The 276028-nt window shown below is 52.8% G+C and overlaps 11 protein-coding genes, 1 long non-coding RNA gene, 2 other non-coding genes and 1 pseudogene across 32 annotated transcripts; 9 read left to right on the top strand and 6 right to left on the bottom strand.

Moving 5' to 3' along the window:
* Positions 1–54904: 54904 nt before the first annotated feature.
* LOC135270063 (uncharacterized) lies at positions 54905–68201 on the bottom strand. The gene is made up of 2 exons (XR_010338284.1): positions 67646–68201; positions 54905–57767 (listed from the first exon to the last, which is right to left on the bottom strand). It is a non-coding gene; the product is annotated as an uncharacterized LOC135270063 (long non-coding RNA).
* A 16844-nt stretch (positions 68202–85045) lies between these two features.
* On the top strand, positions 85046–88663 carry LOC110568735 (small integral membrane protein 15-like; annotated as a pseudogene).
* Positions 88664–99194: 10531 nt separating this feature from the next.
* SCYL1 (SCY1 like pseudokinase 1) lies at positions 99195–114140 on the top strand. Of its 6 annotated transcripts, none has more exons than XM_012462979.2 (18): positions 99195–99383; positions 99689–99829; positions 100035–100157; positions 100237–100463; positions 100895–100985; positions 101074–101229; positions 104613–104771; positions 105842–105949; positions 106952–107065; positions 110334–110489; positions 111087–111275; positions 111388–111463; positions 111713–111877; positions 112110–112252; positions 113243–113311; positions 113400–113615; positions 113703–113757; positions 113875–114140. In XM_012462979.2, exons 1-18 carry the CDS (start codon positions 99273–99275, stop codon positions 113997–113999), a joined length of 2424 nt encoding a protein of 807 aa, XP_012318402.2. In that variant the 5' UTR covers positions 99195–99272; the 3' UTR covers positions 114000–114140. The 6 variants fall into 6 exon arrangements, with proteins under 6 accessions (XP_012318402.2, XP_064220811.1, XP_012318401.2 ...); XM_064364741.1 differs by having other exon boundaries at positions 113240–113311; positions 113437–113615; XM_012462978.3 differs by having other exon boundaries at positions 113240–113311.
* Positions 114141–114485: 345 nt separating this feature from the next.
* On the bottom strand, positions 114486–133358 carry LTBP3 (latent transforming growth factor beta binding protein 3). Its single transcript, XM_064364745.1, has 28 exons — positions 133037–133358; positions 129446–129775; positions 129097–129299; positions 128818–128923; positions 128570–128662; positions 128267–128389; positions 127659–127817; positions 127392–127577; positions 126992–127008; positions 126846–126918; positions 126570–126668; positions 124043–124168; positions 123812–123943; positions 123564–123692; positions 122588–122710; positions 122220–122342; positions 118940–119062; positions 118621–118740; positions 116976–117104; positions 116506–116673; positions 116251–116334; positions 115925–116053; positions 115680–115817; positions 115450–115590; positions 115136–115297; positions 114964–115044; positions 114744–114875; positions 114486–114649 (listed from the first exon to the last, which is right to left on the bottom strand). Exons 1-28 carry the CDS (start codon positions 133356–133358, stop codon positions 114498–114500), a joined length of 3903 nt encoding a protein of 1300 aa, XP_064220815.1. The 3' UTR covers positions 114486–114497.
* On the bottom strand, positions 126279–126340 carry LOC135270292 (U7 small nuclear RNA). Its single transcript, XR_010338453.1, has one exon. It is a non-coding gene; the product is annotated as a U7 small nuclear RNA (small nuclear RNA).
* Positions 133359–143695: 10337 nt separating the features above from the next.
* ZNRD2 (zinc ribbon domain containing 2) lies at positions 143696–147127 on the top strand. 2 transcript variants are annotated; one of them, XM_012462981.3, is made up of 4 exons: positions 143696–145289; positions 145426–145577; positions 145707–145791; positions 146213–147127. In XM_012462981.3, the coding sequence occupies exons 1-4, from the start codon at positions 145238–145240 to the stop codon at positions 146554–146556; spliced, it is 633 nt and encodes a 210-aa protein (XP_012318404.1). In that variant the 5' UTR covers positions 143696–145237; the 3' UTR covers positions 146557–147127. The 2 variants fall into 2 exon arrangements, with proteins under 2 accessions (XP_012318404.1, XP_012318403.2); XM_012462980.3 differs by lacking the exon at positions 143696–145289 and adding an exon at positions 145292–145334.
* Positions 147128–147163: 36 nt separating this feature from the next.
* FAM89B (family with sequence similarity 89 member B) lies at positions 147164–149011 on the top strand. 2 transcript variants are annotated; one of them, XM_012462977.2, is made up of 2 exons: positions 147164–147789; positions 148229–149011. In XM_012462977.2, the coding sequence occupies exons 1-2, from the start codon at positions 147499–147501 to the stop codon at positions 148466–148468; spliced, it is 531 nt and encodes a 176-aa protein (XP_012318400.1). In that variant the 5' UTR covers positions 147164–147498; the 3' UTR covers positions 148469–149011. The 2 variants fall into 2 exon arrangements, with proteins under 2 accessions (XP_012318400.1, XP_012318399.1); XM_012462976.2 differs by having other exon boundaries at positions 148190–149011.
* Positions 149012–150935: 1924 nt separating this feature from the next.
* On the top strand, positions 150936–171208 carry EHBP1L1 (EH domain binding protein 1 like 1). Of its 7 annotated transcripts, none has more exons than XM_064364736.1 (21): positions 151154–151297; positions 153901–153958; positions 154163–154258; positions 154749–154802; positions 154893–155071; positions 155150–155292; positions 155740–155775; positions 155871–155939; positions 156024–156186; positions 156355–157099; positions 159230–159397; positions 159872–160029; positions 160117–160165; positions 160577–161209; positions 166188–166257; positions 166377–166432; positions 166530–166653; positions 166936–167035; positions 168927–169000; positions 169103–169217; positions 169320–169419. In XM_064364736.1, exons 1-21 carry the CDS (start codon positions 151194–151196, stop codon positions 169417–169419), a joined length of 3294 nt encoding a protein of 1097 aa, XP_064220806.1. In that variant the 5' UTR covers positions 151154–151193. The 7 variants fall into 7 exon arrangements, with proteins under 7 accessions (XP_064220808.1, XP_064220806.1, XP_064220805.1 ...); XM_064364735.1 differs by having other exon boundaries at positions 159224–159397; XM_021673053.2 differs by lacking the exon at positions 155740–155775 and having other exon boundaries at positions 159224–159397.
* Positions 169877–173270, bottom strand: KCNK7 (potassium two pore domain channel subfamily K member 7). Its single transcript, XM_012462975.3, has 3 exons — positions 172952–173270; positions 170580–170978; positions 169877–170316 (listed from the first exon to the last, which is right to left on the bottom strand). Exons 1-3 carry the CDS (start codon positions 173268–173270, stop codon positions 170111–170113), a joined length of 924 nt encoding a protein of 307 aa, XP_012318398.1. The 3' UTR covers positions 169877–170110.
* Positions 173271–174789: 1519 nt separating this feature from the next.
* Positions 174790–194499, bottom strand: MAP3K11 (mitogen-activated protein kinase kinase kinase 11). 4 transcript variants are annotated; one of them, XM_012462973.3, is made up of 10 exons: positions 192144–194496; positions 187101–187281; positions 186759–186907; positions 186478–186653; positions 186107–186350; positions 185525–185638; positions 184783–184918; positions 184598–184689; positions 177820–178194; positions 174790–175659 (listed from the first exon to the last, which is right to left on the bottom strand). In XM_012462973.3, the coding sequence occupies exons 1-10, from the start codon at positions 192880–192882 to the stop codon at positions 175322–175324; spliced, it is 2544 nt and encodes an 847-aa protein (XP_012318396.2). In that variant the 5' UTR covers positions 192883–194496; the 3' UTR covers positions 174790–175321. The 4 variants fall into 4 exon arrangements, 3 of the variants coding, with proteins under 3 accessions (XP_012318396.2, XP_064220804.1, XP_012318397.2); XR_001109018.2 differs by lacking the exon at positions 174790–175659 and adding an exon at positions 181848–182538 and having other exon boundaries at positions 178116–178194; positions 192144–194498; XM_064364734.1 differs by lacking the exon at positions 174790–175659 and adding an exon at positions 182396–182538 and having other exon boundaries at positions 178116–178194; positions 192144–194499.
* On the top strand, positions 194173–217037 carry PCNX3 (pecanex 3). Of its 3 annotated transcripts, none has more exons than XM_021673055.2 (35): positions 194173–195596; positions 195943–196130; positions 196369–196468; positions 196591–196630; positions 196737–196832; positions 197066–198193; positions 198661–198784; positions 198877–199055; positions 199457–199547; positions 199983–200118; positions 201484–201605; positions 202375–202528; positions 202811–202843; positions 203077–203248; positions 203351–203461; positions 203862–203953; positions 204105–204214; positions 204373–204478; positions 204601–204693; positions 204850–205000; positions 206079–206223; positions 206580–206757; positions 207750–207858; positions 207973–208102; positions 208507–208565; positions 208674–208889; positions 209498–209751; positions 213226–213456; positions 213631–213734; positions 214189–214336; positions 214434–214664; positions 214746–215020; positions 215389–215522; positions 215605–215903; positions 215980–217037. In XM_021673055.2, the coding sequence occupies exons 1-35, from the start codon at positions 195444–195446 to the stop codon at positions 216190–216192; spliced, it is 6105 nt and encodes a 2034-aa protein (XP_021528730.2). In that variant the 5' UTR covers positions 194173–195443; the 3' UTR covers positions 216193–217037. The 3 variants fall into 3 exon arrangements, with proteins under 3 accessions (XP_021528730.2, XP_021528729.2, XP_064220803.1); XM_021673054.2 differs by having other exon boundaries at positions 195433–195596; positions 201445–201605; XM_064364733.1 differs by having other exon boundaries at positions 195542–195596; positions 195756–196130; positions 201445–201605.
* Positions 217038–217451: 414 nt separating this feature from the next.
* Positions 217452–234481, top strand: SIPA1 (signal-induced proliferation-associated 1). Its single transcript, XM_064364732.1, has 16 exons — positions 217452–220862; positions 221961–222088; positions 222174–222350; positions 224660–224834; positions 226204–226307; positions 226564–226721; positions 226799–227408; positions 227706–227980; positions 230087–230305; positions 230386–230497; positions 230582–230690; positions 230775–230876; positions 230962–231016; positions 231199–231277; positions 231368–232851; positions 234352–234481. The coding sequence occupies exons 1-15, from the start codon at positions 220184–220186 to the stop codon at positions 231512–231514; spliced, it is 3129 nt and encodes a 1042-aa protein (XP_064220802.1). The 5' UTR covers positions 217452–220183; the 3' UTR covers positions 231515–232851; positions 234352–234481.
* A 657-nt stretch (positions 234482–235138) lies between these two features.
* On the bottom strand, positions 235139–245125 carry RELA (RELA proto-oncogene, NF-kB subunit). Its single transcript, XM_064364731.1, has 11 exons — positions 245035–245125; positions 244386–244412; positions 244140–244291; positions 243889–244037; positions 242346–242437; positions 241885–242016; positions 240949–241053; positions 240520–240732; positions 237505–237585; positions 237339–237413; positions 235139–236525 (listed from the first exon to the last, which is right to left on the bottom strand). The coding sequence occupies exons 1-11, from the start codon at positions 245039–245041 to the stop codon at positions 235927–235929; spliced, it is 1632 nt and encodes a 543-aa protein (XP_064220801.1). The 5' UTR covers positions 245042–245125; the 3' UTR covers positions 235139–235926.
* Positions 245126–254411: 9286 nt separating this feature from the next.
* Positions 254412–254515, top strand: LOC135270275 (U6 spliceosomal RNA). Its single transcript, XR_010338440.1, has one exon. It is a non-coding gene; the product is annotated as a U6 spliceosomal RNA (small nuclear RNA).
* Positions 254516–259028: 4513 nt separating this feature from the next.
* Positions 259029–260442, top strand: LOC105724343 (serine/threonine-protein phosphatase PP1-gamma catalytic subunit-like; the record flags this gene model as incomplete). Its single annotated transcript, XM_064365438.1, has 1 exon — positions 259029–260442. A coding segment is annotated over one exon (903 nt), but the record flags the coding sequence as incomplete, so codon positions are not given.
* Between the last annotated feature and the right edge of the window lie 15586 nt (positions 260443–276028).

Genomic DNA, 276028 nt, shown 5'->3' with positions numbered 1-276028 from the left:
GACTTGTTTGTCCCGTGCCCATCTGACCTTGGCGCTTTGTGGTGGGGGCAGCAGTGACCCTGACGTTCTCCCAGCCAGTGGGAGCACAGGCCTGCCATACAGCAACGTCAAGGTCAGCAGCCTCCCGGGGGGGTCTACTCCTGGCAGAAGCCCTGGCACCACAGCCAACTTGCTCACAGAGGGCGTTCAGTAAGACCAATGGGGGTTGGGGCAGGAAAGGCTCCTTCAGAGATTCAAGGAGAGTCACAACTGGTGCTCTGGTAGAGCCACCCGGACAAGCAGGGCGAAGGCCGTTCCTGTCGGCATGAAGAAGGAAATAACAGCAATAATAATAAAACAAAAGCTTATCATTTGTAGTTGCTACAGAATAAAGTAGATTTTGCTGTGTCATGTGCTGTAAGACCTCCCCAGCTCTGTTTAGGGCAAAATATGAAACTGCCTTCCTGTAAACCATTAACCCTTATCTATCCCTTCCACATTCCCCCCCTGCCCCACCCCGCACCGAGACAGAGTTTCGCTCTTGTCGCCCAGGCTGGAGTGCAATGGTGTGATCTCAGCTCACCGCAACCTCCACCTCCTGGGTTCAAGCGATTCTCCTGCCTCAGCCTCCCAAGTAGCTGGGACTACAGGCATGCCTGGCCAATTTTTTGTATTTTTAATAGAAATGGTTTCACCATGTTAGCCAGGATGATCTCCATCTCCTGACCCGGTGATCCGTCCGCCTCGGCCTCCCAAAGTGCTGGGATTATAGGCGTGAGCCACCACGCCCGGCCATCCCCACATTCTTAACAAAGTTCTCAGGCATCTAAAAATTCCTGTTTTTCTTGCTAACCAGCTGCAAGGTCACAGAGCAGATAGAAACTACAAAATGTGTTTCTCAAAATGTTACTTTTCAAATGTAAAGTACAAGACAAGACATATCGCAAGTTGATTAACTCTTCTTTATTCTGGTTTCTGTACCTACTGCATCAGCCTAGATGCATAAAAAGTACCCCATTTTCTTTGTCCTTTGCTCAAAATTAGGAAACAATTCTGCTGAGCCTGTGATCACGTTAAATAAAATCCTCCTGCAATGCCTTCGGTCTCTCCAGATCTCTAACTTCCCGCTACAGGCAGGGACCAAGAGGAAGCGGGGTACTGTGGCTGCGGGGGCTGCTGGCGGCCCTGGAGAAGACAGCAGGCTTTGCAAACCTAGGGGTGGAGATGTTGGGATGTCAGCCCCTGGGCCCCCTGCTCAGAGGAGCTGGTGCCAGGATTCCCAGTGGGTGGGCTTGGGGAGGAGGCCGGAAAGATTGGTACAGGGGAAAGTGTGGGGCCTAGGAAAGCTGGGTCTGCTTATTTGGCTAAGAGGGGTGTGGGGAGGGTCGGAGGAGATCTAGGGGCTACCGGAGGTGCAGGGCAGCCCGGGGAGGCAGGGCTGTGGGGCCCAGCCACGCATTCCACAGGCCTTCCCTCTACAGGAACAGAAGTGAGGACACGAACTCAGCATGCAGGGAGGGAACAGGAAGGTCTGGTGAGAGCTGCGACAGTCAGGATGGGGCTACAGAAGACAGGGGTGGCAGTGAGCTAGTGAAGGCGCAGGAGGAGACAAGGAGGGCAGGGTGTTCTGGGGTGCCAGCTCGGACAAGGCTCCAAGGAGTGGGTGGTGCTCAGGAGGACTGGGCACCCAGGGCCTGGGGTAAGGGGGAGATGCCCAGGTGCTCTAGCATGGCAAGGAACGGGGTAGTCCCAGGAGATCCAGATGCAGGGGCTGACACTGGCAAAGTTCTTTCCTGGAAAGCACAGCCCGAGGCCGGAAGCTTGGCCCTGGGCAGAGGAAGCCCCCCTTGGATCTGCCTCGGCGGTGGTGAGGAAAGGGCACCCACAGACCCCACATGCCTGAGATGATGGGGGTCACATGCAAGAGTGAGAAGCCTCTGAGGGTCCCTCCCCTGCCTGTCTTCCTGGTGGCTTGCTTTCCAGCAGGCTGTGGGCCAGTCCACATTAGGTCAAATTGTTAAAAACAGCCAGAGGCCTCAGTATGTGTGGGGGATGGGAGGTTCAAGGGGGGCCCAGGACAGCTGGGAAGGAGGAAGGGCCATGGGGCCGGGGCTGGGACAGTCGGCTCCTGTGGGTGCAACAGCCCAGGGCATGCTCACTCCCCTCTGCTTCATAAATCAGGGCCGAGGGAGCCTGCCTCCCTCTGACGCCCTCTCCCTCAAATCCCTCTGCCAACGTGTGGCTGAGAGTGCACCCCAGTTCCCTTGCCCCCTCCAGGCAGTCCCACTCCACCGACAGCAGCTGCTGCCCTGCCCTCTCCTGTCTCCTGACCTGGGCACCCACAGAGCTGGGCCTGTCATCACATTTGTGGGGCCAAAGCTGAGCTGGAAACGCCCTTCCTCAGTCAGCCCACAAATATTTATCCAGAGCTTACAGCGCTCAGTGACCTTTACAAAACAGCAACTACAGTCATGTGCCAGGGCACAGTGATCCTGGGCAAAACAGATGGAAACCCCTCCCTCCAGGAGATCATCAAGTTAGGGGCGCTTTACAGCGTGGTCAGGCTGGCTGAGTGGTCACCTTGGGGCAGTGGACTGGGCAGCAAGTGGGTGAAGAGTGTTCCAGGCAAAACCACATGTCCAAAACTACACTGTGAGAATCAAGAGATGTTAGGGTCAAGAAGGGCCTCAAAATGAAGAAGCAAGGCTGGGGGCGGTGGAGGGGCTGCCCAGGTCACATGAGAGGTGGGGGCAGAACAGGCTGGAGCCTCGCAGGAAGAAGCCGCTTAGAGTCGGGAGTGGGGCACAGCTTGTTTCCTGCTTTGGCTGTGAGGCGTGAAAGGCGGGCGGGCTCCCGGCCAGCATGCAGTGACTGTGCAGTTTCCAGACCCAGGCCCTGAGCTGAGGGGCCTCAGGGCTGAGAGCGAAAGGGCCTAGGTCTGGGATCTCCGGTGAGTGGGGAGCCCAAAATTACTCTGGAGGCCACAGCTCCAGAACCGGACCGTGGAGGATGGAGGGCAGACGCCCAGCACATTCTCAAGTGGGAGTAGCAAGGCTGTCATTGCCCTGCCTTGGTGTAAGCCTGAAGCACCACCCTTTCTCACCCAGCTCTTGCTCTCCCTTTTCCAGGGGCTCCTGTGGGAAATCCCAGGTCCTTCCTGGGACTGGTCTATGTTTGGAAACCACAGTGCTGACCTGACTTTAGAACAAGATTGGGGGGACCAGGCACCCAGAAGACCAGTGACCCTGATCGGCGATAGCCGTAAGGGCGGGCTTGGAGACAGGGGCTGGTCCCGGTGGCTACCCCTGCAATCCCAGCACTTTGGGAAGTCAAGGCAGGCAGATCACTTGAGGCCAGGAGTTTGAGACCAGCCTGGCCAACATGGTGAAACCCCATCTCTACTAAAAAAAAAAAAAAAAAAAAAAAAAAAAAAAAAAAAAGCCGGACACAGTGGCTCACATCTGTAATCTCAGCACTTTGGGAGGCTGAGGTGGGCGGATCACAAGGTCAAGAGATCAAAACCGTACTGGCCAACATGGTGAAACCCTGTCTCTACTAAAAATATGAAAATCGGCCGGGCGCGGTGGCTCACGCCTGTAATCCCAGCACTTTGGGAGGCCGAGGCGGGTGGATCACGAGGTCAAGAGATCGAGACCATCCTGGTCAACATGGTGAAACCCCGTCTCTACTAATACAAAAAAAAAAATTAGCTGGGCATGGTGGCGCGTGCCTGTAGTCCCAGCTACTCAGGAGGCTGAGGCAGGAGAATTGCCTGAATCCAGGAGGCGGAGGTTGTGGTGAGCCGAGATCGCACCATTGCACTCCTGTCTGGTGACAGAGAGAGACTCCATCTCAAAAAAAGAAAAAAAAAATACAATTAGCCGGGTGTGGTGGTGTAGCCTGTAGTCCCAGCTACTTGGGAGGGACTGAACCCCAGAGGCTAAGGTTGCAGTGAGCCGAGATCACACCACTGCACTCCAGCCTGAGCAAGAGTGAGACGCTATCAAAAAAAAAGAAAAGAAAGAAAGGGCTTGGAAACAGGGTCCTGACCCCAGAATTCAGATGTTGCCAAAGCAGCCCCCTCCGGTTCCTCAGTGTCTGCCCTGGAAGAAGCCGTGGCTGGCCACCCACCCGGGCAGGGCAGGCCCTTCACCACTCAGCCCCACCAGGAATCCAAGGGCCTCTGCTTACTGCTGTTTTCTGGAACTTGTTTTGATCCACAGAAATCTGCTGACACACCCACCTCCACGCTCTCGCCCTCCAGCAGGACAGAGGTATTTTTAGACGTATTTTTAGAGGAAGAGAGCAGAACCCAGGCCCAATGTGAACCCTCCTTATTGTGGGCACAGCTTTGGCCCCTTAAGGCAGGACAGAGATACCCGTGTGGTTGTCTGCCCTCAGCTCATCTCGCCTTAAATACATTCCTCTCCTGAGGAAAACAAGCTCTGTGGAACCTGGCGGCCAGCAGAGCTTCTACATAAGGAGCCTCGGAAACAAAGTCCTTTTGTCCTTGAAAACCCAGGGTGGCAGGGGCAGCTCCAGACACAAGGGCACAAAGGAGCCTTGCTTCCCTTTGTGACGAGGAAGCCTATGCTTTACAGACTCCTATGCTTTGTATGTCGATGATTCTCCATGCTTAAAAAATATATATTTAATTTAACTTAATTAATTTATTTTTGAGACAGAGTCTTGCTCTTTTCGCCCAGGCTGGAGTGCAATGGCTCGATCTCGGATCACCGCAACCTCCACCTCCCGCGTTCAAGCAATCCTCTGCCTCAGCCTCCTGAGTAGCTGGGATTATCACCATGCCCAGCTAATTTTTATACTTTACAGTAGAGACAGGGTTTCGACAGGTTGGCCAGACTGGTCTCAAGCTCCTGACCTCAGGTGATCCCCCCTCCCCTCAGCCTCCCAAAGTGCTGGGATTACAGGCGTGAGCCACCGTCAGGCCCTATATATAAATATATATATATATATTTTTTAGAAGGGGTCTCACTCTATTGGCCAGCCTGGAGTACAGTGGCACAATCATCAGCTCACTGCAGCCTCAAACTCTTAGGCTCAAAAGATCCTGATGCCTCAGTCTCCCCAGTAGCTGGGACTACAGGCAGGCATGTGTACCTGGCTTTTTTTTTTTTCTTTTCCATTTTTTGTAGAGACAGGGTCTTGCTGTGTTTACCAGGCTGGTCCTGAACTCTTGGCCTCTAGGCAATCCTTGCACCTTGACCTTCAAAAGTGATTGGATCCTACTTTTTTGAAAAATAAAATCAACCACAGTTTGCTTCTGGGATTTGGGAATGATGTGTGTGAATTAAGAGGGATTTTGAGACCAGAAATTAAAAAAAGCAAATTAAGACATAAACTCCGCAGGAACAGTGGGGAAGACCCACCTCTCAGTTGCCTGGTGAGATAAAGAAGGGGCTGGGTGACTCCATGGCCCAGTACTGTAAAGCAGCAGGGAAGGGTCACTCCATAGGCTTCATGAGTTGCCCCACTTTCTAGAACATTCTGACAATTCCCTCTTCCCACACGGTTCTTTCAAGCCAAATCACCCCACCCCACCCCACCCCACCCCTGGAGATGTGGTCAGGACGAGGCTGATGAGGCAGATCCTAGAGAAGGCCGCACCGGCAGAATCTTCTGCTGGCGGAGATCGGGCTGAGCAGCCTCCAGGGAGCAAGCCTGGGCTTGCCACATCACCACCTTCCGTACTGAAGGTCGGATGACACAGTCACCAGTTTTCCGAGAAGCACAGGGAGGGGTGCATGTCGGGCCCAGCCCTGCCTGCTGATGCCACCTCACCGACGCAGGCGAAATGTCTCCCTGTTGCCAAGGGGACCTGTTTTTATTTTGTTTTGTTTTGCTTGGGGTGCGGGTGTTAACCAGGGAGAGGTTCCTGGCAGGAGTTCCCGTCAGATGCCATTTTCTGTTCTGGTTAATAGGACCGGGGTCCTTTTTCTACCCTCTACCGCAAGGGCCAGGGATTCCTCATCACCCTGTACCCTCCAGCAAGGGCCGTGCCCGCTACGCGGTCTAAAGTCCTCTCCAGACACTCGGGCCCTGCCCGCCTTGGTGGAGGGCTCAGTTCACCAGGTTTGCTTCCAGAAGAGGCAGGCTGGGGCCTGCTTACAAATGCAGCAACAATAAATAAATAAATAATAAAAATAAATCCTCTTTCTCCCCGCCCCCACCCAAATGTAAAATGAGCCCACAGCCTGTCTGTCGTTGATGACAGATACTGCTTTCCGCACAAAATCTTGATTTTACATTATTTTGGAACGGCCTTTTCCCACTTAATCCATCCGGAACACACTTCTTGAACGTTCTACCCCGGCAGGGATGTGCGTTCTCAGGAACCAAGTCCCCTCGCCAGGCCCCTGGGAACAGTCACAACAACGACGCCTGCCCCCGAAGCGCCCAGGCGGCTGCCCGGGGCTCATGTTGTCACCCACTGGCTCCCGGACGCTATCAGTCAGCAGCAGGGCTTCCTGACCAGAAAAACCGCCTGTACACGTGTGGGGCGTTCTGCGACCCCTCGCCGGGCCGCGAGAGCCTTCTGGGCCGCCCCGCCCCCACTCCGCACTGGGGCGCTGACGTCACCGGCCAAGCCCGACACTTACCCGCCGCCCAAGAGTCACGCGCACAGCCCGGGGGGACGCGCCCTCTGCAGAGATCCCTCCGCCACCACCTGGAATTTTCCAGACGTCCTGCCGGTCCTTCTTTCGAGCCTCGGCGGGGCGGGGGTGACCTGAGGCGACGCTGGCGGCTCCCGTCGCCCACTCAGGAGCTCCCCCCTCCCCCCATCTCACTCCAGCCCCTCTCTCGGGAACGCGCGCTCCCTGCCCGACCCGACAACACCTCGGGAGAAAAGGCGTTTTCCTCTTGGCGTCCACCTCCCAAATGTCACCTTGAGTGCTGTCCTCAATCCCAAGAAACACTGCTAAGGAGAAGCGGGGATAAACTGGTGTCCTTGCGCGGGGGGAAGCTCCTGGGAGACCGTGCAATGCCCGGGTCGTCTCCCCGGGCAGGGTCGGAGAGGGACTTTTTTTCCGGCGGCCGCGGAGGAATCGTTCCGTTGAGCAGTGACCCCGGTGATGTGGCAGAGGGCCATAAAAGCAAAAGTTGTGGCCGGTCCAGTAGGAGTCAGCGACAGGGAGTGATGCGCGACTGGGTGTAGTTGTGGGGGAGGAAGTGGCCAGTTCAGGGCCTCAGAGGAGAGTTGGGGAATGATGACTGAGTTAGATGAGACTGGGGGTCTGTGGGTGCGAGGAGAAGGAAAGTTGGCAAGGAGACGGAGACTAGGTCTGGGGGGACCACAGTGCGGCAGGCTGCGTGGAAAATACCCGCAGGAGACCACAGGGAGGGCCACGCTCCAGGCCAGGCTGTCCCTACTGCCTGCTGGAGGAGGAACTTGACCTCTGAGAAGGCGCCGCTCTTGCATGGCTGAGCAAGCCTCAGTGCTCTCGTCTGTGTGGGAGGAAGGCAGGGAGAGAGGCCAGGAGGAATGAGCCGCTGTGGCCCTGGAAATGATCAGGAAGGCGGGCAGTGGATGCAGGGCTGCAGGAGGGCCGGGAGGGCCGAGCTTCAACTTGTCTGTGCCAGCAGCCCTTTTATTTTTCCAGACCAAAGGCTGTGAACCCGCCTGGGGATGAGGCCTGGTCTTGTGGAACTCAACTTAGCTCGCCGGGGCTGACCACTCTGGCCCAGGGTGGTATGTAATTTTGGCTCAGCCTGGGACAGGGCCCAGGCTGGGCCCAGACTGGTGGAGCGTCCAGGTCTGGATGCGAAGCCAGGCCCCTGGGCGGAGGTGAGGGGTGGTCCGAGGAGTGATGCGGTGCCAAGGCGCCATCCTCACCAGTACTGGCATGTTTGACAGGCGGGACTGCGAGGCACGCTGCTCGGGTGTTGGGGGCAACATTGACCAACGCTTTATTTTCCAGGTGGCAGTGCTCCTTTTGGACTTCTCTCTAGGTTTGGCGCTAAACTCTTCTGTGAGCTCACTCCACCCCTCCTTCTCCTCCCTTTAACTTATCCATTCACTTAAAACATTGCCTGGTCGTCTGGTAAGCCTGGGATAGTAGCTGAGTGGCTGTTGGAGTCGGTATTGTTGGTGGAGGAAGAAAGGCCTTCCCGCTGAGGTGGGGTGGGGCGGATTGATGTTGCTTGCCTGCAGAGAGGGTGGGGAGTGAATGTGCCCCCTTGGGTGGGCCCGCAGCGATCCAGCTGAAAGTTACAAAAATGCCTCATGGACCGCGGTTTGTTACTATAGTGTTCCTCATGGCGAGCAGATGGAACCGGGAGACATGGAGCCCCTGGCCATTGTGAGTCCTAGCAGTGCAGGAGGGGAGACCCTGGAGGAGAGAGCCCGCCTCAATTGATGCCTGCAGATTGAATTTCCAGAGGCTTAGGAGGAGGAAGTTCTCCAATGTCATGTTTCCAGGCCTTGCTCAGGAAGCCCTGTATTCAGGAGGCTACCATTTAAGGTTTTCAGATGAGCTTGTGGGGGGGCAATCTTAAAAGTCCACAGCAGATGTATCCGGTTTGAGGTGCCATCGGCTTTGAATAAATGCTTGTTCGGGAGCCATGAATGCCAGCAGGCACCCCTCCTTTCCTGGGGTAAAGGTTTTCAGATGCTGCATCTTCTAAATTGAGCCTCCAGTCGTACTAGTTCTGTGCTTGGAACCTTGCTTCAAGAAGATTCCTAAGCTGTAGAACATTTTAACGTTGATGCCACAACGCAGATTGATGCCTTATAGATGGAGCTTGCAGAAGGAGCCCCGTGACCTCGCCTACCCACCTGTTTGCCTGCCTGCCTATGCATTGCTCGGAGAAGTTCTTAGCCTGATGAAATAACTTGGGGTGTTGGAAAGCTGTTTAATTTTAAATGCCTTAGACGGGGGATATATTAGAGGAAGCAGATTGTCAGATGAAGGGTGTCATTGTGTGGTGCTAAACTCTGGGAGGGTACAAGTTGGTCATTCTGAAATCTGTGTGTGGGAAATGGCAGGTCTAGTTTGGGCATTGTGATTGCATTGCAGGTTACTAAGAGAAGGGAATGGTGGGTATGCCGGAAGTGCCCTTTCGATCTTGTCTCGTTTTTTTAAACTTGAATTTTGTTAGATTTCATAATACTTTTTTGGCATTCTAATAAGAGGACCCTGAGGTGGGAGTTGTGGGGGATGGGCAGAGGAGAACAGCTTGGCACTGGTCACGTGGGAGTTGCAGTGTGGGGGTGGGGGTATGCAGCTTGTCATTGGTACTGGGAGGGATGGGGTGAAGAAGGGGAGAGGGTTGGTTAGGTATCTAGTGTGGGTGCTGGGGGTAGTAGGAAATGCAGGTTTAAGGGAACTCTGGGGCTCTGGTGCATTTAGTGCAATGGGTGAGCCAAGAAAATACTAATTAATAATAGTACGTTGTTAATGTTGGTTAAATTGTTGCTTGGAAGTGAAAAGTTGCTTAGCAACTTTCCAAAGTGCTTAGAACTTTAAATGCAAAAAAAACCAAAACAAAATTGTTTTGCTTTGCTGCAAGGTGAGGAAGACTGAAAAAGTGTAACTGAAAATAGATGATGACACAGAGTCACCAGTTTTCCGAGAACCACAGTGAGGGGTGTGTGATGCCATCTCACAGGCAGGGTAAACGTCTTTACCAGCTTCCTCCTGGTGGCCAAGGCAGCCTGTTTTAGAGGGTGGTTTTGTTTGGGGTGTGGGTGTTTTCAAGTGAATCAGTCACTTGTCAGACTTGCGTACTCAGCATCTTTCGCTGCCTCTTGCCAGCTTCATAGGTGGTCTATCTGAAGCTGTGAAGATGTGATTTTTCACAGGAGCTGGAAGTCTTAGAAATTGTAAATGCCTACATTGTGGGCTTTTAACGTATTTAAGGGACGACTTAAGACGAGTTGAGATAGGCTCCTCTGGATTTGTAACTCATTTGTCACAGCTTGCGATTGAAAATTATGAGCACAGTGAAAGCGCAGTGAATTTCAAGGGATTTCGTATGTAAATCGTGCCTTGGAAACACATAATTGTCTTTTCTGTGTTTGGTAAATATAATCATGGCAAAATTTTTGCTTACCTAGTATCTTCGAATCTAGTCTTTGTAACAAGAACCAAATAACCTTTTGTGACCACTGTAAAGTTACTATAATATTTGGTAGCAGACAGAATCCATGTACCTTTGCTAAGGTTAAAATTAATAATTTATTGTATTTTTAGTTTGAATGTTTGTGCTTTTTACATGATCCAAGACTAGAGGGGAAACTAAACTGTCACCTAACGGTTTGGAAAACAAGAGCTAAAAGGGGAAGGGGATGAGGATTGTGGGGAGGGAGTGTGTGAAGTGCCTTTACTACATGTGTGATCTGAAAACTCCGCTTGTTTCTGAGCTGCATCCAAATTGATAAAGTAATACCAATGGCTTGTTACCGTGTCCCTCTTCCCTTTAAATTTCACTTAAAATTTTTTAAATCATGGATATTTTTATCCTTGGGATCTGTCTTCTGGGTTCCGTTTTTTTCAGTTTTTAAAAATATGTTGACATGAAAAAAAAAAAAAAATATGTTGACATGGTAGTTCAGTTCTTAACCAGTGGCTTGGGCATGATACAATTACTGTCGTTGGAATTTAGAGTGTTATCAGTCATGCATGTATGGGGAAATATTTTCGGGCATGCTGTTGCGAAATTGAAACTGTAGAAGTGGGTGGTTAAAAGTACTGGTATGTTGCTCTGTATGGTAAGAACTAATCCTGTTGCATCATGTACGTAATTGCTAATCACTTTTCTTCCCCTTTACAGCACAAATAAACGTTCAAGTTCTAAACTCATTAGAATTGTTGTATTGCTATGTTATATTTCTCGACCCCTATCACATTGCCTTCATAATGAGGTTGGATGTATTTTCATGTTGTAGATTTAGGTCTAGATTTGCTAGCTTCAAGTAAGGCCATATAGGATAGCATGGTAACCACAAATAGAACTGGTATTATCCCAGGTGGTCTGCAGACTGCTGGGTGGGTGGGGAGGCATCTGCTCTCTGTTGGGACTTGGTAATCATTTGTTTGAAATGTGATGAACCACTCAAGCCAATGAAGGCGAGTGTGTAGGTGGGGAGTGCTTTGCCATAATATTTTAAAACATTACTTGGTTAGAGTTCTAAGTGGTACTTATTTTTGTTTGGTTAGGGGAAAGTCTGAATAAAATAGAATGGATATATAATACGTGTATTACATAGTTTGAGTCTTTGGAAGGCTGGAATGTATCTGGGATTTGGGTCTAAGTATATGCATAATTCTTATCTCACTAAAGAATGCGGCTTGTTTTTTCCTTTTGGTGAGTGACTGAGACGTCTGGGCTTCCTTGTGTGTGTGCTATACTAAGAAAGGCTGTGTAAAGGCATGAGCAGAAGCACATGGACGGCTTGCCAAACTGCCTGTGTTCTGGGTGGGACTGTTCTGTCCTTGCACTTATACTGCTGTTCTGTATTACCTCTTGTGGTATAAGCTTTTGCCTCACAGGAGACAAACTTTGGGCTTAGAATGGAAGCCACTGCCAGGTCTAGATTTGCTAGCTCCAAGTAATTAAGGCCATATAGGAGAGCATGGTAACCACAAATAGCACTGGTATTATCCCACGTGGTCTGCAGACTGTTGGGTGGGTGGGGAGGAATCTGTTCTCTGTTGGGACTTGGTAATCATTTGTTTGAAATGTGCTGAGAAAGAAGGTGCTTGATTCAAAGGGAGCCGCAAGGGAGGCTTGTTCTACTCAACCTGGGCCTGTTGGCCTAAGAAGGGGAGATGAGGGCTGAACTGGGACTAGCCAGGGGACCAGCATAAATGGTGGGGGATCATGACCTGAAGGGTTCTTTTCTTACCATGAGCTGCGGGACTGGTTGCCGTCTTTACAGCTGTGTCTTATTTGCCTGTGCTGTTGTATCTTGGTGACCCCTCCATGTGTACACTACTGGCAAACGGCTGAGCACTGGGAAGAGGAAGTCACTGAGCTGCCCACCCAGCAAACCTGTCTGTGCTCGTGTCACCACCAAGATAGGGCTCTGCTGTGTACAGGCTCCAGGGCCCTATTCCTGCTTGCCACTCATTTCCCTGGGTGCTCCAGAAATAATCCAGGCCTCCTTTCCTGTCTTACCCCTTTGCTTTGCTTTTTACCCCAGCACCTCTATAACCACCTTTTCTTCTTTTCAGAACCCTTGTTTCTTCTCTTGTTTTTTATGATTATTACAAAACTCTTGCTTCCACCCTGGAAAGTAACTGCTATAGATGCCTCTGTGTAAATGGTGCTATCTCCAGCAACCGTGGCATGCTGAAGAAGAATTGACTCATGGGGTATAAATGTTGGGGATTGGAAGTGGGTACGAAATGGCACTGGTTGATAATAGGAGCAGAGAGGTGAGGCCAACTGCTGAAGGCTCAGCTCGCCACCATCCTTGCCTCCTCCCCAATCCAGGGGCTGGGTCACAGTCTTTGCCTTCAGTTATCCTCATATCAGTTGAGATGGACAGGAGGTGTTGATGGCAGTGCCAGCAATTATCACTAATCAGTATGCATCCTCATGCATGGATCTGAATTCAGACTTTTTGTGAATTTCCAGAGGTGTGGGTAATATCATGGAATTCAGTGAGTGGGCATGGCTGAGCTTTGCAAAATAAAAGTTATGTGGTATAAGAAAAGCAAAAGTTGAACTTCTTTTAAAAAGGAAAGTACCCTGAGAGCCAGTATTGGTTGAGGTTCCTCAGTATGCCAGGGTTGGTGACACAGAACTGCAGGAACAGCCTGTGTTACAAAAAGGAGATTGATTCAGCTGCCTTGGTGCATCTTATTGCCTGTGACTGTTAAGGGATTCCAAGGACCCTTAATGCCAGGCTAACCTCTCTCTGTGCAGTGAGGTCTCGGGAGGAAGTGTTATCCTCTGCCTTTGTGTGGTACTCACGGTGCAGTGCTGGTATGAAATGAAGACATGCCCAAATAGGCTTACAGATATTTATGATATGTTTTCAATGTTCTTATCTAACAAAAATATACTGATACTATTTGGAAATGGTAACAGGAAGATAGCAAAAGAAGAACTAAACTTACGAAAAGATGAGCAGGTACATGTTCCAAGGCAGGTGGCTGTGACCTTCCTCTGAGTGAGGGCATCCCCTCCAGCCCCTGCCAGCCTGCTGGTTAGCACAGACTGCCACCACCCTCCTGGACCCACAGCCATGCACTGCCTTTCCTCTCTTTTCTTTTAAATAATTCTTCATTGAGTTCTAATATATAAAAGAAAAGTTTACTGTAAATTTTGCAAATAAGGAAATTTTTTTCAAAGTCCTCAGTAATCTTATCATGAGCAATTGTTATGGGCATGTTTGCTTTTGGAGGATTTCTTTTACATGCATGGGATAAGTGCATTTTTATACAAAAATGAGATGATGCCATAAATTCTGTTTTGTGACTACTTAATATATAGTGAACACCTTTTTAAATGATAACAGAATGTTCCCTCGAGTGGCTATATCAGTGTAAACAATCTCATTTCAATGGACATGTAGGGTATTTTCTAGGTTTTTTTTTTTCACGTCTCTTGTCTCTTTGGGAATGTATGAATACATTTCGAGAAGGAAATGACTCAGTGAAACTCTGGCTAAACTGCCCACCAGGGAGGGATTGTTCAATTAGTGTTCTCACTAGTGAGGCAAACCTGACGCCTTCCGCTCTTCCTCAGAACCTGTTTTGTCACATTAAAAACCTTTGCTCTTCCAATGGATCCAGTCTGCTTCCCCTGTGGGTGTGAGCATTGCTTTGTCTGCTGGGGACTGAACATCTCTACTGTATGTTGATTGGCCATTTGTTGCGGCCATTTGTACTTCCTAATTAGGCATTTTTCTTTTTTTGTTTGTTTGTTTGTTTTGTTTTTTAAGACGGGGTTTCACCATGTTGATAAGGCTGGTCTTGAACTCCCAACCTCAGGTGATCTGCCGGCCTTGGCCTCCAAAGTGCTTGGATTACAGGCGTGAGCCACTACGCCCGGCCGTGTAATTAGGCATTTTTCTAATGGTTGTTTTGTAAAAACTATTTACATATTAAGGATATTAATAAATCCTTTTGTTATATTTGATGCAATATTTGTTTTCCAGTTTATAGATTGCCTTTTAATTTTGTGTTTCAGATTGATAAAAGTTACATGATTTTCCAAGGTTAGTTTATTACTGTGGTTTCTGAACTTGTTATATGTAGATCTTTTCCACCCCAAGAGTACATAAATATTAATCCATACTTTCTTGTGAAACTTGCATGGTTTCATTTTTTACATTTAAACCTTATTCCACCTGGAGTGTGTTGTGGATTCTGTGTGTGTGTGTGTGTGTGTGTGTGTGTGTGTGTGTGTGTGTGTAGAGGGGCATGGTGCTCTCAGAGCCCACCTCCTATGGCCAGAGAACCCTGTCCTGGGAGGGTTGTCACAGTGAGAGGGTTCACTGCAGAAGACCGCGGGGCCAGGCTGGTGTTTCCTGAATGGGCCCCTGGTTGTTGCTGGTCCCTGACTCTCTGTTTCCCCATCTGAGTAGGTTTGGACCTAATAGGCACTGGAGCTGGTTCTAATCCTACTTGGCAACTTTATGACTGGGAGCAAGTTACTTAACCTGCCGGAGACTGTGAAATGTGGGTAAATGAATGTAGATGTTTGGCAGCAGCTACTCCTTGTTGAGCTCTTAAAGTGAACTCTCCTGCCTCTGCCCTCCTTCTCCACCTTCCCTAAGGCCCAGGTCTAGCCACTTTCTCCTGGGCCCCTCTCCCTGTTCTGTGGCTGGCTGGCTGCCCGCCTGGCACTGGACCTTTCATGCAATGGGAATCAGAGTGTATATCCTGGTCTGGTCTGTTTCTACACTTAATTTTGTTTCCACTAATATTTCCCTGTACCGACATAGTTCACAAACACATTTGAAGAGGCTTTTTCTCAGGATTCTTAACCTTCCCAAAGGAATTCCCATGATGGGTTCCCAGAAGTCTATGAATGCTCTGAAATTGTGTGTATTTTTCTGTGGAAAGCATAACTTTCATCTGCTTGTCCATGACCTCAAAAAAGATCATGAATGGAATGATTGCATGATTTTATGCTAATGTGCTTATACTACAGGATATTTAGCCCATCTCTTTAGTTGTTAAACTGTTTTGGCTATTTAAATTGTGCAGCTGCGAGCATCTCTGTAAATTTAGTGTACATGTGTATCTCCTGGCGTGGCACTGCCTGGGCAGTGAGGACTTACGGGTTTATAACTCTCTTCACAGAGTCAGATGACTCCAGAAAGCTACACTTCCTGTTGTGAGTATATTACATCCATTTCCCTACAAAGCTACTAACATCAGATTTTTACAATTTTATTTATTTGTTGCTACTTGTAAAAATTTTTGTGGTGAAATACATATAATGGAAGTTTACTATCTTAATCATTTTTAAGTATACATTTAGTAGTGGTAAGTATGTTTCCACTGTTGTACAGCCAATCTCCAGAACTTTTTCATCTTGCGAAACTGAAACTCCATACCCATTAAATAACCTTAAACATTGCATTTCCTCCAACAAAACTGAAACTCTGTACCTATTAAATAATATGAAATAATCCATTCCCTCCAGCCCCAGCAACCACCATTCTTTCTACTTTCTGTTTCTGTGAGTTTGACTATTCTATGCACTTCATATCAGAGAAATCATGAAGTATTTGTCTGTGACTGGCTTATTTCACTTAGCACAGTGTCCTCCAGATGCGTCTATGTTGTAACACGTGTCAGAATTTCCTTCCTTTTTAAAAGAGCTGAATAATATTCTATTTTATATCTTATTTTGTTTATCCATTCACCCATTAGTGGACGGGTTGCTTTCAGCTTTTGTGAACAGTAGTGTTACGTACAGATATCTTTATTATTGTATTTACAAGTATGATGCTGTAATGTACACACATCTTTTTAAGATCCTATCTTCAGTTCTTTTGGGTATGTAGCCAGAAGTGGTATTTCTATTTTTAATTTTTTTGAGGAACCACTGTATGTTTTCCATAGCAACTCCCCTATTTTACACTCTCACCAATAGTGCACAGGGGTTCCAAGTTTCCCACATCCTCTGCAATGGTTGTTATTTTCAGCTTTTTTTTTATATCGAGGCCATCCTGTGGGTGTGAGGTAATATTTCATTGTTGTTTCGATTTGCATTTCCCTAATGATTAGTGATACTAAACATCTTTTCATATGCTTATTGGTCATTTGTATGTCTTCTTTAGAAAAATGTCTATTCAAGTACTTTGACTATTTTAAAAATTGGGTTATTAGGGTTATTGTTGTTGACTTGTAGGAGTTTCTATATTCCGGATATTAACCCCCATCAGATACATGATTTGCAAATATGTTCTCTTATTCCATGAGGTTGCCTTTTCACTTTGTTGATGGTGTTCTTTGATGTACAGAAGTTTTAAAATTTGAAATAGTCTAATTTCTGTCTTTTTACTTCTGTTGTCTGTGCTTTTGGTGTCATATCCAAGAAATCCTTGCCAAATCCAACGTTATAAGGTATTTTAGTTGTTTTAGTCTGTATATTTCTGTACTCATCTCTTTAACCACTCATCCGTTAATGGGCACATAGGTTGGTTCCATATCTTTGCAATTCTGAATTATCTGTGATCAGGTGTCTTTTTGGTATGACTTATTCTCCTTTGAGTAGATACCCAGTAGTGGAATTGCTGGATTGAATGGTTTTTATAGTTTTCTGTTTTACCACAATTTTCATCTGCATTTTTCCTCTTTGACCACTGAGCATGTGAAATTCTCATACTGACCTTTATATGATCATGAACTCTTAGTATCATTGGGAAAGCCACATTTGCCGCTTATGATTGTCAACCTTATCCTCCATTTTTCCTGTTATTGTTGATACAAAAAGCATCTATTATACCAGGACTTCAAAAATCAGTCTGATAAGCCTTTGATAAGTCTAATAATAATAACTGATAAGTCCGTTGAATTTGCTGCTTATTACTTTTTCTTTAGTAGCTAAACATGTATGTACTCCTGTGGTTACAATAAACACTCCTCTACATTTAAATTAATGGTTTACATTGATGAAGTTGAAATAGCAAAATTTTAATTACTAAATACTGTCTTTGTTTTTCTGCCCTAGGTCTGTCAATATTAACTTCTTATAATTTTCTTTTTTTCTGTTTGTGTGTGTGTGTGTGTGTGTGTGTGTGTGTGTGTGTGTGTATTAATTTCAATGGCTTTTGAGGTACAAGTGGCTTTTGGTCATATAGATGAATTCTATAGTAGTGAAGTCTGAGATTTTACTGCACCGGTCACCTGAGTAGTGTACATTGTACCCAATATGTGGGTTTTTATCCCTCGCCCCCCACTTACCTGCCTTACTTTGAGTCTCTAGTGTCCATTATGTCACTCTGTATACCTTTTTGTACCCATAAGTTAGCTCTCATTTATAAGTGAGAACATGCAGTATTTGGTTTTCCATTCCTAAGTTACTTCACTCAGTATAATAGCCCCGCGCTCCATCCAAACTACTGCAAAAAAAAAAAAAAAAAAACCATTATTTTGTTCTTTTTTATAGCTAGATCATATTCCATGGTGTAGATATACCACATTTTATTTATCTACTCACTGATTGATGGGTTGGTTCCTTATCTTTGCAGTTGTGAATTGTGCTGCCATCAAGTGTCTTTGGTATAATGACTTCTTTTCCTTTGGGTTGATACTCAGAAATGGGATTGCTAGATCAAATGGTTCTTATAATTTTCTGTCTGGATCTATTTCTGGAAATTGTAGGCTCTAGTTTTTATTGTTGTTAATAAAATGCAGTGGAATTTAATGATCATCACTTTTCATTATGCTTTAAAATCTAGTAAATGAAAGGTAGAATACTCCTCTAAGGCAAGAATATTCTCTCTCTTTATTGGAACTCAAATACACAGAACTGGGTAAATCTTTTGGTTCAGAATATAACATGGCTCTCTTTCATTTGCTTTCCTTGATGGTTTTTTAATAATGTGGTAAGCATTTCCAAATCTCCTTTCCAATATAAAAACTAGGACAATACAGACAGTAACCCCTTCCACTTATGTGGTCCCATCCCACCCGCCTTCCCCTGCCATCCCTGCCACCCCCTAGGCCATGGTAATAATCACCCTGAATCCTGGGTTTATCTCCCACTTACTTTCTTTTCATATAACTTTGTAAAAGAATCTGATCTAAATGTGTTTTTCAACTTATATATTTATATTTTAGTTGTTCTTAGCTTATAGAAAAGTTATTATTTTGGATGTAATCTTATGGAACATTCTCATTTAATATGGTAAGATTTATCCCTTGCCCATGGGGTATTTCATTTAGTTTATTTACTGGATAGAGCCCATCATGTGACTGTACCTCAGTTAGTTCATCAATTTTCCCATCCATGGTGACTGGGTTGCTTCTCTTACTCCTGTCACTGTCGTTGTAGAAGTGATATGTGGGTGTTTTCTCATTACACAGAGTTGAAAGGTGACTGACGAGGTTGGCACTACCAATCCCCAACACTCCAGAGGTAACCAGTGTTACCAGTTTGCTGGGTTTCCTGCTAGACTTACATTTGTATCTTACAAAGATGTTGCATTGTGTTTCTTTTCTATAGAAGTGGGAAAATACTATTGTACCCTGTACATTATTGATTACTTTTTTCATTTAATAGTAGGGAGATGCCTGGGAGTGCACACAGAACTTCCTCACTGTTTTCAACTGCTGTGCAGTATGTCTGTGAGTTATTTAGCCATTCTGCCATTAATGGAAATTTACAGTATTTCTAATCTTTTGATATTACAAACAATACTGTGTGATGATCGTCATACACAACCCCTTGTGCACAATGCATGAGTGTTTCTCAGAGTAGGTACCAAGAAGCGAAATTGCTGGGTCATAGGATGTGGGTCTGACGTTTTCCTCCATTCTGCCCTGTTGCCCTCCGGAGTAGGTGTCCAGCTTTGCACACCTGAGTATGAGAGTATATGTTGTTCATATCCTCTACGTCGCTCTATATATGAAACTTAAATTTCTGCTAATTGCTTTCTTTGATCTATCATGTATGCAGTGACCCACTAAAACTTCAATTGGTACGATAGATTCTAGTCATCGCTGTGTGAATTTAGCATTCATGGGATTAATGCTAATAAGGCCCCCCAGGGTCCAAGACATATAATCATGTATAATTTTGTCAAGGTATAATTTTTTAACTTGCTCTTGCCATGTGACTGCTGGGGATGCCCAACCCAGTGCTCTGCACCGGGTCACACTGTGACTTTGTCGTCTGCTTATCCCTGCATTGAAGCACTGTCCTGAGGGGACCAAAATCATGCGGATTTAGGTAAGTCCATGGCTAATGTTACTATATTATGTGTTCTTATAATGGTTGGGGCTGTGGAGTGTATGAATTTATAAATCACTAGTCTTGTAATTAAAACTCAAACACTATAGAAAAAGGCCATATAGAAGATAAAAATCTCTCTGTAATTCCCAACCCCCAAGATAACTACTGACGACAACTTCATTTATATTCCTTCAGACATTTTCTGGCTGTGGATATCCTAAAATTTATCCTATTATGCTCTGCCCTAAAATGGAATCATACAATATGTGCTATTATTTTTATGGCTCTATAACATATAATATTGTGCATGTTGGTGTGATTGTTTTAACCATTTTTCTAGTGATGGTTTTGAGGTTATTTGCAGAGTTTTCGAGCCATCGCAAAGAGTGCTGCAGGGATCTCTTTTGCATTCCTCTGGGTGCAGAGCTGAGGCACTCAGAGGCAGTGCCCAGAGGAGGCAGCATCTGTAGGTGTCTTCACCTGCTGTGGCTCTTGGCACACCTGGTCAGTGACACTGTTTTGTGAGATGGGTTGAAAGCATCTGCTGCCAAAATCCATAATGCTGGTGCTCTCCTCAGGTGCCGTGGAATTCACGTAAAACTGCTTAGTGTCCATCCAGTATAACGTGGTGCCCGGCTAAGCACAAAACAGTAATGGGTCCTGCAGGTCCCAGAGTCTAATTCCTGGTATTCCTTCCCCTAAGCAGGTTCAATAAACAACAACAACAAAAACAACCAAACTATTCTAGGAACGCAGCTGTGACATTTGTGAAAAAGCAGTGTTTAATGGTCTCTTATTCATTTGTCTGTTTAGTTTGTTGAAATGTTACCTGGCATCCTGGTCTGGGAAGGAGTGCTGTCTGTACCTGCCCTCCGCTGGGCACAGCGTGGCTGCTTCAGTGGCTAAGTTCATGTTCTCTGTCCTCTAAGGGGCCGCCACATGCCAGGAGCTCAGATGTGAGCCCAGCCCTGGCTCTTACTCACCTCATAGGGTCACTGGTAGGGGCACAGGGAGCTGAACATTGTGCACAGCGAGCCACCACTGGCTCAGCATCTGCCCCACTGGACTTACTACTTCTAGAAGTCAATACCTGAGTTCCTCTGGCCTCAGCTACTAGAGTGACTGGTGCACTGTCCCTCTTACTCTTCCATCAGTGGGACAACTGTGTGACCCACCATCTGTATGTCAGAGCAAGGCCCTGCCTCATTCTCTGCTCCTGTGCTCACCCCAAAGGCAAATGCTCTGCTGGTTTCCTTCCATTTCATTTCACCTATTAATAGATGTGTGAAAACTGTTCAAAGCAATACATACCTGCACAACTTCAAACCCTGTGAGTGATTCAGTGGCGTCTTTCTCCAACCCCCAGCCTCCCTTCCCACAGAGGCAGCTGTTGTGGCCAGTTGCTGCAGTTTCTTTCTGGAGAATCTGTGTATGTATAAAGCTGTACAGGTTTGAGTATACCACATAGCCTGTCTTGCACTTCGGACTGTTGAGTTACTGGTACATCTGAGAGCACTGCATGTCTGCATTCACGTCCGCCTCGGTCTTTTCACCATCTGTGTGGTAGCCGTGTTTGAATTACCCATTCCCTTTTGGGGCACCATTAAGTTGTTTGAGTAATTTTTACTGTCGATAAGGCTATACCGCATATCCGTGTACATGTGTTTTTATGTACATGGGCAAGTGTATCTGCGAGGGAAAAGTTTCCTCAGGAGGAATTCTGGGCACAGCACGTGGAAATTTCCGAATACGATGGACACCCCCAGCTTCCACCGTAGGGAGCTTGGTCCCATTGACATTTCCCCACACCTTCACCTGGGTTATGCTCTTAAACTTGGTTATTTGTCAATGTGAGAAGTGGAAAATAGTATTTAATTGTAGTTTTGATTTGTATTTCTATTGGGTTATATATTTACTGATACATATTAAGGAAATTAACCCTTTGTAAATACATTCCTGTTTTTCACTGATCTTTAAGTTTTATTGTAATATTTCGCTCTTCAGTTCATATATTTATACACACACACACACACACACACACACTAATTTTGTTTTATGGTTCCTGGATTTTATGAGTAGTTCAAAGAGGCTAATCCAGCTGAAGCTTTTTTTCTTTCTTTTTTTTTTTTTTTTGGTTAAACCCCATGTTTTCTCCTCTCTTTTTATTTTTACTTTGGAGGGCTCTATCTGGACTTAATTTTAGTGTAACGAGTGACAGGGTTAGTTAGCCTGTTGCCCTTACACCGTTTTCTGGCTAACACAGCTGTTAACTATTGATCTGTTCATTCACGTGCCAGTTCCTAATGGTTTTACATAGTGTCATCTGTACTTTAAAAAAGCGAAAGGAAAGCGCTACCTCATTATTCTACTTTTCCAGAATTCTCCAGGCTGCATGTTTACCTTAACCTCCCCCGTGACGTCTTCATGCCGTTGTCTTCTTACGAAAGAATAAGGTGCGTCTTTCCATCTACTCGCGTCTGTTTAATTTGACTTTGCGTTACAAAGAAGCTGGTCTGGGTCTGTCTACCTTGGCATCTAGGTGTCCTCACTGCCCCCAGCGGACCCCACCCCCATCACGTAGTACTTTTATTTATATTTTGCTCTGCCTAATGGTCATTAGTTACTGTCACACTGATAGTGTCCAGTTCAATGGTCTTTGCAGTTGAGATGATCCTATACACAGAGTCCTGTTAAAAATGCCAGTAAGTTCATACCAACCCAGCCTGCACCCAAGGTCACGTTCAGGAGTTGGGCTGGGAGGGGTTGCTTTCCGAGCCTCTGCCACTTTGTGGCTGGCTCTTCTCACTGGGAAGTTCTGTGTATCTGGAATGTCTGAGTGGAGTCCTGTTCCAGTGGCCAGCACCTGACCCCTGTGCCCAACCCCTGAACGGCATTTTCCTGCTGTCCACAGCCTGCTGGAACCTTTCACAAAAGGTACTGCATGCTTTCCTGCCTTACAAGGGATTATAGAGACCAGAACTTGCCATTTCTTCGGAGTCTCAAGGCCACCATCGTGAACACATTGTCCTGTCTGCTGCACGGGGGTTTTTTGGAGGCTGCTGAGCCAGACCTGGTTGTTCCCGCCTTAACTGACCATCTTCAGCAGCACTGCCGTTCTGCTTAGGAACCAACTGCGGCTTCCCCAGGGTCAGTCCACTCCTCTTTCACTAGGCTTCTTGTTCTACGATAGAGCTGGAACCAAGGTGCCTGGAGCAAGATGGTAAAGACTACTTCTGCTACTTTCCTATTTCACAAATAAGGCAGAGGCCGCCTGCCTCCACTCCAGAAAGATGTGTATGGGCTTTAAATATATATATATATTTAAATGAAACACTGTTCTGTTTTCTGATGAGAATTTTTTCTGACTTTCTGTTGAAATAGGGTGGGGTGAGTTTCTGTTTCCTAAGACACTGTTGTGCACACATCTGATCATTTCCTTAACAGCAGTTTCTTAGCAGTGAAATGATCGGCCCAGAGGCTGTGAGCAGTTTGACTCCTGTTGCCAAGTGCCCTCCTTGCAGGCAGGCAGAGCCCATGCTCCCAGCAGAAGGTCCCCATAGCCTGGCCTGTCACCATCTTTGTTTTTATCTTTGCTGATTTGAAGGCAAGAAATGGTATCTCAGTATTTTAATTTGCACTTTTGGACTCTGTGAGGTTGAATGAATACTTGTTGTGTGTTAGTTGATCTGTGCATCTGCTTTGGGCCTCGCCTGCATTTTCACTGCTTTGTGAAAACTGTTGAGGACATTTACCCTTACATATTACAAAACATCGTTCATGTTTGTAGTTTGCCTTTTAAGTGTTCGATCTTGGTGATGGTTTTAAATTTTGTAACCAAATCTATCCATTTTTATTATTATGGTTTCATAGTTTGGTGTTACACAATATTTTCCTCTGGTTCCTTTATGGTTTTGTTTTTGACATTAAACTCTAATCCATCTACAAATTACCTTGGTTTAGAGCATGAGGTGTATAAATCCAATTTAGTTGTTTCAAATGGTGACCTGATTTTCCCAACACCATATACTGAATCATTCTACTTTCTCTATTGATTCGAATGCCACTTGATAATTATAAACTAAATAATTTAATAGTCCAGGTGCGGTGGCTCACTCCTGTAATCCCAGCACTTTGGGAGGCCAAGGTGGGTGGATTACCTAAGGTCAGGAGTTCGAGACCAGCCTGGCCAACATGGTGAAACACCATCTCTACTAAAAATACAAAAATTAGCTGGGGTGTGGTGGTGGGCACCTGTAATCCCAGCTACTATGGAGGCTGAGACAGGAGAATCGCTTGAACTGGGAAGTGAAGGTTGCAGTGAGCTGAGATTGCACCATTGCACTCCAGCCTGGGCAGCAAGAGTGAAACTCCATCTCATAAATAAATAAATAAATACTTCTAGCATGGTGGTACATGCCTGTAATCCCAGCTATTCCGGAGGCTGAGGCAGGAGAATTGCTTGAACCCAGGAGGCAAAGCTTGCAGTGAGATCGCACCACTGCACTCCAGTCTGGGAGACAGAGGGAGACTCCATCTCAAATAAATAAATAAAAGTAAATAATTTAATAGGCGTCTTTTTATGGACTTTCTGGTCTGTTCTACTAGATCTGTCTTTCCTTGTGCCAACCCAATGTTTTAATTATTTTAGCTTTCTACTGACTGATTTTAATATATGGTAATAGAGGTTCATGTCCTTCTTTGTAATAGTGTTTGAATTTGTATTGGAATTTCATGACATTTATAACCATATTATGCTACCGAGACTTCCCACTGAGGACCTGAGCTCTCTATTCATTTAGGGTAGGATAATTTTCATATTTCTTGGGAGTATTGAACTTCTCTTTATGTAGGTTATACATGTTTATGACATTTATCATTCAAAATTTAATATTCTATATTACAGTTGGATATGTTTTTCTGTTAAAATTTCTGATTACGGTAATATATAGTAAGACTTTTAAATAGATATGCTTTGTTTCATAAACAAATATGCTGAACTTCACTACTGGGGTCAGTTGGGAGGCAACATAATGTCTTGGCTAAAAGCGCAGGCTTTCAAGTCAGGCAGCCGGGCTGTGGTCCTGTACCCACCATGTGTTTACTTAGTTACTTTCTGCCTGTTTCCCCCTCTGTAAGAAGTAGGATGAGAGTTAATGAAATAATGCAAGCATTGTGCTAGTCACTCTTGACAGGGAGTGAGCCCTAGTCCCTTGGGTATACCAAGTGAAAAACAGTCACCTTTGATGATTATATTATTCCATTTTCTATGCTTCTCTCTTTCTGACGTGTTCATACTGCAAGACTGTCAAGCCATGAGCGCGGTGGTCTTGTTCCTTCCTGACCTACCATAGTAGTGGGATCCATGAGCAAATGGAGGAAGAGGGCCATGCCGGACGCTGGGCACTGCACATAAGCCCCCTGGCAGCCTTTTTCATGTCGCCCAAAGGGGTAATTGTCCTGCTGGCGGTCTGTAAGATGGGTTAGGGTGACTTGTTAATAGACATTGTAAATCTTAATATTTATGTATGTATTCTTTTACTACCAGTTTTCCATTTGTGATGGTAATATTGTTTCTTCTAAAAATAAATTTATTTTTGCTTCTAAATATTGAGATAAAATTCATGCTTTTGAAGTGTACTATTGAGTGGCTTTTAGTATATTTGCTATATACTATATACGGTTGTGCAACTGTCGTTACTATCCATTTCCAGAACTTTTTCGTCATCCCAAACAGAAGCTCTGTACTCATAAAAAATAACGCCCTACATGTCTCTTCCCCTAGTCTTTGGTAACCTCTGTTATACTGGTAAACTTTGTGGTGTTTTCTGTCTGCGAACCTGCCTATTCTAGGGGCCTCATATAAATGTAATCATACAGTATTTGTCTTTTTGGGTCTGTCTTATTTCACTTAGCATGTTTCAGGGTTCATTCATGTTGTAGCATGTAACTACTGCATTCTTTTTCTGGCTGAATAATATTCCACTGTACGGATAGACTCCATTTTGCTTATTCACACATCCTTTGGACATTTGGATTATTTCTGGGTTTTGGCTACTATGAACAATGCTGCTATAAACAGTTGTGTACAAGTTTGTGTGTGAACATGTTTTTAGTTCTCTTAGTATATACCTAGGAGTAGAATTACTGTGTCATATGGTAACTCTGTATTTTTGAGGAACTGCCAAACTATTTTTCCATGTCGATTCACCATTTTACATCCCCCCCAGGAAGTAAGAGTGTTCCAAATTTTACGCGTTCTTGCCAATGCTAGTTATTATCTGACTTTTTGGTGATCATTCTAATGAGTGTGAAGTAGCCTCTGATGTCATTTGGATTTGCATTTCTCTGATGAGTGATGATATCAAGCACCTTTGCTGGTGTGGTTGGCCATGTGTATGTTCCCTGGAGAAGTGTCTGTGCTGAGCCTCGGCCCACATTTTTTTTTTTTTTTTTTAAGACAGAGCTTCGCTCTTGTTGCCCAGGCTGGAGTGCAATGGCATGATCTCAGCTCACTGCAACTTCCGCCTCTCCGGTTCAAGCAATTCTCCTGCCTCTCAGTCTCCCGAGTAGCTGGGATTACAGGCTTGTGCCACCACACCCAGCTAATTTTTGTATTTTTAGTAGAGACAGAGTTTCTCCATGTTGGTCAAGCTGGTCTCAAACTCCCAACCTCAGGTGATCCGCCCGCCTCAGCCTCCTAAAGTGCTGGGATTACAGGCTTGAGCCACTGTGCCTGGCCAGCCCACTTTTTAATTAGACATTTGTCTCGTTATTACTGAATTGTAAGAGTTCTTTATATATTCTGGACTCTAGACCTTTCTCAGATATATGGTTTGCAAATATTTTCTCCCGTTCTGTGGGTTGTGTTTTCACTTTATCGGAAAAAATGACTGGTTATATTCAGTCAGATATGGCAAAAAGTCTCAAGGTGTTATGTGAATGATTAAGGTATCGGGGTGTCCCCTGTGAGACTACATGTGTTTAGAGGCAGAGGAAAAGGTGCAGTTCAGTTCTTAAACGTGGAATGGATGTAACTCCAGTGTGTCCCTTTGTGTGTAATGCCAGCAGACGCCCCTGCGAGATGTGCTGGATCATGGGAAAGGGTTTCCATTTGTTACTAGATTGTTTGGAACTTTTAATTTATGGTAGGTATGGTGGCTCATGCCTGTAATCCCAGCACTGTGGGAGGCTGAGGCAGGAGGATCACTTGAGGCCAAGAGTTCAAGATCAGCCTGGGCAACATAGCGATTCTCTATCTCTCAAAAAAGAAGTGTTAAAATTTGAAATAATAATAGATACTGTATTTATTCAGATGTCTTTTCTCATCTTTTGAGATGAGTATCAAGTTGTTTTCCTTTTGTCATCTGATGATGAACTTAATTTTTCCATTTGTACTAATGGAATATTAAGTCCCTCTGTGATTTCTGAACCAAGCTATTCCTAGGCCTGAGTTTTATTTTGTTGACACAGAATAAATTAGAAAGCTAAGTGTGGTGGCATGTGCCTGTAGTCCTAGTTACTGAGGTAAGAGGATTGCTTGAGTCCAGGAGTTCAAGGCTGCAGCAAGCTTTGATTGCACCACTGCACTCCAGCCTGGTCAACAGTCTAAAACCCTGTCTCAAAAAAAAAAAAAAAAAAAAAAAACTAAGGCAATGATAGTCCCTGGCAAATGCTGGGAAGGAGGCAGCAGTGGTCAGGGAAGGTAGCCCTGAAGCAGGACTTTTAAAACAGAGCAGATTGGGAGGCCCAGGCAGGCAGATCACAAGGTCAGGACTTCAAGACCAGCCTGGCCAACATTGTGAAACCCCATCTTTACTAATAATACAAAAAAATTATCTGGTCGTGGTGGTGTGCGCCTATAGTCTCAGCTACTCGGGAGGCTGAGGCAGGAGAATCACTTGAACCCGGGAGGTGGAGGTTGCAGTGAGATTGGGCCACTATACTCCAGTCTGGGTGACAGAGCGAGACTCCATCTCAAAAAAAAAAAAGAAAGAAAGAAAGAAAAGAAAAGACCTCATCTTATTTCCTATATGTTTGTGGTTTCAGTCCTGATGTATAATTTGGCCCTAGTTAGAATGGTTGTCTGGGGAAGTGGCCTATGCAATCTCTGCTGTTCTGGATGTATGGCTCCCTTTCTTCATTGATTAAGGTTATGATTCTTTTTATAAATGTTCCATGGCAGTGGGAAGGGATTCTCTGTCACATCACATCTGGATCAGTTCCTCCCAATTTTGTTGGTCAAATCCAGATCTGCCATATCCTGTGCAATGACAAGTGAGTTGCATTCTCACCATCACTCCTGGGGCCTCTCCACTTCCCCTGAGCTGGCTCAGCGGTCTGCTCCGTGTGTTTTGATGCAGGGTGATCCACTAGTATTCCCAGCGCTAATGCCCCCTTCTGTGGCCTGCTTGCTGCTCGGACTTCACCATGTCTGGTGTTGACAGTGCAGACCCGAAGCTATCCGTGCATGGGCACACACACTCCTCTGTCTTCTTGTTTGCACTGGACTGAAGTATCTTTAGGGGTTATCTTCAGCTGCTGAATTTGGAATGATTTTTATATCTTCTCTGCTTTCTGCTCATGTCCATGTGTTTATTTTATATTGTTGTGATTGGTATTTATTATGTGGAGACACAATTACTTGTGCTGAAATCATCCACCTGTTCTGCCTGAGGTCTTCTGGGACTTTCCAGGGTGAGAGGTTGTCACTGCTACCTGGGCCATGTGGACCCACACCAGCATTTTGTGGTTACGAATTGTACAGTCACAAATGTCTTTGGGCAAATCCCCTTCTATTCCTGAAGGCAGCTTTTGGTTTGCAACCCCACTGGCCAGCGGGAAGGGCCAGTCACTGGGTGCTCCTCACTGCCCTGTGCCCAGATGGTTCTAGGGCTGCTGTTTCCCCTTGGCCCTGTCAACACCACTGTTTTTACTTCTGCTCACTGGCTGAGTGCAGTGGTTCCTGGAGCCTGTGCCACGTTTCCCCATGTAGCTCACCCTTCCCGCAGCATGCACCCAAGGGTCCTGTTGCTAACATGCTGAATTAATTCTTTGCTCATCTTACAGAGTGGGTTTTGACTGCCCCCATTTCTGAGGCCTTGTAGGCCAGAGCTTTGTTGCCTCATCGGCAGGTTGGGACTTAGATGGCCGTGACCGTTTCCTCTCTGCTGCTGCAGTAAGTAAGTGCCTGCACCATGTGTTTAGGGGCTGAATTTGAAGCGGGGCTGTGAGGGGAGATGGACGTGTGAGGAGGGATGGGCATGCGTGAAGGGGGGAAGGGGCTGAAGGCAGTTGGCCCAGCAGTCCCCCACCCTTTTTGAGAGGTCTGAGGCCTGCAGGCCTGGCTCAGTCCCCAGACTCTGTGTGTGTGTGTGTGTGTGTGTGTGTGTGTGTGTGTGTGTGAATGTGAAGTGGGGGAGACTGTGTGTGTAAGTGGGGGAGACTGTGTGTGTGTGACGTGGGGGACACCTTTGTGTGTGTGTATGTGTGTGTGTGTAGTGGGGGAGCTCTTGTGTGTGTGTGTGTGAAGTGGGGGAGACCTTTGTGTATGTGTGTGTGTGAGAGAGAAGTGGGGGAGAAGTGGAGGGCTGACTCTGCTCGGATTCATCAGGATGAGTACAAGGCACCCTGCTCTCAGCCTGGCCTGACCTCCTGTGTGTCCTGAGCAGGCTACAGCCCTCTCTGAGCCCCTGCTTCTCATCTGGACCCTGCTGGGGAGGGCTTCTGAGCTCCTTGGTGCTGGCATCAGCGGCTCCAGGAGCCCTCCCTCCATGGCAGCCAGGACAGGACTCTCAGACGAGGACAGAGAGCTCATGGGGGGCTCCCATGGACCCGCCATGGGGCCAGGGGAGGCAGAGCCTGGGCCAGGAGCATTGGTGCTGTGGCGCGGATATTGAGGGTGGCCTGACTGCGGCTGAGGGTCCAGGTGGGCTTCGTGTACCTCTCGGTCCTGGGGCCCTGGCGACTTGGACCCGTCCTCTCCAGAACTTGGACTCCAGGTTAGAGTCAGTGACAGGAGAGAGGCCGGTAGGCACTGCGCTTCCAACTTCATTTCCAGCCACGACAGTTCCCAGGAAGGAACCCACAGCTGACCATGGCCGAAAGATCAGAGGACGGAAGGCGAGGCAGGCGGGTGTCTGCGTGACCTCAGGTGCTCGGGGCCCAGCAGACCCAGAGAACCATTTGCACTAGGCCAGGGTGCCAGAAGTGTCCCCAGGTCTTAGATTTCCTGTTCTGATGAAAAGACTTTTGCCTTTAATTATAAAAGTGATCTGCATAGAGTCAAAAATTCAAGCTATGGGTATAAAATGAAAGTAAAATTCCTGTCCCCTCACCTATCCTGCACTGCTACACAGAGATGTCCTCTCAAGTTTCCTAGACTTTTTCTGAAAATGTCTATACTCACAGAGATGCTTGTGACTGCATACACTGTCCCAGAACCTGCAGGACTGTGCCTCGTGTTCGGTTTGCTGATCTGACTTGATGCTCCTCAGTCAGGATACACATGTGGCACACTGGGATGTGGCACACGTGGCTGTGCCACTGGGGGACACTGTCCCAGGCGGCGGTGCCTTTGCAAGGGGAGTGAGGAAGGCAGGAGGTGGGCCTGGGAGGGAGGGAGGCGCGGAGCCGCCGCAGGTGTTTCTTTTACTGAGTGTGCCCATGGCCACACTCAGGTTTTGCTTTTCACCTTTTGATCTGTGAAACAGTGAGCAGGAAAAAGCAAAAGGCGCTGGTGGTGGCACGTCCAGCACTGCTGGGCCAGGGTTCGAGTCCCTGCAGTGTCGCTGCTTCTTTCTGGCTCCCTGCTCCAGGCCTCTCCTCCCACCCCAGCAGGGATGTCTTGTCTCCTAGAGGGTGGCATTGGGTGGAGCACCCAGGCCTCTCCCAGAAGCCCTCCTGCCCCACTATCCCCTCCCTCATCTCCTGGGGCCCTGGGAATACAGCAGGGGACCGGGGGCCACAGGCAGCTGATAATTTAGCCCCTAAGCCACTCCTGTGGGAGGAGGAGTGGGACACCATGCACAGGGGCTCTGTACCCAAGGCTGTGGGGCCTACCTGGAGGAGCCCCGCCCCTCAGGCACACTCCCCACTGTCCTCTTCCTTCCAGGGCTCCCAGGATCAACTCACCACCTCCCTCCTCTCCACATCTGAGGACCAGGGTGGCTCTTCCAGGGAGGGCTGTGGGGATGGGGTCTAAGGGGAGAGGCCAGAAATCCTGAGGCCTGGGCTGGAGATGGGGGGAGGGAAGATAGGGCCAAATGAACAAGCCCTTGTGCAGGAAGGCAAAAGGCTGGGACCACAAGGGGCTGGGTGGGACAGGGGAGTCAGCCTGCGCTTCAGGTGCCTGGACCCCAGGGATCCGCCGGCTCAGCACCAGCAGAGGCAGCAGCTTCCATCCTGAGCAGGCGGTTTCCTCCTCCCTCAGTCTCTGCCCCGTCTCATCCCCAAGAGAGAGGCCAGGGGCTCACAGTCAGTTTCTCCAGCTGATGCTGTCTGCAGCTTGGAACAGCCTGCCTGGCCCCAAGGCTCCCCAGGGAGACCCTGCCAGTCACTATAATAATCTCCTTTAACAAGTTGGGCCCCATAAGGAACAGCCCGAAGCAGGAGAGAGGTGTGCAGAGCTGGCCTTGGGAGGGCGGCCATATCTCCTGACCCCGCAGAGCCCACTCAGAACACCACGCCCCAGTGGGTCTTCCCAGCCCAAACTCAAGTCACAGGATGGCATGGATCCTTTAGGGAGAGCTGGGCTCCCGTGGGGTGGAGGGAGCCCCAGACCTCAGCAAGGCTGCAGGAATGCAGTGTGCAGGGCCAGGGAGGGGAGCCAGGAAACAGAGGGGCAGGAGGCCAGTCCGCTTTGCTGGAGAGGACCCTTCATGAGGAGCCCTGGCTTGGGCCTCCTGGTCAAGGGTGGGGCCAGTTTGCAGCAATCTGCAGCCCCTTAGCCCCTGGCAAATTCTGGTGCCAGAAAATCCCCTCTGGAGCTGGTGTCCCTCTCACTGAAGGGGTGAGAGGAGATAGCGTGAAGCTGAGGTCGTGGCAGGCCATGCCTGGCTAGTGAGGCCAAGCCTCCCCTGCAGCTGCGAGGGCAGGTGGGAGGAGCTGCAGGAGCTGCTGTCCTTGGATGTGATCGACCTGCCACTGGGGACCAACTGGCTTAGACTCACGTAGGAGCCAAGGCACAGAGCCCAGGACCGAAGACAGACAGGAGCCACCCCACGGCCAAAGAGCATAGACCTCTGAGTGCCACCTAGCCTGTGTGAGACTCCATATCTCTATCTAAAATGGAGTTCGAGGGCCGGGCGCGGTGGCTCACGCCTGTAATCCCAGCACTTTGGGAGGCTGAGGCGGGTGGATCACGAGGTCAAGAGATCGAGACCATCCTGGTCAACACGATGAAACTCCGTCTCCACTGAAAATACAAAAAATTAGCTGGGCACAGTGACGCATGCCCGTAATCCCAGCTACTCAGGAGGCTGAGGCAGGAGAATTGCCTGAACCCAGGAGGCGGAGGTTGCGGTGAGGTGAGATTTTTTTTTTAAATTATATAACTTGCTCAAAGTCATACTGATGACAAACTATGGAGCAGGGATTTAAACAGTCTGGCTCCAAAGTCTGAACTATTACAATATTTAAAAGTCGTCGGCTGGGCACAGTGGCTCATGCCTGTAATCCCAGCACTTTGGGAGGCCGAGGTGAGCAGATCACTTGAGGTCAGGAGTTTGAGACCAGCCTGGCCAACATGGGGAAACCCCGTCTCTACTGAAAATACAAAAATTAGCCAGGTGTGGTGGCGTGCACCTGTAATTCCAGCTACTTGGGAGGCTGAGGCAGGAGAATGACATGAACTCAGGAGGTGGAGGTTGCAGTGAGCTGAGATCGTGCCATTGCATTCCAGCCTGGGCCACAGAGTGAGACTCCATCTCAAAAAAAAAAAAAAGTCTGTCTTGGCCAGGTGCAGTGGCTCATGCTTGCAATCCTGGCACTTTGGGAGGCCAAGAGAGTGGATCGCTCGAGTTCAGGAGTTGGAGACCAGCCTGGGCAACATGGCAAAAACCCATCTCTACAAAAAAAATACACTCACGCACACAATAGCCAGGAGTGGTGGTGCATGCCTATAGTCCCAGGTACTTGGGAGGTTGAGGTGAAAGGATCGCTTGAGCTCAGGAGGCAGAGGTTGCAGTGAGCTGAGATAGTGCCACTGCACTCCAGGCTGGGTAAAAAAGCCTCTCTGGGGCCAGGCAAGGTGGCTCACACCTGTAATCCCAGCAATTTGGGAGGCTGAGGTGGGCAGATCACAAGGTCAGTAGTTTGAGACCAGCCTGGCCAACATGGTGAAACCCCATCTCTACTAAAGATACAAAAATTAGCAGGGCATGGTGGCACGAGCCTGTAATCTCAGCTACTCAGGAGGCTGAGGCAGGAAAACTGCTGGAACCCGGGAGGCAGAGATTGCAGAGAGCCAAGATCTCACCACTGCACTACAGACTGGGCGACAGAGCAAGGCTCTGTCTTGGGGAGGAAAAAAAAAACATCTCTGGGACAGTGTTTTCCCAGCTTTCCCGTTTTGGCTTTCTACAGACACACTCATCACTGTGTTAGGTGACAGTCCATACATTTCTCGAAATCTTGTAAATCAGTATTTTTACCCAGCATTACAGAATTGAGGTTAGGCTCAGAGAGGGTAAATTCTGATTTGGGCTTCAGACCTAGATTTTTTCCTACAATATATGATGTAACTATTTTGCCTGAAGAATCTTCTAGCATTTCTCTTTCGAATGAGACAACCCAGGGCTAGATTAGCTCTGAGAGTTGCAACGGAAGAGGGGCTGCAAGGTGGGGTGGACTGGGGATAGGCGGTTCTGGAACCCACTGTGCTCAGATTGTAACCCTGGGCCTCCCCAACAGGCCCAGCATGAGCCGAACTGAACGTAGCTGGGGCCACTTGGTACCTCCCGCTCCCTGTTTGCAACCTCTACACTCGGGCCACAGTTGGAGCCCCACCACAGGGTCTCTGGGCGACCCCTCGCCACCTGTCTTGCTTGGCACTCCAATCCTGTATATGTTTAAGCAAAGAGGTCCAGAGAGCAGCCGCTCTCAACATCTACCGCATCCCAGCCTCTGGCCGGAAGCCCACTCTCCAGCTCCGCGGGACCGACTGGAACACGCTGAGGGTCGTCCTGAGCGCCCCCTCGGAGAACCCCAGGGCTTTCAGGATGGCGCCTGCGCAAGTGGGCAGTGAGCTGAGATTGCGCCACTGCACTCCAGCCTGGGTGACAGAGTGAGACTCCATCTCAAAAAAAAAAATTTTTTTTTAATAATTAAAGATTTCTATTTTTCTTTCTTTCTTTCTTTCTTTTTTTTTTTTTTTGAGACGGAGTTTTGCTGTTTTTACCCAGACTGGAGTGCAATGGCACGATCTCCGCTCACCGCAACCTCCGCCTCCTGGGTTCAAGCAATTCTGCCTCAGCCTCCCGAGTAGCTGGGACTACAGGCGCGCACCACCATGCCCAGCTAATTTTTGTATTTTTACTAGAGACGGGGTTTCACCTTGTTGACCAGGATGGTCTCGATCTCTTGACCTCGTGATCCACCCGCCTCGGCCTCCCAAAGTGCTGGGATTATAGGCGTGAGCCACCGCACCCGGCTTTTTTTTTTTTTTTTTTTTTAATTTTTTAACCAGAATATAAGAGCTTTGGTACATGGGGACAGTGTTTGGGAATCAGATCCAAGGAGAGAAAGATGATAGCTTCATATATCAGATTAAAGTGGAGCTGTCCTTTGTAAGAAATGACATCTTTGGTGGGCCAGCCCTTCCTTGAGAAGATTTCTATTTTTCAACGTGTAATTTTTTTTTTAACTTTGAAACATCCAGTATCATAAATTTTATGTTTTATGTGCTTTCACTGTGGTTCAATAAGGTAAGTTTGAGTGTTTTGGGATATTTTTCTGACATTTGATTTTGCATATACCTGGCCTGCTGTACTTGCTTTTAAATCTACTTGCCCACCCAACTTTGAGATTTCTGCCTAATGGAGTCAGTTACTGTAGGATATGGGATAGGTTCCCTGTTCCCACAACACAGGATGCTTCTGTGATCAAATGATTCGGGGGTTGGGGTTCCCCACACACCAAGCAGGCAATCACGTCTTCAGCAGACACCAACTATGTGTGCTGTAATTCAGTTCCATTCTTCTGCTATCTGCCTGGAAGAGCCCACAGGTTGAGAGCTTATCACACAAGACTACCCCACACCTCAAACAGAAACCAGTCAAAAGGGTGGCATCCAGAATTTCTGACCAACTGCTCTAAATTGAGGTTCCCATGACCCCCAACCTAAGTTCGATGAATTTGCTAGAATGGCTCAGATAACTCAGGGAAACCTTTACTTAGGTTTACACATGCACAGTCAGATGGAAGAGATGCACAGGTAAGGCCTATGTGAAGGACGCAGAGCCTCCCTGCCATCTCTGGATGTGCCATCCTCCAAGAACCTCCACATACTCAGCTATCCAGAAGCTCCCGGAACTCAGATCTTTTGGTTTTTGTTTTCTTTCTTTCCTTTTTTTTTTTTTTTTGAGATGGAGTTTCACTCTTGTCGCCCAGGCTGAAGTGCAGTGGCATGATCTCAGCTCACTGCAACTTCCGCCTCCCAAGTTCAAGCGATTTTCCTGCCTCAGCCTCCCGGGTAGCTGGGATTACAAGCGTGCACCACCACGCCCGGCTAATTTTTGTATTTTTAGTAGAGACAGGGTTTCACCACGTTGGCCAGGCTGGTCTCAAACTCCTGACCTCAAGTGATCTGCCCACCCCGGCCTCCCAAAGTGCTAGGATTACAGGTGTGAGCCACCGCGCCCAGCCTTGTTTCCTTTTCTGAGACAGAGTCTCACTGTGTTGCCCAGGCTAGAGTGTAGTGGCATGATCATAGCTGCTACAGTTCCTAGGCTTAAGCAATCTTGCTGCCTCGGTTTCCAAAAGTGCTGGGATTACAGGCATGGGCCATCACACCTGGTCCCTTTTGGGGTTTTATGGAAGCCTTATTATGTAGGCATGATTGATTAAATCACTGGCCATTGGTTTATCAACCCAACCTTCTGCCACTCTCCCTTTTCTCCTCCCCAAAAGTGGGGGTGAGTGGTATTGAAAGTTTCAACTCACAAATCACTTGGTTGGTTCTCCTGGCAACCAGCCCCTATCCTAAGGCTAAACAGGGACTCCCAGCCACCAGTCATCTCATTAGCACACAAAAGACACACATCACTTCAGAGAGTCCAAGGATTTTAGGAGCTGTCAGGAAACCAGAAAAACCGCATATATGTTTGTCAGTATCACGGTTACCATAATTAACTTTTTATGTTTTTCTGCTAGTCTCAAGCTAGGAAAAAACTTGCTGCCTCAAGCAAAATGTGCCTGAGCTCCAGAATTTCTGTTGATCCTTTTGCTGGGTTGTGCCTGCCAGTTATCAATCTATTACCTCTAGCTCTAAATTCATCTTTCATTGCCCACTCTCCAAAAAATGGATCTGGGCCTTATTCAGCAAGGTTTGAATAGAGTCCTGCAATGGGGCGTCTCTTCCTTGAGAGCCTCAGTCCTGGCAGCTTCTCCTTATACCTGCTATTTCGGTATACTTTAGTTTCTTTACTTTTATTATTATTATTTTTATTATTATTATTTGTGTGTGTGTGTGTGTGTGTGTGTGTGTGTGTGTGAAACAGACTCTCGCTCTGTTGTCCAGGCTGGAGTGCAGTGGCACGATCTCGGCTCACTGCAACCTCCACCTCCTGGGCTCAAGAGATTCTTCTGCCTCAGCCTCTCAAGTAGCTGGGATTACATGCATCCACCACCATGCCGAACTAATTTTTCTATTTTCAGTTGAGATGGGGTTTCACCATGTTGGCCAGGCTGGTCTGGAACTTCTGACCTCAGGTGATCTGCCCGCTGCAGCCTCCCAAAGTGCTGGGTTGACAGGCGTGAGCCACCGTGTCTGGTTCTTTACTTCTTACTAGCCAATTACTCTTTACTGCAATGACCTATAGTAGTTAATTTTTATACTAAATCTTCCCTGTTTAAATTATTCTGTGGTTTTTCTTTGCTGATTGGACCCTGACTGATAATGGTCCTGTTTTTTATCGTCTTAGGATTCCCTCAAAAATAGATTTGGATTTGGGGCAACAAAGAAGACACATGTTCACATTCATAGGACTTTGCCTTCCCTGGGTCAGCAAGGCACCTAACAGAGAGCAGGTGTCCCTGGCCCCCATAACAGGCACGGAGGCTGTTACTATGTTAATTCCAGTTGGTCTTAACTGATCATCATTGTGCCTCAATTTTTAGTTAATAATAGCAGGGAAAAAAATGAGCCAATTTAACAAATCCTGAGGGCAAGCCACTTCTGTCACTTGTTCATTCCGTGACCTTGACCTGGTCATCTTGCCCTCTGAATTTTGCCTTCATCCATAAAATGAGGCTAGGATTACATGTATTATCTATTGCTGCATAAAAACTACCTCGAAATGTCGTAGCTTAAACCAACAAATATTTATTATCTCTCTGGTTTCTGCAAGTCAAGAATCCGGGAATGGTTTAGCTGTGGGCTTTCAGCTCAGGGTCTCTTAAGAGATTGCAGTCATTTGAAAGCTTTGAGTTCACTTTTACACAGCAATAGTAACTTACACATGTGGTTGTAGCCTCATCACTAGGGCTAGAGGATCCACATGCAAAAGGGCTCACTCACAAGGCTGTTGGCAAAAGGCCTCAGTTCCTGGCAACATGGGAGCTGATTTTCCCTGGAACAAGTGATCAGAGAGAGAGAGAACACACTCACAGGCACCATATCTTTATAACCTAATCTTGGGGGCAATGCACCATCGCTTCTCTCATATTGGATTGGTCACTGTATTAACTATGTCTTTGGTTTTCTTTATTCTGATGCTTTGACATCTGGAGCCTTGCTGACCCCACTGAAGGGGCCACCTCTCCCAAGGTTAGCCAGTTCTTCAAGATAGAGAACAACTCGCCTGAGAGTATGCCTTTCAAATGCAAACCAGCCGATCCAGAGCATACACCCTCCACCATCTTCTTTATCAGGCTTTCCCACTTCAGGCTGTCCATCACTTCTCTGATCACCCCAGGGCCTGGTACCAGACTAGAAGGACAACCCCTATGCCCCAGAGCCTGAAATTGGTCAATCCTGAAACTGGCCAGTCCTGCAACTGCTTATCCTGTCCTGCCTACCCCTTCCCTCAGAAACCACAAGGAAGGCTCTTGCACAGCTCCCGCCTTCCCCTCTGCCTCTTGACCAACACCCCCCCTACCATGGTGTGCATGGTGGAAAATGCAACAAGCTCTTCAGTGATCGTCATCTCCTGATCTGTTGGCCTTACTGGCCCTCAAATTTTCTTTTTTTTCCTCCATCTGTTGCCCAGGTTGGAATGCAGTGGCATGATCTCGGCTCACTGCAACCTCTGCTTCTCGGGTTCAAGGGACTCTCCTGCTTTAGCCTCCCAAGTAGCTGGGACTACAGAGGCACGCCACCATGCCTGGCTAATTTTTTTTTTTTTTTTGTATTTTTAGTAGAAACTGGGTTTCACCATGTTAGCCAGGATGGTCTTGATCTCCTGACCTCGTGATCTGCCCAATTCAGCCTCCCAAAGTGCTGGGATTACAGGTGTGAGCCACCACATCCAGCCAGCCCTCAAATTTTCTATTCATGCATTATTTATTTATTTGCTTTGAGACAGGGTCTCCCTCTGCCACCTAGGCTGGAGTGCAGTGGTACCATCTCGGCTCACTGAAACCTCCACCTCCCAGGTTCAAGCAATTCTCCCACCTCAGCCTCCGGGGTAGCTGGGATTACAGGCGTGCACCACCACGCCCAAATAATTTTTGTGTTTTTAGTAGAAATGGGGTTTTGCCACATTGGTGTTGGCCAGGCTGGTCTTAAACTCCTGACCTCAAGCAATCCTCCCACTTCAGCCTCCCAAAGTGTTGGGATTACAGGCGCGAGCTGCCAAGCCACAGTGCCTGGCATATTCATGCATTATATTTTAGAACCATCACGCAGAATGAACTCTGATACAACGTGGGAGAGGACTACACAAGGATGGCAATACCAGAAGGTAGGGAATCGATGGAGCTAGAAACTACCCACCATACCACCTATTCCCATGAGAAAAATAAAACAGGATAAATATATGTAAAAGCCCCTCCTAGTACAGTGATCCAAACACTCAGTTAAAAGGCCGGGTGCAGTGGCTCACACCTGTAATCCCAGCACTTTGGGAGGCCAAGGTGGGCAGATCATCTGGGGTCAGGAGTTCGAGACCTGCCTGACCAACTTGCTGAAACCCTGTCTATACTAAAAATACAAAAATTATTGGGTGTGGTGGTGGGTGCCTGTAATCCCAGCTACTCAGAGGCTAAAGCATGAGAATCACTTGAATGTGGGAAACGGAGGTTGCAGTGAGCTGAAACCATGCCACTGCACTCCAGCCTGGGCAATAGAGCGAGACCCATCTTGGAAAAAAGAAAGAAAGAAAGAAAGAAAAAGAAGAAAAAAAAGAAAAAGATGCAGATAAGTAGAATTTAGAGCGAAATTTATAGCACAAAATGCTCCCTTTAAGAAAAGAAGATGCCAGGCATGGTGGCTCACACCTGTAATGCCAGCACTTTGGGAGGCCAAGGGGGGTTGGATCATCTGAGGTCGGGAGTTCGAGACCAGACTGACCAACATGGAGAAACCCTGTCTCTACTAAAAATACAAAATTAGCAGGGCGTGATGGCACGTGCCTGTAATCCCAGCTACTCAGGAGGCTGAGGCAGGAGAATCAATTGAACCTAGGAGGCAGAAGTTGCAGTGAGCCAAGATCACACCATTGCACTCCAACCTAGGCAGCAAGAACAAAAACTCTGTCTCAAAAAAAAAAAAAAAGAAAAGAAAAGGAAAGAAGCCTGGCGCAGTGGCTCACGCCTGTAATCCCAACACTTTGAGAGGCCAAATTGGGCTGATCACTTGAGGTCAGGAGTTCGAGACCAGCCTGGCCAACATGGTGAGACCCCCGTCTCTACTAAAAAAAAAAAATATATAGCGGGGCAGGGTGGCATGCACCTGTAATTTTAGCTTGGGAGGCTGAGGTGGGAGAATTGCTTGAACCTGGGAGGCGGAGGTTGCAATGAGCTGGGATAGAGCCACTGTACTCCAGCCTGGGCAACAGAGAGACTTTGTCTCAAAAAAAAAAAAAAAAAAAAAAGCCCGGGTGCAGTGGCTTACGCCTGTAATCCCAGCACTCTGGGAGACCGAGGCGGGCAGCTCACAAGGTCAAGAGATTGAGACCACTCCGGCCAACATGGTGAAATCCCGTCTCTACTAAAATACAAAAATTAGTTGGGCATGATGGTGCACTCCTGTAATCATAGCTACTCAGGAGGCTGAGGCAGGAGAATCATTTGCACCCGGGAGGCAGAGGTTTCAGTGAGCCAAGATTGCGCCATTGCACTCCAGCTTGGCGACAGAGTCTCAAAAAAAGAAAGAAAGAAAGAAAGAAAAAGTAAAGAAATCAAATTGATGCCATTAGCTTCTACTTTAAAAAACTAATTAAAAATATAAAGTAAATATCTACAAATAACATCATACTGAATGCTGAAAAATGTTCCTCTCTGGATCAGTAATAGACAATGATGTCTGCTCTTACCACTTCTAATCAACATTTTACTAGAGGTTCTAGCTAACTAGTACAGTAAGGCAAGAAAAAGAAGTAGGCTGGGCGCGGTGGCTCACGCCTGTAATCCTAGCACTTCGGGAGGCTGAGGTGGGTGGATCACCTGAGGTCAAGAGTTCAAGACCAGCCTGGCCATCATGGTGAAACCCCATCTTTAAAAAAAAAAGAAAGAAAAAGAAGTAAAAGGCATCAAGATGGAAAAGGATGAAGTAAAACTCGAATCAATTTTTTTTTTTGAGATGGTGTCTCGCTCTGTCACCAGGCTGGAGTGCAGTGGCACAATCTCGGCTCACTGCAAACTCCACCTCCCAGTTCAAGTGATTCTTCCACCTCAGCCTCCCGAGTAGCTGGGACTACAAGCGTGCACCACCATGCCCGGCTAATTTTTGTATTTTTAGTAGAGACAGGGTTTCACCATGTTGGCCAGGATGGTCTTGATCTATTAACCTTGTGATCCGCCAGCCTCAGCCTCCCAAAGTGCTGGGATTACAGGCGTGAGCCATTGCACCTGGCCTGAAACTTTTTTAAATATGTACATATGCAGGAAATCTTAATTCCAGGACTGCTTTCACTTCCTTGCCGCAGGACCTGGAGCCAGGGCTGGCTATCTCAGGGCCTCTGGCTCCCCCTGGCAGAAACAATGTGCTGCCAGCCTGGACTTGGAGAGGCTGGACTTGGAGAGGGATGAAGGTCCTGCCTCACTTTCAGCCCTCCCTACAGGGCCCCAGCTTGCACCTCACGAACCAGCTCCATAGGGGGCAGTGTGCACCCCTAGAAGGACTCCCAGGGTCTGGTACTTGTGACTCAGGAGAGACCCTTCCCCGCAGATCATTCATCTGCCACTTTAAGAGATGGGAGAGAGACGAAGGAGGCCCATCTGCCTTCCCTGCCAGCTCCTGCTCACTGCTGGTGGCTGCCTCCCGAGTTCTGGGACCCCTCTCTGGACAGTGGGAAGAGTGCCAGGCACAGAGCATGTCTGCCACACAGCAGTGGCCACTGGTGCACCGAGCACACTCCCAGCTCCAGGACTATGGGAAGACCTTTTTGGGGTATGGACATTCCCTCCCTGTCGCAAAGAGGAGCTCTTCCATGGCCCCCACCTGAGGGGCACAGGAAGTCCACGGCCTGGATCCCTCCTGTTTCCTGGGGCTGGCTCAGGGCTTCTAGCCTGGACTTTATTAAGGCTTGGGCCAGATGCTGGCCCTGGGGGCCTCTCAGCTCAGCCCCACGTGCCCCTCTGTGGACTCTCAGTCTCACCTTTGTCAGGGTTCTGCCATTTAGAAATGATCAGCCCACCCCAAGACCACGTCCCCCCTGGAACGTCCTGTCCAACTTATTCACCAGCTCATCCTTCCGGGCCTAATTAAGGCCCCACCCTGTCTCTGAAGCCACCCATGACGCAGGTTCTCAAGGCACCGGGTACCTCAGCTGCAGCGTCTTTCACAGTCCATGATGCGTCACAGCTATTTATAGGTGTGCTTAACTCCCTGTGAGGAAGCACTTCAACTTAACGCCTAAACACAAGTTCCAGAAATATACCTATAAAGATAAAGACAGAGAAAAGGTCTGGAAAAATACACAGTGTTGTTTCGTCAGGCGGAGTCCGTGTGTGTGTGTGTGTGTGTGTGTGTGCACGCACTTTCACTTTTTGCCTCATCACATTGTTTATAAAATTTATCAATATTACAAAGTTGTAAACAAGGTTATTTAAAAACAACAAATTAGCTGGGCGAGGTGGCTCATGCCTGTAATCCAAGCATTTTGGGAGGCCAAAGCAGTTGGATCCCTTTTCTTTTTTTTTTTCCTTTGAGACAGAGCCTTGCTGTCTCCCAGGCTGGCGTGCAGTGGTGTGATCTCAGCTCATACTTGGGTATTATTAACAAATAATAATAAACAAGTCACAGGATGGAGCCAGGAAGCCTGAGGCAGGTGAACCTATGAGGCAAATGTCACGTGCAATAAAGTATAATTGCCTCTGGCAGCTGAGACCAATTGGACATCGTGGTGAGACAGTCTCCAAATGTATCACAGGACATAATTTCCAAAGTCATAAACATGACTGTCTTTAACACGTGTACCAAAGGTTACTTTAGGTGTTAAGGAACTACCATCACGGGAAATGCTAGTTCAAAGGGAACTGGAGAGACTGAAATATTCAGAGGCACTGAAAAAACAGTGCTGGAATAAGATTGCTGAATTACATACAAAGTAGCTACTGCCCTGCAGGGTAATAAGCCCATTATCTTTCAAGGTGTAGAGGTAGAAAATTAAAAAAGAAAAAAAAAATAAGCCCATTATCTTGGGTCTTTTCTACCTGTGTACAGAAGCTACCTATGTCTTATCAATCTACTCAACACATTTCCTGGCCTCGTCAATGGTAAGTCAGAGCATGCTATGCCTAGAGAATCCCAAAAGTCATCCTATGGCCACCTCTTGGGACTGGTCATCATTTTGCCTTTTCAAATGTTTGATATTTTTTTCTTAATAGAGGAATATTATTTAACCCTTTATTAGAAGCTCATCTGCTGCCCCCAGTAACTCTCAGCAACCTGAACCTTGCCCAAGTTACTGGTCAGACCTGGGCCGATAGTGGACTGACCGCACCTGGTGGCAGCATTTTGAGCTCTGAGGAGATATCCTGGGCTCTTGTCTTGAGGCCTAAACTGGGCCTGAAAGAGCAGGAACAAATCAGCTCTCTCCCTAAGCTCAGGGAGTCCACAGTGGGACCCCCACACCCAGTCTAAGGAGACCGCCGGGCAGAGCTGAGATTTTTTTTCTGAGACAGAGTCTTGCTCTGTTCCTCAGGTTGGAGTGCAGGGGTGCAATCTCAGCTCACTGCAACCTCCACCTCCTGGGTTCAAGCAATTCTCCTGCCTCAGCCTCCTGAGTAACTAGGATTACAGGTGTGCACCACCACGCCGGCTAATTTTTGTATTTTTAGTTGAGATGGGGTTTCACCTTGTTGGCCAAGCTGGTCTTGAACTACTGACCTCGTGATCCACCCGCCTCAGCCTCCCAAAGTGCTGAGATTACAGGCATGAGCCACCTCGCCTGGCCAGAGCTGAGATCTTAAAGACAAAATGGAGTTCACTCCGTTTTTGGGGAAGGAGCTCTGGGGTGAGCGAGGAACATCAGGAGAAGCTGGAGCAGAGAGGGGCAACCAAGTCCTAAAGGGCCTGCTATAACCCAAGAGAGGCCTGCCTTTATTCAGCAAGGCCAGGGTGGGGTGGGAGCAAAGGTTGGTTTATGAAAAGCTTCCTATGGCTACTCCAGGCGTGAGCCACCGCGCCTGGCAACCCTGTGTTTTAAAAACAAATCCTGAAAAGTCACAACATTTCCTAAAATGGAGCCAAGGGTGGGCGCAGAGCCTATAATCCCAGCACTTTTGGAGGCCGAGGCGGGCAGATCACCTGAGGTGGGAGTTCAAGACCAGCCTGACCAACATGGAGAAGCTCCGTCTCTACTAAAAATACAAAATTAGCCAGGCATGTTATCCCAGCTACTCAGGAGGCTGAGGCAGGAGAATCGCTTGAACCGGGGAGGCAGAGTTGCAGTGAGCCAAGATCACGTCACTGCACTCCAGCCTGGGCAACAGAGCAAGCCTCCATCTCAAATAAATAAATAAATAAACAAATAAATAAATGAAATTAAAAAGCCACAAAACTTCCTGGACGCAGACATTGTAGGGGTTCAAAGAAGGAAATGGGGAGTACAGCGGGAGCAGTGTTCGGAAAGACCCAGGCCTGGGCAGGTGGCCGCCCTAGATGCTGAAGGGAGAAGTAGAACAAAATCAGGAGGAATTGGACCCCATGTGAGGAAGCAGGAGATGAAGGTCCAGAAGGGAGCATCGTGCTGACAAAGCCGGGGTGGCAGCCTCGCCCCATCCCACTCCGTGTGGGTCCCCACGGTCGGGTCGGCGCAGCTACAGGGTCCTCCCACCACCCTCGCGGCCCTGCGCCCGCCCAGATCCCGTTTCCCCGCCTTTGGAACGCAGACCACAACACCCGCGCAGGAACTACTGAAGGATCAAGTTAGGCCAACTCGGCTGGAAAGCGGTTCCCAAATCCCAAGGCCAACCCAGGCCCGCGGTTCCCTCGCTCAGGGCTGCAGCCGCCTACAGTGGCCCTCGCCGAGGGGTCCCCAGCCCCGTGCACGAGGCCTCCTCCCCCACCCTCTCCGACAGAGTCCCACCCTGGGGACACGGAGGGGAGAGGGGACCTGGCTTGGAGGAAGGCGACCCGGCGCGGGGAGCAGCGGGGGAGCAGCGGGGGACTCCCAGCGGCCCCTGCGCGGGTACCCACCGCCGTCACGTGACACGCCGCGCGCTGAGTCACCGGGAAGCATCTGGCTGCGGCCACGCCTGGCCAATCTGCCGGGCCTTCTGGCCCGGGACGGGTTAGTAGCTGGTCCTGCTTCTCCCTCCCCAGGATCTCTACTCTGGCCTTAGGAACTGGTGAGCCCAAGGGGTTCCAGGACGGGAAGGGGAGTTTGAGACCAGCCTGAACAACCTGGCGAAACCCTGTCTCTATTAAAAATAAAAATACAACTCTCCGCTCCTTCAAACCAAAATAAATACATAAAATAAAAAATAACACACACGGCCGGGCGCGGTGGCTCAAGCCTGTAATCCCAGCACTTAGGGAGGTCGAGGCGGGTGGATCACGAGGTCAAGAGATCGAGACCATCCTGGTCAACATGGTGAAACCCCGTCTCTACTAAAAATACAAAAAATTAGCTGGGCATGGTGGCGCATGCCTGTAATCCCAGCTACTCAGGAGGCTGAGGCAGGAGAATTGCCTGAACCCAGGAGGCGGAGGTTGCGGTGAGCCGAGATCGCGCCATTGCACTCCAGTCTGGGTAACAAGAGCGTAACTCCGTCTCAAAAAAAAAAAAAAAAATTTAAACAAAATAAATAAATAAAAATAAATAACACACACACACTACGCACCCCATCCCACGTACCACACAGGGCCAGCAGCCCTCCCTGTCACCGACTCCGTTCCCCTCGCCAGTGCCCTCCCCTCCCCCGTCCCCTTCGGTCCCCTTTTGTACACGTGCCTTTCCTGCCGGCTCCCACCCGGCCGCTAAGGCGTCTCTGCGCCTCCGCACTGGCTATTCCCTTTCTCAGGCCGCCATTTCTAGCACACCGTCTTCTCCCTGGTGAACGCCTGGGCCTTCCGGGCCCAGCTCGGGTGCAGTCCTTTCTGAAACGCCTTCTCTCAGCTCCACGATCGGCCCTGCTTCCCTTTTGGCCTCCGCAAGGCCAGGGACCACTGTGCGAAGCCCTGACTCTTTCTTCTAGGGTTGGAGTCCCAGAGCAGCGCAGGGCTGAAGCGGCAGGTCTTCGGGCAGGTCCCTTGGCTTCCGTGGGAGTTGGCTGTCAAAGGGCTGCGGAGAGAAACCCGTCCTGGGGGCAGGGGTCCAGGGCTCTGCCTGGCCCTCGATGGGGGCTGCTGGGCAAGGGGTCACTGTCAGCATGGTCGGCTCGCAGGCAGTAAGAAGAATTTAGGGAGGGCAGTGTAGGTTTGAAAAGCAAAGTTTCATTACACAGAACACTACCAAGGCAGACACGGTGACTCACGCCTGTGATCCCAGCACTTTGGGAGGCTGAGGCTGGCGGATCACTTGGGGCCAGGAGTTCAAGACCAGCTTGGCCAACATGGTGAAACTCTGTCTCTACTAAAAATACAAAAAATTAGCCGGGCATGGCGATGGGTGCCCGTAGTCCCAGCTACTTGGGAGGCTGAGGCAGAAGAATCGCTTGAATCCTGGAGGCTGAGGTTGCAATGAGCCAAGATCCGGCCATTGCACTCCAGCCTGGAAAACAGAACGAGGCGAGACTCGTCTCAAAAAACAAAAAAGGAGATAAAGCAAAAAAAAAAAAAAAACCACTACAGAAGAGTGCAGAGGGCGCCTCAGCTAGAGGACTGAGCGCACCCTGGTGGATTTTATTTAGGAGCATTTATGGGCCCTAAAGATGGAGCTTAAGGATAACTTGGACCACGATTGCCACGTAGGTGATGATGAATGATAACATTTGTAGACGCTTTGGTGCCTTAATGTCAGTCAGCAAGGGTTGCACAGCGAGTTTTGACAGGTATGCATTTGGGGAGATGTATAGAAACTCTGATTACTTGGAAATTTTGTTGGACTGGAGCTAGGAACCAAATGCTTTAGGGAAGTCTCATTACTTCTGAATTCCTCAGATAAGGAGTTTTGCCTCTGCAGGGTCTGCTCGATGGCCGCCAGGTGACCTTTGCTCTCCTCAGGGGCTGGCGCAGGGTCCAGAGCTGGAAGGAGGATGGGCGGAGTCGTTTCCTCCTTCTCTCCCCGCAGCCGCAGGGGCTCCGGCTATGGGGGCGGGCTGATCTCCCTCGAGGGTGTCGCGGAGGGGGTGACGTCCAGCTCGTACTGCGGCCTGCAGTCGCGCCTCGCCTCGCTTCCCAGAGCCTGAGCCTGCCAAGGGCGCTGGCAGCTGCGTCAGCCCCGTCAGCCCTGGCTACCCCCGCGCCAGGCGTCCAGAGCTGGGATGGGTGCCGGGGAGGCTAAGCCCGGGGCTTTTCAGGGCTGGTCCTGCGGCCAGCACCGGTGGACTAGGTCTGCAGCTACTGAGGGGCAGAGGGGTCTGAGGTTCCAAGTTCACCCCGACTCAGCGAATATGTATCGCTTTGTTTGGATGTGATTCCCTTTCCAGATAATTGTAGGTTACCCTCACACTGCCCTGGCATGGAAGGGATTTAGGCCTTCCTAGGCCCTCACTCCTCCCCAAGGTGAGAGTCCAGACCCCGAGCCATTTAACAGCTCCTGGGCTTCTCACACTTAGAGGGAGCCCACTATCTACTACTACTAAACACGTTTTGAAGTTGACACCCCCTTACGCCTGGCTCATTCATGCATTCAACAGACGTTTACCGAGCACCGAGTGTGTTGGAGACTGGCCACTGGTTTACATAATGAACTGTGACAAAACAAAGCCCCAGACCTCTTGGGTGATGTTCTCAGGCTTTTTGAGTTGTGAATCACTTCCGCCTGGAAGCCCTCCTAGCTATGCTACCCTGGGTTAAGCCCCACTTCTGTGCTCTAGTAGCGCCTCGGGACTAAATGTCCACGTCCATGAGCCATCTCGCCCAGCCCCTTTAACTCTTTTTTTTTGAGACAGAGTCTCGCTCTGTCGCCCAGTCTGGAGCACAGTGGCACAATCTTGGCTCACTGCAACCTCCGCCTCCCAGGTTCAAGTAATTCTCCTGCCTCAGCCTCCCACGTAGCTGGGATTACAGATGCACACCACCAGGCCCAGTTAATTTTGTATTTTTAGTAGGACAGGGTTTCACCATGTTGATCAGGCTGGTCTCAAACTCCTGACCTCGTGATCTACCTGCCTTGGCCTCCCAAAGTGCTGGGATTACAGGCATGAGCCACCACACCTGGCCTTAATTCTTTATATCAATCATTTATACAAAGGACTGGAGTCAGCTTGTCAACATACAATGAGATTCTGTCGGTGGCCGTGAGATTGGCACGTCTGCCAGGGGTCTCTTGACCAGCAAGAGGGTCCCAATACCTGGAAGAGAGAGTGCGCGGAACAAAAGAATGACAGAAAGAATGAGGTCTGGAGGACTGAAATAGGCAATGCCCAAGTCAGCAGTTTATTCTCCTGCACAAGAGTTTATATATGTTGTTACATACAGCAACTGACATAAGTCCCATTGTGAAGGTATTCATCAAAGGCGAACAAAAAGTTACAAAGTACTCAGAAAAAGGGGTAGCATGTGGGATTATCTAAACGTCACCGAACACAAAACAAACAAAAGATTCTTATCCTATAAAGATTCTTATCCTCTTATCAATAACTACAGTTACAGTAAGTAACATCAAGGCAAGAGATAATTTGAGGGGTAGCAATTTTCTAGTAACATGTGAGCGATCACAGGATTTAGTGAATGCAGGTAAACAAGTCATAAAACCAGCCCAGAACGGGAACTTCAAGGGAGACAATAGTCTCGTAAATGACCACACTTGGCGTTACCTCAGTCATGCCATTAGATCAGTGAACCAAGAATAGGCTTCTGCAAACTCAGGCCTCTATCACTTCCTTCTTTTTCCTTAGCTCGACTGCCCCCAGCCAGGGTGAAACATGTCTGGGCACTAACTCCGTGATGGCAGAGACAGGGAGGGGTCTCTACGCTGGCGGAGTGATTCCCATAAGATTCAGATAGAGAGGTAAAAATCAAGCAGAGATCGCCGGGCACAGTGACTCACGCCTGTAATCCCAGTACTTTAGGAGGCCCAGGTGGGAGGATCATGCGGTCAGTAGTTCAAGACCAGCCTGACGAAAATGGTGGAACCCCATCTCTACTAAAAATACAAAAAAAAAAAAAATAGCCAGGTATGGTTGTACGCACCTGTAATCCCAGCTACTAGGGAGGCCAGGGCAGGAGAATTGCTTGAAACTAGGAAGCGGAGGTTGCAGTGAGCTGAGATTGTGCCACTGCACTCCAGCCTGGGCAATAGAGTGAGATTTTGTCTCAAAAAAAAAAAAAAAAAAAAAAATCAGGCTGGGCACAGTGGCTCACACCTGTTATCCCAGCACTTTGGGAGGCCGAGGCAGGCAGATGAGGAGGTCAGGAGATCGTGACCATCCTTGGCTAACACAGTGAAACCCTGTCTGTACTAAAATACAAAAAGTTAGCTGGATGTGGTGGTGTGTGCCTGTAATCCCAGCTACTCAGGAGGTTGAGGCAGGTGAATCTCCTGAGCCCATGAGGCGAACGTTGCAGTAAGCCAAGATATCACCATTGCACTCCAGCCTGGACGACAGAGCAAGACTCCCTCTCAACAACAAAAAAAAAAAAAAAAAAAAAAAAATCAAGCAGAGAAAATTCAGGGCTAAAAGATAAGACCAAGGAAAAAGGCCAGAGTCCTGGCCAGGCGTGCTGACTCATGCCTGTAATCCCAGAACTTTGGGAGGCTGAGGCAGGTGGATCACAATGTCAGGAGTTCTAGATCAGCCTGGGCAACACAGTGAAACCTCATCTCTACTAAAAATAAAAAAATTAGCCAGGCGTGGTGATGGGTGCCTGTAATCTCAGCTACTCAGGAGGCTAAGGCAGGAAAATTGCTTGAACCCAGGAGGCGGAGGTTGCAGTGAGCCGAGTTATTGCCACTGAGCTCCAGCCTGGGCAACAGAGTGAGACTCTGTCTCCAAAAAAAAGGGCCAGAGTCCTGACTGCTAAAATTGTGCCTCAGTTATTGCTTTCAGCTGAAGAAAAAGGAAGAGGAACTTCAGTAGTTGCATGCTTCTTCTCACCTCTAGGGAAAAAGCATCCCACTTCCTCAGGGAAAGGAAGCTTTTTGCTGGCAGCTAATATATAAGGAATTTCTCATGTAGGTCTCCATATAGGGATGTGGTGGCTGCTGAGAACAGACTGCAGCTTTCCTAACTAAGGGCACTGTTCACTGAGCATCTAAATCAGCAGCATCAGCAGAGACAGTGGGATGGCAGGGAATGACTCGGCTGGGGCAGCTCTGCGAGGCCACAGAAGGAGCTGTGTGGGGGTTCTGGGCAGACCCAGGGATGGGGGCTAGAACCAGAGGAATGGATGGACTGAATTCCCATCAGAGAAATGTGGCTCCTGGCTTTCTGGCTTACATGGTTAATAATTGTATATATTTTTTAACCTAATGACTTCAACACCATCTATAAAATATTATTGTTTTAAAAAAAAAAGGCTGGGTGCAGTGGCTCATGCCTGTAATCTCAGCCCTTTGGGAGGCCTAGGCAGGCGAATTATAAGGTCAGGAGATCAAGACTATCCTAGCCAACATAGTGAAATCCTGTCTCTACTAAAAATACAAAAATTAGCCGGGCATGGTGGCACATGCCTGTAATCCCAGCTACTTGGGAGGCTGAGGCAGGAGAATTGCTTGAACCCAGGAAGCAGAGGTTGCAGTGAGCCGAGATGGTGCCATTGGGCTTCAGCCAGGGCAATGTGAGTTTCTGAAACTCTGTCTCAAGAAAAAAAAAAGCAGCTTGGGCAACATTGTGAAACCCCATTTCTACGCAAAATACAAAAAAAAAAAAAAAAAAAGCCAGGTGTGGTGGTGGCATGTGCCTGCAGTCCCAGCTATTTGAAAGGCCGTGTTAGGTGGGAGGATCACTTGACCCTGGAAGGCTGAGGCTGCAGGAGCTGTGATTGTGCTACTACACTCCAGTCTGGGTGATAGACCAAGACCCTGTCTCAAAAAAAAAAAAAAAAACCCAGGTTGGAACATGCCTCTAGGTCTAATAACTTGTTTACAGGAAATGCAGAGGGAACAGAAGACTATGTCTCAACACACCACATCACAGGGCTATGATGGGCAAAATCCAGAACGTGGAAAATTCCAAGGGCAAACCACCTAGATTTATCAGCAAATAAATTTCAGGGAGAAAAACGGTGGAGAGAGGAAACTTACAGAGTACACTGGAGTCTTCAGAGACATAGAAATCCAAGGAAATGCTGGTCATGGTGGCTCACGCCTGTAATCCAAGCACTTTGGAGGCCAAGGCGGGCGGATCACCTGAGGTCAGGAGTTCAAAACCGGCCTGACCAATATGGTGAAACCCTGTCTTAAAAAAAAAAGAAATCCAAGGAAATGCGTGGATTCTTTTTAGAGCCTGTTGAACAAACCAACTCTCAAAAAATATTGAGACAAACTGTGTATTTGAAAATTAATACTTAAAAAAAGGCCGGGCGCGGTGGCTCAAGCCTGTAATCCCAGCACTTTGGGAGGCCGAGGCGGGTGGATCACGAGGTCAAGAGATCGAGACCATCCTGGTCAACATGGTGAAACCCCGTCTCTACTAAAAAAAATACAAAAAAATTAGCTGGGCATGGTGGCGCGTGCCTGTAATCCCAGTTACTCAGGAGGCTGAGGCAGGAGAATTGCCTGAACCCAGGAGGCGGAGGTTGCGGTGAGCCGAGATCGCGCCATTGCACTCCAGCCTGGGTAACGAGCGAAACTCCGTCTCAACAAAATAAAAAAAAAAAAAAAAGGTCTTTTTTTTTTTTTTTTGAGACAGAGTCTTGCCCTATCGCCCAGGCTGGAGAGCAGTGACATGGTCTCGGCTCACTGCAACCTCCGCCTCCTGGGTTCAAGCAATTCTCCTGCCTCAGCCTCCTGAGTAGCTGGAACTACAGGCACGAGCCACCATGCCTGGCTAATTTTTTTATTTTTAGTAGAGACGGGGTTTCACCATATTGGCCAAACTGGTCTTGAACTACTGACCTCGTGATCCACCCGCCTCAGCCTCCCAAAGTGCTGGGATTATAGACGTGAGGTACCGAGCCCACCTTTTTTTGTTTTTTCAGGTGATCCTTGAATCAGAATAGGTTCAGAGAAGCTCTCTGGTTAATTTTTTTAGGTGTGAAAATGCCAATAGGGTTTCGATTTTATACAAAATGTTTTACAAACTGAAAAATTAAGAAAAATAGTTATGTCTGGGGTTTGTTTCAAAATAATCCAGGTAATGGGGATTATAAAGAAAGAAGAAACACTTTCTCCCACCCTCTTATTTCCTGGGCCTTGCAAATTAGACCGACAAAAAACAGACTAAGAGGAAAAAGGCATACATTTTATTCGATGTTAAGTTTTTTTTTTTTTTGAGACGGAGTCTCGCTCTGTCAACAGGCTGGAGGGCAGTGGCGCCATCTCGGTTCACTAAGACTTTCTGTCTTCATGGCCATAAACATCCCCGGAAGATATTTATGGCAGTCCTCATTTCTAGGAGTTTGTGCTGCTTGTAGTCAGATAAGGAAAGCTCCAGAAAGGCTTCTTTTTTTTTTTTTTTTGAGACAGAGTTTCACTCTTGTTGCCCAGGCTGTAGTGCAATGGCATAATCTCAGTTCACTGCAACCTCCACTTCCCAGTTTCCAGCAATTCTCCTGCTTCAGCCTCCCGAGTAGCTGCGATTACAGGCATGTGCCACAACGCCTGGATGATTTTGTATTTTTAGTACAGACAGAGTTTCTCCTTGTTGGTCAGGCTGGTCTCAAACTCCCAACCTCAGGTGATCTGCCCGCCTCGCCTCCCAAAGTGCTAGGATTACAGGTGTGAGCCACTACGCCCGGCCTTCTTTTTTTTTGAGAGGAAGTCTCCCTCTGTCACCCAGGGTGGAGTGCAGTGGCTCAACCTCTGCTCGCTGCAAACTCTGCCTCCCAGGTTCAAGTGATTCTTCTGCCCCAGCCTCCCAAGTAGCTGGGACTACAGGCGCACCCCACCATGCCTGACTAATTTTTGTATTTTTAGTAGAGACGGGGTTTCACCATATTGGCCAGGCTGTTCTCGAACTCCTAACCTTGTGATCCACTCTCCTCAGCCTCCCAAAGTGCTGGGGTTACAGGCATGAGCCACTGGGCCAGGTCTTCTTTTGAGTTTCTGATTAGCGTTTCACTGATGGGAATTCAGTCCGTCCATTCCTCTGGTTCTAGCCCCCATCCCTGGGTCTGCCCAGAACCCCCACACAGCTCCTTCTGTGGCCTCGCAGAGCTGCCCCAGCTGAGTCATTCCCTGCCATCCCACTGTCTCTGCTGATGCTGCTGATTTGGATGCTCAGTGAACAGTGCCCTTAGTTAGGAAAGCTGCAGTCTGTTCTCAGCAGCCACCACATCCCTATATGGAGACCTACATGAGAAATTCCTTATATATTAGCTGCCAGCAAAAAGCTTCCTTTCCCTGAGGAAGTGGGATGCTTTTTCCCTAGAGGTGAGAAGAAGCATGCAACTACTGAAGTTCCTCTTCCTTTTTCTTCAGCTGAAAGCAATAACTGAGGCACAATTTTAGCAGTCAGGACTCTGGCCCTTTTTTTTGGAGACAGAGTCTCACTCTGTTGCCCAGGCTGGAGCTCAGTGGCAATAACTCGGCTCACTGCAACCTCCACCTCTTGGGTTCAAGTGATTCTCCTGTTGGAGCTGGGTATTAATAACATGGGGACTCATTAAACTCTTCTTTTCGGGCCGGGCGCAGTGGCTCACGCCTGTGATCCCAGCACTTTGGGAGGCTGAGGCGGGTGGATCACGAGGTCAAGAGATCAAGACCATCCTGGTCAACATGGTGAAACCCCGTCTCTACTAAAAATACAAAAAATTAGCTGGGCGTGGTGACGCGTGCCTGTAATCACAGCTACTCAGGAGGCTGAGGCAGGAGAATTGCCTGAACCCAGGAGGCGGAGGTTGCAGTGAGCTGAGATCGTGCCATTGCACTCCAGCCTGGGTAACAAGAGCGAAACGCCGTCAAAAAACAAACAAACAAACAAACAAACAAAAAAAAAACCCTCTTCTTTTCACTTTTTTATGTTTGAAATTTTCCATAATAAAACATTTTTAAGAATTGGATATATTGACAAACAGTGAGCCAACTTTTCCCAAATAAGAAACTTATAGGCCATGCATGGTGGTACACTCCTGTAATCCCAGCACTTTGAGAGGCCAAGGCAGGTGGATCACCTAAGGTCAGGAGTTCGAGACTAGCCTGACCACTCCAGCCTGGGCTACAACAGTGAAATTCTGTCTCAAAAAAAAAAAAAAAGAAAGAAAGAAAGAAAGAAAATTATAGGTCTGGGACGGTGGCTCACACCTGTAATCCTAGCACTTTGGGAGCCTGAGGCAGGTCAATCACAAGATCAGGAAATTGAGACCATTCTGGGTAACATGATGAAAGCTGGTCTCCACTAAAAATACAAAAATTAGCTGGGTGTGGTGGCACGAGACTGTAGTCTCAGCTACTCAGGAGGCTGAGGCAAGAGAATCACTCGAACCCAGGAGATGGAGGTTGCAGTGAGCCAAGATCAAGCCACTGCACTCCATCCTGGCAACAGAGCAAGACTCAATCTCAAAAAAAAAAAAAGAAAGAAAAAGAAAATTAAAACAAAATAACCCCCAGGACAGGCACAGTGGCTCAAGCCTGTAATCTCAGCCTTTGGGAGGCTGAAGCAGGTGGATCACAAGGTAAATATGATGAAACCCTGTCTATACTAAAAATACAAAAATTAGCTGGACATGGTGGCTCATGCCTGTAATCCCAGCTACTCAGAAGGCTGAGGCAGGAGCATCGCTTGAACAAGGGAATCAGAGGTTGCAGTTGTTATAAGCAAAATTTCAACACCACAAAGAAATAGCACTTGAAGATAAGTCCTCTCAGCAAGGCAGTTTACTTCTATACAAGGGTGTGGCATTCAGCTGGAACAATGGCAGCTGCATGCTTGGACAAGGAGGGAAGGGGTACTTATGCCTGACGGGGGTTGTCTCTACTGCTGTATCATCCCCTTATTGACTAGGGTTAGACTGCACAAGCTAGACTAATCCCGACTGGCTATTTTAAAAAGAGCAGGGGTCCGAGCTGGAGTGGCTGGTTGGGTGTTTTGGCAGGAAGGTCCAGTGGGTCAGAGCAGGTAGCCAGGGGTGATCAGGTGACCGGGATGAGTCAGGATGGAGGGAAGGGAGGTATAGCAGATGTGAACTACTGATTAGAACTGATGGAGAAGGTTGTTTACTGGGAACTACAAGGAAGTTAAATTTTAAAATAGAGAATTAAAGAATAAGAGAGCTGAACATACTGACATACTGATTCTTTGAAGAGAAACTTGGGGTTCACTGTAACACAGTCAGCCAAGATCGCACCATTGTACTCCAGCCTGGCAACAGATCGAGACTCCATCTCAAAAAAACCAAAACAAAACAAAACTACCCTGCACTGTCACTACCATTTTATAAGAGAAAAAGTCTTTATACCATCAAAGATACAAGAAGGGCTTGTGAACCCAAAATATCTGAGACAGGCCTCAACCAATTTAGAAAGTTTATTTTGCCATGGTTAAGGACACACCCATGACACAGCCTCAGGAGGTCCAGATGACACGTGCCCAAGGTGGTCGGGAAACAGCTTGGTTTTACACACTTTAGGGAAACGTGAGACATCGATCAGTATGTTTAAGATGGTGCATTGGTTTGGTCCAGAAAGGTGGGACAACTTGAGATGGCGACAGGGCTTCCAGGTCATAGGTTGATAAGAGACAAACAGTTGCATTCTTTTGAGTTTTTCTTTTTCTTTCTTTCTTTCTTTTTTTTTGAGAAAGAGTCTTGTTCTGTCACCCAGGCTGAAGTGCAGTGCTGTGATTGATCTTGGCTTACTGCAACCTCCACCGCCTGGGTTCAAGCGATTCTCCTGCCTCAGCCTCCTGAGTAGCTGGGATTACAGGCACCTGCCACCATGCCCGGTTAGTTTTTTGTAATTTTAGTAGAGACGGGGTTCCACCATTTTAGCCAGGATGGTCTGGATCTCCTGACTTCGTGACCCACCCACCTTAGCCTCCCAATGTGCTGGAATTACAGGCATGAGCCATCTGGCCAGGACTTCTTTTGTGTTTCTGATTAGCCTTTCACTCAATATGCAATTTACATTTGAGAGATAGGCAGAGGAATAGTCACTTGTGCCTTAGTCTGGCCTAGTGAAATAAGAGAGCAGGGGAAGCAATCAGATATGCATCAGTCTCTGTGAGATGACTTTGAATTCTGTCTGTCCTTTGTCCACAAGAAATTTCCTTGGGGGCAAATTGTGAGGGCCCTATGTAGCTTTCTTATCTTTGTAGCTATCTTATTGAGGGATAAAATGGGACCGAGGTTTGCTTGACATAGTTTCCAGCTTGACTTTTCCCTTGGCTTAGTGATTTTGGAATTCCAAGATTTATTTTCTTTTCACAGGCTTAATCTCTGAATAAAGAACCCTCTTAAAATGGGATGTAGTTAGTTTTCTGGAAAAGTCACAGCAGACACTCCCACAAACTGGTTCTGGTTCACAGGCCCTAGCTTCAAACAACTCTTCCCAAACCTTGTTTGTTTCAAACGTTGAGATCAAAGCTAGCGGGTGGCCTGTAAGGCTGTGTTTGTTCTCTCTGTGACTCGGGCAAGCTGGCGCTTGTCTTCTCTGGGCTGGTTTCTCTCAAAGACTGAGAGTGTTCAGCGTAGAAAGGCCTCAGAGATCCAGGTTAACCTCTTATTTTTACAGACGAGAAAACTGAGGCCAAGAGAGGAAGAGCGACTTGCTGGAAGTAACGGGGTATCACTCAACGGCACAGCCTAGGGTAGAACCCAGGGTTGCTGGTGCCTCGTCCAGGGTTTGCTCCACTCCACGTTTTACCTGCTATGAACTGACCCATGTTGTTTCCATCATCATTCCAGTCGGTACCTAGAAAGACAGCTGTGTGGACTAGCTGCTGGATCATCAGGCTTTAAGTCTTGACCTTGCTACTTAGTGGCTGTGCAACCTTGGGAAAGTTTACTTAACTTCTCTGGGCCTCCATTTCCTCATCTGTAAAATGGGTAGGTGCTGTAATCATGACAGCTGTCTTCTGTGAAAAGTGAGCGAATGCATGTGCCCGCAGTGCCTGCCACGTAGAAAGTACTTGACAAGTTCCACAGATTTATTGTGGAAAGCAGGCCGGCCTTTAACTTAGGGTTGTGGAATAGGGCTGGAAAGGGCCTCTTTTTTTTTGAGATGGAATTTTGTTCTCTTTGCCCAGGCTGGAGTGCAATGCCACAATCTCAGCTCACTGCAACTTCCGCCGCCCGGGTTCAAGTGATTCTCTTGCCTCAGTCTCCCGAGTAGCTGGGATTACAGGCATGTGCCACCACATCCGGCTAATTTTGTATTTTTAGTAGAGATGGGGTTTCTCCATGTTGGTCAGGCTGGTCTCTAACTCCCGACCTCAGGTGATCCACCCGCCTCAGCCTCCCAAAGTGCTGCTATTACAGGTGTGAGCCACTGAGCACAGCCAGGGGCCTCTTTATTTTGAGACGGAGTCTCGCTCTGTTGTCCAGGCTGGAGTGCAGTGGCATGATCTCGGCTCACTGCAACCTCTGCCTCCCGGGTTCAAGTGATTCCCCTGCCTCAGCCTCCCGAGTAGCTGGGACTATAGGCGCGAAGCACCACACCCAGCTAATTTTTGTATTTTTAGTAGGGATGGGGTTTCGCCATGTTGGTCAGGTTGGTCTCAAACTCCTGACTACTTGGCCACCGTGCCTGGCCCCAGGGCCTCTTGAGATAACTAGAGAGGGTCCTTTCACAGAAGGAGAAGACAAGTCCCTGGGGGCCTGCATGACCTGCTGAAGGTCCCCAGGGGCTTTTGGTGACAGAACAGGAATCAAACTCCAAAGGGGCCCTCTGTCCTGGGGCTCTGGGCTTGTTGAACAAGTCAGCTGCCCCCATCCTCCACTTTACAGAGCCATTAGCCCTAGGGAGTATCAGTGTTGGTCAAGTAATGGCCCTTGGAAGTGCACAGACCTTTACAGTTTACTGGGTGCTTTTGCAAAGTTGGAGCCTTACTCCAGCCTAGAAGGTAGTGAGTGCTGGAATGAATATCCCATTTCACAGAAAGAAACTAAGGCCCCCAGGGGTGGGTTGGAAACCAAAGCCATGGGTAGAGGCACAGGAATTCCCTGACTACTCAGGAAAATGAGGGAGTTCACCTTCAAAAGAAGAGTTAGGTCAATGTAAAATGGCTGACACCTTCTTCCACCTTCGGAAAAGTACTTCGACTACAGAGTCAACTACTAACTTCCAAGGAGGTCAGGAAGGAAAGCAGTTGCTATGGTAACATCTTTGGCAGCTATTTTCGTCCTTCTCTGGTTCAGAACAGCTTCCAGCACGTTCCTGTGGGAGGGGCGGGGGAGAAACGGAAAGGCTAGCTCTAGCCCAGCAACTGCCCTCCGCCAATCTCCCACCAGCTTTTGATGGCAAGAGGAAGGTGGCGGCCAATGAGGAGGCCTGGAGCTTGCATCATCCTCCCCGACCAGGGTGGAATAACCAGGAGGCAGGCACACGTGACTGTTTCCATGGTGACCTCCCTTAGCAACCCTGACTGGTCCTGTTTATGAGCCTGGAAAATTCCATCCACCCTCTGTCCTGATTTTTTTTTACCTACTCTGCCTCCGCCTGCTCCCATGCAGGGATGAAGTCACTGCCAGCATTTAACCCTTTCCTCACCTGGGCCTGGCTCCAGTCAGATCGGGGGTCTGGGAGGGCTGCAGGCATCTCTCAGTTCCCAATGGTTGCAGCCGATCCAGTAACCCATAGCTGTTACCTGCTGCACCTAACCCTGCCTGGGCTGAGTACCGAAAGGGGGAGGGAAGGTAGCCACATCTCTCGAGCCAGGTGCTGTCCAAAGCTCCTGACAACCCCACACGCCTGAGAAGGGATCACCACAAACAGGAACCAGGCTCAGACTGAGCCTGTGGACCCTGCCGTGGGGCGCCTTCTCTCCACAAAGCCCTCTGTCATGCTGCTGGTGTTGCAGGACACCCAAAGCGCAGGGGACGGGTGCAAGGAGGGAGACTTCTGCGGTCTGCAAGGGAGCTGAAGGAAGGCCCCGAGTAGGTGGACATTTAGGCTGAGTGGAGGAACAGGGAGGCAGCAGGACCTGCTGGCTCCAGGACCCCCAAGTTTCTAGGCTAGAGCTGAGGCTGGTGGGTGCAGCCAGCCAGGCTCCAGGGAAGGCTGCTCCAGGCAAGGCTGAATCCTTAGGGCTCAGCCTTTAGAACTGGCCAAGTTGGAATTCCGGCTGCGGGCAGAGAGGGAGGGCAAACCACAAACACTTCAGCCTGATCTGGCTGGGGAATCCACAGGGACCACCAGCTGGGACTGGAATGAGCCTTTCAGACCCCCAGCACCAGCCCAAGGCCGCATGGGACTGACAGTACGGAGGGACATGGCCTAAGCCATGTGCAGAGCCATCCTGAGCTGAGGCAGAACTATAAGAAGACACGAACTCTGTTATCGAGACAGGTGACAATGACAAACAACAATAAAAGCCACACACTATAGGTTAGGATAACAATAGCCGAGTTGGGTTTGGACAATGAGAAGAAAATAAATAATAAAAATAAAAAAATAAAAACAACAGCTGAATCACTAAGTGAAGAGCACAGTCCCAGGCATGCTGGTGACGTCACTGGGCAGGGACAGCCACAGGAGTCTGCAGCATGGACTGACGTTCAGTGGGGAAGGAAAGGGGTCTTGACCTGGCTCCTGAAGTTGGGGGGCTTCCATCGCCGGGAGTGTGGGAGCAATGGAGGGAGGTCAGTGCAAGAAGGGAAAGTAGGGATCTGTGGCCACAAACAGCGGGGGCGGGGTGGGGCAGGAACAGAGGAGGCTGGACTGAGGTTTATGGCCCTGGCTCCGGATGGGGCAGTAGGTGACAAAGAGCCCAGAGAGAGAAACAGTGACCCTTTGTGCGCTGGGCCCTGTCTCTGTTGACATGTTGCTGCAGCTTTGCTTGAGCAGAAGAGTCATGGAAATTTCCACCCAGGTTCCTTTCCCAGCACTCAGTCCCCAGTTCCCCATTCTTCTAGGCCCTGCTGGGCTGAGTACTGCTTGTGGAGGCTGCAGGCTTGAAAAGGCCGAGGACAGTCTCCAGGTCACAGGGACAGCCACAGAAGGCCGGTGGAGTGGACACTGTGCTGCCCTGAAATGCCAGAGCCGTCCCCGTGCCTGACAGGTCCCAGATGCCCCAGGGTCCCTGCTCCTGGGAGGGCAAAGGGGAAGACTGACAGCTTCCTCCATCACTGCAGAACTCAGATCAGCTCCTCACGGGTGTGCCTCTCCTATAGTAAGGGCAGCAGGGATGGAACAACCCCAGGGGCACCTGAATATTGTGGGTTCAGCACTTCTGTTCCCCAGAAATGATCTGGGTCCACTGTTTTGTCAGGGAGACTATTTTATATATCTATCTCTAGAAGCTTCCAAGGGGAAGAACTGACTTCAAGGGGAAAGAAGAGGCCAGGTATGGTGGCTCACACCTGTAATCCCAGTGCTTTGGGAGGCCAAGGCAGGTGGATCACGAGGTCAGGAGTTCGAGACCAGCCTGGCCAACATGGTGAAACCCTGTCTCTACTAATATACAAAAAATTAGCCAGGTGTGGTAGCAGGCACCTGTAATCCCAGCTACTCCGGAGACTAAGGCAGAATTGCTTGGACCTGGGAGGTGAAGCTTGCAGTGAACCGAGAAGTCATCCACAGCACTCTAGCCTGGCCAACAGAGTGAGTCTCCAACTCAAAAAAATAAATAAATTTAAAACCAAATTTAAAACTTTTTTTTAATTTTAAAAAAAGGGGGGAAAGAAGAGCTGGAAGGCCTTGGCAGCTCTTTCCCCTTGCCTGACCTTCCTTTCCCTACTCTGGGCTCCACGCTCCACCCCAGCTCCTGTTAGACTCACCCGGAACAGCAGCGGCAGCTGGGAATGCAAAATGATGTCCCTATGATGTCCCCACCCTTTGTGAGGAAGGGTTTCACCATGTTGGCCAGGCCGGTCTCAAATGCCTGACCTCAGGTGATCCACCCACCTTGACCTCCCAAAATGCTGGGATTATAAGCATGAGCTACCACGCCCAGCCTGGTTTCTGGAATTTTCTAGCCAGAATACAGTCTCCTGTGGGCTTTGTTGCTGTTCTAGCACTTCCTGTACTAATCTGTTCCCTCATGGCTAGGCGGAATGCAGCCTGACCCCTTGGATAAGCGTCCAGGAGAAAGCCCAGAGTGTGTGCAGCCGGGGTGTGAGTGTCCCTACAGCTAACTCAGGGAGATGTCTGGGCCCCAGAGACCATCTGCCCACATCTCTACAAAGTGCTATGGGAATATAACTTTTCTGAGTCTTAGATTCTTCAATTGTAATATGAGGGGGCTACTTAGAATTACGGATTTTCAGGATTGGAAGAAAAATCTCAAGTTTTCTTGACCAGCTCCTTTGCAATGCAGGGATACTGCAGAACCCTAGGAAAGTCACCCAGCTTCTGCAAGATAGATGCAGGAACAGGAACTTGCTCCATAGAAAGCTTTAAGGCACATTCCACTCAAACACTGAGCTGCTCTGACCCACTGTTACCAGTGCAGAAGGTCCTGGCATTCCCAGGGCTTCTGTTTTAATCTGTCATTGTTGAGAAACACACCTCAGGCAAAGTGCCTAAAACCTTGTGGCTGCTGAACACACCTGTGTGTGTGTGTGTGTGAGCATTCTCATGAAGCAGGTTTAATCAGCCTCATGCTGGGTGTGCCAGGCCAACACAAACATCCGCCAGGGACCTGAAGCGTGACTGAACAGATCAAGGACACAAGAACATGGCTGTGACTCTCTGGGAGCCTCATTGTTCCTTCAGGCCACTTGGGAAGGTTCGCTCAGCAGCAGGCATCTCCCACAGTGACTCATCATGCAAGGACAGCAAGGGCTGAGCCGGGCTTACTACCCTGCACTGGGCCAGAGGTGGGTAGGAGGCGGGGGTGGGGGGAGGGGCAAATGCTCCCGAGCTGCATGGCAGGTGGCCTTCGGGTTTTTTTTTCTCCCCTGCCTCTGTGGATCGCAGTCTGTTCAGAACTTCTGAAAGCAGTTCCCAGCTTCCCACGCAGTACAGCTAGCTCAGTGCCATTCCTCTCCATCCTGATAGGGAGTCACATTTATGTCAAATCTAAATCTGTTCTGTTCCTGTGGAATGTTCTGTTCCTGTGGGAGCTTTTCAGTATTCTGGGTGTGTGTGTGTGTTGTAAATTCCAAAAAAGATACCATTCCTATGTATTCATTGAGTCATTACTCAGTAGACACACATGGAGCTTCTACTGTGTGCCAGGCTCTGGTGATACAGCAAGAGACAGCTCTCTGCCTCAGTTTCCTCATCTGTCTAAGGGGAGAGCAGCACCACCTCCCCCACTCACAGGGGCGTTGTGAGTACAGCGCTCATACATGCTACAGAAAATAAAGATGCACATGGAGTGGATGGACCGTCCTGCAGACACAGCAGGGACGATGGAGGCCCCCAAGAAGGCATGGGGACTCTGTTCTGTTGGAGGAGAGGAGGGCAATTAGGAAGTCTCCATCCAAGATGAACTGGGCTCAAAAGGAGGGGCCGGTGGGAGGGCAGGCAGCCTGGGGAAGGAAGTCTAGAAACCAGAGCCTAGGATGAAGCCAAGGAGGGGCTTGCAGAGTTTTTAAGCTGGGGAGGAAGGGCTAAATAGCTCCTCTGGACGGCCCCGTTGTGCCCTTCAATGTCAAGCTGTCCTCCCACAGCCCACAGTGCTATAGCTGGGCTGCCACAGCCAGGCCTTCCGGAAGGATCCACCAACAGGGTGCAGGGCCCACGGCCAAGTACATTATGCAGCAAATACTAAGGAAGGAACTAGGAGCCTGGAACTCTCAGGCTGGCGGGGTGGGGAGTTGCTCTCTTAAGACACTTTCTATTAAGAACAACAAAGAAAAAAAAAACACTTTCTCCTTTATTCCCTCCGCAAAAGAGGATTCTATCTAACATGGCATCCTTTCTAGAAATAGAGGTGGGTACATTTAGACGATGCTTTCTTGTCTTAGGAAGAGAGAATCTGTTTCCCTCATCCTTCTGCCCTGGTGATTTCATGGCTGTGACGGAAGAGGCCCCAGCTGCCTCTTCCGCATATCATTTTGGGAAGGTCAATGACACAGCCACTTCTCATTTCTACAGCTCATTCTTGCTAGAATTGCCCTCAGCTCTCTGCAAAGTGATAGGCGTGTGTGCTGGGTCTCAAGGGGTGATTTTACATGTTCTTCAGGATAAACTATTAGCTGTCCAAAATCCCCTAGAAGACAATGCTCTGTCTTCTTTATCATGGAGCTCTGAACTGTGTCATCTCTGTGGGTTTTTTCCTGCTGTGGGGGTGGTCACAGTAAGAGACGGAGCCTAAGTTTGTGCAGCAGCTACAGAAGGTCACATTGTTCCAGAAATCGGCTCTGGAAGGTGGGCAGCCATGGGAGGGGTATTGGGAACTGCAAATTCCTAAAATTTTTAGGAAACAAGAAAGTTTGGGCTGGGTGTGGTGGCTCACGCCTGTAATCCCAGCACTTTGGGAGGCAGAGGCAGGCAGATGTCAGGAGTTCCAGACCAGCCTGGCCAACATGGTGAAACCCCATCTCTACTAAAAATACAAAACTAGCCGGGCGTGGTGACAGGTGCTTGCAATCTCAGCTACTTGGGAGATTGAGGCAGGAGAATTGCCTGAACCCAGGAGGCAGAGATTGCAGTGAGCCAAGATCCTGTCACTGCACTCCAGCAAAACAATCTCAAGTTGTTTTCTTGGGACTGTCTTTGCCCTTAATTTCTGACCTGCATTTCTTTTCTTTTTTTTTTTTTTTTTTTGAGAGGGAGTCTTGCTCTGTTGCCCAGGCTGGAGTGCAATGGTACAATCTCGGCTCACTGCAACCTCCGCCTCCCGAGTTCAAGTGATCTTCCTGCCTCAGCCTCCTCTGAGTAGCTGGGATTGCAGGTGTGGACCATCACGCCCAGCTAATTTTTTTGTATTTTTAGTAGAGACAGGGTTTCACCAGGTTGGCCTTGAACTCTTGACCCCAAGTGATCCACCCACCTTGGCCTCCCAAAATGCTGGGATTACAGATGTGAGCCACAGTGCCTAGCTTCTGACCTACATTTCTAGAGAGCTCTGGAAATGCAGAATTAAAGAAAAAATTACAGGATTAGATAAAAGGAAGCCTGGGAGGAATCCAGGTGCCATGAAGACTCAGCCACTCTGGCCTCCGGCCTCCAGGGCCATAGATGAAGGGCCTCTCAGAAGCTTGTCTCTTGACTAAGCCTGACTGGGCTTGCCAATCAGGGAAGGGGTGGAGTGGATTCTGGTATTCTCTGGAAGTTTCTGGCCTGGTGTGAGTCAGGAGAATGAAGGTAGAGCCTTGCTGACTGTATGCTTGGAGGCTGGATGTTAGCATTTTTGCCCTTTTAGTCCTTTTCAGCACCCGGCTGGCCTTCTCCAAGGTACAGCCAGGAGGCCTAAAATCTTTCGTGTCCTCTCCTCACCGCTTTGGTTATTGTATTTTATAGAATCAGCATCACGGCTTCTTTCATCTAATCCTCTCACTTTACATATCTCAATTGCCACTGAGAAGTTATTTGGGTTGGTGCCGGAGATCACAGGGCTGTTTGTCAGTGGAGTAATTGCCAGAAACCAGAATCAAGGGCCTCCTATTTTTAGCCTGGGCTTTTTTGAGGGGAGCATGAAATGACTGGCTAAAACGGATGTGCCCTCTTATATTTGTGTCCTTAGGCCCAAATGAAGTCTAGTTTTGAGACTAAAGTGGAAGGGAACAGACACAATATTAAAGGACCAGTGGAGGGGACAGCTTCCATTGGACATTTAGAAGTTAGGAGCACGGATCCAGGCCAGAGAAAAGGTGCCCTGAAAAAATTCAGTGTTATGTTAAAGGGATCCTTAGTTCCAAGAGTGGAGAGAAGGTCACATAATCAAATGTATGTCTCCTCCTTTAGTCTCCTCACTAAAGTACATGGCAATTTTAGGCTTTTATTATTTCATTTTTTAGAGATAGTTTTTTGCCGTGTTGCCCAGGCTGGTCTTAAACTCCTGAACTCAAGCTATCTGCCCACCTTGGCCTCCTAAAGTGTTAAGATTACAGGTGGTGAGCCACTGCGCCTGGCCCGGCTGTATTATTTAAAGAAATCATCTAGGCCAGGCGCGGTGGCTCATGCCTGTAACCCCAGCACTTTGGGAAGCTGAGGCGGGCAGATCACGAGGTCAAGAGATCGATGATCGATACCATTCTGGCCAACATGGTGAAATCCCGTCTCTACTAAAATAAAAAAAATTAGCCGGGAGTGGTGGCGCACACCTGTAATCCCAGCTACTCGGGTGGCTGAGGCAGGGGAACTGCTTGAACTGAGAAGGGGAGGTTGCAGTGAGCCAAGATCACACCACTGCCCTCCAGCCTGGGCAACAGAGCAAGACTCTGTCTCAAAAAAAAAAAAATCTTCTAGAAGAGATTCACAAGACAAAGAGGAAGAAAAATAATTAGAATTTTTTTTTTCTGAGACAGAGTCTCACTCTGTCGCCCAGGCCAGAGTGCAATGGCATGATTTCAGCTCACTGCAGCCTCTGCCTCCCAGGTTCAAGCGATTCTCCTGCCTCACTCTCAAGTAACTGAGATTACAAGCATGCGCCACCATGCCCAGGTAATTTTTAAAATATATATAATTTTTTCAATACAATATAACAACTGTTTACATTGTATTACGTATTACAAGCAACCTAGAGATGACTTAAGTGATATGGGAGGGCCGGGCGTGGTGGCTCACGCCTGTAATCCAAGCACTTTGGAGGCCAAGGCGGGCGGATCACCTGAGGTTGGGAGTTCAAGACCAGCCTGACCAACATGGTGAAACCCGAAATAAAAGGCCGGGCGCGGTAGTTCACGCCTATAATTCCAGCACTTTGGGAGGCCGAGGCGGGTGGATCACGAGGTCAAGAGATCGAGAACATCCTGGTCAACAAGGTGAAACCCCGTCTCTACTAAAAATACAAAAATTAGCTGGGCATGGTGGTGCGTGCCTGTAATCCCAGCTACTCGGGAGGCTGAGGCAGGAGAATTGCCTGAACCCAGGAGGCGGAGGTTGTGGTGAGCCGAGATCATGCCATTGCACTCCAGTCTGGGTAACAACAGCGAAACTCCGCCTCAAAAAAAAAAAAGAAAGAAAGAAAGAAAGAAAAAATAAAAATAAAAAAAATAAAGTGATATGGGAGGATGTGTATGTGTGTAGGTCACATAAGGAAGTTGAGCATTTTCAGATTTTGGTATCCAAGAGAGGTCCTAGAACCAATGCCCCATGGATACCAAGGGACGACTGGACAGCCATTATAACAGTATAAGAAACATTCTGTAATCTATAAAGGTAATGGAATTAATGTAGTGACAACTGACAATAGTTGAAAGCACTTTAGGGCTCTAAACGTTCATCTCACTAGCTCCAGAGTAAGGGAGAGAGCAGAGATGCAGACCAGGTCCTACGGTCTCCCCCAGATCCAGAAAAACCGCAGCTGGGGAGACTGACAGAAGTGCTGGAGAGGGAGGGAGGCAGCAGGACGTGGACGATATGGGATTCAAGAACATTTTCTGCTATTAATTAGCTGTGTCTGATATCAGGCAAATCACAAAGTCTCCAGGCCCCCAAATCCCCATTTGCAAAACGAGGTGACCTGGCTCAGTTTTCCTCCATCCAGTGATAAAATTCTACTAAAAAATTTCCAACCCCAGAGCACACATCCGGACTGTGCCTGAAGGGATCCGGCTGCGTCTCAGTAATATTCCACTCTTACAGGCTTAAAAAAAAAAGATATAGAGAAAACAAGACGGTTTCACCAGCATCAGTTGAAAAGAGCTGCTTCAATGGGCACTGCTCTATTGGGGGGAGGTGTGGAGAAGGGGAGTTGGCCCAGAAAACGGGGCCCTCATTTGCTGGGGCCCCAGGGAAGCTCCCCCACACCTACACAGCCTGCATCATTTACAGGAGCCAAAGGGGTTTTTAAAAATCAACTTTGGGCCAGGCATAGTGGCTCATGCCTGTAATTCCAGCACTTTGGGAGGCTAAGGTGGGTGGATCACTTGAGGACAGGAGTTCGAGATTAGCCTGGCCAATATGGTGAAACCCTGTCTCTATTAAAAATACAAAAATTAGCTGGGCGTGGTGGCACATGCCTGTAATCCCAGGTGCTCTGGAGGCTGAGGCAGGAGAATTCCATGAACCCAGGAGGTGGAGGTTGCAGTGAGCCGAGATCGTGCTACTGCACTCCAGCCTGGGTGAAAAAGCAAGACTCCATCTCAAAAAAAGAAAAATCAACTTTTTAGAGTTGCTGTATCATTGTGTAGTTGCCATCCTAACCGATATAGTGTCACTAATCTCTCCCCTTGGCGTTGACTGCCTAAAACCAAGCCATGAGAGGGTGGGTGCCACCACCTCGTCCTTGGCTCCAAGCTTTGTGTGCCCCGGAGAGCTCCATTTTAGGTCATTGCTTCTGTTTTTTTTTCTAAAAAAATTAGGCTGCTGCTAGGTCAGCCTGAGACCATTTCCGCCCCGAGAATTCTAGACTAATAAGACCTGGTGACATAGAAACAACGAAGATAAGTTACAGTAACGACATAGCCCTTGATAGCTACATGAAGGTCGTGTTCTGATCTTTAATTAATGGACGACATCGAGCCTATGTGGAGGAAATGACAAAGAACAGGAGAGAGGTGGGAAAGGAAGACCTAGACTGAAAAAAGAACTTGGGCAGCAGCACCCCGAAAGGAAGACCAACCCGCAAGTGCGATGACAGCACAGAGAGGCGACCCAGAAGCCCCCACTTCAGCTGCCACGCCACCCCCCCCCCCCGCCATTCCCCGAAGCAGGCACAGGCGATGGGGCGGGGCGCGCGTGCGCAGTCACGCGCTGCACCAACCGCCACAGCTCCGGGAAGCCGGCCAGGACCGGCTGGAGCCGGTTAGAACCGGTGGCACCCGCCCACGAGCCAGCGCCTCACAAAGGGAGGGCGGCTCACGGCCCCCGCGTATCCCTGCGCGGCGCAGCGCTCGCGAGCCGCCCCTCCCCCGGCTTTGTCCCTCCCGCAGCCCCGCCGGTTGCCCAGGCGCTGCCCCGCCCCCGCTCTCTTCTTCCCGGCCTGCGGCCCGCCGCTCGATGCTTCTGGAAAGAACTGGGGCCCCGTACTGGCCTCTCACCTGCTTTCTCAGGCGCCGCGCCATTTTAGCGCCGCGGAAGCCTGGCGCCGGGAAGTCTCAGCCAGCCAGAAGGCAGGTCCCCTTTGCCGCTTACCGGAGCCCAGGTTTCCCTGAGTCCTTGGGACGCCGCGGCGAGTTGTGCTGTTACATCAGCTGTCCCTTTAGGTTGGTCACTCCACGTGGTGGTATTGAGACAAAAACCATTCAAACCGTGCTGTTTGGTCTTGGAATTTGGAGAAAAGCTTTTATTTTTCTTCCTGCTCCGGTTCAGGAAGTCAACCTCAGACCTAACCAGACATAATACACAATCTGCAACACAAAAACTGCTGGAAAAGCAGACCCAGAGCAGTGTAAACACTCCAGGGTGTGTCCCTGACTGGCTGCCCAAGGCCCTGTGTCTTCGGAGACTAAGCCATTCGCTTGTCGGGCTGCTTTAAAAGGCCACTTGATCTTGCTTTCCGTGGCGATTTGCCTTGTGAGCACTTTCTGGAGAGCTTGGAAGCTGCAAAACGGCTCCCGTTTGCAAGGAGCAAACGGGCGCATCTCAGGCTTGATAGGAAAATGTCCCGGCGAGCCGTGGGGTGCTGGCGGCCACCCGGGGCCGCAGATGAGAATGAGCCCCGGGCAGCCCGTGGACCCCGGGGCGGAGGCTGGGGGCGGCTCTGTGGTGTGGGGTCGGGACGTTTTCCAAAATTGACTTTTCACGTTTCTAAGACTTCTCAAGCGGACAGCCCGTGCTGCTCGGATTTCTCGCATAAAAGGGCAAGCAAAACGTGTGGCTGGCTCTGGAGCAAGTCGCAGGACTGCAGGCAGTTAGGGGGAGAAAGCCCGCCATTTTGCCACTTCTCTACTGTCTCTGAAAGACTAGGGTTCGGTTGCGTAAAGCCAATCCCTGAGCTATCCACCTTAACCTTCCTTCAAGGGGTAGTAAACTATACTTACTGTCCCTCAAGAAAACACAGAAAGTATTTTAAGAGGTATTAAAAACGTTCCGGGGGTTTGTGAGGTGTTTTGATGACCCGTTTAAAATGTGATTCCCACGTTTCTTTTGTCTAAAGTTTTCAGCTCAAATCTTGCCACAGGCTAGCAATTTAGATATTTCTGAGTGCGCAGTTTGCACCCAAGCTGTTAAGAAAAATCTAGAAAAGTTTTGTAGAACCATTATCTATTTTTAACCCTGCCTAAGAACTATTTTTTTGCCTCCCTCTCAAAGACGGCGGAAGGTGATTGGATTCCGGTGATGTGAGCTGTCCTCCGTCTATAAATACGCCTCGCCGAAGCTCTGCAGCAGGCGTTGAGGCAGCCAGCGCAGGGGCAGGACGAGGCAGGCGCAGCTTGAGGAAACTACAGATAAGTTTTTCTCTAAAATAAGATAGGCATTAATAAAACTGCTTAAATATAAATAGCCAGTAGCTTACTAAGATAGTTGCTCAGCATTAAGTTCGTAATTTGATTTTAATAGTTTAAAAAGTTTTTGATCGTCTGCGCGCTTAAGAGAAAAAAAGTTAAAAAGATTGTAAGAGAAAATAGGAAGATGTAAAAGCGTGAGGAAGGAAGAGAAGAAAAAAAGGTTTCTGAAACATGAGGGAGGTTGAGATGAAGCTGCTTCATGGAGCAGAAAATGTATTTAAAAGAAAATTGAGACGGACTAGAGTCCTGAATTCATACTTTAATTAGAAGGGCAATGCTTTTAGATTATTAAAATGAAGGTGACTTAAACAGACCTTAAACGTTATTTAAAAAATCGTAGGTGTCTGAAATAGTTTGAAGGCGATCATATAAAAAGAGATTAAACCAAAGGTGATTAAAAGACCTTGAAATCCATGACGCATGAAGAATTGCGTCATTTAAAGCCTAGTTAATTTTAACGCGTTTAGTAAACGCAGACGAAGATAGGAAAGATTTAATTGGGAGTGGTAGGAGGAAAACAGTTTGGAGAAGATTAGAAGTTTGAAGTGGAAAACTGGAAGACAGAAGTACAGGAAGGCGAAGAAAAGAATAGAGAAGATAGGGAAATTAGAAGATAAAAATGCACCTTTTAGAAGACAAAAGATAAATCTGAGAAGTAGGAAGCAGAAGAAAAAAATTAAGCTAGGAAACAAGAAAAAAGAAGCTAGAAAACAAGCAACTAAGGGCAAAATGTGCAAACTTAGAAGAAAACGAAGATAGAAACAAGCTAGAAAATGTCAAGAGTTTCAGATAGAAAATGAAAAGCTAAGACAAGTATTGGCCAAGCATAGAAGATAGAAAAATTGGATAAAATAGCACTGAAAAAATGAAATTATTGATAACCAATTTATTTTAAAAGCCCATCAATTTAATTTCTGATGGTGCAGAAGTTAGAAGGTAAAGCTTCAGAAGATGAGGGTCTTTACGTTATGTAGACCAGAACCAATTTAGAAGAATATTTGAAGCTAGAAGGGAAGTCGGTTAAAATTCGCATCAAAAAGCTGCTGAAAGGAATGGAGTAATTTTAAAAACTAAGGCAGAAGCCTTTTGGAAGAGTTAGAAGAATTTGGAAGGCCTTAAAATAACGGTAGCTTAGCTTGAAAAATTTAAAGGACTTTTGTAACGGAAGTAATTCAAGATCAAGAGTAATTACCAACTTAATGTTTTTGCATTGGACTTTGAGCTAACATGATTTTTAAAATCTTGAGGACTAGCGTTAATTAACAGCTGACCCAGGTGCTACGCGGAAGTGGATTCAGTGAATCTAGGAAGACAGCAGCAGACAGGATTCCAGGAGCCAGTGTTTGGTGAAGCTAGGACTGAGGAGCAAGCAGCAGTTCGTGGTGAAGATAGGAAAAGAGTCCAGGAACCAGTGCGATTTGGTGAAGGAAGCTAGGAAGAAGGAAGGAGCGCTAACGATTTGGTGGTGAAGCTAGGAAAGAGGATTCCAGGAAGGAGCGAGTGCGGTTTGGTGATGAAGCTAGCAGGCGGCTTGGCTTGGCAACCACACGGAGGAGGCGAGCAGGCGTTGTGCATAGATAGAGGATCCTAGACCAGCATGCCAGTATGCCAAGGCTACAGGGAAAGCGAGTGGTTGGTAAAAATCCGTGAGGTCGGCAATATGTTGTTTTTCTGGAACTTGAGTATGGTAATCTTTTATTTACTTTCTAATGTAATGGGGGAGTTTCGTACTGAGGTGTAAAGGGATTTATATGGGGATGTAGGCCGATTTCCGGGTGTTGTAGGTTTCTCTTTTTCAGGCTTATGCTCATGAATCTTGTCTGAAGCTTTTGAGGGCAGACTGCCAAGTCCTGGAGGAATAGTAGATGGCAAGTTTGTTTTTGTTTTTTTGTTTTTTTTACCAATTTGAGGAAAACCTAATGAATTTGATAGAGCCAAAATTGACACAAAATTTCAGCAAATCTGTAAGCAGTTTGTATGTTTAGTTGGGGTAATGCAGTAGTTCAATTTTGTGAATAGATGACTTGTTTTTACTTTCTCACCCTGAGTTAGTTTTCTAAATGTGGAGTTCGAATGTGTAACCGATGGGGGGAATTTTGATTGTTTTTTGTGGGGGTGGGGGGCAAAATATGTTTTGAGTTCTTTTCCCCTTAGGTCTGTCTAGAATCCTAAATGCAAATGACTCAAGGTGTAACAGAAAACAAGAAAATCCAGTATCAGGATAATCAGAACACCACAGGTTTACAGTTTGTAGAAACTAGAGCAGTTCTCACTTTAAGGTCTGTGGAGGAGCTGTCCATTGGAGAAATGGCTGGTAGTTACTCTTTTTTCCCCCCTCCCCCCTTAATCAGACTTTTAAAGTGCTTAACCCCTTAAACTTGTTATTTTTACTTGAAATATTTTGGGCTGGTCTTAACAGGGAAGAGAGAGGGTGGGGGAGAAAATGTTTTTTTCTAAGATTTTCCACAGATGCTATAGTACTATTGACAAACTGGGTTAGAGAAGGAGTGTACGGCTGTGCTGTTGGCACGAACACCTTCAGGGACTGGAGCTGCTTTTATCCCTGGAAGAGTATTCCCAGTTGAAGCTGAAAAGTACAGCACAGTGCAGCTTTGGTTCATATTCAGTCATCTCAGGAGAACTTCAGAAGAGCTTGAGTAGGCCAAATGTTGAAGTTAAGTTTTCAAATAATGTGACTTCTTAAAAGTTTTATTAAAGGGGAGGGGCAAATACTGGCAATTAGTTGGCAGTGGCCTGTTATGGTTGGGATGGGGGGGGAGGGTTTAGGTAATTGTTTAGTTTATGATTGCAGATAAAGTCATACCAGAGAACTTAAAAGTCTTAGGATGGAAAAGGTAAAGAAATCTCAACTTCCAAGTTGGCAAGTAACTCCCGTTCCTTTAGTTTTTATTTGCCCCAGTTTTTTAATTGGGAAGCTGGGAGAAGTTAAATATGAGCCACTGGGTGTACCAGTGCATTAATTTGGGCAAGGAGAGTGTCGTAATTTGATACCATGTCTATTTTCCCTCAAAGTATAGAGCTTGGGGAAGGAAAGTATTGGACTGGGGGTTGGTCTGGCCCACTGGGCTGACATTAACTATTATGGGAAATGCAAAAGTTGTTTGGATATGGTAGTGTGTGGTTCTCTTTTGGAATTTTTTTCAGGTGATTTAATATAACTTAAAACTACTATAGAAACTTCAGAGCAAAGGAAGTGGCTTAATGATCCTGAAGGGATTTCTTCTGATGGTAGCTTTTGTATTATCAAGTAAGATTCTGTTTTCAGTTGTGTGTAAGCAAGTTTTTCTTAGCATAGGAGAAATATTTTTCCATTGTTCAACTGCAAAACAAGATGTTAAGGTATGCTTCAAAAATTGTGTAAATTATGTATTTTAAATGTATCTGTTTGTAAGTCATAACCGATTAAGAATTGTGGTAGTGCAGCTTGAATGTCTCTTAGAGGGTGGGCTTTTGTTGATGAGGGAGGGGAAACTTTTTTTTCTGTAGCCTTTTTTCAGATAACATCTTCTGAGTCATAACCAGCCTGGCAGTATGATGGCCTAGATGCAGAGAGAACAGCTCCTTGGTGAATGATAAGTAAAGGCAGAAAAGATTGTATGTCATACCTCCATTGGGAAATAAGCGTAACCCTGAGATTCTTACTACTGATGAAAACATTATCTGCATATGCCAAAAAAAAAAAAAAAAAAAATTAAGCAAATGAAAGCTACCAATTTAAAGTTACGGAATCTACCATTTTAAAGTTAATTGCTTGTCAAGCTATAACTACAAAAATAATGAATTGATGAGAAATACAATGAAGATCCAATGTCCATCTCAAAATACTGCTTTTACAAAAGCAGAATAAAAAAAGTGAAATGAAATGAAAATGGTTATACTACATTAATCCTGGAATAAAAGAAGCCGAAATGAGATGAGTTGGGATCAAGTGGATTGAGGAGGCTGTGCTGTGTGCCAATCTTTCGTTTGCCTCAGACAGGTATCTCTTCATTATCAGAAGAGTTGCTTCATTTCATCTGGGAGCAGAAAACAGCAGGCAGCTGTTAACAGATAAGTTTAACTTGCATCTGCAATATTGCATGTTAGGGATAAGTGCTTATTTTTAAAAGAACTGTGGAGTTCTTAAGTATCAACCATGGCACTTTTTCCTGACCCCTTCCCTAGGGGATTTCAGGATTATGAGAAATTTTCCCATCTAGCCTCTTTAAAATTGTAGGACTTGTTCCTGTGGGCATCTGTGATGGGATAGTACACCTCACTCAGAGGCATTTGCATCTTTGAATAATTCCTTAAAAGCCTCTAAAGTGATTAGTGCCTTAATGCAAGACTAAGGAAATTTGTTTAGCATTGAATCTCTGAAGACTATGAAAGGAATAGTATGATGGGCTGTTAGAATCAGATGTAAATCTTGCTAAAATTTACATGTTGTGTTGTGATGTATATTGTGGAGAAAACCATTAAATCAATCAAAATAATAAACTATTTTTATTAGAGAATGTATACTTTTAGAAAGCTGTCTCCTTATTTAAATAAAATACTGTTTGTAGTTTAGTGTTGGGGCAATCCTGGGGGGATTCTTCTCTAATCTTTCAGAAACTTTGTCTGCGAACACTCTTTAATGGACAAGATCAGGATTTGAGCGGAAGAACGAATGTAACTTAAGGCAGGAAAGAAATTTTATTCTTCATAAAGTGATGAGCATATAATAATTCCAGGCACATGGCAATAGAGGCCCTCTAAATAAGGAATAAATAACCTCTTAGACAGGTGGGAGATTATGATCAGAGTAAAAGGTAATTACACATTTTATTTCCAGAAAGTCAGAGGTCTATAAATTGTCAGTAAACTAGAGTAATGAAGTACTTTTTCACATTTCCAAAGTTTGCATGTTAACTTTAAATGCTTACAATCTTAAGAGTATTAGGCAATGTTTTACACTGTTGGCCTTTTATAGGCATTGGGGGGGCCTGTGGGTTTTTAAAGAATTTTCCTTTGCAGAGGCATTTCATCCTTCATGAAGCTGTTCAGGATTTTGACTTGCATATGAGTGCTTGGCTCTTCCTTCTGTTCTAGTGAGTGTGTGAGACCTTGCAGTGAGTTTATCAGCATACTCAAAATTTTTTCCTGGAATTTGGAGGGATGGGAGGAGGGGGTGGGGCTTACTTGTTTTAGCTTTTTTTTTTTACAGACTTCACAGAGAATGCAGTTGTCTTGACTTCAGGTCTGTCTGTTCTGTTGGCAAGTAATAATGCAGTACTGTTCTGATCCTGCTGCTATTAGAATGCATTGTGAAACGACTGGAGTATGATTAAAAGTTGTGTTCCCCAATGCTTGGAGTAGTGATTGTTGAAGGAAAAAAATCCAGCTGAGTGATAAAGGCTGAGTGTTGAGGAAATTTCTGCAGTTTTAAGCAGTCGTGTTTGTGACTGAAGCTAAGTACATTTTGCTGTGCATTTTTAGGTAAAATGCTTTTCCTTCATTTCTGGTGGTGGGGGGGCACTGAAGCCTTTAGTCTTTTCCAGATGCAACCTTAAAATCAGTGACAAGAAACAAATTCCAAACAAGCAACAATCTTCAAGAAATTTAACTGGCAAGTGGAAATGTATAACAGTTCAGTGATCTTAGTGCATTGTTTTTGTGTGGGTTTCTCTCTCCCCTCCCTTGGTCTTAATTCTTACATGCAGGAACATTCAGAACAGCAGACATACGTATGAGAAGGGCCAGAGAAGCCAGACCCAGTAAGAAAAAAATAGCCTATTTACTTTAAACAAACCAAACATTCCATTTTAAATGTGGGGATTGGGAACCACTAGTTCTTTCAGATGGTATTCTTCAGACTTTAGAAGGAGCTTCCAGTTGAATTCACCAGTGGACAAAATGAGGACAACAGGTGAACAAGCTTTTTCTGTATTTACATTCAAAGTCAGATCAGTTATGGGACAATAATACAGTATTGAATAGATTTCAGCTTTATGCTGGAGTAATTGGCATGTGAGCAAGCTATGTTGGCGTGGGGGTGGAGGGGTGAGGTGGGCGCTAAGCCTTTTTTTAAGATTTTTCAGGTACCCCTCACTAAAGGCACCGAAGGCTTAAAGTAGGACAACCATGGAGCCTTCCTGTGGCAAGAGAGACAACAAAGCGCTATTATCCTAAGGTCAAGAAAAATGGTGTCAGCCTCACCTGATTTTCATTAGTAACAAGGATTTGCCTCAACTCTCTTTCTGGAGTGAAGCATCCAAAGGAATGCTTGAAGTACCCTGGGCTTCTCTTAACATTTAAGCAAGCTGTTTTTATAGCAGCTCTTAATAAAGCCCAAATCTCAAGCGGTGCTTGAAGGGGAGGGAAAGGGGGAAAGCGGGCAACCAGTTTTCCCTAGCTTTTCCAGAAGCCTGTTAAAAGCAAGGTCTCCCCACAAGCAACTTCTCTGCCACATCACCACCCTGTGCCTTTGGCCTAGCACAGACCCTTCACCCCTCACCTCGATGCAGCCGGTAGCTTTGGATCCTTGTGGGCATGATTCATAATCTGTTTCAAGGTAACAATGGTGCCAAGGTCTCCGGTGGGTTGTACTATACTAGAAAAGGCCATTAATTTGCCTGCAAATTGTTAACAGATATTAAGACCACTGCTAAGTAGTTACATATATGACACCCAGTGACTAAAACCAACTTAAACCAGTAAGTGGAGAAATAACATGTTGAAGAGCTGTGATGTTGGGTGGGAACGTGTAACTTGTAGACTGAAGGATAGGCATTTTAGTGGCTGAGAGGACTGCTGGGTGGGAATGCAAAAATTCTCTGCTAAGACTTTTTCAGGTGAACATAACAGACTTGGCCAAGCTAGCATCTTAGCGGAAGCAGATCTCCAATGCTCTTCAGTAGGGTCATGAAGGTTTTTCTTTTCCTGAGAAAACAACAAGTTTTGTTTTCTCAGGTTTTGCTTTTTGGCCTTTATCTAGCTTTTTTAAAAAAAAAGCAAAAGATGCTGGTAGTTGGCACTCCTGGTTTCCAGGACGGGGTTCAAATCCCTGCGGCATCTTTGCTTGACTACTGATCTGTCTTCTGGACTTGATATGTATTTCTCCTTATCTCTGCAGGTCCTAGTTCTTGGAGTTTTGGGGAGGTGGGAGGTAACGGCATAGTATCTTTTAACTATATACATCCTTGATGTGTAATTTTTCAGGAGCTTGACTTGATTGTATATTTGTATTTACAAAAGAACCTAATGTAATGCCCTTGTCTTTTTTAGATAATACCATGCAGCTGGTACTTTGAGAAGCCCTACTGCTGAAAACTTAACATTTTTTTTTGTATTTATCTTACCTTTTTTTTTTTGTTTTGAGATGGAGTCTTACTCTGTCGCCTAGGCTGGAGTGCAGTGGCTCCATGTTGGCTCACTGCGACCTCCACTCCCCCAGGTTGAAGTGATTCTCCTGTCCCAGCCCCCTGAGTAGCTGGGATTATAGGTGCCTGCCACCTCGCCTATAAGCTCCTTTTTGGTTTTTTTTGTTTGTTTTTAGTAGAGATGGAATTTCACCATCTAGGCCAGGCTGGTCTTGAATTCCTGACCTTGTGATCCATCCAACTCGGCCTCCCAAAGTGCTGGGGTTACAGGCGTGAGCCACTGCACCCAGTCAATTTAACAGTTTTATGTAATAAAAATGGAGAAGCTCTAAATCGTTGTTCTTTTGTGTATAAACAAATCTATGAGTAAGTGGGAAAAAACTGATGGTTTGTGGGCTTGTTCCTATTAAATCTTTAGATTTACAAACACACAGCTCCCTTAATTACAGCATAATCTTAAAGTAGGGTAGGGACTGGAGGGGGGAATTTGTGGGAGGGCAGCGGGTGAGTGGCCTACTAAAAAGCCCAGTAGCCCCACAGAAAAATGGGAACTTGAGCCTCCTTTCCATTATTCAGCAACTGGCTGTGAGCTGGACTGGGTGGAGAGAAAAGGGGTGGTGTGTGTGTGTGTGATTGGGAAGATCCCTGTAAGTGTTTTTGAGATGGGAGTGTCACTTTGTAGCTCATACTGGAGTGCAGTGACACAATCTCAGCAAACCAACCTCCACCTCCGGGATCCAAGTGATTCTCCTGCCTCAGCCTCCCAAGTAGCTGGGACTATGGGAACGCACTACCATGCCTGGCTCATTTTTGTATTTTTAGTAGAGACATGGTTTCACCATGTTGGCCAGGCTGGTCTCAAACTCCTGACCTCATGTGATTCACCCACCTGGGCCTCCCAAAATGCTGGGATTACAGGTGTGAGCCACCAAGGCCGGCTGATCTTTGTAAGTTTTTAAGCCAATTAAGCCGCTCTGGTTCCCCCTTACAGTCCCAAGTTGCTGGGTTACTGAGGATCACATTTTCCTTTTACCAGTTGTTACTTTTGTCCCATTGAATGTGCTGTAAGGTTAGTAGTAGCATCTGGCTGTTGGGAGGACTGGACAGGATCTCAGGTGAAACCACCTCCCTGGCCCTCCTTACCCTTAAAATGCCCCTGACATGTCAGACCTAGGAGAGGGACTTCCTGCTTGGGGAATCTGTGATTGGCCACACCCTCAATGGAGGGGCCTCAGTAAACCCAGACCTAGGAGAGAGAGGGAGCCATATGTGAAGAACCTTCCATCCTGGGGAACCTGTGATTGGCCACACCCTCAGCCAGTGGTGGGGCCTCAGAAGCAGAGCTGCCTTTATCTTACTGGCATTACATTTTGCAAATGGGGAGGTAGACTCTGGGTCTTTTTGCCAAGGCAGCAGAGCTGGGGTTTGAATCCTAGTCATTCAACCCTTAAACCTCTATGTTGCTGTTTCTTCAGTGTGTAGAATATTCTCATAGGTGAAGCAATGGCCCAGCAGGTCAGCAGCAGACCAAACCCCAACTTACCCAGCCTATGTGGGCCTTGGCCACGGGGGCTTTCTCTTCCCTTGAAGTGATCTAATGGGGGAGGGGCTATCTCTTTCCGCTGGTTGTTAAAGAAGCTGAGTTAGATGCTCTCCTAAGTTGACTTAAGTGTCTATTCTGAATTGATGCCCAGTCAGTTTCATATAGAGAAAGGTCGTTTTTCCAAAGCAGGAGGTTCTGTGGAGGCACAAAGACTTCACTGGAAAGGAAACGAGTAAGAGTAGGAGCCGGGGATTCGACAGGGCCTGCATGATTCCTGGTAATGAGGAAGTTGTCTAGGACTGAAAATGTAAAGGTCAGACGCTGATCACAGCAACAAGAAAAGGCAGAAAAGTAGGCCAGAAGTCATTCCACCCTCTGAGCACAAAAAGGGAATGGAGAGCATAAATTTCCCTAAAGGTCCTGTCCAAGTCAAAGGGACTGCTGTTTTTTTGGAGACAAAGTCTCACTCTGTCCCCAGGCTAGAGTGCAGTGGCACAATCATGGCTCACTGCAACCTCCGTCTCCCGGGTTCAAGCAATTCTCCTGCCTCAGCCTCCCGAGTAGCTGGGACTACAAGAGCGCACCATCATGCCCAGCTAATTTTTTGTATTTTTCTTAAGTAGAGACAGGATTTCACCATGTTGGCCAGAATGGTCTCGATCCCTTGACCTAGTGATCTGCCCGCCTTGACCTCCCAAAGGCTGGGATTATAGGTGTGCACCACTGCACCCAGCCAGTTTTGGACTTTTTAATTTTTCTTTATATTTTATTTTTTAGAGACAGAGTCTCGCTCTGTTGCTCAAGCTGGAGTGCAGTGGGGTGACCTCAGCTCACTACAACCTCCACCTCCCAGGTTCAAGAGATTCTCCTGCCTCAGCCTTCTGAGCAGCTGGGACTACAGGCCCACACCACAATGCCCAGCTAATTTTTGTGTTATTTAGCCAGGCATGGTGGCACGCACCTGCTGGTTCAGCTACTTGGGAGGCCAAGGTGGGAGGATCGCTTGAGCCTAGGAGGCAGAGGCTGCAGTGAGCTGAGATCCTGTCACTACAGTTCAGCCTGAGCAACGACGACGGAGACCCTGTCTCAGAACAAAACAAAACACCAGTGTGGGGTGCGGTGGGTCCCAAGTTGGAAGTCTGAGGTGGGAGGATCCCTGGAGTCCAGGAGTTCCAGACCAGCCTGGGCAACAGAGCAAGACCCAATCTCTTTTCTTTTCTTTTTCTTTTTTCTTTTTTTTTTTGTTTGAGACAGAGTCTTGCTCTGTTGCCCAGGCTGGAGTGCAGTGGTGTGATCTCAGCTTATCGCGGCCTCCGCTTTCTAGGTTCAAGCAATGCTTCAGCCTCCCAAATAGCTGGGATTACAGGCGCCAGCCACCACACTCAGCTAATTTTTGTGTATTTTTGATCCTGCTATCATGGCCAGGTTGGTCTCAAACTCTTGGCCTCAAGTGATCCACCCTCTGTAGCCTTCCAAAGTGCTGGGATTACAGGCGTGAGCCACCATGCCTGGCCACTATTAATTTTTATTTAATTTTAATTTTTTTTTGAGACAAGAGTCTTGGTCAGCTAATTTTTGTATTTTTAGTAGAGACAGGGTTTCGCCATGTTGGCCAGGCTGGTTTTGAACTCCTGACCTCTGGTGATCCACCCGCCTCGGCCTCCCAAAGTGCTGGGATTACAGGTGTGAGCCACCACACCTGGCCTAATTTTTGAATTTTTTGTAGAGATGGGGTCTTGCCATATTGCCCAGTCTGGTCTCAAACTCCTCAGCTCAAGCGATCCTCCTGCCTCGGCCTCCCAAAATGCTGGGATTACAGACTGGCGCCACCCACTGCACCTGGCCCGGGCGGAGTTCTGACTTTAGGAAATAGATGAAATTACCAGAGAGAGCACTTAGGGGAAGGAGACAGTGTGGGGAAGAGACCTGGGAGGATCCTCATGGGTTGTTGATTTGGAAGACCAGAATCCTGGCTCTGATACAGCGGTCTTCTCTACACCTCTATTTTCCTATCTGCAATTGGGGACAGTGCTCTCTGTCTGCCGACTGTGACAAGGAAGCGTAGCCACAGTAGACCCCCTGGAAGCAACTAGAAATGACTTGGCTTTTTCTGCCATCTAGTGAATAAATGGGGCATTGCATGCCTTATCTTGGGAATACATTGTAACACTTCGAACACACTGGTTCAACAAGCATTTTTATTGCTGAATAATACTCTCTTGTGTGGATATACCATGAAATTATTTTTAAAAATAGTGGCTGGGCATGGTGGCTCATGCCTGTAATCCCAGAACTTTGGGAGGCTGAGGCAGGTGTATCACCTGAGATTAGCAGTTCGATACCAGCTTGGTCAATATGGCAAAACCCCGTCTCTACTAAAAATACAAAAATTTAACAAACCTGCATGTTCAGCATATGTATCCCAGAACTTAAAGTAGAATTAAAAAAAAAAATTAAGCTGGGCGCAGTGGCTCACGCCTATAATCCCAGCACTTTGGGAGGCTGAGGTGGGCGGATCACCTGAGGTCAGGAGTTTGAGAACAGCCTGACCAATATGGTGAAACCTCGTCTTAAAAAAAAGAAAAAAATTAGAGGCTGGGCGCAGTGGCTCATGCCTGTAATCCCAGCACTTTGGGAGGCAGAGATGGGCGGATCACGAGGTCAGGAGTTGAGACCGGCTTGACCAACATGGTGAAACCCCGTCTCTACTAAAAGTACAAAATTAGCCGGGGCGTGGTGGTGCATGTCTGTAATCCCAGCTACTCAGGAGGCTGAAGCAGGAGAATAGCCTGAACCAGGGAGGCACTGAGAGTGGACAGAGGCACAAGAAAGGAGTCTTGGACTCTGTGGTAGCTCCAAGTCTTGTGGTAGGGCAGGTGGAGAAACAACTATTTACCTTCAAACTTAAGCTCTAATCCTGGCTCCTGCACACACTGGCTATGCGCACTTGGGCCACTTAACCCCTTTAAGGAATGGGGTGTGTACGTACACCACTGATTATATCATGGTATATACATATAATTACATATTATGTATATGATATCAATATATATATTGCTCCTCCAGTACACGCTTCACAAGAGATGCTCTGATATATTATGACATCATATATTAATATCATATATATACATACATGTTTATCTCACTGATTACTAGCTTAATTAAAGGCTCTGAGAGTTGTTTTTTTGAGACAAAGTCTCACTCTGTCACCCAGGCTGGAGTGCAAGTGGCACGATAGCTCACTGCAACTGCTGCCTCCCAGGTTCAAGCAATTCTCCTGCCTCAGGTTCCAGAGTAGCTTTCTCCTCCCCAACGTAAAGCCCACTCCTCCCGCAAGGCCCAGCTCAGGATCCCCTCCCTGACTGTCCTTCGCCTGGCTGGGCTGCCTGAGCCTTGCCCACCTCTGGAATGCTCTCTGAGCATCCTGGAGTCCTGCCTGCTGGTTTCCGGTCTCATCCTTGCCTTGACAACGCTGCCCGTGTGGCCTGAGGCCAGGCCCTAGTTTACTCAGCTGAATAACAAGGAAAATAGCCTCCTGAGCAGACCTGTGCATACATGCGTGTGGGTGCCTGTGTGTGTGGAAGGCCCACGCAGCCCCAGGTGTGGCTGCACACTTACCCATCACCGCACTCTCTCACCCAGTTACGCCAGGTCTGCATGCCACTCCTTTTTCCATATAATGGCTCTCTCTTTCTCTCTCTCTTTTTCTTGACAGAGTCTAGCTCTATTGCCCAGCCTTACAGGCACACATCACCACACCCTACTAAGTTTTCATATTTTTTTGTAGAGACAGGGTCTTGCCATGTTGCTCAGGCTGGTCTCAGGCTCTTGGGCTCAAGTGACCCACCCACCTGTCTCCCAAAGTGAAAGTGCTGGCATTACAGCTGCGAGCCACCATGCCCCACCCTCTTTTTTTTTTTTCTGACAGGGTCTGGTCTCGCTGTGTTGTCCAGGCTGGAATGCAGTGGTGTGATCACAGCTCACTGCACCCTTGACCTCACAGGCTCAAGTAACCTCCCACCTCAGCCTCCTGAGTAGCCGCCACCACGCCTGGCTAATGTTTGTTTTTGTAGAGATGGGGTCTCACTATGTTGGCCAGGCTAGTCTCAAACTCCTGGACACAAATGCTTCTCCTGCCTCACCCTCCCAAAGTTCTGGGATTACAGGCATAAGCTATCACACCCAGCTGACTTCTTTTTCTCACCAAGAAATACACTAAATAAATTTACTATTAGATATGATTTTTTTTTTTTTTTGAGATGGAGTCTCGCTCTATCACCCAGACTGGAGTGCAATGGCGCGATTTTGGCTCATTGCAACCTCCAACTCCCGGGTTGAAGCAATTCTCCTGCCTCAGCCCCCCGAGTAGCTGGGACTACAGGTGCATGCCACCATGCCCAGCTAATTTTTGTATTTTTGGTAGAGACTGGGTCTGGCCATGTTGACCAGGCTAGTTCAAACTCCTGACCTCAAGTGATCTGCCCACCTCGGCCTCCCAAAGTGCTGGGATTACAGGCATGAACCACCGAGGCTGGACCGATGCCTTTATGTTTTGAGAATATTTATTTTGTTTTGGCTTGTTTGAGACAGTCTGGCCCTGTTGCCCCCAGGCTGGAGTGCAGTGGCGCGATCTTGGGTCACTGCAACCTCAGCCTCCTGATTCTCCTGCCTCAGCCTCCTGAGTAGCTGGGATTACAGGCGCCCACCACCACACACAGCTAATTTTTGTAGAGGCAGGGTTTTACCATATTGACCAGGCTGGTCTCGACCTCCTGACCTCATGTAATCTGCCTGCTTTGGCCTCCCAAAGTGCTGGGATTACCGGTGTGAGCCACTGCACCCGGCCTGTTTTGTTTTGTTTTGAGACAGGGTCTGGAATGGCTTGCTCTGTTGCCCAGGCTGGAATACCGTAATCATAGCTCACCATCCTTGAACTCCTGGACTCAAGCAATCCACCGGCTTCGGCCTCCCAAGGAATTGGGACTTTAGGCATGCACCATCACACCTAGCTAATTTTTAATTTTTTTGTAGAGAGAGGATCTCACTGTATTGCCCAGGCTGGTCTCGAACTCCTGGGCTCAAGCCATCCTCCTGCCTTGGCCCTCTGAAGTGCTAGGATTATAGGCATAAGCCACTGCACCTGGCCTGTACTTCTTTTCTTAGATTTATTCCTAGTGATTTATTCTTTGTGTTATTAAAAATGGAGCCAGGCGTGGTGACTCATGCCTGTAATCCCAGCACTTTGGGAGGCCGAGGAGGGCAGATCATGTGAGATCAGGAGTTCAAGACCAACCAACATGGCGAAACCCCATCTCTACTAAAAAAAAAAAAAAAAAAATTAGCCAGGCAGGGTGGCATGTGCCTCTATATGGGAGAAAGTTGCCCAGGTGCCATGGCAAGAGACTGAAGGCACAATCTGTCCCGGCATAATAAATAACTGATTACTTAGTGATAGCAATAATTTCAAACATATTTACTGATTACTTAGTTATAGCAATGATATATTTACTGATTACTTAGCTATAGAAATGACACCAAATGGATATTAGAGTCAATCACATAATCAACTATATAATCAATCTTACTACATCATTATTCTCTATTAATCTTTGCTTTAGTGTAGGAACATTCTAGTCTTATAGACATAATCGGGTGAAATATAATTAGGAACTGAAGGGACGTTGTGAGAAGTGATCAGGAGGCGAGAGTGAATGCCTCGTGGTAGCGCCAGCGCCTGAGAAGGTGCCCTTACTTAGCAGGCAGGCCTTGCGGTAAAGCCAGTGCGGAGGGGAGCCGTTACTTAGCACTCTGTGAGGGGGAGTTTCCGTCTCACTGAGGGCTTCAGAGAAAACTCTGCTCTGCCGGCTCTTGAGGATGATCTGACACTAGCCAGGCCGGCCCACAGACATCCAGGGGTTTAAACACCCCTCCGTGGTGCCGCGCTCCGATGGTCACCATCCTTGTCCACCTTCATGTTCCACTTTCCCACCTGATGCTCCCTTGTAAATTCTTAGAAGCTCTGAGAAGAATAGAGAAATCCTAAAAAGTGTTTGATCTCTCTGATAAGTGCATAGAAAGATACTGACGTATGTCCCTTCCCTCCTTGCAGCGGCTACTTGAGAGGGAGGGGCCCTCTGTACTGTACCCACGTGACCCTCTGTACTATACCCATGTGGCCCCCTGAACTGTACCCACGTAGCCCCACATATTGTAAAAACGTAATTTGCTGGACTCTTACCAATCGTGTCAAATGAGTTATTCTCCAGCTCTGCCCCCCGACTGTAACAATAAATGTCAGCACGTCCAGGCATTCAGGGCCACTGCTGGACTCCGCCCCTTGATAGCAGTGGTCCCCTGGCCCAGCTGAATTCTTCTCTTAACTCTGCGTTTTGTGTCTTTCTTTTCTATGCTCTACCATCTCAGCACACAAAAGAACACCCACTAGATCCTGAGGGGCTAGACCCAGCACCTCTAATCCCAGGTACTTGGGAAAAGCTGAGGCAGGAGAATCGCTTGAATCTGGGAGGTGAAGGTTGCAGTGAGTCGAGATCATGCCACTGCACTCCAGTCTGGGCAACAGAGTGAGACTTCATCTCAGAAAAAAAAAATGCAGGAATGGCTTTCTTAGTTTCATGTTTCAGATTGTTCACTGCTACAGTGAATAGAAATACGATTGATTGGCTGGGCACAGTGGCTCACGCCTCCAATCCCAGCACTTTGGGAGGCTGAGGCGGGCAGATCACGAGGTCAGGAGTTCAAGACCAGCCTGACAAACATCGTCAAATCCCATTTCTACAAAAAATGCAAAAATTAGCTGGGTGTGGTGGTGCATGTCTGTGGTCCCAGCTACTTGGGAGGCTGAGACAGGAGAATTGCTTGAACCCAGGAGGCGGAGGTTGCAGTGAGCCAAGATCGTGCCACTGCACTCCAGCCTGGGTGACAGAGCGAGATTTTTGTTTTGTTTTGTTTTAGCCCCAAACACTGTCCTTTTGTTGTTGTTGTTGTTGTTGAGACTCTGTCCAAAAAGAAAAAAGAACAAAAACAAAAATTAGCCAGGTGTGGTGGCGTGTGACCGTAACCGTAATGCCAGGTACTCGGGAGGCTGAAACAGGAGAATGGCTTGTGCCACCACACCAAGCTAATTTTTTTCACAGAGACAGAGTCTTGCTATGTTGTCCAGGCTTGCCTCAAACTCCTGGCCTCAAGCAAGCTAACCACTTCAGTCTCCCAAGTGCTGGGATTATAGGTGTGAGCCACTGCATCAGCTAGAATTATTTTCCTATGCTGCTGGATTCAGTTTCTTAGCATTTTGTTGAAGATTTTGGTGTCCATATCCACAAGCTTTTTGCTCTGTAGTTTCTTGTGATGTCTTTGTCTGGTTTTGTTATCAGGGTAATATTAATACTGGCCTAATAGAATGAGTTGGGAAGTAGCCCCTCCTCCTCTTCCATTTTTTGGAAGTGTTTGTGAAGAATTGGTATTAATTCTTTAAATGTTTGGTAGAAGTTAGTAGTGAAGAAGTTACTAGTCATCTGGGCCTGGACTTTTCTTTGTAAGTAGGTTTTCAATTTTTTTTGAGACAGAGTCTCACTCTGTCGCCCAGGCTGGAGTGCAGTGGTGAGATTTCGGCTCATTGCAACCTCTACCTCCCAGGTTGAAGCTATTCTCTTGCCTCAGTCTCCCAAGCAGCTGGGACTACGGGTGCACACCACCACATCGGCTATTTTTTTTTTTTTTTTTTGTATTTTTAGTAGAGACAGTTTCACCATATTCGCCAGACTAGTCTCAAACTCCTGACCTCATGTGATCCGCCCACTTCAGCCTCCCAAAGTGCTGTGATTACGGGTGTGAGCCACCGCGCCTGGCCCATCTCCACAGGTTCTGAGAGGTAGGACATGGACATCAATGAGGGGCCAGTATTCTGCCTACCACCAGAACCCTGAGCAGTTATTTTTAAGGCATATTTGCTAAAAACAAGACAAGACAAAACAAAAAAAAACCCAACCAACTAAATGAACAAGCAGAAATCAAAACAAACAAAATACATGAAACCATTTTTTTGAAAAACAGTAATCAGAAGTCAAAGTAACTATAATATTGGAGTTATTATTCTTTATTTTATTTTGTGTTTTTTGTTTTTAATTTTTTTTTTTTTTTAAGTAGAGATGAGGTTTCCCTGTGTTGCCCAGGCTGGTCTTGAACTCCTGAGCTCCAGCAATTGTCCCGCCTTGGCATCCTGAAGTGCTGGAATTACAGGCATGAGCCACCTTGCCTGGCCTGAAGTTATTTATTAATTTTTTGAGATGGAGTCTCACTCTGTTGCCCAGGTGGGAGTGCAGTGGCTCGATCTCAGCTCCTTGCAACCTCTGCCTCCTTGGTTCAAGCAATTCCCTCCCAAGTAGAGTACCTGGGACTACAGCACCTGGCTAACTTTTGTATTTTTAGTAGAGATGGGGTTTCACCATGTTGGCCATGCTCATCTCGAACTCCTGACCTCAAGTGATCTGCCCACCTCAGCCTCCCAAAATGCTGTGATTACAGGTGTGAGCCACCATGCCCCCCGGCTGCCTGAAGTTATTCTTATATGCTTTTGCAGATATTAGAACATTTTTTTTTTTAAATTCTCAACATTTAGATCTAGGACAGAGCACAATTTAAATACTTTCTAAAGTTAAATCTGGTTAACTGTTACAGAATATTCAGCATTGTTTAACAGCAGCTTTTCTGTTTCATGCCCGAAATCTCACAATACAAAGTAGAAAGACCACCAAGGTTTTTCCTATGGTAAGCCATCAACAAAGAAAGTGTGGGCCATTAGCAAGTAGCTCTTGGTATCTTACAGTGGGGCTGAGAGCAACACATACTTTTCCTTGAAGAATCTGGATCCCTGTTAGTTAAGCTTAAAGTTCCTACTTTAGGAGTGGGGAGTGGGATCCGAGCCCCTGGGGCGATGTAGAGGGGGCTGGTGTGTAGGGCTGTTGGGACCCACAGGGTCGTGGGGTGTCTATGCTGTGCTGAGGTGCAGGATCCAAGAAGTAAAGAGACAGGACACTGAAGAACTGGTGAAGAGCATCTGGACTCAGGAGGCCATACCACCTGTAAGCAGAGATCGGCAAGAGCCTCGAATGCCCAGAAGCGTCCGTATTTATTAGGTACAAGCAGGGGGCAGGGTTGTAAGTGAGGTCATCATCTATAGGCTTAGTAATAGGGCATACATAATCACGTGAGTCACAAACGAGGGGGCCACCCCATTATGTCACCTGGCAGAGAAGTGGGCCGTGCGCAGTAGGGGGCCATGCCGTGTGCAGTAGTAGAGGGGCATGTACAGAAAAGGGGTCCACCCCCATTAGGTCACTGAGGCAAGGAGGTGGGCTGTGTGCAACAGGTGTCATGCGCAACACTTCTTATCTGGGGGCTGGAGACTTCAAAGGATTTCTAAGAGAAGGATACTGTAAAGCAATGCAGTGGGAGCTGACAGACTTGTGCTCTTCTCTTAAGATATTTATGGGAGGATGATTTGAGCTAGCACAGAAGCGAGAAGAGACTGACGGGGTGTACAGCCGCCGTGACTGGTCACACCAGAGGGATTCTTCTCCCTCGGTTACTTCTGGGATCTCAGGCCTGAGGCCTACTTTCCACAGGAGCTGCACGCAAGGTGTTACAACTCCTTTATCGGGAGGAGAGACACTTGCTCCAAGCCTGCCATACAGTGTACGCCCTTTCAGGCAGGGACGCCACCGCCTGGATCTTTGGTTCTCGTCCTGGTCTGGCTGTTTTCCCATGTACTGCTTCTGTTCTGTGACTGCTCTAGGCATTCCTCCTACTACAAACTACTATATGGTTATGTGGAAGGATTCTATAAATCAGCACTAAATGTGTCGGTACAGCTCCGACTGCAATACCTATATGATTATATAGAAAGATTATATAGAACTAAGTATTAAGTATGATTACATAAGCTAGATATATATAAGCAGTAAGTTATACTTCAGGCACTAACTCTATAAACTAATATATGATTATATATAAAGGATTATATAAAGGAAATAGCTGAGTAATATTATAAACTAAGATATTCTTCAGGCACTCATTGTGCCTGGGGTCTGGACAGTTCTCCTTCCTCGGTGCCCATGGGGGTGTTACCCACACGGTGGTCTCCGCTGCGGTTTTCTCCCGGTACCCAGCAGAAACCGTGGCGGTACAGGGTGTGGTGGGGCCAACCCATGATCCCCTGGGACCCTCAGCTCTGCACAAGGGGCCCGCGCTTGCCAAGGCCGAGGGGCAGGGGTGAACGTGGACCTCGTGGGTCTGTGGCCCGGATAGGAATTTAAACCATCTCTCAGATGCGTACAGTAGAACTCAAGAAGACAGACTACCAAGGGTCATCTAGATCGTGATTGGTTCACTAACAATATCAGGACAAAGTTAGAGGTCACTACTCAAGCATAAGCCCAGTTTTCATACGACCGCTATGAAGATGCTGATATAAAGGCTTAGGCTGAGGACGCTGTGGAATGGGCTGCAAAGGACCCATGCGGCTTCCTTACCGCTGTTATTTGGGCCCTTCCTCCACTGTTCCTAGTAAGTGCTGTACTGTCTTGGAAATTGGCCAAAATGATTGAGGCCAGGGAGAAAGAGCAAGGGAAGAAACAAAAATGCCAAGAAAACATTGCAAAAGCTAAATGACCAAAAAGGGATTGAAGGACTGAACGGGCTCTGCAACCAGAGAAAATCATTCGGAAAATTATGCAGCTTTGGAAGAACCCACTGAAGTTTCTTCCTTGGATTTCTTGACAGTATTACATAGTAAAGGCAACTGACCAAATGGAAGAATCATGTTAGTTCTGACCTCAATACTGTAGTGACTTTTAGGCTCGGGTGTAGAAGGTTAGAGGTTTCTATTGACAGTTATTGTAAATTAGCATTTATTATGGGACAAATTCCTTATAACCAACTTAGTCATTTGCCGCTTAGCAGTTTATGTACCGAAAGGAAAACATCCTGTGGGGAAAAAATGAGCTTAGATTATGAACTCAATTCAAATGAACTCCATTTAAAATGAAGTCCTGTTTTGGACAAAGGAAATTAAGAATGTAAAAGTCAGAACTGTCCTGTCTGAGGTGGAAAGTGTGCTTTGGCTTAAAAGAGATACAGTATATTAATTACATCTTTTATTATTATTGCTTTTTTCTTAGAATTATTTCTGGCTTTCTCAAAACAAAATAATATTAATCAATGAGTACTTCTACTTGCTGCATTTTTCTTATTTTAGCCTTTGAGACAGCTGGTAATTACCAAGACATTTTGCATTTTTTAAAACGTAATTTTATAAAGAATTATATCTAGAGGAGAGATCCAAGATGGCTGATGATTAGCAGCTCGGGCACGTACCTCCCAGTGAAAGCGCAAAGAACGAGAGGACGCCACACTTTCAGACGAATATTTGTTGCTCACGGACCACGAGATTCCCAGTGGAGGAGCCCCACGGGTCGCCAGGGCGACTCTTGTGGCCGGCGTGGTGGTTTTGCTGGTGCCTTAGCACGCCAGTTCTTGGTGCAGAGTCCGGAGATTCCCAGGCAGAAAAGCACCATCAATCTTAACACCACTGTTTTGGCCGGCTCAGTGGATTGCTCAGATCTCGGCGCAGGGAATCAACAAGTTGGACGTCAGAGACCCAGTTAGAAAGCCGGTAATTATAAAGACGACAGACGGACAAATATATAATGAAGGGAAGAAACCAGCGTAAAAAGGTAGAGAATACTCAAAATTAGAATGCCTCTCCCTCTACAGGGGATCGCAATTCCTCATCAGTAACGGAACAAGGCTTAATAGATTACACGTGTGTTCCAATAACAGAAGCAGGTTTCCAAACGTGGGTGATAAGAAACTTCTGTGAATTAAAAGAACTTGTTCTAACCCAATGCAAAGAAACTAAGAACCTTGAAAAAAGGTTTGACGAACTGTTAACGAGAATGGACAATTTAGAGAAGAATATAAGTGAATTGATGGAGCTGAAAAACACAACACGAGAACTTCGCGAAGCATGCAAAAGTTTAAACAGTCGAATTGATCAAGCAGAAGGAAGGATATCAGAAGTCGAGGACCAGCTCAGTGAAATGAAACGAGAAGACAAGAATGCAGAAAAAAGGATGAAAAGGAATGAGCAAAGTCTCCAGGAAATATGGGACTATGTGAAAAGACCTAATTTACGTTTGATAGGTGTACCTGAATGTGATGAAGAGAATGAATCCAAGTTGGAAAATACTCTTCAGGATATCATTCAGGAAAATTTTCCCAACCTGGCAAGGCAGGGTAATATTCAACTCCAGGTAATACAGAGAACACCACAAAGATATTCTTCAAGAAGACCAACCCCAAGGCACATAATCGCCAGATTTATTAGGGTTGAAATGAAGGAGAAAATACTAAGGGCAGCCAGAGAGAAAGGTCAGGTTACCCATAAAGGGAAACCTATCAGACTTACAGCAGATCTCTCAGCAGAAACCCTACAAGCCAGAAAAGAGTGGGGACCAATATTTAACATCCTTAAAGAAAAGAACTTTCAACCCAGAATTTCCTATCCAGCCAAACTAAACTTTATGAGCGAAGGAAAAATTAAATCTTTTGCGAACAAACAAGTACTTAGAGAGTTCACCACCACCAGGCCTGCTTTACAAGAGCTTCTGAAAGAAACACTATACATATAAAGGAACAACCAATATCAGTCTTTCCAAAAATATATCAAAAAGCAAAGAACTTTAACACAATAAAAAATTTACATCAACTAATGGGCAAAACAGCCAGCTAGCATCAAACGCCGGTATTAAACCTATATATATTTTAATTGGATAAAAAGCCAAAACCCATCGGTATGCTGCATCCGGGCCCATCTTACATGCAACAATACACAAAGACTCAGAGAGAAGGAGGAAGATTTACCAATCAAACAGAGAGTAAAAATAAACTAATAAACAAAAAGCAGGAGATGCAATTCTCGCCTCTGATAAAGTAGACTTTAAAGCAACAAAGATCAAAAGAGGCGAGGAATGACATTACATAATGGCAAAAGGATCAATGTAACAAGAAGAGCTAACGATTCTATAGATCAACGAGATAGAAAATTAACAAGGATATTCAGAACTTGAACTCAGACCCGGAACAAGTAAACTTAATAAACATTTATAGAACTCTCCACTTCAAATACACAAAACATACATTACCACCTCACACCTATTCCAAAGGTGACTATATAATTGGAAGTAAATCACTCCTCAGTAATCGCATAGCATTTCATAGGTTTAAATTAAATATTGGTTGGCTGTTTGTTTGTTATCTTCTTCCCTTATTCCTTCCTGACTACATCATTAAGTATAATTATCAGTATAAAAGAGCTTTTCAATACCCATTACTAAATTGCATTCTAGCCTGGGCAAGAAAGCAATACTCCCATTCTCTCTCCCTCTTTCTTTTCCTTCTCCCTCCTCCCCATTCTCTCTCTCTCTTTCTCTTCCTTTTTCCTCCTTCCTATTTTTCAAAAAAAAAAAAAAAAAAAAATTAGTCAAGTAGTCTGACTAGTATATGCAAAGGCAAAGAGTTGTGAGGAAACTTGGAGGAATCCAGTTTATAAAAGTGATCAACATTGTTGAAAGCAAAGAAAATGTGACTGTCCTAAAGTCATTAACCAATAAAATCCACACCTTATGATTTGGAGTTGAGATATTCAAAACAAACTTTAAGAAAAGAATGGCTCCTGTACCTGTAACCAGATGAAGAGTAGGAATGTAGATCAAGAAATACTCATAGGATATTCCCACAGGATGAGTAAGGCAGTAGTAGTAACAGGCCAGTGTCCATCCACGCCTTGTCTCTCAGCATGGTGAGGGGAGGAGGCTGTCAAGCAAATGCAAGTACCCTGTCCACCTCAAAGATGTATCCTAGTAGTTCACGTGGATGAAGTTGGCTATCTGAGCTTGAAGTATAAAGCATATGAGAATTATATACTTATTTCTCCTCCTCTGATACTGCACTTAAAAAAGGATGATGTGTTTCTATGGTCTATCTAGTTCAATTGAGAGTTGTAGAGCTCATTGTAACTTAGTAAATTTGCATTCTGGCTTCATAAATCAGGTCATTGTGAGTGTGGGCAGGAATAGCATTGAGATCAGATTTCTGGACCTGCAAGGATGTAGACCAAACTATGCCCTCCTTAGGCACCTGACTGGGTAGAGAGCTGGTCTTTCTTTAAATACATTCTCACTTCATCAGCATACCCTACTTGCTTTTCCAAGCATGCTGGCAAAGAGCATACACTATGGAGCCAAGACTACTTGGATTTAAATCTAAGTTGTATAAAATTGGGCAGGTTACTTAATCCTCTTTGCCTCAGTTTGTAAGCCACTTTGTGCCTTGTGTGTAAAATGGTAATTACAGTAGTATAGGCCTCATAGGGTTGTTCCAAAGATTGAATAAGTTCATAACATCTGTAAAGAGCTAATATACTACCTGATTCCTTCATTATTATTATTTTTCTATCCACACTGCCTACAGTGGAAATTCTGGTAACTGCAAATAATTCAGTTCGCTTATAAAGTAACAAATAGGGAAAGTAGGTGACAAAAGATGAGAGGCCACATGATGGAGGGCCCAAAACTCGGACTTAGATTCTAAGAGAAATTAGGACCATCGAAAGATGATACACTAAGAATTAATAATAACTGTACCCCTAGAAAGGTCAATGTTGTAGCAGGTGGAGGATGATTTAGAAGGGGTGAAAAATCAGAGGCAGGGAAACCAATTAGATGATTGTAGCAAAAAAAAAAAAAAAAAAAAAAAAAGAATTATATCTACTATGTAAAATACCACCTACTGGATAGAACAGTTTTTTTTTTTTTTTTTTTTTTTTTTTTTGAGACGGAGTTTCACTCTTGTTACCCAGGCTAGAGTGCAATGGCACGATCTCGGCTCACCGCAACCTCCGCCTCCTGGGTTCAAGTGATTCTTCTGCCTCAGCCTCCTGAGTAGCTGGGATTACAGGCACCCACCACCACACTTAGCTAGCTTTTTGTATTTTTGTATTTTTAGTAGAGACTGGGTTTCACTATGTTGGCCAGGCTGGTCTCGAACTTCTGGCCTCAAGTGATCTGCCCACCTTGGCCTCCCAAAGTGCTTGGATTACAAGTGTTAGCCACCACGCCTGGCCTGTATTATTATTATTATTATTTTTTTTTTTTGAGACGGAGTTTCGCTCTTGTTACCCAGGCTGGAGGGCAATGGTGCGATCTCGGCTCACTGCAACCTCCGCCTCCTGGGTTCAGGCAATTCTCCTGCCTCAGCCTCCTGAGTAGCTGGGATTACAGGCACGCGCCACCATGCCCAGCTAATTTTTTGTATTAGTAGAGACGGGGTTGCACCATGTTGACCAGGATGGTCTCGATCTCTTGACCTCGTGATCCACCCGCCTCGGTCTCCCAAAGTGCTGGGATTACAGGCGTGAGCCACCGCGCCCGGCCTATTATTATTATTATTATTATTATTTTGAGGTAGTCTCACTCTGTCACCCAGGCTGGAGTGTTAATGGCACGATCTCAGCTCACTATAACCTCCGCCTCCCGGGTTCAATCGATTGCCTCAGTCTCCCGAGTAGCTGGGATTAGAGGTATGCACCACCACGTCCTGCTAATTTTGTATTTTTAGTAAAGATGGGGTTTAACCATGTTGGCCAGACTGCTCTCAAACTCCTGACCTCAAGTGATCCACCTGCCTCAGCCTCCCAAAGTGCTGGGATTACACGCATGAGTCACTGTGCTCAGCTCTATTTGAGCTGTATTAAACTGCCAACGTTTCACTGTTTTGACCTAAAATGATAGCAGTTTCATATGTTTAACCTAATAATAGAGCAAGGAGAGCTCCCCGTAATCCTCATGTCCTGGAGGGAAACACCAGCATTTGGTGTTTTCCCCAGCACCCTAGGGAATGGTTTTCCAGCAAGGTCCATGGCGCCAGCGCAGCACTTCAGCAACTGCCCTGCCATGCAATGAACCTTCCCTCTCCAGGATCTGGATCTCAGACCTGGGTGCGAGCAGGGGGCTCTTCCTCTGTCTCAGCCCTAGGGGTGGGGCTGCCCCTTCTAGCAGCTATTTCTGTACTCCTTAGAGTTCACTCTACTTCTTGCTAGCCAATCCCTCGTCACACCAATCCCCTGTTGTAGTTAATAATTCTTTCCCCCACGATTTACTTATTTATTTATTTTTTCTGAGACAGAGTCTTGCTTTGTCACCCAGGCTGGAGTGCAGTGGCACAATCTAGGCTCACTGCAACCTCTACCTCCCAGGTTCAAGCAATTCTCCTGCCTCAGCCTCCCGAGTAGCTGGGAGTACATGCATATGGCACCATGCCTGGCTAGTTTTGTATTTTTAGTAGAGACAGGGTTTCTCCATGTTGGTCAGGCTGGTCTTAAACTCCTGACCTCAGGTGATCTGCCCGCTCGGCCTCCCAGAGTGCTGGGATTACAGGCATGAGCCACCGCACCTGGCCATATTATTATTTCTATAATGCCAACTCAAACCAGATTTTCCATTTTTCCATGATTACAAACAGCCCCATGATTTACATATGAGCCAGCATCTATTGAACACTTATTATGTGCCATACACTGTCTGAAGTAATTCCACATATTAACTCATGAATCCTCTCAACATGCCAATTGTATTAGTTACCTACTGCTGCTGTAACAAATTATCACAAGGTTCGTGGTTTAAAACAACACATATTTGCCAGGGGTGGTGGCTCATGCCTATAATCCCAGCACTTTGGGAGGCTGAGGTGGGCAGATCACCTGAGGTCAGGAGTTTGAGACCACCCTGACCAACATGGAGAAACCCCATCTCTACTAAAAATACAAAATTAACAGGGCATAGACTGGGTGCAGTGGCTCACACCTGTAATCCTAGCACTTTGGGAGGCCGAGGTAGGTGGATCACCTGAGGTCAGGAGTTTAAGACCAGCCTGGCCATCATGGTGAAACCCCATCTTAAAAAAAAAAAAAAATTAGGAGGGTGTGGTGGCACATACCTCTAATCCCAGCTACTCAGGTGGCTGAGGCAGGAGAATCACTTGAACCCGGGAGGCGGAGGTTGCGGTGAGCCGAGATCGCGCCATTGCACTCCGGCCTGGGCAACAAGAGTGAAACTCCATCTCAATAAATAAATAAATAAATACACATTTATTATCTCACAGTTCTGGAGATCAGAAGGGTAAAATGAAGGTGTCGGCAGGGCTGTGGTCCTTCTGAGAGCTCTAGGAGAGAATCTATTCTGCACCTTTTCTGGCTTCTAGAGGTACCTGCATTCCTTGGCTCATGGCCCATCCTCACCTTCCTCCAACCTCCTGCTCTCATTATTACATCTCCTGTCCGCAGCGATGGTCCTGCCTCCCTCTCGTAGGGACCCCGTGACTATACCAGGTCCATTCGAAGAATAATCCAGAACCATCTCCCCATCTCAAGATCCTTAACTTCGTCATGTCTGCAGTCTCTTTTATTATGTAAGGTGACAGGTTCCAGCGATTACGAGGTAGATATCTTTGGTGGGGGCATTTTTCTGCCTCCCATGCCTGTGGAGTAGGTACTATTACTCTACCCATTTTATGCTTGGGAAAACTGAGGCACAAAGGGAATAAGTAACTTGTCTGAGGCTATCTAGCTCATAAGTAGCAGAGCTGGGATATGGATCCAGGCAGTCTGGTTTCACAATCTGGCTCTAATGATTATACTACCTGGCATAAATCTTTGCATACTTGAATGAGGGTTTTATAGGATAAATTTCTAGAAGTAGAATTACTGGGACAAAGGAGAGGCATTTACACGTGTTTTTTTTTTAAGTTGTGGAGACCGGGTCTTGCTATGTGACCCAGTCTGGCCTTAAACTCCTGGGCTCAAGTGATCCTCCTGCTTTGGCCTCCCAAAGTGCTGGGATTACAGGCGTGGGCCACTGAGTTCAGTGCAGAGTTACTTTTTTTTCTTTTTGAGATGGAGTCTCGCTCTGTTGCCCAGGCTGGAATGTAGTGGCGCGATCTCAGCTCACCATAACCTCTGCCTCCCGGGTTCAAGCAATTCTCTGCCTCAGCCTCCCAAGTAGCTGGGGTTACAGGCACCTGCCACCACACCTGGCTAATTTTTGTATTTTTAGTAGAGATGGGGTTTTACTATCTTGGCCAGGATGGTCTTGAACTCATGATCTCGTGATCCACACACCTCAGCCTCCTAAAGTGCTGGGATTACAGTTGGGATTACGGTGTGCACCGCGCCTGGCCTATACTTACTTTCTTCTCCCTCTTCTTCTTTTTTGAGTCAGGGGCTCACTCCATCACCCAGGCTGGAGTGCAGTGACATATCATGGTTCACTGCAGCCTCGACTTCCTGGGTCCAAGTGATCCTCCCCTTGAGTAGCTGGGCCCACAGGAATGTACCACCACGACTAGCTAATTTCTGCATTTTTTTATAGAGACAAGGTCTTGCTATGTGCCCAGGCTAGTCTTGAACTCCTGGGTGCAAGCGAGCCTCCCACCTCAGCCTCCAAAAGTGCTGGGATTACAGGCATGAGCCCCTGTGCCTGGCCTGTAGTTACTTTTATTATCTTCACTTTTACAGATGGGAAAAGGAGGCAAAGTGATTTTCCCCAAATCCCAGAAATAGGATGCAAACCAAGGTGACTGCCTCCAAATTCTGCCCACATGACATCCTACTGCAGCTCCTCTGGAGCAGCTGGGCTCCTGGTGGCCTGGAGGACCCCATGGATGCCTGTCCTAGGACACCCACAGGTGATAGTGGAGCTTGCAGGGCAGCTGGAACTCGTCCTGGCTGGTGAGGCAGGCAGCAAGCAGCACAGTGTTCAGGCCCTGCCACTTCCTACGGTGTCAGGTTTCACAGCCTGTTTCCTCATCTGTAAAGTGGAAACAACATGGTCCCCGTCATAGGGCAGTGATGAGGGTTGTATTATCCCCATTTGACAGGTGATGAAATAGATGCTCCTGTGAGCTTGGGGCAAGCGCAAGGGGAGAACTTCAGAACAGGATGCTGCCCCCATGCTAAGATGGCAGCCTTCGGGTCCATTAACAGAGAATCTGAGGGCAGCTCCCTTTGCTGGCTCTTCATCGCCAGATGTCCTGTTACAGACCTGCAGTAGCACTGGCGCCTGCCTCCCTGCTGTTCCTCGGTTCCTTGAGAACTCCTAGATCAGCCCCTAGCCCAGTGGCCCTGCCTTTCTGCACCGTTTCCTCTCCGGGCAAGGCCCTATGCCCTACACAGCCCTGACATCTGGTAGGTGCTAAGGGAATGTGCTACTAACAAAATGCCACCATGAGCATTAACCCTATGTTTGTAGACCCCTCGCCTCCAACTGTGACTACTATCCCAAAGCATCACCTGCCAGCCTCCCCCTCTCCACCATTCAACCCTCACAGACACACAGCTCAGGCTGTGGCTCATGTCTGTAATACAGTAACATTCTAGACTCCATATTCTGGCATTAAAGACCTCTGCTTGCTTTAAACATTTCAGGAAAAAAAAAAAAAGACCTCTGCTTGCTCCCTCCAGCGACAGGACACGCTCCATCCTCAACATTGCTTATTCCACATTCACAATCATTCACAATGTTGTCACTGGCTTCCTTTTTTCTTTTCTTTCTTTCTTTCTTTCTTTTTTTTTTTTTTTGAGATAGAGTCTTGCTCTGTTGCCCAGGCTCAAGTGAAGTGGCACAGTCTTGGCTTATTGCAATCTCTGCCCCACGGGTTCAAGTGATTCTCCTGCCTCAGCCTCCCGAGTAGCTGGGATTATAGGTGTCCACCACCACGCCCGGCTAATTTTTTTTGAGAAGGAGTCACGCTTTGTCTTCCACGACGAAATACAATGGCACAGTCTTGGTTCACTGCAACACCCACCTTCTGGGTTCAAGCAATTCTCCTGGCTCAGCCTCCTGAGTAGCTGGGATTACAGGTACCCGCCACTAGGCCCAGCTAATTTTGTATTTTTAGTAGAGACAGGGGTTTCACCATGTTGGTCAGGCTGGTCTGGAACTCCTGACCTTAGGTGATCCACCCGCCTTGGCCTCCCAAAGTGCTGGGATTACAGGCGTGAACCACCTCGTTCAGCCCTCACCCCGGTTTATAGATGGGGGACCTGAGTCTTCCAAAGAGAACTGTGTGAGTCCTCACAGCCAGTGAGGGACTCAACTATGATTCAAACCCAGCTCTGTCTCATTGTGGCATCTCTGCTCTTATCTCCCAAAGGCATCCCAACCAGACTTTTCATAACTGGTCCCAGAATCTCACCAGTGTTCCATAGGGTATGGTTGAGGGACTATCCCCAAGCCTGGGACCTGAGAGCCTACCTGCAGAGGAGCCACCGCCTGTTCAGCCCCTCCTACACAGCCCAGGGGCTGGATCTCCACAGTATGATGGGCTGATTGAGCTACCACAACTCCATGGCTGACCACACAGGCACTGAGAAGCCTGGAGGAGATGTGGGTTTCTTCTGGACTTACCCAGCTATTCCTCCACCCCTCCTTTCCTGGGGTCACTTCCTCTTCCCTTCTCAGTCTCTCCTTCCTCCCTTCCCTGGGTGCCCGCCCCTGCCCCCGGGGTTCTGGACTTCCCTAGAACTTTGGCTTCACTCTCTGGCCCTCACCTACGCTGTTTCTCAGGGGCGTCTCCTCCTGGTTGTCTCCTGGTCACTCCACCAGCACCGACTCCTCCCGGGAGCCTGGAGGCGCCCACTTGATGGTGAGAGAGAGTGCCTGGCGTGGGGCTAGTCTCCCTTCCTGGGTCTCTTTCTCACTCCTCATTGCACCCCCTCATGCCTGTCACTACGTCTCCGCCTTTTTGCCTCGGTATCCTCATCCGTTTGTCCCTTTTTAAGCTCTCATCCTTAGAATACGCTAGAAGGCAGGCTCTATTACTCCGCCCCTTTAGATATAAGGACTCACAGGCTTAGAGAGTTTTAGGTGACTTATCCGGCGGCAGAGTGTTGGTCTTAGTACCACTCGCCGACCCGGCTGACCCTGCCCGTCTCCTCGCCCCTCCCTCGTCCCTGTCCCCACTTCCGTCCCTCGCCCCGCCCCTCCCTTGATCCGGCACCACCCCGTTCCCGCCCCAACTCAGGTCCTATCCCGCCCCGACGCAGGCCCCGCCCCGCTCCGGGCCCCGCCCCCGCTCGACGCAAGCCCCGCTCCCTTCCCGGCCCGCCCCGGCTCGGGCGGCCGGAGGACCCGGAGCGGAGGCGCCCGAGCCTGCTGCGGCGGCGGCGGCGGCGGGAACGATGTGGTTCTTTGCACGGGACCCCGTCCGGGACTTCCCGTTCGAGCTCATCCCGGAGCTCCCCGAGGGCGGCCCGCCCGGGCCTTGGGCCCTGCACCGCGGCCGCAAGAAGGTGAGTGCGGCCGAGCTCCGCAGGCCGCTGGCGACCTGGGCCTTGCTTAGTCCGCACCACTGGCCCCGTCGCGTCGCGCCCGGCCTTACATGGCGGCGGAGTCTCGGGGCAACGGGCCGGGGAGGGGGCGGGCAGTGCCTACGTGGCGGGCAGAGGGACCGAGGGACGGGCAGGCGGAGGGGCCAGGGTCACGTGGGCGCGGCGAAGTGCCTAAGGCTGACCTGGGAGATACCTGGCTGCCGGCCCTTGTCTTCCGGCCACACAACAGCTCTGGGACCATCTCAGGCCCCGCTGTCCTCTCCCAGGCCACAGGCAGCCCGGTGTCCATCTTCGTGTATGATGTGAAGCCTGGCGCCGAAGAGCAGACCCAGGTGGCCAAAGCTGCCTTCAAGCGCCTCAAAACTCTACGGCACCCCAACATCCTGGCTTATATAGATGGGCTGGAGGTACCCGCTGCCCTACCTGCCCGTCTCTGTCCCTCACTATCTCCTGGTTACCCACGCCTGTCTCCCTCCTTCCCTGTTTCCACCCTATGTGCCTCAGCACCCCCAGATTTGGTTTCCTCTTCCCTATCTCACCCCACATCAAGTCCCTTATCTCCCCTTCCTCTCTGCTCCTCTGCCCCTGATAAACCTGTGTCCCCTTCCCCAGACAGAAAAATGCCTCCACGTTGTGACAGAGGCTGTGACCCCACTGGGAATGTACCTCAAGGCGAGAGTGGAGGCTGGTGGCCTGAAGGAGCTGGAGATCTCCTGGGGGCTACACCAGATAGTGGTAAGGTGGGGGCAGTGGTGATGAGAGCAGGGATGGGGGGTTGCAGGTGCTGGGGCGTGATGGCTCCTTCTGCCCCCAGAAAGCCCTCAGCTTCCTGGTCAACGACTGCAGCCTCATCCACAACAATGTCTGCATGGCCGCCGTGTTCGTGGACCGAGCTGGCGAGTGGAAGCTTGGGGGCCTGGACTACATGTATTCAGCGCAGGGCATCGGTGGGGGACCTCCCCGCAAGGGGATCCCTGAGCTTGAGCAGTATGACCCCCCGGAGTTGGCTGACAGCAGTGACAGAGTGGTCAGAGAGAAGTGGTGGGTGACTGGGGGCAGCGTGCCCCAACCTGCCCTGTCCCGGAGGCCCCTGCAGCCTCAGGACCCCTAGACTAGTTGGCATTCCCCTGTTCCCTGCTGCCTGGCTGGGGAGGGAATCAGTGTCCCAGGAGTGATGGCCATTCCTCTGTGCCCAGGGTCCTCAGCATGGTAGGGCAGGATAGACGCAGGCTTCGGGGTTGGGCTATTCCAAACTTGAAAGCTGTGTGACCTGGGCAGATGTGCCTAGTTCTCTGAGCCTTGGTTTTTTTAATCTGTTAAGTAGGCTGATAAAACCTGCCTCTTGGGACTGATGGCTCAGCTGAGGGACATAGCTGGGCCCTGCCATGCGGTGGGTGCCTGGTGCCCAAGGCAGGTTGGAGGCCTGTGCAGGTGTTTGGTGGGGCCCTAAGAGCTTTGGGTCACTGCCACAGGTCAGCAGACATGTGGCGCTTGGGCTGTCTCATCTGGGAAGTCTTCAACGGTCCCCTACCTCGGGCAGCAGCCCTACGCAATCCTGGGAAGGTAAGTTTCTTGCCCCTGGCTGTTTGCCCTGCCTCAGCCCCTCTGCAAGCTGGCTACCCCTGCCCTGATACTGACCTCTCCCCTGCAGATCCCCAAATCGCTGGTGCCCCATTACTGTGAGCTGGTGGGAGCGAACCCCAAGGTGCGTCCAAACCCGGCCCGCTTCCTGCAGAACTGCCGGGCACCTGGTGGCTTCATGAGCAACCGCTTTGTAGAGACAAACCTCTTCCTGGAGGAGATTCAGGTGAGCCCCCAGCCCACCCTGGGCTTTGACCCTACCTTCTTCATTCTGCCCTCTACCCTGCTTTTCAGGGTCTTTCATAGTTGACCCTCAGGAGACAAGCATGGACTGTGGAGTTAGGCCAATCTGGGTTCAAACCCTGGCTCCCACGCGTACTCGCCGTGTGACTTCCCTTGGCTGAAGTTCAGTCAGTAATAATACAGGTTGAGTATCCCTAACCTGAAAATGCACAGTCTGAAGTACTCCAAAACTGGTAACTTTTTGAACACCAACATTACAATTCAAGGAAATGCCCATTGGAGCATTTTGCATTTCAGATTTTTGGATTAGAGATGTCGAATTGGTATAATGCACATATTCCAAAATCTGAAAACATCTGAAATATGAAACGCTTCTGGTCCCAAACATTTTGAACAAGGGAGACTCAAACTGTACCTACTTCAGAGGCGCCCAGTGAGGAGCCAGAGTTGAAGGTGCGTGGTGCAGTGTTCGGCGCCTGCTCTGGTTACTCCAGTAACTCCATGTGCACATTCTGGCTCTGGTCCTCTGGGGTGTAACGCCCTGTGCTGGCTCTGGCAGGGGGGTGGGCAGCATGGTGGGGAGGAAGGTGAGGCAAACCTAGATTCCTGCCCTCGAGGATCTAGCAAAAAGTAAACAGACCAGGTCCCCACCCTTGGGAACTCTTGTTGGGTGAGAGACAGAAAACATGAATATCATAAATAAACCAGGCACAGTAGCTCATGCCTGTAATCCCGGCACTTTGGGAGGCCGAGGCGGGTGGATCACCTGAGACCAGGAATTCGAGACCAGCCTGGACAATGTAGTAAAACCCCGCCTCTACAAAAAATACAAAATTAGCCAGGTGTGGTGGTGTATGCCTGTAATCCCAGCTATTTGGGAGGCTGAGGCACAAGAATTGCTTGAACCCAGGAGGTAGAGGTTGCAGTGAGCTGAGATCGTGCCATTGCACTCCAGCCTGGGCAACAAGAGCAAAACTCTGTCTCAAAAAAAAGAAAATCATAAATAAGAAAACCAGTGCACCGGAGTGGGGTGTCCCGGGATGGACTCTCTGAAGTGTGACATTTGAGCTGGGACCCGAAGGATGTGATGGTAGGAGCCAGAGGGATGGTACCTGGAGGAAGAGTTCCAGGCAGAGGCGACAGCACACGGAAGGATGCTGAGGAGGGAACCCTCTGCTGTGCCTCTGAACCCGGTTTCCACGTGTGTATAGTGAGGGGCATCCGGGTGTGCTGGCACACAGGGTTGCTGTAGGGAGGAGGGAGGGAGACTCTGCTCTGTGCGCTGCCTGGACCCAGCTGTGCATGAGGAAACAGCGGGTGCTGAGAATCAGAATCAGGAGCAGGAGAGGACAGTGGGAGACATGCCACAGACCCTGACCCAGCAGAGGCCATGGAATCTTGACTTGCATGCTGCGGGGCAGGGAGGGCCTTTGGAAGATGGGAACCTGAACTGCATCTTGAAGGAGAAGCTGCTGGAAACGCTGAGCCCTGTTGCCTCCTGGGCAGTGTCAGGGCAGCAGGAACTTTGTTACGTGGAGTTCTCATATGGCTGGCTCTGCCAAGCTGCCCTTCTCCTTAAAATGTGCCCCATAGGAAATGGGCTGTTTCTGGAGCCTCCAGGAGAACATGGGAGGGCAGTGCCTAGGGGCCCCTCTTCCCACTATTGGGTGCAGTGGTGGAGAGAGCCCAGCTGCAACTCTCTTGATTTGTGACCTTGGATGTGATTTAGCCTCTCTCTGGGCCTTGGCCCCACTGTACCCTATGATCAGAGCACCAAGCCTGCCTCTCGCGCTGATCTGAGCTGCTTAATGGCCATCTAGGTCCTCCTTGTCCCAAGCCAGAGGTCACCTCTCCCGGGCCAAGCCATGGCTCTGGGGGTGGGGTCCAGCAGAGAGCACAGGGACTTTGGAACACGACACCGGGTCATGATCCCTGCCTGGCCGCTCTTGGCTGCTGACCTTGACCCTCCATCTCCCACTTTGTGAATGCGGGGAGTGACAGCATCTTTGGAACGGTGCAGCATGGGAGAGGTGCCAAATCACTGGATCAAACCTTCCTCTGACCGCTTCGTAGCTATGTGACTGGACAAGCTCCTTGCCCTCTCTGTGCCTCAGCTTCCTTGTTGGTAAAATATGGATTACATTAGCACCTACCTCATAAAGTTGTGGAGAGGACTGAGACAATAATCTGTGTAAGGTTTTAGCACAGCCAGATGTGGTGGCTCACACCTGTAATCTCAGCACTTTGGGAGGCTGAGGTGGGCGGATCACCTGAGGTCAGGAGTTCAAGACCAGCCTGGCCAACATGGTGAAACCCTGTCTTTTTTTTTTGGAGACGGAGTTTCGCTCTTGTTACCCAGGCTGGAGTGCAATGGCCCGATCTTGGCTCACCGCAGCCTCCGCCTCCTGGGTTCAGGCAATTCTCCTGCCTCAGCCTCCTGAGTAGCTGGGATTACAGGCATGCGCCACCATGCCCAGCTAATTTTTTGTATTTTTAGTAGAGACAGGGTTTCACCATGTTGACCAGGATGGTCTCGATCTCTTGACCTCGTGATCTACCCGCCTCGGCCTCCCAAAGTGCTGAGATTACAGGCGTGAGCCACCGCGCCCGGCCGATACCCTGTCTTAAAAAAAAAAAAAAAGAAAGAAAAAGAATTAAAAAAGGTTTTAGCATATAATCTGTGCTCAGGAAATATGAGTTGGGGGTACTGTGGCCTCAAAGTGGGGTTAGGAGGACTAAAGGAGACAGCTGAGCTTGCAGCCTGGTCCATTTTGGCTCAGTGGGAGGACAAGGTCTGGGGGTAAAGTCCACCTCATCCCTGCCGTCCACGGCCTACCAGGAACTTCATGCCCACCCCAGCCAGGGCAGGGGAACCAAGTCAGCCCCTTTACCTCTTTGATCTTCAGTGTCCTCCTCTGTGCTCACTCCCTGGGTGGCGAGCACTAGAGGCAACGCTGATAAAGGGCCTGATGCCCTAGTGATGCCCCTAGTGATGCCCTAGTGTTGCCCCTAGTGATGCCCTAGTGATGCCCCTAGTGGCTGCTCTCCCAGCAACAGGTCAGGTGGCAGCTATGACGGCGACAGTCCATAACCGACTGAGTGTCTTCTGTGTGCCAGGCCTGTGCTGCAGCTTTTATGTGCATTTTCTGGTTGACGCCTCCGAACAATCCTGTAGATAGTAGAGCTGTTATCCCATTTTACATGGCAGGTAAGCGGGACAGTTGGGCTTTGAACCCAGGCAGCCAGGCTCCAGAGCCCATGAGCATCACTTCTCCTTCAGGCTGCCAGTGGCTCTTGTCCTCACCTGTGGCTGGGTTTGGGCTGTGACCAGGCTGATCTCCCTGGGTCCTGTCCTCACTCCCCCAGATCAAAGAGCCAGCCGAGAAGCAGAAGTTCTTCCAGGAGCTGAGCAAGAGCCTGGACGCGTTCCCTGAGGATTTCTGTCGGCACAAGGTGCTGCCCCAGCTGTTGACCGCCTTTGAGTTCGGCAATGCTGGGGCCGTTGTCCTCACGCCCCTCTTCAAGGTGAGTGGAGCTGTGGGGCCCAGAGAGCTGCTGAGTGCACAGGAACTGCCAAAGAGAAGGCCCTGAACTGGGGCAGCCTGGTTAGGGCAGAACCAAAGCCATATGAGCAGGAGAAGGCCCTGGGCTGGGGCAGCCTGGTTAGGGCAGACCCAAAGCCAAATGAACAGGAGAAGGCCCTGGGCTGGGGCAGCCTGGTTAGGACAGAACCAAAGCCATATGAGCAGGAGAAGGCCCTGGGCTGGGGCAGCCTGGTTAGGACAGAACCAAAGCCATATGAGCAGGAGAAGGCCCTGGGCTGGGGCAGCCTGGTTAGGACAGAACCAAAGCCATATGAGCAGGAGAAGGCCCTGGGCTGGGGCAGCCTGGTTAGGGCAGACCCAAAGCCAAATGAACAGGAGCTTCCTGCCAGCATCTATAAACAGGCACCTGACCAGCTCCTCCCTGGGGAGGAGAGACTCTGTGCCTCTAAAATCTTTTTTCCACAAACCCCTGGCTTCACAACCCTCAGCCCTTTCTCCATTTCCCCCGGTCTGACCTGTGCACCTTGGTTCCCAGGGCCCAGGGGGATTACCTGCCCACCACCCCACTTGGCCATCCTCCCTCCTAACCGCTCAGCACTCAGCTTACCTGGCTTCAGGGAGCTGGATCCTCCACCCCTTCCTCAGACTCTAGCCCGCCCTTTCACGGGCACCTGCCATTCCCTGCTCTGCTCGCCTTGGGGAGAACCCTTTCCCCTGAAGAACTTGCCAGGAGCAGAGAAGACAACAAGGAAATCCTGTATAGCTGGGAACCCCCAGAAACTGCAGGCGGGATGTCTGCACATGGCATAGAGGTGCCTGTTTGTCGGGAGGGGCACACAGTTTTCACCAGCCTCCTGAAAGAGGCCTTGGACCAGGTTAAGGGCAGGGCTGAGATGGAATATGGGTAGAGGGGCTCCTGAGGAAACGCCTGTCCCCCACTCCGCCATCACTTCATTCCCACTCTGGGATATTGGCCCCCAGAATTTAAATGAGCCTAGCAAAGTCAGCCCATTCCTGTGAGTGGCTGAACCCCTCTTCCTGTTCTTTCAGGTGGGCAAGTTCCTGAGCGCTGAGGAGTATCAGCACAAGATCATTCCTGTGGTGGTCAAGATGTTCTCATCCACTGACCGGGCCATGCGCATCCGCCTCCTGCAGCAGGTGGGGCCTCCACCAGCCTCTACGCTGGTCCACCCCTGCCAGACCCCACCCTGGCTGCTGGGGAGGCACCTGCCCTGGCTGCACAGGGACCCCAGAAACCCCACCCCTGAACATACACACAAGTGAGGGACCCACTGAGGACAGGCTCTCAGGAAGTTGGCCACATACAGGGCTCATTGGAAGTTTTGGGAATGCTCAGCCTGCCCAAGCTGCAGCGCTCTCATGCCCCCTCCTCTCCTGGCTCAGTCACTCTCGCCCTCTGGAGTGGGGATACAGTCTCTCTCCTGCCAACCTGGGGGCAGCTGGGAGCATCAGACAGGATGGATTGGATCTAGGAAGTACCAGCGGCTCCCAGGTGCCATTCCCTCTGTGACCACCAATCATGCTACTTCTCTTCATGGCACAATGGGCAGGCAGGGAGGAGTAGGGCAGGGGTGATACCCTCTTTTATAGAGGAGGCTCAGGCCAGGTGTGGTGGCTCATGCCTCTAATTCCAGCACTTTGGGAGGCTGAGGCAGGAGGATCACCTGTGGTCAGGAGTTCAAGATCGGCCTGGCTAACATGGCGAAACCCCAACTCTACTAAAAATACAAAATTAGCCAGGTGTGGTGTCAGGTGCCTGTCATCCCAGCTACTTGGGGGGCTGAGATAGAAGAATCACTTGAACCCGGGAGGCAGAGTTTGCAATGAGCACACCACTGCACTCCAGCCTGGGTGACAGAGCAAGACTCTGTCTCAAAAAAAAAAAAAAATAGAAGATGCTCTGAGAGGGTGGCCAGATGAGCCAGATTATGAGCCAGGCCTTCCTGGCACCCTCCTAGCCTCTCCTCACCTCACTCCTCCACCTGGGCCTGAGGCAAAACACCTGGGCGGGGTCTCAGGAGGCTGACATGGCTGCCCAGTGCCTGCTGGCTGGAAAAGCTAAGCCACGAGTGGTTCCGTGGCTGTGGGGGTAGAGTGGGAGGGGCTGACCGCGTTGACACATCCCAACCCGGGCCACAGATGGAGCAGTTCATCCAGTACCTTGACGAGCCAACGGTCAACACCCAGATCTTCCCCCACGTCGTACATGGCTTCCTGGACACCAACCCTGCCATCCGGGAGCAGACGGTCAAGGTGGGTGTGGAATTCAAATGAGCCCAGCAAAGTCAGCCCATTCCTGTGAGTGGCTGAACCCCTCTTCCTGCTCTTTCAGAGTGGCTACCCCTGGTTTTCCAAGGCTTGGAGGGGCTCACCCTAGACACAGAGGCCTTGGCTTCCACCCATGGGTCTGAGCAGGCACTGTCCTTGCTGTGTGGGTCCAGGCCGTGGGTGCAGCTCGGCAGCTGGCAGGGGAGCAGGTCCTCATTCAGCAGACAGGGAGCACCTGCCTGTGCCTGGCCCAGGCCCTATCCATGCTGGGAGGCGGCGCATGAGGTGGCCGAGCACCCTGCACTCATGGAGCTTCCTTTCAAGGGCACAGAGAGTGGACTTGCCAGACGATAAACAGAATTGGAAAATATGTATTATTGGCTGGGTGCAGTGGCTCATGCCTGTAATCCCTGCACTTTGGGAGGCCAAGGTGAGTGGATCACTGAGGTCCGGAGTTCGAGACCAATCTGACCCACGTGGCAAAACCCTGTCTCTCCTAAAAATTACAAAACTAGCTGGGTATGGTGGCACATGCCTGTAATCCCAGGTTCCTGGGAGGCTGAGGCAGGAGAATCAATTGAACCCAGGAGGTGGAGGTTTCAGTGAGCCGAGATCACACCATTGCACTCCAGCCTGGGCAATAAGAGTGAAACTCTGTCTCAAAAGAAAAAAAGAAAACATGTATTGTTAGAAAGTGATAGAAAGTGTGGGGAGAAGAGTTTGTGGTTTTAAAAACAGTAGTCAGGGGCTGGGTGCGGTGGCTCACACCTGTGATCCCAGCACTTTGGGAGGCTGAGGTGGGAGTATCGCTTGAGCCCCAGAGTTTGAGACCAGCCTGGTCATCATAGACAAACTCCGTAGCTACAAAAAAATAACCAAAGTTAGCCAGGTATCGTGGGGCACGCCTGTAGTCTTAGCTACTTGGGAGGCTGAGGTGGGCAGATCGCTTAAGCCCAGGAGGTTGAGGCTGCAGTACGCTGTGATCGTGCCACTGCACTCCAGCCTGGGCAACAGAGTGAGACCTTGTCTCAAAATTTAAGAAATTATTTTATGCCAGGCATGGTGGCTCAGTAATCCCAGCACTTAGGGAGGCCAAGGTGGGTGGATTACCTGAGGTTAGGAGTTCAAGACTAGCCTGGCCAACATGGTGAAACCCCATCTCTACTAAAAATACAAAAAGTTGGGCTGGGCAAGGTGGCTCACACCTGTAATCCCAGCACTTTGGGAGGCCGAGGCGGGCAGATCACGAGGTCAGGAGATTGACACCATTCTGGCTAACACAGTGAAACCCCATCTCTACTAAAAATATAAAAAATTAGCTGGACGTGGTGGCACACGCCTGTAATCACAGCTACTTGGGAGGCTGAGGCAGGAGAATTGCTTGAACCTGGGAAGTGGAGGTTGCAGTGAGCTGAGATCGTGCCATTGTACTCCAGCCAGGCGACAGAGCGAGACTCCGTCTCAAAAAAAAAAATACGAAAAGTTAACCAGGCATGGTGGTGTATACCTGTAATCCCAGAGGCTGAGGCAGGAGAATTGTTTGAACCTGGGAGGCAGGGGTTGCAGTGAGCCAAGATTGCCCCACTGCACTTCAGCCTGAGCAACGAGAGTGAAACTCTGTCTCAAAAAAAAAAAAGAAAACAGTGGTCAGGGAAGACCTGGGTGAGGAGGTGTCATCTAAAGAAAGGATGCAAGAGACTGACCTGCAAGGAGACCTGGAGGAAAGTATTCCTTGCAGGAGGAACGGCATGTGCAAAGGCCCTGAGCTGGAATGTGGCTGGAGTGGAGAAGTGGCTGCAAGAGGTTTAGCATGGCTAAAGGGGAGTAGTTGTAGGAGGTGGGGTCAGAGGGGTAATGGAGGGTTAGGGCCACGGCCTTGTAGGGTGAGGAGGGCACTTGGTACATTCCCTGGGAGTGAGACAGGAGCCACTGGGAGGTTGAGTGGAGCAGTGACATTGTCTGACTTGTTTTAAAAGGATTGCTGGGTTGCTGTGTAGAGAATTGACTGGTCAGGGCAAGGGTGGATGCTGGGACACTGTTAAGGGCTTTGCAGTGGCCCAGGTGATAGATGACAGTGGCTGGCAGTAGGTGGTGAGAAGGGGCCACATGCTGAAGGTGGAACTGCCAGTGTTTGCTGATGGGTAAATATGGACTTGAGGGGCCGGGCACGGTGGCTCATGCCTGTAATCCCAACGCTTTGGGAGGCTGAGGTGCGTGGATCACCTGAGGTCAGGAGTTCAAGACCAGCCTGACCAACATGGTGAAACCCTGTCTCTACTAAAAATACAAAAATTAGCCGGGTGTGGTGATGCATGCCAGTAATCCCAGCTACTTGGGAGGCTGAGGCAGAAGAATTGCGTGAACCCGGGAGGCGGAGGTTGCAGTAAACGGAGATTGTGCCATTGCACTTCAGCCAGGGCAAAAGAGTGAGACACTGTCTCAAAAAAAAAAAAAAAAGATATGGAGATGAGGGTGGCTCTGAGGCTTGTGGCCTGAGCAATTGGAAGGTTAAGAGTTGCTGTTTACTGAGAAGATGATGCAAGCAGGTTGGGTCATCTTGGCTTTTTCTGTTAGGCCTCTGGATGGAAATGTTGAGTTGGTTGTTGGTTACTCATGTGTGAAGTTTAGGGAAGTCTGGGCTAGGGGTACACGCCTGGGAGTTGTCAGCTCACAAGAAGGCATTTAAAGCCATGAGATGGCTGAGATCACCTAGGGCAAGAGTGTTAGATATAAAAGAACCCTCAAGATTGGCCCCGAGTGTGTGAACATTAGAATCTCAGCAAAAGGAACAGCCAGCTAGGTCAGAGGAGAACCAGGAGGGGCTGGTGTCCTGGAAGACCAGAGACCAAAGTTTCAAGGAGGAAAAACTAGGGGTGTCAGAACAGCTGAGGGTCAGGTTTGGTGCGATGGAGAACTGGCCGTTGAAGTTAGCACCATGGAGGGCATCAGTGACCTCACCCCGAGCCAGTTGGGCGGAGTGTGGGGCTGTTTTTGTGAGCCTAGGTGGAGTGCCATCAGAGCAGAGGAAATGGGAGACAGGAGTACAGATGGACTTGGGAGACTTTTCTGTAAAGGGGGACAGAAATGGGGTCCCTTTCCTCAGCATGCTGGACAGGGCCAGGCCCAGGCTGGGAGGTGGCTCTGCAGGCTTTGACGGGTGTGCTCTGCGCTGAGGGCTGCCAGGAGGCTGTTTGTACACAAGGCCCTTTGCCTGCCACAGCCCACAGTTTCCACTCTCCTTTCTGCCCCGTAGTCCATGCTGCTCCTGGCCCCAAAGCTGAGCGAAACCAACCTCAATGTGGAGCTGATGAAGCACTTTGCACGGCTGCAGGCCAAGGATGAACAGGGCCCCATCCGCTGCAACACCACGGTCTGCCTGGGCAAAATTGGCTCCTACCTCAGTGCCACTGTGAGTGTCCTGTACAACTGCTGAAGCCTGGTCCCTGTCACAGGACCACGGCTTCTTCCAAGGCCAGGAGTCCTGCGTGTGTGGGCCCTCATCCTCCCAGATACCTAGGCCCTGGGCACTGTTGGCCCCATATCTGGGTTCCCAGAGGTGGAGTGAGTTGGGCCAGGTCACACAGCCAGGAGGGGGTGGATCTGGAATCTGAATCCAGGCCCACTTGGCCCCACGGCCTGTGTGGGTCCCTTCTGCCAGGGTTTGTAAGCTCAGCTGCTTGCCATGCCCAGACAGGTAACAGAAATGAATGGTCAGCTGGGCAGGGAGGAAGGGAGCCTGTGTCCCAGCCCTGGGGGCAGCTGCTGTTGTGGTCTCATGCCCTGAGGCAGCAGTGGCAGGTGGCAGCAGTGGGAGCCCAGTGATTTGGGAAGAGAAGCCCAGGTCCAGAGTTTTCCGTAAGCTTTCCCCATTTAAGTGATTCATTCACATTTTTCCGGCTCTGGGGGCCTATGGGTGGCCCTGTTCTGGGAAGTAAGGGCTGGTGGTTCTGGGCCCCAACATTGACCCCACACTCAGGAGCCCTCTTTCCTTCCTGCCCCGTCGCAGACCAGACACAGGGTCCTTACCTCAGCCTTCAGCCGAGCCACTAAGGACCCGTTTGCACCATCCCGGGTTGCGGGTGTCCTGGGCTTTGCTGCCACCCACAACCTCTACTCAATGAATGACTGTGCCCACAAGATCCTGCCTGTGCTCTGCGGCCTCACTGTAGATCCTGAGAAATCCGTTCGGGACCAGGTGAGGCACAGCCGGCCCTGGGCTGGGGCTGTGGGGGATGTCAGGCCCTAGCTGGCCTGGCAGGCTCTTGGGAACCCCAGAGGCCCCAGCTCTGCCCCTTGTTACCCCACAGGCCTTCAAGGCCATTCGGAGCTTCCTATCCAAACTGGAGTCTGTGTCAGAGGACCCAACCCAGCTGGAGGAAGTGGGTGAGTGGCTGACACTCAATGTTCCCTCTTTCTGTGCCATGTCTTTGTGACCTGTTTGTGTCCCACCCCCACTGGAGTTTCTGAAAGGCCCTAGCAAGCAGACTGGACATGGCCCCCCCTTCACAGATGGGAGAACTCAGGCCTGGAGAAGGGAGGGGCAGCTACAGGGCACTGTCAGTTCCTGCCATCCTGTCATCCCATGGGTGCCTGAGGTGCCCATACCCACCTCTCTCTCATGCCACTGCCCAGAGAAGGACGTCCATGCAGCCTCCAGCCCTGGCATGGGAGGAGCCGCAGCCAGCTGGGCAGGCTGGGCCGTGACTGGGGTCTCTTCACTCACCTCCAAGCTGATCCGTGCGCACCCCACCACTGCCCCCTCAGAGACCAACGTTCCCCAAAGGCCCACGCCTGAAGGTGAGCATTCTGGCCTGGCTGCATCAGCAGCTGAGAGGGCTGGGAGCTCAGGCACCCGCGAACTGTTTTGTCTGACCCCTGGAGATGGTGAGGGGGACATAGGGACTGGGGTAGGCTCTAGGCACCTTGTGGGCTTCCTTGGTGCTCCTTTCCCCCAGTAGCCCCCTTCCCCCAGCAGCCTCTGCCCTGTCCTAAGACCCCTCTGAAAGCTCAGTGAGCCACTGCTCCGCAGGAGTTCCTGCCCCAGCTCCTACCTCTGTTCCTGCCACCCCTACAACCTCAAGCCACTGGGAGACGCAGGAGGAGGACAAGGACACAGCAGAGGACAGCAGTGCTGCTGACAGATGGGATGATGAAGACTGGGGCAGCCTGGAGGTGTGTGTGGCTGAGGGAGCCTCCCCAGGGGACCCCAGCTCAAATCCACAGCCTGCCGTCCAGGGAGCTTCCATGGGGCCTGGTTGGAGCGGGCCTGGCCTCATCTGCACAGCATCCCTGGCATGTAGGCCTCATGGAGGGGCTGCTGTAGGCCAGAGCCAGCAGCAGGGCTCCAGTCAACCCCAGCAGCCCCAGGGAACAGGCCGGGCAGATGGCACTTGGGACATTCCCTGGACTTCCTCACTCTCCTCCACACCATGTCCCTCCCCCCTCTCCTCCAGTGCCCACGCAGCCCTGGGGGTCAGCAAGGAGAGGCCACTCCTGGGTCTAGAACCAGACCAATTCTGCTTGGGGGATGGGCTTAGGATGGGCTGAGGGAGGAGTGGGCTGCCTTCGGGGGAATGGGGCAGAGCTGGGGGCCCAGTTTCCCCATCTGGCTGACAGCAGCAGATTCTGGCCCTCAAGGCTGTTGGAAGGAGCATCTAGATCTCATTCCTTAGCCTCAAAGAGGGGTAAGGGAGGCCGGGCATGGTGGTTCATACCTGTAATCCCAGCACTTTGGGAGGCCAAGGCGGATGGATCATGAGGTCAGGAGTTTGAGATCAGCCTGGCCAATATGATGAAACCCCATCTCTACTAAAAATATAAAAATTAGCCAGGCATGGTGGTGCATGCCTGTAGTCCCAGCTTCGCAGGAGGCTGAAACAGGAGAATCGCTTGAACCCAGGAGGCAGAGATTGCAGTGAGCCAAGATCACGCCACTGCACTCCAGCCTGGGCGACAGAGCTAGACTCTGTCTCAAAAAAAGAGGGGTAAGGGCAGGCCGGGGTCAGCTCGTCCACTTAATAGATGGGAAACAGAGCCTGAGAAGCAAATGAGGAGGAAGGTAAAAGACAGTGGTGGGGCCCGTGGCTGGGACGGTGCTGGGGCCAGCTCATTTGCCCTTTAGCATGGGATGGGATTCAGTGGTCTCTTCCCACACTGCAGCAGGAGGCCGAGTCTGTGCTGGCCCAGCAGGACGACTGGAACACTGGGGGCCAAGTGAGCCGTGCTAGTCAGGTGAGCTGGGGCAGGCGTGTGTGTGTGTGTGTGGGGGGCCCTTTCCTCACCGAGCCCAGGGCTACTTCCCCCTCCCACTCTTCTACAGGTCAGCAACTCCCACCACAAATCCTCCAAATCCCCAGAGTCCGACTGGAGCAGCTGGGAAGCCAAGGGCTCCTGGGAACAGGGCTGGCAGGAGCCAAGCTCCCAGGAGCCACCTCCCGAGGGTACGAGGCTGGCCAGCGAGTATAACTGGGGTGGCTCAGAGTCCAGTGACAAGGGTGACCCCTTTGCTACCCTGTCTGCACGTACCAGCACCCAGGTACCCAGCATGGGTCTGGCGGGAGGGTAGAGATGGTGGACCTCAGCCATAAGTCGGCCCCACTGCAGCCCACACTTCTCTTTACAGCCCAGGCCGGACTCGTGGGGTGAAGACAACTGGGAGGGCCTCGACATTGAGAGCCGTAAGTGCTTCCCCTGGGTGGGCTGAAGACTAGGGCTCCCTGACTAGCCTGCCCCTACAGGCCCCCGGCAGATGCTGGCTGAAGAGCTGAGACCCGGCTTCCCCTTCCTGACTCCAGGACAGGCGAAGGCTGAGCTGGCCCGGAAGAAGCGTGAGGAGCGGCGGCGGGAGATGGAGGCCAAACGCGCCGAGAAGAAGGCGGCCAAGGGCCCCATGAAGCTGGGAGCCCGGAAGCTGGACTGAACCGTGGCAGTGGCGCTTCCCAGCTGCGGAGATCCCACTCCACGGATGTATTTATTGTACAAACCATGTGAGCCCGGCCGGCCAGGCCAGGCCCTCACCTGTACATAATCAGAGCCACATTAAATTCTATTTCACACCCACTGTGCCCGGCTCAGTCTAGCCCCTGGGAGGCGGCCGGGGTCTGGCACCGCCCTGCACAGTCTGCGCCCACGTCAGACGTGAACATCAATTTGCTTCGAAAGCTAAGTAAAGAGGCACGATCTGATTTATCAGTTTCTAGGAGACGCCCTCTGGGAGGAAGGCGGGCAGCGCCCGCCAGAGACCTTACAACCGCCTGCCAACCGGGCGGGCCAGTAGGGGCGCCTCCGGTCCCAAGGCGCAGGGAGGGGTCTGTGGGCCCCGAAGGTCCCTGGATCCAAGCCCCGAGTCGGGGCAGGAGTGAGAGGCCGAGCTCGCGGAGACTCGCCAGTGATCACAGAGGTCTGGCTGAGGGCGGCGTCAGCGGCGGCGCTGGGGAACGCAGGCCCCGTGCGGGCGGCTGCGCGCGAAGCCGGCTTTGCAAACGCAGCGGAAGGAGCCGCTAGTGTTCACGCAGCGCTCGCTCTTGCACAGAAGCCCGCGCTGGTTCAGCTCTCGGCACTCGTCGATGTCTGCAGGTGGGGGCGACAGGTGCAGCTCCGCTGAGCCTCCAGGCGGCCCCTTGCCACCGGCCCCGCCCCTGCCCCACCCTCGATCCCCGCTCACCCACGCAGCGGGCACGGGAGGCGTCGAGCTGGAAGCCGCCAGGACACTCGCACACTGCGCCACCTGGCCGCGGCATGCAGCGGCCGCTGACGCAGCGACACTCGTCTGAATCTTCCTCTGAACTGTCCTCATCTGCGTGGCCCGGGACAATACGGACTTCAACACTGACCCCCGGTCAATGGCTACCAACCCCGCCACCACCCCCCATGGCAGCACCTACCTCTCGGGGGCTTCCCCAGCAGCAGGGGGCTTGTGTCCCAGAAGGAATTGCTCTCGCTCTGCGATGTCGGGCACTGGGACCCTGAGAGGGGCGGGGCTGGTCAGCAACCTCTGGGTCCCCAGGCCCTGGCCCCCATCCTCGCTCCCAACCAATTCCTCCCCGACCGCCTTACCGGTGCCGCGCGGTGGGCACGGGCGGCACTGAGCGCCCCAGCCGCGGCCCTGGCGGCAGCAGCAGTCGTCGAAGGTGAGGGCAGGCCCGGCCAGGGGCCCCGCGCACATGCCGTCCTCTCCGCGCTGGCTCCAGCACACGTCACGCCGCTCTGGGGCGCGCTCTGTGGACAGCACCTGGCATCAGGGAGCAGCCGGAGGCAGGGACCAACCCCCTCCGCTCCGCCCCGCCCCACCCGCGAGGGGGGCCGCAGCCCTGGGGCTCCACAAGAAGGACAGGGCCCCGGGGTTGGCCCAAGTTGACCCTCGCCCTCACCGGCCGGGCTCTCGGGGAGCTGGCAGTCGCGGCCGGAGGGCCCGGGCACCCAGGGCAGGCGACACTCGCAGCGGTAGGAGCCCGGCAGGTTGACGCAGCGGCCAGGGCGGCAGGCTGCCGGGTCCTGGCACTCGTCGACGTCTACGAACAGTGAGGGGGTGGGCGGGGCCGTCACAGTTCGGTCCGGGCCCCGCCCCTCCTACTTCCCCGCTCCTGGGCCCGGGCCTCACCCATCTCCTCCGGGCTCAGGCACTGGCGCTGCGCGGGGCTGTACTCAGCTGGGGGTGTGCAGGCGCAGCGGTAGCCGCCGCGCGTGTTCTCACACACTCCGTTCCGGCAGTTGGACTCGTCCAGGCACTCGTCCACGTCTGCGGGGAGGAAAAGCGTGGGTGGCAGGGGCAGGCCCCGGGTGGGCGCGGTGGCGCGTGTCTCCCCGCTGCTTGCCCACGGCCCTCCGTCGGGGAGCTGAGCTCACCCACGCATTCCAGCAGGTTCCCGTCGTAGTAGAAGCCCTGCTTGCAGTAGCACTCGTAGCCAGGCTGCGTGTTCACGCACTTGCCCTCCTTGCAGATCTCGGCCCCGAACAACATGCACTCATCGATGTCTGCGGGGTGACAAACCACGGCTGCTCCATCTCCGACGGGTGAGGGGCGGGGCCTACCGGAGGGGCGGGGCCGGCGAGGAAGGTGCGGGCGGGGCTTACCCGGCAAAGGCAGCTGACCCACCAGCCCGGCAAGGGATCCGGACGAGCCTAAGCCCGGGTGAGTGGGCGTGGGGCGGGGGGAGCCGCGGGGCGCTTACCGCGGTGGGCTGGGATGCCGTAGTTGATGATGTTGTTGTCCTGGGTGTAGCCCTTTCCGTCTGGGCAGAGGCTGTGGAACTCGGCTGCGGTGGCAGGGTGGCCGTGGGGAGGGAAGGGGCAGGGCTGAGCGTGCGTGTGGGCTTAGGGCCGCAGCCCGCCGCCTATTTCCTAACTGCCAGGGGGCGCTATTTCCCACATTTGGCTTCCAGATGAACAAACTGAAGATCTGGGAAGGGACCTTTCCGGCTCCTGACCTGAGCTGTAGACTGGGCAGGGGTAGATTTCACAGTGGTCGCCCCAGCCGGCGCCCAGCGAGCAGCAGCACTCCTGCTGGGTGACGTTGGTGGCCAATACGCTGTCGCAGAACACTGTGTCATCGAAGTTCAGGTAGCACTCCTTCTTGTGGTGGGGCTGCTCCACCTCTGAGGGGCGCAGGGCAGCTCAGGGGAGAGCACAGACCGCCTTGGCCCTGTCCACCCTGCCCACCCATCACAGCTTTCTCCTCCCACCTTCCCTGGCTCCCCTGAGCCACCTCCTGAGAGCTGGCTCCGTTGTCAGTGGGGTGTTCTGGGCTCTTCATGGTCTGGCCCCACTAGACTCCCCCAGCCAAAAGGGATTTCTTCTGGTTCCCCAAATTCAGGAGGGTGGGGCCAGGACACGTCTGAACCCCAGCTGCAGCTCAGGGGAGTTGTCCATTCCGACGGGGAGCTGGGAGGACACTCACCCTCACAACTGTGCTGGTCCTGGGTGGGGGTGAAGCCCTCATCGCAGACACACACATAGGAGCCCTGCAGGTTCTTGCAAGCCCCATGGGGAAGGCACAGGCCCGGGTCTTGGCTGCACTCATCTATGTCTGGGGGGCAAGAGTAGCTTAGATGGAAACCCAGCCCCTCTTTCCCTGGGGCTGTACCTCAAGGGCCTCACACAAGTTCAGAACCTGAATTTCCACTTTGGTTTCAAAGTGTGTACAGCAGGAAGTCTGCTGTGTCAGTGTGTGTGCATGTTGCATGTGCACATTCGCTGCTGTCCTTCCTAACATCTTCGGTGGCTCCCACTACCTTTACAAGACCTAAAGGTATTGGAAGCCCAAAGGGAAAGGCCTCAAACGCCACTCACTCAGCTTGGCATTTGATGCCTTTCGAACTGGGCTTCCAATACCTTTAGGTCTCATCACACCTTACTCTAGACCACCCTCCACTCCCCAACTCTGTGCTCAGGGCACCCTCCCCTCCTCTGTAAACACAACTAGCTCCTTCCAGATCTCTGTGTTTTGCAATTACTGCTCTTTGGTCCTGGAATGACTTCCTGTGCCTTGCCTTTCCCATGCCTAGGGAACTCCTAGTTATGCCTCAAGTCCAGTTCAACATTCACCTCCCCATTGAAATTAATCATTAGTCCATGGTCAACATGGTGAAACCCCGTCTCTACTAAAAATACAAAAATTAGCCGAGCATGGTGGTGTGCGCCTGTAGTCCCAACTACTCGGGAGGCTAAGGCAGGAGAATTGCTTGAACCCAGGAGGCGGAGGTTGCGGTGAGCCGAGATCACGCCATTGCACTCCAGCCTGGGTGACAAGAGCAAAACTCCGTCTCAAAAAAAAAAAAAAAAAAAAAAAAATCATTAGTCCAGACCTTTCTTGGCACCAAGGACCCTGAACTGTCAGAATCAGTTTACATGTCGGCCTCCCCTAGCTGGGAGCCGTGGGTCATTGCTGATTACCTAGTACAAAGCACAGATCCTGGAAAATAGTAGGTACTCAATAAACTTTTTTTTGAGATGGAGTCTCGCTCTGTCACCCAGACTGGAGTGCAGTGGTGCAATCTCAGCTCACTGCAACCTCCACCTCCAGGGTTCAAGCGATTCTCCTGCCTCAACTTCCCAAGTAGCTGGGACTACAGATGTGTGCCACCATGCCCGGCTAATTTTTGTATTCTTAGTAGAGATGGGGTTTCACCATATTGGCCGGGCTGGTCTCGAACTCCTGACCTCATCATGATCTGCCCGCCTTGGCCTCTCAAAGTGCTGGGATTACAAGCATGAGCACCACACCCGGGCTGAGCCACCACGCCTGGCCTAAACTTTTGTTGGATGAATGCATGTATAGGTGAGTTGATGGGTAAGACTAATACATTAATATCTGTAAAGAGCTTAACAGAGTGTCTGGCACATCATAAGCCCCACAATAGCACTAACTGTCATGTTTACTGTGATCATTGTTATTCTAGGTGAAAGAGTGGAAAGCTGAGTGAGTGGGTGGGTGGGTGGATGGATGGATGGATGAATGGATAGGAAGAGAAAGGCTATAGTGTGTCTAGGGAATTACTGCTCCCTGCCGCACCCCTCAGGAACCCTCAGCCAGTCCCCCATACCTTGGCACTTCCTGCCACCCACCAGCCGATGCCCCTGGGGGCAAAGACATCTGTAGGAGCCATTGGTATTGATGCAGTCACCCCCAATGCAGGCCGCAGGGAAGTCACACTCATCAATATCTGTAGGGGAGGGAAGGAGTGGAAAATCTCAAGGGCTGATCACCACCCCACCGAGCCTAAGGCTGCCAAAGCTTTCCCCCAGAGCCCTGGGTCAGTCCCACACCCCCATGCCCCAAATCTGGATAGGGACTGGACCTGGGCAGTGGGGGTCCTGGGGTAGGGAGGGACAGGTCAGCACCCCAGCTCTAAGGTGCCTCACCCTCGCAGCGGCTCCGGTCCCTGGACAGATGGTAGCCAGACAGGCACTGACACTGGAAAGATCCTGGTGTGTTTGTGCAGATGCCATTGTCACACACGTCCCCAGCCTCACACTCGTCCACATCTGCAGGGCACAGACGGTGTCAGAGGGCCAGGCTGGGTGGTCTTGCGTTTCTACTACTCTTTTCTCACTTCTACCCATGGCCTGGAGCACCAGAGCTCCAGCACTCAGAAGCACGGGCCTCACCCTGCTTCTGGGTGGCACATCCTGGGCCAGGTCTGTTGCTGAAGAGCCTCCCCCACCATCTCTTCCTCCTCCAGCTGCTTTCAGGGCTGGTCCCACCCTTCCCTTACCTGCCACGGCTCCCTTCTTCCTCAGTGGATAAACTCCCTATCATTGTCCTTCCCACTTTCTTCTGCTCATGTAGGAAAATAACTTGACCCTCCCCGGAACACACTTTCCTGAGGCCTCTCTGGTGGAGCTGGTTGTCCACACCCCAGACCCCACCAAGCCATAACTCTGCCTCTGAGGTACCACCGGCCTCCTGCAGCCTCTGCCCTCCTATGGCTGTCAGCACCCACCTTCCTTGTTCCTCCCGCTCTGTTTTCCTTTCCATTCTGGGAGTTTCCAACATCCCCTCAGACAATCAGGCCAGCCTCTGACCTCACATTCCTGGATCCCTCAGCTTCTGTGACCTTCCCCCTACTCTCAGAATTCCCAGGGGTTTCATCACTCAGATCTGCCCCACCCCAGGGCCCTCAGAGGCTGCCTTTTTTCCACTATTCTCAAGTCCTCACCTCCACCTTCTCTCTCAGGGCCTGGTGGCCTCCCTCTCAGTCCTCCAAGCTTGCCTGATACCCCCAGACTCTGACAGTTCCCAGCAGGACCCCAGGGCTCATCATCCGTAGGACTCCAGTCCTTGATCCATAAACACCTCTCCTTCCTCCTCACTGGTCTGGCAAAGCCCAGCCTCCAGTCAGAGCTGTGGCCTGTGGATCCTGGGTGCAGAGTGGGCCTGGAGCAGCCACCAACCTGAGCATGCTAGGCCATAGCCACATGCTTCAGACTCAGTCCAGCAGAGCCCCATGTGGCTGGCACCTCCCTCTAACTCCTCTCAAGCCTTGACTTCTATAAAGCTCCTAGGCAGCCCCATGTCCTGGGGCACTTCTGAACTGCCACTGTTCTGGAGTCCCCTACTCAACCCATGCCCTTCCCTGTATGTTGAAAGGATTAAGGGTAATCGCCCTTAACCCACTGAACATCATTATCTACATCCATTCCCCTCTTGCTCCTGTTACACCAAGAGATGTCCCTTCCCCTGTCCACAGCCAGTTGCCCACTGGCTCTTCTCCCTCCTCTCCTGACCCCTGAGCCCGTGTCTCCTGGCATCACCTCCTCAGCCTATACGAAAGCCCTGCTTAGAAAGAGCAAGAGTCCCCAGGTCTTCCTCTTCCTTGCTTGCTGCCCACATATCCTGGCCTCAGTCCCCATCATGTCACAGAAGCCACCCTGCCAAGGCCACCAGGGACCTTCTTGCCAAGGAAGGCATCACCAGAATATCCACATAGGATTAGGGGGCAGACCCCTAAGTCTTGTCCTAAGACTCGTCTCACCAGTTCTTATTTTACAAGAACCCCTCTACTGCACTTGGCTCATCCTCCTCCTTCCCTGGAAATATATCCTCCCGAGCTTTGCAGATGGTACCCCTCCGGCGCCCCCACCATCCCTCCTCCACCATCTCCTCCAACACCTTCCCCAGCCTGCCCTTGAACTGTCAGTGTCCACAAGGCTCTGCCAAATGCTCCGCTTACCCAACCCACCTTGGGTTGGCTAAGCAGGCCCACCCAAGACGCCACAGCTCCCCAGGTCCATGGTCCGTCATTCCATGTGGGTATGCTGGCATCTCCTGCTGAGAGGCTCACAGAGACGACCCACTCAATTTGTCCAGTGTGGACCTCAGCATTTTCCATCCCAAATATGCCCACTCCTGAGGACCCATTCCCAGTAAGCAGCACCACCCACCCACTCACCCAAACTGGAAACGGGGAAGGTTCATTACCCCCACCCCCTTCACATGACATCCAGTTAAAAAACCCAGGGGGTCTCGTATTTCTCCACTATCATCGTCTCATGGCCATCCTGAGGCCACCACTCATCCCGCCCACCACTATCTCCACCCTAAGTCTCTCCAACAGACCTCCAGCCACTCTCCACGCTCAGCAGCAGGGGATGTTCTAAGACAAATGGCAAATCATGTCACTCTTGCCCTTAAAATGCTTCAGGTGCCCTCTAACACCTGTGCAAAGCACAACCTCCCAGGTAGGAATTAGGGGGCACTCTAGGGGGTGGGAACCTACCCCTCCCCAGCTGGCCTCAGCCCCCATCCCCTGGTAATTCCTTACAGTTCCTGCTCACCCCGCCCTGTCTCACCTTTGATCCACCAGTGCCAGCCCCTGTGCCTGGCGTGCTGTTCCTCTCCTCCTCCTTTGCTGCTTGCCTAATTCCTAGCGATTCTTTTTTTTTTTTTTTTTTGAGACAGAGTTTCGCTCTTGTTACCCAGGCTGGAGTGCAATGGCCCGATCTCGGCTCACCGCAACCTCCGCCTCCTGGGTTCAGGCAATTCTTCCTGCCTCAGCCTCCCCAGTAACTGGAATTACAGGCGCTCGCCACCATGCCCAGCTAATTTTTTGTATTTTTAGTAGAGACGGGGTTTCACCATGTTGACCAGGATGGTCTCGATCTCTTGACCTTGTGATCCACCCGCCTCGGCCTCCCAAAGTGCTGGGATTACAGGCGTGAGCCACCGCGCCCGGCCCTCCTAGTGATTCTTTAAGACGACCCAGGCCTCCTTCCTCCCATTCCGCTGTGTCCCCAGGAAGCAGCCCAGCTCCATCCAGGCCCAGCACCGCACGCTAGTCTGTGTCTTTCCTTCTCTAGTTTTCTCTGAGTCGCAGCCCCCAGCCCCGCCTCTTAGTATATAATAAATGAGTGCAGGGGAACTACTATCGCCTCCCCCCATTCTTTGATATGTTTTTTTTCCTTCAAATTTAAGTAACATGCTTTGCAAATGCAGCTTCAAGCTCTGCCCCCTAAGACTCTTCCTACGTGGAAATTCTAGTGGTAGCTTCTTTGGCATGGTTCGTTGAGAAAATGAGTGACCAGAGTCACCTGGGGATGAATGAGCCACCTTCCACCCACCATTTACAGACAGACTGACACGCTCCCCCGTTTCAGCGTGTGGGGGGCGGCAGAGGCCCGGGGCAGGGTTGCTGGCGCTCACCCACGCAACTGTGGCCGTCAAGTGCGGGCGCGTAGCCCTGGGCACAGGTGCAACGGAAGGAGCCTGGCAGATTCTCGCACCAGCCAGGCGAGCAGGGGCTGCCCTCAGCGCACTCGTTCACGTCTGCGGCGGAAAGAGCTAACCTCGGACTCTGCCCCGCCAGAAGGCGGACCAGGCACCGCGCGGGTGTATGGGTCTCCATGGGTCTCCTTCTGCCGGGGACGCAGGGTTGAGGGGGCAGCCTCTACTCCCGGGAGGCCCCGCCCACAGATGCCAATCACCACCGCTGGCCCCGCCCTGCCCCAAGCGGAGCCAGATGGGGGAACACCGGATCCCGTGTTCCCCCGGACCCCGGACCCCGCCCTCACCACGACAGGCCCCGCCCCCTTGGCTGCGGTAGCCAGGCTGACAGGCGATGCACTTGAAGCTCCCGGGCTTGTTCTCGCATTTGCCATCCGGGCAGGAGCTCGGGTCCCGGCACTCGTCGATGTCTGCGCCAGAGGGAGAAGGAAGAGGACTCATCTGGGGACAACGTGGGTGGGCTGGCTCCCAGAGTCCACAGCAGTGCCTTCCTCCCACACAGATTAACGAGACTACCAGATCCCCAACCTCTGAGAGCCCTGGAGCCAAGCAGAGACAAGAATGCAGAACTGGCCGGGTGCGGTGGCTCACGCCTGTAATCCCAGCACTTTGGGAGACCAAGGTGGGCGGATCACCTGAGGTTAGGAGTTTGAGACCAGCCTGACCAACATGGTGAAACCCCGTCTCTACTAAAAATACAAAATTAGCCGGGCGTGGTGGTGCATGCCAGTAATCTCAGCTACTTGGGAGGCTGAGGCAGGAGAATCGCTTCAACCCGGGAAGCAGAGGTTGTGGTGAGACGGGATCACGCCACTGCAGCCTGGGCAACAAGAGTAAAACTCCATCTCAAAAAAAAAAAAAGGAAGAAAAGAAAAGAAAGAATGAAAATGCAGGCTGAGCGCGGTGGTTCATGCCTGTAATCCCAGCACTTTGGGAGGCCGAGGCGGGTGGAGCACCTGAGGTCGGGAGTTTGAGACCAGCCTGACCAACATGAAGAAAACCCGGCTCTACTAAAAGTACAAAAATTAGCCGGGCGTGGTGGCACATGCCTGTAATCCCAACTACTCGGGAGGCTGAGGCAGAAGAATTGCTTGAACCCGGGAGGCGGAGGTTGCAGTCAGTGAGCCGAGATCTGCACTCCAGCTTGGGCGACAGAGCAAGACTCTGTCTCAAAAAAAAAAAAAGATGCAGGCTCCCTAGCCCCACTCCAGGTGGAGCGACAGCTAAGGAGCCCCCCATTTGGTCTGGATGGGGTCCCCTCACCTTCACACACAGGAGGCCGGGAGGCTTTGAGCCGGTAGCCGGAGTAGCAGTTGCACTTGTAGTGACCCGGAAAATTGATGCAGAATCCGCCGTCGCCGCATAGGTGGGGCTTGGCACACTCGTTCAGGTCTGTTGGGGAGGAAGGGACCACAAAGGGGGTGTAGGAGGTGGGGAAGGGATTACAGGGCTGGCCGTCCGGGGGGAGAGCCCTTCAGACCCAGGGCCGCCCCCGCCCGGGCAGTGCTCACCCACACAGGAGCGCCCCCCGGCGCCCACGTGCAGGCGGTAGCCGCGGTTGCAGTGGCAATTGTAGGAGCCGCCGGTGTTCATGCAGATGCCCCTCCCGGGGCCACAGGGCTCTGCCTCGCACTCGTTCACATCTGAGAAGAACAGGAAGGCCGAGAAAAGTCAAAAGAAGCATCGCTATCTAGGGTTGCCTTCCCTCCACTACCCATCTGCACCCTCTGCCCTGCGCTCACCCACGCAGTAGCGGTGCTGCGGATGTGACCGGTAGCCAGGATTGCAGTGGCAGGAGTAGTCTGGGGGGCCCGGGACGCACTCTCCATGGCCACAGATGTTCTGGTTCAGTCGGCACTCATCAGTCTCTGCGGGCATGGCCAGGTCAGGGGCGGAGCAGGGAGTGCTCCCCTTCTGTCATATCCCCAGGGTGTACCTCAACACCCCAGTCACACCATGACCTTGAGTTCCTGTAAACCCATCCTCCAACTCCAGGATGTCCTATTTCTCTATTCCAGATAACCCCAGTATCAGGATCCCAGAGAGCTCCAAACCAGGACTCCGGGTTCCTGACATCCCCGTCACCTCACACCCAGGCCCCTGATTCTTCCATTCTTGGCTCACTCCAAGCCCCTGACCCCAGTCACCTCAACCAAACCAAACCACTTCCCCTCAGGGCTCCTCAGTCGTCCCAGTACCCCCACCCAAGGGACTAAAACCCCTTTCTCTCTAGTCACCTCAATATCTTAAACTCTATACCCTCAGTCACACCAATGTCCTCTAGCCCAGTGACTCCAAAAACCCTTGCCCCAGGGACCTGACCCCCTCATTCCAGAAGGGTTATTACCCCCTCCCAGGGCTAGCAAGAGGTGGTTTCCTGGGAATCCTAACTTGTGCCAAAGCTGTGCACAGGCAGTCAGATGCAGGAAACCCTCCACCCTCTTTGTCACCAAGCCCAGGACTCCCTGCCTACCCCTCCATCCTTTGGATCCCCACTGCTCACCAGCTCCATCTCCCACACCCCTTCCCCTCACGCCTGCCATGCAGCCTGGGCCATGACACTGAACTCTTCTCTGCCCCAAACCCATCTGGCAAGTGGGCTTTGCAGGCTCTTCTCCCTGCCTGGAGTACCTCTCCTTAGGCTTCCTTAACAGCTTCTCCTTTGAGGGACCTTGTCCACATTCCCAAAGCCCCCAAGAGCAGCCATCTCTCAACTGAGCCCTCACCCCAGGAGCTCAGGGAGGCTCAGGGTTTCAGTTGGGCTGACAGTTCCCTTGTGGCTTTGAAGCCCACACTGGCATGGGCTTGAATGTGGCTCAGCTGTGTGACCTGGGGCAGGTTACTATACCTCTCTGAGGCTCAGCTTTCTCATCTGGAAATGAGGCTAACAATGCTCACTTAGCAGAGTATGAGAAGGTTAAATGGTATTTAGAATGTAAAACTCTTCAGATGGTACCTGGCACAGAGGGACTGCTCAGTCTGAGTTAGCAATTATGACGCTCAAAATCCTGCAGGCACTGCCCATAGCCTCTGGCATCAAACTCAAGCCTCCTGACAAGGCTCCAGGCACTGGACTTCCCCTGGTTCAGAGACACGGGTCTGTGTGTGGTTTCTCCCTCCTCCACCAGTGTTTCACGCTTCCATGCCTTTGCCCAACTTGACTTCCTTTGTGATCTCCTTTTCCCCAACCTGAATGCCCCGCTCTTCCTCACTTCTCTGGTGTTGCTAACCATCTTTCAAACTCTGCTCAGAAAGCCTTCTCTCATTGCCACCCTGCTTATCACAACTCCCAGAATTCCTTCCTTCTGCTCTATTTTTTCATAGTATTTACAAGACATAGGAGATTCTGCTTATTGATCGGCTTGTTGCCTGTCTGCTCTGCAAAGACAGGAAATTTTTGTCTGTTTTTGTTCATGCAGTATCCCCAGCACCTCAACAGTGCCTGGCACATAGCAGGTGCTCAAGAAATATTTGGGTTCCTTTCTTTTCTTTTTTTGTTTTTGAGATGGAGTCTCACTCTGTTGCCTAGGCTGGAGTGCAGTGGCATGATCTCAGCTCACTGCAACCTCTGCCACCTGGGCTCAAGTGATTCAGTTCCCCCCCCCCAACCCAATAGCTAGGATTACAGGTACCTGCCACTGTGCCCGGCTAATTCTTGTTTTTAGTAGAGATGGGGTTTCACCATCTTGGCCAGGCTGGTCTTGAACTCCTGACCTCATGATCTACCTGCCTTGGCCTCCCAAAGTACTAGGATTACAGGCATGAGCCACTGTGGCCAGCCTGTTTTGTTTTCTTTTTCTTTTTTTTTTGAAACAGGGTCTCACCCTGTCACCTAGGCTGGAGTGCAGTGGCACGATCATGGCTCACTGCAGCCTTGACCTCCTGGGCTCAAGTGATCCTCCAGCCTTGGCCTCCCAAAGTGCCAGGATTACAGGTGTGAGTCATCATGGCCGGCTTTTGTTTTTTTTTTTTGGCCTGGGGAGTTTTCCTGTGAAAACTGGGAAACCTGCTAGACAAATTCTAAAAGACCTGTAACACTAATAAGTATTTGTTGAATGAATGAACTCCCTCAGAATGAGCTGACCCCCATGCTACTTGGATCGTTTAGAACAGGGTGGGATCTCTGCTGCTCACCAGGTTTCCCCAGTGCTGAGCCCGGGATAGCTAGCCTGTTATCGCTAGGGAATGCCTGGAGGCGGGAAGGGAGGAGAGAAAATTAAACTGAGGGCGTGGCCTACGCAGGGCGTGGTTTCGCTGGGCGGGCCTTACCTGTGACCTGAGTGGGAGCGATCTCCACCGCGCTGCGGGAAGGAGGCAAGTCGGGCAGAAACCAGCGCATGGTCGGGGGTGAGGGGCGGGAGATCAGCTCTGCGGGCGGCAGTGCACTCTGGTCAGAGAGGACGGTGACTGAAGCCTCCCTTCCCACTTCAGCCTTGGCTGCGCCCCACACCCCAGCCTGATGGTCCCCGAGTACTCAAGCTGTGAACTGCCCGCCCACCCAGTGATTTAGCCAATGAGGACTCATCCCTACTGTGACCAGCTCACCGGGGTAGGGCCGGGCAGGAGACGTGGTGGCAGTTGTGTGGCTCTGCTGCACTGACCGCTCCTCACTCACCGGCTGCGGGTGACAGCAGCATGAGCTCTCCTGTCCCTCGCCTGCCCGCCCCTCCCATCTGGGTTCTCATACTCACTGAGTCTGTGGTCACCCCTAAAACGGAAGAAGATGGGCCATGAAGTGTTGGGGTGGGAGAAGGGAGTCAGATCTGGGATCAGCAGCTGAGTATTTGTAGTTAGGGTCTCTGGGAGTTCAACAATCATGTCTCCAGGTCAAGGGTCAGGGGTTAGATTCTGGGGTTAGGGTGTGTGTTTGCATAGTCACATGATCACGTTGATAGGCCTTAGGTTACAGATTGGGCTGTAGGAGGTTTAGGAGGTTATATAGCTCAGGGTCAAATCTCTGGGTCAAGGGTCAGAGGATCAGGTGGGAGGTCAGTGGTTGGGTCAGGGATAAGGAATTGGGGGTTAGACTGTGAGGTCAGATCTGTGGATCAGGGGTCAAGGGGTCAGGAATCAGAAGGGGCCAGGCTAGACCTCTCTCCTCTTCTGTGTTCTCAGGTGGTGGAGCCTGGCTGGGGCTCTCCGGAAGCTGCTGGGGCTTGGGTGGCCCGTCAGGGTGCAGGAAAAGGGAAAAGTCACTTTCGCCCTGAATGGTGAGTGTCTGGTGGGAGGTGAGGATATGGTATCCCTTTCCTGCTGGGCAGATCTCCTTGAACGCAGCTGCAGTCAAGACACAAAAGTGAGCATTTCCTGGATAGGTGCGTGAACCTATGAACCCCTGGCCCTGTGCACCTGACTCACCAGTGCCATCTGCCGGGCAGCGCTGACATCGCGCACCCCAGGCCTTGCCAACGCTGCAGCAGCAGAGCTGGCGGGTGAGGCGGGTGGTCAGTGGGTGCTGGCACTGGTGCTCAGGGCTCACCAGGCGGAAACACAGGCTCTTCTCCTCTGGTTTGTCTGCTGCAGGGGGCAGTGGGAGGCATGGGCATCTGAACCTGCACATTGCCCATGTCCATCTGCCCAGCTGCTGCAGACCTTGTCTCTCTGGCCCAAACAACTCCTGATCCCTGTGTGGTCTCTGACCCCATATGACCCTGAACTAATGTGATCCGAAACTTACGTGACCACTGACCCCACTGACTCCCGATTCTAGCTATCCTGGACTTCGCCACTCCTACTCCTTAAGTCTATGATCTGCATGAGCCTGACTCCATGTAATCCCTGACCCCATGTGACTGCTAATGGCAGCTCTCAAGTGACCCTGGACCCCGATGATCCCTGATCCTATTGGCTCTGGGCCTTGTTCCTCCTGCAGTCAACTCTTAACCCCACTCTGATCTCTTGTGACCTCCGATCCTTGCTCCCATCCATGCCTTGTAGCCTCCCAGGAAGCTGAGCCCCGGTCTCACCAATGCACTGCGTGCGGGAGGGGCCTAAACTATGTCCAGGTGGGCAGACACAGCGATAGGAGCCAGGGTTGTTGAGGCAGTCACCATGGCGACACATGCCGGGCATTGCACACTCGTTGATGTCTGTGGTAAGTGGAAGTTTGGCCTTTCTGGTCTGAGGCAGTGGAGTGACAGCAGGCTGCTCCAAGAACCTCAGGGTCCTGCCCCAGCCCCGCCTCCTCTCTTGCCCACTTTGGGACACCCGCTACCCCAGTGATGGCTGGCCTGCCCCTCCAGTCCGCAGAATCTCCTGGCCAGCCATACCCTGGCAGTGGGTGCTGTTGAGCCTCTTGTAGCCCTGGGGGCAGTCAGTGCCCACCTCCCCACGTAAAGGCCCTGGCTTCTGCACTCCTGTGTCTGCAGAGAGAGAACAGCTTGGCAGGGGAGGGCGAGGAGGGAACTGAGGGTCAGAGAGGATGTAGAAAAGAATCCAGTGGGCTGGGGACTCCACTGCTAGGACGGGTGGGGAGGGGCCCCCAGGTGGGGAACGTTCATTGAGCCCAAGCACTCACACTGCAGCTGGGGGCACTTGTGGCACTTGCTCTGGCCCCAGGCAGTGCCGATGCTCCCGCAGCAGTCTTCCTGCTTGGTGAGGCCAGGGAGGGGGTTGCTGCCACACTAGGGGGAGGAGGGGGAGATGGGGTCACAGAGCGCCCCGCCTCCGCGCCGCTTGTGGAGGTTGGGCCTTTTCCTCTTCCTCCGCCCCTCAGTTTTCTGCTATCGGGTGAGCTGGGGCAGAGCAACTCTGAGAGAAGGAAAGGCCGGTCGATCGCAACTGTGGATTCACTCACGGGCTGCTTGGGGAGAGTGTCCTGGAAGCAGCGTCCCAGGGGCTTCTGGGTGGGCGGCCGGGGGTGCAAGGGCTTGGGGTGCGGCAGCAGGTGCTGGGAGGTGGCCGCGCCCTCGGCATTCCGGCCCTCGATGCGGTGCACCTGGACCGAGGCCTCGGGCGGGTGATGGACGCGCACGTTCACCACAGGGGGCGGGGCCTGCACTGGGGGCGGGCGCGGTGGCCTCAGGGCTGCCCGCACCGCGCCGCGGGTCACCGCGCTGAGCTGCTCCGGGGCAGACCCCGCCCAGCCCTTGCCACCCTAGTGCCCGCCCACCGCGACCTCCCTGGGTTTGCCTGTCCCCTGGTACCTTCTGCTGAGATCTGTCCCGGGCCTAGGGGCACCAGGAAGGCTGCGTGCTGGGCAGGGGGCCCCTCCCCCGGCCCAGGAGGGTCTGCGATCACCTGGACGGCATAGATGGCATGCTTGCTAGCCACAGACTCGCCCTCTGGAGCCAGGGGCGGCAGCACCCCTGTGGACAGGGCCCCCGCCCGGCCCAGGCCAGGGCCTGAGCCGCCAGTACTCCCGCCAGCTCCTCCAGCGGGCACCTGGCAGAAGCGCCCGGTGAAGTCCGGGGGACACAGGCACTGGTTTCGCGAGGAGCACTGGCCGCCGTTCATGCAGGGCAGAGGGCAGACCACTGGGGAGAAGAGGCGGGTCAGGGCAGGCGGCCCCCAGGCCCTCACCCACATCCTGTCTCTTCCCCCTCCTCCCTACTTCCTTGCCACCCACTGGCTCTGTCCTCCCGGGAAGCCAGGTTTAGAGATACATCCTATACATGAAAACTGCCCTCTCTAGTTCCCCAGCGTCCTTACACCCATGTTGGGTTCTGGAGTCTCAAGTCCAGGATTTAAATCCTAGCTAGGCCATGTGCCAGCTGTGTGACCCTGAGCAACTCACATCCCCTCCCTGTGCCCCAGCATCCTCATCTGCAGAGCTGTGTGTTAGATGAGGTAAGACCTGTACAAATGCTTACCCTGGGGCCTGGTACACAAAGGTGCTTAATAAGTGGTAGCAAATAATTATGGTGATCTGGATTTCCCCTCGGGCCTTCCCAAGGTATTGGCTCAGTCCCTGGGGCCTCCTCGTCTCCCCTAAACCCTCCCCTCCTTCAGGCCTCAGCCCTCTCCACCTGCTCCCTCCTCACCATTCCGGGGCCCCCACTTCACCACTGCCAAAGGTGTCCACATCTCAAGACACAGCCACAGCCCCCAGCCTGTCCATGGTTCTGTTGGGCCCCTCCACCCAGGGCACACTGTCAGAAGTCAGCATCCTGCCTCCCAACCTCCTCTTCACTTGGCCACCAGGCATCCACAGCTGAGCCCCCACGGCTCCATCCCTCCTGCTCTCACCTGCCCAGCTACAGCCTCTAATGTCCCATGAACCTGCCTCCCCTCCCCCCCAGGGCCACTGCTCCTGCCCTGGCCTGGCCTGGCCAGCTGCCCAGACCCCTCCTTGGCTTCCAGCCTCTCTCCTGCTGATCCACAATCTCCGAGTCCCAGAGAAATTTGCCTAAGACAGAGCTCCCTCCAGGGCTTAGAACCTTTTCAGCCCAAGCCCCTCTGCTCCCTCCACGTGCACCGCACACCCCAAGACTCACCTCCCTCTTGCAAATGTGCCTGCCTCCTGCCTCCTGGCCTCATTCATGCCCTTCCCTCCATCGCTGGGCTCCACATTCCCCCTCTCTGCATATGCAGATCTCATCCTTCCCAGCTCAGTGTCTCCACCAGGAGGGAGCCTTTCCTCCTATCCCGCCCACCTGAGCTCCCTCTCCTGCCTTCCCATCCCCTGGCCAGCTCCGCCTAGCACACGCTTGGCTATGTTCTTGTCTGCCTCCTTATAGAGGGTACTCTGGAAGGCAGGGCCAGGTTGGCCTCAGATATTGGATCTACAGGGGTTTTGGGGAATGAATGGAGTGACTAAGGGAGAGGATGAGACCTCTGTCTGTTTCTGTCCCATACTTTCTGCATGTGCTACTACCAGCCTTGGGGCTCTGACTCATGCCAAAGCTCTAGCCTCTCTCCTGCCCACCCCATGGCTGCCCTTACTTCCCATGGGCAGGAGGGCAGGAGGGCAGGAGGGCAGGAGGGCGGGGGGGACACGCTGCTCTCCTGGATGCCTGCAGGGCCTCACAGGGACAGAAAGCCCACATCCATGGCCCTCAGAGTCGGGCCAAGCCCATCATTCCAGTCCGGCCCATCATCCTGCCTGGCCTTTTGGGGCCAGGCCTCACATAGCAAAGAGGTGTGTCCTGGGCTGGGGGAGGTAGAATTCTCTTTTTCCGGTCTCCCAGTGAGTCACTTCTAGCGGTGAGAGTGACCTCCCAATGACACCCGCCCACTGTGGCCTGGGCACTGAGCCTGGGGGATGTGGACAGCACAGATGGAGACAGCAGCTTAGGCAGGATGGCCAGGGAGCCTGGGAGACGGACACATGTACACTCACTCCTACTGCCCTCTTGTCACAGACACAGACTCATCCTGACACCAACACAGGTTCACATAAACATTTCCATAAACTTGGCTGGGCGCGGTGGCTCATGCCTGTAATCTCAGCACTTTTGGAGGCTGAGGCAGGTGGATCACTTGAGATCAGGAGTTTGAGACCATCCTGACCAACATGGTGAAACTCCATCTCTACTAAATACAAAAAAATTAGCCTGGCATGGTGGCGCATGCCTGTAATCCCAGCTACTCAGGAAGCTGAGGTAGGAGAATCGCTTGAACAAGGGAGCTGGAGGTTGCAGTGAGTCAGGATTGTGACACTGTACTCCAGTCTGGGCAACAAGGGTGAAACTCCATCAAAAAAAAAAAAAAAAATTCCCATACACTCTCTAACAGCAACTAGAGACACACACCCAAGACAACACAAAGATGGGTACTTCACAGTGTGCCACACCATGCCCACGGCATGACCCCAGACACAGGGGCAACACACACACAGATATATGCATGCACACTCCATCTCATGACAAATGTGAACCACATGAGTGGGGTTCCTTAGCTCTGTGAGTGGGGAGTGAATATAGGAATGTGTAAGAAGGGCTGTTTTGCTGGTGCCATCCTGGGCCTGGCCTAATTACCCTGTCCAGGAGGGTAATTACTGCTGGGACACCTCCTGGAGCTTGGCCCATGGGGCCTTGAAGGAGGATGACTGAGCCCCAGGCCTGACCCTTTGAAGAGAGATGCTGGGGAGGGGGTGGGCTCCAGGCTGAACTGGGGAGGTGGTAGGGGGTTGGGGTGGGGGCTGGCCCGGCGGGGGGGAGGCCTGAGGACCTCTGAGGCAGGATGTTGGGAGCTTATGGGAAAGCATTGGAAAAGCAGAGGCTGAGAACCCCGAACCAGCCCCTACCTTCAGGCCTGCACCCTACTTTTAGGCCTCAACATCCTCCCTTCTCAGACCTTGCCAGTAACGAGCTCCCACCCCCAGTCCTGACCTAAGCTCCTCCTCCCAGGGAATGCAGGTGTCTACCCTGGCCAGCCTCACTTTAGACATTTTGTAAAGACTTTTCCTGTTTCTTCCAGCAAGTCTGTTTCTTGGGGGAATATTTATCCCTTCTCTGAGGCTTCCTATCTTCGGCTCACATTCCTCAAAAACCCCGTGTGCTCCTGCTCAGAACTCAGCACCTCCTGGGAAGCCTGTGTCATCCAGGACCCCTGAATTTCCCCACCCCTGAGGCCCCAACCCTAACGCAAAGCCTCACAGTCCAGGCCTCCATGCAGTCCTCCAACTCTGGCCCCCAGAGTTCCAGCCTCCCAAGTCCCCTGAGACCCCTGGGCCCCCAGACCCCTGCCCTTTATACCCTCAGCCCTCACTCTCTTAAGGCCAAGACCCCACTAGCTCTCCCACCAGGCCTGGTGCCTGTCCTTCCCCTGCCCGCAGCCGTGCCCCCGGCCCTCACCCACGCGGAAGCCGGAGCCCGTGAGCGTGTCTGTGCTGTGGCCGTTCTCTCCGATGAGCGTCATGTTGGAGCCCTGCTGACAACTGTCCCGACACTGGCCCTTGAGACAGGTCCGCTTGCAGATCACCGGCGCAAAGACCACCTTGAAGCGCTCGCGGGCCAGCGCCCCGCCCCCGCCTGCGCCCCGCTCGCCGGCCGGCCCCCCCTCGGCCCCGCCGCCCAGGCCCAGCAGCGGCAGCAGCAGCAGCGCCAGCAGCCCCGCCGCCCCCGCCCCGCGCATCTCAGGGGCCAGGCCGCCAGCAGCCCCTCGGGGCCTGGGCATCCGGGGCCGCAGGACCGGACCCCGGGGGGGCGCGCCCGGACGGGGCGAGGGGCCCGCGCCCGAGGTGGGTAGAGGGCCGGGAGCCCCGGGAGAGGATGGGGGGCAGCGAGGGAGGGCAGCGGAGGAAGCAGGCGGGAGGGGACCGCGGGGCCCGGCGGGAGGCGCGGAGATGGAGACTGGACCGCGGGGAGCGCAGAAACTTCCCGGCCCCGGGACGAAGCCCAGCCCAGGCCCCGAACTCAGGCAGGAGCGAGGAGGCCGGAGCAAGTTGAGGCGGAGAGGAGGAGCGAGGGAGAGGAAGGCCGGGCGGCCGGCCCGCTCCGCACCTCCCCCTGGCCGGGCTCCTTTCCCGCGGCCGCCAGGAGGCAGGGAGCGCGCGGGGAGGGCGCAGGGAGAAGTGAGCAGTTGTTTTCCCTGGCTGGAGCGCAGCGCGGCGCGGCGGCGGCGAGGGGGGCTGGGACGCTGGCCCTGGGCCAGGCACACAGTTTTTTTTCTGTTTAAAGCGTCGTCGCTGCCGCCTGGAGGAGCGAGGGTGTGCAGGCGGGCCGAAGCGGGGGGTGGGGGACGGTTCCCACCCCAGATGCCCGCCCCGGCCGGAACCCGCCGCCGCGCTGGGCCCTTTCCAGAGGGCCCTCACCTGGGACCGTCGGGCCGGCCGCGGATTCCTCCGGGCGGGGCGGGGAGGCCTGCGTAGAGCGTAGAGCGAGACACGGAGGCTTGGAGAGAGGTGGCCCTGCAGGGTCACACTGACGATGGAGGCCGGGTGTGGCGGGAGCCCAGACCTTCCAGCTCTTTCCCAGCCTCCCTTGCACACGTGGGAGTCCCACGGCCCCGAAGTCACTTCTCATTAGTGCTGGTCCATTCCCCTCTGAGGAACGGTCTCAAGGTGGGGGCAGCCTTTGACCAGGGCTCACAGAAGCCCCAGAAGGAAGTCTGTGGGGTCCAGAAGAGGAGCAGAACGAACAAAGCTAGAACCCAGCATCCCTGCCGGCCCCTCGGAATGCTTCCTGGTGCCCACCCTGCCACCTCCCCCCTTTCCCTTCGTCTGGCCGTGCTGGCGGGGCTGGCTCTGGGCCTCAGACACTCTGGAATCGCCAAGGTCTGAGCTCAGGGCCTGGCCCCCTTCCCAGGCTGTAACAGCCGGGAGAAGGGGGGCGCTACTCCAGGGCCCAGAGGCTGGAGAGGGGCAGGGGCTGGCAGTGGCTGGGAGTGGTTGCTTAAGTTTGGCCATGGCTGGAGAGGAGCCAGGCTTGTCCACTGGTCTGAAAGGAAAGGCTGCAGCGTCTGGGGGCCCAGGCCTTACTGTGGGGCCTGCCAGGAGACCCCAGGGTTGTCCCCGATTCACAGAACTCAGCAGGATGTGGGGACGGCTAGGGTGCATCCAGGAAGAGTGATGCCAAGTCAGGGCGGCACCGGACCCTCTCCCGGACAGCATCCAGGGCAGCGGTCTAACTGGGGAGAGGAGGCTCAGAGACCCACTCAGCCACACCTGTCCAAGGAACTCAGTTTTTACTTTGAGCGTGAGTTGATGTGGGTAGCTTTAGGCGGACCTTTAGTAAGTACAGCCAGGCGGTGCAGGGATGGGAGGGGCAGTCACATGTCCCCAGGGGTCTCTGCTGCAGGAATCTAGGAATGGGTGTGAGGGGCAAGCAGCCCCCTCTTCTCGGGGCCCTGGTCGACACTGAGGCAGGGAATAATGCTAAATGCTGACCATCTGCCAGGCACAGGGCTGAGCATTGAATATTCAGTTTTTCCTCACACTCATTTGAACCTGTCCCGAGACCCTGCCTAGAGCTGGCTGTGGCTCACAGTTGAGCATAGCACAGTCAAACACTCCAGGGTTGGATTCTTACTGTCTCTAAGCCTCAATTTCCTTGCTTGTGAGATGGGGATCTATGCACTCAACATCTGTGTTCAACTACTGATAATAAAAAATTAAAAAATAAGCTTGGCGAGGTAGCTCACACCTGTAATCCCAGCACTTTGAGAGACAGAGGCAGGCAGATCACGAGGTCCAGAGATCGAGACCATCCTGGCCAAAATGGTGAAACCCCGTCTTTACTAATAATAAAAAAATTAGCCAGGCTTGGTGGTGCGCGCCTGTAGTCCCAGCTGCTCGGAAGGCTGAGGCAGGAGAATAGCTTGAACCCAGGAGGCAGAGGTTGCAGTGAGCTGAGATCATGACTCTGCACTCCAGACTGGTGACAGAGCAAGACTCCGTCTCAAAAGAAAAAAAAATAGTAAAAAAATCACTCAACAAGGCCGGGCACGGTGGCTCACGCCTGTAATCCCAGCACTTTGGGAGGCCGAGGCGGGTGGATCACGAGGTCAAGAGATCGAGACCATCCTGGTCAACATGGTGAAACTCCGTCTCTACTAAAAATACAAAAAATTAGCTGGGCATGGTGGCGCATGCCTGTAGTCCCAGCTACTCAGGAGGCTGAGGCAGGAGAATTGCCTGAACCCAGGAGGCGGAGGTTGCGGTGAGCCAAGATTGCGCCATTGCACTCCAGCCTGGGTAACAAGAGTGAAACTCCATCTCAAAAAAAAAAAAAAAAAATCACTTAACAAACAGACTCCACCACGTCCTAAGCTCTTGCCTATACACAGAACCAGTCCTGCCCTCCTGGAGCTGCTGGACTGGGGGAGCTAGAAATGTGCCAAGTCAGTTTCACACAGAACGGTGGCTGCAACAGAGGCTGATACTGTGACAGGGAAGAGCAGGGAGTCAGGACAGGAGAGGGCTGGGACCTGGGGGACAAAGGGACTCTTCCATTGGAAGCTGGAAGATGAGTAGGAGTGAGTGGCACCTGTGGGCATCTGACCTCAGGAGAAGCTGCAGGGGGAGGCTATCCAGATAACTGAGGGAAGGCCAGTGGGACAACAGGGTGTTGGGGAGAGGGAGAGCTGAAGGTGCTGGTTTTGGTGGGAGGGGCCAGCCACGGTGAGGAATTTGCTGTTATTTTCATTGCAGTGGGACTGTGTCAGGGCGCCCTGCCTTCATCCCAGGAGAGCAGATCTCACTTGGCCCCAGGGAGATGTATTTGGGAGGTGAGATGTAAAGACTGGGTGAAGTGGGGGTGCTGGGGAGGTGGGTGGCATGAATGGCCCCCACTTCCTGGCCTGATCCCTGGATGGGCGAGGAAGAGGGGAGGCAGAGGAGCTGGAAACACAGGGCAAGGTCCACAGCTCCATTCCAGCCCTGCTGAGTTTGACATGCTCGTGAGTCATCCAAGTGGAGGCTCCTGAACTCGGGAGTCTGCAGCTCAGACAGGACGTCTGATCTGGAGACAGAGGCTTGGGGTTATACAGGGGGCATCTATGACAGCGGGAAAGGGTGGGCTTACTATGGAGAGAAGAGGGCCCAGGGTGCCCCAGGGAGGTCACCATTCCCAGGTCAGGCAGAGGACATGGAGTCAGGCAGGGAGAGGTGGTGGACTCAGGCCAAAGACCAGAAAGAGCAGCTGGAGGGAGCAGAGAGGGAAACCAGGAGTGTGGTGGGGAAGAGCCAGGAGGAGGGTGTGGCCCTGGGTGTCTAAAGCTGCTGCCAGTAGGATGGGGAGATGACAGCCCTTCTTCAGGGTCTGCGGAGGGGACTCAGTGACAGGGAGCCATGAAAGAGTCCAGTCCAGTAGTGATGCCTGACTCAAATGATACCCAGCCAAATTCCTTCAGCTCTCAGGGCCTCTGCAGGAAATAGTTGAAACCACTGGGGCTAGTGACTGAGGGACATCACTCCAGTGCACACTGCTCCAGTGGCATAACCAGGGAGGGCTGCCCACGAGCTGTGGCCTACAGTGGAGACTCGCAGCCCCTGGCCCCCTGCAGCCTGCAGGGAGGGTGCTGGGGTAACAAATATCACCCTAATCTCCTCCTGGCCATGACTCTCCAGCTGGGCCTCTTGTGGGCTGAGGGGCCTGGGGGTGCAGCAGGTGGAGCTTAGCTTCCTGGCAAAGCAGGGAGGTCAGGAATGCAGACATGCAGACGGGGTCTGCAGGGCAAACTGACAAAGCCCAACACACGTGGTCTCTTTGGCCAGAACACCTTTTCTAGCCTCATCACCACATGTGGCACCTCATTTGCCTTAGTATCTGCCAGCACACTTTTTCTTTGTTTTGGAGACAGGGTCTCATTCCATGCCAGGGCAGTGGATGATCTTGGCTCACTGCAGCCTCAACATCCCATACTCAAGGGATCCTCCCACCTAAACCCACCCCCTCACCCCCACTTCAGTAGCTGGAACCGTAGGTGCACAACCATGCTTGGCTAATTTCAGGGTTTTTGGTTTTTTGGGTTTTTTTGGAGACAGGCTCTTTCTCTGCTGGAAAGTGGTGGCTCAATCTCAGCTCCACTCTGTAATCTCCACCTCCCAGGTTCAAGCGATTCTCAAACCTCAGGGTCCTCTTCCTCCTGGTGTTAGAGTCACCTTTCAAAATCTAATTCTGGCCAGGTGCAGTGGCTCACACCTGTAATCCCAACACTTTGGGAGGTCGAGGAGGGTGGATCACAAGGTCAAGAGATCAAGACCATCCTGGCCAACATGGTAAAACCCTGTCTCTACTAAAAATAAAATAATTAGCTGGGTGTGGTGGTATGTGCCTGTAGTCCCAGCTACTCAGGAGGCTGAGGCAGGAGAATCGCTTGAACCCAGGAGGCAGAGGTTGCAGTGAGGCGAGATCGCACCATTGCACTCCTGCCTGGCAACAGAGCAAGACTCCATCTCAAAAAAAAAAAAAACCCTAATTCCACCATTACTCTCCAGTGGTTTCCTTTGCTCACCTGAGCCTGCCAGGTCCACGGTGCCTCAGAGAGGCTGAGCTTGTTCCTCTGTCTGGGGATGCTCTTCTGCCAACTTCATGGTCCTCATGTCAGGGTTCCTGCAGATGCTTTTCTCTAAACAGCCATCCCTTGGCCGGGTGTGGTGGCTCATGCCTGTAATCCCAGCACATTGGGAGGCCTAGATGGGTGGATCAGCTGACGTCAGGAGTTCGAGACCAGCCTGGCCAAACCCCATCTCTACTAAAAATACAAAAATTAGCTGGGAGAGGTGGCTCACACCTGTAATCCCAGCACTTTGGGAGGCTGAGGTGGGCGGATCACCTGAGGTCAGGAGTTCGAGACCAGTATGGTGAAACCCCATCTTTAAAAAAAAAAAGAAAGAAAATTCTTCAAATTCTCTATGCCTCAGTCCCCACCTCATCTGCCTTTTTTTAAGAGACAGTCTCTCTATATTGCTCGGGCTGGAGTCAAACTCTTGGCTTCAACTGATCCTCCCCATTCAGCCTCCTGAGTAGCTGAGATTAGAGGCACGTCACCGTGCACCTGGCTTTTGTCATTTTTAAATAGGGAATGAGGCCAGGCTCATGCCTGTAATCCCAGCACTTTTGGGAGGCTGAGGCGAGCAGATTGCTTGAGGCCAGGAGTTCAAGACCAGCCTAAACAAGGTGAAAACCAGTCTCTGATAAAAATACAAAAAATTAGCTGGGTGTGGTGGTGCATGCCTGTATTCCAGCTACTCAGGAGGCTGAGGCACAAGAGTGGCTTGAACCCGGGAGGCAGATGCTGCAGTGAGTTGAGATCGCCCATTGCACTCCAACCTGGGCGACAATGTGGGATTCTGTCTCAAAAAATAAAATAAACAGGGAAGGCTGGGCTTGGTGGCTCAGGCCTGTAATCCCAGCACTTTGGGAGGCCAAGGTGGTGGATCACGTGAGGTCAGGAGTTCGAGGCCAGCCTGGCCAACATGGTGAAACTCTGTCTCTACCAAAAATACAAAAATTAGCTGGCATCCCAACACTTTGGGAGGCCAAGGCAGATGAATCATGAGGTCAGGAGTTCAAGACCAGTCTGGTCAAGATGGTGAAACCCCATCTCTATTAAAACTGCAAAAATTAGCCAGGTATGGTAGCAGGCGGCTGTAATGCCAGCTACTCGGAAGCCTGAGGCAGGAGAATTGCTTGAACCCAAGTGGCAGAGATTGCAGTGGGCCGAGATCGCACGCCACTGCACTCCAGCCTGAGCAACAGAGTGAGACTCCATCTCAAAAAAAAAAAATTAGCTGGGTGTGGTGGTGCATGCTGTAATCCCAGCTACTGAGGAGGCAAAGGTTGCAGTGAGCTGATATTGTGCCACTGCACTCCAGCCTGGGCAACACAGCAAGAATGTCTCAAAGGCCTGGTGTGGTGGCTCATGCCTGTAATCCAAGCACTTTGGAGGCCAAGGCGGGCAGATCACCTGAGGTCGGGAGTTCAAGACCAGCCTGACCAACATGGTGAAACCCCGTCTTTTATTTATTTTTTTTAAAAAAAGCTTTTTAAAAAAAAAAGACTGTCTCAAAAATAAAAATAAAATTAAACAGGGAATCAGTGGGCTGATATTTATGAGGCCCTTAGCAGATGCCTGCCACATAGTAAGCACTCAGATATGTGAGACCTTTTCATCATTGTCTGGATTTTTGAGCCAAGATGGGTGGTGTGGCAGGAGATGGGCTGCTGGTGGGGAGGAGGAGAGCCACCGTGCCATGAGGGCTGACTGTGTGTCAGGTGCTGTGCTGCCTCTCTGAGTTCTGAATGTCTTTGGGAAGCTTCTAGGCTCTGAAGAAATGACTCTTAGGGATCAGGTGGGTGGACAAAAGGGAAGGGGGCTGCTCATCAGTTTTTTTTTTTTTTTGAGACGGAGTTTTGCTCTTGTTACCCAGGCTGGAGTGTAATGGCGCGATCTCGGCTCACCGCAACCTCCGCCTCCTGCGTTCAGGCAATTCTCCTGCCTCAGCCTCCTGAGCAGCTGGGATTACAGGCACACGCCACCATGCCCAGCTAATTTTTTGTATTTTTAGTAGAGACAGGGTTTCACCATGTTGACCAGGATGGTATCGATCTCTTGACCTTGTGATCCACCCGCCTCGGCCTCCCAAAGTGCTGGGATTACAGGCGTGAGCCACCGCGCCCAGCCCAGTTTTGTTTTTAAGACGGAGTCTCACTCTGTTGCCTGGTTGGAGTGCAGTGGTGCAATCTCAGTCCACTGCAACCTCCACCTCCTGGGTTCAAGCGTTCTCGTGCCTCAGCCTCCTGAGTAGCTGGAATTACAGGCAGCCACCACCACGCCCAGCTAATTTTTGTATTTTTAGTAGAGACTGGGGTTCACCATGTTGGTCAGGCTGGTCTTGAACTCCTGGCCTCAGGTGATCTGCCTGCCTCGGCCCTCCAAAGCGTGGGATTACACCTGTAGGTGTGAAGCACTGCTCCCAGCCTCACTCCTCAGTTGTTTTTTTTTTTTTTTTTTTTTTTTTTTGAGATGGAGTCTCACTTTATTGCCAGGCTGGAGTGCAGTGGCGCGATCCCAGCTCACTGCAACTTCCATTTTCTGGTTTCAAGCAATTCTCCTGCCTCAGCCTCCCAAGTAGCTGGGACTACAGACACGTACCACCACACCTGGCTATTTTTTTTTTGTATTTTTGGTAGAGATGGGGTTTTACCATGTTGGCCAGGATGGTCTCCCAAACTGCTTTGATTACAGGAGTGAGCCACTGCGCCCGGCCCACTCATGTTTTAAAGATGAGGGATAGAAGTGATGGCAGCCTGGAGGGGACAATGCTGCCCTAAACCATCTGTCTCCAAAGACTCTTTACTGAAAGTGGCTGTTATTAAATCCCTCTAATGTGCCACTTACTGTAGGCAGTAAAATTATGGACACTGTTGGGATTAGAAATGAAATGAACCTATATTCATGCTTGATAAATCAGGGAGCTCTTCTGTCCTGCCACTCTTCCCCACCTTTTGAGCACAGGCTCAAGAGGTACACTGGCCGCCAGCAGGCTCCCAGCCCTGTCACTCTGAACTGGGTGACTGTGGATACATCTCTTATTGCTCCAGGCCTCAGCCTCCTCATCTGCAAATCAGGAATGATGATAAGACCTAACTGCCAGTGTTGTCCTAAGGAGTAAGTGAGATACTTCACAAAGAGCTCTTAACACAGTGCCTGGCCCAAAGAAAACAAACACACACAAAGTTGAGTGTGATTATTTTTACTGCTGTATCATCTGGCCACTTCCTGTTTCATAGAAATGTCAAGGTGATTCACACTGCAATGAAAACCAAAAAACAGAATAGCTGACCCCTTTTCAGTGCCTGTGAGTGTTAAAACACAAATGACGTAAGTTATGTTTTTCAGAGGCACAGCAATGTGGCATAGGCCACTTGTTGCCATCCACCAAATGAGCCAGCCCAGGGGGAGCTGTAATTGAGCTGTGTGACTGAGCTCCTGTGGTGTGCTCTATCACCCAAGAAAGAGCCTAATTACAGCCATGTCATCAGTGCCACAAGGAGGGAGGGACAAATGTTGGACTGGATCACATGAAGGTGTGATTTTTTTTCTCTTCTTTTTAGACACGGTCTCGCTCTGTCGCCCAGGCTGGAGTGCAGTGGCAGGATCTCTTGCAACCTCTGCCTCCCAGGTTCAAGCAATTCTCCTGTCTCAGCCTCTCGAGTAGCTGGAACTACAGGCTCGCACCACCATGCCTGGCTAATTTTTGTATTTTTAGTAGAGACAGGGGTTTCACCAATTTGGCCAGGCTAGTCTTGAACTCCTGACCTCAAGTAATCTGCCCATCTCAGCTTCCCAAAGTGCTGGGATTACAGGCGTGAGCTACCAAGGCTGGCTGAAGGTATGGTACATTCTATCAGCGAGGGAAGGGTCTGAGAGAGCCCAAGCCTACTGCTCCGCAGACACTGGCCTGTTCACTGTGACTGCTGTGAATAGGCTTTACCATCAACACTTGTGAGCACCTTCCATGTCAAGGACTGTGAAGCATCTGAGATTTTACCCAACTTGCAAGCTAACAAAGTAGCCCATCAGGTTCATGGATGCTGGGAGAATACATGAGAGTCCTTCACAGAGACTTTATCACTATGCAGCAAACAGCATGAGCACCAGCATATTTCCATCAGTTCCTGTTGACCCTAAGTCCCATGGGGGTGATGCTGATAGGCTCAGGTAGATGTGGACACACAGAGTGAATTGCATTGTGGGAGAGGACCCTGAGCTTAGGAAACTCAAAGCCAGTAAGCATGCCTGTCCTCTGCTCTGAAGGGAGACACTATCTCCATCTTCCATGGCTATTCCCTAGATAAACATCTTTGTAGCTGGGTGCAGTGGCTCATGCCTGTAATCCTAGCACTTTGGGAGGCTGAGGCAGGCAAATCATCTGAAGTTGGGAGCTTGAGACCAGCCTGGGCACCATGGTGAAACCCTGTCTCTACTAAAAATACAAAAAAAACAAAATTAGCCAGGTGTGGCAGTGCACGCCTGCAATCCCAGCTACTTGGGAGGGTGAGGCACGAGAATCACTTGAACCTGGAAGGTGGAGGTTGCAGTGAGCTGAGATTGCGCCACTGCACACCAGCCAGATTAGGGTGATATTTGTTCCCCCAGTGCCCTCCCTGCAGGCTGCAGGGGGCCAGGGGCTGCGAGTCTCCACTGTAGGCCACAGCTCGTGGGCAGCCCTCCCTGGTTATGCCACTGGAGCAGTGTGCACTGGAGTGATGTCCCTCAGTCACTAGCCCCAGTGGTTTCAACTATTTCCTGCGGAGGCCCTGAGAGCTGAAGGAATTTGGCTGGGTATCATTTGAGTCAGGCATCACTACTGGACTGGACTCTTTCATGGCTCCCTGTCACTGAGTCCCCTCCGCAGACCCTGAAGAAGGGCTGTCATCTCCCCATCCTACTGGCAGCAGCTTTAGACACCCAGGGCCACACCCTCCTCCTGGCTCTTCCCCACCACACTCCTGGTTTCCCTCTCTGCTCCCTCCAGCTGCTCTTTCTGGTCTTTGGCCTGAGTCCACCACCTCTCCCTGCCTGACTCCATGTCCTCTGCCTGACCTGGGAATGGTGACCTCCCTGGGGCACCCTGGGCCCTCTTCTCTCCATAGTAAGCCCACCCTTTCCCGCTGTCATAGATGCCCCCTGTATAACCCCAAGCCTCTGTCTCCAGGTCAGACGTCCTGTCTGAGCTGCAGACTCCCGAGTTCAGGAGCCTCCACTTGGATGACTCACGAGCATGTCAAACTCAGCAGGGCTGGAATGGAGCTGTGGACCTTGCCCTGTGTTTCCAGCTCCTCTGCCTCCCCTCTTCCTCGCCCATCCAGGGATCAGGCCAGGAAGTGGGGGCCATTCATGCCACCCACCTCCCCAGCACCCCCACTTCACCCAGTCTTTACATCTCACCTCCCAAATACATCTCCCTGGGGCCAAGTGAGATCTGCTCTCCTGGGATGAAGGCAGGGCGCCCTGACACAGTCCCACTGCAATGAACATATGGGGGATAATACCCCATACAAGGGTGTCATGAGGAGTAAATTGAAGAGATTAGGAGGACTCATCTAAGGGTCTTTGTAGGTGCCAGGCAGCATAGACAGTTGAGTGGACATCGGCCATGATGGTAACATAGTTGGTGCACTGAAGAATTCAGAGTAGGGCTGGGATCTGGAGATGGTAATAACCTGGGGGTCTGTGCATGCAGGCTGGAGTCCAAGAGATGGTTCAGAGACAGTTCCTCTAGTCAGCCTAAGGCTCGGTGCTGTGGCTCACCGCTGTAATCCCAGCACTTCTGGAGGCTGAGGTGGGAGAATCGCTTGAGTCTAGGAGTTGGAGACCAGCCTGGGCAACATGGCAAAACCCTATCACTACAAAAAAATACAAACAAAACAAAACAAACAAAAAAAACGGTGGCTAGTCCGCCAGATAGAAACGACTTGGGGTACAGGCTCTAAGGTACGCAGCTGCCCAGGAGGTTGGCTGGTAGATGGAGATGTGAACGGGGCACAGGGCTCTCTAGGTGAGCAGGAGGCAGCAAAAATGACAGTTCCAGGGGGTCTACGTGGGAGGAAGATGGGGCCAGGAGGAGGGCACTTCAGGTCAGATTGAGGGAGCATGTGCCATCCCGAGGAGACTGCTGATGTAATTATGAAAGCCCACGTCCTAGCTTCTTTAACACTGCCCTGGTGTACAGCCTCGAGCCCCTGCAGACTGCACATGTGAGGACCCCTGCCTGCCCTGTCTGGCTTCTCTGAACCTAATAAAGGAGAGGATGCATATGGAAAAAGAACACAGAAGAGAGAGAGAAAAAAAAGCACCAAGGTCCATGTTCAGAGAGCCCTGGTAATTTTAATTCGCAACTCACCCAAGAGCCTAACGGTCGCAAGTGTATGTAAGAAGCCCCCACCCGACCCTGCCCAGCACGCAGCACCCAAGGGAGGCTGGAACCGGAATGCGCGTGCCCAGTACAGCGCTATTCAGTCCGCAGGCTTTTTGAGGGTTTCAACTTCAAAGAAAGGTCGGCTTTGGGGCGGACTTTGCTTCAGTCCCAGGCCTCGGGAGGCAGCGAGGAGACAGACTGGGACACCGAGCATGCACAAGGGGAGGGGTCTTGAGATAGGCGGAAAGCGAGAATGCTCCCCTCCGGGCCCGGTTTGCCAGGCGAAGTGAGAAGCACTGAGGCCTGAGGAAGCTCTACGCGCGCGCAAAGGGCCGCTCGCGGTGATTACTGGGGTGGCGATGGTTGTGAGGACGCTGCTACCCAGCCTGTGCCGAAAGGGAAACCCCAGGGGAGGCGGCGGCCAGCGGGGATCTGTGGTCCCCTTCATTTACGACGGACAGAAAGGGCGACCCCTCAAAGCCACTTCCAGATCTTGCGACCGGAGCAGAGTTACCACAGAGACGCCCGTCCCGAGGCCCCGCGGGTCGGAAGTTTCAGTCCCCTGGATTCTGGCTGACGACGCGTCCCCAAGGAATGTTCTCCGCAGCAGTCGACACGCCCCACTCCGGACACAGCAAGGTCTGAGGACCACGCTGAGGCGTCATTTCCGTCGGGATCCGCGGCTGCTATGGAAAGGGCGGAGCCGCAGCGGAGGGCGCTCCGCTTAGACGTCATTTCCGGTGAGCCCAGCGGCAGGCCCGGCAACATGGCCCTGAACGGCGCTGGTGAGGACTTGGGCGGCAGGGGCTTGTGGCTCCGGGTACGGGAGGCAGCCCCCTGCGGCAAGACCCCAGTTTTTGTGCCTCTCTTCCCCAGAAGTCGACGACTTCTCCTGGGAACCCCCAACTGAGGCGGAGACGAAGGTGCTGCAGGCGCGACGGGAGCGACAAGATCGCATCTCCCGGCTCATGGGCGACTATCTGCTGCGCGGTTACCGCATGCTGGGCGAGACGTGCGCAGACTGCGGGGTGAGGCGAGACCCGGGAGAGTGACAGGGGATGGGGCCGCGGGCCAGGCCATTCAGCCCTTCCTCGGCCCTCCCCTCTGGACTTCATCGCCGCGTCTAATTCCGGCCCCATGTGCCTTTTGGTCCATAGACGATCCTCCTCCAAGACAAACAGCGGAAAGTCTACTGCGTTGCTTGTCAAGAGCTCGACTCAGACGTGGATAAAGATAATCCCGGTGAGGGTAAAAAATAATCCGGGAGAGGTGCGGGGTGTGTGATTGGCCTAGAAGCGTGATGAGTGGTGATAGAGGCCCGAGAACAGTAGGCCTGGGAGGTGACAGGGGATTCTCTGGGTGGGGCAGAGGTAAAATGTTTTCTCCTTTAGGCTCTAAAGAGGACCATTCACTCAGTAAAAGCAGCAAGCACCTTCCGTGTGCCAGCCACTGCGCGAGAGTCTGAGCTCAGTCAGACCCAGTACTGATGAAGAGTTGAAGCTAGGGCATAAATGTGATACATAGTAGAAAGTGGATAAGTTGCCTTATAGAGGGACAGGGAAAACACCTCAAGCACAGAAAGAGCAGAGCAGAAAAGGAGATGGCTCAGGGCTGAGGTGGGCCAGGCATCCTGACCATTCTACTCACTTTCTCCTCTTTTTAGCTCTGAATGCCCAGGCTGCCCTCTCCCAAGCTCGGGAGCACCAGCTGGCCTCAGTCTCAGAGCTCCCGTTGGGCTCTCGACCTGCGCCCCAGCCCCCAGTACCTCGTCCGGAGCACTGTGAGGGAGCTGCAGCAGGGCTCAAGGCAGCCCAGGGACCACCCCCTCCTGCTGTGCCTCCAAATGCAGATGTCATGGCCTGCACACAGACAGCCCTCTTGCAGAAGCTGACCTGGGCCTCTGCTGAACTGGGCGCTAGCACCTCCCTGGAGACTAGCATCCAGCTGTGTGGCCTTATCCGGGCGTGTGCGGAGGCCCTGCGCAGCCTGCAGCAGCTGCAGCACTGAGAATAGCCCCTGAGAAAAACCCTCTAGAAAAACAGCTGTTGCTCTGTGTGGTTTGTTCTTTTCCTGGTTCTGAGTGTGCATGCCAGCCCCAGCTCCACTCACTGTTTTCAACTTTTGGCCTCTCACCTCTCCACTGTCTGCTCTCCTTGACGCCCTGAGATCAGTTGAGCTTGTTTCTGCTCAGTTTCCCCAGTCAGGATGAGGGATTAACCAGAGGACTATGTGACGCCCCTTTTCTCAGGAAGAGGACATAGCCTCTTCAAAGGTAGGAGCCAGAGGGCTGGACCCTACCCTTGTCTCTGGCAGCACCTCTGCAACCTCTTCTGCCATCCGGTGCCCATTCCCCACCTGGAAGTGAGATTTTGAGTTCCAATCCTCTTGATAGATTCCTCTCCTTCCCCTGAGCATTCTGACCCTATCAGCCTATCCCAGCCATGCCCACCCCAGGTACTCAGACACCGACCGACAGGAGTTTGTGGTGACCCCAGCGTCAGGGGGCACGTTAGGCACCAAGTGTGGACTTGCCAGTCTCCTGACTTCACTGTTAGATCATTTTCCTTGGGAGGGTAATGGGCAGAACTCGGTGGGCGGGGGGGGGGGCCGGGAGCGGGGCGTGACAGGGAGAAGAGACAGGAAAAAGAACCGCGAAGGAACCTCGCCTGCGCCTTTTGGCCTTTCCCCCGCTCCGCCTCCCTTTTCCATCTTCCCTTGGGTGGGTGCCCCGCTCTGCCTTTCCTCAGCTTTGCGCGACGTGGTCCCACAGCTGTTGCCTTTTTAAGAGAGGCCCGGCCCATGCGGAGGGGGTGGGGCAGAGGCGGAGTCTGAGGAGCTTGGGAAGGAACAAAGCGCGGCCTGCGGGCGTCGGCTGGGCTCCGGCGGGGCCTGCGGGCGGCGGCCCGGGCAGAGCGTTGAAAGGAAGAAGGTGGCATCGCCGACCCGGCCATGAACGGGCTGCCCTCGGCCGAGCCGTCAAGCGGCGCGGGCTGCGCCCTGGCCGGGCTCCCACCGTTACCGCGCGGCCTCAGCGGCCTCCTTAACGCGAGCGGGGGCTCGTGGCGGGAGCTGGAGCGCATCTACAGCCAGCGCAGCCGCATCCACGACGAGCTGAGCCGCGCCGCCCGCGCCCCGGACGGGCCCCGCCACGCCGCCGGCGCCGCCAACGCGGGACCCGCAGCCGGCCCTCGTCGTCCTGTCAACCTCGACTCGGCACTTGCCGCGCTGCGTAAGGAGATGGTGAGTGGGTGGGCGCCGGACCAGCGGGGCGAGGGGCTGCCCCGGAGCGCAGGAACCCAGACAGGCTGCCTGGATCTCAGAGAACTTGCAGACACCGGTTGGGTTCCAAGGGTTATGGAACGATAATTAGTGATAGTTACCAATTATGACAATAGTTACCCTATATTTTCAGACGTTTTGCTGATGTTACTTCATTTCATCCTGCTAAATGCATGATAACACCATTTTTTTAGGTGAGGGTCAGGACTTGCCTAAAGTTGCACAGCTTGCAGGTGGTGCCTGATGTCCACAAAAACTTTGTTGAGGAAGGTGCTGGGAAGATGGGCCCACGATTCCAGGGGATGGGGCTGGGCTGGGGTGGCCTGGACCCCAACTCCAGCCCACCCTCAGTTGTCTGCAGGTGGGGCTGCGGCAGTTGGACATGTCCCTGTTGTGCCAGCTGTGGGGCCTGTACGAATCAATCCAGGACTACAAACACCTGTGCCAAGACCTGAGCTTCTGCCAGGACCTGTCATCATCCCTCCATTCAGACAGCTCCTACCCACCTGATGCGGGCCTGTCTGACGACGATGAGCCTCCTGATGCCAGCCTGCCCCCTGACCCACCACCCCTCACTGTGCCCCAGACGCACAATGCCCGTGACCAGTGGCTGCAGGATGCCTTTCACATCAGCCTCTGAAGAGCTGGGGGGCAGGTGGGCATGCACCCATGCAAAAGGCTCAGAAACTCCCTCGGCAAGCCCTCAGACTGCAGAGCGTGCGCCTCCCCACACAGCCTCACCTCACAGGAGGGCCAGGCATGTATCCCTCAGAGGCGAAACTGCCAAACCCCTTCTCCTGTCTTGGGTTGGCTGTCACTGGGGCGGGCACCTAAAGTACAGCCTCTGCCCATGGCACTGGGCCTCCACTTCGTCTACATATGTGCACCCCCAGCTTGGCCAACCCTCAGCCTTGCGGTGGGGCCCAAAGCATCTCCCCCTCTCCTTGGCGTCTCTGGGGTTGGGATGAGTGCCTGGCTCCCATCTCTTCACCTTTTGTTGCTATCGGCAGCTGCTGGCTCAGGGGCATCCCACCTCCGGGCTCCGGGTTCCTCTGTCCTGGAAGGGCTCCAGGACCCGTCCCTACACCCACCCACGGCCAGAAGGGTCAAGGCCCCATGCTGGATATTTAAATTTAGGGGCCGGCCTTCTGGGATCGTTGATAAATAAATACTCTCAGCGTCACTGTGTTCTGCCTGGCTGGCTCTGGGGCGGGAAGACCGCGGTGTTTTTGGCAGGTGCGGCCCCGCGCTCTGCCGGCAGGTGGCGCTCGAGACCCCCGAGTGAAGGCCTTGCCGTCCTGCCCGGGCGGGGCTGGAGGCGCTCCCGGCTGGCTGAGCCTGGCTCCGCCGCTGAGTGACTGCGGTCTAGTCACTTCCCCTCTTGCCGGGGCCTTGGAGTGCCCCGCCCCGCCCCCTCCTGGTTCGCTTCGGACTTTCCCTGTCGGCAGGGAAGGAGAAGGAGCCGCCCACCTTGAGGAGGGAAACTTTCCACCCCGCGCGGGGCGGGGTTGGGGCGGCGCAGGAAATGGGTGGCTGGAGTCGGCGGAGCAAGGGGCCCCGGGGGCGGGGGGAGGGGGCGGGGAGGCGCCTTCTGGGATTGCCTGGAAGCTCAGGCCCTGCAGATGGGAGGGAGGGGCGGCGGCACAGGCAGAGGGGAGTGAAGTCGCGGCACCCCGGGCCTCCCCGGAGGCCAAGACATGAGACTCCGCGGCGGTGGGGGGTGATTGGGGGCCCAGGCACCCTTATTCCCCGCTCAGTTTATGAAGACCGCCGGCTCTCCCCACAGCACTAGCGGCCTTTATAGTTGTCTGTAAAAGGTTTTTATTAGGAAATCGGGGACCCACACCGCTGAGACTGGGAACCAAACTTAGGTGTCAGGCCCACCGGAAAAAGCCTGCACGTTCGGAGACGGTGGGTACTCAGCCCCCCGCGCGTGCACACTGCACCCCACAACCTCCTGAAAAGAGGTGAAGCCGCACACCGAGGCGTGCGGACGAGCAGTGCATCCCCGCGCCCTGCTGCAAGACTCTTGCCTCCTGGAGACGCAGCCCAGCTGTCAGTCCCGGCCCTCAGACATCCCTTTAAACCGAGTAGCAGTCGCGCATCGGGCTCCTGTCCATCCACACCTTGCAGAGCAGCGAGGAGGCAGCAAACTGACCTGTTGCCCCAGGACAGCTGACACCTGCTGAGGCTCATTACCAAGCCGGGTGGGTGGGTAGGCGATAAGGGCTCTAATCTAGGGGTTCACAGAGCCGCTAACGCCCCAGGCAGGCTTTCTGGGGGGAGAGAGTAAACATACGCACAAAACCGACAGGTTTTCCCATCCATGATAGCGCATCCCTTTTAACGAGGCATGGCAAAATCAGCCAGCTCCCTGCTAAATGCTTTCTGAGGTTTCATCCTCTCAGTGATTCCGTAAAAGGCCGGTCTATAATTATCCCCATTTAACAGACGTTGAAACTGAGGCTCAGAGTGTTAGCGCTTTGCCCATGGTCACACACTTCGTTGGAGGTCAGTTGTGAATCTCCAGCTGCTCGTTGGGATTATCTTCCCACTTGACAACAGAGTCAGGTTCTGAGATTGCGGGAGGGGTACCCCCCCCATACACAGGTATGGCCACCGAGGTTAGTCCTGACTCTAAACCTTTCTGCTCTGGTTAAGACGTGGGTGGCTGCACCCTGGAGTTGAGGAGAGCTGGTCCTCGTCCAGATTCACAGTATGACTCTGAGCAAGTCCCTTCCCCTTTCTGGGTCTCAGTTTTCCTAGACAGTGAAATGGGGCCAGCAGTACATACCTCCCAGGGCTGAGGGCAGGAGGGGAGGCGGCCCAGGCAGCTTTCTCTAGGGTGGCACCAAGTTGCGGTTTGCCCTCTCTCCTGGCCCAAGCGTCCCTCACCCGGCCAGCGGGGTCCACGCAGCCTCTGCGCGCAGCAAGCCAGCGTTGCGGTCAGGCGACACCCCCTCCACGCCCCCGCTCCCGCTCCCGCTCACACTCCCCTGGTCACGACACGAGGCCCCGGAAGCCGGGTCGCCCCGCCCCCACGCTCCTGCCCCGGCCCCCGCCCCGCGCCGGAGCCCCGCCCGCCTTCCGACGGGGGGTGCGGCTCCAGGAAACGGCGCGCTCGCAGCTCTGCGCTCCGCCACCAGCCACCCGACGCGCCCCAAACGACCCCGCCGACTCAGCCAGACCACCCGACGGGCCCCAGCGGCGGCAGCGGAGAGCGCGATCCCGGGTTGGAGCCTGGGACACCTCTGGACGGACGGGGCGGGCAGCACAGACAGGCCATGGGGACCCGGGCCGGGCCAGCGGAGGCGGGCCAGCGGGAGTCCCGGGCCTGAGAAGTGGGCAGCGGGGCAGCAGTGGCCATGACCTCGGTGTGGAAGCGCCTGCAGCGCGTGGGCAAGCGGGCAGCCAAGTTCCAGTTCGTGGCCTGTTACCACGAGCTGGTGTTGGAATGCACCAAGAAATGGTGAGTGGCAGGAGGAGGGGGTGGGGGGCTTCCCCCTCACTGGCTGGGACCCCATCCGGCCTTTGAGCCTGAGAGGACTCTGCCCCCAAGCCCAGTGACCAAATGGGCCCCCACCTCAGCTTGGGCCCTGGTTCCGTTCCCAGACTTGGAGATTCAGAAGCCCTTGTAACTTGTGAGACCCCTGGAGTTGGGGGTATGGGCAGCCTTCCCTGCGTGGGGGTCAGGACTTTCAGGCCTGAGGGTCCATCTGTGTCCACTCCCTCCTCCGCTGTGGTCAGGGCTGGGGGAGGGAGGCCGCATGTCTTCTGCCAGAAAGGTGGTTCAGGGTGGCATGGAAAAGGGAGCACGTTTTGAGGTCTGCAGGTGGCCAGGGCTGGGACAGAAACCTCCCTGACCTTAGTCCACCCCACAACAGAGATGTTGCCCCTCCTCCCCTGCCATCTTGAGCCAGAAGAACCCCTCCAACTCCCGCCTCTTCAGCCAGAATGTTGGGAGGCTGGAAACATCTCCACAATGTCCTTAAAAGGGGAAACTGAGTGCTGGGAGGAATGAAGAGGGACGCGGGGGGCGGCTTAAAGGGGCCTGAGGACCTAGGAGTTGTGGGTCCAGGAGGAGAGGGTTGCAGAGGGCACAGTGGCTAGGTGAGAGGCGATCCACTTGAGGGTGCAGGCCCCAGCCCGGACTGCCAACAGACTCAGGGGCATCTCATTCACATGCCCCCATCCACAGCTGCCCAGGCCCCTGCGTCACACCCTAAATATATGTGCTCGCTGGTGTCAGCTTCCCTTGGCTGGATTAGGGCACAGCTGTGGGGGCCTCACCCGCCAGGCGGGGCTAAATTTAGGCTCCCCAGGGGAAGGGCTCGGGCAGGAAGGGACCATGGGGTCCGGGGGAGGGGAGTGAGCAGGAGGCTGGGGTCCCTTGGGCAGCTGCCATATCCCTGGCCTTGCCTACACTGGGCCTGCTAGAGGGCCGTTCGCTCCATTCAGCAGAGCGCCAGAGAGCTTAGGGGCTGGCACTTGAACTCTGGCCTCTGGCTCCTGCTCCAGCATCCTGAGGGAGGCCAGGGAAATGCTGGGCATGGCAGGCTGAGGGTGCCGGCAGTGTCAACGCAGCTGAGTCACAGGCGGCTGTGGGTAGGGCCTCCTGGGCTGCTTAGCCTGGAACCCAGGCCAGGAAGCTGCCCCTGCCCAGGTCGCAGCTTCCCAGGAGGGTGTTCCCGGCCTGAGTCAGGCTGCCCAGCCAAGCCCCGCCTTCCCTAGGCACCCTCGTCCGCTTCCCCTTTCTGGGAAGGCCCCTTAGTTACCCTTGCTCTGCCATTGCCGGCAGTTTGGGCTTGGGGAAGGGAACTTGGCTCTGGGCTGGAGGGCTCTAGGCTCAGCGGTATAACCTTATTTGGCTTCAAACCTCTCTGGGCCTCAGCATCCTCAGGGTTAACAGAAAGCCAGTTATCCTGGCTTGGCTCCCAGAGGAGCAGTGAGCTGGGCAAACCCGAGCATCTGGCATGGGGCTGGGTACAGGCAAGGCAAGCTCGTGTGCTGCCCTCGGCCCGCTTGTTCCTCAAGCATCACCTCTCCTGGGCAGCAGTTGAACATCTAACCCAAAGGGGCTCTCTGCCCCCAGGCCCACTGTGAGAGTCCACTCAGTGTCTGGGAATGGGCCCCATGCAGCTGTCCCTCTCCTCTTGCTTTGCCTCTGCCTCTTTTCTGTGTCTGCCCTGGCATATACTGTTCAGCTTAGATGTCACCCCCTGGAAGTTTTCCCTGATTGCCCCGCAGGCTCCATTGTCATCATCTTGCTGCAAAGCCGATCCTCCTTGGGACCCCTGGGCCCAGCAAAGGGCTGGACATGGTGGGTGAGGGATGACGGTGTTGGTTAATGGCAAGCTGACCCTCTGCTGCCTCTCTGGCCTCAACCCCAACTCTCTGACCTCATCCTCCAGCCTCAGACCCTTGGACTTGCCATTCCCTCCTTCTCCAGATCCTCACAGCCCATCCCCCGTCACTCATGTATCTGCTGACACCCAACCTCAAGGAGCCCCCCAAGGGGTTCCCTCACATCACCCTGAAGTTTGCTTGTTAATGTATTTTCCTTCTTGACTAGTAGTCTGCCGCCACCTCCATTGTCCTCCCTGGAAAGGTCTTGCTTCTCCTTTGCCCTGCTCTGTCCCCAAAACTGGGCTGGGTTTATGGTGGGCACTCCACAAACATCTGTGCACGAATGGATTTCTTTTAACCCTGTCTTTGTCTCTTTCTGTGTCGGAGTCTGCGTGTGTCTGGCGTCTCTTGCCGCGTCCTTGTATTTCTGTGTCTCGGTCTCTGTGTGTGCCTGTCCCTGCCTCTCTTGCTGTCTGTCCTCATAGTCAGTGCCTGCCCACACTGTCTGGGCCTTTGCCCTTCTGCTGTGGCCCCACCCAGCCTCAGCAGCTCCACCCTGCACCCTGTGGCCCCAGATAAGGGGCTGCCCAGGCCCTCTCCTGGAGGGAGGGGGAGGTGGGCAGAAGGAAGACCCTGAGGGAGCTGGGGGAGGAGGAGGAAGAGGAGATGGGGAGGTGGGTGAGCCTGACTAAGCAGTCCACTCCCTTCCTCCTCCCACTCCCCCAGGCAGCCGGATAAGCTAGTGGTGGTATGGACCCGGCGGAACCGACGCATCTGCTCCAAGGTGGGGAAGGATGGCAACTGGGGGTCCAGATTAGGGATGTGGGCCAACGGGAGGCTGAGGGCGGCTGATGGGGGAGTGGAGTCAGTTTGAAGTTCAGATCAGAATCCACAGAGGGGAGAGGAAGATGGTGTCAAGCTTGGTGATGGGGTTGGGGGTGAGAGGAAAGAGTTAAGATGGGGTGAGGACTTAGATTGCCCTTTGTAGGCCCACAGCTGGCAGCCGGGCATCCAGAACCCATACCGGGGCACCGTGGTGTGGATGGTACCTGAGAATGTGGACGTCTCCGTGACCCTCTACAGGGTGAGTCTCTAGCCCTCCAGCGTGGGTGGTAGTGGGCAGGCAGTCACCAGGGTCTCCTGGTAAGTTGTTCATCCAGATAGAAGAGGATGTGGGGGGAGAGGCCAAGAATTGGGGGGACCTGCTCAGCATGACTGGCCCAGGAGGCCTCCTTGCAGAAGGCAGCATTTACCCAACACATGTAGCATGAGAGGCAGCTGGGACCAGAACCTGGGCATTCCAGGAGGAGGTAGCAGCATGTGTAAAAGCTACCACCTCGTGCCTGTAATCCCAGCCACTTGGGAGGCTGAGGCACGATAATCACTTGAACCTGGGAGGCTGAGGTTGCAGTGAGCCAAGCACCACTGCACTTCAGCTTGGGTGACAGAGCAAGACTCCATCTCAAAAAAAAAAAAAAAAAAGACGCCCCCAAGCACCTCCTGAGCCAGCGCAGGCTCTGCTCCCTGTGCTGCCGCCCCAGCAGCCCCGTTCTCACCAGCACCCTTCTTCCCAGGACCCCCACGTGGACCAGTATGAGGCCAAAGAGTGGACATTTATTATTGAAAATGTGAGTGTCTGGAGTGGGCTCGGGTCTGGAATCTTGGGGACCCTGGGACAGCACGATGCCCCTTTCCCTTGTCTCCCTTCTGGCCCACAGGAGTCTAAGGGGCAGCGGAAGGTGCTGGCCACAGCTGAAGTGGACCTGGCCCGCCATGCAGGGCCCGTGCCTGCCCAGGTCCCGCTGAGGCTGCGGCTGAAGCCCAAGTCGGTGAAGGTGGTGCAGGCCGAGCTTAGCCTCACTCTCTCAGGGGTGCTGCTGCGGGAGGGCCGTGCCACGTGAGTGCCCACCTGCCCTCCTTGACCCTGGCCTGTGACCTTTGACCCCCACCCTCACCTATGACCTCTGCCCCCTAGGGATGATGACATGCAGAGTCTCGCAAGCCTCATGAGTGTGAAGCCTAGTGATGTGGGCAACTTGGATGACTTTGCTGAGAGTGATGAAGACGAAGCTCATGGCCCAGGAGCTCCTGAGGCCCGGGCTCGAGTCCCCCAGCCAGGTGGGCTCACAGCCTGCTGTGGATCAGGACTGCCAAGACCTGGGGAGGGAGGGTTACCCGGACCACCAGCCACTTGTTGCGCCCGCCCTGTGATGGGAACTAGTTACTGCTCAGGCAGTCCCAGCCAGCCCAGCAGCCTTGATTGTCTCAACCTGGCTGCCGGTCCCACGGTGGCCTCGGTCTCCAGCTGAGTCCTGGAGGATGGGTTCCCATTGCCTCCCTGGGCTCCTGGGTCATCTCCTCATCCCCACGTGGTGTTTGCCAGGCCCGTACCTGACCCAGGACAGTGGGTCAGAAGCCCGGCTCCTGATCGCTCACCACTAGCCCTCCTGGGCCGGCAGGGGCTTCGTCATCCCTCCCCGCTGCTTGTCCAGGCTTTTTCTCTGTCTGCTGTTGTGGTTCTCTCTCTCTTTCTCTCCACATCTGTGGGCCTGTCTCTTCTCTCAGGCTGGGGCGGTGCCCTGAGGCCAGGGCGTTTCCCAGGTAGGCCCTGCACTCTAGTTGGGGGGAGGGGGTCAGGCCTGCAGGGCCCTGCCCTCGGCTAATTCTGCCCTTCTCCCCCCTCCTACCATCCCCAGATCCCTCTCGAGAGCTGAAGACGCTTTGTGAGGAGGAGGAGGAAGGCCGAGGACGACCCCGGCAGGCAGGTGAGGACCAGGCTGGGGCTGGGGGTGGGGACTGGACCCCAGGTCACCAGGGCCAGGCCTCAGCGTCCCCCACTTCCTCTTCAGTTGCCAGCCCTTCTAGTGCTGAGGACACCAGCTCAGCCCCTGTGAGTGCTCCTGCACCCCCAGCTAGAGCCTCCCGAGGCCAGGGGTCAGAACGAGCTACTGAAGCCGGGGGCCAGGTGGGCCCTGAGGCCCCAAGGCCCCCGGAAACCTCAGCAGAGATGAGGTAAGCTTTGGAACCAGTCCCACCCCCCATTGCCCCCTGATAGGAGCTGCATCCCTCACCCGCTACCAACCTGCCTCTCCAGGGCCCCAACAGTCTGAAGGGTGGGGGATGGTGCTGAGAACTGGGGGCATGTGAGCCCCTCAACATCCCCTTCTGCTCTCTTCTCAGGTCTTCAATGCAGCCAGGCCAGGACACGGCCCCCACCCCAGCCCCTCGGCTCCGGAAAGGCTCTGATGCCCTCTGGCCCTCAGTCCCCCAAGGGGAGGATGAGGTCCCCAAAGCCTCAGGGGCTCCCCCAGCAGGATTGGGCTCTGCCAGGGAGACCCAGGCCCAGGCATGCCCTCAGGAAGGGACAGAAGCCCGTGGAGCTAGGCTGGGCCCAGGCATTGAGGAGAAAGGCTCTGGAGAGCTTTTCGAAGGGCAGAGACTCAAGGCTGAAGAGATGGGTACTGGGGATAGGCCAGAGGCCAGTGGTGTGGACAGTGAGCCCGGGGCAGGAGGCAGAGAGGTCAACACTAAGAGGGCAGGAGTCAGAGCTGGGGAGGCTACAGAGAGTTCAGCAGTTTGTCAAGGGGATGCTGAGCAGAGGTTAAAGGTGGGACATGTGGACACTAAGGGACCAGAGGTGACAGGGGCGATGCCTGAGGCAAGATGCAGGGGGACCCCTGAAGCTCCTCCAAGGGGCTCTCAGGAGAGGGTGGGAGTCAGGACCAGGGATGAGGCTCCCTCAGGCCTGAGCCCACCCCTAGTGGAGCCTGCAGGGCACTCTGGGCATCTTGGTGACCTCCAGGGGGCCAGGGTTGCTGCAGGCCAGGAGAGAGAGGGTGCAGAAGTGAGGGGCGGAGCCGCTGGTATTGAGGGGACAGGCCTGGAGCAGGGCTCCTCTGTCGAAGCAACAAGCACTGGGCCACAGGTGAGCAGCTGGCAGGGGGTCCTGTTATCAGCTACCCAGGGGGTGATATCCAGGGGTCTGGGGGCCTGGGAGGCAGAAGCTGGGGGTTCAGGAGTCCTGGAAACAGAGACTGAGGTGGTAGGGTTGGAGGTGCTGGGAACCCAGGAGAAAGAAGTCAGGGGGTCCGGGTTCCGAGAGACGAGGACACCCCAGATATCCAGGGGTCTGGGGGCCTGGGAGGCAGAAGCTGGGGGTTCAGGAGTCCTCGAAACAGAGACTGAGGTGGTAGGGTTGGAGGTGCTGGGAACCCAGGAGAAAGAAGTCGGGGGGTCCGGGTTCCGAGAGACGAGGACACTAGAGATTGAGATACTGGGGGCCTTGGAGACAGAAGCAGCAAGATCAAGGGTCCTGGAGTTGGAGGTTGCGGGGACAGCACAGTGTGAGGGACTGGAGACCCAGGTGGCAGTCACAGAGGCCCCAGGGACAGAGACTGGGGTGGCAGAATCTGAGGTATTGGGGACCCAGAAAACAGAGGCTGGGGGTTCAGGAGTTGTGGGGACAAGAACTAGGACAGCAGAGACTGGGGTATTGGGGACCCACGAGATATCTGGGGATTCAGGGACACTGAGGCTGGAAGGTAAGATAGCAGAATCTGAGATGCCAGGGGCCCAGGAGACAGAGACGGAAGATTCTAGGGTACCAGAGACAGAGGCTGAGGGGACAGAGGCTAAAACATTAGGGACCCAGGAGATAACAGTTAGGAGTTCAGGGGTCCCAGAGACAGAAGCTGAGATAGCAGAGTCTGAGATATTGTTGGCCCACAAGATAGAGATGGGGATTTTGGGGGTCCCGGGGATAGAGACTGGGGCAGCAGAAGCTGTGATATTGGGGACCCAAGAGATACCATCTGGGGATTCAGGGGTCCCAGGGCCAGAAGCTGATATAACAGGGATCCAGGCTACAGAGGTGGGGGGTTCAGAAGCTCCAGGAGTAGAGACTGGGACAGCAGAAGCTGTGAAATTGGGGACCCAAGAGATAGCATCTAGGGGTTCAGGGGTCCCAGGGTTACAATTTGAGGTAGCTGGGGCCCAGAAGACAGAGGCGGAGGCGTCAGAGATCTCTGGGCCAGAATCTGAGGTAGCTGGGGCCCAGGAGACAGAGGTGGGGGCGTCAGGGATCTCAGGGTCAGAATCTGAGGTAGGTGGAACCCAGGAGACAGAGGTGGGGGCGTCAGGGATCTCAGGGTCAGAATCTGAGGTAGGTGGGGCCCAGGAGACAGAGGTGGGGGCGTCAGGGATCTCAGGGTCAGAATCTGAGGTAGGTGGAACCCAGGAGACAGAGGTGGGGGCGTCAGGGATCTCAGGGTCAGAATCTGAGGTAGGTGGGGCCCAGGAGACAGAGGTGGGGGCGTCAGGGATCTCAGGGTCAGAATCTGAGGTAGGTGGAACCCAGGAGACACAGGTGGGGGTGTCAGGGATCTCAGGGTCAGAATCTGAGGTAGGTGGAACCCAGGAGACAGAGGTGGGGGCGTCAGGGATCTCAGGGTCAGAATCTGAGGTAGGTGGAACCCAGGAGACAGAGGTGGGGGCGTCAGGGATCTCAGGGTCAGAATCTGAGGTAGGTGGAACCCAGGAGACAGAGGTGGGGGCATCAGGGATCTCAGGGTCAGAATCTGAGGTAGGTGGAACCCAGGAGACAGAGGTAGGGGCATCAGGGATCTCAGGGTCAGAATCTGAGGTAGGTGGGGCCCAGGAGACAGAGGTGGAGGGTTCAGGTATCTCAGGGCCAGAGGCTGGAATGGCAGAGGCCGGAGTACTGATGACCCAACAGACAGAAATTATAGTTCCAGACGCTCAGAAGGAAGAGGTTCAGACTTCAGGGGGCCAGGAAGCAGAGACTGGAGTTGGGAGTGCTCTCAACTTTGGGGCCTTAAAGACCCCAGTCACTCAGCCAAGAGTTGTAGGATCCCAGGAAACAAAAGCAGAGATTTCAGGACTACAAGGGTCAGAGACTGAAGTTCTGAGAGTCCAGGAGGCAGAGGCTGGGATTTGGGGGATGTCAGAGGCCAAATCTGGGGCTTGGGGGGCCCAGGAGGCAGAGATGAAGGTTTTAGAGCCTCCGGAGAACAAATCTGGTATTTTTGAGGCCCAGGAAGCGGAGGCTGGGGTCGTAGGAAACCAGAAGGGGAAAGAAGCTGAGGGAAGCCTCGCAGAGGCCAGCCTGACTGAAGCACAGGTGGCCAGTGGGGCAGGGGCTGGGGTGCCCAGGGCCTCTTCCCCAGAGAAGGCTGAAGAGGACAGGAGGCTGCCGGGCAGCCAGGTAGGGATGGGGGCCGCCGAGGGCCCAGTCTGCTGCTTCCCACTAACCTGGGGCTGAGCGAACGGCGGCTCTGCATGGACCCACCTGGTGGGCTGGGATCGGGTGGGGTGGGGGACTCGGCTTGAAGGAGCCCCCTCATCCCCTCCTCTCTCAGGATGCCCTGGCTCTCCTACCCCATCTTCCCTGGGCCGCATGGAGCTGGATACCTCTAAGCTGATTTTCTGGGCTGACCTTGAGGTGTGGCTGCTGGTGACCTCTGATCTTGTCTGGGGGCCACTGACCTTTTAGGTGACCTTGGCAGATAACCCTGGATCTGGAAACCCTTTTGCCTGACCCCAAGGCTTTGGCCAGTGTCCCTGGTGACCTGTGCAAGCTCAGAGATGGGGCTGTTTTGTGCCAGGCATGAGCCTCCCCAAGGGGCAGAGGGCACAGGTCCCATTTATACATTCCCTAAGCCCCCCACTGTGTCCCCAGGCGCCACCTACCCTGGTCAGCTCCAGCCAGTCCCTGCTGGAGTGGTGCCAGGAAGTGACCACTGGCTATCGTGGGGTCCGCATCACGAACTTCACCACATCCTGGCGAAACGGATTGGCCTTCTGTGCCATCCTGCACCGATTCTACCCAGACAAGATGTGAGCTGCCAGAGGGGTGGGAACGAATGGGGAAGCCATCAGGGAGGGCAGCGTGGACTCAGCCTCTGACCAATGCTCTCTCTGCAGTGACTATGCCTCCCTAGACCCACTCAACATCAAGCAGAACAACAAGCAGGTGAGATGGGGTGGGGGGCCTGCCTGGAGGGAAGGAAGGTCTAGAGAGCCAGGCTTTCAGTCTCAGATTTGGAGAAGGTGGGCTGTGGCTTCTAGAAGTTTTGCCATTTTTTACCTTTTTGGTCATTAAATTGTTTGCTTTCCTTAGTTTCGTTTGTTTTAAAGCGTTTTATCTCCCTTAGAAGATGGTTTTTCCAAAATCACCCTTTGGTAACGGGGTGGATGGCGTGCAGTTGCTAAGCAACGCGAGGGCGGGCCCTGTTGCTGGATTTCCCTCGCTAGGAGGGGGCGGTGTTGCTCGGCGAAGTCCGGCAAGCCAGTGCCTGGGACCTCCTCCGTGGGGTGGAACCGCAGTGTTGCCGGGTGCCGCAGGCCACCGCCGCAGCTGACTCCGAGCGCACCCTTTCCCCAGGCCTTCGATGGCTTCGCGGCCCTGGGCGTGTCGCGGCTGCTGGAGCCCGCGGACATGGTGCTGCTGTCGGTGCCCGACAAGCTGATCGTCATGACGTACCTGTGCCAGATCCGCGCCTTCTGCACTGGGCAGGAGCTGCAGCTGGTGCAGCTGGAGGGCGGCGGCGGCGCCGGCACGTACCGCGTGGGCAGCGCCCAGCCCAGCTCGCCCGAAGATCTGGACGCCGGAGGCCTGGCGCAGCGGCTGCGCGAGCACGGGGTCGAGGCGCCCCAGGAGCCCAAGGAGGCCGCGGACCACGCGGACGGGGCGGCCCCGGGGGCGGCCTCCAGGAACGCGGATGCGGGCCGCGCCTCCAAGGACGGTGGGGCCGAGGCCGCCCGAGACACGCGACCCACGGAGGTCCCGGCAGAGGGGTTGGTGAACGGGGCGGGGGCGCCGGGAGGCGGCGGCGTGAGGCTGCGACGGTCCTCGGTCAATGGGGAGGCCGGGCCGGTGCCCCCGCCCCGCGCGCACGGCTCCTTCTCCCACGTGCGCGACGCAGACCTGCTCAAGAAGAGGCGCTCGCGGCTGCGGAACAGCAGCTCCTTCTCGGTGGACGATCCGGACGGGGGAGCCGCGGGAGCTGTGGCTGCGGTGAGTGTCTGGGCTCCTCCTGTCCTCCCCCGCCATAATGCGGGGCCCTAAGAAGCCGGGCAGAGAATGGGCGGGTCCCCAAGGTCAGAGCTGGGGTGGGGGTGATGGTTTCAGAGCCTGGGGGTGCTCGGCTCGACCCGGGAGGGGCTTTCTGATCAGAGGGACCCTAGTGCTGTGGACGAGTCCTCTGGTGTGGTGGTGAGCTCCCAGTTAGGGGATGCACTGGAGCCAAGACCCGCCAGGCAGGGTCCTGGGCTGTGCCATCAGCCTGGAATAAGTGCTGGAGTTTTTAGTGCTTGGCACTTGGTATGGGGAACCACAGGCTGCGGTAGGAGGTTCCCGGAGGATCCATGTTCCTGGCACTCACCTCAGTGCTTGGTGGGCTGGAAGGTGGGTTTGGGCACTTCTTTCCCTGCAGGTGTCTCATTGTTAACCAGCAGCCACCTTGCCCCATAAGCTGAGTACACACTGTCTGTACTCAAGGGGGACTCTCCAGGATTCAGGCGTGCTTTTTTTTTTTTTTTTTTTGAGATGGAGTCTTGCCCTGTCACCCAGGCTGGAGTGCAATGGCATGATCTCTGCTCACTACAGCTTCCGCCTTCCAGGTTCAAGTGATTCTCCTGCCTCAGCTTCCAAAGTAGCTGGAATTACAGGCAACCACCACTGCACCAGGCTAATTTTTGTATTTATAGTGGAGACGGGGTTTCACCATCTCGGCCAGGCTGGTCTTGAACTCCTGACCTCGTGATCCACCCATTGGGCATGCATCTTTAACCCCAGATGCTGGAGACCAGTCTCCTCTTTTCCTTTTTTTTTTTTTTTGAGACGGAGTTTCGCTCTTGTTACCCAGGCTGGAGTGCAATGGCACTATCTCGGCTCACCGCAACCTCTGCCTCCTGGGTTCAGGCAATTCTCCTGCTTCAGCCTCCTGAATAGCTGGGATTACAGGCACGCACCACTGTGCCCAGCTAATTTTTTGTATTTTTAGTAGAGATGGGGTTTCACCATGTTGACCAGGATGGTCTCGATCTCTTGACCTCGTGATCCACCCGCCTCGGCCTCCCAAAGTGCTGGGATTATAGGCGTGAGCCACCGCACCTGGCCCTCCTTTTTCTTATAATGGAGGGTTGGAGATGGGAGATCCTGAGGGCCCGTGTCCCTGCTGTCGCAGGTAATCTCCCAGAGTGTCATATCACTCTGCTGAAGGGGACATGGTCCCAGAAAGAGCAGGAATTTGCTCAGGGACCCACAGCAGCCAGATTCTAGGACACAGACTTTCCAGCTGGGGTCCCACCACTGCCCCATCCTGCCTGCCTACCAAGGGACAGCTCTGCCAGGCTGCTGCAAACCTTCAGCTGTCCAGGAAAGACCCCTGCATTTGAAGGAAAGGAGGGAATTAATTGGGCAAGCCTTTCTGGAAGAAGCCACCATTTGAGCTAGGTTGATAAGATGGCCAGGTTTTTCCCAGGTGAAAAATGAGGTGGGTTCTCAAATGGTGGGACCTGCATTATCAAAAATGTGGCAGCAGGAAAGTTGAGGTCTCATTTAGGGAACTGCCAGCCATCTCCCAGAAGCTCCAGAAGCGGTGATGAGGCCAGACCGAGAGCAGGAGTCCTGGGTGTAGGGTCAGAGGCACAGCATTGAGCCTGTGAGTGAGAGACAGCGGGCACAGGTGACACCCACCTGTAGATGTGATGTGCAGGACTCAGGAGGACGAGGACAGCTTTGGCCCTCATTAATGTGTGTCAGTGGCTCTTTAAATCTTTTTTTATTTATTATTTATTTATTTATTTATTTTTTGAGACAGAGTCTTGCTCCATCACCAGGCGCCAGGCTGGAGTACAGTGGCGCAATCTCGGCTCACTGCAACCTCCGCCTCCCAGGTTCAAGCAATTCTCCTGCCTCAGCCTCCCGAGTAGCTGGGACTACAGATGCGCGCCACCACGCCCAGCTAATTTTTATATTTTAGTAGAGACGGGGTTTCACTATGTTGGCCAGGATGGTCTCGATCTCTTGACCTCGTGATCCGCCCGCCTCAGCCTCCCAAAGTGCTGGGATTACAGGCGTGAGCCACCGCACCCGGCCAGCTCTTTAAATTTTAAAGGGGAGGTGCCAACCTACGCCCCTCTGGGCCCAAGTTCCAGCATCTTGTCTTTCCAAGTCAGGCCCTCCCCTATCTTGTCTCACAGGAGATATCTGACCCATGGGGCAGGAGGGGACTCCTCATTGGCCACCCCCATCCCTCATGCCCATTGTGTGTACTGGGAGGTGGTCGGGCTTGGCCCTGTTCTTGGGAGCTCCCCCTGGGCTTCCTGGATGAGGGACCAGGCATGAGAATATTGAAAGAGGAATTTGAGGCCAGGCACAGTAGCTCACGCCTGTAATCCCAGCACTTTGGGAGGCTGAGGCGGGCGGATCACCTGAAGTCAAGACCAGCCTGACCAACATGGAGAAACCCCGTCTCTACTAAAAATACAAAATTAGCCGGGCATGGTGGCGCATGCCTGTAATCCTCAGCTACTCGGGAGGCTGAGGCAGGAGAAGCACTTGAACCTGGGAGGCGGAGGTTGCATTGAGCCGAGACCGCGCCATTGCATTCCAGCCTGGGCGACAGAGTGAGACTCTGTCTCAAAAAACAAACACACACACACACACACACACACACAAAGGGGAATTTGAGTTAGACATGAGGAAACACTGGAATTCCCACGAAGTCTGGCATGAGGAGGCTCCACTGCCGCTGAGGCTGGATTTCTCCACTCTGCTGCCTCTGCCTGTCCCATCAGCTCAGTACTCTCTATGTGCCTGGCCTGCCCATGGGCTCTTTACAGTGTGTATGAAAGCCTTTTGCAAGGTGGCATTGAGGCCCCCTGAAGGTTGCTGTCAGAAAAGGGGAGCTCTGTGTTCCTTAGATTCCTCTCTCGAAGCCCTGCAGCTCCCAAGTCACACAGGGCCAGGCTTTCCCCCATTTCACATACCAGGACACAAACAAAGGCCCCATGGGTGTGACGGGCCTGAGGCACACAGCAAGTTGGTGGCCAAGCTTGGGAACAAACTTTTGGGTTAGACAACCCTGGGCCCTAGACCAGACCCCTTAGGAGCATCGTCTCTGCCCCTCAGTTTCCTCATCTGTGAAGTGGGAGGGTCATGTCCCTGCCTCACAGGGATGTTGGGAGGATTTAGTGAGTGAATGTGCACAGAGTGCCTAGTACAGAAGCACTTGGTAGATATTTGCTGTTATTAGTCAGTGTGGCCTGAGTGTATTTTCTGGGCCTGGCCCTGATAACGGGGAGAGAAACCAGCAGCTGTGATGAGGTGAGTGGGGGTTGGAGCTGTGATGGGAGGCCATGGGAGGAGCATCTACCGAGGCTGCGGATCAGAGGAGGTTTGGGGTTATGGAAGTCAGGGAGGGAGGCGGGAAGAGTGTGGGGGCCCCGGCAGGGGGGCCTCTGGAGGAGGCAGGGCTGGGCTGGGTCTTGGAGGTTGTGTTGGTATTGGGTAGCCCAAGATAGAGGCTGAGTCCAGGCTGAGAAAGCTATTTTGGGAACTGAAAATCGGTCATTGTGGCCAGGGGGCGGTGTCTAGGCGTGGCTCAGGGTGGTAGGAGCTTTGAGGCTGGAGCCACCAACAGGGTTTGACATGAGGGGGTGGCAGGGCTGAGGAGAGGTGTGAAAAAGGCCACCGGGTTTCAGCTTGAGTCAGCAGGCAGGCCGTGCTGGTGGCTGGTGGGGAAACCACCACTGCCCCAGACCAGGGAGGATGGCCCCTGAGCCAGGGATGTCCAGGGTCACCTCTCAGAGAGGTACAGGTTGGGGTGGACACGGGGGGCTCAGCCACTGTCCCTGCCCTGTGACCCAGACACAGGTCAGATGACCCAGACATGGTGGAGGGGGGGCAGGGCAGGAGCAGTTAAGAGGCCAGGCCATCAGCTGAGCTGAAAGTTGGGGACACCCTGGGCTGACAGTACCCGCAAGTCACTAGAGGCGGGCAAGCACATGGGGTCGGCCCTGCCCTTCCAGGCTAAAATTCAGAGATCCAGCCAGCCTGGCTTGTTGTGCAAGCATGCAGCAGCTGCTCCTTGGTGTGGGAACTGAAAAGGCAGCAGGGCACCCCCTTTTGGCCTGGAGGTGGAGGTGCTGGCCCAGGAGGGTCCAGGTCTGGGGACCCCTGAGGAGGGAAGGGGAGGGAGTCTGGTTGGGGCCTCTGCAGGAGGCAGGCTGGGCTGGGTCACGTGAATGGGGCCATATTAGGTCAGTGCAGTGTCTGCCCTGGCCAGAATGGAGAAGCCAGCACTAGGTGACAGAAGTCAGAGGTGGCCTGAGGGAGCTCAGTAGAGGAGGAGTTGAGGCTGGGAGCGGAGACTTATGCCTATAATCCCAGCACTTTGGGAGGCCAAGGCGGGTGGATCACCTGAGGTCAGGAGTTCGAGACCAGCCTGGCCAACATGGTGAAACCCTGTTTGTACTAAAAATACAAAGATTAGCTGGGCGTGGTGGTTGGTGCCCATAATCCCAGCTACTTGGGAGGGTGAGGCAGGAGAATCCCCTGAACCTGGGAGGTGGAGGTTTCAGTGAGCCATGATCACACCACTGCACTCCAGGCAGGGCAAGACTCCGTCTCAGAGAAAGAGAGTGGGGAGGAGATACCAGGGCTGGGCCCTTCACAGGCTCTTACCCTTCAAGGCCAGAGTTCAGCCCAGCCCCAGCAGGGGAACTGGGAGGCTCAGAGCCTGGGAATAGTTGGGTCCAGGCCCATAGGGCCAGGAAGGATGAAGGCCATGACCTTTGCTTGAGGAGGCATTTTCCCTGGAAGGAGGTGGGACCGGGGGTTCTGTCCATGCAGGACTAGAGGAGGGCAGGAGTGGGCAGGGGTCGTGGTCAGGGACCCCTCCTCCCCTCTGTGTGAGTGGCCCTGGCTGGCCCCAGGCCCAGGCTGGCGGGAAACCCCTCCCAGCCCTCACTGGCTCCTTATTCCACAGGAAGGCCAGGCCCCTGACCCCAGCCCTGCCCTGGGCCCACCCACAGCTGCAGCCTCTCAACAGCCCCCTGGTGAGTGGCAGGAGTCATGACCATCTCAGTTCAGGCTGCTCACAAAGCCAGGACTGGGGACTTCCTGGGGGTGGCTGGGTGGTGGTTAGGGGGTGCCTTATCATCATCTCTGTCTGCAGGTAGGAGTCCCCCCTCGGAGGAGCCACCCCCAAGCCCAGGGGAGGAGGCTGGGCTGGTAAGGAGAGCTAAATGGGAGGAGCTAATGGGTGGGCACCTCCTAGGCAGGGCCTGGGCTGAGTCCACCCTGTTCTCTGCCCCTTTTCCAACCTCAGCAACGGTTCCAGGACACAAGTCAGTATGTGTGTGCAGAGCTGCAGGCCCTGGAGCAGGAGCAGAGGCAGATAGATGGGCGGGCAGCTGAGGTGGAGACGCAGCTGAGGAGCCTCATGGAGTCAGGTGGGGCAGGCATCTGGGTGGGGGGTCCCCTCCCCAACACGTGCCACTAGGTCTGCCCAGCCCTGCAGCTGTTCCTGACCTTGGGAGGAGCTGGGAGGAGGCACAGCTGGCGTCAGCATTCCCATTTTACAGCCAGGCATGCTGAGGCCTAGAAGTGGCTTCCTGGAGGCACACAGTTCTTCTGGGATGTCACAAAAGCAAACCCCCTCCCCCAACCCCAGCTGCCCTGCTCTGACACTGGGGGCAGGGGGCAGGCCTGGTGACTGTCCCTGCCCAATTCAGGTGCCAACAAGCTGCAGGAGGAGGTGCTGATCCAGGAGTGGTTCACCCTGGTCAACAAGAAGAACGCTCTCATCCGGAGGCAGGACCAGCTGCAGCTGCTGTGAGTGTGGCCCAGGGCTAGGAGAGCAGAGGGACTCTCAGCTATTTTGGTTAGGGCTGTTCACTGCTTTCTTCTTTCTACAGAGATCTTTTTGACAAATTATTCCTCCTCCATCTTATTGTTTTTATCCTGTCCAATTTGCTGTTTAAAGTATAAAACTGGCCGGGCGTAGTGGCTCACGCCTGTAATTCAAGCACTTTGGAGGCCAAGGCTGGCGGATCACCTGAGGTCGGGAGTTCAAGACCAGCCTGACCAACACGGTGAAACCCCGTCTTTAAAATTTTTTATTTTATTTTTATTTTTTTTAAGATGGGGTTTCACCGTGTTGGTCAGGCTGGTCTTGAACTCCCGACCTCAGGTGATCCGCCCACCTTGGCCTCCAAAGTGCTTGGATTACAGGCGTGAGCCACCACGCCCGGCCCATCCTCGTCTTTAAAAAAAATAAATAAACAAAATAAAGTATAAAACTAGGCTGGCTGTGGTGGCTCATGCCTGTAATTCCAGCACTTTCAGACATATCACCTGAGGTCAGAAGTTTGAGACCAGCCTAATACAATGAAACCCTATCTCTACTAAAAATACAAAAATTAGCTTGGCATGTTGGCACGTGCCTGTAATCCCAGCTACTTGGGAGGCTGAGATAGGAGAATCGCTTGAACCCAGGAGGCGGAGGTTGCAGTGAGCCAAGATTGTGCCATTGCACTCCAGCCTGGGCAACCAGCGTGAAACTTCGTCTCAAAAAAAAAAAGTAAAACTGGCCAGGCACAATGGCTCACGCCTGTAATCCCAACACTTTGGGAGGTTGAGGCAAGCGGGTCACCTGAGGTTAGGAGTTCAAGACCAGCCTGGCCAACATGGTGAAACTTTGTTTCTACCAAAAATACAAAAATTAGCCAGGTGTCGTGGCACGTGCCTGTAATCCCAGCAACTTGGAAGGCTGAGGCAGGAGAATCACTTAAACCTGGGAGGCAGAGGTTACAGTGAGCTGAGATCAGGGCATTGCACTCCAGCCTGGGCGACAAAGTGAGACTCTGTCTAAAAATACAAAAATTAAAAAAAATATTGTAAAACTCTTAAATTATAACTATTTTTACTAATAAGAAAACCAGGCTGGGCACAGTGGCTCATACCTGTAATCCCAGCACTTTGGGAGGCCAAAGGCAGATCACCTGAGGTCAGGAGATCGAGACCATCTTGGCCAACATGGTGAAACTCCGTCACTACTAAAAATACAAAAAAAATAGCTGGGCATGATGGTGCATGCCTGTAGTCCCACCTACTCGGGAGGCTGAGGCAGGAGAATTGCTTGAACCCAGGAGGGGAAGATTGCAGTGAGCCAAGATCGTGCCACTGCACTACAGCCTGGGTGACAGTGCGAGACTCTGTCTCAAAAAAGAAAAGAAAAGAAAAGAAAGAAAACTAAGGCCCAGAACAAAATGAGGCCCAGGAAGGTGAAGGCCGAATTCCCATGTGAGGCTGTTTCTTTACAGTAAGGAAAACAAGCCCAGAGGGGTGTGATCTTGTTCCCGGTGGGGTCAGAAGCCACTCTGCGACATTGCCTTATCCTGCCAGGCGGAGGTGGCTTTGGCTCCCTTTTCAGTTTGTGATCCTTTTTCAGAATAACTGGAGCCCAATACTTCCTATTTATGAATACTGTTCATCCAAATAATCCCTCGGGGATCCTTCTGGGGTGCGTGTGGGGCAACATAAACACCAGCAATTGGAGAAAACAGTTCGAAGAAAAGAGAGAATGTGGTCTGGGGACTGGAGGATAGCTCTGTGGTCAGCCCTGCCCTCTGTGGGAACTGCTGGGGAGGTGAGATGGGGCCAGAGCCCTGGGCACTCCCTCCCTGCGCCCCTTTTCCTGACCTGCTTACCCGCCACCTTCCAGCATCGAGGAGCAGGACTTGGAGCGCAAGTTCGAGCTGCTGAGCCGCGAGCTGCGGGCCATGCTGGCCATCGAAGGTGGGACCTGAGCCCAGGGGGCGGGAGGCAGGACATAGCCAGGGTAGAGGCGGCACAGCGCCAGGCCCGCGCCTCCTGACGCTTAGCCGCTTCGGCCCTCAGACTGGCAGAAAACGTCTGCGCAGCAGCACCGAGAGCAGCTCCTGCTGGAGGAGCTGGTGTCGCTGGTGAACCAGCGCGACGAGCTGGTCCGGGACCTGGACCACAAGGAGCGGATGTGAGTGGCGCTGGGAGTTGGGAGGGTCCAGGGCGCGCTCCCGCAGAGGGCTGGATGTGGACCCCGCCCAACGCCGCGCTGACTCCAACCCGTTCCCCGTAGCGCCTTGGAGGAGGACGAGCGCCTGGAGCGCGGCCTGGAGCAGCGGCGCCGCAAGCTGAGCCGGCAGCTGAGCCGGCGGGAACGCTGCGTGCTGAGCTGAGGCCGCCGGCCCGGGAGGCCCGTAGCTTCTGGAGCCCCCGGCGCCCGCCGCCGCCCCGGGCCTGCGCCCGGGAGGACCCGGCCGCCCCGGATGCTGTGCGTGTCCGCTAGGGGCCGCTGGCGCCCTTCCCGGGACAGGGCAGGGCGGATCGCCGGCCCGCGGCTGGGCGGCCGTTGTATTTATTTGTCGCCGAGTGTGTGTGCACGCTCGCGGCGGGTGCGGGCACCTCCCCGATGGCACGGCCGGGCCAGCGGCCCTGGGGAGAGGGATGCCTGGGGGCTGCCGCCCTGCGCCGGCTCGCCCTCCTGTTCTCCAGAGCAGTAAAGTTGGACTAGGCTACTCCAGCGTCGGCCTTTTCTCCGCTCCACCTGGGCACTCAAAGGGCGGAGGAGGGTGGGCCGAGGCTGAGGCGGCTCTGCCATCCTAAGCGGGACGATGCGGCTTCGGGGTTCCCAGCGCCAGCGGAGACTAGACGCCGGCCTTCCTGGGATGGTGGCCGGTGGCTCTGTCCCATTCGAAAGACTTGAAAAGAGCCGAAGTCGTTGCTCATTTTATGATTAGCACATTTCCCGAGGCTTCCCGCTCACCCTGCTGGCCCCATCTCCAGATTCTTCCCCGGCCACTCCTGGCTGTTTCCTCCTCCCGGCCGCCACCGCCACCATACTGGAGCTGAACTCGGTCACCTGACGCTTCAGCAAGCAGGGACCTGTTCTGAAGCTGAGGCCGCGGGCGGCAGGGTGCTCAGAGCCAGTTCATCCTGCCCTAGGATGCCACCTTGGTCTGCAGCAGTCACAGGGCCACAGGGCCTGAAGAACTTCTCCACAGCACGGACCTGTGGCAGCCTGGAGAAGGCTTCAACGGCCAGCAGCATGGCCAAGAGTCCTAGAAGCAAGTAACCTGGGGAGGAGAAGGTGCTGGGGCAGCACCCGGGTGCTGGTGATGCTCCCCACCCACCTCCAGGCACGGTGACCTGCCCTGGCAGCTGGTGCCACTCACCCCCCAACACACACTGCCACCAGAGCTCCTCAGCTACCCCTCCCGTACGTGCCCTGGAGTGGGGTCCCTCCACCTCCAAGGCCCAGTCCCCCAGTGGTTCATGGGAATCCTAGTCCCTGCTCCTCTTCCCACTTCCCCCACACACTCTTAGGCGGCTGACTTACCAAGAAGTGCAAGCTGGCCCACGTGGTAAATCACGGGGTGCAGGCTGTGGCTGTGGCTGGGCAGGAAGTCCCCCAGGCCAATGGTGCTGAGCGAGCTGAAGCAGAAGTAGATGGCCCCCAGCAGGCTGCTGTCACCCTGAAGGCCCCACAGCACCAGTGCTGGCAGCAGCACAAAGCTGCTGGCCACCAGCAGGCCCAGGGCAACTGCCTGCAGCAGGGCAGCCCTGGCTGGCGACAGCTGCCAGTGGACCGCTACCCAGGCACCTGGGCAGCTGAGCACAGGCAGCAGGCAGTGGCTTAGGGTGGCCACTAGAGCTAGGGAGGCTGGCAGCCCCAGGGCTGCATAGACCACACAGAAGGCCCTTCCGCTTGCCGATAGTGGGGCCATGTGGCCATAACCTGGAGAAGAGAGTCAGTGGACTGTCAGAGCTCTGAGTGTGATGTCTGCTGGGGTCCCTGCCTACCCCAATACCACCTTCCACAGAAGGCTGCCCTCTAGTGGCCTTGAACTGGCCAGGCCCAGGTTATATCCAGCTCTGCTCCTCCTTCACCAGGGGATCCTGGGCCAGTCCCCTACCCTCTCTGGGCCACTCTTCTCTTTTCTGGAAAATAAAAGGATGAGGCCAGGTGTGGTGGCTCACGCTTGTAATCCCAGCACTTTGGGAAGCCAACTTTGGGAGGCTGAGGCGGGTGGATCACGAGGTCAGGAGTTCGAGACCAGCCTGGCCAACACAGTGAAACCCCATCTCTACTAAAAATACAAAAAAAAAAAAAAAATTAGCCAGGGTGGTAGCACGCTCTTGTAGTCCCAGATAGGAGGCTGAGGCGGGAGAACTGCTTGAACCTGGGGCTTGGAGGTTGCAGGGAGCTGAGACCATGCCATTACACTCCAGCTAGGGCGACAGAGCAAGACTCCATCACACACACACACACACACAAAAGACTTAGTTTGTATGAACAATTTTGGAGGATTAAAAAAAAAAAGATGAAAGAAGACAGTTCCCCAGGCCTTTTGCAGCTGGGACAGTTCGGAGAACTGGGCTGCCTTTAACAGATATTCCTGATTCCACAGCTGGTGGAGTATCATCCACTCTTTCCCCAAATGTGTGTCACATCCTGTGTGCTAGGCTTTGTGCTGGGATCTGAGTCTGCCCAGGCCCTGCCCTCCAGTGGAGGAGTCAGGCAGGAAAATAATGAAGGGCTGCAAAGATGCGGCGTGGGGAGAGAGGGCATGTGCCAGGTAGAGAGGGGCGGGAGTGCAGGGCGTTCAGGGAGAACAGGATCAGCCAGTCCAGAGCTGCAAACGCACAGGCCCACCAGAGCCAGATGGGAGACAAACAGGAATGGTGGGGACTGGGGTGCACTGAAGAGTGTGAGCTGTACCCAAAGGGCAGGCCCCATTCTGCTCCGGTCAGTACGTTACCTTGCAGGGATTCTGGCTCAGTGTGAGTAAGTTTCCTGATTTTCCGAAAGAAGCTGGAAATATGGGCTGGGCACAGTGGCTCACACCTGTAACCCCAGCACTTTGGGAGGGGGAGGTGGACAGATCACTTGATGTCAAGAGTTTGAGACCAGTGGGGCCAACGTGGCAAAACCCCGTCTCTACTAAAAATACAAAAATTAGCTGGGTGTGGTGGTGCACACCTGTAGTCCCAGCTACTCAGGAGGCTGAGGTAGGAGAATTGCTAGAACCTGGGAGGCGGAAGTTGCAGTGAGTCGAGATTGCACCACTGCACTCCAGCCTGGGTGACAGTGAGATTCCCGTCTCAAAAAAAAAAAAAAAAAAAAGTTGGGAATACAAATATAGAAATTCCAATTCAAAAAATACTGAGATGCTTTGTGGGATAAAAAATACAAAAACCCAGGGCTGTGGGTCCCGCTGCAGTTTTTCCCTGGGCCTGTGCCCACACTGTTTCTCTGCAGGACTCCCTTGTCCCCGTCTCTGCACCCTCCTGCTTGGGAACCATGTCATGCCGACTTCCTCCCCTGTCTTCCCTCACTCCTCTTCCACCCAAGGCCTTGGGCCTGATCTGTGCTTCCCAGGTTCCTTCTGTTTGCTTCCCTTCAAGAATCCATCCCACTGTATTGTGTCCCCTGCCTTGCCTCAGGCTGTGGTGTCTGGGCACCTCTCCTGGGTCTCAGAGGGTGCCTGGGGTGGGGCTGGGGAGGCCACACCCTTCCTGGCAGCTGAAGTGGAGGTACCAGTTGGGGTGTGTTGGTGGGGAGCCCCGGTGGGGAGCCCCAGTGGTGATGTCGGGCCTGCCAGGGCCTGGGCTCCATCTGGCTCTTTGGGGCTGAAGGGCTGCACCCCAGGGTCCCCAGGGAGCCATGGCCTCGAGAGCCCCTCCCCCTGGGCTTCCTGGCTTTCTTACCTGTGGTGGAGAGGATGCTGGCAGTGAAGAGCAGGGCTGAGGGCAGGTCCCAGTTGCTGGCCTCTGAGCTGTTGCCCAGGCTGGAGACCCCATGGGCCTGGGTGGCCAGGGCAGTGCCCAGCAGCTCTTCCAGTGCTCCGGGTGGCAGGCAGGCTCCATACTTGGCCTGGAAAGCAGCCAGCTCTGCCCTGAGCTCAGCCTGGAGCCTACGTGCTGGAGGCTCCTCCAGGGCCTGGAACACCATGGCCCCAAGCCCTAGGGCCAGCAAGTGGCCCACAATCAGGACCCCGTATCGGGCCCAAGGCCTTAGACCCCCCATGGCGGGCCGCTGGGGTGCTGTGGGAGCTGGCGCCTCCACCTCAGGCACCTGGGAGGGGCTGGGCAGGGCGGGGCCAGGAGGAGTTGCTGTGTGGGTGGCTGGGACCTGGCTGGGGTGTGAACGGGAGGGAGGTGAGCTGCATCACCCCTCCCAGGTTCTGGGGGCAAGACATTTGCCCATTTCACAGCAGCTGGGACGGTGGGGACGGGTGGAGGAAGGTGGCTGCAGTGAGGGGAGGAGGTGGAGGAAGCTGAAGCCTAGAGAATGCCTTACACTTATTCAAGGTGGTGCTCAGACACCCAGACCGCAGTCATTCAATCATTCAGCAAGTGCTTAGGTCCTAGGACTCCAGGGAAGACAGGCACAGGTCCTTTCCCTCCTGGTATTTACACAGGAAACCTCTCAGCAAAGAAACGTGACAAGCTCGTATTGTCATGAGTCCCATGCAGGAACGCCCTGGGTGATGGGAGAGCTCTGGGGGAGGGGTTTATCTCACTGGGAAGGCTTTGCTGAGGAGGTGACATTTCAGCTGGGGAGTAAGAGGCCAGTGAAGGTAGGAAGGAGCTTGGGGTGTGAGAGGGACAGAGGGCTGGCTATGGCGGGGCACAGTGCAGGGTGAAGGGGGGATAAGGACACGGGCCCTTGAGGACAAGCATTGTCCAGGGAGACCTACACCAGCTACTACAGGTGTCCTGGATGGAGCCATTTTGGCCTGGGCGGTGGGAGGGGAATGGTGGCAGCTGGGAAGGATTGGGTGGGGGCAGGGGTGGGAGGCAGGGAGAGGAATCCAGGGTGCCCAGAGCACTGCGGCAGGCAACACCCTTGAGCCCCATTGTCAGTCCTTCCCGAGAATCTTTATGCCTGCCCTCCTGACATTACCTGCCCCTGAACTGCAGACAGAGTTCTGGGGCAGGGGAAGGGGGAACCTGGTTCCAACTCCTCTAACCTCAGAAGGGCTGAGGACAGAGGCCGAGGGAGGGACCTTGCCCTAGGGTACAGTATGGGAGTGCCAGAGCAGTCACTATGCTGGGAGGTGGGTGGACCTTAATACTTTTTTCTTCTGAGATGATGTCTTGCTCTGTTGCCCAGGCTGGAGTGCAGTGGTGCAATTTTGGCTCACTGCAACCTCCGCCTTCTAGTTTCAAGCAATTCTCCTGCCTCAAACTCCAGAGTAGCTGGGACTTAAGGCATGCACCACCATGCCTGGCTAATTTTTGTATTTTTAGTAGAGACAAGGTTTCACCATGTTGCTCAGGTTGGTCTCGAACTCCTGACCTCAGGTGATCCATCGGCCTCGGCCTCCCAAAGTGCTGGGATTACAGGCGTGAGCCACCACACCTGGCCAATAAGAGCCTTGAATGACTGACCAAGACTGGTGGATTTGGTCCCAGGAGAGGGATGCAAGTGCAACGCATGCAACTGCAACGCATGCAACTGCACATTGTTGGGGCATCAGGAGTCCAGGGTTGCATGATAGGTTGGATCTCCTGCTTACCTCCAAGAAAGGTGACAGGCTACATGTGGGGAGACAGCTTTTAAGTTTATTTGGCTTCTGGCTTCATTGGATCCCAAGGCTAAGACCTTTACCCTGGCTGGGGCAGCAGGAAGGCGCCCAGAGAGCCCCGGCCCCAGATGACCCCCAGGGCAGGAGGTCCAGGCTCTAAGCCCTAGGGCAGGGGCCAGTAGCAGGACTTGGTCAAAAGTGCTGGTGACAGCTGAGGCCGGCCCCTCTCCCCTGCACCTCTCCTCCTCCCTGCATCACCCCTGGGGGCAATTCCCTGAGACAGGCTCTGGTCCTCCCAACCAGCTGGGTACAGTGTTGGGCCCCAGCAGGGCAGGTGAGCTGGGGCGATCCACGGGTTGCAGGTGTGGGGGTACAGGCCCCCCATCCAGTGTGAAGGCTTCCTGTGCAGTGTAGTGTTCCTGACCCCCAAAGGGGGCGTGGGGTCCCTGGGGAAACTGAAGCAGCTGCAGAGGCTGGCCCAGCTCCCGTTCCAGTGTATACTGACTCCTCTAAGGCAGCTGGAGCTTGGGGGAGTGGCCTGGCCCACTCAAGGCCCTGCCTCCGGCACCCAAGGGGCCTGGGCACCCATGTCTTTGGTCTGTGCCCTGCAGTCCTGGGGCCCCCCCCGGAAGGGGTTGGCAGGTGGGGAGTCCCAGAAGGGGTCTGAGTCCGGGAACAAGGTCCAGGGTGCCCGGCGGGGTGCAGGCTGTGGTGAAGGCAGTGGAGAAGGCCGTGGCCCAGCTGACACAAAGCTCCAGGGATCTATGCGGCTTCGAAGGGGTGAGGGCCGAGGTCGGCTGATGAGGCCCAGGGGTGGTGAACGTGGGGTGCCTGGGGTGCCAGGAGCAGAGCGTGATGTCCCCGGTGGGGGTGAGACAATGCCTCCTGTGAGGATATAGGAGGGGCACAGGGTCAGGCAGCCACCAACTCCTGAGGTCCCCAAGACACACTGCCCTGCTCTGGGCCTCAGTTTCCCCATCTGCACAGTGAGCGACTTGACTCAACTTCCATGGCCCTTCCTGTTCTGCGGTGCCTGTTTTTCTGTAGTGGTTAGGAGTGAGGCCTCTGTAGCAGGCTGGCCTGGATGTGGATCCCAGCCCTGCCACTTCCCAGCTGTGGGAGCTGTGGGTTCCTTCATCTCTGTGCCATAAATTTCCTCATCTAAAAGTGGGCATCTGGCTGGGTGCGGTGGCTCATGCCTATAATCCCAGCACTTTGGGAGGCTGAGGTGGGCAGATCAGGTCAGGGATTTGAGACCAGCCTGGCCAAGATAGTGAAACCCCGTCTATACTAAAAATACAAAAAATTAGCTGGGTGTGGTGGTGGGCACCTGTAATCCCAGCAACTTGGAAGCCTGAGGCAGGAGAATTGCTTGAACCCAGGAGGTAGAGGTTGCAGTGAGCCAAGATCACACCACTGCACTCCAGGCCTGGTGGCAGTTTGAAACACTGTCTCTAAAAAAAAAAAAAAGGGATGGGAGCATCTAAGAGCACTTAGTTCACTGGTTGTTATGACTAAATGAGACCGTCTCCGGAAAACCTTGCAAACAGTACCTGGCACAAGCAAGGAACCAGAAGTTTGCTACTATTATGACTATATATGTACTTTCTATTGGTTTTTTCTGAGACGGAGTCTCGCCCTGTCGCCAGGCTGGAGTGCAGTGGCACGATCTCGGCTCACTGCAACCTCTACCTCCTGGGTTCAAGCAATTCTCCTGTCTCAGTCTCCCGAATAGCTGGGACTACAGGCATGTGCCACCATGCCCAGCCAATTTTATATTTTTAGTAGAGACGGGGTTTCACCATGTTGGCCAGGATGAGACCATCCTGATCTCTTGACCTCGTGATGTGCTGCCTCTGCCTCCCAAAATGCTGGATTACAGGCGTAAGCCACCGCACCCAGCACTTTTTTTTTAGACAGTCTTTCTCTGTCACCCAAGCTGGAGTACAGTGGCACGATCCTGGCTCACTGCAACCTCTGCCTCCTGGGTTCAAGCAATTCTCTGATTTTAGCCTCTCAAGTAGCTGGGATTAAAGATGCCCGCCACCACGCCCGGCTAATTTCTGTATTTTTAGTAGAGATAGGGTTTCACCATCTTGGCCAGGCTGAGTCTTGAACTCCTGACCTCGTGATCCACCCACCTCGGCTTCCCAAAGTGCTGGGATTACAGGCATGAGCCACTGCGCCTGGCTGTTTTGTACTTTTAATGGAGACGGGGTTCACCATGTTGGCCAGGCTGATCTTGAACTCTTGACTTCAAGTGATCCACCTGCCTCGGCCTTCCTAAGCACTGAGATTACAGGCGTGAGCCACTGCGCCCGGCCTAAAATACATACATACATACATATATATATATATATATATTTTTTTTTTTTGACAGAGTCTCACTTTCACCAGGCTGGAGGAGAGTGGTGGGATCTTGGCTCACTGCAACCTCTGCCTCCTGGGTTCAAGCAATTATCCTGCCTCAGCCTCCCGAGTAGCTGGGATTACAGGCAAATGCCACCATGCCCAGCTAATTTTTGTATATTTAGTAGAGACAGGGTTTCACCATGATGGCCAGGATGGTCTTGATCTCTTAACCTTGTGATCCACCTGCCTTGGCCTCAAAAAGTGCTGGGATTATAGGCATGAGCCACCGTGCCCGCCCAATATATATATATCTATTTTTTGAAACAGGGTCTGGCTCTGTTGCCCAGGCTGGAGTGCAGTGTCATGATCACGGCTCACTGCAGCCTCAACCTTTCAAGGCTCAGGTGATCCTCCTGAAGTGCTGGGATCACAGGTGTACACCACTGCCTGGCCTTGATTATTTCTGTTATTTCACAGCAGGCATCGCCCATCCCCACCTCCCTGGACCATCTGATGGCTGAATTTAGAACTCTGCTCCCTACAAGCGTCCTCAGTACCCAAGCGCCTGGTTCAGAGTCCAGCAGATGACTGTGGTCTGGGCCTTACCTTCTTGCATGTCCCCACCAGCCACTCCTCCCTTCCTGGGGACTCCCATCTCCCATCCAAGTAGCAAGCAGGCCTCAGGCCACTCACCTCGGGGCTCCTCTTCGCGTCGGGGGCTCTTGGCTGACCGCTGGCCCACAGGGACACCCAGGTCCAGAAGAAGGGGTGCAGGAGCAGGCGGGGTATTGGGTGTCTTGGGCAAGAAGCGGATGAGTGAGGAAGGGGGTGACCCTGGTGGGCAGGGCACGGGTGCTGGCGTTGGGGGTGTTGTTGGAGGCTCCCCTCGCTCACGGCCAGGGCCTCCTGGTGGCTGTAGGTCTCGGCCAAGGCCCAGCGAGGCAAGCAGGGCAGTGCCACGCAGCAGAGCACGCTGGATCAGCTTGGGCGTCCCAGAACTGCTACCGCGCTCTGCGGAGCCGGGCCTCTTAGGCTCCTCGGGCTCCGGGCTTGGCCTCGGGGGGTTACCTGTGGGCGGAGGCAGCACAGATGAGGATGTGGCCAGTGCAGCTTCTGGGTGAGGGCCCAGGACCTCTTCGTGGTCTTGGAACAAGGACTACCAGCATCTTCCCTGGTCCCACAGGTCTCACAGCCTCCCTGTCACACACACCCACATTCTGGCCTTCCACAAGATGGGAACTGGCAGGGGAGGGCCGTGCGAGCAGAGGAAGTGGCAGTAAAGCCCAGTGGCAGCCAGCGGCCCCAGATCCCAAAGATGGATGGGCAGTCCCAGTGGAGGCAGGCTGGAGCCAGGTCCAGGTGGACCTCAGTGGCCAGGGGCAACCTCCAGGCCCAGGGGACTGGGACCAGTGCCCTGTACCCACCCACTTCTTGGCTTGGCAACCCTGCCCCTTCTGCCCACCCACCCTCACTCCAGCTGTAGCTTCTAGGGTGCACATGGTCAACTCCAGGGTACACGACAGCCCTCAGGGGCACAAATCCCTGTCCCTATTCTGGAAAGGAGGAAAATGAGGTTCAGAGGGGTCAGTAACTTGCCCAAGGTCACCGCTAATTTACAAAGTATGTATTTGTGCCAGGCCTGAGCTGAATGACATCGGGACATTATGTTGTCTGATCCTCACACCCCAGTGGTTCCAGGCTGAGAGAGGTTGAAGGCTTGTGTGAGGCTGAACAGCCAGTGAGAGGTAGAGCCAGCTTTACCCCAGGCAAGGGCAGTAAAGCCTTTGCTCTCCACCATTTCCCAACCAGACTCTGCCCTAGATTTCAAGACATGAGTGTCTCACCTTCCAGTCTAGGGTTGGCCTGACTCCATTCTAGATCACCTGGGCACGGTTGGGAAGCCCATTAAGAAGGCAGGCAGCCTCCAGGATGGCCTCCCACAAGCCCTGATTTTGTCAGATCCCACCTTGGCTCTCCACTGCCACTAGAAGAAAGTCTGGCCTCCTTGGCTCATCTTCTGAAGCCCTCCCTGGCCTTGTCCCTCTGCCTTTCCCCCAATGCCTGGAGCACAACAGTGGGCTGGGTGTTGGAAGGAAAATTACAAGGCTGGGAGAAGTGAGCTCTACCATGAACCAGGACTCGGCTCACAGTCCCTTTTGTCAGTCCCAAGGCTTACTTAGACTCTCTGCTTTTTTGTTTTTGAGACAGAGTCTCCCTCTGTCGCCCAGGCTAGATAGAGTGCAGTGGCGTGACCTCAGCTCACTGCAACCTCTGCCTCTCAGGTTCAAGCAATTCTCCTGCCTCAGCTTCCTGAGCAGCTGGGGCTACAGGCTCACGCCACCACGCCTGGCTAATTTTTTGTATTGTTAGTAGAGACGGGGTTTCACCATCTTAGCCAGGATGGTCTCGATCTCCCAAACTTGTGATCCACCCGCCTCACCTTTCCAACGTGCTGGGATTACAGGCGTGAGCTACTGCACCCAGCCAACTCTCTGCCTCTTATCTCACCCCACTCCCACCCCTGGCCACTGCCAATGAAGGGCCAAGGGAATCCTTCTAAAATACAAACCTGCTGAAGACAGGTCTCTGCTTAAAAACTACCTATCACTTCCAGCTTCATTCACTCATTCATTCAATAAACATCTACTGACCCATGTGCCCTGGCCCCTGCCCGAAGCCCCAGTCCTGAGACTCCTTGGCTCTCAACTCTCCTCAAGAGTTCAGCCAGGTTTCCTTTCCCTTGGGCCTGGTGAGCCGCATGCCTGGCACACACTGTATGCTCTGGCTGGCTGACCTTGCCCACTTCAGCTTTCAGTGACTTTTTTTTTTTTTTGAGACGGAGTCTCACTCTGCCGCCCAGTCTGGAGTGCAGTGGCGCAATCCTGGCTCACTGCAAACTCCACCTCCCGGGTTCAAGTGATTCCCCTGCCTCAGCCTGTCAAGTAGCTGGGATTACTGGCACCTGCCACCACACCTGGCTAATTTTGTATTTTTAGTGGAGACGGGGTTTCACCATCTTGGCCTGGCTGGTCTCCATCTCCTGACCTCAGGTGATCTGCCCGCTTTGGCCTCCCAAAGTGCTGGGATTACAGGCATGAGCCACCATGCCTGGCCTCAGTGACCTCTCATGCATTATCCAAGACCCACTGGGATGTCACTTCTTCTGTGAAGCCTTCCTAGAATCTTCCCAAACCTGTAGTTATTGCTCATGTTATGCCTCATAGGAGCTACTGGACTTGTTTATGAGTTGGCCTCCTTCATCGAATGAGGTCAGGGCAGTGTTTCTCTTTAACACATCTGATGCTTGGCTCTTAAAATGCAAATCCTTGTTTGATGAAGAATCCATTTTTATAATTATTGCACCAATCACATGAGGTTTCATTATCACCCTCATTTCACAGTTGAAGAACTGATCATTTACAGTGAGTTTAAATGGAAGAGGGGGAAAGTAAGAGATGCTGGGAGCGGTGGCTCATACCGGTAATCCCAGCACTTTGGGAGGCCAAGGCGGGCAGATCACTTGAAGTCAAGAGAGTTCAAGACTAGCCTGGCCAACATGGTGAAACCCCGTCTCTACTAAAAATACAAAAATTAGGCTGGGCACGGTGGTTCCTGCTTATAATCCCAGCACTTTGGGAAACTGAGGCAGGTGGGTCACTTGAGGTCAGTAGTTCAGGACCAGCCTGGCCAACATGGTGAAACCCGGTCTTTACTAAAAATACAAAAATTAGCCAGGCATTCTGACGCATGCCTGTAATCCCAGCTACTTGGGAGGCTAAGGCAGGAGAATTACCTGAACCCGGGAGGTAGAGGGTGCAGCGAGCCGAACTGCGTCACTGCACTCCAGCCTGGGTGACAGAATGACACTTTGCCTCAAAAAAAAAAAAAAAAACTAGCTGGGCATGGTGGCACACACCTGTAATCCTAGCTACTGGGGAGGCTGAGGCAGGAGAATCGCTTGAACCTGGGAGGTGGAGGCTGAAGTGAGCCGAGATCACACCATTGCACTCCAGCCTGGGCGACAGAACAAGACTCTATCTCAAAAAAAAAAAAATTAATTTTAAAAAGCAAGAGAAGGCCAGTGGTGGTGTGTACCTGTAGTCCCAGCTACTCAGGAAGCTGAGGTTGGAGGACTACTTGAGACAGGGAGGTGGAGTTTGCAATGAGCCATGATCATGCCATTGTACTCCACCCTGGGTATGAGACCCTGTCTTTAAAAAACTAAAATGAACTGGGCGTGGTGGCTCATGCCTGTAATTCCAGCACTTTGGGAGGCCGACGCAGGCAGATCATGAGGTCAAGAGATGGAGACGATCTTAACATGGTGAAACCCCGTCTCTACTAAAAATACAAAAGTTAGCTGGGCATGGTGGTGCGTGCCTGTAGTCCTAGCTACTCAGGAGGCTGAGGCAGAGAATCGCTTGCACCTGGGAGGTGGAGGCTGCAGTAAGCCAAGATTGCGCCACTGCACTCCACTCTGGGAGACAGAACAAGACTCTGTCTCAATAAAAAAGAAAAATAAATAAATAAAAAATAAAAGGGAGAAATGAGACAAAGGGAAGAGAAAAGATAGCGTCTAGCAGACAAAATGAGAGTGAACAGAGGTTCCTGCCGTCAATGGCCTGAGAAACTGAGGTTCTGAAGGGCAAGTGACTTGTTCAAGGTAATCCAGCTAGAATTTGAATTTGCCTCTAAGCTTCCTGGCAGCAAGAGTTAGCAACCTGGTTGTTTAGGAGAAAGCAGCATGACTCTCATTGACCCAAAGACAGACGCGAAACTCCTTCTGTGGGGCAGTTTCTGATGAGGAGAGACCACGCAGAGGACGTGGCCATGTAGTTACTGGCTCCAAGGCAACAAGCTTCACAGGGCAGCTGCTGTCAGTGTAGCTGAGTGCACCCTGCCCATGTGCCCCTCCTTGCAACCAGCTCTTCAGGGGCCAGAAAAGCCCACTGGGACAGGGTGTTGGGGGAGGGTATTGTGGCTCTCCAGTGGTGTGGCTTATGCCTGGGACCATCTCAGAGGGTCTGGGACCTCTGTGAGGCCCCATTCTTTGATTCTTAGCTGGGTTTCTGTGGGTGGCTGTGAGGTCAATGTCATGGTGTACTCTCATGGACCCAGATGGTGCGTTGAGTGTGAGACTGGGCTAGGGGAACCAGGTGCTCAGCCAGCCACTGAGCTGGGGCAGCTCACAATCCTTTCAGGTAAAGGGGCAAGCGGCAATCCATTTCTTCATCAGCCAGGAAGGGCACTGGTGCTGAGGCTGACACACCTATCGAAAACAGTAACTACCATGGTTTCCAGTGCTTTCACGAAACCTCAGACGGGTGGCCTTCTGGCCGCACATCTGCAATTTCATATTGTGGAAGCATTCGTTGTATCCCTGGGGGCTGCGGCTCTCTCTGTTTGCTGTGGCTGAATGGAGAAAGAAGGCATACACAGATTTCATGGAAGTTATGATGCCATGAAATATTTCAAGGAGATGAGGAAGGCTGGTATCTCTCAGAATGCAAAATGATTTTTGAATATAAAGAATTTCTTTGGGTTAAATTACTTAGAAGTTTGTCACTGATGTGAACTATTCATGAATATATGGGCTAAGAAACAGTTTTTCTTGATAAATAATTAACAAATACTTTAGCTGGGCATGGTGGCTCATGCTTGTAATCCCAGCACTTTGGGAGGCTGAGGCGGGCGGATCACCTGAGGTCAGGAGTTCGAGACCAGCCAGCCTGGCCAACATGGTGAAACCCCATCTCTACTAAAAATACAACATTTAGCTGGGCGTGGTGGCGTGCACCTGTAGTCCCAGCTACTCGGGAGGCTGAGGCACGACAACAGCTTGAACGCAGGCAATAGAGATTGCAGTGAGCTGAGATCACACCACTGCACTCCAGCCTGGGTGATAGTGAGACTCCGTCTCAAAAAAAAAAAAAAAAAACTTTGGAGAAAAAGCAAACCATGAGGCAAGCTTGAAAACAATGGGGTCCAGGCCCCTTGTGCCCCTGCTTCTGGGAGCTCAGGGCCAGAGGCTTCTGTGGAACAGTCAGGGGCTGCTTCAACCTACACACCTGGGTTGACAGGACCTGGAGCTCTCCTTTGGCCCATCTGGCCTGGTACATTTTAGAGGAAGTAAATTCAAGAAGCCTCCTTGGCCTTCCAGTTCTCAGTTCGGTCCCTGTAGGACAGCTGCCTAGGGCAGTGCAACTGCTGGAGCAGCAAATGGCAGGGTGGGTGGGGGCCCAGGGCCCTGTTCAAATCTCTGCCCTGCTGGGTGCCTTACATCAAACCACTTAATCACTCTGTGCCTCAGTTTCCTCCGTTGTAAAATGAGACCAATAATACTACTCCCCTCACAGAACTGCTTGGCATATAGGAGAGATCCAACAAAGGTTAGCTGTTTTTCTGACTATCGAATGTAGCTCAGGGAGTGGTGGAGGTGATGGGCTGGGTGGGATGGGAGGAGTGAGTTTAAACAGTTTGCTGAACAGGACTCTTCTGAGAGCAGCCAAGCGGGTCCTACATTCTGGCTATGAGAAGCAGGTGTGGGGGCTCTGAGGATGGTCCCTAGGTTGGCACAGGGACCCACAGGCAAGGGAGGCTGTAACTTTCTGGCCTCAGTCAGACATGGACAGTGTTGAGCTAAGCTGTCCTCCCAGTGATGCTGGAGTCCTGCTCTCTGCCTAACCCTCTGGCTCCCTAAGCAGTCTGTACATGAGAAGCCCCTTCTTCAAGTGAAAGCTTCCGAGCTCACTATGAGCATAGGAGCTGAAGTCTCTCTGGGTTCAACTCCTCAGCTGGGGGTTTGAGGTAGGTTACTTCACCTCTCAGAGACTCAGTTTTCTTATCTGTAAAATGGGGTAACAGTAGCCCCTCCCCATCAATGCTTGGAGGGAATGTCTGGCACACAGTAGGGCGGTTATCATCACAGAGAAGAGAAAGGCCCTGAGCTATGCTAGATGTGGTGAGAATGGGCCCTGGATCCTGACTAATCGGCCTTCTATTCTCTTCTTCACCTACAGGCTCCCAGAAGGGACTCGGAGAAGCAGTGTGGCGGACACTTGTCTGGCTCCACCCCACACAGGCTGATCAGGCTGATTCCTTCCCCTCTCTGGGCCTTGGGTACCCAATGCCAGGTGGGCTTCCTGTCTTTCTTTTCTCCCTGGAGCCTGTTAAAGGCACAGGGGCTGCCACAGGGCCCGGGAAGAGCCTTCTTGCAGGTTAGGTCTGAATAAGAGGACGAGACTCTGGGCCTGAGCCGAGGCCTGGGCTGTATGCAGCTTGACTGTGGGCAGGTAGGTCAGACCTGGGTTCTAGGATCAGCTCTGTCCTGTCTCAGCCTCGGTTTCCTAGTCTCTAGAATGAGAGCAACCAGGGCAGGACTCCTGCTCTGCCTGCTAGCCTCTCATGGCCTCCCCAAGGTGCCCACGGAAGGAGCTCAGCCAGATCCTGCCAGAGGAGGAAGGCCACTCACCATTGAGTGCTGGGGGTGTGGAAGGAGATCCTAAGGGGGATGAGTCATCTGAATCCAGGTACCATGTGGCTTCGTCCATGCGGGACCTTCTCCTGGTGATGGGAGGGCAAGGAGGGGTGCTTTAAGAATTTCAAGACTTGGGGGAAGCAGATGATGCTGAGGCTGGGGGGCATTCAGGTACTCACCTCCCATTCTGGGCTTCCCCAGGCTTGGGGGAACTGGGACCCCAAGCCCAGCATACTCGCCGCTCTCCATTGCTTGAGTCCTCCAGACGTCGTGGAGACTGGCGGCCCCATGCCTGGCCTGGCTCTGCAGGCTCCACTACAGGGGAAATGGATGGAATTGGAAATGATCCTTATCCTCCCTCCATCATGACAGTCAGCTTCAGAGTATGGGGAGCAGTCTGGGCCCTGTACCATTCCCAGGATGAGTTTTGAGTGAGATAGATGGGTTTGGGTCTTGGGGCGGACAGTGGGCTGTGGCATCTCATCTAGCCCTTCAGCTGACATTTGCTACTCAATAGTTAGGACACTGCCTGGGTTTGAATTCTGGTTCTTCCACTTACTAGCTGTGTAGCAAGTTACTTTTTACTCCATCCATAAAACCTAGCTAACAATAAAAATACCTCATCCATAAAACTTAGATAATAAAAATGACTATCTAATAGAATTACTGCAAGAAATCAATATTAGCAAAGCATTTAGGAAAATGAGTAGTACATAGTGTCATACAATTGTTTGACTAAAAAAAAATTAGTAAAATTAATGCAGCTTGTGGAGTTCAGAGCTAACAGTCTAGACCTAGGGCAGGGAGCCTGAGGCGGGGAGGAAGAGGAGGTAGTGAGTGGGATCCACCTCCCAGGGCAAGGTTTGATAGAGGATAAGGGGCTCAGGGGCGAAGAGGGGGATGAAAGGTGAGGTTTCTTACACTGGATGGCCCGGAACCGGGGGAAGGTGGGCGAATCCCCAGCCCCGACCTCGAAGACGTTTCTCCTCCGGTCAAGGCCGGGTGAGGCCTGCACGGTGATGCGGTGCTTGAAGTCTGGGGTTTGGGTGGGGGGGGAGCAGGGTGCAGGTTTGTGATCTGCAGGGGCCCAAGGCCGGCTCCCGGGCCACACAGGGAGCAGCAGGGTGGCTGTGACAGTGGCCAGCCTCACTGCCTTCTTGGGCCCCGCGTTCTGTATCAGGAAAGCTGGGCTTCACCTCCGGAAGCGCCTCCACGTCGGAAAGGCCCGAGAGCCGGCCTGCCCCGCCCCCTAGACCTTCCCAGAACTTTCGTGAACCCCACCCCTTCCCGGCCGCAGCCACTCCCAGACCGACATGCAAATGCTTCCGCCAGAACCCGCCCACAGGCAGAAAAAACACTCCTGGTTCCACCCCTTCCAGCCTTCATCTCACGGGCCCACCCACAACGCCCTAAACCAATCCCAGCGCGGGCAGCACCCAGGCCTGGCTCCACCCCCCGCTATCGCAGCCACTGGCGAGGGACGCCCAGGGGCTCGCCCCTCACCGAGTGGCATGCTGATGCGCTCGCCGCCGTCGCGCGCCCGGAGCTTGCTGCGCTTGAAGGTGCCGCGGCGGCGGCGCACGTGCGGCCGCTCGCGGTCCACCTGCTGCAGCAGCAGCGTCAGCTCGCGCTCGAACACCTCTAGCTCCCACTGCGCCAGCAGGTACTCGCGCCGCCGCAGCTGCTCCGCTTGTGACCGCTGCTCGCGCGCGGCTCGCGTCAGCTCCTCCTCGCGGCTCAGTAGTTCCTGCGCCCGAGACAGCGAAGGCGGGGAGGTCAGCCTGGCACCGATCCCGGCAGCGCCCGCCCCCACTCTGCCCCAGGGAGACCGGGGAGATGCTCCTTCCAAAGCTGGGTCCCCTGACTCCTCCCACCTTTTCCTTTGCTCGCAGCTCGTCGAAGAGACCTTGGATCTCGCGTTTCCAACCTTCTTGCATGGAGTGGAAGGAGTCCCGCGGCATTTCCCGCAGGACCTGTGCCTCCAGCGCCTCCAGCTGCTGCAGGATGGAGGCGAAGTCGGGCCTGCGGTGAGGGTCCTGCGCCCAGCAGTCTAGGGGCACGGCGTGCAGCGGGGACAGAATAAAAAGGGGTCTGTGGGTGGATGCGTCCTGGGCTAGGGAGCTCTGCCCCTCACCTGCCCTCCCCGTCCTCTTACCGGCCATAAGCTGTGCGAAGGGCTCGGGGCAGGTGGATGGGATGGGCAGTGTGAGCTTGTTAACAGCTACGCCATAGGCCACAGCGAGGCAGTCAATGCCGCGGTAGGGCACCTCTCCGGTCAGCAGCTCCCACAGCAGCACCCCAAAGCTGTCGGCGAGACAACAGGTCTGTGTTCTCTCTTCTCTCCCAGCCCCTACCCCCTTACTGCCACTTCACCCAAAAGCAACTAGGAGCTAAGTGGTTTGGGTCCCTGTCCTTGTCCCAGCCCTAGACTTAGGCAGCCACCTCTGCCCTCTGAAGCCCCGTAGCAGACCCCGTCCAGCCCCACCAGGGGCCACACCTCCAGACATCGCTGCCCTTTGAGAAGGTGGAGGCCTTGATAACCTCAGGAGCCATCCAGGCATAGGTGCCCGCAGCACTCATTTGTGTGGTTTTGTGCCACTCTCGGGCCAGGCCAAAGTCGGTGATCTTCAGGGTCTTGTGCTCCATGTCGTCACCCTCAATGGGCTGCAGCAGCAAAACTAGGGAAGAGGAGGGGCCAGACTGTGGATGCTCCAGGATCAGGTGATGGGGATAAGGGAAGAGCTGGGAGCAAACTCATCTGACAGACATCCTGGCTGGGTCCTGGGGGTACAGAGGTGACTTGGTCTAGATCTTGAGGGCCTGCTTGAGGCCAGACATTTCTCCTGCTTTTTTTTTTTCTGAGGTGGAGTTTTGTTCTTGTTGACCAGGCTGGAGTGCAATGGCGTGATCTTGGCTCATCGCAACCTCCACCTCTGGGGTTCAAGCGATTCTCCTGCTTCAGCCTCCCAAGTAGCTGGGATTACAGGCATGTGCCACCACACCTGGCTAATCTCATATTTTTAGTAGATGTGGGGTTTCTCCATGTTGGTCAGGCTAGTCTCCAACTCCGACCTCAGGTGATCTGCCTGGCTTGGACTCCCAAAGTGCTGGGATTACCTGTGTGAGCCACCGCGCCTGGCTGAGGCCACACTGCCCTAGCATTCAAAACCATTTATGAGCTAGACAATATTTTTCACATTTCACAGGTGAGGAAACCAAGCAGGGAAATGACTTGGCCAAGGTCATACAACCAATCAGCAGAGATTCCAACCTGGTCTGTGTGGCTCTGAAGCCAGTGTTCTAGCTTTTCCCTAATACTACACTGAAGCAAAACTGGCAAGGCGGCAGCTGTCTGCACTTATGGCTTTGATTTCAGAGAGATCTGTGAGTGTCCTCTCATTTGTTGAGGTAGGAGTGTGAATCAGAACCCCCTTGGAGTGGGGAGCAAGAGGGAAGCTCTTGCTGAGAAAGGAAGCCCAGAAGGTACCACAGGCCCCTGGTGCCCACATCACACTGTGGCGAGTGTAGCCACTCCCAGTGCCAAGACTCCAAAAGATACCTACCGATGTGGCTAGAAGGGAAGAGAAGGGTGGGGTCCAAGAAACTTATGGTTCTTGGCCATAGAGGAGGAGCTTGGGGTCAATGTAGGCATGAATGGTCAGACTTGGTAGCGGCTTATGGCTTTAGCCCAAATGGGGCCACCGTACTTGATATAAGGAGGAGAAGCAGCAAGTTGTAAGTCTCTCACCAGGACAGAAATGGCTGAAGTGAGAGAAATTTTCGAGGAATAGAAAGAAGACAAAGTCCTAGTGTCATGAAGGGTCTGAAGGGCCCCTCGACTTTTCTGGTTACAGCCAACTGCACTGTGGAAGAGAAGTGATATCAAGTCAACCACGTTTCTGGACCCGTGTCAGGGCACACCTCTCAGCTCTCCTGCCCAGTGTGACACAGCTGTCATGGGGGCAGCATAGGATACAGGGGGTGGGGCAGATGGGAAGGGCACCTAATACAGCCTGATGAGTCAGAGAAGACTTCCCAGAGGAGGTGGCAGAACCAGGGTGCTCATTTTTCAGGACTGAAACCCACAACCCCTGATCCTGCTGTTGGCCAGGCCACCTGGGCCTTGAGGAGGCATCTGGCACTGCTGCCAGCCTTCCCTGCCGCCCCACTGTCCTCAGCCCCCACAGCCCCTGGCTACTTGGCTCTGTTTCTGTAATGGCCTCCCCACCTTCAGCCATTCACGCTGGTGCTTCTCAGAGCATAGCCTCTTCTCAACCTCTGCCCACTACCCCTGGCTGACTCAGCCTCTTTCAGGTGCCAACTTCCCCTCCCCACTGGCATCTTTCACATTTGCAACTCCAGGCCAGACAGAAATTGGTTCAGCTGCCCCTCAGCAGCTCTACCTGACGTCAAGGTGCCCTCCATGATGACGTTTACTATTTCAGCATGCTCAGTAGATTTTCCTGCAATTTCTCCTAATCCAGAAAATGGTCTCAAAATCCACCCGCTCCTCTGAGCCAGACCCTGGAGTGGAGTCCTGAACAGTTCATCAAGCTAAAGATGACAACAAAACCATCCTCAGACGGCTGTAGTGAGCATGAAACAAGACCACATTTTTAAAGCTTTTGCGCTGGGCGAGGTGGCTCATGCCTGTAATCCCAGCATTTTGGGAGGCCGAGGTGGGTGGATCACAAGGTCAGGAGATCAAGACCATCCTGGCCAACATGACGAAACCCCGTCTCTACTAAAAATATAAAAATTAGCCAGGCGTGGTGGCAGGTGCCTGTAGTCCCAGCTACTGGGGAGGCTGAGGTAGGAGAACTGCTTGAACCTGAGAGGTGGAAGTTGCAGTGAGCCAAGATTGCGCCACTGCACTCCAGCCTGGCAACAGAGCGAGAAACCGTCTCAAAAAAAAAAAAAAAAAAAAAGCTTTTGCATGGGGGCTGCCACCTGGCAGAAGTGTCCTAAACTAAAGGCCAGTTGTCCTAAAGCACTTGCTCGTATCTCCACCCACCTCTCCATCCTCTGTCACTCCTCACTGCCAGCTTAACAACAGCTTCCAGTCTGGCTGCTGGAGGCTGGGGACCTGACCATTTAGCAAGCCCCCACGACAAGCTCATTCCAAAGGGGAAATGCAGCAGGCTGGAGCTGTGGGTGGAATGGAAATGGACACCTCCCCTGGTGCCAGGGCCCACCTCCCCCTTTGAAGACCAACCCTTGCTGCTTCCTGGCCTGGTCTCTGGCCACTGTGGCACCCCAGACTGGCAAAGCGCTGTTTCAATGTCTCAGGCTGGGTGGACACTCTCTACCTTTTTCAGGTGGGGAATCTGAGGCCCAGGGAGGGGCAGCAACTCACCCAAAGTTTCAGGACTTCTTTGTACTTGTGACCTTTCTGTTACCTCCCCACTCCCGGCTCTGCCACCTGCTAAGCCTCATCCTCTGCTTTCTCTCCAAGCTGCCTCCCTGTGCTCTCAATTTGTCCCAACTCAAGCTGCTGTTCCAGTGTCTGATGCAGACCTCGGGCATGGGAGGTCAGGGGTAACCCAGAGGAGAATGGGCTAGAGATCCCGAAGCTAGGGCAAGCCTCTCAGTACCCCTTTAGGGCTCCCTGGCCTCTGACAGGGACCTGGCCACCAGCCCCGTCCCTGGGCTGGCCTCTGTGGGGCTCGAGAGTGGCCTGGGCAGCTCACACCTCTTCCGCTTCCCTCCCCTCGTCCCTACTTCTCCTTTCTGGGAGGCCTGGGCCAGGTCTCCCACTTGGGAGGGGGAGTCCTTTTGGCCAGAACTGGGGGAGGTCAGGCCCGGGCCGGGCTGGCTGGTCAGTCCTGTGACTCGTGGGCCTGGAGAATTCCCCCTCCTCTCCCCATCAGGCTTCCTCACAAGGCCCCCATTGTCCAGGAAAATCATGCCATTGTTTCCTGCCTGTGCCCCCCCAGCCCAGGGACTCCCCCTACCCCAATCCTGCCAACAGCAACTTGGGCCTAGGACTGGGGTCTCGGAGGTTAAATGCCAGGCTCAGGGAGGCTGAGGGCACCTTGCCTGCCCTTCACCACCACCTCTCAGACTCAGAGAGGGAAGCAGGGAGCTAGAGGGGAGTGGGGGAGCAGTTCCAGGCTCCTTCCTCCCACGAGCCCTCCACCCCCAGCCCTTTCCTCCCCTGCAGGCAGCTGGGCTAGGGAGGGAGCAGGCGCTGGAGCAGGGGCAGGAAGCCGGCTCAGGGGCAGCAGGAAACGCAGGAAGCAGTAGGGAGGGTGGGGAACAGGGGCCTGGGCTATTGTTCCATTTTTTCTGGAAAGAAAACTGCGGAAAAACAGAAGATGGGAGTCCCCTCCCCCTGCGCCTTCAGGGAATCCCCCTCAGGCGGGGGCAGAGAGTGGGGGTCCCTAGATAGCTACAGCCCAGGGTTGAGGCTGAGAGGTGGGAACTGTACCCCACTAGGGATGAGAAGAGTGGGTGGGGTGGCTGGGAGGCCTCCCCCGGCTCCTCCAGCCCTGGCAAGAACTTGGATATCTGGGGCTCAGCACTCTGTTCCTCACAAGCCCCTTGTCCGTGGTCAGTCCAGGCCAGGAGGCTCAAAATAGCCATGGTGACCCCCTCTAAGAACCTCTCATGCTTTTCCAGTGACCCCACTGAGCCTGGCCCCTCCTGCATTACCTACTGCTGCTCTCCATCCTGCACCCTGGGCTCTAGGAGGCCCCTGCCCCTGGTCCCCGCTGTGTGCTGGGTCCTGCTTCCATGCCTCCACTCTCTAAATGCTGCGTGCACCAGGAAGCCCTCTGAAGCTGTCACCCGCTTCTCTTGGGCCATGATGGCAGTGTGGGGGGGGCTTGAAATGATGGGAGATGGAATCTCCCTTAGCCCAGCACTCCCACAGCAAGCACTGATTTCAGGCTAGGCCCTCTTGCCAGTCCAACCCTCAAATGTTCTTCTCCACGGCTGAGGACCCACTGCGGGTCGGGCTTGCCCAGGCTGTTGAGCTGTTTCATTCTCCCTTTTGAGAGAGTCTGAAATTGAGGCTCTGAGTTGAAGTAACCCCAGCCAGAGGTCATGCAGCCAGTGAGGGCTAGGCCAGAATTCCAGCCCTGGCCTTGGCCTTGACTGCCAAGGAGGGCTTCCCCCTCTGAGATACCGGTTCTGGAGGAGCTGCCCACCATGACGGAGGGGACGACAGAGCACCAACTCCACAAATACGAATTTAGGGGAGAAGATGAGGAGCGCCAGCTTCCAGAGGACTTCCTTGAGGTGGGAGCCACAGTTGCGCAGGATGCTTAGGGCCCACCTGAGAGATCCCAATAACTTGTTCGAACCGCAGCTACAGGCTGCGGTCAAGGACTTCTGAAGCTGGGGCAGGAGGACTCAGCTGGGTGCCTGGGACTCTGTTTTGGAGCTAGCTTGAGCCCAGGAGCGCCCCTGGTCAGCTGAGACCCCCTAGGGTGGGAGCTCCTGCCTGCAGTAGACCCTAAGCTAGGCTCAGCAGAAGGTTGGGAGCAGGTGTGTGCCAGGGCCATGCCACCCCCCAGCCACACCCCCAGAAACTCACTGTTGTTGGACTTGAGGTCTCGGTGGATGACGGGCACCAGGGCCTCACAGTGCAGGTAGTGCATCCCACGGGCAATCTGCACAGCCCAGTTGACCAGCACATGTGGAGGCACGCGCCGCCCGGCTAGAGCTCGGCTGAGGGGCCCACCGGCGGCATACTCCATCACCAGGCACAGGTTGGGCTCCTCCAGGCACACAGCCTTGAGGGCAATGATGTTGGGGTGTGCCAGCATGGCAAAGAGCCGGGCCTCCTGGCGAACGCTCTCAGCTGTCACACTGATGTCCTCATCAGGGTCCTGGCGAGCTGCCTTCACAGCCACCAGCTCTCCTCGCCAGCTGCCACGGTAGACCTTGCCGAAGCCTCCAATACCGATCACCTCCTCCAGCCGCAGCTCCTGGAAGCTGGCCACCTCACAGGGGGGCGGGCCACCGCCCCGAGACACATAGTTGGATGGAAAGATGCCCACCTGGCCCCCCACTTGGCCCGCCCACCAGCCCTCGTCTCCTGAGATGGCTGCGTCCCGAGACAGCACCTCCACTCGGTCACCCTTCCTCAGGGCCAGCTCATCCTGCCCACTGGGCTCGTAGTCGAACAGGGCTGTCCACACCGGGTTGGCATAAGCTGCTGCCTTTGGAGACCCCTCAGGCCTGCCTCCTCCGCCACCCCCGCCACCCCCGCTGCCGCTGCCGTTCCATGACCCTAGAGGGCTCTTGAGGAAGAGGTTCTTCAAGGGCTCCATGGCCCGAAGCCGGCGTCGGGATGCGTGGAGGACCTTCTCTGGGTGCCTGTGGTCCCCACCCCCGCTGGCTGCCGAGGCCCTAGTCCCGAAACCTGGGCATCCGGGCCCTGGCCCTCAGCCCCAGACCCACGCCTCTCTGGGGAGCCAGGAGTGTCTCCTCCCGGCCCCCCGCATCTCGGGCTTCTGGAGGAGGGCACCCAGGGCAGTGTGGTCAGGCCGGGGGAGTGTGGCCCCGAGGCCTCTGGCGCCTCACCATGGCTGGCTTGGAAGGGCCCGGGCTTCCCTCGGTTCTGGAGCAGTCCTGGGAGCCTGGCTCCGACCCTCGCCAAGCGTAAGGTGGGGCCTCCAGGGGCAGCGTCTCAATTCTGGTTGGGTCTTTTCGCGCAGGGGCTGGAGGGAGCGTCCCCAGCTGTGCCGAGACTACCTCTTCCTGGCCCCGGCTCCTTTGGCCCCGACGGCTCCGACCCCGTTCCCTTCTTCCTCCTCCCTTTGTACTTTGGCCCCGGGGGGCGGGAGGCAGAGGTGGAGGGTGGAGTTTGACTTTTTTCCGCTCTTCTCCGTCCTGCAGGAAACAGCATCAGATGACGCGGGCAGCTTGCACCGCTCCCCTCCCGGAGGCTCCAGGCGGGAAGTTCCCCGGTAGGCGGGCCAGGAGAGGCAGAGGAGGGAAAGGGCTGCACCAGATTCTCCATCACAGCAGGCTTTGAGATCTAGAAAGAAGGCCCCCCGCTCAACCTCCCCCCCGCCACCCGCCGCGAGCTGCAGTGCTCTGCTGCGTAGGGTGGAGGGTGGTCTCTGCCCTCTGCATCCGCATCGGCGTCAGCAAAACGGGGTTATAGAACCACACTTGGGAGTGGGGTGAACCCGATTCTGGTCTTGGATACGAAGTTGTGGGACTGGGCGATCCATCGACTTTGAGCCTCACTCTTTTCTTTCTTTCTTTCTTTCTTTTTGAGACGTAGTTTCGCTCTGCCTCCCAGGCTGGAGTGCAGTGGCACAGTCTAGGCCCCCTGCAGCCTCCGCTTCCCAGGTTCAAGTGATTTTCCTGCTTCAGCCTCCCGAGTAGCTGGGACTACAGGCGCCCCCCACAAGCCCGGCTAATATTTGTATTTTTAGTAGAGACGGGGTTTCGCCATGTTGGCCAGGCTGGTCTCAAACCCCTGACCTCGTGATCCGTCCGCCTTGGGCTCCCAAAGCGCTGGGATTACAGGCGTGAGCCACCGCTCCCAGCCATTCTTTTCATATATGATATGAGGACAAGAAGCTCTGCCTCGCAGAGCTAGTGGGATGGGGTGGGGAAGACTGGAGGACAGACGGAACTGGCTGCACCTCAAGCTCTTGGAGTGGGTTGTCTAAGGCTCTCCTCTTCTCACCTGGGAAACAATCCGCTTCTTCATGTCCCTTCCCCATTGGCGAAAACCTGAGACTTGTTCAGAACTTGGCCTAGGATTGGATTCAGAATAGCTGAGTCGCTCTCACAACCGCTAGATAGGGCTGCCCCAATTGCTTTGAGCCTGTCACTTTAAGAAAGACGACGCTATCCTATTTCGACTATTGCTGCCTGTTCCGGAAGGTTGTTCTCTACTCCCTAGGTCTGAGCTGTGACCCGGAAGTGGACGCTGCTGGGAGAGAGAAAACTCATGACGTAATATGAGGTCCAGCATTAAAAGGGGCGGACCGAGAGGGGCGTGCTTCAGGAGTGCACAACTCTCGCTGCAACTAGGGAAGTCCACGCCTCCACCTCTTCCCCGCCTCCTATAACTCATTGGGAGAGCTGTGCGCCAATTACTTTGCCATTGCCCAATGGCTACTCAACTGTCCCTTTGGTTCCGCCCAGTCGTCGCCCCTAGGTTGGCAGAACCTAAGTCTGCGCATGCGCCAAAGCATTTACGCACTTGCTCTAGTCCCGGACTCTGCGCAGGCCCAAAGGGCATCCCTCGCATCTCACAGCGCCGCCACCTATCTGCGTCTGCGCATTCATGCCGTCAAGTTTTCCTTTTCCGGGTCCCAATTGGAACCGTCGGGCGCATGCGCTACTGCAGGTTAGCTGCTCGCGGATCCTTCTTCCGGCCTCCTCCTTGGGCCGGCACCGGCAGAAGCCGGGCGAGCGCGGAGCCCCAAGCGAGTGACCTGCGACCCCGGAAGTGGACCCCAGATCCCGGGGTTCTCCCCGGTCCGGAGCCTAGGGAGTCGTTGCCTGCACCCCGGGAGCACCCACCCCACGCCCACCTCTGGATGCCGCCGACGGGTGCCCGGCCCGTGCCCCGCTCCTGCCTGCCGGCTCGGCCCCGCGGAGCAGTTCTGGGCCAGGGGTGGGGACCCGGACCCCGCCTCTAATGCGGCCCCACCCCCGCGCCCGGACCTCGCACCGCTGACTGTCCCGGCCGGCCCCGCCCCCTGCCCGCTCCGTCGCGCGGCCGAGCCCCTCTCCCCCGCTGGGGGAGGCCATGGCGTGAGCGTGAGGCCGGGCCCCGGGGCCCTCGGGCGCCAGGCGGGGCATGGGCCGGGGGCCGCCCCCATGAGGGTCCCGGGAGGGGGGCGCGCGCAGAAGCGGCGGGGCCATGGGGTCGCAAGTGTTGCAGATCCTGCGCCAGGGGGTGTGGGCCTCTCTCACCGGCGGTTGGTTCTTCGACCCGCACCAGAGCACCTTCTCCAACTGCTTCCACCTCTATGTCTGGATCTTCCTGCTCATCTTTCCCTTCTTGCTGTACATGGTGAGACGCCACGGCCACCTGTAACTCCAGCCGGGAGAGGGAGGGCAGCCTGGCAGGGATTCGGGCCGTGCCCTGGGCTCTGGGATGTGGGGAGAAAGGAATCATTGCAGAGTTTGGGTCTGTGTGGAAGAGACCAAAGTCTTCCTTTCTTGTATCCAGTGACCTTGAGCCCCACATTTAACCTTATCCAGCTAAACAGAAGACAGAGCCCCTTGCCGAGGTCTGTGTACTTGTTGTGTGGAGGGGTGATGAAGTCTTCTTGTGAGTCTGTGAATCCCAACCATGACTGGTGGTAGATCCTGTGGGGGCAAGGCTTTGTGGAAAGGGATCTGGCTTTTATCTTCAGGTCCTGCCTCCCAGCTTGATGGTGGCCGGTGTGTACTGCCTCGTGGTGGCTGTCATCTTTGCTACCATCAAGACCATCAACTATCGGCTGCATGCCATGTTTGACCAGGGCGAGATTGTGGAGAAGCGAAGCACTACCATGGGGGAGCTGGAGGAAGAGCCTGCCCAGGGCGACAGCAATCCTCCCAGGTGGGTGGGATAGGGGTTGTGCTGGGGATTGAGGATTTTTGTTGCCTGGGCCTGAGCATTGCAGGGTGGAGTAGGCGCTTAGAGAACATTGGCTCTCTGAGTGAATGTGAGCACTTGTCCTGTATTAGCCCTGGAATTGTAAAGTCACTTCTGAAGAGGAAGCAGTGACAAAGATGGGAAAAAGTAACATGTGCAGAGAGGAGGCTAGCCCAAAGCTGCTGCTCTTTTTCACCGCCAGGGACCCCGGAGTGGAGATGACGGTGTTTCGGAAAGTCAGTTCCACACCCCCAGTGCGCTGCAGTTCCCAGCATTCTGTGTTTGGTTTCAACCAGGTCTCGGTGAGTGGGACCGGACCTTAGCTTGTCCTGCTGCTCCTCTGTGAGCCAGTTCCTGCTGTGGGTACGTCCTGAGCCTACTTCTTGCCTTGTTTGCTCCTTCACGCTTCTCTCTGTCTACTCAGGAGCTGCTTCCCCGAATGGAGGACTCTGGGCCCCTAAGAGGTAGGTGGCTGGTCTTCAGGGTTGGGGCACGATGCTGTGGAATGGGGGCTGGAGCTGGCATGCTGTGCCGGGGGTCCTGCTGACGCCTCTGGGGCCATGGTTGCAGACATCAAGGAGCTGGTGCGGGAGCAGGGCAGCAACAATGTGATCGTGACCTCCGCCGACCGAGAGATGCTAAAGCTCAGCTCCCAGGAGAAACTGAGTACGTGGGCCTGATGGGGCCCGGGCTTGTGGGGTAGAACAGCTGTTTCATCATTGAGTCCCCTAAATTCTGGTTCCATCCTGGGTTTCCTCTGTACTTGTCTATGGGACCTCCCCAGCGTGCTGCTCTGGCCTGGCTCTCAGGGAAAGTACAAGGCATAAGATCCTCCTTAACCACCAGTTTCTTTTGCAGAAAATTCTTTTCTCATTTTCTGTCTCCTTTTCTTCTGGCAGTTGGAGACCTTCCCCAGACGCCTCCAGGGGCTGTCCCGGACCCCTCTCTTCCCAGTACAGACTCTTCAGAGCCTTCTCCCCTGGCTGGAGATGGAGCGCCCTGGAGTGGGAGCAGCATGGCTGACACTCCCATGAGCCCCCTGCTGAAGGGGAGCCTCAGCCAGGAGCTGAGCAAGAGCTTCCTGACCCTGACCCGGCCTGACCGGGCCCTGGTGAGGACCAGCAGTAGACGGGAACAACGCAGGGGGGCAGGCGGCTACCAGCCCCTTGACCGGCGGGGCTCAGGGGAGCCCACGCCCCAGAAAGCCGGCTCCTCAGACTCCTGCTTCAGTGGCACTGACAGGGAGACGCTGAGCAGCTTCAAGAGTGAGAAGACCAACTCCACCCATCTGGACAGCCCCCCAGGGGGGCAAGCCCCTGAGGGCAGCGACACAGACCCACCCTCTGAGGCTGAGCTGCCTGCCTCACCAGATGCTGGGGTCCCGTCAGACGACACGCTGCGTTCCTTTGACACTGTCATTGGAGCAGGGACGCCACCGGGCCCGGCTGAGCCGCTCCTGGTTGTGCGGCCCAAGGACTTGGCCCTGCTGCGGCCTAGCAAACGGCAGCCACCCCTTCGAAGACACTCTCCACCTGGCCGTGCCCCTCGACGGCCCTTGCTTGAAGGTGTGGGCTTCTTTGAGGATGAAGATACGAGTGAGGGCAGTGAACTGAGCCCGGCCTCTAGTCTCCGGTCGCAGCGCCGCTACAGTACTGACAGCTCCTCTTCTACTTCCTGCTATTCCCCTGAGAGCTCCCGGGGTGCAGCAGGGGGGCCCCGGAAGCGGAGGGCCCCCCATGGGGCTGAGGAGGGGACTGCCGTGCCCCCCAAGCGGCCATATGGGACCCAGCGGACGCCTAGTACCGCCAGCGCCAAAACACATGCCCGAGTGCTGAGCATGGATGGGGCCGGGGGTGATGTCCTGAGGCCACCCCTGGCTGGCTCCAAGGCCGAGTTGGAGGCTCAGGTTGGGGTAGAGCAGGCTGCTGGTGAGCCTGCTGTGCTGCCTGCCGAGGCCCGAAGGGGACCTGCTGCCAACCAGCCTGGCTGGCGAGGGGAGCTGCAGGAGGAAGGTGCCGTGGGGGGAGGTGAGTGCGGCTCTAGAGGCAGGGGCTGGGGGAGGTGAACTATGAGTTTGGGTTTGGGCAAAGAGCAGGTAAGAGTGGACCTGGTCAGCATCAGCTCAGCCTCTGTTGCAGGCAACAGATGGACGTGGGCCCGGTGATGAGTGACATTGTTTTCCAAACCTCTTAGACACGAGGGGCTGCGCCGCCTGGCTCGACATCCTGTAGTTAACACCTGAGTCTGTCCTCCAAGGACTCATCATCCACGTTCATTCTCCTACTACCAGTGGGGTGGGGCAGGACAGATCAGTGTCATCCTTGTTTGCAAGTGAGGAAACTGAGGCATGTGGCTGTGTGACCTGACTGGGCCCCAGAGCCAGCATGTGGTTGTACTAGGCCTTTAGCTCCCTGCGGGAACACCGTCTGGAGCCTTCCTCCCCCAGCCCTGTCTGAGCATCTGTCACTTATGCTTGGGGCCTCTCTCTGGGCAGCGGCTGAGGAGACTGGCAGGAGGGACCGCTCAAGCAGTGTGAGGCGGACCCAGGCCATTCGGAGACGCCACAATGCGGGCAGCAACCCCACCCCTCCAGCCTCCGTCATGGGCTCGCCGCCCAGGTGAGCACCCTACTGGCTGGGCCAAGGGGCACTGGGGTGGTGGGGGGGGCTTAGGCTCTAACTGGAGCTGACCTGGGGCTGGCCCTCTCCAGCAGCCTGCAGGAGGCTCAGCGGGGCCGGGCTGCCTCCCACTCCCGGGCGCTGACGCTACCCTCTGCGCTGCATTTCGCCTCTTCACTGTTGCTCACCCGGGCCGGTGCCAATGTGCACGAGGCCTGCACCTTTGATGACACCTCTGAGGGTGCTGTGCACTATTTCTACGATGAGAGTGGTGAGTCTTCTCTAAGCTCAGCGGCCTGGTGTCTCCCCGCCCTCCTCCAACAGCCTGAGTCCTCCCAGCAGTGGTGCTCGCTTGTCCCTCTGGCCGGTACACTGCCCCCGCTGCCAGACGTCATCCTTGCAGCCTCTCTGAGGCACAGTGTCTCTGCTGTCTCTCTGCTAATGAGGAAATAGAGGCTCAGTCTGTGTTAGAGGGGAGATCTCAACCCGGGGAAGTGACTGCAGTACCTGGGCTCTTGACCTGTAGGCCCTTTCCTGTCCAGAGGTGGGGCTGCCCTCTCAGGGTGCACAGCACAGGGCTCCACCTTATTTGATGGGTCTGGTGCCCACGTGAGCCGGGCCTTGGTACTCCCGTCCCAGCCATGTTGCCTCATCTCTCACAAATTACCCCAGGTGTGCGGCGCTCCTACACCTTTGGCTTGGCTGGAGGTGGCTACGAGAACCCTGTGGGGCAACAAGGGGAGCAGGCAGCCAACGGAGCCTGGTGAGTCCCCAAGCCCAGCCTCCTGGGCCATTATCCTGGTGGCCTGCATCTCTGGGCAGTTCCCTGAGCCTGGAGTTTTCTCTCTTCCTGCTGGGCTTGGGCAGGGACAGCTCAGACTTGAAGGAGGAGGATGGGGAGCAGCAAAGGACAGAATTCCTGGGGTCTCTGGCTCTGTGACACCCCAGGCAGGAAGTTTGTAGGAAGCCCAGGGCTGGCTGGCAGGAGGAAGGTGAGGGAGCACAGTCTCAACACTTGGGCCAAGGCCTGGGAGGGAGGCACTTCTGTCACCTGCCTCCTCCTGACCCCACCACTTCTGTCCCTTGGGCCCCGGTTGGTCTTGGCACAGACAGCCCCACCTTCCTGGCCTTTGGCTCCACCCCACCCAGTCCCAATCCTTGCCCATGGTCGCATCCTGAATGACTGCCATTCCTACAGGGACCGCCACTCGCATTCCTCCAGCTTCCACTCAGCTGATGTCCCTGAGGCCACAGGTGGTCTGAACCTGCTGCAGCCTAGGCCTGTGGTTCTACAGGGCATGCAGGTGCGCCGGGTGCCCCTGGAGATCCCAGAGGTGAGGAGCAGCTGGGGAAGGGCCATGCCAGTGGGGCGTGATGAGGTGGGCAGATCACTGAGCCTGGCCTGTATAGAGAGCTTGCCCAGGCACCCCAGGAGGGACAGGCTGTGCTGAGTGAGGGCTCCAGGGGCCCTACTGTGTATGTCCTGACATTTGATGGCTGGCAGAGGCTCTGGATCTGAATGGCTGGAGAAGTCATTTATTAGCTTATTCTACAAATACCTCTGGAATATATTCCTAACTCTGGAGGGGCCCACAGTTAACGGGGGCGATAGGTGTTAACAATGATACTTGCAAAAGCGGCAGTGTTCTGCTGGCAAACGGGGGCCACGTGATGACGGTGCTGCCCTGTGGACACTGTGCACGGGTGGTTGCTGGAGTGCTCTGTTAATGCTTTCTGTCTCAGTGCAGTCGTTAACAGTGTCCTCTGTCACTCTTAAGAACATCCCAATCTGATAGTCAATTTATGTCATTAATTTGTTAACACCAGAAGCACTAAGAATTTACGAAACATCATTTCAGAATGTTCATTTCATAAACATTGAATTATGTTTATGAACATTATGAATTATGAACATGTTTATGAATGTTCATTCACAAATATGTTCATTTTCATAAAACATCATTTAAGGAATGTTCATAAAAGGGTCCCCAGTGCCTGACCCCCAAGGCCACAGATAGGCTGAGTAGCCCCCAGAAGCTCCCACCTGTCTCCTTCTGGTTTATTCCTCCTAACCATGTGGGGTGGAAGCACGGCCAGCAGCCGTCTCCAGAGGGAAGGGCTGTGCGCCCCAGGCTCTCCATTTTATCCTCAGAACCCAGCACAGGGCCGGGCCATAGCTGGGGCCCCGCAAGTGTTTGCTGAGTGAAGCATACAAGAAGTGAGAGAGGTCAAGTAATGTGCCGAGGGCCTCAGAGCTGGCGTTGGCACCCAGGCCTGTCCTCAAGGCTGAGTTGAGCCCTATGTGTACTCTCTGATGGGGAAATCAGAGTGACAGTGAATGGCTCTGTCTGGGAGGAGCGTAGCATTTGTGCCAAAGGTCAAGTAGATTTCCCTGAGCCTCAGAAGAGGTGGGAGAGTCTGCCTTACTGGGGAAGACAGGTGTGGGAGCTGGTGACTCTAGACAGCCATTGGGCCATGTCTTGGGAACCTGGATAGAGGAGGAGTCCCTTGGGATGAAGGGTTCGGGTGAGATCCGGGGCAGCTAGAAGAGTCTTTCTGTGTTTATGGAAATGGTCAACCAGGCTGGTGTGCTGAAGGGGGGTAACAGTAGACCGTGTGGGGGGTTGCGGGGCTGACGGCCGCGGCTGTGGGGACTGCAGTTTGACCTGCTGGACCAGGACTCCCTGCACGAATCCCAGGAGCAGACGCTGATGGAAGAAGCGCCACCCCGGGCCCAGCATAGCTACAAGTACTGGCTTCTCCCTGGCCGATGGACCTCTGTGCGCTATGAGCGGCTCGCCCTGCTGGCTCTGCTGGACCGGTGAGTGTCCCGCAGCCTTGGCCCCCAATTCTTGGAAAGCCCCTGGACCGTGGCTCCCCAGACTCTGTACCTGTGGAGGCAGTCATGGCAGCAGAGGCTGACTGCGGGGAGCTGAGGGCTTGGTGTTGGTGGGAGTCTGCAGTGGTGGTTTCTTAGGTTCATTTCGGGTATAAGAGGGTGGCCAGGTGGGTGGTCTATCCGAAAGTCCTGAAAAAACCTCATGTCCTATTCGCTTTCTTTATTAGCTTCTGTTGATTTGAAAATGAGTGCTGTAACCTAGAAAGGCTCACAGACCAGTTATCTCACCTTTCCCATTTCTCAGAGGGGACACCGAGTCCCAGAAAATCTGATAGAGAAGTCAGATGACTTTGGTTGTCTGTTGTAGAGAACCGGGGCCTAGAGCCCATGTGGCTTGTTGTCCTTCTGGGTTTCTCTAGACACGGTGACTGGGTGCTGGTCCCATGTGCATAGCGTGGCATGCCTGAGGTAGCGTGCATGATGTAGCCACATGCAGTTAACTCAGCCTCAGCTGGGGATGGGAGAATCATGGGAGTGATGGCACCCTGAGCCTCAGTGTCCAGGGCCAGCAAAAGTTGGGAAGGAGGGAACAGTGGAATGGCCTCTGGAGCAGGTGTTTGCATCTTCAGAGGACAAGGGTCTGGCATGGGCGGGGTCCCTAGATGGGCCTTTGGGGCTAGATCCATCTCCCCCACTGCCCCACTGGAAGGTGAGGCAGGACGGGCATGCCCTGACTCGGCTGTCCCTGCAGGACGCGGGGGGTGCTGGAGAACGTCTTCGGCGTGGGCCTGAGCAGCCTTGTGGCCTTCCTGGGCTACCTGCTGCTGCTCAAGGGCTTCTTCACTGACATCTGGGTCTTCCAGTTCTGCCTGGTCATCGCCTCCTGCCAGTACTCCCTGTTGAAGGTCAGGCCGGCTCCCTGTGTTTGCTCCCCTCCCAGCTTGTCCCCAAGATTGCCCTTCCACAACTCCAGTTTTGAGGGGTATAAGCTGAAAGGTAGATATTTTGCCTAAGGTTCCCTAGAGCCGGCCAGCTCTCTTACAAGCAAGAAAACTGAGGCTCAGGATGGTTTGGGGTTCTGACCTGGTCACTCATAACTGCCCAGTGGTGGAGCTGAACGGGTCTGGGGCCTCTGACCATCCCATGGGCACCGGCTCTAGTTGCCAACGTAGCCCTGTCTCTTCCAGAGTGTCCAGCCTGATGCGGCGTCCCCCATGCATGTGAGTACCCATGGAGCAGTGCCTCTGGCCAAGAGGCCACGGGAGGGGCTGAGACCAGGTGGGGAGGAGGGTGGGGCATGGAGGGCTGGAGCTCCCTCACCACCCCCATCACCCCTACCCAGCCAGGCTCTCCAGCTTGGACCCAGGGCCAGGCCTGGGGCCTGTGAGTGTGTGCATGTGCCAGAGGCGTGGCCAGTGGGGGAGGCCCAGCTCCTCATGGGCTGACCCCTCAGGGCCACAACTGGGTGATCGCGTACAGCCGGCCCGTCTACTTCTGCATCTGTTGTCTGCTCATCTGGCTGCTGGACGCCCTGGGCTCCACTCAGCTCTTCCCACCTGTCTCCCTCTACGGCCTCACGCTCTTCTCCGCCTCCTTCTTCTTCTGTGCCCGAGATGTGGCCACTGGTGAGGCTGGGCAGGGCTGCGGGGGCCCAGGAGCGTGAGTCCCGATGATGGGCTGCGGGAGGCCAGCAGGCTGACTGGGCCTTCATGTTCCTTCCCTGCCAGTGTTCACCTTGTGCTTCCCCTTCGTCTTCCTCCTGGGCCTCCTGCCCCAGGTCAACACCTGCCTCATGTACCTGCTGGAGCAAATAGATATGCATGGCTTCGGGGGCACAGGTAGGACGCCTGCAGGTGGCTCAGGTGGGGCCCTCAGATTGGGTCTGCAGCTCCACCCTTCTGGAACCTTCCCCTGTATCTGTACTGCAGATTCAAGGGTCCCCTGCCCCTCCCCTTCCCATCTTTCCCCTCTTGTCCCCTCCCCTCCCCCTCCCCCCCTTCCCCTCCTTTTCTTTGCTCTTCCCTCTGCTTCTCTCCCCTCCTGCCCTCCCTGGTAAGTGGTTTAAATGTGAGAATCCTGGAAGCTCTGAAGGCCACTTGGGGCTAGGGGCAGCAGAGGACAATGGACTAAGGGTGCTGTCCTAGGGAGGCTAGCCTCGGAATTGAGGGGCAGCCGGGCCGGGGGTAAGGTGGGGTGCCCGCAGGTAAGAGCTGGGCTGTACTCCTCCCCACCACGCAGCTGCCACCAGCCCGCTCACTGCAGTCTTCAGCCTCTTCCGCAGCCTGCTGGCCGCTGCCCTGCTCTACGGCTTCTGCCTTGGGGCCATCAAGGTAGGGTGGCCTGCAGGGTGGGGGCATGCTGCCATGTGTGGGGATGGTTGGGGTGGGGCTGCGAACTGGGCTCCGCAGTGGCTTCTCACACGGGCAACCCGGGCCCCGTGCTTACCTCACCTCACCTGACCAGCATGGATTCTTTCCCCAGACTCCATGGCCAGAGCAGCACGTCCCTGTCCTCTTCTCGGTCTTCTGTGGCCTCCTGGTGGCGCTGTCCTACCACCTGAGCCGGCAGAGCAGTGACCCCACCGTGCTCTGGTGGGTGCCCGCACGCGCCTGTGCTCGCCCTGGTGTGTGTGCTCTGGGTGTGTGTTTGTGTCTGCATGGTAGGGGTTTGTGGTCTGCATGTGCCCATGACTGACTGGGGCCGGGGTGAGGGAGGGACGTCCTCCTCCTGACTTTTCCTCACCCCCCAGGTCTCTGATCCGGAGCAAGCTCTTCTCTGAGCTAGAGGAGCGCAGCCTGGAGACAGCCCGGGCCGATCCCCCAGACCCCCTGCCGGACAAGATGCGCCAGTCGGTGGTAGGGGCCAGGAGTTGTGGTTCTGTGGGGAGGCGGTGGCGGGTCCTGCAGGGTGGGGGTCCCGGGAGAGGTGCGTCCAGCCCGGGCTGCTGGGCAGCTGAGTGTCTCTCCTGGCTCTGCAGCGTGAGGTCCTGCACTCCGACCTGGTGATGTGTGTGGTGATTGCCGTGCTCACCTTCGCCATCAGCGCCAGCACTGTCTTCATTGCCCTGAAGGTTTGTGTGGCATGGGCTGCCACCTCTCGCTGTCTTGGTGGGAGCCTGTTCCATCTGAGGGCCCTGGGCAGCCCCTCCCCGGCCTGTGCCAGGTGGCCCTCTGTGGCCCCTTGGCCTGCTCCTATCAGCTGAGCCTTCGACCTCTCCCTCCTGTAGTCGGTGCTAGGTTTCGTGTTGTATGCGCTGGCTGGGGCCGTGGGCTTCTTCACACATTACCTGCTGCCACAACTCCGCAAACAGCTGCCCTGGTTCTGCCTGTCACAGCCTGTGCTGAAGCCGCTGGAGTACAGCCAGTACGAAGTGCGTGGTGAGTGCCTGCCCCTGATGGCCAGGCCTGGGCGGTGGTTCGGGCTGCAGCCTGGCTGGTGGGAGCTGTGGTCCTCTTGGCTCAGGAGTGCCAGCAGGGGGCACCCGCTGCCCACACTACCCTTTCTGCACTCTCCCTGCCCTCTGTGTCCCCACTGCCCGGCTTTGCTCTCTGCCCACTCTTCTCCCTGTGCCCTACTGTGCCCTTACCTTGCCTGCGTTGCCCTAGTCCTGCCTTCCTTGCCGTCTGTGAGGAGATGGAAGAATCAGAACCCCAGGGCCCTGAAGGGATCTCTTGTCCAGAAGTAAACACTGGTCACCAGTGGACCAGATCTGCCTGGAGCATATTTTCACTGAGCTGCGTTAATGTTTTTTAAAAAATGCTGGAGTCTGTATTTTAGTGTCTCAATTTGTGATACGAGGATCCATTATTCTTGTTTTCTTTTTTGTTTTTTGCAATCTCTCCCTCCTGGGTTCAAGCAATTTTCCTACCTTAGCCTCCCAAGTAGCTGGGACTATAGGTGCCTGCCACCATGTCCAGCTAATTTTTGTATTTTTAATAAAGACGGGGTTTCACACGTTGGCCAGGATGGTCTCCATCTCTTGACCCCATGATCTGCCCACCTTGCCCTCCCAAAGTGCTGGGATTACAGGCATGAGCCACCGTGCCCGGCTGTTACTTGTTTTTCTTAGAACAACAGAAGATTTTGCCAACCTGAGCCGAGGGGTGCCCATTAGAAGGGCCCAGCATGCAGGCCCACTGTGTACTCGAGCCCTAGCTAGCCTGCTGTACGTGGGCATTTGTGATTTCCTCATTGGCCTTGTTTTCACAGACAGCAAAACAGGGCAGAGCACCCACCATAGAGCAAGCCTCAATGTGCTAAGTGGCATGTTGAGCCCTTGCCCTGCCGGGGTTCGTTGCTCTCATTTGAGCTGCTACAGATCAGCCCCTCCCTCCTAGAGTCTCTGAGGACTCAGGACAGTGCAGCCTGTGGTTTGCCCTCCTAGGGAAGGACTTCCTTAGGGAAGGTGGGCGTGTGCAAGCCAGGTGCTGGCCAACAGTCCTGGCCTCTCCACAGGTGCCGCCCAGGTGATGTGGTTTGAGAAGCTGTACGCTGGCCTGCAGTGCGTAGAGAAGTACCTCATCTACCCCGCCGTGGTGCTCAACGCCCTCACGGTGGACGCCCACACGGTCGTCAGCCACCCGGACAAGTACTGCCTCTAGTGAGGACCACCCCTCCCTTGATGGTCCCGTCATCCACGTTCCCTTTTGATCCACGGGGAAACTACAGCCCGGAGAGGGAATGAGTCATGTTTAAGGTTGCTCAGCAAGCTAAAGCAGGACCCCAGCTCCTGACACGACGTCCCATGAAGTGGTTGCCTCTTTGAAAGCAAATGTGTTCCCCCCACACCCCCTAGAAGAGCAGAGACTAAGAGTCACAGGCCCGAAAGAGCAGGGGCCGGCCTAGTAGAGCAGAGGCCTGGGGTTGCCCTCAGGCCAGGGCAGGGGAGGGATGGGACACCTGGACCTACTGCCCCCGTCCCCCACCGAGCACCCAATGCCTGCCCCTCACCTACAGCTGCCGGGCCTTACTGATGACTGTGGCTGGGCTGAAGCTACTGCGCTCGGCCTTCTGCTGCCCACCCCAGCAGTACCTGACGCTGGCCTTCACTGTCCTGCTCTTCCACTTCGACTACCCGCGCCTCTCCCAGGGCTTTCTGCTTGACTACTTCCTCATGTCCCTGCTTTGCAGCAAGGTGAGGACACCAGGCTGCCCAATGGGAGCTGAGCCGACTTCTGCCTGGATGGGAAGAGAATTTCCTGAGGCCCTGTGGCCACCACTCTGTATCAGCCCCATGGGCCTTTGCAGCAGTTTCTCAAGGAAGGGGTTACTTCTACACCCTACAGAGAGGAGACTGAGGCTGAAGGAGGTAGAGGGACTTGCCTCAGTCTTCCAGAGAATTGGTGGTCAGCCAGGATTTGAACCTAGGCCTGTCTGACCCCACAGCCACCTCCTCCGAAATGGTTGGGGTAGTCAGGACCTGGACTTGTCCTGGAGGCAAACCTCTGAGTTCCGTGCCCCTTTGCCACCCTGGATCCAGAGCAGTCAGAGCTGAGTTTCGGAAGCCCCTAGGGCCTGAGCTGTATAGGTGTATAGGTGCTCTGCCAAGCTGTGGCATTGCCAGGGCTTTGGGGGTCACTTTGAACTAAGGACCATTCTCCTGCACTCTACTGGAGGCCTGCGGTGGTGCCTGGAACCCCAGGCAGGCCTGAGGCTTTTTCTCCCTCACTTGGACATTCTGTTCTTGCTTTCTGGCCTGGCCAAGGATGTCGGGTGTCCACATTGCATACCCTCTGAGGGCAGAGCCTGTGACTGTCCCTGACTTTCAGTACCATAGTCCAGCTCCAGCCTCACTAGTGACCTAGTGGTGTGACCCAAGGAAGTCATTTATTGTCTCTATCTTCTCTGAACCTCAACTTTCCCAACGGTGAAATGGGGCCAGCAATAGGAATAAGAAGCTCCCAGGGTGGTAGTGTGAACTAAATGGCTACTGCTCCTTTAGAGCTCCGGCAGGGGTTGCTAATGATATCAGGAGCCTTGAGCCGTGTCCAAAGCACAAGGGCTGGCAGTGATCTTAAGCTTGGCCCCAGTGGGCCATGATCCAAGCCTCTGAATGGGGGCCTGGCATCCGGGGGCTTCCGTGAGTGACCGTGCATGCCTTCTTCCTCTCCCTGCCGGCCCTGCCAGCTGTGGGACCTGCTGTACAAGCTGCGTTTCGTGCTGACCTACATCGCGCCCTGGCAGATCACCTGGGGCTCGGCTTTCCACGCCTTTGCCCAGCCCTTTGCTGTGCCCCGTATCCGGCCTGTGTTTGGGTGGGGGTGGGCAGGGAGGGCTGTGGCATGGTGCGGTGGAGGTGGTGGGGGGTCAGGAGGTCCTGCCGCCTGCCGTGTCCTTGACTGTGGCTCAGACTCAGCCATGCTCTTCGTCCAGGCCCTGCTCTCGGGGCTCTTCTCCACGCCGCTCAACCCACTGCTGGGCAGTGCCGTCTTCATCATGTCCTATGCTCGGCCCCTCAAGTTCTGGGAACGTGACTACAAGTGAGTCTCACAGGAGGCAGGAGCATGCTCAGCAGGGCAGGAAGGGAGGGGTCTGGAGCCCAAGCTGGAGGCCATCCACAGAGGGGCTGCAGCAGGTGTGGGAGGGTGTGGGTGCAGTGGAGGCACTTGAGGCAGCGGATCCGATGAGGGCAGGGCCTGCACCAGGCCAAGGTCTCAGGCTCCCAGTGTGGGGGCAGTGGGGCCCAGGGGTGAACCCAGCCTCCCCGCTTCCTGGCCATGTGTCCTGTGCAAGTCCCTTCATGTCCCTGAGCCTCAGTGTCCTCATCTGCCTGTGTAACGGGGCCATCATGGATGGTATTGGCCTTGGGGCATGGGGAGAGCATGAGCAGGGAGCACCCTTTCTTTGACTTCTTGGCCATCCACCTTGTTCTCTCTCTGAACAGCACTAAACGCGTGGATCATTCCAACACCCGCCTGGTCACACAGCTGGACCGGAACCCTGGTGTGTACCCGGCCATCCGAGGGGCTTTAGAGCAGGGCCTCCCTGGGGCGGGAGACAAGTTAGCTAACTTGTCATTTTGTCCATTTGCCTGTCTGTCCTGGGTCCTAGGCGCTGATGACAATAACCTCAACTCCATCTTCTATGAGCACTTGACGCGTTCTCTGCAGCACACGCTTTGTGGAGACCTGGCGCTGGGCCGCTGGGGCAACTATGGCCCTGGCGACTGCTTCGTCCTGGCCTCCGACTACCTCAACGCCCTGGTACACCTCATCGAGGTTGGCAATGGCCTTGTCACCTTCCAGCTGCGTGGCCTTGAGTTCCGGGGTGAGCCTCAGGACTAGGCTCGGGTGGGCAGGTGCGGCTTGGGCCTGACACAGGTGCTGCGTTCGATGGCAAGTCCAAGCAAGGTCCAGTCCAGCTCTGGGCCTTGGGCAAGGCACTCCTCCTCCCAGGGCCTGCGTTTCCCAGTCTGAGCAATGAGGTGGCAGGGTCTCTTGGCCAAACCTGCACCTACCCTGCCTTTAGGTCCCAGTGACTCTACGGTTGCTGCAGTGAGGGCCTGGGCCTGGAGGTCTGGGTTCTCAACGCCAGCTCCCCCAGCCTGCTCTGTGGTTTTAGGCTTGGTCCACAGGTTGGGTGCCGTGAGTGAGCCAGCCCCTTCTCTCAGGAAGACGTGTGTGTTGGATGCCCCAAGAGTGCAGAGGGGCCCGACCCTGTGTCCCCGTCCCCTCCCGCCCTGCCCTTTGATGCTGGGAGTTGGGAGGAGAAAGGCAGGCGCTCCCTTATGAATCCTTTCATCCGATAAGGTTGACTCCCCAGCACCTCGGGGGTGGATGACAGCAGGTCTCTAATGCCATCTTGGTCACTTTCCCAGGACAGGGCAGGTTAGGGATTATTCTGGCTGCCCCTGACTGCACACTCCTCTCCCGCAGGCACTTACTGCCAGCAGCGCGAGGTGGAGGCCATCACAGAGGGTGTGGAGGAGGACGAGGGCTGTTGCTGCTGCGAGCCCGGCCACCTGCCTCGGGTCCTGTCCTTCAATGCTGCCTTTGGGCAGCGCTGGCTGGCCTGGGAGGTGACAGCCAGCAAGTACGTGCTGGAGGGCTACAGCATTAGTGACAACAACGCTGCCTCCATGCTGCAGGTTTTCGACCTCCGCAAGATCCTCATCACCTACTACGTGAAGGTACGGTGGGCAGGCGTGGCTGGGCAGCACAGCCCGAGGGTGAGCGCTCGCTGCAGGAGGCCCCATTACCCGCTTCTGGGTTGTCGGGAGCCTGTTTTGGCCGAGGGAAGCCGAGGCCTCAGTTTAAGTGTCCCCCAAGATACCACTGCCAGACCTCAGGTAGCAGGGGCCTCTGTGCCCATGTGGTTCTGATGATAGGTGCCCAGGGCAAGGAAGGCTTGCCTTGGGCAGTGCGTATGGGACAGGTGGGCAGTTGTGGAAGCCAGTCTTTGAAACCACCAGTCCCCTGCCCCGGCTCACTCAGCACCGAGCAGTGGCGAAACTAACTGTGGTTGTGTTAATATCTCACGGGAGCGGCTTCCCAAGCAGTAGTGTTTACCGTGGGCGGGCCCTGTGCTGGGCATCTCTTCTGAGCTGGGTAGAGTCTCCCACCCTTTGAGAGGGGCCCTGCTATCTTATAGATGTGGAAGTTGGCTTGCAAAGGTTCTAGAATCTGAAGAAAGTGGCCAAACCAGGCTTTGAACCCAGGCTGGCCCTCTGAGCCACAGAGCTTTCCTGCCTCAACCTGAGCCAGGCCTGGGGATCTTGAGACTTCTTGGAGGTGGTGGGGGTTGGTGAGGCAACGTGGGGTGCATAAGGAGCCCTGGGATGGGGGTTCTGATCAGCCTAGAATGTCTCCTCCCTTGTGTGCCTCAGCTTATCCCTTGAGAAGTGGGGGTTATTGCAGTTCTGTGAGATGGCAGAAATGTTGAGGCTTGGCTGGGCATGGTGGCTCACATCTATAATCCCAGCACTTTGGAAGGCCAAGGCGGGTGGATCTCCTGAGGTCAGGAGTTTGAGACCAGCCTGGCCAATGTGGTGAAACCCCATCTCTACTAAAAAATAAAAAAAAATTAGCTGGCCTTGGTGGTGGGCACCTGTAGTCCCAGCTACTCTGGAGTCTGAGGCAGGAGAATCGCTTGAACCCAGAAGGCAGAGGTTGCAATGAGCCGAGATCATGCTGCTGTACTTGAGCCTGGGCGACAGAATGAGACTCTGTTTCGGGGGAAAAAAAAGAAATTTTGAGGCTTTGTGGTGGTGCCCAGAATAAGGTCCTTAGAGTGGGGTGAGTTGCTGAGCACAGTCCAAACTCCCACATGCCTTCTCAGGGTCTGCCCCAGAGCTCCCTGTGTTGGGCCGTGGGGGTGGCCTGTTGGGGCCCAGGTGAGCCTGCCACCGAGGCCCTCTCTGGCGTAGTCTCATGCAGCCCTGGCTGTCCTTTTGCCTCCAAAGGAAATGCTGTCCATGCCACACTCAGAAGAGCTGTCATTTTTTTTGTCATTCCTTCTGCCTTCCTAGCCACTCCTAGGCAAGGATTTGTGAGACCATCTCCCTTTTATCAAGAAGGAGGCTGAGTCTAGAGAGGGACATTCCCAGCCCCAGGTCACCCAGTGGTCATGGCCCGCTCGACCTTCTGGTCCCGTCTTGCCCAGGTCACCCTGCTGGTCTGTCAGGCCAGAGCCGGCAGGTTGAGATGTGCCCTGCCAAGTCTCTTGTCCCATGGGGAAGCCAACTTGCCACATCTAAGGCTCCCTTAAAGGCTGGGCAGAATTTGGGTCTGGTGAAGATGCCTGGAGGACCTGGGGAGGCTCCTCTGAGGATGTGGACTGAGAGTGAAGCTTGGAAGGACAAGTCAGGGCGGCTGTGGGTGGGGCTGGGGGGAGGCGGGTATGCCGGGGAGCCTGGTGCATCTAGGGCAGTGTCCCTGCAGGGATAGGTCCTTTGCAGGTCTTTGGCCAGACAGGGCGGAACCCCTCCCGTGAGCTTTGCCCTTCCCATGGAGTTGCTGGGCTCTCAGACTGGCTCATGCAGCTGGGAAAGACCACGAGAGCAGGGAAAGGCACCGTGGTGAGGCTGCATGGAATCCGGGCAGTGCTTCCCGGGAAGCACCTTGGGCAGAGCCCAGCTCGCAGTGAGTGCTCACAGGCAGAGCCGTGTCAGAGAAAATGATGGCGCTGGTGAAGGTTAACCAAGCACCTGATATGTGCCAGGCCAGCTCCTCCCCCTGTCCCTGAAGGTTTCACTTTTCCTTTCTTTCTTTTTTTTTTTTTTTGAGACAAGGTCTCATTCTGTCATCCCCGCCGGAAGGCAGTGGTGCCATCTGGGTTCACTGCTATGTCTGCCTCCTGGGTTCAAGCAATCCTCCCATCTCAGCCTCCCAGGTAGCTGGGACTACAGGTGCACACCACCACGCCTGGCTAATTTTTGTATTTTTTGTAGAGATGAGGTTTCGCCATATTGCCCAGGCTGGTCTTGAACTCTTCGGTTCAAGTGATCCTCCCATCTCAGCCTCCTGAAGTGCTGAGATTATAGGTGTGAGCCACCGTGCCTAGCCGAAGCTTTGCTTTTCTGAGTCTTTTTAGCAGCACTGGTGGTGCCTGGATTATAGAGGCGAGCTATGGGCAAGAAGTCAGTCCCCCGGGTCTGTCCTGGCCAAGGGCCTGTCCCATTTGCTCCATCTTGGGGTGGCATGTGGAACCCCTGTGACCTCACTGGCTGCCCTGCCAGCCTTAACCAGCCTGTGCATCCTGGCCATGCCAGCTACCTGCCTTCCAAAGCTCCTGTATGTTTGTCCAAACAGATGCTTAAAACCAACAGGGCCTCTTAACAAGAGGTCCAGGAGCCCCCAGCTTTGGGTACCAGATGTGCCTGTGGCTTCTTTCTGAGGAGAGGCCTGATGACTGTCATGCTTCAGCTGCCTAAAGGGACCTGTGACCCAGGCGCTCTGAGGCAGACCCACTATTCAGCCTGCCCTTCTGGCCCTGAGATCTGGATCCCATAATGTCATGATGGAGAAGATACAGGGTTCAGATTGCAGTTCAGTCTGTGCCGCCCCCCACTGCCCCCACCCCCGGCCCATGTGCCGTCTGGATGCTGCTGTGCTCCAGGTTCTGTTTGTGCAGGAACACCAGCTCCTGCTGCTGCCCAGCCCACAGGCTGCACAGGCACTGAAGGTTCACCCGAGGACCACACCCCAGGGTCAGGGTGCTGGCCCGAGGCAGGTGAGGGACAGAGTTCAGGGCAGGTGGGACTAGCCCTAACTTGATGACTTGGAAGCTGAGGTGGTGCTTGTTGAGCATGATGATCTTGTATTCTTCTGGGGCTGCCATCTGCCTGAGCCTCAGTTTTCTATATAAATGGGGCATATCCTAGGGCAGAGGCAGGCCGATGCTGCCTGAGTGCTGGCCTCGGCCTGGGACTTCCCGCTCTGTTAGTGGTTACTTCCTGGCGGCTTTGTCGCTCCTCCTTCCTGGCCTAGGGGAAGGAGTCAACTTGCCTGGGTGCTCTTGAGAACTGAGACGGCTGCTGTAGGAGCAGGGCGCTCCAGAAAGTAGACATAGCTCAGTCTGGGGGAGGAGCCTGTGAGCCTCGATGCTGTCTCCTCCAGTAGGCAGGGTGGGGACACCGGCCTGATGCCTGCCACTCCTCTCCTAGAGCATCATCTACTACGTGAGCCGCTCACCAAAGCTGGAGGCGTGGCTCAGCCATGAGGGTATCTCGGCAGCCCTGCGGCCTGTGCGCGCACCTGGCTATGCCGACTCAGATCCCACCTTCTCACTGAGCGTGGACGAGGACTATGACCTTCGCCTGTCTGGCCTCTCGCTGCCCTCCTTCTGCGCAGTGCACCTCGAGTGGATCCAGTACTGCGCCTCCCGGCGCAGCCAGGTCAGGCTCCGCTACCCGTGGCTGACACCTGGGGCCGTGGGACCTGGGCTTCCCCACTCCCCTGCTCCCCGTTTGGTTTCCTCTCACCCTGAGCCTCCCTTGGCCTGCACCCCAGCCCCCACCCCAAGTTCCCTGTCCCAGGTCTGAGTTGGGATGGGGGTCTTTATGCCACAGCCTGTGGAGCAGGACTGGAACTCCCCGCTGGTCACGCTGTGTTTTGGCCTGTGTGTGCTGGGCCGCCGGGCCCTAGGGACGGCGTCTCACAGCATGTCTGCAAGGTGAGTGCTCGGGGGTCGTGCTGGGGCTGTGCTTCAGGGGCTGTGCTGGGTCGTGCTGGGGCTGTGCTGGGGTCGTGCTGGGGCTGTGAGGCCTCTGACCTCAGCTGTATCCCTCCTGATCTCTTTTCTACCTCTCCCACCCCCAGCACGACCTCTTCCCCACCCCACCTCTTCTACCCGGAGCTCTGTGGTCTCTGGCCGCAGAGGCCACAAAAACTACGGTGGTCCTTCCTGTTGGGATAGTTCTTCTCCCATGGGCAGGGCACTTCTCGGTCACAACCTTGCCTGCTCCTCAATGCTCTGTGACAGACATGGGCAGAGATTGGCCTCTTTGTCAGGATGGGGAAACTGAGGCCCAGCGTGAGGAAAGGCCTCTGCTTGGATCACTCTGAAGCCTTACCCCTGGGTCCTTCACGCCCCTTTCTCTCCCCTCCCTGATCTTCCTCCCGCTTAGCCTGGAGCCTTTCCTCTACGGCCTACACGCCCTATTCAAGGGGGACTTTCGCATCACCTCCCCACGTGACGAGTGGGTCTTTGCTGACATGGACCTGCTTCACCGCGTTGTGGCACCTGGGGTTCGCATGGCCCTCAAGCTTCACCAGGTCAGGGAGAGGTGTGCCCAGCAGCATGATCGGGTGGTGGATGAAGCCTTTCTCCAGGGCAGGGCCACTGACCCCAGTCCCCCCATTTCCCCACCAGGACCACTTCACGTCCCCAGATGAATATGAGGAGCCGGCAGCCCTATATGATGCCATTGCAGCCAACGAGGAACGGCTGGTCATCTCGCATGAGGGTGACCCGGCCTGGCGCAGCGCCATCCTCAGCAACACGCCCTCCTTGCTGGCGCTGCGCCATGTCCTGGACGATGCCTCGGATGAGTACAAGATCATCATGCTCAACCGGCGTCACCTCAGCTTCCGAGTTATCAAGGTGGGGCTAGCCCTACCTGCCCTGATCCCTGCCCCCAACCCGCCTTGGGCTGGCCCCCTGACCCTGGCATGTGGCCCTCAGGTGAACCGGGAGTGCGTGCGTGGCCTGTGGGCTGGGCAGCAGCAGGAGCTGGTGTTCCTGCGCAACCGAAACCCTGAGCGTGGCAGCATCCAGAACGCCAAGCAGGCGCTTCGGAACATGATCAACTCCTCCTGCGACCAGCCGCTGGGCTACCCCATCTATGTGTCACCTCTCACCACCTCACTGGCTGGCAGCCACCCCCAGCTACGGGCGCTGTGGGGTGGCCCCATCAGCCTGGGTGCCATTGCCCGCTGGCTCCTGCGAAGCTGGGAGAGGTGAGGCCCCAGGAAGGGGTAACGTGGCATGGGAGGAAGCCGAGGTGCAGCACTTGCCTCCTGGGTCTCAGAGGGAGGATGTGCCGGAGCCAGGGCTGGCATCCCAGGAGATGACCCCCTTCCAGAGCTGACCTGCCCCTCCTAGATGTCATCTTACCCCCAGAGCTGACAGTGGCCTTTAGCCGTTAAACACTGTTGACAGCGCCACCCTCAAAAGACCCTCCAAAGTAGGTGGCAGCCTCTTCGAGGGGAGGATCCTGGGGCTCAGAGGTGTTAATGATTTGTCCTGGGGCTGAGGACTCGTGTCGTGAGGGCTCTGACCTCAGCTGTGTCCCTCCTGATCTCTTTTCTACCTCTTCCACCCCTAGGCTTCACAAGGGCTGTGGCGCTGGCTGCAATAGTGGCGGGAATGTGGATGACTCAGACTGTAGTGGGGGCGGTGGCCTGACCTCCCTCAGCAATAACCCCCCTGTTGCACACCCCACGCCTGAGAACACAGCAGGTGAGGGGCGAGGCTGGGCTGAACCCATGGGTGAAGAGTATTGCCCAGCTGAGGTCTCTGCTGTCTTATCTGTCTCCTACAGGCAATGGTGACCAACCCCTCCCACCGGGCCCTGGCTGGGGGCCTCGGCCCTCCCTGAGTGGCTCTGGTGATGGGCGCCCCCCTCCTCTGCTGCAGTGGCCTCCCCCTCGGCTCCCTGGACCCCCCCCTGCATCGCCTACCCCCACAGAGGGTCCCCGGACCTCACGGCCCCCTGGTCCTGGTCTCCTCGGTTCTGAGGGTCCTAGTGGGAAGTGGAGCCTGGGGGGCCGGAAGGGCCTGGGAGGATCTGATGGGGAGCCAGCCTCAGGGAGCCCCAAAGGAGGTACCCCCAAATCTCAGGTAAGGCGCCTGTGGGAGGGCTGGGTCCCAGAAGGCTCAGGCCTGCTCGCCTGCCAACCTCTCTCCCCTCCCCCAGGCGCCTCTAGACCTCAGCCTCAGCCTCAGCCTCAGCCTCAGCCCAGATGTCAGCACTGAGGCCTCGCCCCCCAGAGTTGCCCAGGACATTCCTTGCTTGGACAGCAGTGCCCCTGAGAGTGGCACACCTACAGGCGCCCCAGGCGACTGGCCTGCCCATGCCGAGGAGCGGGAAAGCCCGGCAGCACAGCCCCTGCTGGAACACCAGTACTGAGCCACCTGGCGCCCACTGGACCTCCTGTTAGGACTCAGTAGTGGACCTGCTCTGCTGCCTCTGGCCCTCTCTGCTGGACCACAGAATTGAGTGGATTTGACCTCCACGTCTGAACCCTGACCTCTGGCTGCCTTGGCCAGAGAACCAAAACTGAATGACCCATACCTCTGACCTTGACCCCTGATCTCTCTCATCCCCAGTCCGGGGCCTGGGCTCCCCAGATGGAGGCAGGCAGCCTCCCAGCCAGGCCCTAAGAGCCAAACCATGGGCTGGTCCCACTTGGAGCCCGTGGCCAGTACCACCTCAGCCCCTGGGCCTGAACTGCCTGCAGGAGTGGGCCCCCTTGGCCTGGACCTGGGGCCTGAAGTGTGGGAAGGGTGGTTTCTTGGTTTCTTTCCTTTATTATTATTTTTTTTGGTCTTTTTTTTTTTTTTTTTTTTTTTGTGCTTCGGAGACATCAGAATTAATAACACTATTTTTGATTTTGGTTGGCAGTTTTTTTTTCTACCTGGGAATGGATACAGGATAGAACAGGCGGCTAAGTTGGGGTGGACAAACACACAGGGTGAAGGATGTGATTAGAGATCAAGGGCAGACCAAGGCGGGGTCCAGGTAGAGCCGAGTCCTCTTCCCCTCAGGCCTGCTCCCTTTTCAAGCCTTTATCTGAAGGTTATTGTCTGGTATTTCCCACCCCCATATGGTCAAAGACTTCCAGGTCTGGTGGCTCCTACATTTAACCAGGCTTGTCCTTGGCCAAAGCCTTTCCCTGGAACTCAGTTGCTCCAAGGCGTAGAGATGACACCTGTCTAAGGTGTTTTCAGAATAAATGAGAGCGCGCTAGTGGAGCAGTTGCCCAGGGCCCAGTGCTTAGCAAGTGCTCCGTGAAATAGTGGCCGTCTCTGGGCACCTGCTCTATGCTGTCCGGGAGCTGGACGCTAGGTGGCCGGCGCCAACTCTTCCCGGGTGGTCTGGAAGGCAGGTACAGTTTTCTCAGCCGAGGAAACAGCCTGAAGAGTCAGTACGGTGCGGAGCTGACCGCTGCCAGGCCTGGAGTTCCCCGCCCACTGCGCTTCCCGCCGCAGACAGCTCCTGGCTGGCCCCTCCCCTTGGCGGCCCCGCCCCCCGCGCGGCCCCACCTCCAGGCGGAGCCGGCGCCGGGAGCGGTAGCGGGAGAGCGGCAGCGGGACCCCAGCGCGGGCGGCGGCGGCTGGGCGGGAGCCCCCGAGGTACTGGCGGGAGCTGGGGACGGGAGGCACTGCTGTCGGGCTGGACAGGGAGAGGTGGCCTAGAGGTGGGCCCGGGTGATGTGTGTGGGAGGGGGGGTCCTCGCCACGTTCGTTGCCGGCACCCTCCCAACTTCCCTACGGGCTCCAACTCAGTCCCGAGTCAATGTATTCAGTCCTCTGTCTCTGAGCAGCCGTTCCTACTCCCTCTGTGTGATGGCTTAGTCTGGCCAGCAAGCTGGTGAGTGGAGGCTGCGACTCGTGACTCCTCGTGGCAGTGCTGTGACCCCCTCCCCCTCAACACTGCAAGTGTGTGCGGGGCTCCCCCTTATTCTGGGGCTCCTCTTCTCCCTAGGCGGACTCCACCCCAGTCCCTGGCCTGGCCTGGTAGGAAACATCTGTCGCGCCCCCTTGGCAGCAGAAATGGGGTCATGACCTCCAGATGTGCTGGGAAGTGGCCAACTCCTCCTCCTGGGGCAGGCAGGCCTTCCGGATCTGTGGGGGCGGGGCCGGCCCTTTCCCCCCACCCCTAGTGACACAGGCCCGGAGGAATGTCCTGGCCTCAATGGACCCTGTGTGAAGCTTCAGGGTGGGGGGCAGAGCCCAAGAACACCCCTCAAGGCAGTGCCAGACCTGGCACTGGGCCACACAGCAAGAGGCAGCCCACAGGCTGGGTGCACACATGCACAGAACTCACTTCCAAGCGTGTAGAGCTCAGCCCACACGAAGTGGGGCTTGCACAGATCCCCTCCCTCATGCGCTCCTACCCCTCACACACCATAGCTCAGGCCTGAGCCTGCATGTGCCCAGAGGTTGGCTCATGGAGCCAGGGGCCACACCTGCCACATACACATAGTGACACACACCTCGCTTTTCTCAATCTCCCAGCAAACTTGGGAGGGGACAGAAATAGTTAACCCTGGTTTTTTTTTTTTTTTTTTTTTTTTTGAGACAGAGTCTCGCTCTGAACCCAGGCTGGGGTTCAGTGGTGTGATCTCGGCTCACTGCAACCTCCGCCTCCTAGGTTTAACCGATTCTCCTGCCTCAGCCTTCTGAGTACCTGGGACTACAGGCGTGCACCACCACGCCCAGCTAATTTTTATATTTTTGGTAGAGACAGGGTTTCACCATGTTGGCCAGTCTGGTCTCCAACTCCTGACCTCAGGTGATTCCCCCGCCTCAGCCTCCCAAAGTGCTGGGATAACAGGCGTGAGCCATTGCACCTGGCCACTTAATCCCATTTTAGAGATGAGAAAACAGAGGCTCAGGTCAGCATGGGAGTTTATTCAGGAGAAATCAAGGTAAAAGTCACCTGGGCTGGGGAGCTGACCCTTGCTTGGTTCTGGAGGCCCCAGGCGAGGGGTTTATGGAGTTCCTCCTCCACCTGCTCTGGCCCAGCCCTGCATGATGTCACTGGATCCTGCATGAAGACCCACCATTAGATGCCTGTACCCCCAGTAGAGGGTCCCCCGCTCCCTGTCCTCACTGCCTACTCCATCCAGGGCTGGCCTAGGCGTCGCTTCCCTCAAGTTCTCACACCACCTTTTGCACCTGCCTCTGGCGTCACATTTCCGCACTTAGCAGGTCCCTGGGGCTTTGGGTGTCTCAATCTTGCATCCTGTGAGACCTTAAACCTCAGCCCAACACCCACCCCTCAACACCTACGCACAAAGACAGCAGTGGGCAGGTGCAGCTCTGGTTAGGCCCTGGAGATGGACAGGCCCAGGCTCAAACCTTAGTTCTGACATGGAATTGCTTCAGGCAAGAGTATCTCCTCTGGACCTCATTTGACCATCTGTCACATGGGGTTGAAACCTCTTTGTCTGCATCAGTGAGATCAGGTAGGCAGAGGTTCCTATGGGTCCCAGTTCCAGCAGAGGAGCCCTGTCATTGTGACTCCTTTTGCCCCCAGGCCTGGGCACAACAGCCTGCAAGAAGGTGAGCTGGCCTGTCCTTCAGGCCTGGGTGACTTGGGCCCATGACAGCTGGTGTGACCCCGGCACCTTCCTCAGGATGTGGGGCCCGGCAGAGGGCTGGGCCCAGAGTTGGGGCTACTTCCTGTGCTGAAGGAAGTCCTCTTGCCATTCCTGCTGCCCTGCCGATGCCCCCTGGGAACCCATGTGTCCTTGTGATATTGAGGCCTTGAGGGCCAGGGCACTGAGAGAGATCAGACCTCTCTGGGTGATCCGCTCTCCAGGGACCCTGAAGGAAGTGGGAGGGGCAGGGAGGAAGGTCTCTGGGGACAGGACGTCCTCCCTTTGTTAAGTGGGCAGGACCCAGACACCAGTGGCCCCTGAATTTCCCTTCCCAGCCGATACAAGTTGTCTGTCCAGTTGGGCTAGGTCCTGATGGGACCCTTATTCTGGGCCCAGGCCAAAGCCAAGGTGTGTGGGTGGGAAATGGGGGACCCTGGCATTCCCAGGGCTGCTTAGGCTCCAGGACCCTCAGGGCCAAGACCCAACAGCATAGCCTCTAGCCCTGCCCAGCTAAGCTGGGGAGGGGGCTGGAAACCTCAGCCCCAGGCAGACAAGGAAGTGGCCTGGAAAGCGGAAGCAGCTTTGATGGTCTCGGAGGGGGCCGGAAGCCAAAACGGGTGGTAGAGGACCAGGCTGGGGGCCTGGGTTCCTGTTTTCTCCCCCGGCCCCTCTGAGCAGCCCCCTCCTCCTTCAGGGCAGGAACTGCTGCCGCAACCTCGGCCTGCCGGCTGGGCACCAAACACCCGTGCCTGCCAATGCGGCCCAGCCCCCGGAGAGTCAGGCCCACAAAGCATGCCCATGTGGGCCGGCGGTGTGGGGAGCCCTCGGCGGGGAATGGCCCCTGCGTCCACGGATGACCTCTTTGCACGCAAGCTGCGCCAGCCAGCACGGCCCCCGCTGACACCTCACACCTTTGAGCACAGGCCAGTCCGGGGCCCCCTCCTGCGCAGCGGCAGCGATGCAGGCGAGGCCAAGCCCCCCACGCCTGCCAGCCCCCGTGCCCGTGCCCACAGCCACGAAGAGGCCAGCCGCCCTGCTGCCACTTCCATCCGGCTCTTCACTGACCCGCTGGCACTGCTGGGGCTGCCAGCGGAGGAACCAGAGCCTGCCTTCCCGCCAGTGCTTGAGCCTCGATGGTTTGCCCACTATGACGTGCAAAGCCTGCTCTTTGATTGGGCTCCTAGGTCTCAGGGAACAGGGAGCCACTCAGAGGCCAGCTCTGGGACCCTGGCTTCAGCCGAGGACCAGGCTGCCAGCTCGGACCTGCTGCTTGGGGCACCTGGCTTTGTGTGTGAGCTCGGGGGTGAGGGTGAGCTAGGCCTGGGTGGACCAGCATCCCCACCTGTGCCCCCTGCACTGCCCAATGCGGCTGTCTCCATCCTGGAGGAGCCACAGAACCGAACCTCGGCCTACAGCCTGGAGCACGCAGACCTGGGTGCTGGCTACTACCGCAAATACTTCTATGGCAAAGGTGAGAAAAGGCAGTTCCAGGGAGGGGAGAAGGGGGGCTGAAGAAGAGATCCCTGTCACCGGCAGTGCACACAGTAGAGCTCCTGGACTGTCCATCTTCTGTAAAGTCCCTGGCCCTAGGAGGGCTCAAGAGCTGAGCTAGGTCCTCCTGGACCCACTTTCAACCACCTTCTTTTTGTTTTTGAGACGGAGTTTCGCTCTTGTTACCCAGGCTGGAGTGCAATGGCGTGATCTCGGCTCACCGCAACCTCTGCCTCCTGGGTTCAAGCAATTCTCCTGCCTCAGCCTCCCGAGTAGCTGGGACTACAGGCGTGCGCCACCATGCCCAGCTAATTTTTTTGTATTTTTTAGTAGAGAGGGGGTTTCACCATGTTGACCAGGATGGTCTCGATCTCTTGACCTCGTGATCCACCCGCCTCGGCCTCCCAAAGTGCTGGGATTATAGGCATGAGCCACCGCGCCCGGCCCAAATGAAGTTTCCTTTTTTTTTTTTTCTTTTTTTTAGACGGGGTTTCACCGTGTTGGTCAGGCTGGTCTTGAACTCCCGACCTCAGGTGATCCGCCCGCCTTGGCCTCCAAAGTGCTTGGATTACAGGCGTGAGCCACCACGCCCGGCCTCCAACCACCTTCTTAAGGCCAACCCTTGGCCCCTCACCCCCAGCCAGGGCTGGTCCCTCTGCTTCCATCTGGTTCATCTTCCATCTAGTTGAACCTGCCGGGCTGCGGAGAGATTTCCTATGGGCATTTCTGTGGGGTGAAAACTCAGGCCTCAAAGCCCTGCATCCGTGAACCTTGTTCTCACCAGAGCTGCAGAGAGGGCTCCAGGACTCGGAAGGGAGAATGGGGGCGTGGTGGGCGGGCCCAAGGCAGGATTTAGGCCTAGGAGTTGGCCGCGTGGGTCTGGGTCTGGGTCTGGGTCCGCCTTTGGGTCAGGGTTGAGATCTAGGTGTTGAGCTCGGGGATACAGAGGGGCAGGGCTTAGTCTAGGGTCAGCATTTGGTGGTGCGCTGGAGCCTAGGGTGGGGCTCTTGTTGCGCCTGGTTGAGGGGGGCGGGGCTGCTAGGGGGCGGGACCAATCGTTCCCGGTGCGGTCCCATAGAACACCAGAACTTCTTCGGGATGGACGAGTCGCTGGGCCCGGTGGCAGTGAGCCTGCGGCGGGAGGAAAAGGAGGGCAGCGGAGGGGGCACCCTGCACAGCTACCGCGTCATCGTGCGGACCACGCAGGTGGGCCGGGATCGCGGGATGAGGACGTGGGTTGCCTACCCAACACCCTGTATGCATTCTGAGTGCCCTTACACCCCTTCCTCAGCTCCGGACCCTCCGTGGCACCATCTCGGAGGACGCGCTGCCGCCAGGGCCCCCACGAGGTCTGTCCCCGAGGAAACTTCTGGAGCACGTGGCGCCGCGGTTGAGCCCCAGCTGCCTGCGCCTGGGCTCAGCTTCACCCAAGGTACCACGGACGCTGCTTACACTGGATGAGCAAGTGGTGAGTGGCTGGCTGCGGAGCCCCCAGCCTTACAGCTGGCCCTAGTCTGAACCCAGCCTGCCCAGCTCCGAACTCCCTAGCCCTGACCCTGATCCTGGGCTGGGTGGTGACCCCAGGAGAGCTGACTTTTTAGAGAGAAGGCATTAGAGGTCATATGGAGCCTTGCTTCTCAAAGTGAGCTCTGCAGACCAACAGCATCCACGTTATCTAGAAATGCAGATTCTGGGGCCCCACCCCAGACCATCTGAATCAGAGTCTGCATTAATTTATTTATTTTGAGATGGAGTCTCGCTCTGTTGCCCAGGCAGGAGTGCAATGGTGCAATCTCAGCTCACTGCAACCTCCGCCTCCTGGGTTCAAGTGATTCTCCTGCCTCACCTTCCTGAGTAGCTGGGACTACAGGTGCACACCACATGTCTGGCTAATTTTTGTATTTATAGTAGAGACAGGGTTTCACCACGTCGGCCAGGCTGGTCTCTAACTCCTGACCTCAGGTGATCCCCCCACCTTGGTTTCCCAAAGTGCTGGGATAACAGGAGTGAGTCACTGCATTTGGCCCAGAGTCTGCATTTTAAAAAGATCTTTACAGTCTTAGACGCCCTGGTCTGAGTTACCCCACTGGTCCTGCAGTTCCTGCAATCATTCCTGGCCTATTTCCCCCACAGCCCCTGCTGGGTTTCCTCTCACATGTGCTCACAGCTTCCAGGAGCGGCTCCTTCCATCTTCCACTCCGCTGCTGAAAGCTGCCCACTGGCTGAGTCTCCTCCTCTGTGTCATTCAATCCATCAGTCATTCAACAAACAATTCTTACATCTTCTTGGTGCCAGGCCCCAGACTGAATGCTGGGGATAGGTCTAGACTAGGTGCTTTGCTTGAGTAGCTCCCAGCTGGGTGGGGGAAAGAGACCCACAGAGAATTGCAGAAATACAGGACCAGGATAACACCAAAAGGGGAATGTTGAGGGCTCTATGGGACACAAGGATAATGCTGACAGCCCTTCCTTGGCCAGGGTTTTCCAGCATGGAGAACACAAAAGGGCCGAAACCTGGATAAGCAGGTGTTTTCGGTCCGAAGAAATAATTTGTGGAAAGGCTTGGAGAATGAGAGCATGGCACATTAGGCAGTCAGTTCAGCATGGCTGGGATTGGGATTGTGGGGAGGGGCTGGGGAGAAGCTTGGCATTTGTTCCTGTGGGCACTGGGGAGCCATGGAGGGATCCAGTGCATATCTGAGAGGGGCAGCCCTCTGGCTGCAGCATGGGGACTAGACTGGATGGGGTGGGAGGCAGACAGAAGGCTGTTGCACTTGCCCAGGCTAGACATAGTGGTAATGATAGTGGAGGTGAAGAGGAGGTGACAGTCCAGGAGGAAGTGGGTGGCCATTCAGCTGTCTGGAAGGTGCTCCAGCTTCTTGACCCCTAGGAGTGGTGCTTTAAGGAGGAGGAGTAGGGTGGGGGAGTCACAGCAAGGTGAGACATCGGGCAGCTGGAGGAAAGGGCCTGGGGTTTGGTAGGCTGGTCTGAGTGGGAGGCAGAGATGGGGGTATCATCCCTGCTGCAGCCAGGGAGGGGGAGGAGCATAGGTGGAGAAGAGGCCCAGGCAGAAGAGGGAGGGGTCCCTGGGGCCTTAGGCAAGGTGAGTTTCCAGTTATCCCCAGTGCCAACTATGGCCAAGAGGGTGCCAGGATGAGGCCACATCTGCGGGCCATATGGGGAGTGGCGGGTGCAGGGGGTTGGGTGGAATGAAATTGAAGTGGGGACTGTGAGTGCAGACAAGTTTAGTTGTGGAAAAGGGAGGTGACAGCTGGAGGGGAGCCTGTGCTGTTTGGAGGGGCTCAGAGCACCTTAAGCTGGGCACAGTTATCTAGTTATCTGCAGAGGGAAGAGCCAGGAGCAGAGGATAAAGAAACAGGAGCATGGGGGGCAGAGGTGGTGCCTGGCTCAAGGTCTGCAGGGGCTGGGGTGGGGTTGCCTTGGACTCGGGGGTGGAGAGGACAGTCCAGCTTGAGATAAGGAGGATGGCAATGTGTATGTTTATCGGAAGGGTCCTTTCTGTGAATCACCTTCTCTACTGCCACATGGGAACCAGCCCCTCCCATCCCTTCCTGCCTGTGCCCTCCCAAGCACTAGGAGCACAACAGACTATACCCACCTGACAGGCAAGGACACAAGTGGCTCAGAGAGGGCTGGTGTTCAGGGCCACACATCAAGGCAGCCCAGCCCCCAGGCCAGCATCGCATCTATTCCCCACGACCTGGTGGGGTGGGACTGCAGGGGACTGAGGCCTATACCTTCTGCCTCCCACCCCCAGCTCAGCTTCCAGCGCAAGGTGGGCATCCTCTACTGCCGGGCAGGCCAGGGCTCGGAGGAGGAGATGTACAACAACCAGGAGGCGGGACCGGCCTTCATGCAGTTCCTTACCTTGCTGGGCAACGTGGTGCGGCTCAAAGGCTTTGAGAATTATCGGGCCCAGCTGGACACCAAAAGTGAGGCCCAGGGGTACGAGGGGTGGGAGCAGATCTGTGCTGAAGGGGTGAGCGCCAATTGCCTTGTCACTCCTTTGCCCGTACAATCCTGGGCTGGGGGCTGGAGACGTCTTTGGGTGAGCTGAGAATCTTGAGTCGGGGCTGTGAGGGCCAAGCTATGGGCTGAGAGGAGGGGCTGGGACTGTCCCTCAAAGCCTGAGTACCCTACTGCCTGAGCTGGTGCTAAAGTGGTTTGGGGGTACTACCCCGCCACCAAACACATTCCAGCAGCTCAGTCTTGTGGAAGAGAGGCGCCCCTGCCTCCCTGGTGGAAGGAGCCCCAGGGACCCTGGGAGGTGTACCAAGCACCCCCTGCCTGCCTTTGACTCTCCCAGCATGCCACACATGCTTGGGCCTGGAGCAACACCTGGTTCTCCTAGGACACCTGACCCTGGCCTCTCTCAAAGACTACTTCTCATTTCTATCTTTATTCTATTTCTTTCTGTCTTTCTTTTTTCTTTTTAGACGAGTTTCGCTCTGTTGCCCAGGCTGGAATGCAATGAGGCGATCTCGGCTCACTGCAACCTCTGCCTCCCAGGTTTGAGCGATTCTCTTGCCTCAGCCTCCCGAGTAGCAGGGATTACAGGCACGTGTCACCATGCCCAGCTTATTTTTGTATTTTTAGTAGAGACAGGGTTTCCTCATGTTGGCCAGGCTAGTCTTGAACTCCTGACCTCAGGTGATCCCCCTGCCTCGGCCTCCCAAAGTGCAGGGATTACAGGTGAGAGCCACTGCACCTGGCCAATTCTATTTCTTTTTCTTTTCTTTTCTTTTTTTTTATTCTGAGACCAAGTCTCACCCTGTTGCCCAGGCTGCTGGAGTGCTGGTGACATCTCGGCTCACTGCAACCTCTGCCTCCCAGGTTCAAGCGACTCTCCTGCCTCAGCTTCCTGAATAGTTGGGATTACAGATGCCTGCTACTACACCTGGCTAATTTTCTTGTATTTTTAGTAGAGACGGGGTTTCATCATGTTAGTCAGACTGGTCTCGAACTCCTGACCTCAGGTGATCCGCCTGCCTTGGCCTCCCAAAGTGCTGGGATTACAGGCATGAGCCACCGCCCCCAGGCTGTCTTCATTCTATTTCAACTCTCCCATCCTCACCCCCATTCACTCTGGCATGGGGCTGGAGCCTGTGGAGGGAAGGTAGGAGGGACACTCTGGGCTGAGGCACCTGAATCTCATGGCCAGGGCATTGGCTGGTGGCATGAGTGGTTGTCCACCTGCTGTTTGGGGCACAGAGGTTCCTGTGTGCAGACAGGGATGGCGGGTTCAAGGAACTCAGATTTCCCTTGTTTTCTCCCTCTGTGTCCCCAACTCCCTGGCCACAGCGGATTCCACAGGCACGCACTCCCTCTACACCACGTACCAGGACCACGAGATCATGTTCCACGTGTCCACAATGCTGCCTTACACCCCTAATAACCAGCAGCAGGTGTGAGAGGGACCGGTGTAGGGGTGGGGCTTCCGGGAACCCTGGAGGGCCCTGCATGGTCGGTGACATGGAGCTTTGGCTGGACCTCTTTTGACCCCAACAACCCACCCCTCTGGTGGCCCCTTCCCAAAGACAAACACCCGAGGTCTTCACCAGGGGCAGTGGGGAGCCATTGGTTTCTCAGCTTTGTTCTGCCTGAATAAGGAAGGTTTGGGGGACAGAAGGCCCTCACGACGCCCTACTGTCCAACCCCCAGCTCCTGCGGAAGCGCCACATCGGCAACGACATTGTGACCATCGTGTTCCAGGAGCCTGGCAGCAAGCCCTTCTGCCCCACCACCATCCGCTCACACTTCCAACACGTGTTCCTAGTGGTGCGGGCACACGCACCCTGCACCCCCCACACCTCCTACAGGTGGGCACCCAGGTGGTCCCAGGTCTCCTGTGGACATACTGTCCTGCTGCCCCTCACTACTGCCTCCTTCCCCACAGGGTGGCCGTGAGCCGCACCCAGGACACCCCTGCCTTTGGACCAGCTCTGCCCGCTGGCGGAGGCCCCTTTGTGGCCAACGCCGACTTCCGGGCCTTCCTGCTGGCCAAGGCTCTGAATGGCGAACAGGCAGCCGGCCACGCGCGCCAGTTCCACGCCATGGCCACGCGCACCCGCCAGCAGTACCTGCAGGACCTGGCCACCAACGAGGTGACCACTACGTCGTTGGACTCGGCTTCACGCTTCGGCCTGCCCTCCCTGGGTGGGAGGCGCCGGGCGGCCCCTCGGGCCCCGGGCGCGGAGCTGCAGGCAGCGGGCTCACTGGTGTGGGGCGTGCGCGCGGCGCCCGGGGCGCGCGTCGCCGCCGGGGCTCAGGCGGGCGGCCCCGAAGGCGCCGAGGTGCCCTGCCTGCTGGGCATCTCGGCCGAGGCTCTGGTGCTGGTGGCGCCGCGCGACGGCCGCGTAGTGTTCAACTGCGCCTGTCGCGACGTGCTGGCCTGGACCTTCTCCGAGCAGCAGCTGGACCTGTACCATGGCCGCGGGGAGGCGATCACGCTGCGCTTCGACGGGTCCCCCGGCCAAGCCGTGGGCGAGGTGGCGGCGCGCCTGCAGGTGAGCCTGAGCGGGAGACTGCGGCCCCTGCGCGCGCCGGGGCAGAGCCTGCTTTGGATCCCCCTCCCGCCGCGGAAGGGAAAGTCCAGGAGGGCAGAGCCAGCCCCGGGGCTTGGCAATGCCAGGGCTGGTGCCCTCGGGTATGCGACTTCTGGTCCTCATCCTTCGGGCAGTGCCACGCGCGGCCCTCGGAGGCTGTGGAACGTTCGGGGCGGCCTGGGACGCAGCCTAGGGGGCGGGCGCTGGGGCAGCCCCACCTCCAGGCAGCCCCGTCCACTCGCCCCGCCCCGCCCGCAGCTGGTGAGCCGTGGCTGCGAGACCCGCGAGCTGGCGCTGCCCCGCGAAGGTCAAGGCCGCTTGGGCTTCGAGGTGGACGCGGAGGGCTTCGTCACGCATGTGGAGCGCTTCACGTTCGCGGAGACGGCGGGGCTGCGGCCCGGGGCGCGCCTGCTGCGGGTGTGCGGCCAGACACTGCCCAGCCTCCGGCCAGAGGCCGCTGTCCAGCTACTGCGCTCGGCGCCCAAGGTCTGCGTCACCGTCCTGCCCCCCGACGAGAGCGGCCGGCCCCGCAGGTCAGGGTTCCCGGGATGCGGGAAGGTGGGAGGGCAGACAGCTAGCTGGCCACCGCGCAGTCTGTGCGTCCCGGGTCGCCGTCAGCAGTTTCAGGAACCCCATGTGGATGCCTTTCTTCTGGAAAGACTCTCCCGTCTCTTAGCCCGCCTGAACCCTCTTTCTTTTCTTTTCTTTTTTTTTTTGAGACGAAGTTTCACTCTTGTTGCCCAGGCTGGAGTGCAATGGCGTGATCTCGGCTCACTGCAATCTCTGCCTTCCTGATTCTCCTGCCTCAGCCTCCCGAGTAGCTGGGATTACAGGCACGCACCACCACTCCTGGCTAATTTTTTGTATTTTTAGTAGAGAAGGGGTTTCACCACGTTGGCCAGGCTGGTCTCAAATCCTAACTTCAGGTGATCCCAAAGTGCTGGGATTACAAGTGTGAGCGCTGCCTGAACCTCTTTCTTCATATATAGAATGGGACCAGTTAAGCGCGTTGCTCCCACTGCTCATAAGATCAAATAGCAACCCCTACTAGCTTTTTTTTGTGTGTTAACACCCACCCACCCCTGCACCACACACATACACAGTTTTTTTTTGTTTTTGTTTTGAGACAGAGTCTCACTTTCATCCAGGCCGGAGTGGAGTGGTGTGATCTCGGCTCACTGCAACCTCTACCTCCCAGGTTCAAGCAATTCCCCTGCCTCAGCCTCCCAAGTAGCTGAGATTACAGGTGTGTGCCACCACGCCCAGCTAAATTTTTTTACATTTTTAGTAGAGATGGGGTTTCACCATATTGGCCAGGCTGGTCTTGAACTCCTCACTTCAGGCGATCCACCTGCCTTGGCCTCCCAAAGTGTTGGGATTACAAGCGTGAGCCACTGCGACCAGCCACATACACAGTATTGATAACTTACTGTGCTAAGCCAGAGGTAGGCAAACATTTTCTGTAAATGGCCATATAATAAATATTTTAGCCTTTCTGGACCATCTGGTCTCTGCCGCAGCTACTTTGTCGTTGTAGGTAAACTAAAACTTTACAGACACTGAAATTTGGTTTTATATGATTTTCAATTATCATAAAATATTCTTTTTTTTTTTTCACTAGTTAAAAATGTAAAATCCAGGCCGGGCACGGTGGCTCATGCCTGTAATCCCAGCACTTTGGTAGGATGAGGTGGGTGGATCATGAGGTCAGGAGTTTGCGACCAGCCTGACAAAGATGGTGAAACCCTGTCTCTACTAAAAATACAAAAATTAGCTGGGCGTGGTGGCCCACTCCTGTAATCCCAGTTACTCAGGAGGCTAAGACAGGAGAATTGCTAGAACCTGGGAGGTAGATGTTGCAGTGAGTGAGCCAAGATTGTGCCACTGCACTCCAGCCTGGGCAACAGAGCAAGACTCTGTCTCAAAAAAAAGGAAAATCTGGGCTAGGTGCAGTGGCTCACGCCTATAATCTCAGCATTTTGGGAGGCCAAGGCAGGTGGATCACCTGAGGTCAGGAGTTCGAGACCAGCTTGGCCAACATGGTGAAACCCCATCTCTACTAAAAATATAAAAATCAGCTGGGCATGATGGTGGGCACCTGTAATCCCAGCTACTCAGGAGGCTAAGGCAGGAGAATTGCTTGAAACTGTGAGGCACAGGAGATTGCAGTGAGCTGAGATTGCTCTGTTGCACTCCACCCTGGGCGACGAGTGAAACTCCATCTCAAAAAAAGTAAAATCCACACTTAGCTTGAAGTACAGAAACAGACACATCTGCTTTAGAAAAGAAAAGGAAAAGGCACGGGCTGGATTTGGCTCCATACAGTAGTTTTGGGATTTAAGCAGTTTACATATGTTATTATTTACATCCTCAACAGCACACTGTGAGGTTTGTACTATTATCCCCATTTCACAGACAGAGAAATTGATGTTCAGAGTGATTTACTTGGGATATACAAGGGCAGCACTAGAATTTGAAACATGATCTGGAAAAATGGCCAGTGACCAGGCATTTTTCACTGTTGTCAGGAAGCTGGGGAGCTCTCCTGCTCTTGGAAGTGAGCCTGGCAGGGGCTTGGGGTGGGGCTGGTGATGCAGGATGCTGGAGAAGTCCTGCCTGACCCTGCCCCTCCCCCCCAGGAGTTTTTCGGAGCTGTACACGCTGTCTCTGCAGGAGCCCAGCCGGCGGGGGGCCCCAGAGCCTGTGCAGGATGAGGCCGAGGGGGTGACCCTGCTACCCACCACAAGGCAGCTGCTGCACCTGTGCCTACAAGATGGCGGCAGCCCTCCAGGGCCTGGGGATCTGGCAGAAGAGAGGACTGAGTTCCTGCACAGCCAGAACTCGCTGTCACCACGCAGGTGCACGCTCTTGGCCTTCCCTTTCCTCCAGACCTCTGTGAAAGCGGCTTCCCTTTCTGAGCCACCCCCGCTCTCCCCAGCTCCCTGTCAGATGAGGCCCCAGTCCTGCCCAACACCACCCCGGACCTCCTCCTGGCCACCACGGCCAAGCCATCAGTACCCAGCACTGACAGTGAGACACCCCTGACCCAGGTGAGCAGAAACCAGGCTCTGGAACCCAACGGCACAGTGGTGACAGTGGGTGTCACTGAATCTATATTCACTTCCTTCGAACAGGACGGGCCAGGCAGTCCCAGTGGCTCTGAGGACAAGGGGAACCCAACTCCAGAGCTGAGGGCCTCCTTTCTGCCACGTACCTTGTCTCTGCGGAATTCCATTAGCAGAAGTGAGTCTGGAGTCAGGAGGGCATGGGAGGAGGCAGGGGGTGCTCCCTGGCTCCCCCAGCTCAGCCTGCTCCTCGTGCCCACAGTCATGTCAGAGGCGGGCAGTGAGACCCTGGAGGATGAGTGGCAGTCCATCTCGGAGATCGCCTCCACTTGCAACACCATCCTAGAGTCGCTGTCCCGAGAGGGTGAGGCCACCAGGTGCTGCAGTAAGCCTGGGTGGTACTCTCTCCCTGTTTTTGACCTGCCCACCCAATCCCTCTATCCCCACAGGACAGCCCATCCCAGAGAGCGGAGACCCTAAGGGAACTCCAAAGTCTGATGCTGAGTAAGCTCCTCAACCCCCAACAGCTGCTTTACCTCCCCACGTGACCCCCTTCACATCTGTCTGCTGGGGTGGAGCTCTGTCCCATGTCCCAGGCTCTGTGGCCTCATTAGGTGGGGCTGGGTGTCAGCCCGTGCGCTGCTCCCTGCCTTGGCCCTGCTGAGTCTTGACCCCCATGTCCTCAGGCCAGAGCCCGGGAGCCTCTCAGAGAAGGTCTCTCACTTGGAGTCCATGCTCAGGAAGCTGCAGGAGGACCTGCAGAAGGTGAGGGGTGGGCTGGGCTTGGAGGGCGTTACAGGGCTGTCCTCAGAAAGGGGCTGGCAGCTCTGACTCCTGTCTCCCCGGCCACCCCAGGAGAAGGCAGACAGGGCAGCCCTGGAGGAGGAGGTGCGGAGCCTGAGACACAGCAACCGGCGGCTGCAGGCGGAGTCTGAGAGCGCAGCCACGCGCCTGCTTCTGGCCTCCAAGCAGCTGGGCTCACCCACTGCTGACCTGGCCTGAGCCCTGGGGGCCGCTGCTGCTTGGCTGTGGACAAGCTTGGAACCACCTGGGCCCCTCAGCGCACCTGGGTCACACTGGGCCCTCCTCAGGAACTCTCCCTGCGCAGAGGCGCATCTTAGCACTGCCCCACCTTCCCTAGCCCCTTATTTGGTGGCAGAAGTGGCCCCCACCCCATCCCTGTTTGTAAATATTCTGTGGAGAAAAGAAGACTTTAGGGAGTAAAGAAGCCGCTGTTGTCTGTGTCTGTGCATGTGTCCAAGACAGGGCAGGGCAAGGGATTATGCCTCCAGAGGCCCCAGCCAGACTCCCCAGATAGTCACTATAGGCCCAGGAAGCCATCTCAAAGACAGGCTGGCACTCACTGACGGGGTCCTTTAGGCCCCAGCCACACTCCCCAGACAGTCAGCACAGGCCCGGGACCCTGGCTCAGAGACGGGCTGGCACTCACTGACGGGGTCCCTTAGACCCCAATCAGACTCCCCAGACAGGACAGGCACGGGACCCCGGCTCAGAGGCGGGCTGGCACTCACTGAGGGGTCCCTTAGGCCCCAGTCAGACTCCCCAGACAGGACAGGCCCGGGAACCCGGCTCAGAGATGGGCTGGCACTCACTGAAGGGTCCCTTAGGCCCCAGTCAGACTCCCCAGACAGGACAGGCACGGGACCCTGGCTCAGAGGCGGGCTGGCACTCACTGAGGGGGTCGCTTAGGCCCCAGTCAGACTCCCCAGACAGGACAGGCCTGGGAACGCAGCTCAGAGGCAGGCTGGCGCTCACTGAGGGGGTCTCTTAGGCCAGGCCACCACTTGACTTCTCTTCCATAACGTTTATTTGGTTCTGTAGGGAAGCAGGTGGCCACACCCTATATCTACCCTGGCCATGCGTCACCGGGCCCTGCGCCTCAGTGCAGGCCTCTCTCTCCTCTCTGAAGCCACTGAGCCCCCAGGCCTTGTCCTCTCTCCACTCACCTGGCCACTTCTCGCAGGGCCCAATTCCAGTTGCCTGAGGGGCGTTTCCATGTCTTGGAGGAAATGGGCCTTGACCCACTTCTCTCCTCACCAGCCCATGGCCCTCTCTGTTCCTCACCAGGCCAGGCCTTTCCCATAAGTGGTATCATCAAGTCCAAACTTGGACTTTATCTAAATCCTTTGTTTTCTGGACCTGAGGCCCAGACAGGGCAGACTTACCCAGCATCTCATGCCTATTCCACTTCCTTCCCTAGGCTGGCTGAAGCTCCATGCTGAGACCTAGGCCCTGGGTCTGTTAACTTAGGTGCTGGCAGAATGAGCTAGGTGCTGAGAAACAGAGCATCTGGGGATCAGGACGACTTCATGGAGGAGGTAATATGAGGCTGAGTTTTGAAGGCTGAATAGGAGTTCACCAGGCAGAGATGTCAAAGGTATCCTGATAGGACCAGTCTGGCTGGGACCTGTTGGACTAGAGCCAAGGCGCACACAGGAACCCAGGGTCAAAGAAGCTGGGTCAGAAAGGTCTGTGAAGGTACACTAGATATCCTGGATTAGCAGTTCCCAAGACTGCCACTGCCAGTTTTTCCTGGTTGTGGACTAGTGTGGAAGGCTCTGGTCACTGAGAGTGTGTGCAGAAAACTCGGATCTGGGCTGGGCGAGGTGGCTCACACCTGTTAGCTCAGCACTTTGGGAGGCTGAAGTGGCAGATCGCCTGAGGTCAGGAGTTCAAGACCAGCCTGGCCAACATGGATAAACCCTGTCTCTACTAAAAATACAAAATTAGCCGGGCATGGTGGTGCATGCCTATAGTCCCAGCTACTCTGGAGGCTAAGGCAGCAGAATTGCTTGAACCCAGGAGGCAGTTGCAGTGAGCCGAGATTGCACCATTGCACTCCAGCCTGGGCAACAAGAGCCTGAACTCTAACAAAAAAAAAAAAGGAAGAAAACTCAGATCTCATCATGTGGTTGATAGATGTTTGAAGGGAGGTTGATGGGGTGAGATCTGGATGTCAGAGCTCTTCAGCTACAGGGAGCAGTCCAGTGGGAGGTGTAGCAGTGACTTAAACTTGGTGATGACAGTGGTGACAGTGGGGAGAAGTAGGCAGACTTTCCAGGACCTCGTGGAAAGACTGGATGCGAGTTACTAAGGGAAGAGGTGGCATCTACAGAAGTGGCCAGGTTTCTGGCTGGAGCCCCTGGAAGGTGGCAGGGCCAGGGCTGACACACGGAGGGAAAAGGAGAGGCAGGCTGGGGATGGCTGAGGTCATTTGGAACAGGGTGAGTTTGAGGAACCCGAGAATGTCAGAGTAGAGATGTCCAGGGGCTGCTGCACAGTGGGGAGAGATCTGGGCTGGATGTGAGGACTCAGAGCTGGGGAAGGAGTGAGAGAAGGACCAGGAGAGGTCTTCCGTGGGTCACAGGAGGTCACCGCGGGACCGAGAAAGTCAAAATGAGGGAGGCAGGGCCTGGGCTCCCTGGTTTCCCTCTGGGCCTCCGGTCGGGGCCTTCCAGTCGGTCAGTACCCTGCGCAGCTCAGCCGCCAGCTTCTTCAGGGTTAGGAGCCTTCTCACCCCGCCCTCTCCCTCCCCGGCCCCGCCCGCTCCCCCCCCGGCCCCGCCCGCTCCCTCCCCGGCCCCGCCTCCCAGGAGCTCCTCAGCGGCTTCGCCTGGGTCCTGACCCGGCCACTGCGAGCCTGGGGTCCGCCCCCTCGCGTGGGAGTTCCGGCGAGGCCCGCCCCCGCTCCAGGCCCCGCCCCTGGCCACCCACGGAGCCGGAGCCCTGGGGAAGGCTCCAATTCCTCGACGCGGTCCGCCTGTCGTCCCGCAGGCACCGCCCGTTGGAGCCTGCACCCAGGGCCTCTTGTGTTCCCAGGAGACTCGCTGACTTTTGGGACGCAGCCCGCTGAGATAACCCCCTATCCTCTGCCATCGCCCTCCCGCGACGGTGCGAAGCCCAGAGCAATACGCCATCTGCCTCGGTGGGAATTTCCCCCTGCCACTGGACCCGGCCTCCGGTCGCTGAGGGCTCCTTGTGCGCATGCGCACAAGGGAAGGCGGCCCAAGCCGGCCAGCGCTTTTGGCTGCTGCGCGTGCGCTGGGCCAAAGCGGAAGTTTGTCCAGCTGAACCCTTGTGGGCTGCGGCTGGACCTTTGTTTTGGCTTCCTGAGGCTGTGGATTGAAGATTTCATCGTTCCTCCCAGAACATAGTATGAAAGCATCGGTGGGGCAGGGTGGATCTTTACCTAGCACCACACATTCCCCAAGAGAAGCACACACCCTCTGGGCCACCCAAGGAATTAATTCCAAATTTCCTGGCCCCATCAAATCTTTCCAACATCATTGTTACCTCTGACGCTGGCTAGTTCCTCTGCGAGATCCACTCCCATCATCTAAGACCTGAAGCTAATGAAGCCTCTTTGAAGACTCCTGAAACTGTTCCATCCTCACAGCCAGCGGGCCCTACTGGGCTCTCAATGTGCTAGGACTCCTGCCTTAGCTGCCTGTTTTCATCCACCGGACGGTAACTCGGGGTTTCCAAGGGCATTCTCAGACTGCCAGAGGACAATGCACACATTCACCCAGTTCTCTACCACCAGCGTCCAGCCTGATGTGACTAGCAAAGTGTATGCTCAGTGTTTGTTGAAAAAAAAAAGCAAATCTCTAGCTAGCTTGGCAACAGATTTATTAGTTCAGAGTAGAAAGAGCAAGAGTCCACGTGCTTTGATTCTTCGGTAAAAACTATACCTCCTGACTGGAGAGCTGCCAGCCTGCTCGCCCTCATTCTCTTAACAACTTGCCCTACTATTAAGGCACTTAAGAAGAGGGGGAGCAGGGAAGTCCCAGACCCAACCCCCTCTGGATCCTAGAGAGAGCAATCGCTGTTCCATTGGTTTCCTTCAGCCACGACTGAGCACGGAAAGAGCTGGCAGAGACCCCTATAGGGCAGGAAGGCCAGCCCTTCAAATGCTGGTGTTAGGCACAGGGACAATGCCACTGTCATAGAGGGACTGGAAACTGGGTCGTTATTTTGATCATGATGTAATGAATCCGTGATGGAAAACGCTTGATAATAAGGCTTTGTGGGCTCAAGGGCCTTAGCTCCAGCCTACTCCTCTCTCTAGCAGAGTACTAGAAGCTAGAGGATGGGGGTGGGGGACCCCAGAGTTCCCTACAGAGAAGGGAGCTGACCATTAGGACAGGGAAGAGTTTGAGTTCCCCCAGCTCCCCACTTTCCAGAGAAGTTAATGCTTCTGCTTAAGCACCTCCAAAGAGAGAGAGAGATACAGATATTGCCAATAAAAAGATAAAATGTGCCTCCCCTACCTCCAAGGAAGACATCACTAAAGTTGGGGGCAGTTGGAGCATACCCCACCAGAATCCGTAAGTGCTTTGGGAGGGCTTCAATCCCCTGCAACCCAGTGCTCTGGGAAGGGCGGGTGTCACCCCCTTACGAGCTGATCTGACTCAGCAGGGCTGAGAAGTCCATGTCCGCAATGGAGGAGAAGTCTTCATCTCCTGAAAGGAGGCCGTTAGGGAGCCCCGGGGCCCCAAGTGGAGCAGGAGCTGGGTCAGGGGGCCTCTGGGCCCCTGTCACTAGGCGAGTTATAGCCTCAGGGTACTCCATCAGCATGGGCTCAGTTGTGTGTGTGGCCACAGGTAGGCTCTGGTTCATCAGCTGCTGAAACTCCGAGTTGTCAACGGATGCCAGGTCTGTGAACACAGCTGGGTCTGTGCTGTTGCCAAGCAAGGCCCCCAGGTCTTCATCATCAAACTGCAGCTGCAGCAGGGCCTCTGACAGTGTTCCTTCCCCAGCCTGCGTGGGCTTGGGGGCAGGTGGGGCCATAGTCTGCGGAGGGGCTGGGGCCTGGGCCAGAGCTGATACCATGGGTGGGGCAGGGGCAGGGGCTGGAGCCTGAGGCAGGACTTGGGGAGGGGCTGGGGCCAAGGCTGAGGCCTGGCTTATCTGCTCAGAAGGAAACACCATGGTGGGAAACTCATCATAGTTGATGGTGCTCAGGGATGACGTAAAGGGATAGGGCTGAGGGGCTGGAGGAGAGAGAGAGAGGCAAGGGTCAGAGAAAGCCCCAGAGATCCAACCCGTCCTCTATACTGTAGCCCCTCTAGGTGCTTAGGCTCAATCTCTCTAGGGAGTCACTGCCAACACCCTACCTCCTTCCTCTTACCCAATCTGACCCCGCCTGTAGGGTCCAGTTCTAGCCACACCTCCATCCTGGAGTCCTCCCTGACTATTCAAGCCCATGAAGCTCTCCCAGCCTTTTAGAGGAAGGGACACTTTGAGAGATAAGCTGGTCTCCTCAGTTTACAGCTGAAAAACTAAGTCTCAAGAGACAGCAAGTCCATGGAGCACCAAGTGAGTAGCGGCTTTAAGTGGACAGTTTATCAGTCTTTTCTGAGCCCCACACCAGCATATACATCTTGCTAATTTAGAGGTGATTTTTCCCACTAACTCAACTGAGAGATGAGAGCAGAGATTCTGCATTTTTAACTTCTGAATCCCAAGATATCCAATATAGGATTTAAGTGGCACCGTGGTTCCCAGGCTTTACTGTGCATTAACATCCCAGGAAGTTGCTGGTTCCTGCACCATCCTCCCAAAGCCTCTGATTCAGGAGGTCTGTAATGGGGCCCAGGAATCTGCATCTCCACTGCTTCTCAGGTGACTCTGACAGAAGTCACCAGACCCCACCCCCTGGGAAACAGAGGCCCAAAGGAGAGCTGGCTTCAGACATCTGCTGCTCAGGTCAGTTCCTCTGCTCATCTCCCTTCCAGAAGACATTTCAGCCATGGGCTGAACAGAGCTGAACCTGTCACTCCAGTGGGACAAAAGGAAATCCTTACCTGGCTTGGGGATGGAAGCTGAGCTGCGCGAAGGCACAGCAATGCGCCGGGGTGGAGGCCGGGGGTCAGTGGGTCCTGTAGGGCAAGGGCTGGGTCAGTTCTCAGCCCTGGGGTGTCCCCTCCCTGCCCCCTGCCTTCCTCTCTGGCCTTCCCGGTCCCCTCTCACCGCTGAAAGGACTCTTCTTCATGATACTCTTGAAGGTCTCATATGTCCTTTTGCGTTTCTCCTCAATCCGGTGGCGATCATCTGGGAAAGTAAGGGGGAGAAAGGGGCGTACTCACTTCAGGTGGGCCCCCAGTGCTCTAAAAGGCCCCCGAGGAAGGCAAGGAGCCGGGCTTTCCCAAGACCCGTTCTCCCAACCTTCTCTGACAGTGAGAAGGGATGTGTAACACTCAGCAGTTCTGAGAATCCCACAGCTTTTGGAAAAGGCCTCTGTTGGCTGAATCTGCCCCTCTAAGGCCACATGGTGAGGCCAAGTACTGAGGCCATGCTCTGGGGAAAGAGGAGCCCTGGGGGGGTACCAGCTTCCAGCTCACGCCTTCCTGCATTTCTCATGTCATGCTTACTGCCAGCCTCCAGCCAGGCCTGGTGACAATTTCTTGGCATTCTGAGGCAGTTGAGGCACAACATATGACTTATGACTTCAGCAGAGATTCTTATTCTTATCTCTTATGGTTTGATAACTTAGTTGGAGCTTTCTGAACTGTTTTTTTTCTCTTTTTTTTTGAGATGGAGTCTCGCTCTATTGCCCAGGCTGGACTGCAGTGGCACAATCTTGGCCCACTGCAACCTACGCCTCCCAGGTTTAAGCAGTTCTCTGGCTCAGCCTCCTGTGTAACTGGGATTATAGGTGCGTGCCACCGTGCCCGGCTAATTTTTGTATTTTTAGTAGAGATGGAGTTTCACCATCTTGGCCAGGCTGATCTTGAACTCCTGACCTCATGATCCACCCTTCTTGGCCTCCCAAAGTGCTGGCCACCATGCCTGGCCTCAGAACTGTTTTTCTAAGTACCATGGTACTTAAGTAGCGCCAAAGCACCTCAATTCCATTAATTCAAAGACAACTTCATCATCCCTCAAAAACTGGGTTCTTTCTCCTATATTCCCTGACCATCCATCTGCCCTGTCACCAAAGCTAGAAACCTTGGAATGACTATCTTCTTTTCTCACTCCCCACCACTAACTTGACACATATTTATCAAGCACCTACTATGTGCCAGCCTCCCTTCTAGACACTGGGGATGTGGCCATGAGTAAGCACACAAGGTATCTGCTCCCAAAAGGTTGGCATCCTAGTGAAAGAGTGATAGGGACATAACCATGTATACAAACCAGAAAATCTCAAGTGATGGTGCTCCAGGGACGACACGGTGATATAACAATACCAGAGTGAGGTGAGGACAGTCTAATTTAGAGGTGGTCAGGGAAGGACTGGTGTGAGCCACTGCATGAAAACCTTGGGTCAGGGCTGGGCGCAGTGGTTCACACCAGTAATCCCAGCACTTTGGGAGACTGAGGCGGGCAGATCCCCTTAGTTTAGGAGTTTGAGACCAGCCTGACCAACATGGAGAAACCCATCTCTACTAAAAATACAAAATTAGCCAGGCGTGGTGGTGCATGCCTGTAGTCCCAGCCACTTGGAGGCTGAGGCAGGAGAATTACTTGAACACTGGAGGTGGAGGTTGCGGTGAGCCGAGATCACGCCACCGCACTCCAGCCTGGGCAACAAGAGCTAAACTCCATCTCAAAAACCAGAAAACCAGCAACAGAAAACCTTGGGTCAGGCATTCTAAGCAGAGGCAACAGCTAGACATAGGTCCTGAGGTGAGACTGAGTTTGGGCCATAAGATGCAAAACAGGCTGGGTACAGTGGCTGATGCCTGTAATCCCAGCACTTTGGGAGGCCGAGGTGGGCAGATCACCTGAGGTCAGGAGTTTGAGACCAGCCTGCACAACATGGTGAAACCCTGTCTCTACTAAAAATACAAAATCTAGCCAGGCGTGGTGGCGCACGCCTGTAATTCCAGCTACTTGGGAGCTGAGGCAGGACGATCGCTTGAACCTGGGAAGCAGAGGCTGCAGTGAGCTGGGTTGGTGCCATTTCACTCCAGCCTGGGGTGACAAGAGTGAATCTCTGTCTCAAAAAAAAGGTATGACACAAAACAGCTACAGAGTAACTGACGGCAGTGGTGGAAATGTGATCTTGGTTCACGAGACATCTTCTCTTCCTGGACTACAGTTGACATCTTCCAGAATGGCCTCCCTGCTTTGAGTCTCTCCATCTCTGATCCTCTACAAGTGGCCTCCTGAGTCAACTTCCAAATCTGCTCCTGTCACCTCTCTGCTTAGAAACCTTCGATGGCTCCCCACTGCCTTCAGGTTGAAACCCTGGATGAGGCCTTCGGCTTAACCAGGCCCGCTTCTCTCTGGGCCTGCTACTGCTCAACATCAGCTCAAATCACAAAGATGCCCCTGAACAGGCTGTGCAGTTGCCAACACCCCTTCCCTTCCAGGTGCTGGGTCACCTGCCTGGAGAATGCACTTCTGCGTCTTTCTGCAGCTTCAATGCCACCTCCTCCACGCAGCGGTCTCCAGCTCCCCGGAGGCCACCGTGCTCCCATGGCTCTCTGCGCATACCTCCATTTCACATGTCATTCTGTGACTTATGGATCTGTTTTGCACATTTGTCTTCCTCAACTGACTAAGATTCTGAAGGGCAGGGAGTATGTCTTATTCATTTTTTGTATTCACAATACCTGGCACAGGCCCTGGTACCAAGTGGGTACTCAAACCTCGACCAAAATGTAGCTGGGCTGTATGGCGGTGACAAGACAATCAGTGTGGTAAAAGGACCCTTGAAGCCAGATGGCCTGGGTCCCAACGCTGACTCTGCTACTCACTAGCCACGTGAAGCCAGGCAAGTTGGACACCATCTCCTACCTCAAAAGGCTCATGAGATTAAAATCAGGTAATCCTGGAATAGGGGAAGATGTGTAGTACTAGCTCAATGTCTGAGTAACGTTATTATTAAATGAGGCAAGAAATGTCTTCCGATTACCATATAAATCCCAAGCTCTGACTCCGGCTTCCGGCTCTCAACTACAACCCCAGACATGCAGTCTTGGCCTCTCTCATGGGACACAGCCCAGCTGCCCTGCTGCTGCCACCCCAGCTGTGTACCTGTATCTGGCAGGTACTGGAATTCCATGGGCTCGCTGAGCTCCCGGTCGGAAGGCCGCCGCAGCTGCATGAACACACGCACGGGAGCCTGCAGGCTGGGGTCTGCGTAGGGAGGGGTCCGGAACACAATGGCCACTTGGCGGTGCACATCAGCTTGCGAAAAGGAGCCTCTGGCCTCCCAGCCCGGCCCCGTGAAATACACCTCAATGTCCTCTGCAGGAGATGGGGTGGCAGTGTGGTCAGTATGTCATGCCCTCTAGAGTCCCCCCTCAACTTCTGATGCTTGTCTCCTGAGATACATTGCCCCGAGGCCCACCTGAGGCCCCCAGGCACAGGAGGAAGTATCCAAAGTCAGTTTCCTGACACTCCCCATCTCTGCTCAGCTTCACCCCTTGCTTCCAAGAGCCCACCCTGCCTCCTGATGTATACCTTTCTGCACCTTGTCACACAGCAGGAAGATCTCATCCCCACCGAGGCAGCTGCCAGAGTTTCGGTTCACTCGGCAGATCTTGAGCTCAGCAGTGTTAGGAGCACCTGAGGCAGCGGGAACAAGGAAGGCCGACCTGAGCCACTTGAAGTCCCTGGGGTGGCCTGCAGGAGATGCAACTTCTCTGCCCAGCCCAGAGTCAAGGTTGCCCAGAACTTGCCTCCTACATTTTTGCAGCCAGTCAGACCTTCTTACTGGCTCCGCACCCCAACCGATTCAGCCAGTATTTGCCTACTGTGTGCTCAACACTGATCTAAGCAAGGAGAATCCAACCACATACAAAACCTAACCTCTCTGCTCTCCCAGAGCTTATAGTCCAGTGGGCGCCAATCTGCTCACACACTTTCTCTCCCTGACCCAAGTAATCTTTAAGGCCAGTCCATACTCACCTTGGCAATGAGCCCTTCCCTCCTGACCCCCAGTTTATCCTGGTTTCCCATCCTTGGGGCTCCAGAACTGTTTTATTTCCATTCATCCTGCTGGTTACTTAATTAAAGACTGCAGCTGATCAGTCAGCCCAGTTCATCGTGGGCTTCCATCACTGAATCATCATTCTCAAACACTATCTTATTCCTGGGAGTTCATTTCCTAGAGTCATTATTGCAGTTGTAGGCACACCACCTTCTCATCACATGATACTGAAAATATCCATTTCCCATCAGACTCACTCCAGGCTGGAGCTATACCTGAAGGACAGCTCTGGGTCTTCTTTGCCCTCTCTCCCCAGCCAACAAAGAGCTGGGCACAGAAAAGAGGATGGATATGCAAGATGATTGAATGAAGCCAAAGCGCCTCTTGCAGGCCACACTCAACCCAACCCCATTCCTCCTTATCCAGGCCCACCCCTCTCCCCTTCCTGTGGCTCCCTGGCCACTCACGGTTGTCAAAGATGGGATGAGAGAGGACAGGCGGCAGGCGGAGGGGCCTGCCTGATGGATCCCGCACTGTCACCTGGAAGCAGAGCCGCACAGCGTTCAGGTCATAGTCCCCACGCTGCTCTTCTATGGGAACTGCCAGGAAAACAGGTGATCAGGAGAGCAAGGGAAGGGGGGTTATAGGTGCTATCAGTGGGGACAGGGAGCTGTGCGCTGGGAGGGCTGTTGGTGCGTGTGTGAAACACAAGTCCTAGAGAAGGCAGAACCCAGCACTGCCTCCACTGTGACCCTGAATGTCATGTCCTCTCCTGGGCCTCAGTTTCCCAATGGTAAAGTGGGAGAGTACTGAAAGGGCAGCAAGATTCCATCTTTATTGTGTCTTGGCCAATGAGGGAGAGATGCAGGAAAGGCGGGCTAGGGACAGTGACAGAGGGTACGGGTGCGGCAGACAGGTTCGCCCTTACCTTGGAAGGGGTTGTTGTTGGTCTGGATGCGCTGATTGATAGCCTGCTCCAGATCTCGCTTCTTCACACACTGGATTCCCAGGTTCTGGAAACTGAACACCCCCACTCATCTGTCTCTTGCAGAGCTGGGACCATCCTGCCTTGCCCAGCCTGCTCCTTCCTCCCCTGCCCACCCCCAGATCATCGCTCCATACCTAACCCCCTCCAGTGGCTTCCGACTATGCTGCAATGAACCCTGTCCCTCCCCTCTGCTGACAAGCACCTCTGCGCCCCCGCCCCTGCCAGCCTCCCTGCGGGCTGCCTGCTTACAACCACAGGGGCTTCCTTTCCCTTCTCTAACACAGGACACTCATTCCCACTTCAAAGTCTTTGCACTTGTTCGGTCTGCTTGGAATGTTCTTTCTCCTACATCTCTCCTCCTTCTCACCATTCAAGTCATAGCTGAGGGAGGCCTTCCCTGACCTCCCAATCTAAAGTCATCACACGAGATCCCCTCACTCCCCGACCCCAGGTTATCCTTTCATCCTATGACCTTGTTTTATTTTCAGCACTGAAATTTTTACTCTGACAGTACCTTGTTTACTTATCTGTGTATTTATTTATATTTTATTTATTTATGTATATTTAGATGGAGTCTCACTCTGTTGGAGTGCAATGGCTCGATCTTGGCTCACTGCAACCTCTGCCTCTCAGGTTCAAGCCGGTCTCCTGCCTCAGCTTCCCAAGTAGCTGGGATTACAGGTGTGCACCACCACACCCGGCTAAGTTTTTGTATTTAGTAGAGCCAGGGTTTCACCATGTTGGTCAGGCTGGTCTCGAACTCCTGATCTCAGATGATCCGCCGGCCTCAACCTCCCAAAGTGCTGGGATTACAGGCGTGAGCCACCGTCTCTGGCTATTTACTTGGGTGTCGCTCTGTCACTCAGACTTCAGTGCTGTGGCGTGATCACAGCTTGCTGCAGCAATGACCTCCTTGGCTCAGATGATCCTCCCACCTCAGCCTCCCAAGTAGCTGGGACTATAGGAACATGACACTATACCTGGCTAATTTATTTTTTGTAGAGATAAGGTCTCATTATGTTGCTTTAGCTAGCTAGTCTCGAACTCCTAAGCTCAAGAAATCTTCCTGCCTTGATCTCCCAAAGTGCTAGGATTATAGGCATGAGCCACTATGCCTGGCCTGTATATTTTTTTTACAGCCTGTCTCTGTCAACTGTAATGTCAACTCCAGGGGAGAGTACTGGTTCAATGGTTTTCTTTCTCAAACAAGAGACGTGACTCTGAGGGACTTGTCCTTCCAGCTTCAGTGGTCAGGGATTCAGAAGTGATTAGGGACCCATCCCTATCCCCTAGAGCTCCTATCTGCTAGAGTAGAGGTACAAATGATAATTTCAAAACAAAGGGAGTTTACTTGCAGAACTGAGTCAGAGCAAGGAGTGAGGAATTCTGTCCTGTGTCCAGAAAGGAGTAACATTGTAGTGTCTACTTCACAGCCCACCTCCTGTCCCCTCAGGCTGGGCCTCCTAGACTGCAGGGAGCTCACCTGTGGATGCAGCGGTCCGGGCAGAGCTCAGCCTCATAGAAGCCATCCCGGCAGTCTTTTCCTACAAGCTCATGGGGGTGAGGCCGGTGAGGAGGGTCCTTGGTGACCAGGGAGATGCGTACTGTCCCTGGCCCTGTGTAGCCATTGATCTGTCCAAAGTACAGAGAAGCCCAGACGTCCAAACCTGACTCCCAAACACAGAGGGCTGGGGTTCACAGTCCCTACCCCGCACTCCCCAGCGCAGTGCTGACCTTGATGGTGGGGTGCGTCTTGGTGGTATCTGTACTCCTCTCGCCTGGGATGCTGCCTGCGGAGCGCCCCTCGCACTTGTAGCGGAAGCGCATGCCCCGCTGCTTGGGCTGCTCGATGATCTCCACATAGGGGCCAGAGGCCTGGGCTGGCTCTGCCAGGGGACACCGCAGACCCATTAGGCGGCTGCCCCCGCTGCCCTACCCCAGCCAGGGAGCACCTCCCCGACCACCGCGGGGGACACTTACCTGCCGGGAAGATGAGGGGGAACAGTTCTGAAAGGGGAGGGAGATCAGGGTCAGCACACACCCACTGCCCATCCTCACCAGGGGGAATCTGCTCCCCACAGAGAAGAGAAGCCAGGCTCCCTCCCAGGGGAACGGAGTCAGGACCTGTTCCCTAGAACCGGCGGTGAAACTAAAGGGTGGGGGGAAGGAACCAGAAACACCTGCTTCTTGAGAGAAAACAGGGTAAGGAATCCTTCCTCTCCCGAGGGCAACTGAATCAGGGCCTGTTGTACTTTCAGAAGGAAAACTGGGGGAGGGCACGCCCCACCTCCGTCCAGAAAGGAAACTGAATCAGATGCGTTCTTCCCTAACAGGGAAACGAAGCCAGAGCTGCCCCCATGGACAGTGTGGGGGGTGGAAACTGAGTCAAGGCTCCCTCGGCTCCCCCACCCAGGGAGGATACTGAGTTAAGGCCCTCCCCTCCACCCAGAGGGGAAACTGAGTCAGACCCCTCCCCGCTTGCCCCGCCCCGCGCCACCATCCAGCAGGCAGGCCGCTCCCTGCGCAGCGCCCATCGGCGCAGGAAGGGGCGGAAAGCGGCGCGGGGGCTCCCGCCACAGCCCCGGCGGCCCCGGCGCGGCCACCCCGCGGGGTCAGAGGGCGACCTCACCGTCCATGGCCGGGGTCCCGGGGGCGGGGCCGGGGTCGCAGCTGGGCCCGCGGCGGACGCTACAGCCTAGCCATTCGCCAGAGGCGGAAATGCGCCGCGCGCGCCCGCCGTCGCGTCACTGCCAGGAATCCGGCCGCGCCTGCGCGCTGCACCGCCGCGGCCCGGCGCAGGGGCCGAGAGCAAGTGCGCGCCGCGCGGAGGACGAAGAGGCCGCGCGCACAGCCGCCGCCGGGGGCCGGGGCCAAGTGCGCGCCTCGCCGTAGACGAAGAAGCTGGCGCGGCCGGCGGCTCGGCTAGTTCCCGAGTCCCGGCCCCACCTGGAAGGCGTGTCCGTCGATTACTCACTTTATTTTTAGGGGATTTCGGGGCCCCCTCCCGCCAATCGGCGGAGTTTGGTGATGTCACTCTGGGCCGGGTCTAGAGCTAAGCCAGGGCTGCTGGGCTGCGGCCACCTGCCCAGCTCAGGGAAAGGCCAGGCCTGGCCTTCTGCGCCCGCAAAGGCCGGGTGGTTGAACTCTACGCGGGTTTCCTCATCGCTAAAGGCGCCTTTCGGTGGTGACTGTCTCAGAAGCACGTTAAAATGTCCTAGCCACCCCAATCTAGATGCGGCTTTGGGGAAGGGGAGCGGCCGGGCCTCCTCGCCTGACAGTGTATCGACTAGCTCTGCAGAGCCTGCAGCCCGGATGGGACGACCGAGACCCTCCCGCTGGCGAGCTGGCCGAGGGCTCGCCCCTCTCACGCTAAAGCGCCAGCTTAAGATGCAGCCGAACTGCTGGCCCTCAGCGACTGTGGGAGCAGGAGGAGCTCGGGGGTAAACCCCGGAGCCTCGTCTCCGCAGCCTGGCGCTTGTCTCGGAAGGTCCGGGACCCCCAGGGGACACTTGAATCGGCAGAGTCAAGACGCCCCCACCCACGCCTGCGTTTGCCCTGGACCTCCAGCTAGGGCTGACCACTAATTCTGTCATGTGGCCCCCACAGTGCGGGTATCGCCCCCAAGACCAAGCCGCGTCCGTGTGGGGGCTGGGGCTGACGCACCCCCACCCCATGCCTCCTCCCCGACGGAGGATGCTCCACTGCAGGGGGCGGAGTCTTCTCCAGATGGAGAAAGACTTTATTTTTTCTCTGAATTCGTCTTAAATTAGGAAATCATGTGGGAATTGGAAAAGATTGGAAATTCTGACTTGTTTCCCAGGCTCTGAAGAAACAGGAAGAGAAAAGTGAAAATAGAGTTAGCACCCCGCCCACTCATTTCAGTTTCTCCAGTGGCTGGCCCTGATTAGAAAAGTGTTTACTTTTGTTAGGGGGCGGGGGAGGCAGACTTCAGGTGGCAGAATGGATTAATCAAAATCTTTGGTTAATGCCATAAAATTATCATTGAATCTTGCATGGATCCTCTTCTTAAAATTCATGTATATTTGTAACTTTTAAATTAATGCTTTAAACACCCGGGTACCCACTGCAAAACTCAAGGGGCCACCACCATCCAGAATTCTGTATTGTATTGTTTTTTTTTTTTTTTTTTGAGACAGAGTCTAGCTCTGTCACCCAGGCTGGAGTGCAGTGGCACGATCTCGGCTCACTGCAGCCTCGACCTCCTAGGCTCAAGCAATCCTCCCACTTCAGCCTCCTGCATAGCTGGGACTACAGGAGCACACCACCACCACACCTGGCTAAGTTTTTGAATTTTTTGTAGAGACGTGGTTTCACCTTGTTGTCCAGGCTGGTCTTGAGCTCCTGAGCTCAACTATTCTCCCACCTTGGCCTCGTAAAGTGCTGAGCCATCGTCTGGGCCAGAATTCTGTATTTTACTTATTTATTTATTATAACCAGAGATAGGTCTTGCTGTGTTGCCCAGGCTGGTCTCAAACTCCTGGGCTCAAGCGATCCTTCCACCTCAGCCTCCCAAAGTGCTGGGATTACAGGCATAAGCCACCACGCCTGGCCCAGAATTCTTTTTTTTTTTTTGAGACGGAGTTTCGCTCTTGTTACCCAGGCTGGAGTGCAATGGCGCGATCTCGGCTCACCGCAACCTCCGCCTCCTGGTTTCAGGCAATTCTCCTGCCTCAACCTCCTAAGTAGCTGGAATTACAGGCACGTGCCACCAAGCCCAGCTAATTTTTTGTATTTTTAGTAGAGACGGGGTTTCACCATGTTGACCAGGATGGTCTCGATCTCTTGACCTCGTGATCCACCCGCCTTGGCCTCCCAAAGTGCTGGGATTACAGGCATAAGCCACCACGCCCGGCCAGAATTCTGTATTTTAAAGAAAAAACGTTACTCATCTCTGCATGCCTACACAATATATCTTTTAGTTTTCCTTAGTTTTGAAGTTTTATGAGGAGAGCATCATATTATTTGTTATCCTTTGTTACTTGCTTTTTTCACTCAACATATTACTATGATTCATCCATTTCATAGTTAATTCACTTTTTTTTTTTTTTTTTTTTTTGAGGCAGGGTCTCACTCTGTCCCCATGCTGGAGTGCTGTGGCATGACTCATTGCTCACTGCAGCCTCAAACTCCCAAGCTCAAGCAATTCTCCCACCTTAGCCTTTCAAGTAGCTAGGACTAACAGCATGCACTACCACACTCAGCTAATTATTATTATTTTTAAAATTTTTAGTAGATGCAAGTTCTTGCTATGTTGCCCAGGCTGAACCTCAGAGCTCAGGCGATCTTCCTATGTCAGCCCCCAAAGTGTCAGGACTAGAGGCAATAACCATCAAACCCAGCTGAATTTTTAACAATCTTAATGAATGCATGGATTTAAATATATTAGCTGTGTTTTAATCAATTATAGTTGTTCTTTTTTGCTAAGGAGTCGGAGTCTCACTGTCGCCAGGCTGGAGTGCAGTGGCGGGATCCCGGCTCACTGCAACTTCTGCCTCCCGGATTCAAGCAATTCTCTTGCCTCAGCCTCGCGAGTAGCTGGGACTACAGGCGTACGCCACCACACCCAGCTAACTTTTGTATTTTTAGTAGAAACAGGTTTACACCACGTTGGCCAGGATGGTCTCGATCTCTCTCTCTCTTTTTTTTTTTTAAGAGACGGGGTCTCGCTATGTTGCCCAGGCTGGAGTGCAGTGGCTATTCACAGGCGTGATCCCACTACTGATCAGCACGGGAGTTTTGACCTGCTCCGTTTCTGACCTGGGCCGGCTCACCCCTCCTTAGGCAACCTGGTGGCCCCCGCTCCTGGGAGGTAACCATATTGATGCCGAACTTAGTGCGGACACCCGATCAGCATAGCGCACTACAGCCCAGAACTCCTGGGCTCAAGCGATCCTCCCACCTCAGCCTCCCGAGTAGCTGGGACTACAGGCACGCGCCACTGCGCCCGGAGGTCTCGATCTCTTGACCTCATGATCTGCCTGCCGCAGCCTCCCACAGTGCTGGGATTACAGGCTTGAGCCACTGCACCCAGCCAATTATAGTTATTCTTATTGAAATTCAAATTATTCATCTTTGGTCAGAGAGAAGTTCGTTGTTCTTCAGTCCTTTTGACACAATTCCAATATATGAGTCTTGGTGGCTCATGCCTGTAATCTCAGCACTTTGGAAGGTTGAATGAGAAAGATTGAGGCCAGGAGTTTAAGACCAGCCTGGTCAACATGGTGAGATACCTATGTTTATTTAAAAAAAAGCAATTCCAGTAGCCTGTGATAGCTTCCTTGCTGTCTGGTATGAAAAGATGTTTCTTTTCTTTTTTCTTTTTTTTTTTTTTTTGAGACCAAGTTTCACTCTTGTTGCCCAGGCTGCAGTGCCATGGTGTGATTTTGGTTCACTGCAACCTCCGCCTCCCAGGTTCAAGTGATTCTCCTGCCTCAGCCTCCTAAGTAACCTCTGCCTCCCAGGTTCAAGTGATTCTCCTGCCTCAGCCTCCTAAGTATCTGGGATTACAGGGGTGTGCCACCACGCCCAGCTAATTTTTGTATTTTTAGTAGAGACGGGATTTTGCCATGTTGGCCAGGCTGGTCTTGAACTCCTGACCTTGTGATCCACCCACCTCGGCCTCCCAAAGTGCTGGGATTACAGGTGTGAGCCACCACGCCTGGTAGGTAATTTTTTATTTTTTAGTAGAAATGAGGTCTCACTATGTTGCCCTGGCTGGTCTTGGACTCCTGGGCTCTAGCACTCCTCTTGCCTCAGCCTCCCAAAGTATTGGAGTTACAGGTATGATCCACTGTGCCTAGCCTAGTTCGTAATTTTTAAAAAATATGAAATGCATCAGGAGTTCATATTGATGTTTCCTATTGAAATTTAGAATTGCAGATTTTTAAAAAATTTATTTATTTATTTATTTTTGAGACAGAGTCTCACTCTGTCACCAGGCACCAGGCTGGAGTGCAGTGGCACAATCTCGGCAACCTCCACTCAGCCTCCTGAGTAGCTGAGACTACAGGCACATGCCACCACACCCAGCTAATTTTTGTATTTTTTAGTAGAGATGGGGTTTCACCATGTTGGCCAGGATGGTCTCGATCTTTTGACCTCGTGATCCACCTGCCTTGGCCTCCCAAAATGCTGGGATTACAGGTGTGAGCCACGGCACCCAGCCTATTATGATTTTTGAGACGGCGTCTTGCTCTGTTTCCCAGGCTGGAGTGCAGTGGCATGATCTTGGCTCACTGCAACCTCTGCCTCCTGGGTTTAAGCAGTTATCTGCCTCAGCCTCCTGAGTAGGTGGGATTACAGGTGCTCACCACTGCGCCTGGCTAATTTTTGTATTTTTAGTAGAGACGGGGCTTCACCATATTAGCCAGGCTGGTCTTGAACTCCTGACCTCGTCATCCACCTGCCTCAGCCTCCAAAAATGTTGAGATTACAGGCGTGAGCCACTGCATCTGGCTAGAATTACAGGGCTTTAAATTAACCTCAGTCACTTTACATATTTTTCCCATGTCAAAAATCTTGATTCTCTTTTGAGGAGATAGAAAACTCCACTCTTAAATTAAGTTCAAATGGAGTCTCAAGGGACTCAAATGGCCAAAACAATCTTAAAAAAGAGGAACAAAGGTGGAGGAGTGACACTTCCTGATTTCAAACTTGCTACAAAGCTATAGTAATCAAAACAGTGTGATACTAGCATAAAGACAGACATATAACCCACAGTACAGAATAGAGAGCCCATAAAAATAAAACTTTTCCATATAAGGCTGAATGATTTTCAACAGTGCCAAAACCATTCCATCGGGGAAAGGACAATATTTTCAACAAATGGTTTTGGGAAAACTGGGTATCCACATGCAAAAGAATGATGTTGACCATTACCTAGCACCATGTACAAAAGTTAACTCAAAATGGATCAAATGGCTGAACCTAGTGACTCAAGTCAGTAATCCCCACACTTTGGGAAGCCAAGGCAGGAAGATCACTGGAGCCCAGGAGTTTGAAACCAGCCTGGTCAACATAGCGAGATCCTATCTCTACAAAAGCAAAAAAGAAAAATAAGAAAAAGAAAAAAATTAGCTGGGCATGGTGGTGCATGCTTGTAGTCCCAGCTCCTCAGGAGGCCAAGGCAGAGGATTGCATGAGCCCAGGAGTTCAAGTTCATGGCAGGGAGCCACGGTCATGCCACTGTATTTCAGCCAGAGCATCATTGTGACCTTGTCCCACCCCTCCCCCCAAAAAGAGAACTGGAAAGGGACCAAATACCTAAATGTAGGACCTAAAACTATAAAACTCAGAAGAAAACATACGGTATAATATTCATGACATTGAATTTGGCCGTTTTTTCTTGGATACAACATAAAAGCACAGGCCACAAAAGAAAGACGTAGATAAATTAGACATAAAATGTAAAAGCTTTTGTACACCAAATACAATATACTGAAGTAAAAAATCAACCCATGGAATTGTAGGAAATATTTGCAAATTATGTATTTCGTAAGGATTCATATCCAGAACATATAAAGAACTAATAATAACAAAAAAACTGAACAATTTAAAAATGGGCAAAAGAATTGAAGACATTTCTCCAGAGATGATATACGAACGGCCAATAACACATGAAAAGGTGCTCAACATCATTAGCTTTCAGGAAAATGCAAATAGAAACCACAAAGAGATACCACTTCGCACCCATTAGGATGGCTGTTATCAGAAATACAAGGTAACAGGTGTTGGCGAAGACGTGGAGAAATTGGCACTCTTGTGCATTGCTGGTGGGAACGTAAAAATGGTGCAGTTAGTATGGAAAACAGTATGGCGGTTCCTCAAAAGAATTAAACAAGAATTAACATAGGATTCAGAAATTTCATAGTACTCAAAACTATTGAGAGCAGGAACTTAAATCGATGTCTGTACACCAGTGTTCATAGCAGCATTATTTGCAATAGCCAAAAGGTAGAAACAACCCAAATGTCCACTGATGCGTGACCAGTGTGATAGGTAACTTCATGTGTCAACTTGACCAGCCTAAGATTATTTGTGGGTGTGTCTGTGATGTGTTTCTGGAAGAGATTAGTATTTGAATCAGACTGAGTAAAAAGATCCACCCTATCCAACGTAGCTGGTCATCATTGAATCCACTGAGGGTGCAAATAGAACAAAAAGATGGAGAAAAGGTGAATTATCTCCTTTCTGGAGGTGTGACATCCATCTTCTCAGACATCAGAGCTCCTGGAGGTCTTCACACTCCGAGACATTACACCGTTGACTCGCCTGGTCCTCAGGTCTTTGGACTTGGACTGAATTATACCACTGGCTTTCTAGGTCATCCAGCTTGCAGATGGCAAATTGTGGGACTTCTCAGCCTCCATAACCTTGTCAACCAATTCCCATAATAAATCGCCTCTTTCACATCTATATCTATTTGGTTTTGTTCCGGAGATCCTGCAATGCAAATAGACTAACAAAATGTGGGCCAGGCACGGTGGCTCACACCTGTAATCCCAGCGCTTTGGGAGGCTGAGGCGGGAGGGTCACTTGAGGCCGGGAGTTCGAGACCAGCCTGGCCAACATGGTGAAACCCCTCGAAACCCTGTCTCTACTAAAAAAAAATCATAATAATACAAAATAAGCTGGGCGTGGTGGTGCGCACCTGTAATCCCAGCTACTTGGGAGGCTGAGGCAGGAGAATCGCTTGAACCTGGGAGACAGAGGTTGCAGTGAGCTGAGATCGTGCCACTGCACTCTAGCCTGGGTGACAGAGTGACACTCTGTCTCAAAAACAACAACAACAACAACAACAAAAAACCCCAAAATGTGGTATATACATGTAACGGAATATTATTCACCCATCACAAGGAAGGAAATTCTGATACATGCTACAATGAGGCTCCTTGAAGACAACATGCTAAGTGAAATACTCCAGACACAAAAGGACAAATGTTGTATGATTCTACTTCTGTGAGATACCTATAATAGTCAAATTCATAGAGACAAGAAGTAGAAAACCGGTTACCAGAGGCTGGAGAGAAGGGGAAATGGGGTGTTATTGCTTAACAGATGCAGAGTTTATGTTGGGAATGATTAAAAGATTCTGGAGCTGGATAGAGGTGACTGATGGCTGCACACAGTGTGAATGCACTAAATGCCTTTCAGCAGCACACTTATAAACGGGTGACATGGTAGATTTTGTGTTATATATATTTTACCACAATTAAAAAAATCTCAATTCTCTCTCTCTCTTTTTTTTTTTTAAGAAATGGTTTCTTGCTATGTTGCCCAGGCTGGTCTTGAACTCCTGGGCTCTGGGCTCAAGCAATCCTCCCACCTCAGCCTCCCGAAGTGCTGGGATTACAGGTATGAGCCACTGCACCCAACCTCAGTTCTCAATGACACCCCCCATTACTCATTTGCTTCATCTCACACCGTATACAGAACAGTTTCAGAATCATGATACCAACTCTACCTACATAATCGGATTTGTTTTTCTTTTTCTTTTTTTATTTCTCGTAAAATGTATGACTCAACATACTATGATTTCTGAAAATATATTTTGTAGTTCTTGTCCTTAGGTTATAGCCCAGTAGGGATGATAGTCGGATAACTTTGTTTTAAATCTTTTTGAAGTTAATCTTCATAAAGTTATGCCAGCAAGTTGATACATAGTTTTAGTTTCCATTTTTAGGAACTGCTTTTCAAAGTTTTATTTTTCTTCATAAAATTTTTCCTCATATGATGTGAAATATTACATAGTTCCAAAGTCAAATCTATATAACAAGATTAAAAGAAGTCTGTTTCTATCCTTGTCGTCTCCAGCCTACTATCTCCCTCCCCTTATAGGTAACCAATTTCTTTTTTTTCTTTTTGAGCCGAAGTCTCACTCTGTTGCCCAGGCTGGAGTGCAGTGGCGCAATCTCAGCTCACTGCAACCTTCACCTCCTGGGTTCAAGTGATTCTCCTGCCTCAGCCTCCTGAGTAGCTGGGATTGCAGGTGTGTGCCAACTGTGCTCCGCTAATTTTTGTATTTTTTGGTAGAGACAGGGTTTCACTGTGTTGAAGACCTCCTTTAGGCTGGTCTTGAACTCCTGGCCTTGTGATCCACCTGTCTGGGCCTCTCAAAGTGCTGGGATTACAGGCGTGAGCCACCGTTCCTGGCCTTTTTTCTTTTTTTTGAGAAGGATCTTGCTCTGTTGCCCAGACTGGGGCAACAGTGCAATCATAGCTCACTGTAGCCCTGAACTTCTGGGCTCAAGGGATCATCACACCTCAGTCTTTGGAGTAGACTGAGGAGACTGAGGCCTGAGACTACAGGGACACACTACAACATCCCACTAATGAAAAAAAAATAGTAGAGACGAGGTCTTGCTATGTTGCCAAGGCTGGTTTCAGACTTCTGGGCTCAAGCAATCCTTCCACCTCGGCCTCCCAAAGAGCTGAGACTACAGGTGTGAGCTACCACACTCGGACTGATAACCACTTTTTCTATTTCTTCTTCTCTCCTTCTTCTTCTTCCTCTTCCTCTTCCCCTTCTTCTCTTTCTTTTTCTCCTTCGTTCTTCTTCTTGTTTTAGATGGAGTCTCACTCTGCGGCCCAGGCTGGAGTGCAGATCTCAGCTCACAGCAACCTCCACCTCTGGGCTCAAGTGATCCTCCTGCCTCAGCCTCCTGAGTAGCTGGGATTACAGGCATGTGTCACCATGTCTGGCTAATTTTTTTTGTATTTTTAGTAGAGGCAGGGTTTCACCATTTGGCCAGGCTGTTCTTGAACTCATGACCTCAGGTGATCCACCTGCTTCGGCCTCCCAAAGTGCTGGGATTACAGGCGTGAGCCACTGCACCCAGCTTCTTTTTTCTTTTTTAAAAATATATTTTATATCCAGGGTTTGTTAGATAAATTGTAGTGTGAGGATGTCTTTTGATGAACAGAAATTTTGAATTTTAATATAGTAAAATTAATAAATGTTAAATGAATTTTTGTGTGTCTTCTATAAGAATTCTCTAATCAAGACCAGAAAGACTGATCTTTTACAGAGAAGATTAGCATGGCCCCTGTGCAAGGATGACACGCAAATTCGTGAAGCGTTCCATATTTTTTAAACATTTTTTTAAATTTTCATTAAAGTATATAAAAATAAAAAAAAAGACTGATCTTGATTGAATCTCCTAGACTTAAGCAATCCTCCTGCCTTGGCCTCCCAAAGTGCTAGGATTATAGGTGTGAGCCACCACACCCAGCCAATTTCTTTAATATACATGAATATTTAGTATTTATAGGATTATTTCATTTTTCTTGAGGCAATGGAATATTTCTATTCCAGCTGCTATAACAAAATACCTTAGATTAGGTAGTTAATAAACAACAAATTTATTGCTTGCTTTCTAGAGGCTGGGAAGTCCAAGTCAAGGTGCCAGCAGGTTCAGTGTCTGGTGAGGGCTTGTTCTCTGCTTCAAATATGGTGCCTTCTTTTTTTTTTGAAAATGGAGTCTTGCTGTGTCGTCCAGGCTGAAGTGCAGTGGCATGATCTCCACTCACTGCAACTTCTGCCTCCCGGGTTCGAGCAACTCTCCCTGCCTCAGCCTCCCAAGTAGCTGGGATTACAGGCACCCGCCACCACGCCCAGCTAATTTTTGTATTTTTTAGTAGAGATAGGGTTTTGCCGTGTTGGCCAGGCTGGTCCTGAACTCCTGACCTCAGCTGATCCGCCCCCCCACCACCGCCACCTCGGCCTCCCAAAGTGCTGGGATTACAGGTATGAGCCACTGTGGCTGGCCAATATGGTGGCTTCTTACTGTGTCTTAACAAGGCAGAAGGGGCAAAAGTCTCTTCTATTAATATAAGGGCACTAATCGCACTCTCCTGACCTAATAGCCTTCCACTTCTGATTACCATCACCTTGGGGTTTAGGTTTCAGCATAGCACTAGGTTTTCAAATTTATTGGTGTTCAGGACAGTTCTCATTTGTTTTTAGTATCTTCGGCTGGGCATGGTGGCTCACACCTGTAACTGCAGTACTTTGAGAGGCCGAGGTGGGAGGATCACTCGAGGCCAGGAGTTGGAGACCAGCCTGGGCAACATAGTGGAGCCAGCTCTATAAAAACAATTGAGAATAATTAGCTGGGTGTGATGGTACACACCTGTGGTCCCAGCTACTCAGGAGGCTGAACTGGGACAATCACTTGGGTCCAGGAGGTCGAGGCTGCAGTGAGCTATGATTGTGCAACTCCGAGCCTAGGTGACAGAGTAAGACCTTGCTTCAAAAAAATTAAAAAAAATCTGGACCGGGTGCAGTAGCTTACACCTGTAATCCCAGCACTTTGGGAGGCCAAGGTGGGGGATCACGAGGTCAGGAGTTCAAGACCAGCCTGGCCCACATGGTGAAACCCCATCTCTTAAAAAAAATACAAAAATTAGCTGGGTGTAGGGTGCGTGCCTGTAGTTCCAGCTACTTGGGAGGCTGAGGCAGGAGTATTGCTTGAAGCCAGGAAGAGGAAGTTGCAGTGAGCAGAGATTGCACACTGCACTCCAGCCTGGGTGACAGAGTTAGACTCAGTCTCAAAAAAAAAAAAAAAATCTGGCTGGACCTAGTGGCTCACACCTGTAATCCCAGCATTTTGAGAGGTCAAGGACATCAGATCACCTGAGGTCAGGAGTTCAAGACCAACCTGGCCAACATGGTGAAACCTCGTATCTACCAAAAATACAAAAGTTAGCCAGGTGAAGTGGCAGGCACCTGTAATCCCAGATACTTGGGAGGCTGAGGAACGAGAATCACTTGAACCTGGGAGGTGGAGGCTGCAGTGAGCCGAGATCGCGCCACTGCACTCCAGCCTGGGCGACAGCGAGATTTCATCACACACACACACACACACACACACACACACACACACACCACACCCCAAAAACAACAAAAAATCTGCTATATCTACGGTTACATTTCCCTTGTCATTCGTTAGGGTATTGTATTTTCTCTTTTTATTGTCAGAGATTTACAGTGGCTCATGCCTATAATCCCAGCACATTGGGAGGCCGAGGCAAAAGGGCCTTTAAAAAACAGTTTGGCTTTGAGAAAAGAAATGTTATCTGAAACGTGAGTCCTTTCAAATGCTCAGGCCCATAGCAGGTGCCTCATACCTGCAATGCCAATGCTTTGGGAGGCTTAGGTGAGAGGATCACTTGAAACCAGGAGTTCAAGACCAGCCTGGGCAACATAGTGACTTCCACCTCTAGAAAAAAAAAATTTTTTTTTCAGGACAAAGTCTCACTCTGTCACCCAGGCTAGAGTACAGCGGCTCCATCTCAGCTCACTGCAACCTCTGCCTCCCGGGTTCAAGCAATTCTTATGCTTCAGCCTCCAGAGTAGCTGGGATTACAGGCTCCTGCCATTATGCCTGGCAAATTTTTGTATTTTTAGTAGAGACGGGGTTTTGCCATGTTGGCCAGGCTGATCTCAAACTCCTGACCTCAAGTGATCCACCCACCTCGGCCTTCCAAAGTGTTGGGATTATAGGTGTAAGCCACCATGCCCAGCCTCCGGTTGACAGTTTTTATTTACCACTCACGATCTACATAGACTTGTAGCTAAATTTTGCAGTTTCACTTTTGTTTTAATTAATAAATTAGACATTGGCTAGGTGCAGTGGCTCACACCATTTGTTTTTTTTTTTTTTTGAGATGGAGTTTCACTCTTGTTGCCCAGGCTGGAGTGCAATGGTGCAATCTCTGCTCACTGCAACCTCTGCCTCCCAGGTTTAACCGACTCTCCTGCCTCAGCTTCCCGAGTAGTTGGGATTACAGGTGCCCGCCATCAAGCCCAGCTAATTTTTTGTACTTTTAGTAGAGATGGGTTTTCAGCATGTTGGCCAGGGTGGTCTCAAACTCCTGACCTCAGGTGGTCCACCTGCCTTGGCCTCCCAAAGTGCTGGGATTACAGACGTGAGCCACTGTGCCTGGCTGTGGCTCACACCTATAATCCCAAAACTTTGGGAGGCCGAGGCGGGAGAATCACTGGAGCTCAGGAGTTCAAGGCCAGCATGGGCAACATAATGAGATCCCTATCTCTACGAAAAAAGAAAAAAAATTAAAAATTAGCTGGGCATGGTGGCGCATACCTGTAGTCCTGGCTGCTCAGGAGGCTGAGGTGGGAGGATTGCTTGAGTTTGAGAGGTCGTGGTTGCAATGAGCCATGATCATGCTACTGCACTCCAGCCTGGGTGAAACAGAGCAAGAACATGTCTCCATTCGTAAATAAATATTATTGTTATTGCTTTAAATTAACTTTGTTTATTTGGATTTAACTATGTTTGCCACGTTTTTAGTTCATCATTCCTTTTTACAACCTGAACTGTCTTCTAGGATAATTTTCCTTCCTTTTGAAACACTTTCCTTAGAAGGTCCTTGAGCAGCTTTCCTGCTATGAAACAAAGTTTTTTTTTTTTTTTTCAAAGTTTTTTATCCTCTCCAAATAGATTTATTCCACACTCATTTGTTTGTTTGTTTCCTTGGTTTTGGTTTTTTTTTGAGATGGAGTCTCACTCTTGTCGCCCAGGCTGGAGTGCAATAACACGATCTCGGCTCACTGCAACCTCTGCCTTCCGGGTTCAAGTGATTCTCCTGCCTCAGCCTCCAGAATATCTGGGATTACAGGCGCCTGCCACTACGCCCAGCTAATTTTTTTGTATTTTTAATAGAAACAGGGTTTCACCATGTTGGCCAGGCTGGTCTTGAACTCCTGACCTTGTGATTCACCCACCTTGGCCTCCCATAGTGCTAGGATTAAAGGCATGACTCATTGTGCCTGGCCCATCCACTGTCATTCTTGAAAGATAATTTTGATAAGTACACAATTCTAGATGGTTATTTTCTGTCAGTACTTTACAGACATACTTCCCTTGTCTTCCTTTGCTGTGTTGAGAAGTTTGCTGTTATTCTGTTATTTATTGGAAACCTGTCCTTTTTTTCCGGTTGATTTTAAGATATCCTGTTTGTCTTTAGTATTCTAGAGTTCTACTAGAATTTGCCTAGGTATGGATTTCTTTCTATTTAACTTTCTTAGATGAATTATGTTCCCTGGATTGATGTTTTTCATCAGCTCTGAAAAATTTACATCCAATATCTCTTAATATAGTTCTCCATGACTTCCATTTTTTTTTCTGGGACTTATTAATATAATGACGAGATAGACCATAGGAAAAACATATTTGCAACACATCTGTCTGAGAAAGTACTTGTATCCAGAATATACAAAGAACTTTGGCAAGTAACATTGGCATATTAAAAAAAAAAAAAGGGCCGGGCGCAGTGGCTCACGCCTGTAATCCCAGCACTTTGGGAGGCCAAGGCGGGTGGATCACGAGGTCAAGAGATCGAGACCATCCTGGTCAACGTGGTGAAACCCCGTCTCTACTAAAAATACAAAAAATCATCTGGACACAGTGGCGCGTGCCTGTAATCCCAGCTACTCAGGAGGCGGAGGCAGGAGAATTGCCTGAACCCAGGAGGCGGAGGTTGCGGTGAGCCGAGATCGCGCCATTGCCCTCCAGCCTGGGTAACAAGAGCGAAACTCCATCTCAAAAAAAAAAAAAAAAAAAAGAAAAAAGAAAAAAAAAGAAAAAGAAAACGAATGTCCAGCTTCAGGAGAGTGAAATCAGAGGACTGTGCTTAAAGGCTCGTGAGATCTTTCTCAGTCAGCCCATCCTACTAGAACTTGAAGCACCACTCAAAATATGTGGTGACATCCATGGGCAATATGATTTGCTGCGACTTTTTGAGTACGGTGGTTTCCCGCCAGAAAGCAACTATCTGTTTCTTGGGGACTATGTGGACAGGGGAAAGCAGTCATTGGAGACAATCTGCCTCTTACTGGCCTACAAAATCAAATATCCTGAGAATTTTTTTCTTCTCAGAGGGAACCATGAATGTGCCAGCATCAACAGAATTTATGGATTTTATGATGAATATAAAAGAAGATACAACATTAAACTATGGAAAACTTTCACAGACTGTTTTAACTGTTTACCAATAGCAGCCATCGTGGATGAGAAGATACTCTGCTGTCACGGAGGTTTATCACCCGATCTTCAATCTATGGAGCAGATTTGGCGAATTATGCGACCAACTGATGTACCAGATCAAGGTCTTCTTTGTGATCTTTTGTGGTCTGACCCCGATAAAGAGGTCTTAGGCCGGGGTGAAAATGACAGAGGAGTGTCCTTCACATTTGGTGCAGAAGTGGTTGCAAAATTTCTCCATAAGCATGATTTGGATCTTATATGTAGAGCCCATCAGGTGGTTGAAGATGGATATGAATTTTTTGCAGAGAGGCAGTTGGTCACTCTGTTTTCTGCACCCAATTATTGTGGAGAGTTTGACAATGCGGGTGCCATGATGAGTGTGGATGAAACACTAACGTGTTCTTTTCAGATTTTAAAGCCTGCAGAGAAAAAGAAGCCAAATGCCACGAGACCTGTAACACCTCCAAGGGGTATGATCACAAAACAAGCAAAGAAATAGATGTCATTTTGACACTGCCTAGCTGGGACTTGTAACATAGAGTATATAACCGTCAATTTTAAGACTGTAATGTGTACTGGTCAGCTTGCTAAGATAGATCTGTGTTTGTGGGGGCCCTTCCTTCCGTTTTTGATTTAGTGAATGGCATTTGCTGGTTATAACAGCAAATGAAAGACTTCACTCCAAAAAGTGTTTTGTTTTTTAATTCTCTATTCCTTTTGCAAACAATCTTAATGATGGTGTTAAAGCTGCACACCCCAGGACAGTTTATCCTTTCTAAGGGGTAAGTGTACAATTGATCTTTTTTAAATTCAGTACAACCCATAATCATGTAAATGCTCATTTTCTTTAGGACATAAAGAGAGCCCTAGGGTGCTCTGAATCTGTACATGTTCTTGTCATAAAATGCATACTGTTGATACGAACCACTGTGAACATTTTTTATTTGAGAATTTTATTTCAAAGGGACTGCTTTTTCCTCTCATTGTCTTGTTATGTACAAACTAGTTTTTATAGCTATCAACATTAGGAGTAACTTTCAACCTTGCCAGCATCACTGGTATGATGTATATTTAATTAAAGCACACCTTTCCCCTACCGTATACTTAAAATGATGATTAAAGCCATTCTTTTAAATATTTGTGACTCTTTCCTAAAGCCAAAGTTTCTGTTGAATTATGTATTGACACACCCCTAAGTACAAGGTGGTATGGTTGTGTACACATGCTGCCTTCTTGGGGATTCAAAAACACATTTTTGATTTTGAATTGCAATTAGTGATATAGTGCTGTTTAAGCTACTAATGATTAAAGGTAATAACATTTTGTACAATTTCCATATAGTCTATTCATTAAGTAATCTTTTTACAGTTACATCAGGCCTGAACCCATCCATTCAGAAAGCTTCAAATTATAGAAACAATACTGTTCTATATGAGTGACCGATTATGCTTTCTTTGGCCTACATTCTTTATTCTGCAGTGAAGTTAAGGCTTATAAGTTAAAACAAAGGATCTAACCAGTTTATACAGAACTCACAGTATCTATCTATGACTTTTTTAAACCAAGATCTGTTAAAAAATAAATCTGTTTCAACAGATGACCGTGTACAATACCATGTGGTGAAAATGAATTCAGACTTATTAAATGATGAACTTGTTAAAAAAAAAAAAAAAAAGAAAAGAAAATTGTATAGGCCAGGCACGGTGGTTCACGCATGTAATTCCAGCACTTAGGGAGGCTGAGGCAGGTGGATCATCTTAGATCAGGAGTTTGAGACCAGCCTGGCCAACTTGGAGAAACCTGGTCTCTACTAAAAAATAATAATAATAATAATAATAATAATACAAAAAAATTAGTTGGGCGTTGTGGTGGTCGCCTGTAATCCCAGCTACTCAGGAGGCTGAGGCAAAGAGAATCACTTGGGAGTCAGAGGTTGCAGTGAGCCTAGATCACACCATTGCACTCCAGCCTGGGCAACAGAGCAGGATTCTGTCTCAAAAAACAAAAAGGCCAGGTGTGGTAGCTCACGCCTGTGATTCCAGCACTTTAGAAGGCCGAGGTGGGAGGATCACGAGGTCAAGAAATTGAGACCATCCTGGCCAAAAATGGTGAAATCCTGTCTCTACTAAAAAAAATTAGCTGGGTGTGGTGGCGCACACCTGTAGTCCCAGCTGCTTGGGAGGTTGAGGCAGGAGAATCACTTGAACCCAAGAGGCGGAGGTTTTGCAGTGAGCCAAGATCTTGCCACTGCACTCCAGCTTGGGTGACAGAGCGAGACTCTGTCTCCAAAATAAATAAATAAATAGTCAATAAACATATGAAAAGATATTCATCAATTGTCATCAAGGAACTGCAAATTAAAATATAACAGAATAATAGAAAACACACATAGGCGGACGCGGTGGCTCACGCCTGTAATCCTAACAGTTTGGGAGGCCAAGGCTGGTGGACCACTTGAAGTCAAGAGTTCGAGACCAGCCTGGGCAATATGGTGAAATCCTGTCTCTGCTAAACATTCAAAAATTAGCCAGGTGTGGTGGTGGGTTCCTGTAATCTCAGTTACTCAGGAGGCTGAGGCAGGAGAATCGCTTGAACCTGGAAGGTGGAGATTGCAGTGAGCAGAGATTGCACCATTGGGTGACACAGCTAGACTTTGTTTCAAATAAATAAATAATACACAAGTAATAGAATAAAAAAGACTAAACACCAAATGATGAAGAGGATGTGGTGTGACTGGAACTCTTGCTGTTGAGAGCATAAAATGCCACAAACACTTTGGAGAATGTCAAGCCCAATAAAGTTAAGTCTACATTTGCCCACGGCTCAGCAATTTTACTTTTTTTTTGCAAACAAGAGTCTCGCTGTTGCCCAGGCTGGAGTGCAGTGGCGCAATCTCGGCTCACTGCAACCTTGGCCTCCCATGTTTAAGCAATTCTTGTGCCTCAGCCTCGCCAGTAGCTGGGACCACAGGTGCTTGCCACCATGCCCAGCAAATTTTTTTGTATTTTTAATAGAGATGGGGTTTCACCATATTGGCCAGGCTGGTCTTGAACTCCTGACCTTGTGATCCATCTGCCTTGGCCTCCCAAAGTGCTGGCATTACAGATGTGAGCCACCTCACCTGGTCCTCTTAATTGCTTTTTAACAAGATTTACAAGGAAACCCAATGGGGGAAAGTTTAACCTTTTTGAGAAATGGTGCTGGAACAATAGGGAAAAATAATGAAACTTAGTCCTTGCCTTATGCCATGTACAGTAAGTTGTTTCTTGTTTCTGCTGATATTCACACTCACGGTAGTTTACCTTCATGTGTTTGGTGGTGGTTTGTGAGGTCAAATAACAGTTCTGTGGGTTCACCTTGGGAAAGTTTCCTTCCACGGGGAGCTTGTTTCTGTTTCCGCTCCATCTTCTGCCGTTAGGACTGGTAGGGTGAGAAGGTATGGGAGCACCAAATCCATTTTGGAACTAAGTCGGCCTCTCCTGTGAGTTTAGCTCCAAATGAGAGTCTCAAAGTCAGCATTTCATTATTGTTCTTGTTCTGCGAATTTACGAACATTTGCTAATTTAAAAAAAAAAAAAATATATATATATATATATTTTTTTTTTAAAGAGACAGAATTTCATCGTATTGGTCAGGCTGGTCTCGAACTCCAAACCTCAAGTGATCTGCCCGCCTCGGCCTCCCAAAGTGCTGGGATTACAGACGTGAGCCACTGCGCCTGGCCCAACATTTGCTAATTAAAAAAAAAAAATTTTAAGATGGAGTCTCGCTCTGTCACCCAGGCTGGAGTGCAGTGGCATGATCTCGGCTCACTGCAACCTCCACCTCCTGGGTTCAAGTGATTCTCCTGCCTCAGCCTCCTGAGTAGCTGGGATTACAGGCACGTGCCACCATGGCTGGTTAATTTTTATGTTTTTAGTAGATACGAGGTTTCACCATGTTGGCCAGACTGGTCTTGAACTCCTGACCTCAGGTGATCCGCCCACCTCAGCCTCCCAAAGTGCTAGGATTAGAGGTGTGAGCCACCATGCCCAGCCCATTTGCTAAATTTTTTAACATGGGTGAGCCAGGCACAGTGGCTGACACCTGTAATCCTGTGACTGAAACAGTTTCAGTTGCTCATGCTTGTACTCTCCAATTAATAAGAGTGAGGGCTGGTATAAAGAAAATGACTTTCTTTTTTTTTGAGATGGAGTCTCACTCTGTCACCCAGGCTGGAGTGCAATGGCATGGTCTCGGATCACAGCAACGTCCGCCTCCTGGGTTCAAGCAGTTATCCCGATTCAGCCTCCCGAATAGCTGGGACTACAGGTGTGTGTCACCACACCTGGCTAATTTTTGTATTTTTTTTTTTAAGACGGGGTTTCACTATGTTGATCAGGCTGGTTTTGAACTCCTGACCTCAGGTGATCTACCCGCCTTGGCCTCCAAAGTGCTTGGATTACAGGCGTGAGCCACCACACCTGGCTAATTTTTGTATTTTTAGTAGAGATGGGGTTTCATTATGTTGACCAGGCTGGTCTTGAACTCCTGACCTCATGATCTGCCCGTCTCGGCCTTGCAAAGTGCTGGGATTACAAGCGTGAGCCACCGCACCTGGACCAAAAGTGACTTTTTATTTCAAAGCTAGCTAAGGGAAGAGGTACAGGCTTCCTGCCTTAAGGGTAACATTTTGCCTTCAGAGCAGAAAGCTGGTGATTTTAAAGGCGGGGGGTGGGGGGATGGCATGCTGGCATGAAAGGCACACAGGGGAGGAAGCAAACTAGTGGGGGTTCATGTACTCACTTCAGTGCCTTATCTACCAGGTGGTCAAGCTGGTGACTGCTAGTGCCTTTGTGGGTAGGACTAGGTTGTAAAAGTGGCCAAAAACTCGCCGAGTGGGAAAGATGTTTGTAGCGGGCATACTTCGGGATGTAGATGGACTTGCTGTAAGGTAGGTGCTTGAGGCAACGTCCTGGTGGGGAAGAGTTTCACAGCGGGCACGCTTCGGTTGTAAACTGACTATTACCTGTTGAGGCAGTCCCCTGGTGGGAGGGAGTTCTCTGCCCTGGAGCTTCTAAGCACATAGTTACATTAACTTGCCCTGTAAGGAATGTGTGGTAATGGGGACGTGAAAGGTTAAAATTGCATTTTTTCTTTCTTTTTTTTTGAGACAGAGTTTCACTTTTGTTGCCCAGGCTGCAGTGCAGTGGTGCGATCTTGGCTCACCGCAACCTCCACCTCTTAGGTTCAAGCGATTCTCCTGCCTTGGCCTTCCGAGTAGCTGGGATTACAGGCACATGCCACAATGCCCAGGTAATTGTTTGTACTTTTAGTAGAAACAGGGTTTCACCGTGTTAGCCAGGCTGAACTCCTGACCTCAGGTGATCTGCCCACTTCGGCCTCCCGAAGTGCTAGGTTTAGAGGTATGAGCCACCACTCCTAGTTAGAATTGCATTTATAAAGGGCTACAAAGGAAGTGGGGTATGGGGGAAACAGAGAAAACAGAAAATAAGAGAAAATAATAAAAAATATAATAGTGGCTGGGCGCGGTGGCTCACGCCTGTAATCCCAGCACTTGGGGAGGCAGAGGCGGGTGGATCACCTGAGGTCGGGAGTTTGAGACCAGCCTGACCAATATGGAGAAACCCTGTCTCTACTAAAAAATACAAAATTAGCCGGGTGTGGTGGTGCATGCCTGCAATCCCAGCTACTCAGAAGGCTGAGGCAGGAGAATCACTTCAACTTGGGAGGCGGAGGTTGTGGTGAGCTGAGATCGCACCATTGCACTCCAGTCTGGGTGACAAAAGCGAAACTAGTCTCAAAACAAACAAACAAAAAACATAAAATAGAATTGTGTTCTCTTTTTCTTGGAAAAATGGGGGTACTTGCTTACAATTCCCCACAGTCCAGTTTCGTTCCATTTCTTTGGGATTTGGACACCATGTTCATTCTGGCTACTTCCTGCTGAAAGGGGTTGTAGGTCATTGGGTGTGAAAAAGGAACAGATTTATTTGAAGTTGGAAATCTTCACAAGTGCCCAGACTTGCAGATGATGTTTGCTGGAACATTATGGCGCGAGGTCTGGAAGTTCTCTGGGAAAGCCTGCCATGCATTCTCACACAGAGGCTACAACAGCAGTAAAATCCACGCTGGAGAAGTGGACCTATTTTTGCAACTAGGTCTACAGTAATAAGTAGCTTCCATCACTGACTGTCCTGACCCGAGCCAGGATACCATCCATGGATCTAGCGACAGTGTAGGGGCAGACATAGCTTTGACGTGCTGCTGCATATCTTGCAGGGCTATCAGAAGCATTTTGCAAAGTATCTGGGATGTAAACACAGCAGTTAGTCTTAATTATAGTGCACGTTCCCTACTGTTGATCATAACCAGATATGATGGCATTTGGCTAAATATGTATTTAACGGGTTACAGGAAGAGCTATGAACACTCATGAAGGTGATCGTAAGTCGGGTCTAGTTCTTGAGAATGGATCAGTTTGGTTAAACAGTTGCATCCCATCCAGGAGGTGGCATTGCAGATGGGCTAGGCATTTGCATGTGATGAAAGCAAACAGATTTTTAATAAGAGGCATTTCTATGGAAATAGAAGCAAAACAAAGGTTAATGCTGGCCACAAATTTATCCAGACGTTAGACTCAAAGCATCTTTAATTACAGAGGAGGAAGGCGGTGGCAGTCTGACATGTTGTAATCACCTGTATTACGAGGAATAACGTAGTAGTAATTTCACTGAGTTCAAATCAGAACAGTGGAGGAATAATTTGAAGGTATTAATTTAAGAACCCATAGCCTGGAAAGAATTCAAGATTTAATTCAAGTTGTGAAAAATTATAAAATTTCAAAGACAACAGACAAGACTAGAATCTAATAATAGGTTTTATGTATATATATAATATATATATATATATATGTATTTTTTTTTTTTTTTGAAATGGAGTCTAGCTCTGTCGCCAGGCTGGAATGCAGTGATGTGATCTCGGCTCACTGCAACCTCTGCCTCCCAGGTTCAAGTGATTCTCCTGCCTCAGCCTCCTAAGTAGCTGGGATTATAGGCATGCACCGCCATGTCCAGCTAATTTTTGTAGTTTTTGTGGAGACGGGGTTTCACCGTGTTGGCCAGGATGGTCTCGATCTCCTGACCTCGTGATCCACCTGCCTCAGCCTCCCAAAGTGCTGGGATTACAGGTGTGAGCCACTGCGCCCAGCCAGTTTTTTATTTTTATTTTTATTTTTGGGGGGACAGAGTATTGCTCTGTTGCTCAGGCTGGAGGGCAGTGACACAATCTCGGCTCACTGCAGCCTCTCCTTCCCAGGTTCAAGTGATTCTCATACCTCAGCCTCCCGAGTAGCTGAGATTACAAGTGTGCACCACCACACCCAGCAAATTTTTTGTATTTTTAGTAGAGATGGGGTTTTGTCATGTTGGCCAGGCTGACCTCGACCTTCTGGCCTCAAGTGATCTGCCTGCCTTAACCTCCCAAAGTGCTGGGATTACAGGTGAGAGCCACTGTCTGGCCTGTAGTGTTTTTTCTGAAACATATTTTTTATCTCTCTGATCCCAATTTTACTAAAGACAAATCATAGTAGGACAAATTTATTTGCAAAATAAGTTTTAATCTTATTATTCTTTACTAAGTATTTTAACTTCAGACCTTTTATTTGATGGAGAGACACATAGAATGTTCACCCATATTGTCAACTTAGGCCAGGTCTAAAAGTCCTTCAAAGTGTGGAAATAAAATATTGCCTCCTTCCACAAGAGAAGGAATTACCCCTACCCCTTCAACCAGGAGGCTTAGTCTTACTAAAACGCGGAAAGAAGGAACCCTTGAGGATCGATTACAACCAAAATGGAAGGGTCCCTATCAGCTGTTGCTGAGTATCCCCACTGCCGCTAAACTTCAAGAAATCACTCAGGCCAGCTGCGGTGGCTCAGGCTTGTAATCCCAGCACTTTGGGAGGCTGAGGTGGGCAGATTATGAGATCAAAAGATCAAGACCATCTTGGCCAACATGGTGAAACCCCATCTTTATTAAAAATACAAAAATTAGCTGGGCATGGTGGTGAGTGCCTGTAAATCCAGCTACTCAGGAGGCTGAGGCAGGAAAATTGCGTGAACCTGGGAGGTAGAGGTTGCAGTGAGCCGAGATCTCGCTACTGCACTCCAGCCTTGCTACAGAGCGAGACTCTGTCTCAAAAAAAAAAAAAAGGGAAGAACTCACTGGGTACATCTATTCAGGATTAAACCTGTTTTTCTTTCCTTCCCTCCTTTCTTCCTTCCTTCCATCTTTCTTTCTTTCTTTTTTATTTTTGAGATGGAATCTCGCGTTGTTGCCCAGGCTGGAGTGCAGTGTCTCGCTGCAAGCTTCGCCTCCTAGGTTCCAGCGATTCTTCTGCCTCAGCCTCCCAAATAGCTGGGATTACAGGCATGCACCAACACACCTGGCTAGTTTTTGTATTTTTAGTAGAGATGGGGTTTCACCATGTTGGCCAGGCTGGTCTCCAACTCCTGACATCAAATGATCTGCCTACCTCGGCCTCCCAAAGTGCTGAGATTACAGGCATAAGCCAGTGTGCCCAGCCTAAACCTGTTTCTTATGAGTTGCAGGCACAGAAGGACACTATGACCTATATCTGGGAACCTCTGCTACCTATTTAAAAGAGTCAACACTCAGCTGGGTGCTGTTGCTCATGCCTGTAATCCCAGCACTTTGGGAGTCTGAGGCATGCAGATCATCTAAGGTAAGGGGTTCAAGACCAGCCTGGCCAACATGGTGAAACCCCATCTCTACTAAAAAAATACAAAAATTAGCTGGGTGTGGTGGTGAGCACCTGTAATCCCAGCTACTCAGGAGGCTTTTTCAGGAGAATTGCTTGAACCCAGGAGGCAGAGGCTGCAGTGAGCTGAGATCATGCCACTACACTCCAGCCTGGGTGACAGAGTGAGACTCTGTTTCAAAAAAACAAAAAAAGAATCAACACTCAGCCAGAAATGGTAACGTGATGCTGTGGGTGGGAATAGGAACATTCATTTTCTCTTCTTCCTGACTGTAGTACTTCTTTTCTATTGCTTTTGCCAACTGCCTCCTCCTAGGAAAAACCTATTTTGTCTTCATTGAGTATAGACAGATGCCACTCTAAGGCCCAACCAGACACCGTGCCAGCACTATTAATCCTATTTGCTCTCCCCAGTATCCTGAATGACTTTGGCTGGGAACAAAATTCTATAGTAAATATTTCAAAAATTACAGCATCAATGAATCATCTTCACCGTTGATGGATTTGTCATCAATCTCCCCAGGATAGAGTGTGGTACCTTCTGTCCCATCCAGAAAATCTCACGATCATCTCCCCAGGCCTCCTAACTAAGCATAGCAATCCTGAGGTACACAGACCCCCACTGGTTAGGTGGAGCTCTCCCCCACTTAACAGAGGCCGCCTGAATCCCCCTACCGCTATTGCCTGGACCTGGGAAGTTGGGCATCTCTGTCTCCAGTGCACTAATGATTCTACGTTTCGCACTCACTGTTGTGTTAATGACATAAAAGCAGAAGTTTCCCTGCAATGCTCTGACCCAGCTGTAGCTGCCAAGTTCCCAAGGCCTCAGCGAGATAAATGGGATTCCACTTGGAAGTGAGGAAACCGTATATGGTGCCTTCTCCCAGATGAGAACACACAGAGAAAAAGCAACTGCCTCGTCTAGAAGGGGAGTACTTCCTCTTCTGGAAAACAGAGATTGTTTGGCCACTCCTATCGCAGCAGGGGAAAAATATCTCTACAGACCCACTGGGCAGCAAAGGATTGACATCACACCGCATAGGGCCTCTGCTTGTGACCCAGCTGGGCTCATTTGCATGTGTCAATGACTGGGAAGAAGTCAACCCTGTAACCACTCCTGATTCCCCAGGGAGCCACCTGTTCTTTTTGGAGTAACTTTCTCTTGTATAGCAAAAACTTGGAAGAGAGATGACTGTATGTTGGCTACCCCTGCCCCTCCGGGGGTCACAGTCTATAATGCCATAGACCCAGGCACACCAGAAGTAAATGAGCAATAGGATTAATTCTGGTGGGAATTGCGGTGGCAATGAGACGAGTGGCACCCTAAGGCAGCTTTGCCTACCATGAGTCAACCCTAAAGAACTTGGCTCAAATCCTAGAATCCCTAGTCACCGACACAGGTCAGGCATTAAAGGGAATTTGAGAGTCCCTACACTCTTTGGAAATGTAGTTCTTGATAATAGACTAGCATTGGATTATTTACTAGCTTGATGAGGTGGAGTCTGTACAGTTATGAATAAAACCCGTTGCACACATATTACCAACTCTGGACAGGTTGAGGTTAATATTCAAAAGATCTATGAGCTGACCGAGTGTGATGACTCATGCCTGTAATCCCAGCACTTTGGGAGGCTGAGGCGGGTGGATCATGAGGTCAGTAGTTCAAGACCAGCCTGGTCAACATGGTAAAACCCCGTCTCTACTAAAGATACAAAAAATCAGCCAGGTGCGGTGGTGGCGCGTGCCTGTAATCCCAGCTACTCAGGAGGCTGAGGCAGGAGAATCGTTTGAACCCAGGAGGTGGAGGTTACAGTGAGCCGAGATCACACCATTGCACTCCAGCCTGGGCAAAAAGAGCGAAACTTTGTCTAAAAAAAAAAATTGTATCATACTAGAAAAGTGCACTTTGGGTATCTAACGGAAGCACAGCCATGCACCTTTCTGTCTGCCAACCAGTTTGTTTTCTTTGCATGTGGTCCGTCTGATTCACTGGGCTCTGGGAACCAGCCCCTTCTGGCCCATCTCCGGCCCTGTAACAATAGCCAATGTTTACTGAGTCTAGGCTGCGTGCCAGATGTGGAGCTAAATATGTAATAGGCTATTGTTTAGGGCTGGGTGCAGTGGGCACGACTGTAATCCCGGCACTTTGGAAGTCGCAGCAGTAGGATTGCTTCAGGTCAGGAGTTTGACACCAGTGGGACAACAAACCGAGACCCTGTTTATTCAAAAACAAACAAAACCAGAAATGAGCAGGGCATGGTGGTACACACCTGTGGTCCCAGCTACTTGGGAGGCTGAGGCGGGAGGATTGCTTGCGCCCAGGAGTTTGAGGTTGTAGCGAGCCACTGCACTCCAGCTTGGGTTACAGAGAAAGACCCAGACTCAAGAAAAAAAGGTTATTATTTGAATCTAATGCTTACAGCCAGCCTTTGAGGTCATACCATTAGTATCTTCACATTGTAGATGAGGAAACGTGCCCAAATCACAAAGATTAATGGAGGACCCAGGATTTAAACCTAGATCTGTCTGACTGCCATCTCTCTCTCTCTTTTTTTTTTTTACATTAAAAAAAAATGGACATGGGGGGATGGCTGTGTTGCCCAGTCTGATCCTGAACTCCTGGGCTCAAGCGATCTTCCCACCTCAGCCTCCCGGGTAGCTGGGATTACAGGCCCACACCACCACGCCTGGCTAAGTTTTGTATTTTTTGTAGAGAAGGGGTTTCACCATGTTGCCCAGGCTGGTCCTGAACTCCTGGGCTCAAGCGATCCTCCCACCTTGGCCTCCCAAAGTGTTGGAATTACAAGTGTGAGCCACTACTCTTGGCTGAGAGCTGCCATCTCAACTGCCATTACCTACCACAATGGGACCCAGTTCTGGACACAGTGGCTGCAAGGACCCTCAGGGGCCCTTCAAGCTCTGCTTTGAAGCAAGTCATTCTCCACAGTGTCATTCCGGGTCCACCCCTGGTCCCAGCATGGTCAGCTCAGGTGACAGGATGCTCCCAGCAGCTCTGGCTGGTCAAGGCCCTTTCTGATGCAGGGTCAAATGCATCCGCCTTTGGCTTTCACGGGATGGTCAGCCTTCTGTCCACTGGGGCTGTAGAGAAGACACGTGGCTGCTTCCCACCCTAGGGAATCCCCTCAGAGCTTGGCTCATTCACTCAGCAGATATTTACTGTGTGTTCACTATATGCCCAGGATAGAGGAGTGGACAAGAAGAAGTCGCGAGGCCTGGTGGAGTTGACATTTTATTTATTTATTTATTTTGAGATGGAATTTTGCTCTTGTTGCCCAGGCTGGAGTGCAATGGCATGATCTTGGCTCACAGCAACCTCTACCTCCTGGGTTCAAGCGATTCTCCTGCCTCAGCCTCCCGAGTAGCTGGGATTACAGGCATGTGCCACCACACCTGGCCAATTTTGTATTTTTAGTAGAGACAGGGTTTCTCCATGTTGATCAGGCTGGTCTTGAACTCCCAACCTCAGATGATCCACCTGCTTTGACCTACCAAAGTGCTGGGATTACAGGCATGAGCCACCATGCCCGATAGGAATTGACATTTTAAAGAGACAGAAAGCAAGTCCCATGTTGGCAGAGGTATGCCCCACCCCGTTGATCCAGAGCCTCTCTGGATTATTCCCGCTTTCTAGATCAAAGCCATTGGAAATGTGGTTCCAGATAAGATAGCCACATGAAGAACCGGGCCATGGGGCTGGCTGGGATGACCCCACATAAAAAGCCTTGGCTGGTCCCAGGGTTTCGGAGAGGCCATATGTCCAGGGCAGTCCTAGAGCTTAATCTGGCCAAATTCCAGTAAAAAGGAAAAAAAATTCCTGCTTCCCCATCACCAAACACTGAATAAGCAGATGGCAAGAGAGGTTCAATCCACTGTCCTGCCCCCAGCCCCCTCCCAAACTCCAGTGCGCCCTCCCACCAAACTGTCTGCTGCCTCCTCCGGCCAGTGCCCATTGATGGGCATTTCTGACCAAACTCCCATTCTGCCTTCTCCAGCCTGAAATCTGGCTTACCTGTTCTCATGACGTCTTCCTCCCCGCTCTCAGATCCTCTCCTTATCTTGGGCCTCTTTTACCTCCAAAGTCTCTCTCCAGTCCTGCCAGGGTCCAAAATCGAGCATCTGCACTGTTCCAGACTTCCGCCCTCCCTGACTCCCCTCAACCTGATTCTGACAGGCACTTGGACAGGAGAACATGTCGTGAGATCGTATCACAGGTCACACACACACACATACACACACACACAGGTCACACACACACACAGGACACACACACAGTTCACACACACACAGAGGACACACACAGAGGACACACACACACACAGGTCACACACCCACACACAGGACACACACACAGAGGACACACCCACACACACAGGTCACACACCCACACACAGGACACACACACAGAGGACACACACACACAGGTCACACACACACACAGGACACACACAGGTCACACACACACACAGGACACACACACACAGGTCACACACACAGGACACACACACACAGGACACACACACACACACACACACTTCCTGTTGTCCTGTGACCCTCCCGCTCCAGTCCCTGACTCATGACACAGAAGAACAAAATAACTCACAGTGCTGGTTTCAGTGTCATAAACAATAGATATGGGCCGGGTGAGGTGGCTCACATCTGTAATCCCAGCACTTTGGGAGGCCAAGGCAGGTGGATAATGATGTCAGGAGTTCAAGACTAGCCTGGCCAACATGCTGAAACCCCGTCTCTACTAAAAATACAAAAAATTAGCTGGGTGTGGTGGTGGGCACCTGGAGTCCCAGTTACTCAGGAGGCTGAGGCAAGAGAATCGCTTGAAACCGGGAGGCAGAGGTTGCAGTGAGCAGAGGTCGCACCACTGCACTCCAGCCTGGGTGACAGAGCAAGACGCTGTCTCAGAAAAAAAAAAAAAAAAAACAACCAGGACCAAACAAAAACTCCCCCAAGCCCAAAAGATGTGGAAGAATAAATGCTCAGATCCTGAGCCAGTCACCTTACCACTGCCCACCAAAGTGATTATGAAGGATGAGAAGAGGGGAAGAGAGGAACAGCAGAGATTGTAGAAAGGAGAAGAGGCATTGGGGTGTCCCCAGGAAGAGCCCTTGTCCCAGCCCCCACGCCCTGACCCTGGCTGAGGAGTGAAAATGAAAAGAGATCCCCAGAGAGATTGGATTGCTGGGAGTCCAGCGTGTAGCACCGTGCTTCTGGGCTGGAGCCCAGGTCAAGGGTGTCCTGAGGGATGAGGGCCAGTGGGTGCCTCGGAGTTTATCTGAGGGGCTTCCACAGAGCCACTGGGCACCGGGCGGGATTTACCGCAGGAGGGGGGCTCCCCAGGCAACAAGAATGATGAGATCACGTAGACCTGAGTGGTTCTGTCCTCAGAGCGGGAAATGCCAGGACACAATAGAGGAGAGCAAGCAGACATTCCCAGGTGCCAGCAGGGACCGGATGCCCTCCCCAAGAATAAAAATACGGTGTCATCCAGCCTTGGTGACCTGCTCACAACATGACCCTTCGTGTGAATGAATCCTATTTAAATTTCAAAACAGACTTGTAAGAGACTATTGCTATTCCCACTTTACAGATGAGTGAACTGAGGCATGGAGAAGTAAAGAAACCCACTTAAGATCACACAACTCTGAGTCGACAAGGCAGATAATTTCACTTGTTTTTGGAAAACCACTTTTATTATATTTGATGCAATAAATGCATCTGTGTATAGTACAGTGAACACTTTTTCCCCATAAGTTTAGCCAAGTGGTATTTGTATTTTTATTTCAACAAGTTTTGACAAATGTGTATATCCATGTCTGCATCACCACAATCAAGATATAGAAGCTTTTCGGCCGGGCACCGTGGCTCACGCCTGTAATCCCAACACTTCGGGAGGTGAGACAGGAGAATCGCTTGAACTCAGGAGTTTGAGACTAGCCCGGCCAATACAGTGAGACCCCGTCTCTACTAAAAATATAAAAATTAGTCGGGCACGGTGGTGCATGCCTGTAGTCTCAGCTACTCAGGAGGCTGAGGTGGGAGGATCACCTGAGCCCGGGAGGTGGAGGCGGCTGCAGTGAGCTGTGATAGTGCCATTGCACTTCAGCCTGGGCGTTGAAGTGAGACCCTGTCTCAAAAAAAAAAAAAAAAAAAAAAAGACAAAGAAAAGAAAAAGAAAGATATAGAACATTTAAATCTCACTCAGAACTGTCCTTTGTACTCCTTTCCAATCAAGCCCCACACCCACCCCATAACCCAGGCAACCACAGATTGATTTCCTTCCTTCCTCCTTCCTTCCTTCCTTCCTTCCCTCCCTCCCTCCCTCTCTCCCTCCTTCCTTCCTTCTTCCCTTCTTCCCTCCCTCCTCCTTGCCCTTCTTTCTTCCTTTCACTCTCTCTCTCCTTCCTTCTTTCTTTTTTGCTCTTCACCAGCCTCTACATTGACCTATGATCTGCTTTCTGACACTATGAATTTGTTTTTCCTAGAATTTCATAAAAATTGAATTGCACGATATGTATATTATTTTGTGCCTGACTTTGTACATCATCTATTGTGAAGTTTGTATTCAAATTTTTTGTTTGTTTTGTGATTGAGTTTTTTTTTTTTTTTTTTTTTAAAGAGAGAGAGAGAATAGGAAGGAGGAAAAAGGAAGAGAAAGAGAGAGAGAGAATGGGGAGGAGGGAGAAGGAAAAAAAAGAGGGAGAGAGAATGGGAGTATTGCTTTCTTGCCCAGGCTAGAATGCAACTTAGTAATGGGTATTGAAAAGCTCTTTTATACCAATAATTATACTTAATGATGTAGACAGGAAGGAATAAGGGAAGAAGATAACAAACAAACAGCCAACCAATATTTAATTTAAACCTATGAAATGCTATGCGATTACTGAGGAGTGATTTACTTCCAATTATATAGTCACCTTTGGAATAGGTGTGAGGTGGTAATGTATGTTTTGTGTATTTGAAGTGGAGAGTTCTATAAATGTTTATTAAGTTTACTTGTTCCGGGTCTGAGTTCAAGTTCTGAATATCCTTGTTAATTTTCTATCTCGTTGATCTATAGAATCGTTAGCTCTTCTTGTTACATTGATCCTTTTGCCATTATGTAATGTCATTCCTCGCCTCTTTTGATCTTTGTTGCTTTAAAGTCTACTTTATCAGAGGCGAGAATTGCATCTCCTGCTTTTTGTTTATTAGTTTATTTTTACTCTCTGTTTGATTGGTAAATCTTCCTCCTTCTCTCTGAGTCTTTGTGTATTGTTGCATGTAAGATGGGCCCGGATGCAGCATACCGATGGGTTTTGGCTTTTTATCCAATTAAAATATATATAGGTTTAATACCGGCGTTTGATGCTAGCTGGCTGTTTTGCCCATTAGTTGACGGACAAATATATAATGAAGGGAAGAAACCAGCGTAAAAAGGTAGAGAATACTCAAAATCAGAATGCCTCTCCCTCTACAGGGGATTGCAATTCCTCATCAGTAACGGAACAAGGCTTAATAGATTACACGTGTGTTCCAATAACAGAAGCAGGTTTCAAAACGTGGGTGATAAGAAACTTCTGTGAATTAAAAGAACTTGTTCTAACCCAATGCAAAGAAACTAAGAACCTTGAAAAAAGGTTTGACGAACTGTTAACGAGAATGGACAATTTAGAGAAGAACATAAGTGAATTGATGGAGCTGAAAAACACAACACGAGAACTTCGCGAAGCATGCACAAGTTTAAACAGTCGAATTGATCAAGCAGAAGAAAGGATATCAGAAGTCGAGGACCAGCTCAG

This window comes from Aotus nancymaae, unplaced genomic scaffold, assembly GCF_030222135.1.
Source record: "Aotus nancymaae isolate 86718 unplaced genomic scaffold, 86718_ANA_hifiasm-v0.15.2.pri h1tg000059l, whole genome shotgun sequence".
NCBI lineage: Eukaryota > Metazoa > Chordata > Mammalia > Primates > Aotidae > Aotus > Aotus nancymaae.
Note: the sequence above shows the minus strand (reverse complement) of the source record. Positions and strands in the feature narration are given on the sequence as shown.

Bases quoted from the DNA above. Each gene is read 5' to 3' on its own strand.
- SIPA1 (XM_064364732.1), top strand. From the start codon at position 220,184: ATGCCCATGTGGGCCGGCGGTGTGGGGAGCCCTCGGCGGGGAATGGCC. The intron at 226,722-226,798 runs GTGGGCACCCAG...CCTTCCCCACAG, and splicing joins ACCCCCCACACCTCCTACAG to GGTGGCCGTGAGCCGCACCC. The intron at 231,017-231,198 runs GTAAGCTCCTCA...CCATGTCCTCAG, and splicing joins ACTCCAAAGTCTGATGCTGA to GCCAGAGCCCGGGAGCCTCT.
- KCNK7 (XM_012462975.3), bottom strand. From the start codon at position 173,270: ATGGGGGGTCTAAGGCCTTGGGCCCGATACGGGGTCCTGATTGTGGGC. The intron at 170,979-172,951 runs GTAAGAAAGCCA...TCTCTTCTCCAG, and splicing joins CAGCATCCTCTCCACCACAG to GTTATGGCCACATGGCCCCA. The intron at 170,317-170,579 runs GTAAGTCAGCCG...TCTCCTCCCCAG, and splicing joins GGGCCAGCTTGCACTTCTTG to GTTACTTGCTTCTAGGACTC.
- SCYL1 (XM_012462978.3), top strand. From the start codon at position 99,273: ATGTGGTTCTTTGCACGGGACCCCGTCCGGGACTTCCCGTTCGAGCTC. The intron at 111,464-111,712 runs GTGAGTGGCTGA...GCCACTGCCCAG, and splicing joins AACCCAGCTGGAGGAAGTGG to AGAAGGACGTCCATGCAGCC. The intron at 112,253-113,239 runs GTGTGTGTGGCT...CCCACACTGCAG, and splicing joins AAGACTGGGGCAGCCTGGAG to CAGGAGGCCGAGTCTGTGCT.
- RELA (XM_064364731.1), bottom strand. The intron at 244,038-244,139 runs GTCAGCACTGCG...TACTTTGGACAG, and splicing joins AGACGCACCCCACCATCAAG to ATCAATGGCTACACAGGGCC. The intron at 240,733-240,948 runs GTATACATCAGG...CATCTCCTGCAG, and splicing joins GTGTGACAAGGTGCAGAAAG to AGGACATTGAGGTGTATTTC.
- LTBP3 (XM_064364745.1), bottom strand. From the start codon at position 133,358: ATGCCCAGGCCCCGAGGGGCTGCTGGCGGCCTGGCCCCTGAGATGCGC. The intron at 129,300-129,445 runs GTACCAGGGGAC...GCCCGCCCCCAG, and splicing joins GGGACAGATCTCAGCAGAAG to TGCAGGCCCCGCCCCCTGTG. The intron at 114,876-114,963 runs GTAGGTGCTGCC...CGGGCCACGCAG, and splicing joins GCTGGGGAAGCCCCCGAGAG to ATGAGGACAGTTCAGAGGAA.
- PCNX3 (XM_021673054.2), top strand. From the start codon at position 195,444: ATGGGGTCGCAAGTGTTGCAGATCCTGCGCCAGGGGGTGTGGGCCTCT. The intron at 200,119-201,444 runs GTGAGGAGCAGC...TGGGGACTGCAG, and splicing joins TGCCCCTGGAGATCCCAGAG to TTTGACCTGCTGGACCAGGA. The intron at 206,758-207,749 runs GTGAGGACACCA...CGGCCCTGCCAG, and splicing joins TGTCCCTGCTTTGCAGCAAG to CTGTGGGACCTGCTGTACAA.
- EHBP1L1 (XM_064364740.1), top strand. From the start codon at position 151,194: ATGACCTCGGTGTGGAAGCGCCTGCAGCGCGTGGGCAAGCGGGCAGCC. The intron at 154,803-154,892 runs GTGAGTGTCTGG...TCTGGCCCACAG, and splicing joins GGACATTTATTATTGAAAAT to GAGTCTAAGGGGCAGCGGAA. The intron at 161,210-166,187 runs GTGAGTGTCTGG...CTTATTCCACAG, and splicing joins CCGCGGGAGCTGTGGCTGCG to GAAGGCCAGGCCCCTGACCC.
- FAM89B (XM_012462976.2), top strand. From the start codon at position 147,499: ATGAACGGGCTGCCCTCGGCCGAGCCGTCAAGCGGCGCGGGCTGCGCC. The intron at 147,790-148,189 runs GTGAGTGGGTGG...AGTTGTCTGCAG, and splicing joins CCGCGCTGCGTAAGGAGATG to GTGGGGCTGCGGCAGTTGGA.
- MAP3K11 (XM_012462973.3), bottom strand. From the start codon at position 192,882: ATGGAGCCCTTGAAGAACCTCTTCCTCAAGAGCCCTCTAGGGTCATGG. The intron at 185,639-186,106 runs GTGAGGGGCGAG...CCCAAACCCCAG, and splicing joins GCGCATCAGCATGCCACTCG to ACTTCAAGCACCGCATCACC. The intron at 184,690-184,782 runs GTGAGTACCTGA...TCCCATCACCAG, and splicing joins GGGGAAGCCCAGAATGGGAG to GAGAAGGTCCCGCATGGACG.
- ZNRD2 (XM_012462981.3), top strand. From the start codon at position 145,238: ATGGAAAGGGCGGAGCCGCAGCGGAGGGCGCTCCGCTTAGACGTCATT. The intron at 145,290-145,425 runs GTGAGCCCAGCG...TCTCTTCCCCAG, and splicing joins CCGCTTAGACGTCATTTCCG to AAGTCGACGACTTCTCCTGG. The intron at 145,578-145,706 runs GTGAGGCGAGAC...TTTGGTCCATAG, and splicing joins AGACGTGCGCAGACTGCGGG to ACGATCCTCCTCCAAGACAA.